General features: G+C 37.7%; 2 protein-coding genes and 1 long non-coding RNA gene across 5 annotated transcripts; 2 read left to right on the forward strand and 1 right to left on the reverse strand.

Moving 5' to 3' along the window:
- Nucleotides 1–5343: 5343 nt before the first annotated feature.
- Nucleotides 5344–102389, reverse strand: LOC120523961 (olfactory receptor 2AT4-like). Of its 2 annotated transcripts, XM_039745716.1 has the most exons (3): nucleotides 102228–102389; nucleotides 73304–73470; nucleotides 5344–6902 (listed from the first exon to the last, which is right to left on the reverse strand). In XM_039745716.1, exons 2-3 carry the CDS (start codon nucleotides 73422–73424, stop codon nucleotides 5902–5904), a joined length of 1122 nt encoding a protein of 373 aa, XP_039601650.1. In that variant the 5' UTR covers nucleotides 73425–73470; nucleotides 102228–102389; the 3' UTR covers nucleotides 5344–5901. The 2 variants fall into 2 exon arrangements, with proteins under 2 accessions (XP_039601650.1, XP_039601651.1); XM_039745717.1 differs by lacking the exon at nucleotides 73304–73470.
- LOC120523962 lies at nucleotides 63761–80900 on the forward strand. Its single transcript, XR_005632727.1, has 4 exons — nucleotides 63761–63830; nucleotides 78604–78679; nucleotides 79282–79385; nucleotides 80621–80900. It is a non-coding gene; the product is annotated as an uncharacterized LOC120523962 (long non-coding RNA).
- slco2b1 (solute carrier organic anion transporter family, member 2B1) lies at nucleotides 89863–205280 on the forward strand. Of its 2 annotated transcripts, none has more exons than XM_039745715.1 (15): nucleotides 89863–89881; nucleotides 113289–113393; nucleotides 140940–141077; nucleotides 149541–149703; nucleotides 160076–160252; nucleotides 160476–160574; nucleotides 161898–162028; nucleotides 178988–179075; nucleotides 187512–187676; nucleotides 190919–191114; nucleotides 192390–192540; nucleotides 197687–197856; nucleotides 200041–200105; nucleotides 202108–202228; nucleotides 202969–205280. In XM_039745715.1, the coding sequence occupies exons 2-15, from the start codon at nucleotides 113307–113309 to the stop codon at nucleotides 203162–203164; spliced, it is 1947 nt and encodes a 648-aa protein (XP_039601649.1). In that variant the 5' UTR covers nucleotides 89863–89881; nucleotides 113289–113306; the 3' UTR covers nucleotides 203165–205280. The 2 variants fall into 2 exon arrangements, with proteins under 2 accessions (XP_039601649.1, XP_039601648.1); XM_039745714.1 differs by lacking the exon at nucleotides 89863–89881 and adding an exon at nucleotides 92008–92115.
- The last annotated feature ends 83078 nt before the right edge of the window (nucleotides 205281–288358 follow it).

Raw genomic sequence — 288358 nt, forward strand, 5'->3', positions numbered from 1 at the left:
CGCTATATAAATAAAATGTATTAATATTATTATTATTATTGAATAAATCAAAACTCTCCAAAAATAATTCATCAGTTATTATTATTAGGTAGAGGAAATGTAGTTATGGTTACACCTGTGTTTCCTAGCCATTAACTAACAATTTTTGCATAACATATTGTTTAGTTCACTATTGTAACTCTTTTGTATCTAACCTACACTTTTTATTTTGACTCCACATGCTAGTTTTGTCCACCTTTTGTCATAATAAGTCATAATAAATATCCTCAGAAAAGATTTTTGATGGTGGTTCACCTTTACCTGAGAGCTTCTACTATTCCCAACATGATGCCCAGCTGGCAAGAGTTTTCCAGAAGCAAAGCATCATCAAAGTTAAAGATGACAAAGGAAAGTCCCATATACAACTTTCACAAGACAGAGAGAGAGAGAGGATGAGAGGAAGAGAGAATCCATATTGGCATGGAGAGAAAAACTTACTGTGCCAGTCTGGGAAGGCTTGGGATGTTAGTGGACTTGTAGACCTTGGCATGAGCAGGAGAGCATGATCAAGAGTGTGTCTGCCTACATTTCTGCATACAGTGCTGTCTGAGCTCTCTTTTTCCTGCTACTTTGGTCAACTTGAAAAAACATACCTCTAGAGTCTAGACTCTATGCCAATTGTGCCTTTTGCTGCTTAGGATAAAATCCACTTTACAGTATGAGTCAGGCGCAATCTTACTTTTGTTCCAGAGACACCAAAATTGACCTCCTCCTAGAACCTCTCACCATCTGCATCCAATTGAGCATTCAGTTACCCATTCTAAATAATTACAGGTATGTCCATTGCCCATTCACTACTGAAACCAATATGGTTGATCTCCATTAAGTTGAAGAATGAGATCTGTACCCCAGTAACTGGGAAAGAGACTATTTATGTCCTTTACCCCCTGCCCCTGCTTATCAAGCTCACCAACTTTGAATAGGTAGTGTGACACATTTTTCTTCAGCTACTTGCCATGTATTGCCACCTGTTGATAAGAATGTTAAATATCTCTGGTCACAGATCGGATGCCAGCATCTTGGCATACCACAGTTAAATAGCATAATTTGATCCAGACAACTTCTCACTCTCACTTGTTTTGAGGCCCATGGTGAATGCCCTCAATTGGCACTCAGCATACATAGAAAGTGGTCTGCCCCCAAGTGGTCCCAGTATTTTGTAATGCATATGCTGTATCAGCTGCTTTCTTTATAAAGCTGCTCCTACTTATTACAGTGGTAAATATCCTTGGCTGTCATATAGGTGACTGGGTCTCTCTTTGCTCGGTTTTGGGTGGAGAAGAGCAAACAAGGGCATATTTGTACCAATGGCATATTCTTTTCAGACGGGTCAAAGGGATTAAAACTCTTCAGCCTTGAATGGAGGTGGGAATATCAGGGTTTCAAGTTATCTAAGTTTTATCAGATCTTCAATGTTTTTCTGTCATTAGTAAGGAGTACAGTGATGTCTTTACTTGCATGTCTGACACAAATGCAGAACAATGCCATTCTTCCTCTCTGCTACAATGATTAACAATGTAACATACATACCAAAAGTTTGGTGTTTAACTATTATCATTGTTTATTTGGCAGACACCTTTACTCACAAGATCTGGACTCATTATACTTTCATAACAAGTTTTAAACTGGAGGGCATGCATGTTAAGTGACTTGTTCAAAATCAAAAAGTGAATTGTAAATGAGAAGTTAAAACAGTGCCTTTTGTAAATGATGGCTGTTATTTATTGTATTACAAAATATCGCTTTAATGTCTTGCCTCATTATTTTCTAATACTTCTGGTGTTGATCATTTATGGAATCAAAACTTGTACATTGTTTTGGAACATTAAGTGCGCAGTAGGCAAAATTTGGAAAACCAAATTGAAGATTATTGAAAGTTCACCTTAATTTATGAAATATACTACCATCTGTTCATTGTGTCAGCCTAATTAATTCTTGTAAAGGGTCATGGAGAGCTAGAGTCCATGCTGTATAAGTGTATATGACATTCTTAAATCCATTTAATTGAGCATAGAGTTTCTGGGACTGGAGATTGTCCTATTAACTTTGATACAAAGCAGGAGAATCATTGTGAAAAACCCATGTAAATATAAAGATAATGTGCACGCTCCACAAATACTGTGAATGGTTATACAATACAAACACAGGACACTGGAGCCATCATACAATACCACAAATTACTGTGTCTCAGGGTCATTATAAATGTGTAATTTTTAATTCAAGTAAGTTCATATGTAATTGCTAAAGCATTATGTATTTAAATAAAAAAATAAACAAACAAGCAAATAAATAAAGGTCCATTACTCACACAGATAAAAGAAAAGTTTTAATCAGTTTGTACAAATGGTACCTATACTTTTACATTATTTTCTACAAAAATAATTATCCACAGGTTCATATCACAATCTGCAAATATCAGAGGCAGATTTTCTTGGAATTACAAAGAAGGATGGATGTGGTTTTGAGCCAGCTATGTTTGGAATACAGCCCACACTACCTATCTTGCTGTTTTAAGACACATTTATAACACTTTGTTTTTGTGTATTTTGTGTGTATAATCAACTTGAATTTTTTCTTTCAAAATGTGCTCTTTTTTATTAATATTTTGATGAAACAACTTTGCAATGCATAGTTCTACTACTTCTCATTTGCAAAGTTCTTAAATCAAGGCCTGGAACATGGTAACACGGACATTCCCTAAATACTCCTCCTTCCTTTGTACATCCCAAAGAAATTTAGGTAGGTTGACAGGCAAATCTAAATTAGCCCTTTCTGACTTAGTGTCAGAATTTAAGCTTGCATACCATACAATGGCCTGGAGTTGTATGTACTGATGATTCCTACTTTATTCCCAGCAGGAAGAAGATATTGGCACTAAGTGAACCAGAAAGGGGAATAAGAAAATTGATTAGTGACAGGATGGGAATTTTGTTCTTTAAGTAATACAGCAATGTTTCTATCCAGCCTAGTGTCTGACTTATTGAATATTAGGCTTTAATTAACATCCTGTGGATAAATAATTGCCTTAGAGGTACTTTGTAGTTGTAGTGAAGAATATTGCCACATGTACAGATTAAAACTAAATTCTTAATTGATACTCTCCGCTACCATGATAAACAAAAATGTGTTCAAATGGAAAACTTCATAATAACACAGATAACATCACAAAGCAGCAGTTGAGGGGCGTGCATGGGAAATGTAAGGCAAATTCATTCTTGTTCATTGTTTAGGCCTATTTTGTGTTGCATTCATTTGTTAAGCTGTTTAATACATATAAACAGAAAAAAATTAAGGTTCATCATTAACTAGAAAGGCATTTAAATTCCTACAATTTAATATGTATTTTTGCAGGTGTACCATTTATGACTACAGTATACTGTTTAACCTGGTTTAAATAGAGGAATTATTATCTTTTTTGATTTCTCTTGTCTCTGTATTTTTGTAGGGCAGAGTGGTGGCTCTGAAGCTAAGGATCTGTTCTCACAATTGGAAGGTTGCCAGATCAAATCCTGTAAGTGCCCACTGTGATTCCATTCCATTGGGCCCTTAAGCAAGGCTCTTAACTTGCTATTGCTCTTTCCTGGGTATGACATTAACCTACATCCAACCCTGTAAGAAGGTCCTCCATTTTGCACAGAAAACTCAGGGGTTGGTGGCAGGACTTTTACTGCAGCTGCTGTAAAAAACTCACACTGTTCCATTCCATTTGAATTAGTGTGGTGCTGAGGTGTCACCCGTTGCATCACTACACTTGGGTCCTAATTTGGGATCTTTTGGTGGGTTCAGTAACACACTCTATTAGTGTATTCTCTCTCTATATATATTTACTGTATGTCTCATAAAGAAAAGGGTATAATTATAAATTAAAATATATGTGTCTGCTTAAACATGTATTTACTTTGCAAAGTATAATTGTAAATCACATACACTCAATTAGAGGAATATTCTAAAAAAACTTTTAATGAAGTGATTTTTAATCTGGGAACTAAAAAAAATTACATAATGTATTAACCAAAGAATGAATATATAACAGCTCAAGTTTAGACAGCACTGGAACACAGTCTGATGAAGGTTTTCAAATTAAGTAAGTATGTGTCTGCTGACTACTATCTAAGAAACCGTGCTTTTGCTTCAGTATATTGTAAAAATGCAAGTAATAATTTTAATCATGCATTCAGAATGAAAGTTCAGTCAGATAAATGGTGTATATTACATACAGATTAAACTGAATATTCAATGATTCTGCAGGTAGCTTTGCATTGTTGTTGAAATTTGACTCCCAGTGATGCCTTATCGCCTGCCTGTTCACATCATCTCCATGAGAAAATTAGTAAAACTGCTCTTGTTCCAATATGAAAAAAACAAATACATACATTTGCTACATATACTACACTTATACCAGTAGCCATAATTTTATACTACAGCATGCACCAATATGTTTTCAAAGTTAAATTGAGAATCGACCTGGAATACAAATGGAAGATGATTCATTTCACTTGATAACCTCAGTTTCAATATTTTAGCACTTTCTACCTTTTACAGTATATGTGCATTACATATTATAGTTTTGATATGCATCACTAAAAATACTAATCACAAGGTTAAAATGTAAAAATTATAGTGTTGACTTTCATATTACTTTAATGGTTTAAAAGTCTTAGTCAAGAGTATTGCTATCAATCATTAAATTTCAGACAAACATAAAACAGGGTCAGATGACATGCTTTTTGGTATTATTTTATTTAACCAACTCCAAAAATACATTTCATTGTTTTAAACATAATAAGTATAATTTACGGAACATACATAATGTACATGAAATTCCATTATTTAATATTTTCATAAATTATAATTGATAATATATTGACAATTTTAATTGAAGTTATTAATTAAACATTAAACCATAATTTTGCATACTTTGCAAGAGTCATACAATTAAAAGAAATTAAGGAAATAAATTACATGTAATAAAAAGTTATTTATTAATATTTGCTTTAGTAAATTGTATAAATTACAGTGTAAATTCATTATACTCCGTAAATAACTATATTATCTCTATATAAAGGTAATGTTTAAGACACTGATTAATCAGTCTGTGAAAGAGACATACTATTATTGTTAAACAGAAGGTGAAAAAAGTTAACATTATACAAAGTTATTGTCTGTTTTACCTGCATTTTTATCACTCTTTAATTTATTTATTTATTTATTTTTATCAGTGTGCTCTGCTGGATTATCTGAATTTCCCCTTGGATTAATACAGTATCTATCTATCTATCTATCTATCTATCTATCTATCTATCTATCTATCTATCTATCTATCTATCTATCTATCTATCTAAATGCACAATATAATACATTTCAATTATCACTGCTGTTAGTTTTTTCTATTATTGCTATTATTATTCATAGTAGTAATAGTAGTAATTTTATGTTCTACTTTAATAAGAGCGCCCTACCAGCTATTTACTGAATCCACATAATCGAAGGTAGCCTACAAGGTTTTTGTTAGCAGTGCTCAGCCCAGAAGCATCAAGTTTCCGACAGAACCAGACCTGACACTGACCAAAGCCATTTAAAATAAGTGAATATAGTAATAAGAAAATGTACTATACCTTATATGATTGCAAAAAATTGTATTCAAATTATTTTATGAAATTATTCTTCTGCAAAATGAGACTAGATAATGCACGAGGTGCATTTAACACACGTATTGTTTTTAATCCCCTAAATAATAAACCGGGCAATTCACTGTCATATACCGTTTCAGAAATTATAAAACAAAAATGTGCATGTCACCGCCACATTATCCAAGTCAGATTTGCTCAAACCTTAGTCCTGAAGAAATGATGTCTGTATTGATTAACAACTCGGGATAGCCATGACATCAATTTGATGTTTTTCGACCATATTATCTTTAAATTTCTTTTTAATTGCTTCACGTATATCTTTATTTCTAAATGAATATATAAAAGGGTTTAGCAGAGGAGGTATCACCGCATACTGAAGTGAACCCAAAATGCGGAAATCTGTCGATACATTTTGAATTCTATAAGAAACAAAAACAAATGTCGCTGAAATGTAAAAAAACACTACAATGAGTAGATGCGCAACACACGTAGAGAAAGCTTTAGCTCTCCCCGAACTTTTAATTTTAGTGACTGCAAGTCCTATGTTTATATACGTGAAAACAATAAAAGTAAATGGGATTATGATAATCGATAACGCCGTCACCAGGCCCTGTGTACTGATCCCAGAAATGTCATTACAAGCAAGTTTAATTACTGCACTGTAGTCACAAATGCAATGATAAATTTTATTTGGGCCACAGAAATCCATAGTTTGAGTTAATGAAACAGACTTGATAGGTGTAATGAAACCTAAAGTCCAGCCAAACACTGCAAGCAAAATGCTATTTCTACCGTTCATTAAAGTCGGGTACCTAAGAGGTTGGCAGATTGCTAAAAAACGATCAAAGGCCATTGCAACAAGAATATATGATTCCAGAGCCGACAAACATAAAAAAAAGTACATCTGTGTAAAGCATCCATTATATGATATGACCTTGTCATCAAGGAGGTATCTTGACATTAATTTAGGGAGCGAAGTTGATATATAAATAATATCAGCCAACGATAAATTGCATACAAGAAAATACATGGGGATATGGAGCTTTTTGTCACACGTGATAACAGAAAGTAATATGAGGTTGCCACAAAGAGCAATCACATACACAAGCAGAGCTGCTGCAAATACAACCTTGTAGTACTCTTCTCCCAACCCGGGGAATCCCAGCAATACGAATTCCTTCAAACTCCCATTTATGTTGATGGAAACAGCCATCCATTCATGTGCATTGATTTCTGTCAAATGAAACAACGTAAAAAAAGTACAGTAAGCGTAAATCAAGGCAGCAAAGCAACACATTTTTAGTAATCATATGTTAATAATCGTAATTAACCTCATTTTCACATATTGAAACCTAATAGAACAACAGTGCGTAATAAAATAAATAACCACTGGGAGCAGTGAACAGCAGTTTGTTAAAAGCACAATTTGTGAATGGCGGTGTAAAACACAAAAGGGAGTGTAATCCTTACAATACTAATGCATGCTTATAATAACGATAATTATTATTAAGAAAATTATTTTTAAATTACATTAGTTTAACAGAAAACACAATTAAAAAAATGTCAGAAACGAGATTGAAATGTCTTTCCCATAATTTTGCAAATTACAAATAATTGTATGTAAATCCGATGAGGAAGTACATATTATTAATGTTTTTCAAAGTCCTGTCTCTAACATTCATTTCTAACCCAAGCCCGTAAAGCAAAATAATCTCCACAATTACTATTATTAGTAGTGTAGTGCTATTCATTTAGCATAATCACAAAGATAATAAAATTAAATTAAAAAATAAAGAAATAAACAGTCTGAAACCTAAAGACGATTTCTACTACATAGGGAGCAGAAAATAATTTGACATTTAATGGCAATTTGCATGCGCATATTCTTCTTTTTACTTAAACAGCTAGTATAGGACTTTTATATTGTTGGACAGCATTTGAATTAGCAAATTTACATACTATTAATAATAACAATATTAATAATAATAATTATTATTATTATTATTATGTCAATCAGGTATTATTCACAGCATGAAGCACAACCAAGATAAGTTTTTTTTTTTATTAAGAATGAAGACAATTTCAAATTTTTTATACGTTACAAACTTCAGATTCTAAAAATGTTAAATGAACAAATTTGTTGTCTCCATACATCTATTTTCTGGCATAAAGAAGGAACCAGTCCTGGACTGAATGCTTGTCCAACACTTGCATGAACATATTTTCTCAGTTTATTACAAATCTGAACTTGACTAAGCTGTTCATAAATTGGACTGATTTTTATTTTAATAAGCTGCAAAGTTACTTTGAGAATTAAAGTTTTATGCATTGGAAAAACTTAATCAGATCAAAATTTGAGTTCAAATTGAATAATGAGCATTGCATATTAAGAATAGTGACTGAACATACCACTGAATATTTAGATAACTCAACAACCGTTTTGCTCTTGAGAAACTGTTATGTAGCTGTAACATGCAAGTCTTTTTTATCTATTTTTGACTTATGTTTAAAAATCATTGTCACTAACAATTAGTCCTCTCCCCCAGGAGCCCACCCACTTCCATGGAAATCTCCAAAGAACTATAATTAAGTATATTTTCTACTTATTTATACACGCTGTTTACAAAGTTTATAGCTCCTTGGGGGAATTTCGTATTTCGCAAGGGCATTTATTATATTTTCCTTACTATGTTGTGGGGAAAACATATTGCATCAAATTTATTTTATGCAATTAAGGGAACAAAAACACTATACAATATGTAAGCAAATAACATTTGGAAGCAAATAGATACATTGCCATTGAATACATATTACCTCTACTTTGTGTTATCTCATATTTTCAAAGAAAAATACCATTACATAAAATGGATACTGAGCAAATAAAGAAATATTGATTCATGTTTTATGGTTTTGCAGTGGTTGGCTCTTCTGTTTTATGTCACACTTTCTGCTTTGTTGTTAGTTACTTTGTACCTGTGCTTATGAAAAATATCAATTGTTAGTGGCATGATGTGCCTCTAGAACAGAGCCATGCAGATGTTACAGAAAACAAAGGTGAATAAAGGCTAATTTTTGGTAGGTTGCAGATTGTAAATGAATATTACAAGGCACCTTGCTTTTAGTTTTTTTATTTCCTTTCGAGACATTGCTGTCTTAAAATGAATACCTTCTTCTTCTTGCTTCTTCTCTCGGCTGCTCCCGTAAGGGGTCGCCACAGCGGATCATCTTCTTCCATATCTTTCTGTCCTCTGCATCTTGTTCTGTTACACCCATCACCTGCATGTCCTCTCTCACCACATCCGTAAACCTTCTCTTAGGCCTTCCTCTTTTTCTCTTCCCTGGCAGCTCTATCCTCAGCATCCTTCTCCCAATATACTCAGCATCTCTCCTCTGCACATGTCCAAACCAACGCAATCTCGCCTCTCTGACTTTGTCTCCCAACCATCCAACTTGAACCAACCCTCTAATGTACTCATTTCTAATCATATCCATCCTTGTCACACCCAATGCAAATCATCTTTAACTCTGCCACCTCCAGCTCTGTCTCCTGCTTTCTGGTCAGTGCCACCGTCTCCAACCCATATAACATAGCTGGTCTCACTACCATCCTGTAGACCTTCCCTTTCACTCTTGCTGATATCCGTCTGTCACAATTCACTCCTGACACTCTTCTCCATCCATTCCACCCTGCCTGCACTCTCTTTTTCACCTCTCTTCCACAATCCCCATTACTCTGTACAGTGATCCCTCGCTATATCGCGCTTCGACTTTCATGGCTTCACTCCATCAAGGATTTTAAATGTAAGCATATCTAAATATATATCACAGATTTTTCACTGGTTCGCGGATTTCTGTGGACAATGAGTCTTTTAATTTATGGTACATGCTTCCTCGGTTTGTTTGCCCAGTTGATTTCATATAAGGGACGCTATTGGTGGATGGCTGAGAAGCTACCCAATCAGAGCACGTATTACGTATTAAATAAAACTCCTCATACGATATGCTTCCTGTGCGGTGCTTCGCACACTTAAAAGCTCTAGCAGCACATATTGATTTTTGATTGTTTGCTTTTCTCTGTCTGTCTCACTCTCTCTGACATTCTCTGCTCCTGATGCACACTCTTTTGAAGAGGAAGATATGTTTGCATTTTTTTAATTGTGAGAAAGAACTGTCATCTCTCTCTTGTCATGGAGCACAGTTTAAACTTTTGACTAAAGGGTATTCTTTCATGTATAGAGGGCTCTAATAATGTTAAAAATGTATTTAGAAGGTAAATAGGTTTTCTATGCTCTAACTGTGAAAATATTAGATTTATAAATAAAGAATCCTACTTTGTGGAAATGAATTTATGATAAACGAGGGTTTACTGTATAACTGTGCAGAGAATATTTATAAACAGTGTGAGAGAGTTTATAAGGGCTTAAAATATATAAAAATAACCATACAAACATATGGTTTATACTTCAATGATTTTCACCTATTGCGGGGGGTTCTGGAACGCAACCCCCGCAATCGAGGAGAAATTACTGTACTGTTGATCCCAAGTATTTAAACTCATCCACCTTTGCCAGCTCTACTCCTTGCATCCTCACCATTCCACTGACCTCCCTCTCATTTACACAAATGTATTCTGTCTTGTTCCTACTGACCTTCATTCCTCTCCTCTCTAGAGCATATCTCCACCTCTCCAGGGTCTCCTCAACCTGCTCCCTAATATCGCTACAGATCACAATGTCATCAGCAAACATCATAGTCCACCGGGACTCCTGTCTAATCTCGTCTGTCAACCTGTCCATCACCATTGCAAATAAGAAAAGCTCAGAGCCGATTCCTGATGTAATCCTACCTCCACCTTGAATGCATCCGTCACTCCTACCGCAGACCTTGGCACAGTCACACTTCCCTCTTACATATCCTATACAACTCTTATATACTTCTCTGGCACTCTCGACTTCCTCATACAATACCACAGCTCCTCTCTAGGCACCCTGTCATATGCTTTCTCCAGGTCCACAAAGACGCAATGCAACTCCTTCTGGCCTTCTCTATACTTCTCCATCAACACCCTCAGAGCAAATATCGCATCTGTGGTGCTCTTTCTTAACATGAAACCATACTGCTGCTCACTAATCATCACCTCACTTCTTAACCTAGCTTCCACTATTCTTTGCCATATCTTCATGCTGTGGCTCATCAATTTTATCCCCCTGTAGTTACTACAGTCCTGCACATCCCCCTTATTCTAAAATATCGGCACCAGTACACTTTTTCTCTACTCCTCGGGCATCCTCTCACTTTCCAAGATTCCATTAAACAATCTCGTTAAAAACTCCACTGCCATCTCTCCTAAACACCTCCATGCTTCCACAGGTATGTTATATAGACCAATGGTTTTTCCATTCCTCATCGTCTTCATAGCTGTCCTTACTTCTTCCTTGGTAATCCATTGCACTTCCTGGTTCACTATCTCCACATCATCCAACCTCTTCTCTTTCTCGTTCTCTTCATTCATAAGCCTCTCAAAGTACTCTTTCCATCTGCTTAGCACACTCCCCTCGCTTGTCAGTATGTTTCCATCTATCCTTTATCACCCTAACCTGATGCACATCTTTCCCAGCTCGGTCCCTCTGTCAAGCCAGTTGTTACAGGTCCTTCTCTTCTCTTAGTGTCCAACCTCTCATACAACTCATCATACACCTTTTCTTTAGCCTTCGCCACCTCTCTCTTCACCTTGCGCCTTATCTCCTTGTACTGTTGTCTACTTTCTGCATCTCTCTGACTATCCCACTTCTTTTTTGCCATCCTCTTCCTCTGTATACTCTCCTGTACTTCCCCATTCCACCACCAGGTTTCCTTTTCCTCTTTCCTCTGTCCAAATGTCACACCAAGCACCATTCTTGCTGTCACTCTTACTGCATCTGCTGTAGTTTCCCAGCTGTCTGGTAATTCTTCATTACCACCCAGTGCCTGTCTCACCTTCTCCCTAAACTCAACCTTGCAGTCTTCCTTTTTTAAATTCCACCATTTGATCCTTGGTTCTGCCCTCACTCACTTCCTCTTCTTGATCTCCTGCGTCATCCTATAGATCACCATCCTATGCTGTTTAACTACACTTTCCCCTGCCACCACTTTGCAGTCTTCAATCTCATTTAGATTGACTCTTCTGCATAGGATGTAATCTACCTGTGTGCATCTTCCTCCTTCTTCTTAAAATACGTATTCACCACAGCCATGTCCATCCTTTTGGCAAAATCCACTATCCTGTGACCTTCTTCATTCCTCTCCTTGAAACCATTCCTACCCATCACCTCTTCATTTCCTCTGTTCCCTTCACCAACATGTCCATTGAAATCCACTTCAATCACCACTTCCTGTCCCTTGGGTACACTGTTCATCACTTCATCCAACTCACTCCAAAAATCTTCTTTCTCATCCATTGCACACCCAACTTGCGGGGCATATGCACTAACAACATTCATCATCACACCTCCAATTTCCAGCTTCATAATCATTTCTCTGTCTGACCCTCTTTTCACCTCCAAAACACTTTTGACATACTGTTCCTTCAGAATAACCCCTACTCCATTTCTCCTCCTATCCACACCATGATAGAACAACTTGAATCCACCTCCGATCCATCTGGCCTTACTCCCCTTCCATTTAGTACCTTGCACACACAATATATCAACCTTCCTTCTCTCCATCATATCGGCTAACTCTCTCCCCTTACCAGTCATACTGCCAACATTCAAAGTTCCTACTCTCAGTTCTAATCTCTTTACCTTCCTCCTGCCTCCAGACACGTCTCTCCCCCCCTTCTTCTCCTTCTTCTTCTTTGGTCAACAGCAGCCCAATTTCCGCCAGCACCCTGTTGACTAACAGTACTGGTGGCGGTCATTGTTAACCCGGGGCTCGACCGATCCAGTATGGAAATTTGTATTGTTGTCCAGATATTTGATTTGGCAAAATTTTACACCGGATGTCCTTCTTGATGTAACTCTCCCCATTTATCTGAGCTTGGGACCAGCACAAAGAAACACACTGGTTTGTGCATCCCCTGTGGCTGGGTTAATATTGTGACAAATTGGCTGCTAAGAATAATTTAAGTAATCAGGCAGGTGAAAATATCTTTAGCGGCATCAAACCTATTTTATCGATTAAATCATCCATCTGTATTACAGCCTGTTCAGTTCATTCAAGGCTGCAGGGGGTGAGGTGTCTCAGCAGCACCAAGCACATCATTGCCAACCTAACACATGTGCATTTGAATAAGGAAGGGTAACTGAAGTAGCGTGAGAAAACACATAGCCATTAGCAGAATATACATACTATATAAATAATTAATAGAATACTATTCATCCTATAACTGGGTGTATAATGTATTGTTATTTTACGTAAAATAATCTGTAATGTATGTTGTTAAGGAAACTAGATAAATCTCCTATTATTAACAAAAACAATAATTTGTAAAAGTCATTAAACCTTCATTCCTGGAGGTGGGGCTCGATGGCGAGCGCCTGGTGGCCGGACCTGCACCCATGGGGCTCGGCCGGGCACAGCCCAAAGAGGTAAAGTGGGTCCTCCTCCCCATGGGCTCACCACCTATGGGAGGGGCCAAGGAGGTTGGGTGCAGTGTGAGTTGGGTGGTGGCCAAAGGCGGGGACCTTGGCGGTCTGATCCTCGGCTACAGAAACTGGCTCTTGGGACGTGGAATGTCCCCTCTGAAGGGGAAGGAGCCTGAGCTAGTGCGCGAGGTCGAGAGGTTCCGGCTAGATATAGTCGGACTCACCTCAGCACACAGCTTGGACTCTGGAACCAATCTCCTTGAGAGGGGCTGGACTCTCTACCACTCTGGAGTTGCCCCCGGTGAGAGGCGCCGAGCAGGTGTGGGCATACTTATTGCCCCCCAAGTCGGAGCCTGTGCATTGGGGTTTACCCCGTGGACAAGAGGGTGGCCTCCCTCCGCCTTCGGGTGGGGGGAAGGGTCCTGACTGTTGTTTGTGCGTATGCACCGAACAGCAGTTTGGAGTATCCACCCTTTTTGGAGTCTCTGGAGGGGTGCTAGAGGGCATACCTTCTGGTGATTCCCTCGTTTTGCTGGGAGACTTCAATGCTCACGTGGGCAATGACAGTGAGACCTGGAAGGGCGTGATTGGGAGGAATGGCCCCGATCTGAACCCGAGCGTGTTTTGTTATTGGACTTCTGTGCTCGCCACGGATTGTCCATAACAACACCATGTTCAAGCATAAGGGTGTTCATATGTGCACTTGGCACCAGGACACCCTAGGCCTCAGGTCGATGATCGACTTTGTGGTCGTGTCGTCGGACTTGCGCCATATGTCTTGGACACTCGGGTGAAGAGAGGGGCGGAGCTGTCAACTGATCACCACCTGGTGGTGAGTTGGCTTCGATGGTGGGGGAAGATGCCGGTCAGACCTGGTAGGCCCAAACGTGTTGTGAGGGTCTGCTGGGAACGGCTGGCAGAGTCCCCTGTCAGAAGTAGCTTCAACTCCCACCTCCGCAGAACTTCAACCACGCCCCGAGGGAGGTGGGGACATTGAGTCCAATGGGCCATGTTCCGTGCCTCTATTGTTGAGGCGGCTGACCGGAGCTGTGGCCGCAAGGTGGTCGGTGCCTGTCGGGCGGCAATCCCCAACCCGTTGGTGGACACCGCGTGAGGGATGCCGCAAGCTGAAGAAGGAGTCCTATAGGACTTTTTGTCCTGTGGGTCTCTGGAGGCAGCTGATAGGTACCGCAGGCCAAGCGAACGGCTTCGGTTGTTGCTGAGGCAAAACTTGGGCATGGGAGGAGTTTGGAGAGGCCATGGAGAACGACTTTGACGGCTTCGAGGAGATTCTGGTCCACCGTCCGCGCCTCAGGAGGGGAAGCAGTGCAGTGTCAACACCATATGGTGGGGATGGTGCGCTGCTGACCTCACTCGACGTGGGTCGGTGGGAGGAGTACTTCAAGACCTCCTCAATCCCACTAACATGCCTTCCAATGAGGAAGCAGAGCCTGGGGACTCTGAGGTGGGCTCTCCCATCTCTGGGACTGAAGTCACCGAGGTGGTCAAAAAACTCCTTGGTGGCAGGGCCCCGGGGTGGATGAGATACCGAGTTCCTTAAGGCTCTGGATGTTGTAGGACTGTCTTGGTTGACACGCCTCTGCAACATCGCATGGACATCGGGACAGTGCCTCTGGATTGGCAGACGGGTGGTGGTCCCCTCTTTAAAAGGGGACCGGAGGGTGTGTTCCAACTATAGAGGGATCACACTCCTCAGCCTCCCTGGAAAAGTCTATTCGGGGTTCTGGAGAGGAGGGTCCGCCGGATAGTCAACCTCGGATTCAGGAGGAACAGTGTGGTTTTGCCCTGGTCGCGAACAGTGGACCAGCTCTTCACCCTTAGCAGAGTCCTGAGGGTGCATGGGAGTTTGCCCAACCGGTCTACATGTGTTTTGTGGACTTGGAAAAGGCGCGACCGTGTCCCTCGGGAATCCTGTGGGGGTGCTCGGGAGTATGGGGTACCGGACCCCCTGATAAGAGTTGTTCGGTCTCTGTACAACCAGTGTCAGAGCCTGGTCCGCATTGCCAGCAGTAAGTCGAGCCCGCTTCCAGTGAGAGTTGGACTCCGCCAGGGCTGCCCTTTGTCACCGATTCTGTTCATAACTTTTATGGATAGAATTTCTAGGCGCAGCCAGGGTGTTGAAGGGGTCCAGTTTGGTGGACTCAGGATTGGGTCACTGCTTTTTGCAGATGATGTTGTCCTGTTTGCTTCATCAGGCCGTGATCTTCAGCTCTCTCTGGATCGGTTCGCAGCTGAGTGTGAAGCGCCTGAGATGAGAATCAGCACCTCCAAATCCGGGAGCATGGTCCTCAGCCGGAAAAGGGTGGAGTGCCCTCTCAGGGTTGGGGGAGAGATCCTGCCCCAAGTGGAGGAGTTCAAGTATCGCGGGGTCTTGTTCACGAGTGAGGGAAGAAAGTGTTCCGGGCACGTCCAACCGGGAGGAGGCCCTGGGGAAGACCCAGGACACGCTGGAGGGACTATGTCTCCCGGCTGGCCTGGGAATGCCTTGGGATTCTCCCGGAAGAGCTGGAAGAAGTGGCCGGGGAGAGGGAAGTCTGGGCCTCTCTGCTTAAGCTGCTGCCCCCGCGACCCGACCTCGGATAAGCAGAAGAGGATGGATGGATGGATGGATTAAACTTTCATTTCTATGGTTTTAACTATCAGGATAAGACCAACAATCATCTATTCTACTCAAGTTCTAAATTAAGATAAATTTTATCTAGGTCACAGATAACACATAAAATGATTTCAATTGCTATTATTTATTTCAATGTTTTGTCCCTTGTATTAATCATTAAACAGATCTACCAGTGATTTTTACATCTATTCCAGATTGTATTATGTATAAATTAACTCATCCAGAATACCAGAATCTGACACCACCAGATGTATGAGGTTATTTATAGAAAAACACCTGGGACAGTATTGGTATGTACCAATTTTCTACAATATCACAGCTCATTTCATCTCATTTGATGAAATTGTTTTTCTCGAAAAGGATTGTGGTAGCAAAAGGCCAAACAGGTGAGCCCAGAGTTTCCTGTCCCCAGCTATACATTCCCACTCTTTTTGGGGAATTCCAAGGCATTCCCAAGCCAACACAGAAATATCATCTGTCTAACATGTCCTGGGTCTGCCTCACAGTCTCCACCCAATGGGATGTCCTCAGAGCACATCTAGGGGGACATCTTTACGATATGCCTAAACCATGTCAACTGCTTCTTCAGAATTCAGAGGAGCAGCAACTGTACTTTGTGTCTGTCCTGAATTGCTGAACTTTGCACCCTATCACAGAATATAAGCCCTGCCACCCTGTGATGAAAACTCATTTCTGTGGCTTGTACTTGTAATCATAGGTTAGAACAGGAATGTAGATCAACTGATAAACTGAGAGTTTTGTCTTTAGACACACCTCCCGCTTCACCACCATGGACTGTTACAGAGCCTGATGAATAGCTGCTACAACTCCAACCCACTTGTCAATCTCACATCCCCTTTATCCATCACTTGTGCACAAGATTCCAGTGATACTTGACCTCCACCAATAAGGGCAGTTGTTCTTCCCTCACTTGGATTGAGCTATCCACAATTTTCCAAGAGAAAACTATAGCCTAGACTTGGAGGTGTTGATCATCCCAGCTGCTTCACACTCAACAATAAATTTCTTGAGTACATGCAGAAGGTCATAATTTGATGAGGCAAAAAATGTCGCCCCTACCCTCCCCAGCTGGAAACCTTCACATCCTTGGCTGCCCCTTGATACCCTGTTGATAAAAACCACAAACAGGACTGGTGACAAGACACAGCCTTGTTGAAAGTCCAACAACCAAAGTGAACAAATTTGATTTCACAGCAATTTGGACACAGCTTGCACTGCATTCAAGCACAGATCAAATAGTACACAAGAGCGGTCCTGTTTACCCCATGTTCCTGTAGCACCTCCCACAACACATGCTGAAAGACACAGTCATATGCTTTTTCCAAATATGCAAAACTCATGTAGACTGGGTCATCATACTCCTATGCATCATCTAGCAACTGTGGCAGGGGGAAGAGCAGGTCTACCAATCCAAGGCAAGAATGGAATCCACATTGTTCCTTTTGTGTCTTTGGCTCAAATATAGGACAGATCTTTCCACAACTGAACAATTTCCCCAGAAATTAGCACATCTCTGTCATTGCTTAACAACACTGTCTGAGAAAGGTCACGCCTTCCCATCCGGAAGTATTGAACAGTTTGCCAGAATTGCCTTAATATTAGAATTACCAGAGCCTACAAAAAAACTCGTAGATCCGTCTCACCTTAAGTCGCTTCTTAAATCCATTCACACCTCTCCACCAGTGTCCTTTGTCATCTAAATGTGCTGATAAAGACAAGCTGCAAGCAGCTGGCTATTCCATCCCCCTACCGACTTAGAACGTACACATACTTCTCCCAGCTCATGCCTTGATTGATTATCTGGGAGTGAAGTGGAGTTTTAGAGTGGAAATAATAGATCGTTATTTGGAACACAAACATTTCATGTGTTCCGTTTCTACAGTAATCTGTGTAAACACATTGTTAAAACAGAAACTTTTTCATTTTTTAGTAATAAATGTTACAAAATGTAGGCATAAATTATGTGTGAAGCCTGAAGTCCAAAGATCAAATAAACACTTTCACAAAAGGTTCAAGGATAATACAACAGCTTCCGTGGCATAGCGGTAAGATTTGCTGACTTGTAATCAAGGGGCCACTGGCTTGATCCCCACTGCCTCCTATATTTGCTGTTTTCAGTAGTGAGCTGCTCTTATTGTTAATATTATACAGTACACACATACATTTGGTTTGCGTCTGTAACAGACTGTGTACATTTGTAGTACTGTACTTATAAAAGTTACCTTTTTTTCACTTTTATTCTCTCACTCACGATCACGATACATACTACCGCCCTAGGGATCTGACACTGTTAGTCTTTATTTGAAACTGGGAATAACTGTAGATGTGAGTAGTGTTTTGAGGCAATGGAACTGGACATTCTCTGATCTGGAGGGATAAAAGCTGACACACAAATGCTGGTGAATCTGCCGTCTTTGTATCTCACCGTCACTTTATTTTTTTTTATTTGGTTTTATTGAGTGTTCCTGCTCACGCAGAATTAGTATGCACCTTATGGTTTATGATGTCAAAAAAAACCCAAAAAAACACAGACGTAGGTATAAAGAAAATCCGAACACATTTCTCCAGTTTTGATGTCACTACACTGGTTGCCTGTGTCATTCAGGATTGACTTTAAAATACTGCTTATGGTTTATAAAGCCTTAAATAATCTCGCTCCATCTTATATATCGGAATGCCTGACACGTTATATTCCAAATCGTAACCTTAGATCTTCAAATGAGTGTCTCCTTATAATTCCAAAAGCTAAACTTAAAAGAAGTGGTGAGGCTGCCCTTCTGCTGCTATGCACCTAAAATCTGGAATAGCCTGCCGATAGGAATTCGCCAGGCAAATACAGTGGAGCAATTTAAAACACTGCTGAAAACACATTACTTTAACATGGCCTTTTTATAACTTCACTTTAACATAATCCTGATACTCTGTATGTTCAATTCTTCATAATAACTATTCATGGTGGCTCTAAAATCCGTACTGACCCTACTCTCTTCTGTTTCTTTTTCCGGTTTCTTTGTGGTGGCGGCCTGCGCCACCACCACCTACTCAAAGCATCATGATGCTCCAACAATGATGGACTGAAAGCCAGAAGTCTACGTGACCATCATCATCAGGTCCTTCCATGAAAATATGATGATTTATGTTAGGTAGAATGCCCAGAGGGGACTGGGCGGTCTCTTGGTCTGGAACCCCTACAGATTTTATTTTTTTCTCCAGCTTTTGGAGTTTTTTTTGTTTTTTCTGTCCACCCTGGCCATCGGACCTTACTCTTATTCTATGTTAATTAATGTTGACTTATGTTTATTTTTTATTGTGTCTTCTATTTTTCTATTCATTTTGTAAAGCACTTTGAGCTACATTTTTTTGTATGAATATGTGCTATATAAATAAATGTTGATTGATTGATTGATTGATATGATATTTTGAAGAAATCATTTTATAACATGAATAGTACCAATCAGAAAACATCATCACACTAATGCAATATTATTTGAAAATGAACAGTGTCGGATTTGGTGTGAGTGAGTTAATTAGAGCTAACTTTTACAAGTACCATAAATTTATACCCAATGTCCCATATATTTGTCTTTCTTTTTTTTCTCCGTGTTGCAATAATCGTCTTTCTTACATTTACGACGTGTGTACCTGTTGCAATGCGCAGTTTTTTTTTTTCTAATTTCATATAGTATATAACATCAGTTAGCCACTGACTTAAGAGTGGTGGGATGGGATTCTTCCAGTTGAGCAAGATATGTCTACATGCTAGTAGTGCAGTAAAATCAATTACAGTTTGTTTGTCCTTCTCCACTTTAAGTCCATCTGGGAGTACACCAAACACAGCTGTTAATGGGTTAGGAGTGATGCTGACACCAAGGCTGTCTGATAGACATTTAAAAATGTTGGTCCAGAATGATGTTAATTTAATGTACACCCAAACCATATGGCCCAATGAGGCTGGAGCTCGAATGCAACATTCGCAGGTTGTACGTTGCCCTGGAAACATTTTGGACAATTTTATACGAGATAGATGTGCTTGATAAAAGATTTTAAGCTCAATAATTGTATGCCTTCTGCATATGGAGCTAAAGTGAATTCTGCGCAAGGCTGCCTTCCACTCCTTTTGTGAAATGTTGAGTAAAATATCCTTTTCCCATTGTACTCTGGGATCTTTGAAAGGAACAGACTTAAAAATGTTTTTATATATTATAGAAATGCTGTCTGAATCCTCAAGATTGATCCATTTTTCTTCTGAAATAGAAATTATTCATAATAACAGCCAACCTAGATGATAAAAGGGTATAATCCCAACAGATATGTAATATGTGTGTTTACTGTTAAAACTTTCACTTCCGGTAATAATGGTGATTATAACTTGAGTAGGCAAATAGCAATGGTTTTGGCTCATTTGCTTTTGAAGTTGGTCTATGCCTACTCAAAGAAGTGAGTGGGAATTTTTCCAGGCACAGTTCAAGTTCCAAGCATGACTAATAGCTTTTTAACTATAAATCATTAATCATTTAAATATAATCAGTACATAGTTTTCCCACCAACATAATAGAGAACCTTTCAGCGTCTGATATTATCTAAGCTGTTTTGAAAGGAATTTCTTTGAATATCAAATTTTCCATTCTTCTTGCCTTATTATCATAGTTAGAGTGATTGATCCTTACTGTTTTCATGTGTCTCCTACAAAAAACCAAAAGGACCAAGATAACAAAGTATTTTTTCACTCTTTAGTCTGTGATTGAGAATTTTAATGTTTCATATTGAAAACTTTAATAAATAATTGATATTATTTGTTTTTGAATTTTATACTGTTTTTTTTTTCCAAGGTTTTAAAAATAAATACAACTTTTTAAACTTTTGTGTAAAAGTCCATTTTCAACTGCCAAGCCATGACACAAGTAATTTAACAAGTAAGGCCTCACATTGACAATATAGGTAAGGCAGAGAATAAGATAAATATGACTTTCTCTCACTAGGAATCAATTAGAAAAATCAATTAATCGCATGCATAATTGTATGAAATTAATCATGATTAATCATTTCTAATATTAAAGCATGCAATCAAAAAATAAATATATAAATCATGAAAAACTATAAACTGAATCTCAAAATGAATGTACAATCAATTCAAAGGAATTTAAAAAAATTTAATGGGATATTTTACACTTAAACAATGACCTGAAACCTGATCTTTTAACAAAACACTACTTGAGCATGTACAATCTGAATTTCAATGCCTTCCTAAAAGGCAAGTTGAAAAGAAAGCAATAAGAAAAAGAGTCCAATGTATTCATTCTCTGACATGAGAAACAGATGTGTCAGTAAAATTAAACTATCAAAATGACTGTAGAGTTTGAATGCACTGCTGAAGAGTGACTTAATTATGATCTCTTATAAGGGCATACATTAAAATGACTTAAAACTCTGCAAATGCCATCCTCGATTGTTCAACACCATCAACATTTTTATAATTATACTCTAGACAAGTGTTTTCAACTGGTGAGCCATGAGAGCTACCCTGGTGTGCCATATAAGACTGCCTGTATGAGTGGGTAAAGGGACAAAGCAGCTGGAAAATTGCATCCAAAGTGCTCATTAAATGCTGTGTCTGTGAATGCCAACCGCCAAGCTGCTTTTTTTTTGCTGGCACCTCTGACAGTCCCACCCAAATGGAGAGTTCTGTAAGGGTATAGATTTAATGCTTTTATGGGTAGTGGAATCAGGGTGTGCCTTTGGATTTTTTGGATTACAAAAAGTGTGGCACCAAAAAAATGATTGGATAACACTGTCCTGCCTACACCTTTGTTCCTAGCACGCTACAAAAGTTCTCTGTAGCAGCTACCTCGCTTAACAATTTACACTGTGCATTACTTGGGCAATTGCAGTATTGGCCAAAAAGATTTGGCAGTATCACAAATGTTGTATTTTGCAAACTTTGCTGCTTCAGGAATTTCAGATTATTTTTTACATGTTTCTATGGTATACTGAAGAACATTTCATAAGTTATTTTATTGTCAAATACATCAAATTTAATGAGACAATATTTGCAGTGTTGACACTCCTTTTTCATAACTTCTGCAATTCACTCTGGAATGCTCAATATCAGCTTCAGGGTCAAATATTGACTGATGGTTATCCATTCTTGCCTTTGTATTGCTTGGAGTTGATCACAATTTGTGGGCTTCTGCTTGTCCACCTGCTTCTTGAGAATTGACCACAGGTTCTTAATGAGATTAAGATCTGGGGAGTTTCCTGGCCATGGGTCCAAACTTTCAATGTTGTGATCTCTGAGCCACTCACTTTGTTATCAATTTTTGCCATTTAACATGGTGCTGGAAAATACACAGATCATCACCAAATTGCATCTGGATTGTTGGGAGAAATTTCATCTTGGCGGATATTTTTATACCATTCTTTATTTATGGCAGTGTTCTTGTGCAGAATTCTGAGTGGCCCAGCTCCCTTAGATGAGAAGCAACCACACACATGGATTGTCTCAGGGTGTTTCACTGTTGGCACAACACAGGACTCATGGTAGCGTTCACCCTTTCCTTGTCCTGATGATTGATTTTACAGATATCTCAAACAGTCGGAAGGAGGAATCATCCTAAAACAATAACTTTGTACCAGTCTTCAGCTGTCCAATCCTTGTACTTCCTAAAAAAATTCAGTCTGCCCTTGATGTTTTTCTTGGAAAGAAGTGGCTTCTTTGCTGTCCTTCTTGCCACAAGGCCATTGCCCAAAAGTGTTCCCCTCACTGTGCATGCAGATGCAATCACACCCACCCACCTTTTGCCAGTACTGAGCAAGCTCTGCACTGGTGACAACACAATTCTGTAGCTGACTCCTCAGGAGGAGATGGTCCTGGCGCTTGCTGGACACTTTTAGCTGATCATTTTGTGCCAGGGCCAAAATAAGTGAAAATGGGTTTTTGTGATAAAGTTAACTTTTTATGCTAATCAAGCTCTTTGCAATGAGTTAATATGCATCTGATCACCCTGCACAATAATATAAAAATAATATGAATTGCCACCACAAAAACTGAAGCTGCAAATTTTGCAAAACACAACATTGCATCACTGCCAAAACTTTGGTGGCTACTAACTGTTGAATTCATGGCATAAAGTAGCAAAGATATTGCAAACTGGAATTACATGTAGGGATAATCATTACACTTCTGTTTCGTAGAAGTTTATCATTATATTAGGATAGCAAGCACTGTGAGCTACCTGGCACTCAAAGCAAATGTATTTTGCACATATGTGATATGACATTGATTCAATCTTCCTACAGAATCGTGATTTGAAAAAAGAAAAGAGAGAGCATAATTTTTCTCTTTGCTACTTTTCTTTAATATTGCTTCAGGACTCCAATAATTCCCCCTTCCTCCCACTCCCCTGCACTTATGTTGGTATGTAAAAATCAAGGAAATGAATACCAGTACCATGTAGTGACATTTGGCAAGGTGTTGTGAAATGTGTAACTTGAAACTTTTAAATAAAAATTTATTTATCAACATTTTTAATGGTTGTATAGTATACATATATGGTTTTGGATATGTATGTAATTCTTTAGGTTCACGCTTAACTCTTTTGTATTATCATTATTTTGTAATGTAAAAGAAAAAATGAAAATGCCGCCTGACCAAAGCACTGCCTGATGTGGTCACCTCATTTCTGCTTTAAACAGGCCACATTAATAACAAAATTAACACATTAACTTTCTCCAGCCTAAAAAACACATACATATATTAAAAAAATTAACCTTGTTATCTACAATGTCCGTCTGCTGTCCACTAACTCTAATTTATGTAAAAGTTTCTGTTAACACTAGAATGTCTAGATTAAGTAAAAATAACAGTCTGGAAAAGCTGGTCCAAAACCACAGTATGCATGAAGAACTGTGTTTAAAGTTAATTACCTCTGCATCTCTATATAGGGCTAGAAGCATCTTTATGTATTGTATACAGTTTATTATAGTTGTATTTCCCTTATTGACATTTAAAATGTCCCTACTTCATAGAAATTATATATATATATTTTGAAATTTGTGGTGGACATTGCACACTGTGTTAAAGGTTCTGAAACAGCCCACGTTTGAAGGAAGTTATTCCATCTGGCAAAACTGTGAAGTTTTCAATCCCTATTTTAGAGAAAAGTCAAGCAAAATGACACCTTTTATTGCCTAACTAAAAAGATTACAATATGCAAGCTTTCGAGGAAACTCAGACCCCTTCTTCAGGCAAGATGTAATCAACCCCCTAATCCCTATTTTGTTATTCAGTGGTTTTTGCTGCCACCCAGTGGAATTTATGGTTTACTACAGTGGAATGATTGAGGATTGTCACTCTAACATTTTAATATCAAAATAATTCAATACCAAGGGCTTGGTACTATGTCTATGCACCCACATCCTAGGGAACAGCATAAATGTCTGTACATGCCTAACAAATAAACTTTCCAACACAAATACTTATACTGTACGTATTATATGTGCTGACTCTGTCTGCAACAGCATGGACTTGATATATAGTACAAAGGACAAGACAGAGTCGCAGCTGGCTGACTGTGAGCTGAGACAGAGATGGCGTGATGCCAGCTACCTGGAAAGATAACAGTTGTTCTTTATAGAAATGGATAGATCTCCCACAGCTTCTGGAACTTTGTTTTTTTAGAGGATGACTGGGAGAGAAGTATGTAGAATTATATAGTGAGAGGGGGTAAAAGGGAGAGTGGAATGGAAAAAAAATGAGTGTTTGAGAAGATATCATAAAACGTTGGCCACACATCTATATATTTATAAGATACTGTGAGCAAGATTACCCAACATGAATGAGAAGGAGAAAGATTAGTCAAATAAAATAGAAGTGTATAGATACACTGTTTTAAAAATATTACAATTCATAATAAGATACAATAAAAAAGCAGATGAGGTAAACTCAGGAACATTGTGTGACATGATTGTGCAATACTGCCTACATTCTTAAAAATAAAGATGCCAACAAGGTTCTTCAGAGTGATGTCACAATGGAACCATTTTCAGTTCCCAAAAGAACCATTCATATGAAGGTTCCAGGAAAATCTTGTATTTATTTAGATTGTAACTGGTTCCTTAAATAACTTTCAATAGATGGTAACAGATTTGTGAAATACCAATGGTTCCTGATTTTAAAAGAACTCTGCAGGCTAAGTTCAGGTTTTCCTGATCTGTCAGTATCCTGATAACTAGCCTTCAATACAATAAAGATTTCTTTTTGTCCCCATATTAGGAACCTTTTCAAAGCCCAGAGAAGCAGTTTAACATGCAAGGAACCCTTTACCCTAGGAGTTTTTTGACAAGCAATAGCTCAATAAGGAACTACACCACTCAGTAAAGTGGCATTAAAAACATTATTTGTAAGAGTGTTGAATTAGAATGTATACAAAGAGCTTAAAGAGATAACATAAATTCTATGGATAATAGGAACAACTAAGGAGCACCAAGTTAAGGGATGTGCCAATGGGGGCTTTGCGGGACTCGTCTTGATTTTCCAGTCTGTTGATGCCATTAATGAATTGCAGTGGAAAGGCAATCAGCTGCCAGCCCAATTGATGGACAATTCGAAAACAAATATGCACTCCAAGTTGTGTAAATGAAGTACAAAGAATAGTGATAAAAGAAAACCAGGCTGTGTTAGAGGGAGTTGATGATTACTGGCCCAAGAGTTTATACCTCAACTTTTCAGGAGCTTTTGTAATTCATCAGATCCTAACCTGAGAAAGTGCAGCTGGAACATGAGATGAAGAGAAGGCAGATTTGAAGGTACATAACAGTAACAGAGTAACTGAATAAGGATTATGCATAGTGAGATTTTGAGTTGCCATTTTGTGGTGAATGAGCCACTTCACTTCATAGACAAGGAAGATTATCTGTATACTGCAGTCATGCCTAGTTAGGCATCACAGATTTTATTGTAGTGTTGTATTACTACCTTTGATTATTCCTTCCTGTAAATACAAACAAAGCTTTTGCAGTATATTTTTAAATTTAATATTTTCAAAGCTTTGATCTGCATCAGACTTTTTAAGAGATGCTGTATTTTAATTGGCTGGTCTGTTTTAATGTTTAACTCTTGGCAAGTGTGGTGTAAGTTGGCACTCCTGTCTGACAGCTCCAAGGGGCCAATGCTTCATGTCTCTGAGGTCAACCACTAAATCATAATCCCAATGCTAATAACTTGGGGTTTATTAAAGAAAAAAAGAATAAATATATAGGACTGATTAAGACAAAAGAAATTGCTATTGTTATACACAAACTTGAAACACAATTTGTTGTGCTTCACTTTCAAATTTGTCAGCTCTTACTGTATATGCTGGAATTGTGGGCAATATAAATACAACGTCTTGAGAGTACCAAAATATATTAAGAATGGCAGTTTGTTAACTAAAAGCATACAATTCTAGTGGCCCCACCAGGCCTAGTTTATGATTGTCAGGGGTAGTGAGTAGCTCACTTATCCACTAACAAAAACACTATGCCTTAAGCTCCATTAACTTCTTCCCACTTTCCTCCATTCCTCTTTTCTGCTCTCATAATCCTCTAGCTACAGTACCTCTGTGCCAGCTGGGGCCTTGTCTGAAGTTGTCTCCTACTTTCAAGCTTAATGAGTCACCAAGGGGTTAGGAATTTGAAAGCCCTGGGACCATCTCCTTAGACCTCCTTTATACTGCTTCCTCTCTTTTAATTTGTTGCACTTAGGGTAATTACTTTAGGGTCATTATTAAAACTAATACAGCATACAACTCCCAGATGGCTATATACTCACATTGGCACTTGGTTTATTGGGAGATGGGTGTAGTCTATTCACAATGAAGGTTTCTTTTTTAAATAATGTTCTTGGGTTAATCCAAGAAGAAGGCAGTTTCTTCAATTAATTCCAGGAAATTGTTTTAAAAAAGAAACCCACACTTGGCACTGTTACTGCCTGTTATCTTTGTTTGTTTGCTAATTGTTGCTTTTTATTTTATCATTCTCTTTGTTCTTATTTTACTAATGTTGTTTAATTTCACTGTAAGGTGACCATGAGTGCTAAGAAAGGCGCCTATTAAATGAAATATTATTATTATTATTATTATTGCATGTGTAATTAGACGACTTTCTACACTTAGCCGCATATAAGATAAATGACTGAGGGATAAAAAGTCCTGCCAGATCTGTGCTTAGATAAATCACTATTGTTGGTGTTAATTCAGAAATCCTTAAAAATGACCTGGAATTAGATTGAGAATTGGACCTGAAGTAAATTCAATAACAATTCAATAAAAATTAAATTAAAGCAAAGTATATGCCAGTGTCAAAACAGTCTCTGCACCCCCACCCCATGGGGGATAGCAATAGGGAATTTGGGTAGGCAACAGGACTTACAGTATTCTGCTAATCTCCATCTCTTTAAAAACAGGCCTATTGTTTGAAATACAAGATTGAACATTTATCTGTCACTGGTGCACCCTCTTGTAATATATGGGTTAAAAAATGTCCTCAAGAACAATGGATAAGAATTCCTTCAGGGTATTTGAGAATTCTGTTTAAAATATATAGGTCCATGAAAGAAGGAGAGAGTTGGGTTTGAATGAACTAATAGAAGACCATGGCATTTCTAGATATATGAAATTACCAAGACTTTGGTCTTTAGGTCACGTTGAAAGAAGGACAGACACTATATTCTGCAAAAAGATGTTAAAGGAAAATCTATATTCATGGAAGAGGGAAGGATGTCACAACACTAGAAGGATGAATAATGTGAAAGAAAATCTCATGGCAATGGGATCCAGATTTTGTTGAAAGGCAGAGTGCAGTAGATGCATCTTTTAGAGGACTGCAGAGCCCAGCATAATAAATCAAAGACATTTGCTGGGATTCATTTTTTCACCTTTAGTGGCCTGATTCAGATATTTTCTGTGCAAATCTCATTTCACGTATAGGGGGTTGTGATGTTAAAAAAAGCACAAGAGTTCCGCAACTTTTTCTTTTTCTAAAAGAATATATTGATGTACAGTACAGTAATGGTCGAGTGCTATGTTTTTTCTTTGCATTTATTTATTAATTATGTTGTCATTCACAGTAATGCAAATAAATCTATACTAATAAAAGGCAAAGCCCTCACTGACTCATTCACTCACTCATTCACTCACTCACTCACTCACTCACTCACTCGCTCACTGAGTCATCACTAATTCTCCAACTTCCAGTGTAGGTAGAAGGCTGAAATTTGGCAGACTCTTTCCTTACAGCTTACTTAGAAAAGTTGGGCAGGTTTCATTTCGAAATTCTACACGTAATGGTCATAACTGGAACCTATTTTTTCATCCATATACTATAATAGACTTCTGCTCAATGCCCGTGGGAGGCGGAGTTACGCCTCCCACATAATTAAGTGCCTGCCCATATAAGGCCGTCCGTTAACGGCAATCCAATAGAAACACTGCCTCTAAATATTCACGGGTGAAGGACTATGCTTATGCAGAGGAAGATGAGATGGTCAGGGTGGTGTTTGGCACAAACTTCGTGAAGCTGAGAGAAACTTTTAAGTGCCGGGTCTTAGCTAACATTAAATACAGCCGTGGACATTGCACAAGATGCATGTACACCGAACGGCTCACGTGAAATGACACAGTGCACAGACAAAAAGCAACAGTTCCAAAAAGTGCTGAACAAAAACCGAGTTACACAATTGAGAAGGCAGCAAAAAAATATGAAGCGTGTGATACATACAAGCATATTCATAAGTGCAGCTACTGCAGAAACAAAGCACACGGTGGAAAAAGTCAATGTCCCACTAAAGGAAGACAGTGTAAAAAAAAACCCGTGCATGCAGTGTGTCATGTCTCAGATAAAGAGGAAGATGAGCTGTTTATTGATGCAGTAAGAAACGAAATCAATGAATGAAACCTGTTATGTTTACAACGATTGACAAACACGGAATGTAACTTGAACACATCCTACAAATACAAACCTGATTGAAAGAAATAATGATAATCAAATCCTTGATGACAGCAACACTTCTAACACTCACAAAACAATTACTGTATATTGACACTCATGTTACGTTATTTTTAAAATGTTCCCTTTTCTTTTTCATAACTTCTTTAACACACTACTTCTCCGATGCGAAGCGCGATACCCCGATCTACATACGCTCAAATAGATAAACCACACGCTGTGGCGCAATGGTGGAGGCTTCGCCTCTAGCGCCGACGTCCAAGGTTCGATTCCGAGAGGGGATGCACTGAGTATGTACGCGCGCTTCCCGATTCATTTTACCTTCGCATCCCCTTGGTTTGAGACGTATGAAAAATATGCGGTTAACGCAGAAAGACAGATCACCAATTGAAGCTTTATGAATAATGGATACTTTATTAGCCATCAATGATTGTTTTGGTAAAGCTATACTCAGTGTATTCATTAGATATCAGCATAGGTGAGACATCCCCACCCACAATTACAGCAGCCCAGGTGAGCAGAGAGCTGAAAAGACTTTGTGCCAGCAAAGCAGCGGGTCCAGATGGTGTATGATGATTGCTGAAGGCCTGTGCGTTGGAACTGGGGAGTCCTCTACAGCGCATCTTCAACCTGAGCCTGGAACAGGGGAGAGTCCTGAGGCTTTGGAAAACATCTTGTATCACTCCTGTCCCAAAGGTATCACGTCCTAGTGAGCTGAATGACTTCCGGCCTGTTGCTCTGACGTCACATCTGATGAAGACCATGGAGCGGCTGCTGCTTCACCACCTGAGGCCACAGGTCCGTCACGCCCTCGACCCTCTGCAGTTCGCATACCAGGAGAAGGTGGGAGCGGAGGATGCCATCATCTATATGCTTCATCGATCCCTCTCCCACCTGGACAGAGGCAGTGGTGCTGTAAGAATTATGTTTTGGACTTCTCTAGCGCCTTCAACACCATCCAACCTCTGCTCCTTAGGGATAAGCTGACTGAGATGGGAGTAGACTCACACCTGTGGCATGGATTGTGGACTATCTTACAGACAGACCTCAATATGTGCGTCTTGGGAACTGCAGGTCTGACATTGTGTGCAGCAATACAGGGGCACGCGGGACTGTACTTTCTCTCCTGTTCAATCTATATACATCAGACTTCCAATATGACTCGGAGTCCTGCCACGTGCAAAAGTTAAGCTGATGACACTGCTATTGTGGGCTGCATCAGGTGTGGGCAGGAGGAGGAGTACAGGAAACTAATCAAGGACTTTGTTAAATGGTGCGACTCAAACCACTTACACCTTAACACCAGCAAGACCAAGGAGCTGGTGGTGGATTTTAGGAGGCCCAGGCCCCTCATGGACCCTGTGATCATCAGAGGTGACTGTGTGCAGAGGTGCAGACCTATAAATATCTGGGAGTGCAGCTGGATGACAAATTGGACTGGACTGCCAATACTGATGCTCTATGTAAGAAAGCTCAGAGCAGACTATACTTTCTGAGAAGGTTGGCATCCTTCAACATCTGCAGTAAGATGCTGCAGATGTTCTACCAGACGGTTGTGGCGAGTGCCCTCTTCTACGGTGGTGTGCTGGGGTGGCAGCATAAAGATGAAAGACGCCTCACGCCTGGACAAACTTGTTAAGAAGGCAGGCTCCATTGTAGGATTAAAGTTGGACAGTTTAACATCTGTGGCAGGTCGACGGGCACTAAGCAAACTCCTGTCAATCATGAATAATCCACTGCATCCACTTAACAGTGTCATCTCCAGACAGAGGAGTAGCTTCAGTGACAGACTTTTGTCACTGTCCTGCTCCACTGACAGACTGAGGAGATCGTTCCTCCCCACACTATGCGACTCTTCAATTCCACCGGGAGTAAATGCTAACATTAATTTTATTTTAATTCTTTTCATTTTTATTACTATTTAATTTAATATTGTTTCTTTGTATCAGTATACTGCTGCTGGATTATGTGAATTTCCCTTGGGATTAATAAAGTATCTATCTATCTATCTATCTATCTATCTATCTATCTATCTATCTATCTATCTATCTATCTATCTATCTATCTATCTAGATGAGCGGTAAAAAGTAACAGAGGGGAGGGTGACTTATTGAGGCGCAGGCAAAACCACAATAGCACGTGGGCTCGATGTAGTGCGCGTCAACTCGATCTGAATTGCGCGATCACATTCGAAAAAATATATCTTTTCAAGTTCTATTTAGTCCATATGTGTCAAACTCAAGGCCACGAGGCCACATCCGCCCGTGTAATTATATCCGGCCCGCAAGATAATTTTATATACTGTATTATTGTTATTAATGGCCTGGGGATATGAAGCGCTGGTAACACAATAAACTACAGATTCCATAATGCAGCGCTTCAGCTGCCTTGCCGAACACTTACGCATTAATCAAGTCTAGCTTATGATGCTGCAAGTTATTGCGAAGCTAGCCCACACGATGCGAGAGAAAAGTTGATTCTAAAAATAGAGCCTTTAAAAACCGATTGGAGGCTGAGTATATGTTTACTGACATTGCCGGTAAACCCGTGTGTCTCATTTGTGGAGCTAATGTGGCTGTAATTACAGAATTTAATCTAAGACGGCACTATGAGACAAAACATCAGGATAACCTGAAAGACCTGAATGCAATGCACAAGATACAGAAAGCAGAAGAGTTGAAGAAGAATCTGACACTTTAGCAGATGTTTTTACCCATGCAAAATCACAAAGTGATTTCAAGCGAAGCTGTTTTTATGGGAGATACAAATGCACCAGTGCAACTTGCCCCACTTTCCCTGTTGCCAAGTAATGTCGAACCAAGTCGGCACAACGGTGTTCCCAAATACGCACTTTGCTGATAAACTGAGCGCACTGCGCACTGAGTTCTCACGGTGCTTTGGTGACTATGAAGAACAAAAAAAGAATTTTGAGTTGTTTAGCAACCCATTTGCCATCGATGTGGAAACTGCACCTGTGCAGATTCAGATGGAGGTGATTGAGCTGCAGTGTAATGGCACACTGAAGGCAAAGTACGATACTGCAGGGCCCGCACAGTTTATTCACTCCATTCCGCAGAAATGCTCCAGCTCCGTCTACATGCGGCTTGAACCTTGTGCATGTTTGGTAGCACATATCTGTGTGAGATGCTCTTCTCAGTGATACAGACTAACAAAACAGCACACAGGAGTCGCCTCACTGATGAGCACCTGCAATCCATCCTGAGAATCTCCACAACACAGAACCTCACAGCAAACAGAAACGAACCTGTTGCCAAAAAAGATGCCAGGCGTCCAGCTCTAAAATGACATATGAGCAAAGACAAATGAATGATTTGATTTGTTATTGCTGAAAGGAACACATTTTATTTATATTTCCAGGTTTTGTTATGCAGCATGTTCATATTTGAATTTGTATAATTTTGACAGGATATATTTTTATGGAGAGCAAAATCTTTTGGGATATTTATAATCTAAGTTTATTTTTATAAAATATAAAATTACATAAGAGTAAAGAAATTTGAATGTTTGTTCTTTTAATGTTTACTTTATTTCTAACTTGTATAATTTATGGTAAAATGGTAAATGGCCTGTATTTGATATAGCGCTAACTAGAGTTCAAGAACCCCCTAGGCGCTTTTACAACACAACAGTCATTCACCCATTCACACACACATTCATACGCTGGTGATGATAAGCTACTATGTAGCCACAGCTGCCCTGGGGCACACTGACAGAAGTGAGGCTGCCGAACACTGGCGCCACCAATCCTTCCGACCACCATATATTTTTATGGAGAGCAAAATATTATAAGTTGTTTAAGGTTTGAGTTGATTTATTCAGGAATAATATTCCTGTCTGTTTTTACCATTCCTACCAAAGATATTTCTGTCGACTAAATAAAAATTCCTTCTATTTAAAATTTAAATAGAACTTGAACAAATACGATAGTTCATAATATCCACGCAGACTTGCGTAAGAGCGGTGTCATCTGTTTTAACAAACAGCGTATTGCACTGATACGAAATAGCTGTGTGTGTATATATGTAGATATGTATGTATATGTATATATATGTTTATATATGTGTGTGTGTATGTATATATATATATGTATTTGTGTGTATATATGTGTGTGTATGTATTTATGTGTGTATGCATATGTGTGTGTATATATGTAGATATATATGTATGTATATATGTGTATATGTATAGATATGTATATATATATATATGTTTATGTGTGTGTGTGTAAATATATATATATATATGACAACAAAACTCATCACTCACAACAGTGACAAAACAATTACATTGACAATCATGTTACGTTATTTTCAAAATGTTTCCTTTTCTTTTCATTGCTTCTTTAACACACTACTTCTCCAGCTTTATAGGTATTTTGCTAGTATATATATATATATATTGTGAAGGACAGCCTGGTCCCATGCCCGGCAGGGTCGCCCCTGCTGCTTATGTTCCGGGGGAGCCGCCATGGGCAGTCCAATACCTACCCCGGGACGCTTGGTGGCAGGCTGCCTGGCCGGCGGTGATTCCCCAGCCGCCCGCAGGGCTCCATGGGAGGTGGAGTCCTCCACAGCTTGGTTGGGGCCCGGCGTGGCCACTAGGGGGAGCTGCCTGCTTCCCACAGCCCGGCTGGACGAGCTTTCAGCCCCACCCGGAAGTGCAATTAGGACTAGGTGGTTAATTATCTGGAACGCCGGATGGGCTACAAAGGGCCCAGCCACCACCACAAGGTCGAGCCAGAGTTGGGAGGAAGAAGACGAAGCTTGTCTGGGAGGAGTGGTGGAGCAAGGTGGAGAGTTGTGAGTTTGTGTTTGGGACTGTGTTTGGGACTGTGTTTGGGCTGTGTGACACGGGAAGCGTGTCACACAGCTGAAGAAAAATAAAAGTAATTTTACTTTTATCGTGCCTCAGTGTTTTTCTGTGCCGGCCAGGCGCCTATATAGCGCTTTTACATCTGGCGTAGTCGCAGGATTCTGGCCCATTACATTTGGACCGGGACCTGCATAAAATTGTGTTTAACGGCCCGCACAACGCCTGGGGGCACGTATAGCTCAGCGCAGGAGCGCACACAGCACCGCAGCACCGAGCGCACTCCTGAGGCAGAGAGTGTGCTCTATTTTGAGTACAGCGCTGAGAGCTTGCCGGGGACACGCAGCACAGCGCTGGGAGAGCGCTCACAGCTGCAAGCAAGCAAGCCAGCCAGCGCAGTACAGCACAGCACAACTGAGGCTGCCAAAGAACTCCTACAGGCACCGCGCCATGGGGAAAAGAAAGCCGGGCGGACACAGAAGCCAGCCTCCAGACGCCGCCATGCCAGCCCGCTTCCACGGTCGCATAACCGGAGGTAGGTGGCGGCTCAAGAGGGAAGGGCCACGGGAAGGGTTTTCCGTGTTTCGCCAGCCTACCTCCTAGACACCGAGGGACGAACCACCTGTTGGTGGGCAGATGGCCTCTGTTAGTAGGCGTGGCGGCGCAGAGAGCGGCGGGAGAGCAAGGCTGGGCTTTGTCTTCCCTTCGCCCGCCAGTCAGCCGGAGGAGGAGAACCCGGAGGAGTTTCCCGACGCGGTGACTCAGCTAGAAGGAGCAGGGGCTCCTCTTCGAAACAGGTAAAGGGGGAATGTGTCAGCCGCCCGCCGAGGACAGTTCGCAGGCAGGGGTGACGGACCTTCTCCCGAGCCTCTCGGACTCCCAACGGGCCTGCGAAGGGTCCGCAGGGTCTTGTTGGCTCGCGGTCAGTGGGAGGAAACAGGGGGACTTCAAGTCCAGCGCCGACCCGACGTATTAACTTTTCTTGGGCTGTAGAGGAGTTGAACTTGTTCTCCTTCCTCTGCAGTCCTTAGTTAAGGTTTTCAGGTCCTGCAGGAGACGAAGGAGAACTTGGACTGGAAGATCGGCACCCGATGGCGGCCGTTGTTAAATGGCTGGAGACACGGGGGGCGTCAGCCTTCTGCCTGCAGGACACAGCGGTTCAGGTAGGTGAAGCCTGGTCCGTAGAGGAAAGGGGCGAGCATAGTGCTGCTTGGATGTCGGCTGCCAAACAACCCTGTCCCCTCTGCCTGCACCGGTCTCGCTGTCGCCTAAAGGGGTGCAGGCAGCACAGGGTCTCCCTTCTTCCTTAAGGGGACCCAGACCGTCAGTGCACCCCAGAGGAAGAGGAGGACCGGACAAAGAGGTCGGGGACTCCTGACAAGGTGCAGCATAAGCCCGTCGGTGTGACCGTGCAGGAGGGCTACGCTGCGGAGGGGCGAATACGTCACAAGCCCTCCCTGGAGTGGGCGAAGGGGCAGGAGATTTCCTGCCTGCTTCCGTTCCCGCAAGGGTCGAGCTGGAGGGGGTCGGTTGTGTTTTTCCTGTGGTCACGCTGGTTATGTCTGGAGGGGTTGTCCAAGGAGGATGTCCGAGTGGCAGGGGCGCTCTGAAGCCCCAGACCTGTTCATTATGTTTTACAGGGCGCAGCTGTGGAGCCAAGGATGCCGACTCCTGTCCTGGGAGGACCGGCCCTCGCAGGGCAGGCTGATGAGCCCCACAAGCCTCATCTGAGGGAGGGAACTGTGAAGGACAGCCAGGTCCCATGCCCGGCAGGGGCGCCCTGCTGCTTATGTTCCGGGGGAGCCGCCATGGGCAGTCCAATACCTCCCCCGGGACGCTTGGTGGCAGCCTCCCTGGCCGACGGTGATTCCCCAACCGCCCGCAGGGCTCCATGGGAGGTGGAGTCCTCCACAGCTTGGTTGGGGCCCGGCGTGGCCACTAGGGGGAGCTGCCTGCTTCCCACAGCCCGGCTGGATGAACTTTCAGCCCCACCCGGAAGTGCAATTAGGACCAGGTGGTTAATTACCTGGAACGCTTCGGGTGGGCTACAAAGGGCCCAGCCACCACCACAAGGTCGAGCCAGAGTTGGGAGGAAGAAGACGAAGCTTGTCTGGGAGGAGTGGTGGAGCAAGGTGGAGAGTTGTGAGTTTGTGTTTGGGACTGTGTTTGGGCTGTGTGGCACGGGGAAGACGTGTCACACAGCTGAAGAAAAAATAAAAGTAATTTTACTTTTATACGTGCCTCAGTGTTTTTCTGTGCCGGGCCAGGCGCCTATATAGCGCCTTTTACAATATATATATACACACACACATATGAACATATATATATACATATCCATACATATATATATACATATATATACGCATATACACATATATATACACACACATATATACATATATTGTCACACACGTGCGCATGGGAGGCAACTAAAGGGCTTGAGTGAAGGCAGTTGGAGGCATGCCGGGTGTGGCAGAGTGCACTGACACTTTTCTCCCTTGCCTGTAGACCATCCCGGGGATTTCACCTGGCTCTCCTCACATCACTTCTGGAACTGAGCCAATGGAAGTCGGCCACACCAGCTCCAGTCCCTCTGATGTCACCTCCGGTACGAACCAATGGTGGAAGACCACGTGCCAGATCCATATGACCTCACTTCCTGTCTCCCCTTTAAAACCTGCCCCTTTTCCTTTGTTTCAGTCTTGTACTGGACTCGGTTGAATGCACTTCAGTGCTGATTGTTCTGATAAAACGACCTTTTGCAGCCAGGATACTACATTATACGGTGGCTGCCCCAATATCTGTCCATGTCTCGTTCTTGTGACAATATATATATATGTATATACATATATACACATACATCCACATATATATACATATATATACATATCTACATATATACACATACATACAGTATACATACACACACATATATACACACAAATACATATATATATATACATACACACACACATATAGAAACATATATATACATATGCATACATATCTATATATATACATATACACACACACACACATATATATATATATATATATATATATACTACCAATACCAAGAGCGAGAAGTAGTGTGTTAAAGAAGCAATGAAAAGAAAAGGAAACATTTTGAAAATAACGTAACATGATTGTCAATGTAATTGTTTTGTCACTGTTGTGAGTGATGAGTGTTGTTGTCATATATATATATATATTTACACACACACACATAAACATATATATATATATACATATCTATACATATATACATATATGCATACATATATATATCTACATATATACACACACATATGCATACACACATAAATACATATATATATACATACACACACACATATATAAACATATATATACATATACATACATATCTACATATATACACACACAGCTATTTCAGTATCAGTGCAATACGCTGTTTGTTAAAACGGATGACACCCGCTCTTACGCATAAGTCTGCGTGGATATTATGAACTATCGTATTTGTTCAAGTACTATTTAAATTTTAAATAGAAGGGATTTTATTTAGTCGACAGAAATATCTTTGGTAGGAATGGTAAAACAGACAGGAATATTATTCCTGAATAAATCAACTCAAACCTTAAACAACTTATAATATTTTGCTCTCCATAAAAATATATGGTGGTCGGAAGGATTGGTGGCGCCAGTGTTCGGCAGCCTCACTTCTGTCAGTGTGCCCCAGGGCAGCTGTGGCTACATAGTAGCTTATCATCACCAGCGTATGAATGTGTGTGTGAATGGGTGAATGACTGTTGTGTTGTAAAGCGCCTAGGGGTTCTTGAACTCTAGTTAGGCGCTATATCAAATACAGGCCATTTACCATTTTACCATAAATTATACAAGTTAGAAATAAAGTAAACATTAAAAGAACAAACATTCAAATTTCTTTACTCTTATGTAATTTTATATATAAAAATAAACTTAGATTTTAAATATCCCAAAAGATTTTGCTCTCCATAAAAATATATCCTGTCAAAATTATACAAATTCAAATATGAACATGCTGCATAACAAAACCTGGAAATATAAATAAAATGTGTTCCTTTCAGCAATAACAAATCAAATCATTCAGTTGTCTTTGCTCATATGTCATTTTAGAGCTGGACGCCTGGCATCTTTTTGGCCACAGGTTCGTTTCTGTTTGGTGTGAGGTTCTGTGTTGTGGAGATTCTCAGGATGGATTGCAGGTGCTCATCAGTGAGGCGACTCCTGTGTGCTGTTTTGTTAGTCTTTATCACTGAGAAGAGCTTCTCACACAGATATGTGCTACCAAACATGCACAAGGTTCGAGCCGCATGTAGACGGACTTTTTGTTCTTCAAAGTCACCAAAGCGCCGTGCAAACTCAGTGCGCAGCGCCAGTTTATCAGCAAAGTGCGATTTGGGAACACCGTAGTGACGACTTGGTTTAACATTACTTGGCAACAGGGAAAGTGGGGCAAGGTGCACTGTGCATTTGTGTCTCCCATAAAAGCAGCTTCACTTGAAATCACTTTGTGATTGTGCACGGGTAAAACGTCCGCTGAAGTGTCAGATTCTTATTTAATTATGCTGCTTTCTGTATCTTCTGCATTGCATTCAGGTTACCCTGATGTTTTGTCTCATAGTGCCGTCTTAGATTAAATTCTGTAATTGCAGCCACATTAGCTCCACAAATGAGACACACGGGTTCAGTAAACATATACTCAGCCTCCCATCGGTTTTAAAGGCTCTATTTTCAGAATCAACTTTTCTCTTCAGCATCGTGTGAGCTAGCTTCGCAATAACTTGCAGCATCATAAGCGGTAAGTGTTCGGCAAGGCAGCTGAAGCGCTGCATTATGGGATCTGTAGTTTATTGTGTTACCAGCGCTTCATATACCCGGCTTTAATAACAATAATACAGTATATAAAATGATCTCGGGGCGGATATAATTACGCCGGGCGGATGTGGCCCGCCCTTGAGTTTGACACATATGGACTAAATAGAACTTGAAAAGATATATTTTTCAAATGTGATCGCGCAATTCAGATAGAGTTGACGCACTACAGCCTGCATGCCTCAATAAGTCATCCTCCCTCGCTCTTACTTTTTACCGTTCATCTAATGAATACACTGAGTATGGCTTTACCAAAACAATCATTGATGGCGAATAAAGTATCCATTATTCGAGTATGTAGATGGGATATATATATATATATATATATATACATATATATATATATATATATATATATATATATATATATATACCGCGTATCGCAGGGAGAAGTAGTGTGTTAAAAAGCTAGAAAAGAAAAGGGAACATTTTAAAAATAACGTAACATGACTGTCAATATACAGTATTTGTTTTGTGAGTGTTACTGAGTGTTGCTGTCATCAAGGATTTGATTATCATTATTTCTTTCAATCAGGTTCGTATTTGTAGGATGTGTTGTGTTCAAGTTACATTCCGTGTTTGTCAATCGTTGTAAAGATGACAGGTTTCATTCATCGATTCGTTTCTTACTGCATCAATAAACAGCTCGTCTTCTTCTTTATCTGAGACCTGACACACTGCATGCACGGGTTTTTACACTGTCTTCCTTTAGCGGACATTGACTTTTCCACGTGTGCTTTGTTTCCACAGTAGCTGGATTTATGAATATGCTTATCAGACGCTTCATATTTTTGCTGCCTTTTCAATTGTGTAATTCGGTTTTGTTCAGCGCTTTTGGAACTGTTGCTTTTATCTGTGCACTCGCCAGTTCACGTGAGCCGCGGTGTACATGCATCGAAGGTTCCCAGCTGTGCTGGTGCCATCTCGTGCTATGTCCATGGCTGTATTTAATGTTACCTTAGTCCTGGCACTTAAAACTTTCTCTCGCAGTTTCGCTGAGTTTGTGCCAAACACCACCCTGACCATCTCATCTTCCTCTCCATAAGCACAGTCCTTAACCCGTGAATATTTAGTGGGAGTTTGCTATTGGATTGCCGCTGACGGACGACGGACCCTTATATGGGCAGGCACTAAATTACAAACGCCAGCGCAGCCTGTCTATGAACTTAATTTAAAGTGTAGGTTTACATCGTGCTTTGTTTCAGTAGCAGAACTCATGAATATGGTTGTATATGTCACTCGCCCGCTTCTTATTGTTTCGCTGCCTTCTCAATTATATAATGCATGTTTTCTTCAGCGCTTTTTGAGGTCTTCCTGGTTTTCTATGTGCTGCGTGATTACGTGGGAGGCGTGATGATGTCACACGAAACTCCGCCCCACGGCGTTGAAGCTCATCTCCATTACAGTAAATGGAGAAAACTGCTTCCAGTTATGACCATTACGCGTAGAATTTCGATATAAAACCTGCCCAACTTTTGTAAGGAAGCTGTAAGGAATGAACCTGCCAAATTTCAGCCTTCCACCCACACGGGAAGTTGGAGAATTAGTGATGAGTCAGTGAGTGAGTCAGTGAGTCAGTGAGTGAGTGAGTGAGGGCTTTGCCTTTTATTAGTATAGATATACGTATATACAGTATATATATGACAGCAACACTCATCACTCACAACAGTGACAAAACAATTACATTGACAATCATGTTACGTTATTTTCAAAATGTTTCCTTTTCTTTTTCATTATTTCTTTAACACACTACTTCTCCACTGTGAAGCGCGGGTATTTTGCTAGTAATCAATAAGGATGAAGAACTTAAGTATGTGTATTGTGATCTGTGAAACACATGTACTGTATATTGTGTGAAATGCTTACACACTTTAAGGTACAGTGTGCAGAGGCGAATAGAGTAGCCAAAAATTGTACTCAAGCAAGAGTAGCGTGACTTCAAAATAATATTATTCAAGTAGAAGTAAAAAGTAGTCATCCAAAAAATTACTCAAGTAAGAGTAAAAAAGTACTCAGAGAAAAGACTACTCAAGTACTGAGTAACTGTTTGATCATAATAAATTATTTATTTTTTAGAAATGTTGCAATAAGACAGCCAAAAATATAAAATAATGTGCAAATTCTGCTATTTCCAAATAATAGAATAAAAAATGAGTAAAAATAAATAACATCTTTACAAAATAAAGATACATAAATAACACAAAGTTCCAAATCTCAGTTTTTCACAAAAAAACTTTTGAAGCCAATACCTACAGTAGGTAACATGTATGTTTGAACAGTGCAAACTACTTACAGTGACAAGATATACTGTACACCAGGGGTGGCCAATACGTCAATCGCGATCGACCGGTAGATCGCAAAGGTAGTGCAGGTAGATTGCGTTGCATTCAAAAAAATATTTTTTTAAACGTTACTCTATCATATATCCTCCCTATGGCATTTGCCACTTGATTGACATACAGGGCGGCCAGTCTGAAATCTCTTTTCTTCTAACACACTAGTCATCCTGCACGCACGATCAAACGCGAGCTACTGCAAAACTCCGGCTGTGATCTAGTTAGCCTTCCAATTTATATCGACTAAAGAAGGGATTTAAAAAATTGTTTGTGGGGGGTATGGGCTGGGTGTGGAATTGGAAAAGGATTTTTTTTTCTCACAATGTCACAATCAAAAGTGCGTTTGTCTGATCTGTCGATCTATCATTACTATTCCAAAGAAGGAAAATGTGGAAAGGCACTTTCGAACTGTTCATAAAAACTATGAAACTGATTTCCTTCGAAAAGCAATCTGAGAAAGAGAAACGAGAGGGAACTAAAATCACAGTTAATCAGACAGTCGTCATTTTCACTCAGCTGAATTCAAAAACAAAGGCAGACATCGTTCGGGTGAGTCACTCAATCATTTAGCATAAGAAGTCCTTCCAAGATGGAGAGATGATAAAAGAGGCCTTCGTTGAGGCAGATGGCTAGGGTGAAATTCCTGCTGAGATTTCAAAACCCTGGCGGAGACAAAGGAGTTTTCCTTGTCATTAAACATGCAGAATACAAGCAACTTAATAACGATCAATGGAGCTTGACTTGGCATTTTTTTTCCGATCTGACCAACATGTTGAATGAGCTTAATTTACAGTTGCAAGGAAAAGAGGAAACAATGGTCAATATGATTAGCTCAGTTAATGCTTTCAAATCAAAGTTGCAGTGCCTTGATTTGGGGAACATCCAAAACCTCATATCAGAGCTGGAGACTTAATGGAAGGCGTGTGCAACTTGACAGCATACACTACACAGAGCAGATTGAAAATTGTCTGTCAGACTTTGACAGATGGCTTCAAGACTCAGCTTTACTTGAGCCAATCGCTACATTTAAGTGCTATTCATTTAAGGAAGATGTTGACGGTGATTCACCCGCATCAAAAATTGCAACACTGGTTCACCTAAAACTCCTCTACAGTGGAGGATGAGATTTTGACACTACACGATGACATTTAGTGAAGTATGGGGCTCATGGACAGCTTTGGAACTTGCTCACAGAGGAAAATTACCCAAACATGAGGAAATGTGCTACCTCCTTGACTGCATTATTCGGCTCTACTTATTTATGCGAGTCAGAGTTTTTCACATGAAGATTATTAAATCTAAATTCTGTAGTGACCATAAATGTTTTGAATTGTTATTGTGCCATTAGGGTTATTCAGTTATGCAAGGTACGACAACATATATTTTATGTATAAAGTATACTCAGTATATATATATATATATATATACTGTATATAGCATTTTTAATGTAGGCAGATCATTTCGACCTGGTCATTTTAAAAGTAGCTTGCAAGCTAAAAACAGTTTGGGCACCCCTGCTGTACACTGACTGTATAATACTGCATATTCACTTGCCCTTCAAATAGCACAGCTGATGGAAAATAACAGAACAAGGCAGCTTGCGCACGTATAAGAAGTCTCACTTTACCTTGACTGTCTGTGTCTGTGCATGTTTGGTTAAAACATACTTGTTCTTCACTCAGTGAAGTGATAGTTAAGCTTCAGCAGGAGTTGTCTGTCATTTTTCATGTACAGTATTTTTTCTTACCCTGTCCACTGTCTGTGAGGAATTTGTGCCGCTAGGATGCAACAGTTTGTGTGTGGTCATTTGACTGCATGGCTACGTCTGATTTGTGAAACGGAGTCTTGTGATTATTGGTGCTACGTCTGATTGGTGAAACAGTCATGCAGTAGATCCACTGTCAGATTCTCTCTGGTAAAAATATAGCGTACTTTATCTAATGAAAAAAAAGTAATGATTCGAGTGTTACCCAATGTAGTGGAGTAAGAGTAGCGTTTCTTCGTCACAAATGTACTCAAGTAAAAGTAAAAAGTATGGTGCAAGTAAACGTAACAGAGTAAATGTTACTCGTTACTACCTACCTCTGACAGTGTGAAGCATAACCCTTAAAAGTACATGTTTGTGTAAATGTGTGTGCTTTCAAGTGCTTTAGAGTATAAGAAATGTGTGTGCATTGATATTTCGAGAACACTTGAGTTCCTCAGAAACAATTATCTTTTGGAAAATTTGTTTACATTTTCTTGATTTCACCAAGCACGGGAAACACAGAGAAAGAGAGCAACAGAGTAAGATTAGTTTCCTGAAAGAAAAAAGTCCTGCTTTCCAAAGATAAGAGACTGCTCAGTGGCGCTTACTGTGGGTGTTCTACTCTCCTCTGTTGGGAGAGTCAAGCCAGAATAAGCCTTTATTATCTATTTAGATTACCCTACACTACATGATCTTAGGCTGCATTCTTATTGCTGTATTTTCAGTTTCATAGATACAGATATCTGCGGAGGGTTGGCACCCTGCTCGGGATTGGTTCCTGCCTTGTGCCCTGTGCTGGCTGGGATTGGCTCCAGCAGACCCCCATGACCCTATGTTCAGATTTAGCGGGTTGGAAAATGGATGGATGGATAGATATAGATATATTTATATGTGTATGTGTACATGTTTTTGTTGATTTTATGCTTTTATTATCGTTGGGTGTTTAGAAAGGTGCCTTGAAATAAAATGTATTATTTTTATTATCATTATTGAAAAGAGTATTACTCCTTCAAATTATTATGGTGCCTGCATCAAAGTGGACAATTTATTTGCACACATTTTTTAAAATTTCTTAAACTTTATTAACTAAGCTTCTAGTGGAGAGGAAGCATACTCTGCAATCCAGACTCTCCTGAAAGTCCACACCATTTTTTCCAGTTCCTGAAGTATTCACAAATCAACTTCAGCATCTGGAGTTTTTAATGTGACTATCTCCCTTACTGGGTAATCATCTACTTGTCAATCAGGCATCATTAAAACTCCAGAAACTACCTTTGAATGTTGATTTTAGTAAATACATGTGCTAACATAGCGAAACATCTGTTTTTTAAAATGGGTACAAAGGTAAGTCCAACTGTTTCAATCACATTGTGCATTTATGAACCTCTGTTCACCAGATACTCTTGCACTGAAGTCTTCTTCTTTGTGTGTCTTGTTGCCTTTCCACACATCACTAATAAAACTTGAGCTACAGTTTATGTAAGCTTGGCCATTCTATGAGCACTTCCTCTTGCACCCCTAGGTATCCCTGTTCCTCTTGTCTTTAGAACCTCTTAAAATGGACATTTTAAACTACAAATCACTGAACAGTCAGGTAAAGGTGAACAAAGAAAAAAAATGCAATCTTATGACTGTTGTCTGGTTCATGCTTAATAGAGAAGACTTCTTTTCTTCTTGTCTCCACTGGTAATGAAGAATTATTATTCTTTCTTCCATGATGTATATTATTAATACGTAGAAATTTATATTTAATATAGTACTTATGCATATGATTTTAAATCAAATAAAAGCTATACTTACATCAATTTGTTTGTTTAGTCAGTGGAACTTGTGTGATGTCTGTGAAAAAGCCACCTGCCTAAGCATTTCAGCAGAGCCAATAGCAGAAGTAGTGATATTATGTTTTAAACTCAAAACTGTTGTCCTGTAATGTCGGTCACAATTCCATTTTATTTTACAAATCAAAATTTTAAAATAAAAGTAATTTATATGCACTTGATTATGGCCTCTTCCGGTTTTCAGGTATTAAATGTGTTGTCTATAAAACTAGTGTGTCGGGGTTAAATCCCACTGTACATCAGTCTGTGTGGTTACTGCACTGCCTCCCTTTGTTTGCATGTGTTTTTCCTCTGGGCTCTCCAATGTTCAATGCACATCTATCAATCCATGAAGGCAAATATCTCCAAAAAAAGCACCAAAAACAATTTACTTCTCCTCCAAGCACCTCTCCTCTTTCTACCGCACTGCCCTCCTCCAACTGAGTATTGCTCATCCTCCTCCTCGCTCCGACTTGCCTGGACAAGGGAGTGTGGTCCCTTTTATTGAGGCCCCAGGACCATCTTCTTTTCTGGCTGGAATATCAATCCATCCATTAGGGAAGCATTGTCCGGGTACGACATTCTTCCCTTTCTCAGCTGGGGTGCCTTTCTGTCCATTTGGGGCCTCCCATCCAGATAAGGTATTATTCTGACTCAGGATTCTATTCTTGGATACCTGTCCATCCCGTGTGGTACCTACAATCAATTTTTCCTAGTCTGCTTACCCAGGGTTGGGTCCAAGGGAAGCTAGAGCCTATCCCAGCCAGCACAGGGATCAAGGCAGGAGCAAGCCCTGGATAGGCCTCCAGCATGTTAGGTTCATTGAAATGCATTTTGGAAGAGTGGAATAGGAACTGGGCTCTAGACCATAAGGTTCCTGGAAAAGTTTTTGCCTCTGATTCAGATTGTGAAGTGTCTGTCCTTTTCTTTGACCATAATTTAAAAATAATTTTACAATAAATATGTACTTTATATAATGCCTTAGGACTTTACAGATCACTTGACAACCATCACATTGTAGCAATGGAGCTTGGTTGATAAAACAATATGGCAGCTCCCAAGAAAAACATCACTACAAAAAATGCTAATAACATAACAATTACACTTATAAACATCACTAAAAATAAAACAAAGTACAAAACTGGTCAATAAATGAAAATAAACTAAGCCCAGGCCCTAGATTCAAACTTTTCTGCTTTATGCTGTATTTTGCTTTAATGAAAGATTTGTGAATGTTATGTTTTGTTATGCATTATCTACGCTCAGATGGGACAATATAGCATATAAAGAACATATGTTTCTGTGCAACCATTTAAAGTTTAAGTTATAGATATGCATACTTTTTTACGACTGCTCACTGCAGTGTCCCCTAACTATTCAGGTGTGACATTACAGCTTTACATTTTTCAGACACTGTAAGACACTGGAAAAAAAACTGTTGGGTTTTATTCTGAGATATTGCTCCTTTAAATCAGGACAGTATTTTCTGAGAACAGTATAAAGCAGTTCATAGTCATATGTGGCTATTTTCGCTACTCTCTTACTGAAAACCAAACTTGGCCAACTTCCCATGTGTCTTCATTACTCTTTTATTTATTTTTATCTTTATGCCTGATGTGGGCATTTTCACAGGCCATCTTCATCACTGTTGGGTCATCACAGCTCTAGCAGCCATTTTGCAGTATGGGTTCAAATCTATCTATTGCCCAGAAAGGAATCCCCAAATTGTGCTCTTTACAAATCTGCCTTTCACCTTGGCTTTTCTAGCAGTTAATTTTTCTTCTTACCTCTGTGTGAGTTTAATGTAAATATCAAATAATTCCATTTAAAGGTGCACACTGTTGTCTTCAATACTACACACCCTCATAACACAGAAAAAGACCAGTAAATGATCAAACCCACACTACAAAGTGCAAAGGAAACTACATGCAAAAAGCAACATCTTGGTCAATGACAGAATTTGAAAAAGAAAAGAGATATGATTCTTTAGTCATTCTGTGTCATAGTTCATGCTTATCTTGCTGTTTCATTTCGAAATTGTACTTTTCAGTTTGCTTGGAAAAAGATGTTGACACAACAAAAGAAAGTGATTATGCAGAAGAAAACAACTGTGCAAGTTTAGTAAAATTTATGGTTTGTATTTCATAGTACTGTATAAAAACAGTATAAAAATTGATTATAACATAACATAGCTCAGTCTAGTTAGGTTGCAGGGTACTGGAACTTAATGCATCAACCATAAACACAAGTGTGGAACAAGCATTGCGGTATATGAACAATACTTGTTTTTTAATAATAATTTGAATCTGCTAAAATAATGACATACATATCAATTTTAACAGTTTTGCATGAGCATGGGTGAATAAGGCAGGTTTAGATTATACCAATATGAAATAAACTTACAAATAACTGACATGTGTTTAATAAACAATGATCTATGCATTAACACATTTGTTAAAACAGCATTTTGAAGACTTAGCAGTTAAAAAACATGCACATTTTGAAATTTTTCATCTGTTTCTTTATATTGTTTAAATGTAATTCTACTCTTCATTTGTATTTATTTTGATAAAAATGATCACCCTTAATTGGATTAACTGAGATTGAGAATGAGATGAGATGAGAGTGTATTAAGTGTAAGTCATTAAATAACTTCATTCACACATCTTCAAATGTGAGAACCCTACTGATTTTTTAAAGGTTACACGGTGGTATAGTCAATTTGAACCAACCTCAAATGAGGCATCGGCCCATCACCAGACACCCTCACACATACACATTCATTCCCTGACATCAGTTTTAGAGTTGCCCCTGCCTGTTTGGGATGTGTCAGTAAATTGAAGGACATGTAAAACATACTGGTCTTCTAATTACATTTCAGTTTTAATTAAACAGTTTTAAATTGATTAACAGTATCTTAAAAAGGAAATGATTTATGAGAAATCTTGTACTTTCAAAACACTTTTCATCTTTTAACCCAATAACTTAGTTCAGGATGACAGAGGGTCAGTCTAGATCTGGTCATCATTGTGCACAGCAGCAACCGATGCTAGATGGGGCACCAGTTCATAACAAGGAACTCTCACTCATACAGGACCAATTTAATTAATCTAAGGTGCATGTCATTGGGTTGTAGGAGGTAAACCAGAGTCATGTCAGGTCAGGTTGGGAAGCATGCACTGGTACAGTGTGTTGCCACACCTACCACATGACGAAACAGCTCAGGATCCTGATTGGCAACCCCCTATGCAGACACATGGTCCAGTCTTATCCTCCACAAATTACCATCTATCTGCCGCAGCCAAGTGTTACGTGGGCATCCCCTTGGCCTAGTATTGACCGCTTGGGTCTTCAACAGTGACGATCCTGTGAGCCGGATCACCCTCTGGGAATTGCGCCACATGACCGTAGTGTCATAACTGAAACTCCCTCAAAATGTAGGTAATGTGCCTCATTTGGGACTCACTCAACACAAAGTCAAACCAGTGGTATCTGAGGATTCTCCGAAGATACAGAGCACTCAAGGAGTCCAGTCTTCATCTCAGGTCACTGAGTAGCGTCCATGTCTCACAACCATAAAGCAAAATGGGAAGCACAAGGACTCAAAGACTTGGACCTTTCTCCTTTTGCAAAGATATCGGGAGACACCGCACACCCCTATCTAGATACCTCATGACTCCCCTTTTTTCTCCCAATCCATCTACAGACTTCATAGGAAGAGTCACTAGAAACATGAATGTAAGTAAACCTTTCAACAAGGTCAACAATCTATCCACAGACAGACACAATGCTGATGGCTGTGACAAAGAGGTCATTAAAGGCCTGGATCTTGGTTGTTATCCAGGACAATCACAAGAACAGACACTCAGACTCCTCACTCAATCTCTTGCGAGCCCTTGCAACACACTTTCAAGTCTGAAACCAGCTCTGCAGTAATAACTCCAAAGCTATAAAGAAACATTGCTAACCACTGTGTCAGTAGTCCATTAATGTATTATTCACACTTGTTTTTCTGTTCTTGTGTGCAATACATTCCCAACTTCAAAATATGAGGCAAAATATGTTCTTAAGTATAATACAAATATGCCTAAATTGTTGCACATGCAATGTGCCCAAACTGAAGGAACGCAGTGCACAATGCTGAATGCAATGCTGTGTGTTTTGTGTTCAGCCTACTTCTACATTTCGGTAGAAATTCATCTCATTGCAATGAGCCTAGAGGCACAGGAAGATTAGAAAGAAGTGCAGCTGGTATAAAGCAAAAGTGTAACTTTATCACATATTAAACAAGATTGTCATGTGTCTCAGAGATACACTTGTCAATTATATAAGAAACATGTCACACATACAGCAGAACACGTGCATGTATGTAATTTACCATGTTATGCTTTATAACATGTTGTAACCCAGCCACAGGAGATGCACAAACCAGTGTTTCTTAGTGCCAGTCCCAAGCCCGGATAAATGGTGAGGGTTAAGTCAGGAAGAGCACCCAGTGTAAAATGTAGCCAAATCAATATGCGGACAAAAATACAAATTTCCATACCGGATCGGTCGAGCCCCAGGTTAACCACGGCCGCCACCAGTACTGTTAGCCAAAAGGGTGCTGGTGGAAATTGGGTTACTATTGGCAAAAGAAGGAGAAGAAGAGGGGGGAGACTTGTCCAGAGGCAGGAGGAGAGGAGGAAGGTAAAGAGGATGGAACTGAGGGTAGGAACTTTGAATGTTGGCAGTATGACTGGTAAGGGGAGAGAGTTAGTAGATATGATGGAGAGAAGGAAGGTTAATATATTGTGCATGCAAGAGACTAAATGGAAGGGGAGTACGGCCAGGTGGATTGGAGGTGGATTCAGATTGTCCTATCATGGTGTGGATGGAAGGCGAAATGGGATAGGGGTTATTCAGAAGGAACAGTATGTCAACAGTGTTTTGGTGGTGAAAAGAATGTCAGACAGAGTAATGATTATGAAGCTGGAAATTGGAGGTGTGATGATGAATGTTGTTAGTGCATATGCCTCGCAACTTGGGTGTGCGATGGATGAGAAAGAAGACTTTTGGAGTGAGTTGGATGAAATGTTGAACAGTGTACCCAAGGGACAGTAAGTGGTGATTGGAGCAGATTTCAATTGGCATGTTGGTGAAGGGAACAGAGGAGAAAAGAAGGTGATGGGTAGGTATAGTGTCAAGGAGAGGAATGAAGAAGGTCAGATGATACTGGATTTTGCCAAAAGGATGGACATGGTTGTGCTGAATATGTATTTTAAGAAAAGGGAGAAACATAGGCTGACATACAAGAATGGAGGAAGATGCTTACAGGTAGATTACATCCTATACAGAAGAGTCAATCTGAAGGAGATTGAAGACTGCAAAGTGGTGGCAGGGGAAAGTGTAGTTAAGCAGCATAGGATGGTGATCTGTAGGATGACATTGGAGATCAAGAAGAGAAAGAGAGTGAGGCAGAGCCAAGGATCAAATGGTGGAATTTGAAAAAGGAAGACTGCGAGGTTGAGTTTAGGGGGGAGGTGAGACAGGCACTGGGTGGCAGTGAAGAGTTACCAGACAGTTGGGCAACTACAACAGATGCAGTAAGGGTGACAGCAAGAAGAGTGCTTGGCGTGACATCTGGGCAGAGGAAGGAGGAAAGGTGGAATGGGGAAGTACAGGAGAGTATACAGAGGAAGAGGATGGTGAAGAAAATGTAAGATAGTCAGAGAGATGCAGAAAGTAGACAAGAGTACAATGATTTAAGGTGCAAGGTGAAGAGAGATAAGTAGTGAAGGCTAATGAAAAGGTGTATGATGAGTTGTATGAGAGGTTGGATACTAAGGAGGGAGAAAAGCACCTGTACCGATTGGCTAGACAGAGGGACTGAGCTGGGAAAGAAGTGCAGCAGGTTAGGGTGATAAAGGATAAAGATGGAAACATACTCACAATACAATACAATACAGTTTATTTTTGTATAGCCCAAAATCACACAGGAAGTGCCACAATGGGCTTTAACAGGCCCTGCCTTTGACAGCCCCCAGCCTTGACTCTCTGAGAAGACAAGGAAAAACTCCCAATAAAAACCTTGTAGGGAAAATGGAAGAAACCTCGGAAAGGCAGTTCAAAGAGAGACCCCTTTCCAGGTAGGTTGGGCGTGCAGTGGGTGTCAAAAGTAGGGGTCAATACAATACAATATACAGAACAGAACAATTCCTTAAGACAGCATAATAATAAAATTTTAGAAGTACGGTTTAACAGTAGATGATATGACATAATTAGGTTTGGATATTTTTAGAGTCCTGGAGACCTCATCCATCTAGCTGCCTCCCATTTGGCCATGCCACGGCTGAAACGTTGCTCGATGAAAGGACCCTCTTTCCCATGATTCCTGTGATCCTCCATCAGGGATGACTTTACCATAGGCAGGCAAACAACTTGGCAGGTGGGCCGTGGCACCAATGGCCACATTTGGGTACCGAGAAAGAAACAGAATAGGTGAGGGTTAGTATTCAAATATAATTATCATGTTACTTATGTTATAGTGCTAATGACTAACAACAGAGATGCAGTATGTACAGTTAATCAGCAGCTCTAGTCAGGATATGCTAAACTGAAGTAGTGAGTCTTCAGCCGGGATTTAAAGGCTGAGACTGAAGGGGCATCTCTTATGGAAGCAGGAAGACCATTCCACAGTTTAGGGGCCCTGTAACTAAAAGCTCGACCTCCCACTGTTATTTTATTAATCCTTGGAATCCTAAGCAGACCGGCATCTTGAGATCTTAATGTGCTCAGGTTTGTAAGTCATGATAAGTTCAGACAAGTAAGCGGACCTTGGCCATTTAATGCTTTATATGTTAAAAGGAGGATTTTGAAATCTGCCCTGAACTTAACTGGGAGCCAGTGTAAAGATTTAAGAACTGGGGTTATGTGTTCATATTTTCTTGTTCTTGTAATAATTCTTGCAGCGCATTTTGGATTAACTGGAGGCTGTATAGAGAACAGTTTGAACAGCCAGTGAACACCGCATTGCAGTAGTCAATCCTACTAGAGATAAATGCATGAATTAATTTCTCACAATCCTGTTTATTTAGAAAGCGCCTTAATTTCCTAACATTTTTAAGATGGAAAAAACATGTTTTGGACGACTTTGTAATATGCGCTTTAAATGACATGCTAGAGTCAAAGATAACACCTAGATTGCGGGCTGATTCAGTAAAATTAATTGGGATTCCAACTGAGTTAAATGACGACAAAATATTGCTGTGATCAGCGTCATTCCCTCCAACAATTAACATCTCTGTTTTATCTGTATTTAAAGACAAGTAGTTCTCATTCATCCATTCCTTTAATTCACTAACACAACTAATTAAAGACAACATCGGAGAAACTTCATTTGATTTAAATGAAAGGTATAACTGGGTGTCATCTGCATACGAGTGAAAATTAACATTATGTTTCCTAATGAGAGATCCCAGTGGAAGCATGTAAAGTGAAAACAGTAAAGGTCCCAGTACTGATCCCTGCGGGACACCTTATTGAACTTCTGTGTATAATGATGGAGTACTGTCTGCACATTTCTGTACAAAATCACAAGCGAGGGGAGTGTGTTCAGCAGATGGAAAGAGTACTTTGAGAGGCTGATGAATGAAGAGAACAAGAGAGAGAGAGAAGGTTGGATAATGTGGAGATAGCAAATCAGGAAGTGCAACAGCTTAGCAAGGAGGAAGTATGAAGAGAATGAAGAATGGAAAGGCAATTGGTCCAGATGACATACTGTACCTGTGGAAGCATGGAGGTGTTTAGGAGAGATGGGAGTGGAGTTTTCAACCAGATTGTTTAATGGAATTTTGGAAAGTGAGAGGATGCCTGAGGAGTGGAGAAGAAGTGTACTGGTGTTGATATTTAAGAATAAGGGGGACTGTAGTAACTACATGGGGATAAAACTGATGAGCCACAGCATGAAGTTATGGGAAAGAGTAGTAGAAGCTAGGGTTAAAAAGTGAGGTGATGATTATTGAGCAGCAGTATGGTTTCATGCCACGAAAGAGTACCACAGATGTGATGTTTGTTCTGAGGATGTTGATGGAGAAGTTATAAAGAAGGCCAGAAGGAGTTGCATTGCATCTTTGTGGACCTGTAGAAAGCATATGAGAGGGTGCCTGGAGAGGAGCTGTGGTATTGTATGAAGAAGTCAGGAGTGGCAGAGAAGTACGTAGGAGCTGTATAGGATATGTACAAGGGATGTGTGACAGTGGTGAGGTCTGCAGTAGGAGTGACAGATGCATTCAAGGTGGAAGTGGGATTACACCAGGGATCAGCTCTGAGTCCTTTCTTACTTGCAATGGTGATGGACAGGTTGACAGACAAGATTAGACATGAGCCCCCGTGGACTATGATGTTTGCTGATGACATTGTGATCTGTAGTGAAAGTAGGGAGCAGGTTGAGCAGACCCTGGAGAGGTGGAGATATGCTTTGGAGAGGAGAGGAATGAAGGTCAGTAGGAACAAGACAGAATACATGTGTGTAAATGAGAGGGAGGTCAGTGGAATGGTGAGGATGCAAGGAGTAGAGTTGGCAAAGGTGGATGAGTTTAAATACTTGCGATCAACAGTACAGAGTAATGGGGATTGTGGAAGAGAGTGTAGAAAGGGTGGAATGGGTGAAGAAGAGTGTCAGGAGTAATTTATGACAGATATCAGCAAGATTGAAAGGGAAGGTCTACAGGATGGTAGTGAGACCAGCTATGTTATATGGGTTGGAGACGGTAGCACTGACCAGAAAGCAGGAGACAGAGCTGGAGGTAAGAGAGTTAAAGTTGCTAAGATTTGCATTGGGTGTGATGAGGTTGGATAGGATTAGAAATGAGTGCATTAGAGGGTCAGCTCAAGTTGGACGGTTGGGAGACAAAGTCAGAGAGGCGATATTGCGTTGGTTTGGACATGTGTAGAGGAGAGATGCTGAGTATATTGGGAGAAGGATGTTAAAGATAGAGCTGCCAGGTAAGAGGAAAAGAGGAAGGCCTAAGAGAAGTTTTATGGATGTGGTGAGAGAGGACATGCAGGTGCTGGGTGTCACAGAGCAAAATGTAGAGGACAGGAAGATATGGAAAAAAATGATCCACTGTGGCATCCCCTAATGGGAGCAGCCGAAAGAAGGAGATGAAGATGCTTTATAACATGTTGTCTTCATTGAAAAGCACAAACCCTTTACAGGACCTTGTAAGAAAGCAATATTGAATTTATAATAAATAAACAAATGAATAGACACATTTGAGGATATAAATATTTGTTTTCTTATTTGTTTAGACTTATGTTTCTGAAAAGACTACCAAAATAAATCATTAGCAGCAGCTTTAGTCGAAGATATAGCATTTACAATTTGTAGCATCATCATTAAATGAGAAGATTACTGAAACATTACAATCAATAGAAATAATGTGCAGCCCTCAATATGGTTATACAAAATATCTACAGGGCATCAACAACAAGTAAAACAAAACTGATGTGAAACTTGAAATGCTCCGTATAGCCACACATGTGCCAGCATCCTGTCAGTTTTGCTTAATAATCCTCAGTCCATCACTGGATTCTACATAGGTAGTTAAATGCTTAGGAACACTTGAATCGGTACCTCTGTTTTCAGTTTTATTTTTATTATCTTTAATAAAATAAGATTCAATATTTTATGAGACAGCAGTGGCACTCACATTTTTTTATTCTGCCAGTCGTTGTGTGTAAACTCTTACATAAGTTTTTTCTCTTCTTCTTCATCCTAATAATATATTCTTTTGACACCGCTGTTAGTCATGTGGATCCTTTTATAGCACAACAAATGGACTATTAAATTTTCCTCCACCAACAAATTTGTTAAATAAATACAAGTATTTAAAAACTTTAAATACTCTCCTTTGTTATTTGGACAGGCTCATTAATGTGTAACAAGTTTTTTCTTACTTTAATTTGTACTTGGAGAGAATAAACATTTATTCCTACAAAAAATGTAAATATTGTATAATATGAACATTTAACATTGCATCTAACAATGAAATGTGTGCAAGATGGCCCCAAAAGGTTGTATCTTCAAGAGATTTCAATATGTTTTTAAAATGTATTTATTGTATAAATGGGTGTGTGCCTAAGATGTTATTGGGGAAGAGGTACCACAGGTTCACACAAAAAAAGATTAGAATCATCAAGGAGACCATAAGGAAGTTGAGGGAGAGATATAGACAAGGGCACCAGCTAAAGTGTCAAAGATAAGCAGTCTGAGGGTGAATATACAATGTTCCCACCAAGATTCAGAAGGCAGCATATGGTCAGTAGAGTAGTTATTCCATTTCTGCATAAGTCCAAATTGGGTTGGTGGTTATGCAGTACTGTCCCATTTATCTGCTAGAAGGTGCATGGAACCATATAGGACTCTGCCATGCCACTAAAAGAATGAGTAGCTGTGAGGACCAAGCTCTTTAAAGGCAACCAAAGGCCAAATGGTGCATTGACATTAAGTGCCATTAGTGAAATTTCTAATGTGTTTCTAGATCAAGAACAGGGTCATCATGATGTTTGAAGAAAAGCATGGCTGAAGGTGACAATGTGCACCATGCTAAGTGCACCATAGCAGGAATTTGCATCATATAACATAAGCAGATCATGGCTAAAGCATGGCAGAAATCTAGTTTACTTTGTTGAAGATTGTGAATTCCTAAAAAGACAACTTTGGGGTATAGTTAGTGGTTTCTTGAGGTTTTTTTTTTTTTTTTTTTTGACCTTGGCCTATTTCAGAACAAGATTTCTTGTTTTAATTTCTCAGTTTTTGGACCTGCTCATGTTAATAGGTATTCATTTTAACTCTGGTCAATTTTCAAAATTCAACTGCCTATTCTTTTTCGGGAGAACACTTATCTGAAAGCCTTTTAAAGACACTTCCTGATTACTACAGTCCATCAGCCTAGCTGATGGCTGCTGGCAAGTCTCAGGGAGGATCATGGCTTTTGACTGCCTCACAGAGTTGGGGAAAGTGTGGCAGATGGTGTTGTTTTTGATATTAAATTGAGTGATATAAATTATAGCCAACGACTTGAATGGCAGGTGAGGGCATGGGAAGATGAATGAGAGGAGCCCTGGAAAATCAGGGGGCATCAGAAGGTGGCTTTAGTCGTAAAAGAAATACAACCCTTTTTTGGGCCACCTACCTTGTGTGTTGTGTAAGTGCTGAATGTATTCCTCTGTTTCCCATCCCCTAGTTTATTATAATAAAAGTCTACTTGTAGAATTTGGATTTCTGTTTCTCTGACAGCTTTTAATAGCTACATAAATAAGAATTACACAAGTAAATAAGAATGCTTTGAAATCCGAAATTGAAATTCACAGTGCTATTAAATACTTATTTTGGAACTGACTTACATTAATTCCTTACTCTAACTAAAAAGTATAATTTTGTTTCAGGTGATTTGTTTGTCTTTTCTTATAGGGTCAGGTCAGACATAACATATTTTTGATATATGTCACTTATAGACAAACTAAACAAAACATAGAAAATGATCTAAAAACATTTGGATTGCTTTTACAGCAAGAAATGTTCTGTGGTGTGCTTATAGTTTTTTTTATAGCTTCCTTTTAAATAGCGTGTCTGAAACTGCGTGAGACCAGTTACATTTCTTTCACTATTTTTGGGAAGGGGTCAGCAGAGGTGAGAGGAGCCTCACAATAAACAATGAACATGATTTTGTCTGCTTAATGAAGATTGTCTTTGTTTATATAACATGTAGAGCAAAACTCCTTGGCTTGGCAACCTGCCCATCAGATTTAAGCAATTGCAGTCTTTTTGCTTGCACATTTGTTCTTGAATTTCATCTCTCTTCCTAAAGTTTTGCACAATACATCTTACATTTGTGCTTCTTGGCTTTGAGTCAGATAGTCACAGCGAGGATTACAGAGTCCAAACAATATAAAGCATATCTAAATGAATGGTATTACATTTCTGATTTGAATTAAAAAAAAACGCATTACCTGTTTGCAAATTTATAGTTGGTATACAAATAAACCTGGTCATTGTGCTTGTTATATAAGGTTAACAATATTCCCACAAATAATCAGTCATTTTTTGTATTTTGTCTTCTGTCATTAAAACATTACATTTACGCTATTCCATAATAACATTAAATTCTGTTCACCACCCAAACATAACTTGTTATGCATTCTTTATTTTCCAGTCTTAGATGAATGATGGATAAGAAATTTTGCCAATGCATATACTGTAATTGGGTTCATTCTAAGATTGAAATCTTGGTCTATTGTAATCTGCATGAAGTAAACAGTGAGTCTTTCATCCAAGCAAGCTAAAGTTTGCCATAAACCTATTCATACATTTGACTCGAAATGTCCATTATTTAATTCACATACTTTACTTCAACCCTATTACAAATGCCTCCAAACTAAATTCAAATGCCTGAATCTGGATTTTTATGCTGGCTTCACACTCTATGGAGTAATGCCTGAGTGGTAAGAATCAAGGTAAGTCAGCCACAGCGTATATATTAAGTAGTCCTTGATGTCTGGGGAACCTGCATTGCATTTATAAAAAGGCAGCTTGGCATTTGGGAATACTGTATAGTTGAACTGAAAGGGTGCCAGAAACACTAGAGTCCATGTACATATTCATCTTTACCCAGTCATTTCTTATCCTGTTCAGTTTTGAGGAGCCAGTGCCAGTCCCAGCAGTTCTGGTCATCATGTTGTAACCAGCATCACTCCATTGCAGGATGCACTCATGCACTCAGCAACACCAGGCTAATTTAAAGTTGCAAAGTAACATAAAGGTTCATAAGTACTGCAGTTAAATGTCAGCATAGCACAGACTCCTTGTTTTGCAAAAAAAACAAACAAAAAAAAAACTATATGTAATTAATTTGAGCTATACATTGTAAAGTCTACATGCCACAGCAAATGCTTCACCATTGTGCAAATGATTCATATTATTTTTATTCCTTACACCTGGCGTCACTCTATATAGTGATGATGAGCAAGAGAATTCTGAAATGCCACTGATAGGTACTGTAAGTCCTTTTAAATGACATTAATGTCATTGATGTACAATCAGCAGTACTTATGAGGGCACACTTATCATCAGCAGTGGTAGCCAAAGCTGTGCTTTCCACCAAACTAGTGTCAGAAGTTGCAGCTTTCTTTTTGTTTGCTAAACACACAATTAAATGTAATAATGTATATTACAATGATTCTGAAATATGCACTTTCTCACTTTCTGCCAAATTCTACTGAATACAAACTAGTTTTATGTTATGATGTTGGACATTCATAAACTAGTACATTTATAATCAAACTGGACAATAAAGAATCATCTTGAGTTAACAAGATACACTTTAAATTCATGGAATCAAGTGAGCCTCAATTGTAAAATTAGACTATTTAAGCGTGACTTATTCAGCTATAATAACAACAACAACCTTTATTTCTATAGTATATTTTCATACAAATAATATAGCTCAAAGTGCTTTACATGAAGAAGAAAGAGAAAAAAAGACAAACTCAATTCTGAATGACACAGGTAACCAATGTAGTGACATCAAAACTGGAGAAATGTGCTTGGATTTTCTTTTCCTAGTTAGGATTCTAGCAGTTGCATTCTGCACTAGTTGCTATTTCTCAATTTCTTAAGAATGCTCTATGAAATACTCCCTCGTTTCTGGCAGAGGTACCCCTTAGGGAAAAAGCAGACAAGCAAACTGAGTCAGTGTTATTGAACAAGGAAAAGAGTAGGCTGCATGTACCTTTACTATGGCAGATATCCTGTAAAACTGAAAATTCTAAATAAGAGGCAGAAGAGGTAAGCCTGGACTTCCAAAGAGGTCCACAGGGATCCAATGGGTTGGTAGTTAGGGTGACCCTTTTGTCATAGTATATCCCTAGTTTGAAAATATTGTGGTTTCTGATGGTGAAGAGCCTGGACAACTGGATTCCATGCTCCATGATGGTTTAGGACATCAGTTGCTGAATGCTAGTTTCTGGCATCAATAATTTTATAGTGAAGGGATTCTCTCAATGTATTACGTATTTTTACATGCCCTAGTTCAGAGAGGGAGGGAAAGATAATTCAAAATTTTAAAACTCAGCATTCTGGCAATATTAAATATTTATTTTTAAAGAGATTAAAGTGATATTTTGGTTTGAATGCTTCTTCAAAGGCTGTTTAATGAGAAATTTCAATAGTCGCTCAAAGGTATAGAAATGCGTGAGTTCTGAATTACATTGTATCTGAAAAGACGGTAGCTTTATAGACAGTAGTCCATGTAAGAAGACATACTGAGAAATGTTGAACATATGAATGAGTTGTCTGCTAATTCAGGTTGTCCCATTTTCTCCTATGCTGCAAAATGTACTAGCTTAACTGATCTTAGCAATCCTGAAAAAAACTGTTCACAGATTTTACCATTGCATAACAGTCTCATACCTGTTTAATCCAATTTAGTATCATGTGGGAGGGGCCTATCCTAGCAGCAATGGGCACAAGGCAGACACTAACTCTGGCAAGAGTACCAGCAGTCAAATGCAGGCCCAATTAATTAAATTTGTTAATTATTATTCAACATCAATTTATATTTTTACCTTTTACATTTTTTATATTTTTACTTCAACATTGTATACTTGTGTACAGTTACAGTTTACATCACTCACATTATTTTGCTTGTATCACATCCTTATTTTTTTGGAATGGACAGATAATTACGAATTCTGCTACATCTATCTTTCCTTCTTTATTTTGAATAGAGTTTATAAATGGAAAACAGGTTAGAGTGCATTGAAAGATGTTATGATTTTCTGGGTTTGGATAATATAATTATACTTTACTTTTGTGTAGCCAAATATTTTTTTTATTATTTTGATTTTAGGACAACATCATCTTGGATTTACACAGGCACCACCTTACTGTTTTCAGTTGTTGTGGTCTTTCCTGCTCATGTGACATGTGAATACACAACTATAATAGAAGACAGCTTGCTTTAACTTGAATCCAACTCTTTGGATAAAGATAATAAATCTATACTTGTGATTGTTCTACTTTTATTTTGTTTTACATCTTGAATTTTTGAGTTTTGATCACTTTTTTTATTATTTTTTATAGCGTTCCTTTTTGCTTGTTTGGTGTGTTTTGGTTTCAGTTTGTTTTTTTTTCATTTGATTTTGATATTTATTTTTACTTTCAGTTTCATTCTGAATTAGCTAAAATATTTTCAATTCTTGTTTTTTTTTTTCAGAGGGGTGTGATGATTGTCATGACAGTATAAAGGTCAATGTTGTGTACATCCTGGCATTCCAAGATTGTGGATATTCAAATAAATGTTTGCCTCTAACTTTTGATTAAAACTTAGTTTAATGTTTTTGGTATTGACTTTCTTATTTATTGACTCTTTGATTTTGACATTGGATCATTTTTTATCCACCACATATTTATCTTTTGGTTATATTTTGCTATATTCCTACTCTCCAGTATATCACCATTTCAGACTTTGAGCTTTATTTTTCATTGCATTTTTGGGTGCTTGATATATTTTAATCCTTTTCTTTCTAAACCTACCAGTTGTTTGAGTATTCTTTTGGAAGACTGTTTCGGCATCTAGTTATTTTTGAAATGTTCTTTTTAGGATGAATGCTTTTTCACCAACTTCATCAACTGGGTTATTTGTTTCAAAGTGACCTAGGCCAGTGTTTGTTTGAAAAGAAGCAAAATACAAGAAGACGTTCAATGAACACTTGTGCATTACCCTTATGACTAAAAAGAGAGTGAGGGATCAGTGGAGCTTCATGTACCACTTGATGAACACGAGCTATGCCTTTAAAAACAATGAGCTGTTGTGTTACCACTATGTAATTAATTTCTCATTTCAGTCTGTCATTGTTTGCCATGTCTTTAGGCATTCGCTTTCCTTCTGCAATGCGTACATGATAAGATGTTTAGCATCCCAAGAATGAATACTGTTGTTTTCCGATGACCTTGCTTCTGATTTCTATTTTTACTTTATATTGCAAGAAAATTATCTGGTTGACCTGCCACATAATTCTGTTGCAGCTGTTTACTCTTTGTGTGTATTTTGCTTTCTACGGTGACTTTTATTTAAATTTTCTGGATTGAATGTGTTCAGTTACATTAAAGGCTTAAAGTTTCACCATTGACATTATACTAAGATACAAAAAATAATGGTCTCTAGTTTGAAGTGATGTTTTCTGTCTGTAATTTTTTTGAATATACACAGATCTCTTTGCAAGGTGTATGTTTATGGGTGGTTGTCTGTTATGATCTTTGGTATGCCAAGCATAAAGAAAGTTGCCTTCAGTTTTTGTATCTCTGGAATGGATCATGGATGTATCTCTGGATGCATTGCTGTACAAAGTGTGTAACTAAAATTTCTTAGGCAACCTTTTGTGTGGTATCTTGCTTTTCAATATCTGAACATGTTCTCAATATGCTTTCATATTCCATACCAAAACAATGTTACAAGCTCCACATCCATGCAACTGAGATAAATATTATTCTGCTCAGAATAAGGTCAAACTAATGGTTTAATCATCTTTAAAGAAAATACTGTCCATGTATGAGGAGTTACCTTTGTGACCTCATAATTATTCCATATACTGAATATGCCTTCACCTCTCATAGTCAACATTAACTCTTGACCTTTTATCAAGTCATATTTACTGTCATTGAGAGACATATTTTGTCTGTTGCAGATGACATTGGTATTTAGCATGTATTAAATGAAGAAGTCAATTGAGAAGGAGTAAGATGTGTGTTTCTCAAACTAGAGACTATAGTGTTCAACTCCTGTTATGCTGGACCTTCCCCTTCTTTTTCTACCCTGGTTATATCCAGATTTGCTCTTTTCTCTCAAGATAGTAATAGGCACCTTTATATGGAATCTTCAGTTTCTTGGCTGTAAGCTTAGAACGCAAATTGTTTAAAACTTTTAAGGAACATGGAAAAATCTTCATTATCCATGTTTAATTATTCTATCCATTCATCTAGGGTCATTCCAATCCAAGCAAGCATATAGCGTGAGGCAGGAACAAACCCTGGATGGAGTGCCAACTCATCGCTACCACTGTGCTAGTATGCCCCCACATGTTTAATTATTAATAGTATTCATTATTTATAGGAAGTTAACAATTTATCTGTAAAATGTAATATAATGCATTTCATCATAAAATTTATATGAAGTATACATCCTAGTATTCTTAAAGCACACAGCTCCAAGAGGATGGCTGTTGGAAATCTAAATCAGCTTAGAAGCCAGTCATCATCATCTGTAAATACGCACTCTCTTCTATTGAATTGAATTGAATTCCTTTATTGTCATTGTACAATGAGATTCATCTCCTCCATAAACATATTTTCCTATAAAATGATAAAAAATACTAATAATACAACAGAAAACACAATGAAAAATATACAATATGAAAGCATAAGTGCAATATACAGTATGTGTACATACAGTATAGTGCAGATAGTGCAAATGGTTTATAAAGTGGCTCAGTTTGAACACTATTAAGTTGTAGTGCAAGTTTACTTTTACAGTGAGGTAATTGTAATTATGAGTACAAACAGTTCTACTGAGGGCACTTGATAAACTGACTGAATGCATTTATAGCTCTTGGGACGAAACTGTTTTTGAGCCTTGAGGACCGTGCAGGAAAGGCTTTGAAATATTTGCCAGATGGGAGAATTTCAAATACCCTGTGGCATGGGTACGTGGAATCCATTCAGATGCTGGTGGATTTGCTGTGGCAATGTGTGCTATAAATGTCTTCTAGGGCTGGAAGCTGTGTCCCGATAATACTCTGTGCTCTCGACACAACTTACAGTAGAGCTTTCTAATCGGCTGCTGTGCAGCTGTGATACCACAAACATAACAGCTTAAAATACTCTCAGTGGTGCACTAAGAGTAGCAACGCTAAAGCAGCTATGGTATTTGGAATAGTTTGGCCATTCTGTGCACCATTATGTTGTTACAGAATGATTACTATCAAGTGCCTTACATTTGTAAACTATATGCAATTAATTTCAGTGTATTTGATAAAGAAACAGTATCACTGCTTTGACACTGGGTGCCGCCGATTTGCAAAACCAAGCAGAAAAGTATGCACACAGCTGTGAGGCAGCATTTGAAAATGAAATGTGCGTGGTTTTACTCCAAGGTTAGTTTTTATACACTTCAAAGTGACTGTGGAGAAGTGTATATGCACCTTTTATACATGAGGACATGGTACAAATACAAATATCTGGCCTGGACAACCATGGAAGACAGCTGTATGAATTCTGAATACATGCATTGATTTTTAAAAGAGCTTATTGATTTTAATTAATAATCTTAACAGCTATAAAAACAACAAAACTACCAAAATCATATCCAAAAATGTCTGTGAGGAGAAACACCCAGCAATTAATAAAATGAGCTATTAATGGGTGATAGGAGTTATTCAGGTACCACCTGCAGACAATTTGGCCCTAAGTACTTCCTTGTATAGTATAAGTAGGCTTCTTTCTTCGTTTATCAATTTTCCAACCCCACATATATCACCATCTCTGAACAGGGTTCTAATCAGTCATAAACAACACTCAAAAACAAGCCAACATGTACCTTTTTTACCATTAGAAACTTGGATATCACATCAGTGATTTTTTTGTAGGCGCACAGGAGATTAATAATGGTGTCCAGCTGGTGACAGGCAATTCATCTTGTATGGTTTCTCTCAGTTTTGTTTGTGAACTGTGTGTCATTCATTATTAGCATTCGGATTTCTTTCTGCTCTGTATCACTTGCTGGCAGGTAAATGGCAGGAAAAATGAATGTTTATACCTTTCTTGGATTCTTTGTATTTATCCAGCAATAACTTCCAGAACAAAATATCTGCAATTTGAAGGTCTTGTTGTTCATCACGTAATTTTATCCTTTAGGTTAATGAAATGTCCTCTGAGTTGTAGGTGGTGATCCTAGAAGTATAAGCATTATGTTCTCAAAACAGGATGTTGGGTCACTGACTACCTTTGCCTAGATTGATTTGCTTTTCAGATAACAGTAAATGTGTCTTCAGAATTGTATATATTTCACAGTAAAGGGATGCTACAAACATAAAAGAAGACATAATCACATTCCACAAACCTATATCTGATTATAGACTCAGGTCCTTTCTATGTGCTTCACTTGTCTGCACTTGTTTCTCAGCTGGAAAAGGTTTTCTTTTCAGCCGCATCCCAGAGACATACATGTTAGGCTGACTGATGATTATAAACATGCCCACCAGCTTAGGCTCCAGTGCTGTACCCAGTTCTGCTGTGGTAAGCTACAGATTTATTTGACTCTGTATTGGGGAAAACTGAGTTGAAATGAGAGGCTGGGTCATCACTAGCATGTCTGTTATTAAATGCAAGCAGAAACAGTATTAACTTCTTTTACAAAAAAGTCCTGTTGTAATTTTTTTTATCTTAAATGATAATGTTATACATTTTGATGGTTTCAGTTTTCTTGCTTGTTTCGTTTTCTCTTCATAAAATTAATTTGTTCAACTACTAGTTTCTCATCTTAAAATACAAAGAACAATGTATGTGTTTAATATACTCTGTTGTAGTGCAGTTTATTAATATCCTTTTTGTTCTGTTTTATCACATATTTTGATTTTGGATTTTAAGCTCTAAAGTGAATTTATTTTGTACCTTTTGATTACCATGGACTTATACTGGATGATGTGAAAGACTAATGATTGATATATTTTAATAACTGTCATTTCAACAGCTGTTTTTTTGAATTCACTGTGCCTTATCTGGCATTACAGTTAACTAGGGGTTCACATCACTTTTGATGCAGCTTACTCACCAAAAGCTTTTTGCATTGATCAATGAACTCTTGATTTGTGATGAGATCAGACTGACAAAATTTTACAGCACAAGATCTCAAAAGGAGCAATATGATATACTGGATTTTGTAGGTAAGCCAGTTGCCACTATGAAATTTTTATAACAAATGTAAAAAAGGAAAGTCTTAGCTTGGAGATCTAGGCCATTTCATACAGAATGAATGCAATATCCATCCATCCATTATCCAACCCGCTATATCCTAACTACAGGGTCACAGGGGTCTGCTGGAGCCAATCTCAGCCAACACAGGGCGCAAGGCAGGAAACAAACCCCGGGTAGGGCGCCAGCCCACCGCAGGGCACACACACACACACACACAGGACAATTTAGTATCGCCAATGCACCTAACCTGCATGTCTTTGGTCTGTGGGAGGAAACCAGAGCACCCAGAGGAAACCCATACAGACACAGGGAGAACATGCAAACTCCACACAGGGAGGACCCGGGAAGCAAACCCGTGTCTCCTAACTGCGAGGCAGCAGCGCTTACCCATTGCGCCACCGTGCCTCCCTGAAAGCATTATATTTTGAACAATTCCCCCACATTTGCTACAGGTGGTGCCAACTTACTAAAGAGCAAGCATCACAGTAGTAGCCATTCTGCACTTTAGCACATAAGAACACAAAAGATTGACAAACAAGAGGAGAGCGTTCAGTCCATTTAGTTAGTAGCTAAGCTGTCCTAATTTCTCATCCAGATTTTTCTTAAAGGTTGTCAAGGTTTCTGCTTCAACTACATGGCTCAATGGTTTGTTTGAGCTTCCCACACCTCTTTCCACAAAGAAGTGCTTCCTGGTGCTTCAGTCCTAAATGCGTTTATGCTTAATCTCCATTGGTGTCCACGTGTTCATGATTTGCTAATTAGTAAAAAAAAAAATTCAACTACTTTATCGATGCATTACTTGCTATAAAGGAAGTAATCTTTCACTAAGAAACAATTCTAAACTAATAAAATATATAAGAGACTGTCCAATATTTTTAACTTGGAAGAGTCTAGCGGTTCTACATTTGTTTTGCCCTAAAATACTTAAGAGCATGAAGTGTGTGTGTCCTGAATCTGTTACTCTTTAACAATGAATTTGCCAAATGTCAGGAAACATCAATCTCAATAAAACTTCCCTCTAACGTTTATATAGTATTTAAAAAAAAATCAAAATGCTCACAATATCTACTTGTTTAGTTTCATTTATCCTGGTAAGGGTAGTGGTGGCAATGTGGTGAAATGGACAGACCATGCTACCCTTTCCTCAGCAAAAATATTAAAGTTATCATTAGTTATCTCTAGGCAAACTGAAAATACTATAGATAGTAAACATTTACATTTAGAGTATATTTATTAAGTTAGCAAACGATTTTAGACAAAGTGACTTACAAAATATATTAACATTGCCAAGTAAACATCAGTCTAGGGACTGTTAAGGAACAAGTGTTAAAGGACAGGTTAACACATTCTATTATCACAAGTGAATATCTTTAAAGGAAACAGAACAAACTAGTTTTATTACTAGTTAATCTTTCCTTTATTATAACAACAACAACATTTATTTATATAGCACATTTTCATACAAAAAATGTAGCTCAAAGTGCTTTACAAAATGAAGAATAGAAAAATAGAAGACACAATAAAAAATAAAAATAAGTCAACATTAATTAACATAGAATAAGTAAGGTCCGATGGCCAGGGTGGACAGAATAAACAAAAAAAAAAAACTCCAGAGGCTGGAGAAAAAACCAAGAGACCGCCCAGTCCCCTCTGGGCATTCTACCTAACATAAATCAAACAGTCCTCTTTGTATTTAGGGTTCTCACGGAAGGACTTGATGATGATGGTCACGTAGACTTCTGGCTTTCAGTCCATCAATGTTGGAGCATCATGATGCTTTGAGTAGGTGGTGGTGGCAGGCCGCCACCACAAAGAAACCGGAAAAAGAAACAGAAGAGATAGTAGGGGTCATTACGGATTTTAGAGCCACTATGAAAAGTTATTATGATGAATTGAACATACAGAGTATCAGTATTAAGTTAAAGTGAAGTTAGGAGAAAGCCATGTTAAAGTAATGTGTTTTCAGCAGTTTTTTAAAGTGCTCCACTGTATTAGCCTGGCGAATTCCTATTGGCAGGCTATTCCAGATTTTAGGTGCATAGCAGCAGAAGGCCACCTCACCACTTCTTTTAAGTTTAGCTTTTGGAATTATAAGGAGACACTCATTTGAAGATCTAAGGTTACGATTTGGACTATAATGTGTCAGGCATTCCGATATATAAGATGGAGCGAGATTATTTAAGGCTTTATAAACCATAAGCAGAATTTTAAAGTCAATCCTGAATGACACAGGTAACCAGTGTAGTGACATCAAAACTGGAGAGATGTGCTTGGATTTTCTTTTCCTAGTTAGGATTCTAACAGCTGCATTCTGCACTTGTTGCAAGTGATTTATGTCTTTTTTGGGTAGTCCTGAGAGGAATGCGTTACAGTAATCTAGTCTACTGAAAACAAAAGCGTGAATTAATTTCTCAGCATCTTTCAATGATATAAGAGGTCTAACTTTTGCTATGTTTCTTAAGTGAAAAAATGCTGTCCTAGTGGTCTGATGAATATGCGATTTAAAATTCAGAATACAGTCAACGGTTACCCCTAAGTTTTTTAAGTGCATCAAGTTTATTTCTGATAACCTCATTGTATCCATTATTGCCAATTACTTAAATTTCAGTTTTCTCTTTATTTAGTTTGAGAAAATTACTATTCATCCATTCAGAAATACCAGTAAGACTTTATACAATAAGACTTTAACAAACCATTATTAATTAGATATTTATAGAACAAGAGAATCTTCAAATGCTTGTTAAAAACATTGAGGAAGTCAGCAGTTTCGACTAGGAGCTTCATGTGAAAAGGGTCTAGATTGAGATTTTATGTGTAGCAGAAGCAGAATCCCATGACACCATTCACTTGCAGACCTGAGTGAACATTAAGGAACAATGAACACCACGACTGTTTTCATATACATAGGTGCTGACCATTCGATTACTTTGTAGGCCAGCATCAAGGATTTGAATTTAATATGTGCTGTCACAGGGAGCTAATGTACTGATCTAAAAAGAGGAGTGATATGTGTCCGCCTTTGTTAGTTGAATACCACACATACTACTGTATTTTGAATCATCTGCTGCTGCTTGATGACATATCCTGATACTCCTGGCAGAAGAAAGTTGCAGTAGTCCATATGTGACAAGACCAAAGTCTGGACCTGACATTGTGCTGCATACTTTGCCTGATCTTGTGAATGTGAATCAGAAAGTATTAAGTAACATTTAAGATGAAAACTTCATTTTATTCATAAACTGCGCTTAATAATACCTTCAATTGTAGTACTTACATATCAACATATCAGTTATCTTCACCTTTTGCTTATTTCATCAAGGCTAGGAGCACTTACAGGTAAACTATGCTTTGTGTATCTTTGGAGGGGATTCAGAAAGAAAAGTTCTTTTATATGTGCAGGGCAGAAAGTAAGTGCAGTAATTAATGCTGCTGCCTCTCATCTTCTGAGTCCTAGGTTCACAGTTTTGTTTGTGTGCAGTCCATCCTGTCTGTGTCGGTTTTCCTCTGATCAATCCATTTTTCTTCTCTCATTCCCACAGACATGCATGTTTAGATTAATTCGTCTCATTTGAGTGTGACTTTTTATATATACAGTATATATGACTGGCACACCATACTGGTTGGTTTACTACCTTGTACCCAGTGTTGGGCACTGGCTCTCCACAACCTTGAATTAAATAACAGGGTTGAGGACTGATGAATGAATGAATATGGTTACATATAGTGTAAATTCTATTCTTTGATTTCAAATAGGCTTTAGGTTACACAGTAGAATAGTGGCAGAAATTGATCAAGCATGTGTGTAGTTTTAAATCTACAAATACCTCCTAATCCAGAGTTTACTAATTAAATTAAGGACAGTCAAAGAGCCTGAGAGCCCTGACTTTTACAAGGAAGGCTTGAAGCACCTTAAGACAAAAGGCTGTACATATAATAAAAGCTGACAAAATGGTAATAGAATTTGATTTGTTCTTCTGCAGAAGAAAGCCTGCATAGCCAACAAACGATGGACTGGGTTAAGGTTTCTCGTACAATGTGTCAATACTTTTTGGACTCCAGGATGTTGTTGAAATACTCAACATATGACTAGAATAATATGATCAAAGGTTAACTAACAGTTGGAAGTGAAATCTGAATTTGAAAAATTATTAGTGATGATTAAACACAGTCGTGTAAAAATGTCTGAGTTCAAGAATAGGTTTGCAGCCTTGCAGAAATATTTGATGGTGCCATATCCAAAGCGGTGCTTATGCACGGTACTGTCATGATAAAAAACTTTAGCACTCTGCAAGCCTGAACTGTAATAAGTAGATCTGAGAATGGTTAGAGGTGCTGTGGAAGAAATTACATTTGGAGTTATATTAAAGCAAGAAATCTTGTTTTATAATTAGAACCTCTTACTATTAGAAAAAAGTCAGGAAGAGAAGAATTGTTCTATATGTCTTTAAAATCACTTCATCAAGGGGAAACATTCCTCACAAGAAGTCTACAGCATGGTCACAATGGTTGCAGAATGAAAGCAGAAGCTCATACTTATGGATAGCTGAATTTACATAACAGTGTCAATAAATGCATACATTTAATCTGGGTGATTCATCAGCTTTTGTCCAAATGACTTATATAAAACAGATCCTCTTTTACCTTTGACTGGAGCCACTACCCTTGAAATTGCTGTGCATGTAATAACTGTCCATTCTGCTTCCTTACAAGACATCTGCTGACTGCTTAGTCATCCTTCATTACATTTTGTGTATTACGTCAACTTTTTTTCCTGGTACATTCTTTTTTTGCTTGATGATCTCAGTAGTTTTCCAAAACCAATTCTTATATATTTTAATGTACACACCGCAAACCAAAATACTCAGCTATATTTACCTTTAAATTATTCTTTCACATTGACCTTCGAAAAGCCAAATATTTACATTCAGTGTTGCAAGGGATCTGAGCCTATCCTGGCAGCACTGAGTTCAAAACAGCAAACCAGTTCTGGAAGAAATGCCACTGCACACACATTTTTGGAAACCCTGAACACAGAATGCATTAGGCGCTAGCTCTAACAGCAAGTACCAATTTTTTAATTCTGTAACTCTATTGTAGCTAGTGCAATCTTCTACCCTGTGGTGTCCTGGGCCAATAACATCACTTCAAGAAAGATTCACTGAATTAACAAGCTAATTAAGATAGCAGGCTCAGACATAGTGTTGACCTGCTGGAGATAGTAGCAAAAGACACAATGAAGACAAATCTGGTGGCCATTATGAATATGGCTGTACATCTCTCTGACACACTAGTATTAAGCACTGGAACAGCCATTATTTTTAACCTCATAACAGAATTCCAAAATATATTCAGCAAAAACTTCAAATAAAATCCAGCTGCCTTTTCTGTTTAGCACAACAAAGCCCTAAGATTCCTTTGTACAAACTAAAAATCATTGCAGATGAATTAATAAATCAGACTTTTCAAAATTTCAGAACTACTGACAGAAGCCTTTTCAATGGTTTATGCTGCGTACTCAGGATTTTTTTTTTCTGTGCCTTCCAGTTAATGTCCTTCAATACCAATAATTAATCCCATTTAAGTACAGTTGGGAAACTGACATTGGTCTATAGTCTATGCCTTCAATAATTTATCAATACCTTTCAATTCATCTTGCATTGTGCTCTTTTCTCCTAAACTTTTGTCTGCTATTAAAATCATTAGATTGCTTATCATAAAAGACAATTTTAAAGGATATGCAAAGCAAACTTTTAAAGGCACTATATATAATAATAGGGGGCTTTGCCCCCTGCTCACTTTACGAGCCTCACCCCAACCCCGGGGCGCGCCACCCGACAGCCAATTCGCGTCTCTGCTGCTCACGTTGTGAAAGGGGTGGCTGAATGCACACTTTAGAGAAGCGGATGGATCAGCTGTTGTCTTTCTGCTTGCTGCTGCTGAGCTGCGTCTTCTGCTTGTCGTCCTGCACATCGATCCTTCAAAAGCCTGTACAGCAGCTGTCCTTTTGTCTCACTGCTTTGTCTTGCGAGACGTTAAAGTGTCCCTTGTGGGACATCAAAATATCTCTCGCAGGATGTCAGGGCTGATTATTACTTTCCTTATTTTCTGAATTTGCACATAGATTATTATTGTTCTCTTGTGCATCTTTTTTTGCCTTCTTTTCTCTCCAATGCTTTTGTGTCTCTTTTCAACATGCTGCGCTTTCTTTTTCACTAAGTTGTTCATGTGCCATCTAGAACGTATAACATTTTAATAGCTGGGAGCACATGAAGTGTGTCTGCCAAAAGCATTCCAACAACTGCAAGTTTAGTTGTCTGTGAACTTGTTTTAAATTGTTTGTAAATAGGGTATGACGTGCAAAAGTCACCATCTCATGGGTCTTGCTTCCTAAGGTTGCAATATCTAGTTTCGTCAAAGTGTCTCTCCAAGATGATCACGTCTCGCGTGACGTCAAAGTGTCTCTCCAAGATGATTATGTCTCGACCCAAGATTTTTTTATATAATAGATAGATATGTATTGATTAATACAGATATTACATTACTTAACAGAATTCTATTTTGTTAAAGGGGTTCAGATTTGTAATTTGCTGCAATAGATTTGTGTTACAATGATAAAAAAAGGTCAATATTAAAATGCATATTTGTGACAAGTGACAATGAGGGTTTCGCTCCATGCTTCCATCTTACTTCTGGGAGCTCTTGAACCCGACACTGTTGGTAATGTCACCGATGAGCTAGGCAGTGAAGACATCAACCATGAAGCAAGGGGATGGTGCGAAAAGTGCGAAGTGCTTTTATTAATAAAATCAATAAAATCAAGGTGTTCAAATAAATAGTGCAGTGTCTCTCAAATAAGTCATTAAATAAATAATCCATAAAAATGATCCATAAAACAATCATAATCCATAAACTGTGGAGGTTAAAAACACATAGAAAAATCCTTTTAAAAGGAGGTTTTAACAATGGCTGGAAGCAGTCTTTTAAAACAAAGCCCGGTGCATTCTTTCACTGGTGACTCCCCTGTTTCTCCCATCCAGGCTATGTGCCAGGGGAGTCACCCTACATGCAGCTGACCTTCATCACTTCTCTGGTCTGGTGGCCTTTCCAATCCCTGGCTCCCGGTTCTGCTCACCTAGACTGAGACTTCGGCTCCCCAGCGACCAGGACGCTCACACTGGGGCTTCCACTTCCCAAGTCCCCAACTCCCGCTGCCTTCGCTGCGGTGAGCCAACCTTCTCTCGGTCACTCCTGCTCCGAATAAGTGCTCAGCAGAAGCTTCCACTACTGTCGGCCCTCGGGTGCCGGCCAAATAGCCAACTTGGGCTTGCCTCTCCCAGCTGCCTGCAATCAGCGCAAGCCTGCACTCGCTTGCTTTCTCTCTCTCACCGGCTTTCTCTCTCCTGCTTCCTGCCGTCTTCTTCACCCTTAACCTCGCGTTCATTTTTTTTCTTCCTTCCTTTTTTCTCCTTTTCCTAGCCACCTCGTGCTTCAATTATTTATCACGGGGACGTGGATCAGGTGTGGCAATTAGCAGCTCCCAGCATTAATTATGGATGCAAACAACTCCTCACCTGTGCACTTAAGCGAGGACCGCCTGCATCACAAATTCACCCGGGAACCAGCTCCAGCCACACTACCACGCCCCCTCTCTAAGCAGTAAGTGCTTCAACAATTTATTTAACTTTAAGTGGACTTTTTGACTTGAGCTGTGGACCCGCTACACCACAATATTACTGTAGAAAATACTGGTATTGCAATGGTAAGATAGAAAAGATTGACACTCGTTCCTATAGAATGTAAGGCAGTAGAGTATGAACTGCTAGTAAGAAGTGGCACTAATGAATACTGAATTTTTTGAAGGAGTATGTGATGTCCTATAGAATTTGGATTAGTTTTAGTGTGGTTTATATCATTATTGAAATCTTTTCTCCTTTAAAGTGCTCCTAAGGAGTATCTGATTCAAATATGGACTTAAAGCAAATACAGTATGTGGGTTGCATCTTTATGAAAATGTGAAACTATTTTTGGTACAAATGAATGCTTTAGTAAAACAAGAAACATATAGTTTTCTGATGGGATGCAATGACACAAACAATATACAGTAACTTCAACGTCAAACCTATTTTGACTTTTTGCTCTTTTTATTTATGGCCTAATGTTTTTTCAATTTTGCAACAAGATTCCTTTTATCAAATGAAGCCACAATTACAAAAGGACTTTTGGAACTTTCTGTTCACACTATATATCACGTTGTATGAAAAAACAAACAGTATTATCAAAGATCACTGCCATCCTGTAAATTCATTTTAAACCCTTCTTTGTGTCGACAAACGCAGCAGAACCTTTAGCAGTCATGCTACAAGATTCAAGGGTAGTTTTTTTCTCAAGTCATAAGACTACTCAACAGCCAATAATAAAAATCAGAATTTACTGTGCATACATTCATACATTCTTAAATCCAATTTATCGAATTCAGGGTTGTGGTCAATCCACTTGGCATCACAGCCACACTGGATGGAAAGTGGGAAACAACTTTAAAGAAGGTGGGATGCCAGTGCAGGATATCCACAAACTCACCCATAGTAATTCACATTGGGGCCAATTTAGGGACACAAATTAGCCTAATATGCACATTTTTTAAGGATATTGCAACATTCTTTTTATACTGTGCATGCATGGCAATAAAGTTGAATTTGAAATTTGTGGTTGTCTTCATGACTTCATATATACAGGTAAATGTAAATCAAGTATCTATATAAATTAACTTAATAGGGAAATGTACCACCATGAGTTACCTCCAATGTAGATTATATAAGTGTCTCTGGGTTGACTTGCCATTGGAAACTCCATTCTTCCATTAGGAATTCCATCATTTATTGTTGTGATGATGGACATGGAAAGTTCAATTTCAGGCATCACTCAGAATCCTCAATAGGTGCTGAAATGGGTGGAAATATGGTGCCTAGGACAAACATGATATTTGACTGATCAAGTTCGAAGAATTGAATTTTAAGGATTTAAATAAATTATTTTATGGCATTCTGTTTTTAGTTTTTATCAGTGGTCTGGGTACACATTTATAAATATTTGCATCACCATCATTTGGTGCAAGTTGATGAAATTCTAAACTATGTGATTTCTTTGTCTCAAAATGCATGCACATTCAGGAATACATACACACTTGGCCATTACCCAAAAGTTGACTCCAGAAACAAGTTTCTCCACTATAAGAAAGGTTCAGTCATTTTAAGATTTCAAATATACCTTCTACACTGTAATTATATGTCTCACGCAAAAGAGTTTGGTCATTTTATACAGGTCTTTGTATTTTATTTTAGAAAAGGTTTATTAAACAAAGAAAATAAGTAATGTATTTGTCATAAAATAAATGCTGTTGACTGGTAAACTTTGGAGGGCTAATGTTCCTTTGTGTCCCTTAACTAGATTAAATGAGTTTGTGAATTTTATGTTATGGTTATGTATGTAAATAAATATATATTACTTTAATTTTTGAATGTGTCTTTTTATCTTTCAACCTACTGGAGTCGATTCTTATTCTGGACATTTTACATGCATTATGTCACAGTTATTTTTTTATCAATTTTGGCATGACAGTGTCACTCATTTGGCAATTAGCTTGCTCACACACTTGCAATAAAGCACATCCATAAACAATCCTCATAACAAAAGTAAAACATGAAGTACTTCCATATTGGATTTCAAATTAATCATACAATTCCCCTGCATTCTTTGTTGTTGTTGTTGTTGTTTTTTTTTATTTGAAAGCAATGTCCTTGCTTGTATTTCACATTACATTCTTAACTCCTGCTTGGCTTCATATCAGATCACTTCTCTTTTGTAAATGTGACATGAATTCACCTTACTCATGTAATACCTGGATTTAGCGCATTAACACCCATTGGCAGCTTTATATCTAGATAACAGAGGCCTGATTAATGTACTGTTGGCTCCATTAATTGTTGAGATATATATATATATATATATATATATATATATATATATATATATATATATATATATATATATATATATATATATATATATATATATATATATATATATATATATATATATATATATATATAAATAAATAGATGGTGTCCCCAATAGGGATGAAACGGGTTCCCTTGTTTGACCTATGACTTTCCCTGTCATGGCCTGCAGGCTAGTGTAGACGTGCACATTGGCTTCTTAATGTACTCCAATTTCCAAGTACAGTAGTGATAAGTTCAAGAGGTAGGCAGAACCTTGTTCATTTGAAGCTTCATATGCAAGAAGGAGGATTTTGAAATCATCCCAGTTTAACTGGAGCCAATGTAGAGATTTAAGTGCAGGAGGTATGTGGCTATACTTTCTAGGGACAGTGCCTATTCATAGACTGAAAGGATACTACACAGCCAATCATAACAACACATATTGTAATATAACAACACCATATATAAAGAAATATTTGCAACTGCACAGTATAGTGCATATATTCATATCTACTGTATATACGTTGCATGTCATGTGTACTGTTTTCTCTGACTGAGTATATGTCTTTGTTTCTGTTGTATTTTTGCCAGCAGTTTTGAGTTGACATTAAACTATGAATTTCATTGTACTATGTACACTATGTATTATGTACACATGGCAATAAACCTAAATGTAAAAGACTAAAAAGCTGTTTTTGATAAGTCCATGTCAGTTTTCCTCACTTGTAAAAAATAATTGCTATTCACATGACTCTAGATAATGTTGCGAAATTATGTCAAATTTGGCACTTAATGAGTTGGTATAGGACATTATAACGGTAGCTTTGTCCATTATAACCAACTCTGCCGTAATCCCACCTCGACATGTCTGAGTTTAAAAGTGTCTTTCTTTTCCTCTGTTTCTTTGTCAGTTGGTTATATTTAGCTTACAATGTTAATGTCTGTAGTACTAGGTTGTTGTAGCATGTTAGCTATTAAGGATGTAATGAGAAGTCAAGCAAAATTACATCTTTCATTGGCTAACTAAAAAGATTACAATATACAAGTTTTCAAGGCAACTCAAATCCCTTCTTCAGTCAAGATCTGACATTAAATCTGTTATACTTTTCATTTACCGTAATTTGTGTGTTTTATGTGCTGTGTTTACATGTTGTATGGTTTTCTGATTTACAGATAGGGACTCAAAGTTCTAAACATTTTTATGCACTCTGATCCACTACACGATGAAGAGTGCTGTGCAAAAACATTAAATTAAAATCAAATGTAGTCTAATTGTATACTTGTTTCAAGTATATTTTTACCCACTGTAAATTATTTAATAATTACAAACTAATTTCAAGTTTGTGTTTTTTTTTCTAAAGTCTTTAAAGTAAAGAGCAGTCCAAGATCACAGAAGCAGAGTAGTAAGTTTAATTTGTTAAATGGTATTTAAGATTATAGTGAACAGCATTCTTATCTAAACTAGCATGCTGAGTTACCAGGAAGTTTATGCAAACATTTAATACTGATAATAATAATCATCAAGAATGAACAATGATAGCAAAAGCAAACAAAGCATAGTTAATGCACAATGCTCAATTTCATTAAAAATACATCACAAGTAGAATATTAATTTTACTTTTTTATTTTATTTTAAATGTCTCAACCAGATGGTGTAGCCAGTTAAAAAAATAGTCATCTATTTATTGGCAGCGACAGGGAAACAAAAAAAATAGAAGATCAGCATGTGGCACAAATTCTAACAAGCCCTATTGCTAGTTAAATGCAGTTTGTACTATGTAAAGCTAAACCCAAAGAAATGACACACCCACAATTTGAAAAGCATTGCCATATAGCCAACTCAAATTATTGTGTTGTATGTTTCAAGTGGTTTTTTTCATGGTTCTTGCAGTTCCAAAAATAACTACAAGATGGCAAATTGCTTCCTGTTAAAAGCAAGTAGGCTTAGTGTAAGGGATTTGAATATTGTTCTTTTAATAAGTTGATCTTTTTTCTTTTCAAGTATGGAAGTTTATTACTGACACCAAAACATTTTGATGACATTAATTCACAATTATGATTTTATTATTTTGAAAAGGTATTCATTCTCTCGGGCGGCACAGTGGTAGCGCTGCTGCCTTGCAGTTAGGAGACCTGGGTTCGCTTCCCGGGTCCTCCCTGCAGGGAGTTTGCATGTTCTCACTGTGTCTGTGTGGGTTTTCTCCCACAGTCCAAAGACATGCAGGTTAGGTGTATTGGCGATCCTAAATTGTCCCTAGTGTGTGTGTGTGTGCCCTGTGGATTTGTTCCTGCCTTGTGCCCTGTGTTGGCTGGGATTGGCTCCAGCAGACCCTTGTGACGCTGTGTTTGGAGATAGCTGGATGGATGGATTAATTCTCTCCAGCCAATAAAATTACCTGGAGCTGTACTTTTCTATTCTAGAGAAAGCTAAATGTGGCTAATACTGATATGATTTTGAGATTTCAGCCATGGTGAATCAATGTATGTGCTTATTTTTGTCAATGTACTTTGTTTAAATGACTTTAATATTTTTAAGTTTCCTCTTTACAGTGTTTCCATGTCACCATTTTCTATAACTGTTTAACATTTGGTGTGTTTTTTCACAATTGTATTGGCTTGCAATTGGTGTAACTGTTGCCAATGATGTAATATGGGGTTTTACATATGTTTTGTTATGATTGTCTAATTGTTTGGTACTTTGGTTTTCTTGATTTTTTTGACTCAGACCTGTCCTCGTTATATTACCCATTCATTTTTCTCATCTCACAATCTTGGGATTTGTGTTTAGTTTTTATCTCTCCCCGAAGTGCTGGAACATAAGAAGATGACAATTGAAAGAATTAATGTTAACAAACTATGTACAATTTTTAAACACCAAGAAAACTATGTACACTAGGAAAACTAAGTACATAAAGGAATTCAGCACTATTTGAAACTATAATTATCTGTGGTTCTATACACAGTATTTTGATATATCCAAGTTCTGATTTATAGGTTGGTCACAGTATTCATTTATGTGGACTCATTGGTATGAGTAAATGTTCATGACTGTGTCTAGTCATATAATGAATACCTTTCAGGCTTAAATCTTGGCCCGAGTCCTATGCTTCACACATAGGGACATTCCATATTTTCCCGTGGCATTGCACACATGTACATCTGCTGTGTGGGACTGCCAGATTTCAGGATGAGTGCAGCAGTAAGACACTAATACTTCTGAGCTAGAATATAGTATTATTTTACAACAATGACTGCATTATCTGCACTCATCAAGATCTTAAAAGTGTCTTTCCAATGCAGCTTAACAACAGGCCTTCTTTTGATGACACACAGAGTAAAGGTGCTGAACTGTAAACAAAAAGAGCTGAGTAACATTTTAGGACCAATGAACTATGCATGCATGTATTTCAGAAAGTATGTTTGTGTCCATTTCTTATCACAGTAAATACAGCTTACTGAGGTAACAGTCCAAAGTGTCTAGTAGGTGTGCTTCATAAAAGCATCAAAACAATCATGCCATTGCTGCAGAGTCTCCATTCAGTGATTGACCAAAATAATTTTAATGGTGCTTTTATCCATTAAGTTAGCTAGTCAAGGATGGTATGCACAGTGTGACAACTCCTCCACTGCAAGATCTTCACATAAATCTTGAATTATCTTCATATCAAATGCAATCTTCTATTACTGGCTACATAAAGAGTAATGCCAAAGAATGAAATAATTAATTTATAAAGTAATTTTGGCATGTTAAATAGACTATCCTGCAGAAGCATTCTTCAATTAATTCATAAACTTCATTTATTATGGACACATTTTACTATAACATTTTTAAAGCATTTGAATTAAGTATATCTGTTTATAGTCTAGTTTCAGTTATGGTACATAAGCAGCAGCATCTCTGCTTTTTTATCCAATATTCATGCTTCTAAAAGACTGTTGAGGCAGCATACTAAAGAAAGCTCCCTGACTATCATTTAGAATTAGATAAAAATCAAATACATGATAAAAGTTCCAAACAGTGCCAAAATACTTTTGTCATATGCATATGCATGGGTTGAGAGGGGGCACCGTCACTAACAAACCTATCTTTCCATCCGCAGCTACTTAGGACCGCAGCCAGATGACACCTGACCATCTTCAATTACTACCTAAGCCCCTCCTCTTCCAGGGTTGCAGGTATTAAACAGCAGTCTGACTGAAGGTTCTAACCAAGGTGGCAAAGAGAGAGAGAGAGACTGACTTTTTTGCTGACTTTTAATTTAAATAAGGATAACAGGGTTGGCACCTCAAAATTTTAAACATGTGTATCCTTCATTATCATACCATCAAGTGTAGAACGTGGCATACTGTATACAAGACAAAACAAAGTAACACTGATTTTGGAATCCTTTGGGAAATGTAAAGCAATATGTAATAGAAACATTTTTGTAATAGCAAATTATAGAGAACTTAAGTGAAAGAATTAAATTTATTAACACTAGAAAAAAATGCAAATATAAAGTATTGTATATTTTTCCTCTCTTGCTCTTCTTATTACACATTACCTGGTCATTGATTGTTCTCACAGTGCTAAAATACTGAAAGATAGTGATGATTATCTTTTAACTTATTTGCAATATATAATTCCAGCTGTATTTTGTTAGTTCTAGTTTTTTTTTTAAACTGTATTCCTGTTTATTGATAAATGCTTGTTTAATATTACTGTTATTTGTCTAAAATGTACTTTATAGCTTTCTTTTCCACAGTACTTTATTTGTTCTCTTCTTCTTAAATGTCAGGTGCATGCCAGCTTGATGTACCTAATGTGACTGGAGTGTATACAATGTGGTCCTCAGGCACCAACTCTCCTTCAGGAAAATACCCCATGTGCCCTCATTTTGAGGTGTGTTTCTAAAAAATAGTAAATCTTAGCCATTAATGAGTGACATTATGATGCAATTATATAAAGCATATGCTACTTTTTTGTGTGTTTCCCAAAAAAACATTTTAAGCAAACACTTTACAAGCTAGCAAACATTACTACTTAGCTAGCTCCACCTCATAGTCACCTACAAAAATGAATCACAAGTCGTTTACAACGCATTCAATTGGTAATACTTTCATTCAGGCAAATCTTTATCCTCCTCCAGTGAAATGGAAAAAAAAAAGTTGTGGAAAGTAATGTGAGGTAGACATAACATCATAATTCAATAAAATAATAGGACAAAGTGTATAAATAAACAAAAGTTTGAACACGTCATAAATAAAAATCACACTTTCTTCAAAAATATTTTTAAAAAGCTCATCCTTTCAGATAGCATCAGAGTGTCATTGTGTACTAAGCCACGCAGTATCCTTTCCAACAGCAAGACTAATTAGTGATATTTTACAACAAGACCCAGGTCAAGTTTGCATGTTCAGCCCACTTGAGTTTCCTGCAGATGCTGTGGTTTCCTTCCACAGGTCAAAGACATGCAGTTTAGGTGAATAGAAGTTGTTTAATTACTATTTATGAAGACAGCGGCAGCGTATTTTCCGTTAATAGCTATTAACCTACATATCATCATGCTGGAAATTTGCTGATGTGCTAGGTTGTGTGGTCTTGTTTCTCAGCCACTGCCTATTGATAGTCAACAGGCATACTCCAGCTCTAGGATAAACTCCAGCCCTCCATGACCCTGCTCAGAATAAGCAGGTGTAGAAAATGGTATAAAATAGTATGGTAATTGTCTGCTTTGCAGCATAAAACTTTATGATGTCAGTGGCTGAGTTTGAACTTGTTTAAAGATCAATGGCAATCCTGGAATAACAACTTTTATGTTATTCCAGGAGCAACATAAACTTGACAATATCAGGTTTACTCTACATAACCTAAATTATGGACACTGAATCCTAACAGTGCAATAATCTATGGACTGTGAACTATAACAATAAAATGAATATGTAGTGTTGAGAAAAAAGAATTTGCAATGGAATTTAATTCACAGTGATATGTAGCATTTCACTTCCAAAAAGTGTTTAGCCTGTCTGGATGACTGTTTCTGTGCAAATGCCACATGCAGTTACTTGTCATTTAGTGTTCAAATAAAATTCTGTAGCCAAATAAAACTCACAGAAATCATTTCTTGTCACTTGCAGGTTGTTTTGGTTGTACAATGCCTGCTTTGTCAATTATGATGACTGCAATTCAAAGATGCGCTGGAGACAGAAATCATACTTTGGATATTCCTTCATGCTGTCCTGAGCTACATTTGCAGGAATCTGTTAAAAGGTTGGATTCTAGGTACTAGCAAGTGATGAATTCTCTTGTAGTGCAATTGCTTGCAGAGAACAGGTAGTACTGTGCACAATGGTGCATTTTTTGAAGTGTGATGAACAAAAGCTGCAAAATATAATTGATTTTGCTGGTGTGCTACAGATTTTCTACATTATTCAGCTGTGGACAAAAAACAGAAGTGTGAAGAAAGCATTAAGGATCAATACTTCTTGTTTTACAGCCTCAAAATCTCTTTTTTAGAGAATTTCACATTTTGCAATTACGAAATCTTAAAGTGAAACAAATTTTAGTGTCAAGTTTGAGAAACTGACTGCAAAAAAAAACTTTCATTCATCATCATTAATCTCCCAAAACTTTCATTTACAGAATTACAAGCAATTTATACATTATTATTTTCGACAGCTTGCGATGGGCTGGCGCCCTGCCCGGGGTTTGTTCCTGCCTTGCTCCCTGTGCTGGCTGGGATTGGCTCCAGCAGACCCCAGTGACCCTGTGTTAGGATATAGGGGGTTGGATAATGGATAGATATTTTTGATAGCCTTGGATTATGCCACTATTCTTGATACTTTTTATTGTAACCACTCTTAAGCAATTGTAATTATCTAATGCTAAGCTTTTATACTCATTAAACCTGGCTAGATCTTTCAAATGGTATAAAATATGTAAAAATTTCCCTTCCTTTCAAAGATCCAAGAGGACACTGGGAAAAAGATCTCTCAATTATTATATCAGAAAAGGAGTGGAAAGTAGCAATGCAGAGAATTCACTCGAGCAATTATACAACTTAAAATTATATTTCAAGCACATCTGTCTCAACTAAAACTCTCCAAAATGTTTCCAGGGTATGATCCAACCTGCGAACGTTGCAACCAAGCCCCAGCCTCACTGGGTCACATGTTCTGGGCCTGCACCAAATTAACATTATTCTGGACAAAAATTTTTAATTACCTTTCAGACAGCCTTGGACTCACAATCCCTCCTAACCCATTAACAGCTGTGTTTGGGGTTCTTCCAGAGGGGCTTAAAGTGGAGAAAGACAAACAAATTGTGATTGCATTCACTACACTGTTGGCACGCAGACTCATTCTGATAAACTGGAAGAACCCAAACTCTCCTCTTTTAAGTCAGTGGGAAACCGATGTGTTATATTATTTGAAATTGGAAAAAATCAAATACTCAGTTAGAGGATCCGTACAGACTTTTTTCAAAACATGACAGGATCTAATCAGTAATATTTTAAAATAAGTTCATTAAGCACAGAGAATTTATTAATTTAGGTATGTTTACAACCCTTAAATTTTACGCCGTTTGGCTCTCTCTCTCAGGGGTGGGGATCAATCTGTTCTTAACTCAATTCTTCTTTTTGTAAAAACTTGATTGCTTGTATGGATTGTAATAAAATTAATAAAAAATAAAAATATTAAAAAAAATATATATATGTAAAAATGTTCTAGTAAAAAGTATGAAAAGATTGTATTTAGTTTAGAGAGTGGTGTTTCCTATTGATTAATCGCTTACTGGATAAAGAACAATTTTTGGGAAGAGGGGAGGAAAGAGCAGAAAGGAGCAACAAACATTTAGAAGGAAACAGATGTTTAATTTAAGTTCCCCATAGAATACTTTGAATAAATCAGACCATTACAGCTCTGTATCATTGTTCTTGAGAAAGCCTTTCTCTCACAGCCTAGCTTTACAGAATGAAAGTCAGCACCTGGTGTAAGAAATCTAAGCAAAGTTAATTTGGACTAAAAGTGAGATTCTTCTACTTTCTTGTGTCTTGAATTTTATAACCATGCATTTTACTGATAACAAATAAAAAACAAAATTTAAGGGAAATGTTTATATGTTTTTGGATATTTTAATGTTTGCTTAGTCTACTAGGTTTACAACATGCTCTAAATATTACACAGTAAAAATACAGTCACGTCAAGAAAGTATATGATTGAAGTGTAAGTAAAGCCCAGTGGTCTGCTTTTATGTGCTTCTTATTAACCATTGCAATGCTGTTTAAATATAAGACAAGCTGTTAATCAAGTGGGGTTTGTTTTAGTGAAGCAATGCTTGTGGCAATGAAAAACTTTTAGATTTACAACCTGTTCATGCTGGAACATTTTGATATTCTTCACTTATTTATTGGGGCGCACAACCTGAATTTGGAATTATCCCTGTCACTGATATACATGGCCACCCTAGTAAAGTATAGTGCCAGTGAAATAGTCACACTATAGGGTACTTCATTCATATCTAGATAATGTTTTGTTTTCCTTGCTTATATTTTATAATTTTATGGTTGAAAGATCATTAGAACAATATAGATGAAAAAAAGGCCATTAAGCCTAACAAAGTTTGCCAGTCTTTTCTGCTTAATTCTTCTAAAACAACATCCAGTCTAGTTTTGAAAGTCTCTAAAGTCAACTGTCTACTGCACTACTTGGTAGCTTATTCCAAGTGTCTATGGTTCTCTGTTTTATGAAAAACTTCCTGTTTGTGCAAAATTTACCCTTAACAAGTTTCCAACCTATTCCTGTGTTCTTGATGAACTCATTTTCAAATAACAGTTGTGACAGATAGGGGGTGCTATCGCTCCCTTGAACCCTTTTACAAGATGCCAGACACCAGATAAAAGTCCAAAAGTTGACTTTATTATTAATCAACAGTGCACAAAGCACTCTCCTCCCCACTATATTCATAAACAATACACAATACAATACTCAATAAACTCTCCACCACTCCCAGACGCGTTGCCACCCTTCCACCCAGCTCAGCTCAATCTTCTGGAGTTCCCAGAGTCCTTTTATATTCCCTGACTCGGAAGTGTTCCCAATCCCCGGTCCACGTGATTCCTTATCACTTCCAGGTCAGATAAAAAGTCTTCTTCTTCACCCCGGAAGCACATCACTTCCGCTGTCACTTTGCCTAAGACGCACTTCCAGGTTATAGGGCACATGTGACTCTCTGGGCCTCCCTACAGCGTCCTCTGTTGGCCCCTGGGGTATCCAGCAGGTTTATAGGGGAAAACTCCATAATCTATGGTTCCCTGCTGGTATTCGGGGCACCTCCATGCTGCAGGGAGAGCTCCATCTGGCGGCCTGGGGGTACTGGCCGGGATGACAAGCCGGCCATAGACTACACAGTTTTGATCCACTGTACTAATTCGCTTCATAATTTTAAACACTGTCTCCTCATTATCTTCTTTAGCTTAAACTGGAAAAGTTCAGCTCTTTTAATCTTTCCTCATAATTCATCACCTCTAGCACTGGAATCAGACTAGCTCTTCTCATCTTCTTCATTTAAGCTACAGTGGTTTTCAACCTTTTTGACAAGTGAAATGTTTAGTTAGAAAATGGAGGGGTTCTCCGTGAAGTTTTGAGTGGCTCCATTCATTTATAGCTAATCAAAAAGTGAGGATGCTCTGATGGGTTTGAGTGACTCCATCAATTAACAATAGCCATAAGAGCAGGTTTCTTCTGTGTTAAATAGAGATGGGGATCCGCAGAACAGCAACAATTTATTGTATCTTTTCATGGACCAGCAGTAAGCAATAACAGCGTTAATATGCTTGCCATTCCTGCCTTTTCATGGGACAGATTAAAATGTCTACAAACTGGTGGCAGTCCATGAGAAACACTGGCCTAAATCATTGGGAGAAGTGAAATGCTTATGTACTGGTTCTCTACCATTTCCACTGAAGCAAGTTGGTGTAACCTCTGTCAAGGTAAAATTGAAACCATAAACTAATTTTTAATTTAAGTCGAACAGAATGCTTCTCTATTTTGTGAGGTTCTTTGAGGGCCTCATGCAGATAGACAGACAGACATGGGCTATTGAAATAGGTGCTTCTTGCATTGTATGCACATGAACCTAACAAAAGGCTCTTGTACCAGTAAAACAAGCCCTGGTGACTCTTTTGTAGCTGAACCAGAAAGGCCCAATCAAAGCAAATTTTTTAACTCTTTTGTTCTAGTATCATACTTTGAATAAACTGTATTACTTTTAATGATTTTTTTTTTTCTTTTAAACTTGGTAGCATTGTTTTTATATGAGGTGCAGAAATGTAGGAAATTAATTAATGAAGTAATATTTCCTTTTCACCTGAAAATGTGTCTCATATTTATCATGTAGTAAAAATGCCTTGAAAATTAGATAAAAATCATTTGTTCATCTGTTTGTCTATTTGCTAAATTTAGTTTTCCACATGAAACTGAAGCCACATGATTTAATTTGTTTCTTTGCTCTGACCCTATTTTCAGTGGAGAGGGTTATGCAGAACAAACAAAACACTGAACAGAACTGAAATTGAAGAATGACAAAACTTGCTGTCCTTCTGATGCCTGAACCTCACCAAAGCAATTACTTCTCACCAGTCCCATCCTTTCTCTCTCCTTCATTACTTTGATCACTTTCACTTACCATTCTCACTCACAACTCTCCTCCCAGGTCCAGTCTTAGTATGCCTCTGGCATAGATGGTTTTAAACCTACTCCTAAGGTAATTTTCGAAAAAGCAGTAAAATCACTTTAGAAGTGCACAATCAGGTCAACGTTTTCTGTTGCAGAAAAAACAGTTAATAATAAATGAAAAAGGACTAATTTTAATTAATACCTTGTTCTCTGTTCCTTTGCGTTTTTTTAGTTCCTAGCAACTTTTTGCATATCGGACACTGTATATTGTGAATGGGCTCTTGACTGGGAAGCGGCTGCCAAGAACAAATATGGTATCAGGATGTCACAAAGTAGGGTTAATCATGCTGAAAAGAAATAGAGTGCCACACTATCAGCAGGATTTGTCCTGCATATGTGAGTGTAGAACCAGGAAGCTTGCTATAAGGTGGTACATTTTGTATTTGTGCTTGGTACTCATAATGATCACTAGGCGGTGGAAGTCGTGCACAAAGCATATGGCACTAAGTCTGACTAAAAGAAGAAGAGAGACAGTAACGCTTTTTGGCTTCTAGAGCACAAACAGTCCCACAAAGGAACATGTAAGACCATACTCTTCCCTTCTCATTTAAGAATACACTACCTTGAGGACATGACTCTTTAAAGACAACTCAGGGCTTGGTAATACTGGGACACTAAGCGATTATACAGAAAATTCTAGACTACTGTCTTTGGACCAAATGATATAAAAGTGAGGTCAGGGCTGAGGAAAGAAAAGGAAGAAAGGGAGACAGATAAAAAAGAGAACAAAAGTTTTTCACGTCCAAACTTTCATAGAAGCAATTGAAGACATTATAATAGCCATCTCCTACGTTGTAAGAGTCAATTTTTTTTATTTTAAACTTGTCATTGTTTGTTTTGGAGGAGCCTATTATTGCTAGGATAATGCACACCATTATAGGTGGTTATAACTCATTTTATAAATAACTTAACTTAAGGCCTAACAAATCAATCACATTTTAAGTTAAAAAATAAACCTGCGTTGGTCACATTCACTTAACTTTTTTCATCCATCCATCTATCTATTCACTGATAAACCCACTTAATCCAGTTCATGGCAGCTGGTCAGTAACCAATTCTAAATAACACAGTTCTTCACTGGGCTCATTGACCAACACTCCTATGGGGCAAATTTAGTGTCTTCTACACGTGTCTTAGGGATACAGGAAGAAAACCTAAGTATCGAAAGAAAAATCCATTCAGGCAAAGGGAAAATATCCATCCATCCATCCATCCATCCATTATCCAGCTCACTATATCCTAACTACAGGGTCACGGGGGTCTGCTGGAGCTAATCCCAGCCAACACAGGGCGCAAGGCAGGAAACAAACCCCGGGCAGGGCGCCAGCCCACCGCAGGAAGGGAAAATATGAAATTTCCACATAAACAGCACCCAGGCTGAAATATAAATGCAGCACTGCGGAGCTGTGAAACATCTGTATTTATTGCTGCAATAATACATGTTTATAAACAAAAGAAAAAATGTCTGCTAAAAATGTTGAAAAACATTACAGGTTCATGTGTACCCACATACTTACTGTGGAGTAAAGTTAAGGTTAAATGCAGTATAAGTTTTAAATTGCCCAGTGTGATGACACCATCCCCTTGCAATCCAGGATTAAAGAAGAAACCCAAAAAAAGTTTAAAGTTTTTTCATGCTTCTATAGCAGTCAGCCCTGCTGCTCCACACCCCAAAGACTGATCTGCGTCCACATTATCGTAATGTCTGCTAGAGTTTTCTACAGACATGCTAGTTTTTTTCAGAATACCAAAGATATGCATGCTAGGTTTGCAGTTCTGAAGTAGACCAGTATTGGTAGGTAACAAAGCATACATTAAAAACAATAAAAAATATGAATTTTTCACTGCTTTTGTTTAACTCCCCCAAAGAAAATGTTTCTTTAGTTTTGCAATTACAAACTTCAATATTGAACAAAACTTGGCTGATTTGCATGCTTCTTTCCCTCAGCAAATTCAAGCATTGCTCTGCCCTTTTAAATTAAACTTTTGCATTGTAAATTTAACAGACATTGACTGACATCTGAATAACATTCCAGAAATAGGTACAATTTTACAGTACTTCATGTACACCATGAAAGGCTCAGGGTGTTTCTCATAGGTACATGGTTACGCAATATTACAGAGAAGAATTTGGATGGGTCACTGCCACTAACCCTGCTTCTATTTGCTTTAGAGTGGAGAAGAAATATCCAGAGGACCATTGATGGTACTTCTGTGAAGGACATCAGTGTCTTCCACCATCCCACCCTCCCTACCTAAACCATCCTGAACAACAAAGTCTGTGCCATTTTGTACCAAGTGTTTAAGAAGAACGGAATTCTCCAGAAAGCTTAATGTCAGGATTGATATATCCTTCTTTTCTTTTCTAAACAGACGATCATATTGGACGTTAAATGGGGTCACCTACTGGCGCCCCAACTCTTCTTTCGTTTATCTTGCCTCCATTCACAACCAATACTTTATGTGAAAATCAAAAAGAAGGAACAGAAATGTCACACTTGGACATGTAGCCTCTAAATGTGAGTTTGCCATTTTGATTCTCAGACACTCACTATGCAAACTGCATTATGAAACAAATTAGAACATTTTTTACAGGTTTTACAGATAATATATAATGAAGTGGTCAAAATCTATAATTTTGTGAAATTAAATTGCACAAGAAATATTGTAATTTCACAGAAAAGTCTTACTTTTATTTTTAAACAAAGATCAGATTATCTATTTGAAGTGAATCTCCCCTTTAAATAACATGGCTGCCATAATCACAAACATCTGGAAATTGTGTAAGCATCATAGCAAGAAGCCATTGACACAGTTGTCAGGCAACACTTAAAAAAGAAAGTAAAAACATAACAATGCTAACATTTCATATCTGTGTAAGACATTAATAGAAACACTTAATCTATACATAAACAGACATAATTATGCATTTAAAAAAGCAGGTTTATAAATTTACAATGCAATTATTATTTTGTTCTTAGGTTAAGGAGACTATCTGAGGCCTCAAATGCACCTCTAGAGAAGATAACATGAAACTGCAGAATCTCAGAAGTACAGAATTGCCTAAGATCCTGGGTTGGCATGTGGGGTAAGGCAATGAGGTGATTGCCTCAGGTAATACTTTGGTAATGCACCAATTTTCATTGATATAGTATTATTTTTTAACATTACAAAATATACAAAAAATGAGAGTTAATTATCAACCTTACATGCACATCCAGTTTTTTTATTTATATATTATCTGTAAAACCTGTAAGAAATGCTCTCAATTTGAAAAAACACAATTCATCACTGGGCTCACTCACCAACAATCCCATGGGGTGAATTTAGTGTCTACTATACATATCTTAGGGATACAGGAAGAAAACCTAAGCATTGAAAGTAAAATCCATTCAGACAAAGGGAAAATATGAAATTTCCACATAAACAGCACCCAGGCTGAAATATAAATGCAGCACTGTGGAACTGTGAAACATCTGTATTTATTGCTGCACTAAAACAACATGTTTATAAACCAAAGAAAAAATGTCTATTAAAAATGTTGAAAAACATTACAAGTTCATGTGTACCCACGTACATACTGCGAAGTACCGTTAAGGCTAAATGCAGCATAAGTTTTAAATTGCCCGGTGTGATGACACCAACCCCTTACAATCCAGGATTAAAGAAAATAAAAAACCCAAAAAAAGTTTAAAGTTTTTTTATGCTTCTGTAGCAGTCAGCCCTGCTGCTCCACACCCCAAAGACCTATCTGCGTCCACATTATCCTAATGTCTGCTGAAGTTTTCTGCAGACATGCTAGTTTTCTTCAGCATACCAAAGATATGCATGCTAGGTTTGCAGTTCTGAAGTAGACCAGTATTGTTAGGTGTTTGTGTCCACTGTATATTATTATTTTTGAAAACATAGAAAAGAGTAGCTTTCAACCAAATAAAAACTAACAAAGCATACATTAAAGGCAATAAAAAATATGAATTGTGCACTGCTTCTGTTTAACTCCCCAAAGAAAATTTTTATTCAGTTTTGCAATTGCAAACTTCAATATTGAACAAAACTTGGCTGATTTGCATGCTTCTTTCTCATGGCAATTTCAAGCATTGCTCTGCCCTTTTTAATTAAACTTTTGCATTGTAAATTTAACAATACATTGACTGACATCTGAATAACATTCCAGAAATAGGTACAATTTTACAGTACTTAATGTACACCATGAAAGGTTCAGGGTGTTTCTCATAGGTACATGGTTACGCAATATTACAGGGAAGAATTTGGATGGGTCACTGCCACTAACCCTGCTTCTATTTGCTTTAGAGTGGAGAAGAAATATTCAGAGGACCAATGATGGTACCAATGATGTGAAGGACAACAGTTGCTTCCACCCTTCCACCCTCCCTAACTAAACCACCTGAACAACAAAGCCTGTGCCATTTTGTACCAAGTGTTTAAGAAGAACGGAAGTCTCCAGAGAGCTTAATGTTAGCATTGATGTATCCTTCTTTTCTTTTCTCAACAGACTTGGACAGTATTGGGCGTTAAATGGGCTCAATTACTAGTGCTCCAACTCTTCTTTTGTTTATCTTGTCTCCATTCACAACCAATAGTTTATGTGAAAATCAAAAAGAAGGAGCAGAAATGTCACACTTGGACATGTAGCCTCTAAATGTGAGTTTGCCATTTTGATTTTCACACACCCGCTATGTGAACTGCATTATGAAACTTTGAAATTGAGAGCATTTCTCACTGGTTTTACAGATAATATATAAATAAAAAAACGAGGATCTGCATGTAAGTTTTATAATTAACTCTCATTTTTTGTATATTTTGTAATGTTAAAAATAATCTATATATTTAATTGACTAAGTCACCCGACCATGGTGTACGCACGACAGAGACCATGGGATACGCACGACAGAGCCACACCCGCCAACTCACAGAGCCCCGCCCACCAACTCTAAGACCATGGGATACGCACAACAGAGTCCTACCCGCCAACTCTAACCCTCCTTCCGCGTCATGGGATACGCACGACAGAGCTCCGCCCGCCAACTCTAACCCTCCTCCCGCGTCCACCCTCGCTCTCGAGGCATGCACACTGCCTGCTCATGTGCCCGCATGCAACACCCCACCAAACACAGCCTCAGTCACTTTCGTCTCTGCGTCAGTCGCATGCACCTCTGAGGCACATTGACTTTTCATTGTTCTTTTCAGTTCCGGCTGCTTTTCTATATATATCATTAACCAAGTCGCCCAACCATGAGGTACGCACGACAGAGCCCCGCCCGCCCACTCTAACCCTCCTCCCGTGTCATTAGGAACGCACGACAGAGCGTGTTTAATAACCGCCTCAGACACTGTTTTTGTGAAGTTTGCACCATTTCCATATGCTTCCTTCCTACTGATAGATAGATAGATAGATAGATAGATAGATAGATAGATAGATAGATAGATAGATAGATAGATAGATAGATATGTAGAATTTCCAACAAAACATGTATGACGTTAATTTGCACAATGAACACGTAGATTAATAGACAGTTTCACTTTTGTGTGACCAAAAGTACAAGTATGTATGAGTATGTCTTGTGACAAACAGATTTCCCATCCATAGTCTGTCTCTCTCAAAAATTAGTTGTTATGATTTATGAGTTGTTATGATGGTTTATGGCTCCATGCAAATACATGTTGGATCAAAGTGATCAATTCTGAATTAATGAAATAATGGATACAAATCCTTGACATATGCTTGGGTGGAAGGGGGGGTTAGCATGCCTGTTTTTTAAACTTTAATGAACCCAGATTCAGTTTCCAGCCTTCTTTATTAATTTATGGATTTTACACATCATCTTAGTGTCTGGGTACTTCCTTGCACATCTCTAATATAGGTATTTCAGATTACTGCAATTGACAATTCTAAATTAGCTTTTCAAGTGTGCAAGTGTGTGCATTTGAACTATGCTACAAGCACTGCAGACTGGTGTCCCTTTGAATCTTGGTTCATTTTTTTGTGTAGCTGATGCTCCCAGTACAGGCCGTATTTTCCAAAAATTTTGTAAAGAATCACTGAACTTAGAAAAAGGATGGATAATATTTATTTAAATAAAAAGTAAATATAGTAACATTTCAAAATAAAACTGTCTACCAACATGTATTATAAAATTCTGAGATATTAATTTATATTTCTTTATATCCATCTTGCCATTATCAGACTCACAATAATCTCATTCTCGGTCATGACAACGTAGCAGTACTGAGCAGGAGGCAGCAGTCTACTGCAGATACCATTAAAACCTTTATAAAGGGTTCATTTAGACTCACCCAATTAACCTAACATGGACTTCTTTAGGTTATAGGTGGAAAACAGGAGCACCTCACTAAAAGCTCATGCAGACATGGGAATAAACTCAGAGAAAGGGCCAGTTCTCAACTTCAGAGTTATGAGAGAGCTAACCACTGCACTATCTTGCCACCCTATTTCTTCATAATATTTGTATTATTAACCACTCTTTATTATATTTCTTATTAACACTTTACATGGCTCTAGATACATTAAAACATACCCATGTTGTATGACATAGGGATTAAGTTCACATTTTAAACCATTATTTTGGTAATTTATTGAATTCATTCGATTGGAGACTGCTGCACTGCTGTAGTTTGTCTGTACTGTCTGCCAGTGTTATTGTGTATCATATTAATTTTGTTTAAAGAAAGGCAACTACAAGGTTAATGTATTTGCCTGCCCTTTTTATTTTGCACCGCCTATTTCCTCTTTGGTATCTGAGAAAAAAGTGGAAAACTAAGTAAAGCTAAGTTTTCAGGGAAGCCTGAATGCCTGGAGTTTTCTTAACAGAGCAGTCTAAAAGTGAAAGAAAATGTACAGTCTTTCTTCTTAAACAGTAAGTGTTTGCAGCTTTTATTTTTGGTTAAAATATTTTACAAATGCCCAACATTGAAACATTTCAGCTATTAAGGATACAAAGAAAGTGAGCATGAAGTGAAAGGATAAGTAGACATTTAAAAAGCAGCCAACTAGCTGTTTATATCTGCATCATAACCAAGGCAGAATTTATAGTGCTTCCAGCTGAAGCTGAGTTTGTTAACAGCCCTGGGAATCTTACCATTCTTGTCTGTTTAAATGACGTTCTTTCTTCTAAACTCTAAACTAGGAAAACACTAAGGAACTGTCTTAAGGAATTGTGTAAAGAGAAAATCAAAGCCTGCACTTTTCCGTTTAGGAATAAAATTTTCCCTGTGACCTTAGACATTAAAACTGAATGTAAAAGTTTCAAATGTACAGCAAGTTTGAATCAATGCAATAAAAGTAAAAGATATTAAGTAGCATGAATTACATTAGTTTGATTTACATTTTCCATGTGCTTATCGTCAGAATCATTATAAAATGTTTGGCATATGCTATACCATGTGCATTTAGTAAAATCTTTTAAAGAATAATCATAATGATAATTTAATGAAGAATTAATACCTATAATTCTTTATAATCAACTACCATTTAAATAGAAAAGACAAAAATACTTTGTAAAATAATCTCTGTTATACGTTACTCAATGAAATTTTTTTTTAATTGTACACTAAACATATCCTAACTATTTTAGCTAGTGGGACAGCTTGTCTTTTAACATTCATATTTTTATCTCACTAATGCCTCTGCAGGAAAACAACCACCAGCTGACACATGGCAACAATTTTCTTAGCTGTAACATTTTGTCTTAAAAGTGCTTAAAGTCTTTAACTCGATATTGCATAAGGGGAATGTAAAAGGACAGTTTCTGGCATTTGTAACAAAAGTAAAACTTTTAAAAAGTTATGTTTTGCCCATTTCTTTTAAGTACATTAAATAAAAACATTAATAAATAATAGAGTAACACATTATCAATAAAAATCTTGATAAACTGTTTATAATGATGAATATACTGTATGAATAATGAATATATAAGGAAAAATGAATAATTTGCAATGATTTATTATAGTAAAACAGTTTTTGAGGAGGTTAATAGCTAAGTATACAGGTTTTTCTTTCATTTTTGTTCAAGAACACTCTTAAACAACTAGTTTCTCATCATATTCTGAAGGAAAGTTTCTTTGAAATATTCATTTTGCATAAACAATTCTGACGAAGCACAGTGCCATATTGTAAGTTCTTCTGTGCCATAGATCTGGATTTTTGGGTTGATTTTCTAGCCTGGTCACTGTCTATAGTTGCCTGAGATTTTCCCTTAGGCAGACTAATTACACAGACATGTGCAAATTAGTTGACTTGATTAGTTGTAAATTGGCCTGGTTTTGGTGCGTATGAGAGTAAACTGTGATGGTGCACTGTATAGGGAATGGTTCTTGCCTTGAAGTTTATGTCATTTACAAAGGCTCCATTCCGTAATGACTCAGGGAATGATTTAAGTGAGTTCCGGAAATGGACACATGGATGGATAAGCAATGTGCTTTTCAAGTTCTTAAAAAATACATTTATAGGCAAGATGTTATTAGAGTTTCCTAAAAATCAGAGAAAAAACTATTTCTTTCACAATACATTTGTTTTGGAGTGGTGTCATTTTTAGTGCAATCCATTCACTTAATATAATAAATTATGCAACCTGGCAAAAACGAATAACTTGAAGTGATTCATGTTTTCCTTATACTCTCACAATCATACATTCACTGAAAGAAACAGCTGTCATTTGTGGGCTGGCCGAGACATAAGATCTCATGTGCAACAGCATGTTATATAGCCTAGGATAGTGGAAGACTGAAAAAGGAAAGGGGTGAAGTGAAATCAGATTCAAAATAATGGTGTTGTTCTTATAAAGACATTTCAAGTAGTGTAGTCAGCAGAGTGAAGTTCCATCCTCACAAACAATATTGGAATAAAATTTCTCACCAAGAAATACTAGTGATATTACAGTGCCGTGGCTGAATTCTGAGACATCTGCCTGAACGATAAATTCTTCTGATAAATCAGTGTTTCTTAAGATGTCAGTTTTTTTTTAGAGTAGATATGAATAGATAGCACCTTTCAAGTCAAAGTATGTTTTCTTATAAATATTCCGTCCAGACAGTAATTTATTTCTGAAGACTTCCTCTTAGATCAATGATTGCTACAGTGCATAAAGCAAAGTTTGAAAGAAACCACTTGTAAAAACCAGATAGCACAAAAAAGGGGGCACTATTTCCTTCAAGTACTTCTGCAGTCTTTTTTTAACTGTGGTTTGATTTTCCATTTACTCCTCAAGTACCTGAGGTAACAGGTTTCAGAAAATGCAAATTTACATATTTTGGGGTTTTAGTTTAGATTATACAATATTGCCTCCAGGTATGAGTGATGAGGTACTTTTTTCATTACGGAAAATTCCATCATATAGATATCAGAGTAGTCAATAAAGGGTTTTAAAATGTTATCATACTTTGAAATATTAGTAGTCTGAATGTGTGTAATCCGTTAAAAGTTGTAAACACTATATTTTATATTTCATTCGCTAGTTTGCTATATTCTTTAGCTAAGTTTAGTTTTACAGATATGTGCTACATTTCCCAATTGTTCTAAAAGCTTATAATCATGTGGCATAGGGCATGCATCAAATGTGAGCACTTTATTCAGTTGCCTCAAATCAACAAAGAAATGAATATTTACATCAAGTATTAAGACCAAGATAATTGAACTCACTTTCAGATTCATTTGTAATGACTAACTCTGGCACTTTTAACTAGTACGGACTCAACACATGCACAAATTTACAAACATAATGCATTGCTAGTAAATTGCTAAACCATGAAACACAAACACAAAGTAAAAAAAAAAAATCATTTTTATTTTGAGTTTTAAAAATGAATTATAATCTGTAGATATATCATGCAAAGTTAACTCATTCACTTACTTGTTCGTCAACAAAAACATTTTAAATGCTGAAATTTGGGTGGATGGTACAATTGATATCCAATAAGAAAGAAAATTTCGATATTTGGCCATTTAGGGGTAACCAACAACAGAACAGAAACTTAGTACCACAAAATCTCAAAAATGCTACGACTGATTAGATTGCGATTTGGTGATGTTATAGAGAAAAGAAACTTAGCTGATCCATGTTTTTTATTTATAGATATTTATTCATAATAAAGCTGTAGTGAGAGAGACATACTTAGGCACTGTATCCATTTTTGCTGAGCATTCAGAAGGAATCATGCAGAGAAATGGGGCTGCTGTTTTTATGTAAACGAAGTCTGAAGGTGAAGGAGGAAAGTTGTGATCTTGGGTACTCACAGTACACTTATCAATTGCAATGCAGTATGGAATACTTACAAATTCAGTTGGGGTTAGGGGACGTGGGTATAGTTGTCCCCCTTGGACTGTTGATCTCCTTTAATATGCATTATATATACCTCTAAAAACATGGTGCAAAGATGGCAGGCCCTTGTTGAAATACAATACATGCAATATTGCTGAGAACTGGGGTCTCCCCTTGGAGGTCAAACCACGATATGCTGTTACACTCTGACAAAGCAGAAGCAGGGTGAGATGTCTGTGTTGTCCACAGCTGGCATACTCCTTTTTGAACCTGGGACAGTGATACTCATAAACAGAGGAGGGACTGAGCAATGAAGACACATAAACACACACAGCAAGGGCAGGTAAAAAGTCTGCAATGCTTTAATTAAGAATCAAAGCATCCAAAAACAAAGTTCAGTGCTTCTTCAATAAATAAATCAATAAAAAATAATAAAAATAGTGTTCTTAAAGGCAGTTAAAAGTCAATAAATGAATAACCCCATAAACAGTTATAATCCACTGGTTAATTCACAGTCAGGACCTAACCATAAAACCTAGTGCAAGCTCCAGTACATCCAGTTAAATCAATGTCTCCTCTGCTCACCCTGTAAGATCTCATTTCCTTCCAAAATCCCTTGGAATTCAGCACAAGTTGCTCAGTTAGTCACACCTGTTTCTTGAGTGCTCAACAGAAATGACCCTGCCCTATGAGTGCCATCTGCCAACTCTACCCTGGGCCACTTTGCAGCCACTTGCATCTTTACTACAGTGCCTGCTCTGCCACAATCATACCTCTGTCTTCCTTTTTCTTTCCTTTAACCTTTGGTCTTTCTTTCTTTTCATTTCATCTCATTTTCCTGTTTATCCTGCTAATGCTCTTTTATACAAATGTGAGCATAGGTGCCTTGAGTAAACCATTTGGGCTGTCCACATCTAAACATGAATGTGCAATCAACAAATTTCCCCATCAATACCCTAGCTCAGCCATGCTACTGCTCAAACCCACAACCTCCCAGAAGCCTGAACAAACTGCACACTGCCATGGGCCACTAAACACACTTTACCACACAGGGAAGTGCTGGTTCAGTGTATCTGCCCACATCAAGCTCTCGGTACAACACAATCCCAGAGTGATGGCATGCCATAGTCAGTTTAAATGCTTGTGCACCTCAGTGAAACGGTCACCAACAGACAGCACATTGAGGAGGTGGACATAGTACATAGTTCATCCTAATATTTTTTTCACCTCTTCTTTTCTTTACAATGTATAAAACATTCAATTCACTTCATATTGGTCTTGATATAACCCCTCTAATACATTGAAACAGTAGAAGATTATAGAACAAAATATTACATTCAGATCTGTTACAGATAAGATAAGATGTGTTACAGATAAAATTATATTTATATCCAAAATTGCCATTATTACTTGTAATTACCTGTTTCAGCTCCCTCAAAGGAACACAGTTTCATGTAAAATTGTGTTTTGCAGTGACTGTCAACCAGAGCCATGGTCAATCACTAGGAAAAGCACAAATTGATCTACAGCAGGAATGTTTTACTCATGGCTAATTATGTGTAACATATTCCAGAGTAAAGTGCTGCAGTGAAGTAATAATATTAGACCCTGGTTAATTAAATAAAATACTATGTATTGTATGCAGAATGCCACCGAATTATTTACATAGTACTGAAACATCTGATTAATCCCATTTTCTTAGGAAATTTCACATGTGAAGTTGAGTAACACAGTTTATACAAGTTCACTATAGTCCACTAATCTGATAAGGGTGTAGACAAAACCAAAAACTCCAGTCAACAGCATTCATGGAGAAAACAAACCTTGGGTAGCCATGGTCAAGTATTAGGGATAAAATCACAGTCAATGTCTCAGTTCTAGTGACCAAGACCACCTGGCCACCCAACTCAGACAGTATTTAACATCATAAGTACATGTCTGTCAAACTGATTTGTGCTGCACTTATATGTCCACTCAAATGTTGATTCACTTTACAAACATTATTTTTCAAGTGCAGGCTATTTGCATAGTTTTGTTGTATGTTGATAGAATAAGATGTCATTTCCCTTATTTTTCTTGAAGACTTAATTCTTTTTTTCTTAAAGAAAATGTAATTAATCTTGGGTCACCTGCCAAACAGTAGCACCCAAAACACCAGTGGACGCTTGTGTAATCAAACCCTCTGCAAGTAATATACAGTACACTAGTAAAAGTGTGTGCCAGGTTTTAAGTTTTTCATGCACAGCTCATTTAATTATTTGCATCAATTTTTATTAATCTTTACCATTAATCTATTTCTTTGTGAATGATGATATACCAGTATTACTGGTATATATTGGTAAAAATTCTTTTTGAGTTATCTGATCATGAAAGTAACCTCTTAGCACATTACTTTATTTCTTCTAGTCTGAGTAGTATTGTGTGTTATTTTTTTTACTTAATTAAACTTAGATTTAGTGTTATAATCTGTTATATATGTGTGATTAAATTAGTAAATAAACTTACTGAAATTTATATCTTGTACTTTGGTAATTTTGTCCTTCCTGTTTGGTGTACTCACAGCAAATCATCACAGCAGTGTCCTACCAGCTAATCACTTAAATGTGAGGATATTATGGCTGAACAAATTATTAAAAGCATCGCTACCATGGCTAACTATTTGATTATGGAAAATAACAATGCTGTTTGACAGGTTTTGGGGCTGTGTTAATATGCATCTTCAAAGGGATAAATGTTACAGATTATTTCCATGCTGAAAAGGAAAGTCACTTAAAGACACAGTGTTTCAGCAGTACTCCTTTTATCAAGTGTGCAACTAATGCATAAAGCAGGGGAAAGAACTAACAAAGCCATGGTACTTAATAGGAGAAAAGAGGTGAGACTAGTCGAAGAAAAGCTGCTATTAAAAAGGTTAAAGATTGAAAAGTTATTTGGTCATTAAAACCTAGAGAAACATGTGATTCCAAGCTAAAAATGAGGTTAGCTCTTCTGGTTTTCTTTGTAAAGTGTTTTTAGGGCTTTGTGAAAGAACACAAACAGAAAGATCAGTGTGGCTGTGATCAAGGGATGTAAAGGGAAGGTCTTTGATTTTTAACAACTCAAACATACTCCCTAAAAGAGTCTTCTAGCCATCTCCTTTATTCAACCCACTCTATAGATGACTGGACACTTCTACAAGAAATGCAGTATATAACAGGCCTGTTGTTTTATATTTATCTTACCAGATAGTGACACACTGCATATTTATCATATGAAGACACACTAAAGTGCACTATCTTGCCACAGGAATACCTCACAACACCAGAAGAAAACCACACATGCCCACCAACCACACCACTGTTATTAGATAGCAATTGTCCTTTCCTATTTCTTAATCAATGGAAAAGAGGATGAGGACATGCACTCTCCAAGCACTATGGTCCTACAGGTTTCTCTACTGGTCCTGATGCATCTTGTTGGTTGTGACTGGCAAGGTTGCCATCAAAATTGGCAATGTCAAAATTATACTATCAGAATACTTTGGTGGCTCAACAAAATGTGTACATGTGACAGCAGTTCATTGATTTTTCTTCACTATAAATCTTTATTTAAATACCATTAAGTGGTCTCTGTCAGACAGGGCCAGAGTTAGCATTTCTGTAGCTTAAATTAAAGTTGTAAATGGTACTCCACCACTCGCTTTGCTTTGAGTGAGATCATCACTCTCCAGACCTGTACTTAGAAACCTGGAGACAGAAGAGATGAGCCAGGACTGGGGAGAGTAAAATATAACAGGGTTTGGATATAAAACAAATGAATTTAACATTTGAGAATGTTGAAAAGAACTTTGATAACTCAGCAATATCTGTGTATAACGTCTCAGAAAAGTAGATTTCAGAAGACACAAAGAAAATGGGTTGTTTAGCAAATTTTTATTTATTTATAGAATTAGCATTTAACATATTTCTAAGGAACAAAAATACAAATCAAATCATAACTTAAACAGCCAGCCCAACAGATAATTTACAAAGATAGTGGCAATCTAGTTATAATCCTATTAAAGTACCTTCATAAACATATATTGTACTTTCATTTAGGTTACTGATATAAATTGACAAGTTTAATATCTCTCTATTATAAAAAAAAATTCTGGAGAGAAACACTAGGGCATCGAGACGTGATCTTCACTTTAAGATCACGGAAGACATTTAAAAGAAACCATGAGATGAAAGAGATTGGTCACAGAGCATCTCGCAGAGACCTTAAACATGAGACTTTGTGCCAAGAGATTGACCCAGAACCATCTCGCGATGACGTGTAACATGACATTCTTGCAAGACACGCCCTACTTACAATCAATATCAAATAAGCCAAGAGGCAGCAAAACATTCAGTCGTCTAAAAGATTTGAGCAGACGCAGATCCAGGGCTCTCAGCGCATATAAAGCATATAAGGACAATACCATATAAATGAAATGTAGACGACTAAGCGAAGAAGAAAGCAGCACGGAGAAAAAAGACTCAAAAGCGTTGGAGAGAAAAAAAAATAAAAATAAGGTAAATAATTATCAGCCCGGAACAAGTAGAACTGAAAAAATGCACGTCCAATCCAGCTCAGAATTAAAAGACAGAGTAAAAGACAAAGTAGACCTTCATAAAGACGTTCACAAACGTTGGTGCTATACACATGCAGAGCAGGTTAGTGATTATGAAAGTAGTGGAATTTGAAAGGCTCAAAAAAAAAAAAAAGGTGCGATACACATGTGGAGAAAGTTAAAGAATATGAAAGTAGGAAAATTAGAAAGAATAAAAAAAAGAAAGTAAAGATCGCGATTTCGCAAACAAACGGAAATTATTACTAGAAAAAGGGAAAATAATCACCACGGACTAGGTGTCATTGAAAAAAAAGCAGGACAAAGAGAGGTCAGAAATAAAAGACAGACTAGAAAACAAAGTAAAACGTCATAAGGAGGTTAAAAAACAAGCTGGCCAAACACATGCAGAACAGGTTAGAGATAATGAAAATAGGAATTCAAAAGACTCAAAAAAAACGTAGGACACATGCAGAGCAAGATATAGAATATGAAAGCAGAAAAAAACGACAGTGTCAAAACAAAGAAAATAAACATCGCATTAGTGCAAAAAAAGAGAAATTATTATTCGGAGAAATAAAGAAAAGACGAATAGAGATTGAATATATGGACATAGGTGTTATGCCAGAAGTATATAAATATTGTAAGGCATTGAAGTTGAAGTTTAAGTACTATGCCGTCTATCATCTACCCTTACCTTGTTTTGGAATTGGTATGTCATTTAACTATACATCTGTCTAACTTTGGTTTTGCACACTAATCACTGCAATATTGCAACTTAACACTTAATTCTACTTTATTCACATAATTTTACCTATTTATTATGTTCTACTATACTGTTATCTTTCAATCTATGACTTGTTTGTTATTCTAACTGATATTCTTCTAACTTTGCACAGTTTTTGATAAGTGGATCAGGATGCATTTCACTGCGTGTTGTCCTGTATAACTATGCATGTGACAAATAAAGAATCTTGAGAATTTCAAAAACGGAGTTTACTGCACATGCATTTATTGGTTACTTGTAAAAAAATATTATTAACTGCTGATAAAGTAGATAATTTTATCTGTGCTGAAATTCCAAACAGAGAAGCCTATCCTGAATTATGGTACAAAGTCATTAAACACGTTTCACTGACCTAATTTAAAAGATTCAGCATATTGGGACTCGAAAGATTCCAAATATTGTTTTTACAGAAGTTCTGAAATAAAACTGAAACTAATGAAATAGCAACAATTCAAAGAAAAAAAAAATCTTAAAAGTGTTTATCCAGAAAACCAAACACGGGGTTGGCAAGCGAAGTGAGCAGAGGGCAAAGCCCCCTAGTAATCAAAAAAATAAAGTATAATTAACACCTTTAAACATTTACCCAAAATTTGTATTTATCATATCCTTGATAAAATATGCAAATAATGCAATACAATTATCCAATTAATGACTTTCTCATGCTCAAGGCACGTATGGGTGGTCTCCCAAGAACAAGCCAATCACTGCCAGGAACTGCCCTTCAGCCTCTAAATCCAGAGGGTCTCCCATAGACCCTGGCCACACATTTTGAATATGCTAGGGAGTTTTGGTGAGTTTGGCATTTTTGCTGTGCCTTGTGCTTATTGTGATGTATTGGATTTTTTAACTTTATGCTCTGTTTTTTAACTTTGTCTTGGGATTCTGTTTTTGGAGTTGGTTTACTTGGAATTACTTGTGTTTGTATCCAATTCCACCCAGAGCTTCTCTGTATTACAGAGTATTTTTTGCCCATTTATTTATCCAGGGTTTGCCAGTATATCGCCCTTTAATGGGCATTACTGGATGTGCTTTTACAGCTTCTTGAGGATTTATGTATTTTAAAACTCACAGTTTAGAACAGTTTGAATATACCGGTAAGCCAATTGGGAGAAAATTATACAGGGGGTGCTCAGGTTACGACACAGTTCCGTTCCTACAACAGTGATGTAACCCGAATTTTGATGTAAGTCGAAACACACCTTAGCCTAAGTCACTTACCTATCCTAACGCATTTGCAAAATAATAATCTAGAACATAAAAACACAACTAAGCCACAGAAAAAGGAAAAGGACATAAATATACTGTACTGTAGTAACAGAAAAAAATTACAAAAAATGAGTGTAAAAAATTCCTTACCTTTATTCCTACTGATCTTTTTACAATATCTAATATCATTTCCATCGTGATGGCTTTCCTCTTCTTCCAAGCACTATCATCTGAAGACCCTGACTTTCGTTTAGGAGCCATGATAAGGGCCAAAAAGCCGCCAAACAAAGCAACACAAACAGAACACTTGTGCCGCACGCAACCAAACTAGTTCGCCAACTCCCTCACTCATATGCTGCATTACTGCGTATTCTTCCGCTGCATGCAACCAAACTAGTTTGCCCACATAGTCTGTAAGTACAATGCTAACTGCATAAGCCGAAACACTCACGTCTCAATTTTTTAAAGTTTTTAGTCGAGTGACAGTTGTAAACTCGAAACATCGTATGTCGAGATGTTGAAACCCGAGGACTCCTGTAGTTTGAATTAAATCAGCTTAACAATGAAATACAGAGCTGCAGTCTTGTTGGCGATTTGATCATTTTGTTTTAGCTTGTCACGTCTGTTCATCCCATGCTACATCAGTTTGAAGATTTTATTTTATTTATGCTCTAAATATGTTGTATTTATGCTTTTATTTATACAGTACAATATGGATTTTCTCTCCTCCCATGTTTATGATAAGTCGGCACCCATTAAAACAAAGCTAAAAATACACACCTGCTCCAGAGGAAAATAAAGAAATGAGAACATTCCATGTAAAGACAGCCAAAGCTGAGTGCATCTGTAATAGACTTGTGTAGGTCATCAGATGATAAGACCAAACATCCCTAGTATGTAAAAAAAATATAAAATAATATAATCAGGTTAAAGTGAACTGGACAGTTGTATTCAATCCAAATGTTCATAAGTCACAGTCTGTATTGTTTTTTTAAAAAAGCAGCCACCCACCCCCGTAACTTTAGCACCTCTGGGCAACTGTCCAGTTTGCCTAAGTGGTAGAGCCAGCCCTGCTGTCAGAGAGGGTTTCTGCTGTCCACTCATCTCTGCCAGAGAATGTTCTTGGACTTTGACTCCCCATTAGTAGGAGTATGCTTCTGACATTTTGGCAAATGGTGGAAACCTTCCTTGCAAGGGGGGAAATGTTAGGACTGCAGGAATGTCTTGTCCTTGTTTATATGTATTTACTTATTTATTTTTTGGTTCGTTTGTTGTAATTTTATCCCTCTACATTTTTGGACTGTTTTCAATTTTCTTTATGTTTGTAATTTTCCCTAGTCCCTTCCCCTCAGTTGTGCTCATTGTCTGCTGTGGTGAGATCCTATCTGTAATTAGCACTCACAGGCACTGTGGTCATTAGGGCTGCAGTTGCATGGGACACATGCCTGCCACAAGCAAACTGCTGTGACATTAGCTAGCTTAGGCAGCTGTGTTGTTCAACCACTCTTTTATGTGCATACCTCTAGTTAAAATGTTTAATGATCTTGTGAGTTTTTGTTTCTAAATTATGAATAACTTGATATTAGTTGTCATATTAGATAGATACTTTATTAATCCCAAAGGGAAATTCACATACTCCAGCAGCAGCATACTGATAAAAAACAATATTAAATTAAAGAGTAATAAAAATGCAAGAAAAACAGACAATCACTTTGAATAATGTTAGCGTTTATTCCCCCCCCGGGTGGAATTGAAGAGTCACATAGTGTGGGGGAGGAACAATCTACTCAGTCTGTCAGTGGAACAGGACAGTGACAGCAGTCTGTCACTTAAGCTGCTCCTCTGTCTGGAGATGATCCTGTTCAGTGGATGCAGTGCATTCTCCATGATTGACGGGAACCTGCTCAGCGCCCATCGCTCTGCCGCAGATGTTAAACTGTCCAGCTTCATTCCTACAATAGAACCTGCCTTCCTAACAAGTTTGTCCAGGTGTGAGGCGTCCTTCTTCTTTATGCTGCCTCCCCAGCACACCACCGCGTAGAATAGGGCAGTTGCCACAACTGTCTGGTAGAACATCTGCAGCATCTTATTGCAGATGTTGAAGGATGCCAGCCTTCTAAGGAAGTATAGTCGGCTCTGTCCTTTCTTACACAGAGCATCAGTATTGGCAGTCCAGTCCAATTTATCATCCAGCTGCACTCCCAGGTATTTATAGGTCTGTACCCTCTGCACACAGTCTCCTGTGATGATCATGTTGTCCATAAGGGGTCTGGGCCTCCTAAAATCCACTACCAGTTCCTTGGTCTTGCTGGTGTTCAGGTGTAAGTGGTTTGAGTCGCACCATTTAACAAAGTCCTTGATTAGTTTCCTATACTTCTCCTCCTGCCCACTCCTGATGCAGCCCACAATAGCAGTGTCGTCAGCAAACATTTGCATGTGGCAGGACTCTGAGCTGTATTGGAAGTCTGATGTATATAGGCTGAACAGGACCAGAGAAAGTACAGTCCTCTGCAGCACTCCTGTGTTGCTGACCACAATGTCAGACCTGCAGTTCCTGAGATGCACATATTGAGGTCTGTCTGTAAGATAGTCCACGATATTAGAACTTGAGTGTAAACTTTGCATCTTGTTAATTTGATCTTTTTTGTTTTGAATAATTTAATTGTATACTTCTATTTTCCAGCAGCACAGTGGCGTGGTGGGTAACACTGCTGCCTCGCAGATAGGAGACCCAGGATCGCTTCCCAGGTCCTCCCTGCCTGGTTTCCCCCCACAGTCCAAAGACATGCAGGTTAGGTTCATTGACGATTCTAAATTGTCCTTAGGGTGTGTCTGTGCCCTTCCCGGGACTTGTTTTCTGCCTTGCGCGCTGGGATTGACTCCAGCAGACCGCTGTGTTAGGATATAGTGGGTTGGATAATGGATGGATGCTTCTATTTTCCCTTTCTGTACTTATTAGCTTATTTTCTTCAATAACATTTAGCATAATATTCTGTTCATTTTCCCTTTTATCCTAGAATTTGGTTTCATAATTTAAGTCTAATCAACTGTTTTCCTTTAATTAGTTTTATTTTTGTTGGCTCTTCAGATTTTTTTGGTTTTATTCACTGGGCTGATTGTAATTACAACACAAAATGTTTCACAACTGATAATAAAAAGAATCTCAAACAGAGCCTATGCTTACCAATGACTTATGCTGTACTTCCTAAAGACCTTAATGACCACAACACCTTAAGTACCCAAATTAGCGTGAAGATAAACCTCTGTAAACTCAGAGCTAAACTGACAATAACTGGCTAGGTGAGAGATTATGAAAAGGAGAAAACACGTATTAGAACAAAGGCAGAGTTCAAGCACAAAAGCACTCAATAATGATAATAATAATTTGCCAGCTTGTTTGATGTATCTGTGGTTATTCTGTTCCACCAGACAGAAATGGATAGTAGAATAAAATGACTTTTTTAGTGAATAGAATTGGAGATGATAAGAAAACAAAGTGAAAATGGGCAGTGGTCTAACACCAGAAAGTCCTATTTAAAATGCCAATGCCAGAAATGCTAATCAGAATCATAAATAAAAAAAAAAGGTAAACTCTGAGACTTTAAAAGTTCAAATACTTTTATTAAATGAGTAATATTAGTTTTGTTTAAATTCAAAAGAGGACTTTAGTCTTAAATAACTGATGTCACACAACATGACTTCTGGTTGAGGAGCAAAAACAATGGGTTCGTTGCTAAGCAGAACAATACAAAATTGCAGTACACAAAATAATGGCTTAATAAAAATAATACAAATAGAATGAGCCCACAAATGAAAATTACACATGGAAAAATCCTAATCCATAAACTTCTCTGTGTAAGGAAAGACTTTGTAATGTTTTTGTGAAATTTACCCTTAATCATCTTCTTTCTTTCTTTTGTTCTAGTTATACTCACCACCATAAGTAGTATTTAGTGTAGGTTTTGCTACTACTATAACATCATATTTTTGTGTACTTATTGTATATACAGTATGACTCCAATTAATTTCTTTTAAGTGTTAAGGCAGGTATTATTTAATGTGTTCATCATCTTTTGTATTTTTATTAATATTGATATCCATAAAAATTAAAACCTGCCCTGTGTTAAATTCCTACCCTCACATTCTAAAGTCCTTGGCTAACATGCTCATATGAACTCCAAATAGTTTGATTGTAACTTCCTGTCCCATAAACTTGCATCACTCTACCCTACAAGAAAATCTAAACCACTGGCATACGTCACAAACAGAACTGCTAGATTTGCTGCGTTTTTAAAAATTCCTTGCAAAGCAGGAAAGCAGAGAACGGGATATCTGATCTTCTTTGAAGAAGATATAGTATTGCATGCTTTGGACATCTAATTAACGTATTGCAATGCAATCCTTAAAGTCAATTAAGAAATCTGGTGAGATCATATAGAATAAGAGCCACATTGTCCAATTGTTAATAAATTAACTAACTTAAACATTACAGCCCCAAATTAGTATTGTGTGTGCCCTAGACATTACGTCATGGTAACAAGATCTTTATACACACTATGTTTATACATGTTTCATTAAAAAAATCAGATTTTAAAAGCTTTGGAGTTAACATCAAGCAACTCTGAATAGTTTTATTTTGATCTTATGCTTATATTCCAGCTATTTATCTGACCACAATGAGACAGAAGCCAGTAAGCCTACATTTCCAGTCCATTTCCACTTCGTTCTGACACACTGAATTGTATCTGTGCCAATGCCCCACATGTAACATGGGTTTCCCTCTCTGACAGAAGGTTAATCCCTTTGTATTCTTTCCATGTGAAATTCATTCATTTTTCATGTTCATGTCCATAATTGATTCCTATTTTATTTTACTATTGGTTTATTCTGGCTCCAATATATGCAAGTCTGGCTCAATCCCTTAATGCACTATAGCAAGATGAAGAAAACACTTTCACACAAACTGAAGTAACCTGTTAATCTCAACTTTACCCTAGTACTGTTAGAAACCTATTGAAATATTTGATGAGAACTCAGATTATGAACAGGAAGCACTCCAGTGCAGTTATGAACAGGTGTAGCAACATATCACATTATTTAAACAAAAATGCAACTCAACCTAAACCACACCTACCTAATTATGCATTATGAAGTTTGTGTAGTAGTGTTCATCGGATGACTTACAGAGTTCAGAAAATTCAAGTGTTCACATGTCATGATATATAAACTCATCCTCAGTGCTTCATAAGTCTGGAAGTTAGGTATGAAGTGCTTGCTAGAAGGGGCAGAAATTGATTGCTAAAAGTTACAAGAAATTAATAGACAATGTTAATAGGGGTAACGCTGTGCAATTCATATTATATAATTTGGTATGAAAGAAAATCCAGCTTCCTGGACACAACGTTTTGCTAATTTTACTAACCTTACATACTGTAATAATCCAGATCCTTTTATTGACATTTAGTTCTTAATCCTATTCTCCTGGGTATGTCATTAAATTGTATCTGGCCCTGCAAGCGGTCCACCAACTTGCAACTTGCAGGATTGGCAATCCAGCCACCGTAAAAACTTCATCCAGCTCGAAACAGCAGACAGGACCCTTTTCTGCTGTCCATAGGAGAAGTTCTGATGTAACCGCCCACAGGAAGGCTTCTTGAATTATAAAGAAGGTGGGGGAAAGCCCTCAGGAGCCTCATCCCCGCAACAGTGAAAACCCTCGGAGAGCGAAAGGGGTCAGGTGTGTTGGGGATCGGAACTGGTGTGCTGCTGAAGTGTTGCCCGCTGCACAGCAGCACTCAGGTCCCAGTTTGAGGCAGCCCATCTGGGTAGGTGCATGGAATGTCTTGTCTGTCCAACATGATGATCATCTTCCTCTGCTGTAGTAGGAGCTTCATAAACTCTGCATTTCAGTGGCGGCCGTCTCTGAGGTGTGCAAATCTGGGACTAGACAGATGTCTGTAGGTGGATCTTGGATTGGTCTGGTCACTACGATGGTTGTCATATGCAGGGAGTAGGTGTTGCTGTGCTAGATCAGCTTCTTATGATGGTGTCAGATGTTGCTCCTTTCAACGTCCATATTATGACACTCAGATTATGGCACTCTCTGGGCACCTTGTCTGTTGTTTCAGTGTATGCTCCGACCAAGGTGAGTTATGTCTCGTTGAGAGAAACATTTTAATTCACAGTTTCATTCGGTGGTTGATGGGTGCCCCCAAGGTGGCACTCCTCTGGTCATGGGTGACTTCAATGTAACCACTGGCACTGACAGGGCCAGCTAGGAGAACTGTGTTGGTCCCCATGGGTCTGGCAACCATGGTGAAAGTGGCTCCATATTCCTTGACTTTGCAAAAGGTCAGGGACTGAAGATCGCTGGAACCACATTATTGGTGGTGCAGTGAAGGAGATTGATCGCATCCATATGGGCAGATGCTGAAAACTCCTACAGAACTGTAGGGTCAACAGAAGTGCTCAGTATGTGAATTCTGAACAAAGACTTCTTGTTGCTACTCTGAAGATCCAACTTAGGTAAAGTAGGCTACCACCTATTAGGAGAATGAGGCTGGACCTGGCCAGATTCCAAGATCAAGCTGTTTCTAATGACAGTGTGTGTGAGGAACTTGCAGACTTCAGTACAACTGATGTTCCTAATGTGATGTGGGAGACCTTCTGTGACAAGACCCTGAAGGCTGCTGAGGGCTGTGTTGGCATTGCCAGTGTTCCCAGAAGGAGGTGTTTCATCTTGCAAGGCACCTTGGATATTATCGAGAGGAGTCATAGCGCATGGCTTGATGGCAGTTCTGGTCTGTCCAGGAACTGAGAAGGATGTCTGTGAGGGCTCTGAGGGCAGATAAGGAGGTGTTTGTTAGAGGAATCAAGTGACACACCATCTGTGATCTATTGGCCCAAGTCCTGCTTACAAAGGAAGCAAAGCATTACGCATATCCAAATCTGTCCCTTGGAGAGTCACAATTAGGGCAGGTGATGAAACAGTCCTTACGGATTTGAGCAGCTGTTTAAGGCTGAGATTCCGGCTAGGATGCTGGATATCTCTGGGTCCATGGTTCTTGAGGCTGATCCTTCAATTAGCTGTGAACATCCCAATCTCACTGAGATTATGAAGGTGGTGAAACAGCCTAGGGTAGGAAAGGCTGCAGGGATCTGTGGTATCTAGGGTGAACTTCTCTAGGCTGGTGGTAAGGCTATCCTCCTTGCATTGCACACAATCTTTGCTTCCATTTGGGAGATGGGTGTCATCCTAACTGACTGGAAAACAGGACTTGTTGTCCCTATCTGGAAAGGGAAGGGTGATCACCTTGATTGTGGCAACTACAGGACGATAACACTGCTCTCGGTGCCGGGGAAGGTCCTTGCTAGGATCATACTCAACAGGATCTGTGATAACCTGCTCACCTACCAGCAACCGGAGCAGTCTGGTTTTATGTCTAAGAAGTCTACCTTCGACTGCATCTTGGCACTGAGGGTTCTCATGGAGCGCAAACACGAATATCAGCACAGTTTCCTTGCAGCCTTTGTCAATTTTCATAAAGCATCTGACTCAGTTGATTGAGCTGCCCTGCAGGACATCCTAATTCAGGATCCCCTGAAATTACCGGATATCATGGCCAGCCTGTACACTGGTACTGTGAGTGCTGTGCAGAGTGGTGGTAGAACCTCTGCATTTTTTCCAGTTGATTCTGGTGTTCATTAGGGGTGTTCAGTGCTTACATGGACTGGGTGTTGGGTAGGGTCATGGGGTCCAGAGGCTGTGGGACATCTGTTGGTGAAGAAAGATTCACTGATCTTGATTTTGCTGATAATGCCGTGATCTTCATGGAGTCAATAGAGGCTCTGATCAGTGCTCTTGAGAGACTGAGCGAGGAGTCTGAGTGTCAGGGCTTGCAAGTGTCCTGGATAAAAACCAAGATCCACACCTTTAATGACCTCTTGGGCTCAGCCATCGACAGTCTGCAGAGAGAATCTCAGCCTCATCAAGAGGTTTGCTTACCTTGACTGCGATATTCATGTCTCTGGTGACTCTTCCTATGAAGTCAGTACACAGTTTAGGACAGCATGGGGTGGTCATGAGATTGCTGGAAAGGGGTGTTTGGCACTCCTGATATCTTTGAAAAAGGACGAAGGTCCAAGTCTTTAGAGTCCTGGTGCTTCCTGTTTTGCTATATGGTTGCAAGACATGGATGCTATCCATGCCATCCTTCGGTAATGTGTCTCTTCGGAGAATCCTTGGATACTGCTGGTTTTACTTTGTGTTGAACGAGTGGTCGCTCCCAAATTGGTTCCAAATAAGGCACATTACCTGCATTATGAGGGAGTATCAGTTACGGCATTACAGCCAGCATTACAGCCGAGGGTGATCCAGCTCACAGAATCCATTGCTGAGGACCCAAGTGGCTTGACCAGGCCAAGGGGACACCCATGTAACACCTCGCTGCAGCAGATAGATGGTCATTTCTGGGGGGTGGGACTGAACCACTTGTCTGCCTCGGGGATTGTCAACCAGGATCCCGAGCTGTTTCATAGTGTTGTGGGTGCGGCACCACGCTGTACCACTGCATGCTTCCTTACCTGACCTGACCTAGGTCTCAAGGAAAAAACAGAACTTTTAAAATAATATTTGATGAGAACTAGACATTTAGTCAAACACAGAGTAACATATCATTTTATTTGGTTAAGTTGAGATCTGAAGATCTCAGTATACATGTACAATATCTGTAGTCCCTTGTGTGAAGAAATACATCCTAGTATTTGTGAAAAAATACCCTAAATTAATATACATCTATTTGGTTTTTTAACAAAAAATCCATTTTAAGTTAATAATGGACAGCATAGTGTTTAATTGGTTAGTGTAGCTTCCTTGCATATCTAGTGTTCTGGGTTCACATATCAGGCTTGGTTACTCTATTCAGAAATCTCAGTGTGCCTGCATTGGAGTTCTTTCTGGTACAGTAGTTTTTCTTACACATCTCTAAAACTTGGGAGTTAGGATAATTGGCAGCTATAAATTTTTCCTGTGGGCCTGTGCAAAGGCCTTGTGATAGTTTAGCTCCTAATGCTGGTAAAATTGGGAACCCTGCAACTCTGAATTGGATCAGACAGGCTTGAGAAACGTATGTTCCTGTCATAATTTCAAATAATTCTTATTATTTTTACATTTGACTGACACCTTTATCCAAGGTGACATTAAACATTTCAGATACAATTGGTTACATTTGCTTTGCTTTTTGAAATGAAGCACCGGCATGTTAACTTGACTTGCACATGGTCACACGGTTATAGTAGTGGGATTTTTAACCCACCACCTCAGAGTTTAAAGTCTAAAGCCTTAACCACAATGTCACAATATGCATATCTCTAACAATGTAACCTCTTCATTTCCATTTTCTGAGAAGGAAAAGATTTAAATCCTATAAACATTGCTTGTGACCTGCAGTCCCATATTAAGCTTTGCTGTGGACATTTTCTGGAGCACTACCCATATTAAGCAATATCCTCTTTTAACTTAAAAATGCAAGAAACAGGGCTGGTTTCTTTATTTTTTACAAACTTTTTTAATTTAAAAGTTCACTGAGCTGTATTCATTTACAAATACATAAATTCAGTTAAAAATAAAATATAAAACGATAGTGCAGTAATACACAATTCTGAGCAGAAAACACTATATATACATAGAAAGAAAACATGCAGTACCATGAAGAACTGCTTGACTCAGTCCCCGTATCTGTATTATGGCATGTGTTCAAAAATCATTATCATTTTTAATTGTATATAAAAGAAAGTTTGAGGAAAAAAGATATTAATGTGTGGTGTATTACTAGCATGGTATACAAGGTCTTCTCTTTAGATCTGAGAATAAAATTGTTGGGCAAATCAACCTAATAGTCGAATAGTCAGCTGTTTCATTAAAATTCTGCCCTCGTTTAGTTCAGCGCTTTCTTTTATGAATCTGATTAACATTTCCACTTGGCCATTACAATGCATTCATTTATTTACACTCAAACTTTTTCTGGAATATCATACCAAAAAAAAATCACTGCAAGCAACAAAGTTTGTTGATATCTATTAATACAGAATAGATTGCAATGCCAATGTTATACCTCTGATAAAGTTTAGGATATATAATAGTCTTCACAGGCATGGCTATAGTGAAATAATCTTTCCAAATCGCAGGAATAAAATTGTTAATTTAGTCAAAAAGCACATGTAACAGCATTTAGTTCAGGGGTCTACTAGTCTCAATCAAGGTCGGTTCATGACTCCACCATAACAAGGATACTTAATAAAAAACAGAATTTAATGGAGGCATAGCACATTGAAAATTGCTGCAGAGTTAACTAAAACCACTGTTACAATGCACTTCATAAGGCACTATAAAACAGTTTTATTAAAGGACCCTGCAGGAAACTTTACTTCAAGAAGATCATTGAAATGAGTTTTAGCACTGAATCTGGAGTTAAAAATGAAAGTATGTCGGACTGTTTTTATATATGTCCAGGATGATGAAGCACATCCCATCAGCATACAAGTGCTACAGTGTATTATTACAGATTTTCCTACCCCTGAGGCATGGAGAGTTGCAATTATGCTAATTGTAATGGTTAGCAGAAGGTAATGAAAATATCTCCAGATTCATTAAAATGTTTTTGCATCATAACATTAAAAAAGCAAATTGAAAGAATAATTTAATGAAATGCCTGAATACTGTATATCTATATACTAAGCAAAACAATATTCAGGGAGTAAGTCTTCATAAATTTCAAGTTAGAAATGTAATGCTTGAAATGACTGAAAATTAAAGAAACAAGCATCAATTACAGTTGCTCCAACAGCTAACAATAAAACACTGGAATTCCCGGTCATGTGTCTACAATGCACATCAAAATAGACTGGCAATGCCTCTGTCACTGTTTGTTTAAAGCATGATAAAGGCAGCTATTTTTATAATATACTGTATTAGTCAACAATAAATGACACAAATCTTTAACATTAAACATTTTGAATTACATAGAGCATTATATTTTAGTCTGTATTTATTTGTAGTAGACGGAGTATTTTTTTCCCACAGGAAACACAGCAAGATGACTTTTGTCTTCTATACAGTATGCAGAAAGAGTTCAAAGTACAAGCAAACATTGAAGTACACGGAAGAGATATGTATTTCTTTGGTAATTATCAATTGTTTGTTAATTTGTGTAGGAATTACTGAAAACAAGAATGACTGCTACAAACTCTCAAGCTGGAATGTCATCTGAGCAGGGCAACACTAGGAGGTTTCGCAGAAGTCCATTTTCCAGCATAAAGGTAACAAAGGATTTTGTATTCATAAAATGTCTGAATAACAGAATGAAAAACAATGATAATGACTAATAAGTAAGTAATATCTAATCTGTAATGTTTTGAGTGTGACAGTGGGCAAAAGCACTACCTATATTGAAGAGTTCAGCATAAAACATTCCAATAGGAAAGGGTTCAGCGACAGATTAGCTCTGTATATCACTGTGGATAGACAGGTGCTACGGGGGCAGCACATGAGCAGAGGCCCAGAAGTAGTGTACTGGTGTAAGAGAAAGCAGAGAACTGGATGGAAAAATGCAAAGATTTCCAAGGATATTTAAGAGCAGAACATTCAAGTGATGCAAGAAGTGCTTGATCTATAGTAAAAGAGAAAATGAAAGACCATGGAAGATTGGCAAGAGGCCACATGACCTTCTGACTGAAATGTAGTAAGCAGCACATGGCGTGTAAACAATTGTGAGTCCAAGGAAAATTCAAAAGACTGGAAGGAGGCCAATAGGGTAGAAATACAGTATATGATCCCTGTCTAGGATGAAAAGGATAGTGTTCCTTTGAAAATATGTCGAAAGGAAGCGAAGTATATATTATCTTAGAAAAAAACTTTTGTCACAAAGCTCTTCTAATTATAGCTTATAATCATGGTTAATCATGAAGTGTAGTAAAATTAAATGCAAGTAGTTAACAGTGTATAATTCATGGGCTTGCTATAATAATGAATAAAACTTCTTAGCAAGTTTCACAGAAGCAAAAAAGAAAATGTTAAATATAACCCAGTTAATAGATCGCAATATGGCAAAACCTATTCAGGTTCTGTAAAATAATTGGTTATTTAACAAAAGAGATCCTCCATTTGCCAATGCATTTATGTCCTAACAGATTAATAATAATAAAACATTATTTTATTTCTATATTAAATAAAGACAAATGAACGTAGCCACAGTCTATAATCACAATGCTGTTATTTACATATGCAAGCAGAAATATATATATTTAACATAGATAATATTCAAACTTACAAATCTTGGATGCAAACTGTATTCCTGTGGTTTGTTAACTAATAAAGAAAAAAACAATAAATAAAGAATGATTATTTAAAAAAATATCCTACGCAAGTATATTAGAATGGAAAAACAAGGGAAACAATATATATACTGTATAAAATCCAGTCTTACCTTTGTGAAAAACTAAGAGTCCCCAGTAAATCACAGAAACAAAAAGCAAAATTAACTAATCAAGGTGTATTTAGTATAAAGAAAAAACAGGTTGATGACTAAGGAGGCAATCTTCTTCCTCTTCATCTTTTCCCACTTCTATGTGGGGTCAATGTGCTTGATCAACCTTTTCCATGCAGCCTGGTTCTGCACCTTCTCCCCAGTCAAAACTTTTTCTTTCACTTCTTCTTTTACTTTAACCGTCCACTTCCGCTTTGGCCTTCTTCGCTTTCTCTTCCTCTGTACTTCCATTCCCATCACTCTTTAGGTCATGTATTCAATGTCTCTCCTCATCACATGTCCATACAACTTCAACCTATTTTCTTTTGCATTCTTAGATATCTCTCCCACTTTTGTTGTACCTCTGATTATCTCTTTTCATATAGTGTCCTTTATTTGTAATTCACACTTCCATCTCAACATTCTCATTTCTGCCACATCTAAGTTCTCCTGCACTTCTTTTATTGATCATGTCTTAGCTCCATACACAATTATTCTTACTACGATCTTAAAAACCTTACCTTTAGCCTTTGTCTTAATTCTTTGATCACATAATACTTCTAATATCGTCTTACAATTTTTCTATCCACAATGCATTCTATGGATTATCTCTGCATCTGATTTTCCATCTTGGGCAACCACTGATCCTAGATATTTAAATGTATCCATTCTTTTCAATAGATCTCCCTGCAGGCTAACTCCTGAATCCTGATCACCATTAAACCTTATACCATATATTTTGTATTTTTCCTATTGTCAAGCTTGGGTCATAGTTACAAAGGAGACTAAAAAAGGGATCAGGTTTCTAAGGTACAAAATCTTTACTGCTGAACTGGTAGATATAGACACAAGACTTTATTCACAAAGGGATTATCATCAGCAGATAACCACTCAGGTTGCAGCTGACAAATGTGGTGGTCCAGCTCCCCTCTTCAGGTTAAAAGAACACAAAGTCTTCTTCATCAAGCGAGTTCAGCGGCTCCGAAGCAACACCTGGGGCAGATGCAGTCTGAGGACACGAGTGTGAGCCATTAGGTTGGCCAGGACTCAGTCTTTTAAATGTTCTAAACCTCATGCGAGAAGCATGTTATGCTGTAAGGCTGCAAGCCGGCAGCTGATCTAGCAAAAGGGACGGGTAAGATTGTGTTTGTTTCTTATTTAAATAGTGCTTAAGAGGGGAGTTTCTGAAGGGCAGCTGTGTTTCTTTGCCATTGTTTACTGTTTAACAGGGAGACAGCTTGCAGTTAAGAACGTAAGAGCATGGCATGGAGCGAGTCAGCATTTGCTGTGTTCATGGCGATGTTAAAGAATACAAGACTGTGCTACTTCCTCTGAAGTATAAGGGACAAAACTTTAAAGTTTGGACTGCCATATATCCAACTCCTGTCCCTGGCCCTTCTTGGTAGGCAAGAGAAATGCCCTTTTCCTGTGGGTCTTGGCCGACTACAAAGCACCTGCTCCTTTAGTAGGAGGGGAGGGGCCTGTAGCTGAACCCGATCTGTCCATTGAAGATGGGGGACATTCCTCATTGGATTTCCTCAAGAAGCTTACTGGTCCTTCAACCTCTTTAGATGGGGCCGCATTCTCTGGTCCAATGATTGTGAATGGTCCTTATTTGATTTGAAGACCGCTTTGTACCCAGTATTAAAGAATCCCTGGTTTTGTAGAGAATTCATTCAGATGGACTCTATTCTGTTTGGTTTCGTGGCTTTCCTGTCTCAGGCTTTCAATGGTGAGGAACATCCCATTGCTTATTTGAACAGAAAACTGGTTTTTAAAGAGCGTAACTTCTTGACCATTGAGACGGAGTGTTTGGCAAATAAATGGGCTGTGGAAGAGCTCCATTATTACTTGTGAGGTCGTGAATTTACCTTGGTGACCAATCACACTCTGCCACAGTGGCTCTACAGACAGAAAGAGTCAAACTCCCGATTCACAAGGTGGTTCACTAGCTTACAGCTGTTTAATTTTACTGTCCGTCATTGTCGCGACTCTGCACACGTTAACACTGATGTCCTTGTTCGATTAGCCGAGCCCAGTTTGGAATTTCACTTAGTTCTTAGAGGGAGGGGGTGTGACTGTTGTTGTTGCTGGTTAGCTGCCCATAATGGCAGTGACCACCGCTCATGTGCAGTTCAGTAGTTTGCCTGCTCCATTTTTCCTTCCGCATAGCACCGGCAGCTGCACGCTCTTACACTTTTAACTGCAAGCTGTCTCACTATTAAACAGTAAACCTATGGCAAAGAATCAACACTGCCCTTCAGAAACTCTCCAATTAAACAGTAAGAAAAAACACACACTTTTACCCATCCCCTTTGAGGGTTCAGCTTCCAGCTTGCAGGTTTACTACACAATGTGCTTCTCTCATGAGGTTTAGAACATTTAAAAGACTCCTAATCAATAAACACCATATATAAACCTTAATATTTTTCTTGATGTTTCTCTGTATGCTGCCTCAATGCAAACACTGCATCAGTCATTGCTCTCCCTGGCATTAAACCAAACTGATCCTCCTCTATGGTGGTGTATTTCCTAAGCATTCTCTCTTTAACCCTTTCCCAATCTTTCATTGTGTATGACATCCACTTTATCCCTCTATAGTTTCCACAATCCTAAATATTGCTCTTCTCCTTGTAAGTGACTACAATTAAATAGTTCCTCTACTCATCTGATATTCTTTCTTATTCAACGATCTTCCGAATTAGATCCTACAACACCCGTTTTAACTCTTCTCCTAAACTGTTCCATACTTCTGTTAGTATTTCATCTGGTCCTGTGGCCTTTCCATTTTTTATTCTTTTCAGGGCCTCCTTTACTTCCACCCTCCTTATTCTCTGACACTAGCCCTTAATTTGGGACTCCATCCCAAAATACTACTCTTGGATTTTCTTCATTCAGTTATGACTAACATGGCTAAGTAGTCAATGATTTATATTAATGAATGGAAAATATGCAGCTGGGGAGTTGTCTTGGACACTAAGTCTTTCCAATGCCTGAAATTTACAGAGACATCAAGCACCATCACTGGCAGCTAAAGCCTGGTGTCCATATTGGCAAATATGTTTTTTTTTTTTACCTGGAAATTACCTTTGGAAGTAAAGGTTGGAGGGTGGGGAGTTTAAGCCAAAACAGACCAAAACAGTGATACCTCTGGAGTGATGGGTAAAAGAGAATGTGGTCAGGATCGTGAAAGGCAAAGAGATAAAGGCAAGTGAGAGAGTCAACCCACCTAATAAACATCTGTCTAGAGGACACATTGTATTTTGTTTTTGACCATTTCTCTTTTTAATTTGATATCTCCGGCCCATCCTTGTCATGTATGTTTAAATAAATATAAAGACATACATTTTTTGGTAGATGGTAGATCATAACGAAAGAGGGAGAGATGCATGTAATTGTACTTGTATATTCACATGTCTCTCAATTAAGTAAAATATGCATTAAGATTGAAATAATTTTACATAAATATACTGAGTTTATTTATACTGAAGGGTCTGCCTGGAGATTAGTCAATCTAGTTAGTCAATACATATTTTCTAATGAGAGCCATTGACAGAACAAAAGAGAGAGCATTAAATGGTCCTGCTAGTATACAGTAATAGCTGTTTGCATATTTGGGACTTTTGAAGTGTTTCACTCAACAGGCAAGATAAACAGAGGTTAAATATACATTGACAAGTGGATGTTTGTTAGGGTGGTGCAAGAGTAAATTTTTTCCTAAGTCATGAACCCATTGTCTTCTACTCAGTTCTCTCTGTTTCCTGTCTTTTAATCAGAACTGCAATTTCTTAAATTAATTCTGACGGTATGTTTTTGTTTTAGGATTAGTTGTTTGTATAAAAAGGTTTCAAGGAGATTTTTCAAAGTCTAAATAAGCTATTTAGTATGCTTTCTTTTGTCTACTGCTAAAATTAACTTGATTGATTACTTCTGTTATGTCTTTTGTGGTGTTGTATGATATAGTATTCATTTAAATACCGTAATCAGTTAATATAGCATACATACTAAAACAATTACATGTTCAAAGTTAAGGCCCCAAAAAGTGAAATCCAGATATTCACATTTTTAAAAAAAGTACCTTAAAATTTCATTTAATTAATTTTTTGAAAATCAATAAAATTTCATCTGATTTTAAATATATTGTTAAAATATAACCTGTGCAATGAAACGACAAGCCAGTGAGTACCGTATATGATACCCTATGGCAAACCAAATGTAATTAACTTTTGGAGACACAAAACAAGTTCTTTTACATTTTAATGTATCTACTACATTTCAAGATATCTCAAATAATCTTCAAGATATGTTAATATATATTTACAGATATCTCAGATTGGCCTTGTATGTATTCAGCCTCATTATAAAATCTCAAAATCACCTCATGTAAAAGTTGCTGATATTTCAATGGGACTTATCGCCCATGTAAGTTATTTCAAAATGCATTTGAGACATCTTAAAATGCACTGGAAGTTATTTTTAAAATATTTTAAATGTATTTAATATATCTTTAACTGCATTCCATATATTACAAAATGATAGTTAGATAGCTTGAAATATATTCATGATGAGAGGAAAATATCTCAGATATTTTGAAATATATTTTAAGCTACAAGGAATGTTCAAAAAGTTTTTGCACTTTTTAATATTTTCGTTGGAAACGGTGAAGATGGGAGAAGTAGTAATTGGGCATTAAAAAGTTTGTATGACGCTAGGAAAATTGCATCGCAAATGAAGATACGTAACTATGTAGAAAAGAGATGTAATTTGTCTTTGAAAGTCTTAATAAATAGAGTTAACATCCCTCATAGCTAAAATGAAGTAGAAAGTCAGAAATTTATTTGAGCTTTCTAAAAATGTATTTTAAATATCTCATTGTGAAGACATTTGACATGCATTTTAAGGTGTTTTGAGTACATTTCCAAACATCTTAAAATAGTTTCCTGTACAATTCCAGAGACCTAAAATTTATTTCTAAGTACCTTAAAATGTCAGGAAAGCTATTGTACGATTCAGATATCTTGTTTCACATTTCAGATACTGTACTGTATTTCAAAACATGCAGAAAGTTAGTTTAAGATATCTGGAAATGTATTTGAGACACCATACAATACATATCAGATACTTGAAAATGACTAAGATTTCTAGATATAGTATCTGAAAATATGTCTATTTCAAGGTATCTGAAATGTTAATTTGGCTTGCCATATGAAATAGACATATTTTCAGAAATCTATAAATGATTTAAAGTTAAAATGCATTTACAGATATTAGTAAATGTTAATTTGTAAAATGTACTAAAACAAATGCGATTGCTTTGGAACTCATTAGCACCCAGTTTTGTGTATACTTAGAAAAGTCCTGAAGAAGCAATTTTAAATAAACAATTTTCCAAAACCCAGATGCTGAACATAAAGGAGATCAATTATGTTTCACGACTGACCGCATACAACCAATTAATTAAAAATTCATTAATTTGACACATAAACTATTAATTTAAACATTTTCAATTTTGATGGATTCCTACTTTAAATTTGTAAAGAAGCAATAAATTTTGCTAAAGGTACACATAAACATTGTTGCAGCCTCTGACTCCTGATCATGCAATATACAGTTGTTCATTTAAGAGGCAGTTTGATAAGAAATCTAATTTAACTGGGTGCACGGAATCCGCTTTATAAATACTGTTTGTGCTTTATCCTTCCCCATTTAGATTGTGACCTCAACCACATTCTGGTGTTGAATTTTCCATACCAATCACATCCCATTACTCATTTTGCAAGGTTTAAATTCTGTTAAAATGTAATTAAGAGTCCAGCTATTAATGAAACTAAATGGTAGCATAGTAGTAGTAATCGCATGTAAATATAGTAAAACCATGGATCATTTTCCATCTAAAAGCATAAAGCTAGGTTTGTAAAAATGAAAATTAACAACATCAAATTTCAGTCAGTCTTTTTAATAATATTTACCTAAACACAATTCATTTTTAGATTTTACTGGGTTCTAGGGTTACAAAAGCTTGAAGGTGCTAGCAAAGTGGAGCTCTAAATTCGAAAGAGAAACATTTTCAGCCCTCAGAATGCAATAAATAACCTAGCAGACAACAGAAATTACCTACAACTTAAAGCTGTAAAAGCTTAATTCTTCGACATGTGTTCTTGCCTAATATTGCCATTCAGGTCAGCATGTGTGAGATTCAAGCAGACAAACAGATGGCTGCCTAAGAATTCAAATAGCTGCAAATAAGAAAGTGCTGAATTTTACTTTCCTATACAATATCTCATTAAAGGATGGAGACAACACCAGCAATAAAGGATGCTGTAGCATTTAAAATGAAAATAAATAAGCTGAGTAGCCATGTCTGTAAAGAATAATTACATGTTTATTTGAGCACTAAAGATGGCTAAAGAGACAATGGCATTGTACATAGGCAGTGGTAGGCCTTGCTTTCCTGGGGTCCTAAGTAAAATTCTGTTTGGCTCAACTCCAAACCACAACTTATCACTAATCACTTGTACTGGTTGGTGTTGATTGTCTTTCATCTCACTGTATGCTGACATTGAGTGATGCACTCTGTATAATACTGGGTTCTGTATTCTGTATTGGGATGGGGAAAGTAAAGTGCAGCTCCAGAGGCACGCATTTAAAGAAGTAAAAAGGCTGAAAAAGCTGATATTAAGTACCATGCTGATTGGTAACTCCATAAAGATAAGTACTAATGCACCCAAAAAAAGAAATCCTATTCAATGCATACTCGCAATGATGTTACACTCTTTTTTGAACTGGAGGCACCCATAACGTCACACTGTGAACTTATTTAAATACTAAAAAGATGCAAATATGAACCAAAAATTCAGGTTTTATATGTTGTGTGAAGCAAGCTCTGAGTATATCTGGAACTCGATACTTATCATCAGTAGAGGGACCAAATTGGGTGGCAAATACAGTTAATATGGCGTGACTTCATCATCTGTGCTGTCACCAGTGGACCCTTTGCTTGACCACAGTTACTGTATAATGATGGTTAATTTAAAGAAAAACAAACCGCTATGGTATGCCTTATGACTACAGTTGCATGAACACATGAAGCTGCAGTGTGGTGCAGTAGCTGTGTGACAAAAAGGCAAAATGATTGCAATCAAGTGGAAAAACAACAAAGATGTCTGCCTTCTAAAGTTCTGTTCATAATGTAGCAACTGTCAATGTTTGTGGCAGGAGAAATTTGGAAGTTGCTGTGGTAGTGCATCTTAATCTTGAAGTCAGGAACTGACATTCGACCCTGCCACAGAAAAATCTTTTGACATTTTCTCATTGGTGACTGTGTTAAAACATCACACAAGCACATGTACTAAATTTGCATCAGTACAGCAGTGGGCACCAGATATCCCTTTTTTGCTGTGATTATGCTGATGTTTTGGTATTTACATATTTATATTACACATAATAACTTTTTTTTTTCTTGAAATTCCCTCGTTTTCCAGGAATAAACATAATCCTTAGAATGCTACACAAAATTCAACTTTGTGAGCATAAAGGCAATTAAGAAGCAATTACCCATTCTGGTACAGGACTGAAAATTAAACGACCTCTAAAAACTAAAATGACACGTCAGTAGTTTATTTTACTCAAGACAGTACTTCTTAAAATACTGTAATGACTCTAATGTGTGAGAGACAGAGGAATGGATTTAGCATTCTGACAACTTTAATAGTAGATATTTCATCTTTCATCCATATTCCAACCATCTGTCTCCCTGTTTAGCTGCTCTACAATGTCAGTCCAATGTTCTGCAACTCCACACACTTCTGGCTGCCTCACCCCAAGCCTGAACACACACACTGATGGATCTGCCCCATGCCACTAACATGGTGGAGGTGGAAATTCTGCCTTCCTACCCGATGGGCACCAAAGGCAATGCATCTGGCCCAATGGATTTTAGCAGCCAAGATCTTTTCTCACAGTACCAGTGCTGCTTTTATACCTGGCTTCTCCTGGCAGCCCTACCCCTTCTGGCAGCCCTCAGCAACTGAAGAAACCCTCAGAACCAGACCAAGGTTATCGCAATACTATACTTTGCAAAACCATCTGCATTATTAATTTGTTTTCACACTACTAAATAGTACAAGTTCTTTCACAAAGATTCATTTTTAGGAAATCTTTTAAATAAGCCCAACTTATCAATATGTGGCACATGAGACAAACTCTGACAAAATCACAAATTATAAAATATTCTTCCAATGGCAACTGAATAAATGTAATAACTCATAAAGCACATAGCTATGTCGGCTATCATAATATAGTGTATGCATTGTGTACTGCATATTCATTTCCTCCCTTTGCTATTAAATACAAATAAGACAGAGAACATCTGCTTCTAATTCACAAAAATGGTTGTAATGTAGGCTAACTAGATTGACCTTTGTTGCTCAATAAGTTTTATACAAGAAACCCATTCCATGACTTATGATCTGAAACACACATCTAGCAGTGTGGTCTCCCAGCCCTCCGATTAAAACACAGTTTTTTACATTCCACAGTTGCATGTGCATTTAATTAATAAAGTTCAATGAATAAATTGAGTGCAATATGATTCAGAGAGAGGTACTAATTAGTAACACAGTGGTACAGTGGTTTTGACTCTGACTTTCAGAAATGATGCATTTCTTTAGGAAAGTTTACTCTATATTCTGTAAAGTTTACACATTCTTTTTAGATGCATGTGGGTTTATTCTAGGTAAATTGGTTTTTCTCTTACAACTTAAAAACCTGAAAGAAAGATCAGCTGAAGATATGAAACGAGAACAAGAAGGTCTGTGTGTGTTGTGTATTGTTGGGGACTTTTTTAGGACATGGTCTGGAATTTGGCCGCAGGTCAAATCTATTTGATGATAACTGATGTAGTGATTGGATGTTATTTTAACTTTCTAAAAACTGAATAGAAAAACCCTGTTGAAAGCACAGTACAGTAAACTGAAATAATCGGTACAGAAACACATTACTTCTTGACCCATGTAGTCTGTAAAAACCTTATCTTTCTTAGCCACATACACTGAGTGAACAGAAAGGTAGGCAATTGAGCAAAAATATTGAATCAAAATATAGTTACTTTTTAGTCTCTGAAATTACTTAAATGACACTAAAGAAGCACAAAATACCTGTACAAAATAAAGAAAAAAGAAAAAAACTGTAAATTTAAAAAACAGCAAAAATGTATAATCCAAGGGTAATCCCATAAAATGTAATTATGTATCTCGATTGTTTCTATGCATTAGTTCTGCTTGTGTTTTGCCTAGTGTTATTTATTTTGTGCCATGCTTATCCAGGGGTCTGTTCCAGAAAGAGAGATTACAGGGTGGTCCAGATCTAATTATGCAGATCCAAATTGTCTGGATGAGTTTGATTTATGCGGAGACGATTCCAGTTTGGCGCAAAGACAATTCTTCATGTCATCAGTTCACACACTTCTCTATGTAATAAACTTAATAAGTTATAGCGTAATGAAAATTGCATAATTAGGTCTGGACCACCCTATAGATGATCCTGGATATCAGAACAAATCCTGGTTTGCATTAGAGGGAAATCGCACCAATGTATTAGCTGGTTTGAACAGCTCAAACAATCCTGCACATACTGATCCAAAGTAATGCGCATTCACAGTAAAATGTACGCGCCCTTATGAGTCGAGCACTGAACAATTGCTCAACCAAGAATTAAGAGTCTATGAAACAGAGGGGACATCCTTCATGCCAACAGAAGAAGACGTGCTGGTCACAGCACATGATGATTATCAGCACATCCGATAAAAAGGAGCAACAGAGCAGCAGCAGTTACCAATGAATGGGAGAGGACTCAAGGGAATAACCCTGAAAGAATGAATGCATAAAACAGTTAATCAGTGAAATTCGTGTAATCTTTGTGTGGAAAATTTTTGCATTGATTAAAATTTACCCCTGGCGATATTAGTTTACTTAAAATGTTATATGCCCTCAAAAAGTACTATAATTCCATGGTCCAATATTAACGATTTCAAAAAATTCTAAGACTCATGGTGATGTGTGTTCAGCATAGACCTACATGAAATTATGCTACTTAACTGTGAGTGATGTGGAATGTTTTCCTGCCTGCGCTGAACATTGGTAATTATATATGTTAAGAATGGACAAGAGGGCACATTGATATTTGTACTGAGTGTTTGATATACTGTTACATATTTGCACTTCATTCAGAAAACTCATCAGCCAAATGAACCACATTACAAAACACCAAATTGAGGCAGCATTAATAAGTATATCAAGCATAGGTATCTGCTGAAGAGGGGAGTCTTCAGACACATTTCTTTAATGGGCGAGGGACTCTGCAGAAGAGATGAATGTAAATAGCTTGTTCCACCATCAAGTCCATTATTAGTTATTATTGCTTAGGAATGCCACAATTGTTTAAATTCAATTACCCTGCCTGTGGAATTCCTCTTTGATGGTAGCTATTTATTTTGATTTCAGGAACACAGCCTCTGTGTGTATGTGTGTGAGTGTGTGTGTTTGCAGATACTGCTTTAAAATTAGGTACACTTTCGTGATCATGTTGTCGACATGTACAGCATTTCGAATACTGTAAATAAACTGTCCTAAAAAAAAAGGAAATGTCCAAGATTTGCATCAAAGTTAACTCTGAGCATGTCACTTTTAGAAGGTTGCTCAGATATAATAAAGCATCAGATGTAAAATGATAATGTTCATGCAGACACTCCTCTGGGCGTGCCAGAAAGTTATGTTCTAATTACGTTTCTCTGGGCAGAACTTGGCAAAGGAGTTGCACTTCTGTTAAATTGCTTGTTAAGGAAGGAAAATGACATTTTCACATTTTATCTGCTTTTTCTTCCTCTTAAATAGTGCAGCTGGAATCAGCAGTGTGCATTGCACAGGACATGATTTATGACTGAATGCTCTGCTACAGCCTCAAAGCTTTAATCCTTTATGTTAAACCTGGTCTTTTGCCGGTTAGTTTCAGAGAATTATTTGCCTCAGTAACTGAGCTAGATTTAGTTAGATCTTTCCTGCTGCAACAAGCAAAAAGCAGGATTAGCAAAATATTCATATCTTTGGCCTCATGGATCACACAGTTCTGGTTCAATATGTTATAGAAACATAGCTTTGGATAAACCATGGTTTTGTGGAATGTAATTAACCTGACTGCCATAAATCAACAACTTACTTTCACATTAATCTTGCTTTCTGGAACACACCCAAGGTCTCTCGAGTGCTGCTTTCATTAAAGTGCCATTTACCTGATAAGCCTATGAGAGAGTCCTGTTTGTCACATGTTGTGTTTCTGCTGCTTTTTTATTCTAGTTCTTTCCTTTGTGACCTTGCTATTATTTTACTAGATTGTTCAACAAAATCATGAAAATTGAGAAGAAACCAGAACCAATTTTCAAGAATAAGGGAGGTGTGCAGAGCTACAGTAACTACAGGGCTATAACGTTGATTAGCCACACCATGAAAATATGGGAAAAAGCCATGAATGCTATGTTAAGAGGAAAGGTGGTGATCTGTGAGCAGCAATACGGTTTCATGTCAGAAAAGAATACTATAGATGTGAGAGTTGCTTTAAGAGTGTTGCAACTGCAAGAAGAAGACAAAAATAAATACTTGGGTTCAACAGTCCAAAGTAACAGACAATGCAACCATGACTGGTGAAGAGTGACTGGAGTGATTTGTGATAGCAGAGTAACTGCAAGAGTGAAAGGGAAGGTCTATAAAACAGTAGTGAGACCAGCTATGTTGTATGGTTTGGAGACAGTAGCACTGACGAATGGACAAGAGGCAGAGCTGGAAAATGAGGGCAGACAGGTTTAGAAATGAGTATATTAGAGAAACAGCACAGTTATGACAGTTTGGTGACCAAGTGACAGAGGCTAGATTGACATGGTCTGGGCATATGCAGAGGAGAGATGATGTGTACATCGGGAAAAGAATGTTGAGGATGGAACCACCATGGAAGAGGAAAACAGGATGACCAATGAGGAGGTTTATGGATGTGGTGAGGGAGGACATAAAGACAGTTGGTATGGCAGAAAATAATGTAAAAGACATGGGTACATGGAGACGGATTACAAACCTTGACAACCCCTAAATGGTAGCAGCAGAAATAAGAAGTAAAGGTTTGTCATCCTTAGGAATTCTGTTAGGTAACTGTAGCATTTGTCTCTTAGAGACATTTAGTTTAATTGTTCTATTCTTGTCTATTTCAAGGCATTTTGTATTTTGGATTCCTTTGGTCTCTATTCCTACTTACTATTTTGGTAAACAATTGATGGAAATCTGTTAGTGCTATGTTTGTCTTTGTTATATTTCAGCCAGTGCTACTATTCTGAATGGGGTTCAAATCATTTTTATGTCTTTCTCCCATGTTTGATTCTTTTGTTTATGTTAATAGTGTTATGTGTGTTAGTTAATATCTTTACTTTGTGGTTCCTTTTAGCTTTGTATATTATTTCATTTCTGAGCATCTATGTACATTGTTATATTCCATGTGTCCTGTGGGTAATTCCATAGAGTTGGGACCACCTGCCTATCACTAGGGGGTTCCCTCAGCCCTACAAAGGCTGACGAAAACCTACAGTTGTTTGCAGTTCTTTGAATGCGATGGCATTGGTGAGTGCCTTTGGTGGTTACGCTGTGCTTTCTTGTGAATATTCTGTATTTTGTTTACCTATGGCTCTGTTTTTGACTGTTCTTTGAATTAATGTATTGGGATATTGTTTGCCTTGAATTACCTTTGCCTTCTCAGGCAACCCCTGCTATGCTTTTGTGCTCTTCAGATCTTCACTTTCACAGAGTATTTTTGTATTATTAATAGTTTTTCTTATAAAGATTCTACATTGGCTTGTGGTTTATAGCCAGGGTTTGATGTTCTCACCCTTCTTATTGGCCATTTTAAGTCAATTTTCTGACAATTTGTGCTTAATAACCTCTAGTTCATAACACTCTTTAGTTTTGCATAAGGGAGTTCTTTATTTGATTTATTATCAGTTTTACCACCATTTTTAATAAAATTAATTTATTGCTGTTTTTTTTTTTGATGATTCAGTCTTTATTGTTTAAATAATAAACTAATTATATTTCCAAAAAGCATAGAATTTCTTTGTGTCTGGAAAGTCTTTTTTTGTTGATTTTGGCTTTCCTTTTGGGAATGCACAACATCATTCAATGAAGACTAAAACAAACAAAAAGTTATTCCAAAGTTATTTTAGAACTGCAGCAGTTTAAAGTAAATAAATAAATAAATAAATAAGTAAAAACTAGTTATATCCTCAAAAAATACGGAAAAAAACAGGAAAATGAAAACATCATTCATGCTTTTACAAAATTAGGCAGAAATACAATGCCTCAACCTGAAATGAAAATAAGCACAATTCTCACACAACTGAGTTTGAGAATATTATATTTTGTTGTTATATTATATAAAAATTTTAAATGGGCAGATCATGTGTATATTTGAGAGTAAAAAACTCTGGGATTGGTAGGATTCGATCAATGGTGTCTGGAATACATGAAAAATTATTTATAAATGAATAGCAAATGTTTGCGTAGAATTAACATGGATTAAAGAAGGAGCTCATTATAGGAAAGATGCTCATGAAACTTCCAGTCCATAATCAAGTTAAAACATATTAGAATATTATAATTTAAAATAACAAAATATAAAATTCAAACAATTTATCATTAAAACAAATCTTGATAGTAAATTATAGTGTAAAGACATTAAAAATGATAATTGATGGCTAAAAAATGTGTTTTTGAAAAATTTTATGAGATGGAGAAAAATGTTTTTCAAAACTAAAACATATATAAAAATGTCATAAAATAATCAAAACTATTTTTTCATTGTAAACCTGTGTGATATGTTTAGAGTCATGAGTTATACTATTAACATAGCTTTATAATGTTATGACAACTGACTACTCTTTAAGTTTTTCATATTTTCTTTCTTCTAACATTATTCTGTGGTTAACCTTGGCATTATTTCTACATTTATGAAGTTATCCATCATAGCAAAATTGACCTTACAATGACGGTATCTTCAACAACAACATCAAGCCTTTGCTTTAGTCTATCAAAATAAAATATTATTCTATCTCTTTAATTAGAAGGCACATTCATTTACTCCAAGTAGTAATCCTAAATTGTAGTCAGAAAAGAGTAACCTTAAGGTTTGTAAATCACAATAATTAGAAACTCACACACGTAATCAAATATATATATCCACCTCACCAATTCACAAAAAAAACTCATCTAAAGTGTCATCTTTTAAGGTGTTGTACTGATAACAACAAGTTGCGTCCTACCATCAGAGTCTTAACATGGTAGCTCCCAGGGAAATACGAACTTGTTTTGGAGAAGACGTGAAATTATTGTATTGTGAGATTTCAAAACTCTTTTGGGGCTCCCCCCAATAGGACAACACAGCGAAGAGCATCCTGAAGAGTGATCACCTTGTCTGTGAAAGACTGATTATCCATTGCTGGGGCAACCACAGGCTCACAGCTCTGCAATGCTCCAATGAAGCAAATCTGAGCCGATTGCGGTCATGCTATAAGCGGCTGTCATTGATGGGCAATGCAAGGTGCATTACTGTATAAATGTAGGGAACAATATTACTTGGCCAATAACCTAGCCCTGCCTAAATGCTGTGTCTGTATATAGGAGAGTGGTAGATCCCGCTACAATAAATAACTGTGCTGTTCCTGTTTCAAGCGGAATAAAACTGGTTTTGCTAAAGTACTGAGACTCAGCCTTGTGTTTTGGGGTGCAGGACAGGGACTCATGTGTCACAGTATCATGAGGAAAATAGGGCTAAATCAAAAATAAATGCCACTACTGAATTTCTTGATCTCAAAAAACCCCAAAAGATACATAAACCTTGTTCCCAAAGATCAAAAATACTTGATAAAAAAACTAAGTTCATAAGAAATGTTTATATTAGTCTGCATACTCTAATGTTATATTTGGTTAAGTTTCATGTTTGCTTTCTTTTGGACCTTTGTTGTTTGTTGTCTTTGTTTACTGTTTCTGGTCTTTCTGTTAAAAGGTTCTGTTTCTGCTTTAATTCTGTTAGACCAGTAATTAGATTACAGACCTCAGGTGTATTTATTTCCCAATACTTCAGCTTTTGGCTACAACTTTAGAAATCTCCAACCACTGCCTCAAGCACAGTTACATTAACTTTCGTTATATTCTGTATTGGGTGGCACGGTGGCGCAGTGGTAGCGCTGCTGTGCTGCCTCGCAGTTAGGAGACCTGGGTTTGCTTCCTGGGTCCTCCCTGTGTGGAGTTTGCATGTTCTCCCCGTGTCTGCGTGGGTTTCCTCCCACAGTCCAAAGACATGCAGGTTAGGTGGATTGGTGATTCTAAATTGGCCCTAGTGTGTGCCGTGTGTGTTTGAGTGTGTCCTGTGGTGGGTTGGCACCCTGCCCAGGATTGGTTCCTGCCTTATGCCCTGTGTTGGCTGGGATTGGCTCCAGCAGACACCGCATGACCCTGTGTTTGGATTCAGCGGGTTGGAAAATGGATGGATGGATATTCTGTATTTGCTCTTGGACTGTTTAAGAGTATTTTTTGTATGTATTTTTATTCAGTTCATGTATTTTATGTTAAATATATTGTGGTTTAAATTTTATTTTGACTTGAATTAACAAAGCTAGTTTTTATCAACATCATATTTTCGTTGTTTACGTGATGCTCTGAGTGGCACCACATGACCTACCCCCAGTGAATACATTCAGCGAATATTGCAAAGAACTGGTTGTAGTTCTAGGTTCTTGATCATTTTATCCTCATGGTTCTGAGCTCAGCCTGCTTTTGACCTTGTTTTTAGTGCATATTTTAAGTCTCCAGGGGCCTCATGTATAAACGGTGCGTATGCACAGAAATGTTGCGTAAGAACGTTTCCACATTCAAATCGCGATGTATAAAACCTACACTTGGCGTAAAGCCACGCACTTTTCCACGGTACCTCATACCCTGTCGTACGCAAGTTCTCCGCTCGGTTTTGCAGACTGGCGGCACCCAGCGTCAAAGCAGTGCTACTGTTCCTGTGTGGTTACCCTTTATTTCTTAGAACCACATTCCTGACGCGGCTTTATAAATACACTGAAACTAACTGCATATTGTTTATTAGTGTAATGCATCTGATTGTAATTAACCTGTAAAAATATAATGGCCCAGGGAATAGCCATAGTATTCCAAATACCATAACTGCTTTAGCGTTGTTACTCTCACTGCACAATCTTCTTCTTTTTCTTCTTTCAGCTGCTCCCTTTAAGGGTTGCCACAGCAGATCATCTTTTTCCATATCACTCTCACTGCACTACTCGAAGTATTTATCACTGTATCTGAGTGGGGAATCACAGCAGCAGCTGATTGGAAAGAGAATTATCGGTATATAGCATCAAGCATATGCTGCCTCAGCCACGGCAAAACATTCCAAAGCCTTTCCTGTACGGACCTCGCGGTTCAGAAACAGTTTCATCCCAAGAACTATAAATGCACTCAATCAATTGCTCCTTGTAGAACTGTTTGTACTTATAAGTACAATTAACCCACTATAAACTTGCACTACAGTTATAATATTGCACAACCTGCGCCACTTTATAAAGCGCGTATTTACATATGATGACGATATCATTTTTAAGATGAAATGCAGCAAAATATGTTGATTATATTATATAGATAAAACTTTAACTTCATTTAAATAATCTGCATTGTTAATAATTAAACATGTGAGGACACGGTGCCGTAGCGCTAGCAAGTTCACGTATTGTTCCTGCCTTGCACTGTATATTTGCTGAGGCCGGCGCGACACTGGAAGGACTGACGGATAGAATAATTAAACACATACTATGAAGATATTTCATTGTTCCTTAAAAGTTTTGAAGAATCGTCATTGTAAGCTTACAGATGGCTTAACGTCTATTACAGAGCCGATTGTGTGGCGATTCGGTATTTGGGGAAAGAAAAGTAAGGACAGAAATTGGAGATTAGTACGTTTGAAAGAGACAGTACTGCTACAATAAATTATTTCATCGAAGGTCGCGCATGGCGCAGCAGCATCTTGTGTGAGACAGGACCAATCACTGCACCATCGTGTTCCCATGTTTAATAACATTCTTTCATTCCAATCATCATGAAAATATCATGTATACATCTCAGTATTTTAATTATTCAGAGAGCTGTAATATCACAAATGTAATGGATTCTGTGTCCTGTCGGAGAAAGAGAAAGAATGGAGCACATAGTGATTCACACACATAGAGCACATTGAAGATCAAATACAAAACAAAGCATTTAACATGCTACTTTAGTTATGATGGGATTTGAGAAACTAGTAAATTAAATAATTTTAAGATAAAGTTTATGATGTTCTACTTTAATGACAAAATAAACTACGTGATTAAAGGGGAAATTTTGAGATTAAAGTTGACATTTCATGCTTTTTTCCCCACTGTGTGCATATTTTTTTTGTCTGTACCCTAATAAGCTCAGACAGTGGGTTACAACTCGCCTTTTCACAGCGACTTTGATATGTGACTTCTTTTTTATTTTGGCACCATGCGAACTTTGTGAACTTGAGCTTTCGAGTTTCTCCGACACGCTATGTCACTTGATCAACTTCCTTTTGTTGATTATTCCACTGTTTAAATCAACAAATAGTATGTTTTTCACTGAAATTCTTATATTTTCCCCCGTGCTTTTCCCATTGTCTTTTCATAGAATGCTGAGCTTAAGGGCTATGTATATTGATTTGCATATTCAAAAAGCGTAATTCTGGGAGGAATTGGGGCGGGGACAACAGACGCGTGCACGTGCGTTACTTTTCACACTGTCCGGGATTTATGGAGCAGAAGAACATGGAAGTTGGAGTACACACAGATTCCTGCATCTGGATTTTTCTGTGCCTAAACACATTTTGGCTTTTGTGCTTACGTCATGTTATAGTGCGAATTCTACGCACGGCGTTATGCTTGAGGCCCCTGGTCTTTAACTCTCCTCACAGTAATACTGAGATAGTTGTCTCATTTCAGCTGTTTTTTTTCTTTTGACTATATTTAATTTTTGTGGTATTGTGGTTTTACATTTTCAATTTTAGAAGGATGGATTTCATGTTTAACTGAGATTTTTTGTTAGAAATTACTTTATTTTGTTTTCTCTTTTGTATTTTTGTATGATTTAAAAAATATATTTTTTTGTAATTTTGGAACCTTTGCCTTATTTTGAATTTCTTTGTTGTTTAAATAAATTTCTTTAATTATTTAATTTTTTTTGCCATGGCCAGAGTTTGTATGATCTCCTCCTCCAATTTTGGACATTAAACATAACAATGACATTGTAGAATGCCCAGGGTTGGTGCTGCAAAGGCTGAAAGGTTTATTTTCTCTGAGTAAAATTTTTTTATTCTTCCCCAGATTTATACCGTATATCAATTCTTTACAGTTTACTTAGTGTTAATTGTTAAAAGATTTAATAAACTATGATACAGAGCTCAGACATAACACTTATTTTTGTGGGTTTGAACAGATGCCTGAAGGTTGGGATGTACAATAGCCAAGAAATAATTTCAGGAGAGATGAGAATGCACATGAATCATAGTAAGTGTGATTAGTGCATTGATGTAAATATATATTTTAGTAGCAGTTCCAACCCAAAATCCCCTTGTTCTCGCTACGCAAATCCCTGGAGGCACAGTCCTGTTACAACAGAAGAAGTTTAGACTTTGGTATAGATTCAACTGTACAGTATTCCTAAACAAAAATAAGAATATTGTCTACATAGCTATGTTTAAAAACCATAAATTATATTTTAAAGAGTTGTGGTTTTTGGGGATGGCACTCCATCTAAATTAATTCACTCACCAGCCTGGGGCCATTTCACAACTTTCTGAAGCAGAGAACATTATTTTGATAAAAAGAGCTTTTTCATAGATCAATATGTTGCTGACATCTTTTTTGGATTTTATTTGCATTTGTAAATGTTTAGGCAAAGTGGTGGCTCTGAAGCTGGGGAAATACACCGACAATCAGAATGTTGCCTAGGTTCGAATCCTGTAAACTGCAGAAGTGACTCTACTCTTTTGGGCCCTTAAACAAGTCCTTTAACCTGCAATCGCTTCATTCTGGGTATGACGTTAATCTACATTCAGCCCTGCAAGCATGTCCTCCAACTTGCAGGGAAAACTTAGAGATTGGTGGAAGAATTGGCACTTCAGCCACTGTACCATAAAACTCATACTATTTCATTCCCACTTGGATCCCAATCCAGGTGGTTTGTTATGGGGTGGGTGCAGCAAAACACTATCAGTACATACTCCAAACCTCCTCTGTAAATATTTACAGCATTGCCAGTTTATAAATGGTTCTATCTTATATAAATATCTGTTAAATATATATTTCTTTACCTGTGATAGTAAGAAATGTCTTAACACGGGTATACAATCAGTGAGAACAAAGTTTTCAAAAAGGTATATTAAATAAAATGAGATGAGAGCTTAAAGAAGCAGAGAAAATTAAACAGATAGTTATCCTGTCTTCCTGGTCCTTGCTAAGCAGACCATCGATTCCAAACTGGCTTAATAGCTTGGCTTTCCTGTTTAGTTACTCAGAATATACCAAAACCAAGTCTCTCTCTTACTTTTCACTCCCTTTCTGATATTCTAAAAAAATAAAGGAGAGGTTGGGAGCATTCATTGATATAGCCTGTTTCCACACCCACCACCTCAGAATCCCAAATTTGGACCTGAATGCAACCGTGCAACACCTCAGCATCACATTAGCTTGAATGGAATAGTTTGACTTTTATTTTACAGTTGTTGGAGTGCCAATCCTGCCACCAACCCCTAGGTTGTCTTTACAAGTTGCAGGACCTGCTTGCAGGGCTGGATGCAGGTTAACATCGTACCCAGGATGGAGCATTTGCAGATTAAGGGCCTTGCTCAAGGGCCCAACAGAATGAAATCACTTCTGGCTGTTATGAGATTTGAACCAGCAACCTTCCAATTGGCAGTGCAGAATTCTAACCTCAGAGCCACCACTCCAGCTAAGTGGAAAAATTTGAATGTCAATATTAATTGTTACAAGAAACGTTTTTCCATCTGTCCTTTTCACTCTAAAGTTAATTTTCCTCCAAAAGAGAATACTTTTTTTTAACCTATGAAGATATTCCCGAAAACACTTTTCACTGTCAGAGACAGCTGCATGGAATCATATAACATTAAAAATTGAATGCACTTTACCACACTAAAGAGAAAATTACATCATCAAAATGAAACAATTTAAATATTTCAATTCATGTAATCTTTATTGCATAAAAAAATCAGTAATCAGTCTGGACTGTTGCAAGACCTTCATCCCTTTAACTTCAACCATATTATCTTTTTCTACATCTTGCTCTCCCTGTTTGGTGAGGAAGAATATTTAAAAGTGAACTGTAAATAAAGCAGTTTAATAATATTTGGTTTTATGAGTAATGCTAGAGTGGTAAAAATGTAAATATATACTGTGAGTAGAAAATCTTATCTATACTAATAAAAGGCAAAGCCCTCACTGACTCACTCACTGACTGACTGACTCACTCACTCACTCATCACTAATTCTCCAACTTCCCGTGTAGGTGGAAGGCTGAAATTTGGCAGGCTCATTCCTTACAGCTTACTTACAAAAGTTGGGCAGGTTTCATTTCGAAATTATACACGTAATGGTCATAACTGGAACCTATTTTTCTCCATATACTGTAATGGACTTTAGCTCGATGGCTGTGGGGGGCAGAGCTGCGTCTCACATTATCACGCCTCCCACGTAATGGCGTCAACTGACTGTGAACGCAGTATGTAGAAAAGAAGGAAGAGCTCCCAAAGAGCGCTGAACAAAAACGCATACAAGCTTATTCATAAGTGCAGCTACTGCGGAAACAAAGCACGGTGTAAACCATAAGTTTAAATTAAGTTTATGAGCACGCTCCCGCTGCCGTTTGTCATGCCTTCGTCGAATACTTTATTAGCGAGATACAAGTTTAATGAGAAGACACGAGGTATAAACGAGACTTTGGATCACTTTGTAACGGAGTTAAAATTGCTGTAGTGAGAAACTTTTAAGTGCCAGGTCTTAGCTAACATTAAATGAAGCCATGGACATCGCAACATCACACAAGAGAGCAGATCACGTGAACTAACTAAACGCAGTACGAGTGATCACTTCTATGCATCAAACCTGTTCAAAAAACGCATTACACAATTGACAAGGTAGGAAAAGAATATGCTGCGAACTGAGCTCCACCAAATACTCACAGAAAAATCCACAAGTTAATACACACGCTGTCTCTAGAGTTTCTCCATACTCAATTTATTCCTTGCATGCCCGTTATACCCTCTGATCTCCCATTTCAATTCAGATGCCTCCAATTTCCAGTAAGGCTCTACTTCGCGATGACAAGTAATAAGTCTCAGGGACAGACGCTACAAAAAGTTTGCCATTGATTTCAGGCAAGATTGTTTTTCTCCTGGACAACTATACATTGCATTCTCAAGAGTGAGCTCGCACAGCTTCGTCATATTACAACCGGACTGCTGAACTGACAACGTGCTATATAAAGAGAACTATAACAATCATAATAAACGAACAATAAAACAGCAGAGAACCCGTGGATTAAATAAAAAGGCAGCTTTCTTGGCGAAGCAAGGGAAAACGATGGCCTTATATGTCGTTCGTTTATAAAACAGCGGAGAAGCTGTGTAAAGGCTGCTTCACAAAAAACCAGCGGAGCGCCTTATATGAGCAGGCAGTCAGCTAAAGAGGGGAATCAATAAATAACTATAATCATAATAAATGAACAAAAAATAGCGTGCAAACCGCGAATTAAATAAAGGAGATGGGTACCTAAACAGTACAGTTAGTCTCAAATAGCTACACAATAACTATAGCAATCGTATTAAACGAACAATAAAACAGTACAGAACCGTGAAGCAAGAAGAAACGATGGCCTCATATGGCGTTCGTTTATAAAGCAGCGAAGATGCAGTGTGAAGGCAGCTACACAAAAAAACAGCAGAACGCCACACTCTGAATGTTTTTCTCACATCACCGTTATACCCTCTGATCTCCCTCTCAATTCAAATGCCTCAAATTTCCAGTAAGGCTCTGCTTCGCGATGACAATTAATAAGTCTCAGGGACAGACACTACAAAAGGTTGCCATTGATTTGAGGCAACATTGCTTTTCTCCTGGACAACTATACGTTGCATTCTCAAAAGTAAGCTCGGTGCACAGCTTGGTCATATTACATCCAGAGTGCTGAACTGACAACGTCGTATACAAAGGTCGCTGCTAAGCATGGGGATTTTGCTATATACAGTATATATTTATGTAGATATGTGTATATATGTATATATATATATATATATATATATATATATATATATGTGGATATGTATATATATGTGTATATATAAATGTGGATATGTATATATATGTGTGTATATACATGGATATGTATATATATGTAGATCTGTACATATATGTTTATAATATGTGTCTGTGTATATATATATATGTGTGTCTGTATGTATGTATGTTTGTGTATATATATATGTATGTGTGTATATGTATGTGTATATATATGTTGATATGTGTATATATGTATATAAATGTAGATGTAGATATGTATATATGTTTATATGTGTTTGTGTCTCTGTGTGTGTGTGTGTGTGTATATATATATATACGACAGCAACACTCATAGCAGTAACAAAACAATTACATTGACAATCATGTTACGATATTTTTAAAATGTTTCCTTTTCTTTTTCATAACTTCTTTAACACACTACTTCTCGCTGCGAAGCGCGGGTATTTTGCTAGTCTACAATAATTGTTAAAAACTATGGTGAAAAAGAGTAAAACATAGGTCATTTTCTTTTATAAGTTTTCTTTTTTTATAAGCATGTGGCCATATTGCAAATATCTGGCACCTTAAACTTATCAGAATACCATGGTGTTTTCACGCTGTAGAATAATAATGGCTTTATAGCAGTTCTAAAGGCCTTGTGATGTTTAGTGCAGTTATTAAAGCTAACGCTTTCCTGTACATTCCATTCAAATGCCTTACATGTCATTTGATTAGCTATATATATCATTGTGGCACCTTACTTCACATCAAATTAGTTAAGTGAATTAGAATGCAGTCATAACGAATATGTTGCCCATATGCCATGGAGAGTGTTGGGCAGAATAACTTAAAAAGTATTTATTTACTGAATACTGAATAGACAGTCCTTAAAGTCTTAAGATTTGTATTCTGAGTGAGTACTCAAAGTGTGTAACTTATTGTGAATACTTTCCAAATACATCTAAAATACTTTCAGGGATTTATTTATAGCCTAGTTCATAAAAATAATATAACAAGTTAAACATTTAAATTGAATTGTGAGATTGAAATGCTTCAAGCTCAGGTTTTACTGTTCATCAAAAATGAGGGATGCCAACTTTCTCATGAACTTTTATTAATAAAGTTGAATATTTGAAAAAAAAACAATGTCAGTAACTCATTTCACATTATTGAATTTTTTTGAAGAAACAAACATAATAAAAAGTTAAGTTTTTCATGTGGCATACATATGCTTAATTCATTTCATAATAAGGCACATGTGTAAATTTCAAGATTCTGTTCCAGAAAGCAGGATTAGTGTGAAATCCGGTTAAAGTAAATCTTTTAGCCAAAACTGTGTTTCTAGGAGAGATTAAGCCAGAATTGAATGATCCGTGAAGCTAAAGATGTGGCTAACTTGATGTTCCTGCTTTTTAGAATGGGATCAGGATATGCCTCTACCAGAAAAAAAAAATTGACAAAAACCAGTTCATTTACTAAGGCAACCAATGCTCTGAAACTAACCTGCAAAAGAGCAGGGTTAATGTGATGCATTAAAGCTTTGAGGCTGCAGCAGAGCAACCAACCATAAAATCAAAGTTCGTAAATATGTCATCAGAAATGACAATCCCAGATACTCTACACTATTCAAGGAGCAAAAAAAGCAGACAAACTTGTTGAAAATGCCATGTTCCTTCTTGAATGAGCAGTTGACATAGAAGCATAACTCCTCGCCAAATTCTGTCCAGAGAAACGTAATTACACCACGATTGGACATTCTGGCATGCTCAGAAAACTGTCAAAATGAACGTTGTTCTACATTGAGAGTTTAATATATCTGAGCAAACCTGTAAAACATGCCATGTTCAGAGTTATTACATCATTGCTTTGTGAAAATCATGGACATTTCCTTTGGTTTTTAATTGGCAGTTTCTTATACATATTGGCAAAGTGATCTCAAAAGTGTACCTAACTTTGAAGCAGTAACTGTACACATGTACACACACAGAGGCTGATTTCCTGAAGCAGAAATAAATAACCACCATCAAAGAAGAATTCCACAGATTTGCAGGTTGGGCAATCAAATTTAAACAACTGTGGCACTTCTGAGAAATAATAACTGATAATAAATTTGCTGGTGAAACAAGCTGCCCACTGTTATTCTCTCTCTCAGCAGAGTCCCTCACCATTTAGAGAAATGCAACTAAGGAATCCACTCTTCTGCAGGTACCTATACCTGATATGCTTATTAATGTAGTTCAGGGATTTTTAATATCATTAATATTGTAAAAATGGAACACAATGCTTTCTTGAGGGCATATAACATTTCAAGAAAAATAATATCACCAGGGGCACATTGTGAATAATGCAATAGTTTACCACACAATGTTTACACAGATTTCACTGATTAACCATTGTACACATTCATTCTTTCTGTAATATTCCTCCATGTCATCGCCATTTCCTTAACAGCTGCTGCTCCTATTTTATCGGATGTACCGACATTTTTCATGCACAGCCACTATCACGTCTTGCTCTGCTGGCATTATGGTTGTCCACTGTTTTGCAAACTTGTAGTCCTTGGTTGATCAACTCTTCTGTGTGCGACTCATAAAGGCTTGTAAATTTTGCTATGAATGTGCATTTAATCTGGGATTGTGGGATTCAAATTCAGTGTTCTGGAGTATTCTAAGATCCAGGATTAACTAATCTCTTTCTGGAACAGACCCCAAATGCTGTGCTCTTCATTGTGTAACTATGTCTTATCTGGTCAAATAAAGTCAATCATAGGTCCCCATTCAAATCCCCTTTTAACTATAATGCCCATTTCAAGATGCAGTTAGGCTCAACAGATTACATTTCCTCTGCATCTATAGTGCGGCTGCTTAAAACATCAAATAATTACTTAACTGCTATTCGTTAAAGCACAACCAGATAAAAAGCAAAACAAACACTTCTAGAAAAATAGGTAAAAAGAACAAGATTTATGAATCAGTTTAGCTCACCTAAATATCAAACAGACTCCGCAGGAATCACCATTTTGCATCTACAGCACTGCTGATTCCAATATGGCAGAAAGAGAAAGTGTGAGAAAGAGAGAGCAAGAGCTAGACTCCTTAATAGAAAACATTTAGAACCAAATCTTGCAAATTCTTGCACATTAAATGAACATGTTACACACACAAGTAATAAACGAATGAGACGCAAGGCACACAATGCTTAAACAACAAGTGATGAGAGAGAGACTGAGAACCTGTGAAATGCTGACAGGCTACAGAAGAGTATGCCATTGCCTACACCTATCACTTCATTTACATTCATTCAGCATAGTACATGGCAAATCGCAAATTCAAGTTTTGCTTTGAGAAACTTTCTGGAATTATTATTTTTTAAAATATTTTTCATCCACAGTTGATTGATATAAAGATGTAGTATAAAAGTATTCAGTATTCAATTTCATAAAGTGACCGTATTCTTGAGTACAACTGAATCCAGAACACTTGCTTTGGTATTCTGGATGCATAACCCCGGTACTTGTATTCCGGTACAGCCCAAACCGTAACACCTAACCCTAATCCTTGGTATCTACGAGGTGTAAGTATTTCAAATTTGAATAAGCATTTACTGAATTACTTTGAAACAGATGATAAGTCAACTTCATATATACCATTTTTCACATAAGTTTATTTTAAACCCTATGAATGGGTTTTGATTAAAAAAAATCACAATTGATTTTCAGTAATCAGGATGTCTTTTAACATTGTTTAGCTCTGTTTTACATTGATAATTACATTTTCCTAGTAAGTGTGTCTGTAAAACTCTTTATACTACAATCCTGTTCATCATTCTATTTTAAATTATCATCTGCATTTGTTACAACAGGCTTATTTATACTTCCCATTTTTCTTTTTTTTTTTTAATTTTTTACAGTTTTTTGTATTTTGCCATGGACTTTTACAATTGGCCCAGCTTTTGGTCTCAAGCTATCTTAAAAGCTCAATTTCAACCATTGAGAAACGATATGGACTTTCCAGTCAAACCTCCGGATTGTTAGCATCTTTCAATGAGGTAAGAAATGTGCCCTTTTACTATAAGATTGGTTGTGATTTAATATGTATGTTTGTTTAGGAAGATAATAAATAAACAATCATTTTACTAATAATAATAAAGGAACACTACATGTGGTTTGTAGTGGTGGGTGTGAAAAATTTTTAATCTCATGTTTTTGAGGAGAAAGTACATTTCAAAGATTCTGATTGAACAGGACCAAATAGTGATCAACACTGGACAGTAGCAAACAATGTGAAAACGTCCATGGAAAAAAAGAACAAAAACCTTTGCATAACTCATGTTGCATAATTCTCATGTCTTCCATTCACAGTCTTAAAATTCTTAAAGGTCAAGCATTTTTTTTCTTAAATATTAATATTTACTTCCAATTCACAATACAAGATAAACAGGAAAGATGATTTCTCATAATACCTTGTTTTTGAACTGAAGGCAGAATTCTTGACCAATGAATGACAGGGAGAGGTGGATTCTTGACCAACAAATGAAGGGGCAGATCTTTAATTCAAAAGTACTGTATATGACTGAATTCTGTTGCTCTCAATTTAGCATTCTTCCCTACAATGTCAATAGAAGAGCAGTATCCTTTCCAGTCTCATCTCTAATTAAAGAAGGGGAGATTTCACTTCAACCATTACCACCAGTAGCAACAAATAAATCTGGGTATCAAATCTAATCATACTCGGTAGCAGGATGTTTGTCAGTTAAAAAATTGGATATTTTTTGTGAAATGAATAGGTACTGTATATACATGATTTTCATGCAAAACACAATTTTTTGTCATTAAAGAATCATTATTGTACATGTTGGCAGTGCAACTGGTCAAGCATGGCTCCCTAAGGCTCTGCCACAACAACGGGCCTGTGCCTAGTTTAAGCTACAACATAATTGTTTTGGCTGGCAGTAGACTCTGACTATATATCACTCCTGCACTAAATATACAATCCTGTACCCTCATAGCTCATTGTACTTTTTTGCATAATATGTTTCTATACATTTTCTTTGTGTAGTGAAGGGTGACAAAATCTACGTTGCTGACTCTGATTGTTGTGATATTATTAAATTCACTCACAAATAATCTGTGTGGGCTCACAAAACTGAAGAAAAGGCTACTACCTTTTAGATTCCATGAGTGCTCAAGTACGTGTGAATCTGCAACTGAAGAAGCAGGTTTCTGTCTTACATAAAGAAAAAATAAGCCTTCAAATTAAAAAAGAAACAATATTCAATCTCATGGAGCTAGAATAACAAAACAGTGTTATTGTAATATTTGCTGGCTTTAATCAAAAATTCAAAAAAGGAAAATCAATAATGAAGGAGGTGAAAAGGGATTGCCAGACAACAGGCAAGTTAAAGTTAATGAAATCAAGTCCAAAAAACAATATTCAGAATTTAATACAACAGCAGAAATTATAAACCAGAAAATCAAAACAATCGCTTACAGTATACACAAGGTTGATATCCAAATCCAAATGTTGAAGGGTAATTGAAAAACAGAAGTTAAAATAATGCCTAAGTAGGGCACAAGAGACTGACATCTCATTGTAAAGGCAACAAGTACTAAGTCAAAGAACTAAGAAATACATAATTAACATAATACTACAATAAAACCAACAAAATAATACTCAATGAGAAATACTAATAAATAAATGAAAAGCATACATAAACATACACTAAATAATAATTTGCAAAATATTGTTTCAGAGTCAACAATAAACAAACAAAAATAATGACGCTAGTGTTATGGAAAAGTCTGGGCTGTTACTTTGAGTGTGTATATAATGTAATGGTTTTGTATTGTTTGTATATTTTTTAAATGTTATTATTATTTTTTTTCTTTTGAGCTTTGGCGTAGATGATAACTGTAGTTTGTTATGATTCTTGCGTTATTTTTGTCTTGCTCGGATTTAGGATTTGCCTTTTTTATTTTTCTTGGTAAAGTTGTTTTTTTTTTTTTTTTTTTCTTGTTCTATTTTGATGAAATCTTTAAATTTGAAGAACTTGCTTTGTTTTATGTTGGGACAGAGTTTTCGTGGCTTCTCTCTTCTCAGTTTTTGTGAAAATTTTTGAACTTTTGTTATTTAACAGCCTGAGCCTCATTGCTGGGCCTTTGTATTGTGGAAGCCTGCTTTTTAGGTTTGGGGCCAGGCTGCCTGGGGTAATGGCAATCCAGTAAGTCCAGTGCCAAAAATGGGGCGGATCTGGCTTTTGCATGTTTGTTCCACTATTGTACTTTGAGTTGGTAGGATTTCATAACAGCTTCAGCTAGATGTTAAACCCTGCCTGTACCATAAGAGTCTGAATTATTTTTTGCTTTTTAAGCTTGTATTGTTTTTTGATATTTGGATTATTTTAAATTACTTTTATGACCTATTTTTTTTGTCTTTAGTATTTATTGTTATAAATTCTATAAAAAGAAAATGTACTTACATTGCATAATTATTGTGGCCATCTGAACTAAAGACAGCTTACCTTGTCATGCACCCTCTTCCATTACCAACAAATCTGTAGAAAAAAGCTTCATATACAATAATTGCACACAAAACCTGCATTTATGTCTTGTAAAAATATGGGTTGCAACTTTCTCTGGATAATGACATTGGTCACTCTATGCACAATCTTTATTATAATTATGAAAACTATTCTATTAAATGATTTTCCACTAAATTTTAGTAACCTTGATTAGAACACTTGCCAGGGCCTTAAAGTATATTATTCTAATCTTTGTTGATAGGAAGATTATACCTTTAGAACACCCTAAAAACTTTTTAGGGTATCAATTTGATCTCAGAGAGGACAGCACTTAATATTTGATACTTATTATGGATTAGACAATGCTGTTACCTATAACATCAGTGAGATACGTGGAAACCACATTATGTTTATGTTATATATTTGGCATATTTATGACAAGAAAAGGGTTTTAGTAATATCAATTCTATTTTTAACAAAAAAAAAACTGACTAAAATAATCTAATGACAGTCCATGAGTCCGATTAAAATAGCTAGAAGCAGCTGGTATTCCTTATTGCCACACACTAATATACTAGTTGATGCATTTGGATTTGTACTAGTAGACTTTAGTGGTTGCTCTTTGCATAAGGTGTTTTGCTTTGCCTTCAAATTTAATAAAATCACACACAGGTTATATATGTAGAGCTAATGCACATTTTTCAAAAACCCTTGCCTTGGTCAACTTTATCCAAAGGCAGTCAGGTCCAAAATCTTAGAATAATAAGAAAAATAAGAAAAACAATATTTCATTTCTATACTTTATAAAGTATATGACATTAATAGTTTCATCTTCTTTGGAAAATAAATTCACTTTCATCCCCAAAATCATTCATACTTTCTAAAAAAACCCCATTTAAATATCCTTAGTTAGTCTCCTTGCATGATTTAGTTTAGTCTTAGTAATTAATTAGAACAACATTCACCCATCTTGTCATCTTCCACATATTGCTACATACTGTGCATGGCTAAACTGAGTTGAATCCTGTCTCACTAGCACTGGTCAGAATGCAGGATGAACCCCAAACAAAAGTCTAGTCTTTGCAGGGCATGCTTACACTCACACATATTTACATACCACTCATGCCATTCATACTACTGGCCAGTCCGGAGCTGCTAATAAATGAATTCTGAATAACTTTGTGCACACACCATAAAAACAGTGGGATGAACTGGATCCAGTACTCTTAATACTGTGAGGCAGCAACTTTAATCACTTTGACCAAATGCTACATAAAAACACTTCTGATATTGTTAACTAACCTATTCATTAAATATGGAGATGATATGAGAACTACAGTACATTATGCAAATCTGACAACACGGTTAGTAAAGTTCTTTCAAACACAGGGTGCTATTTTGTCTCCTTGGCTATGGAAAAAGCTTAAGAACGACATTTTAAAAAGTTATAAATTCTGAAAAATCTCACAGAATTGTCTCATTTTGTGAATTGAAATGCTATAGACATAATGGGCTGGCCAGAGTCAATTTAATTTTCCTCAATAACCACATAGAGTTAGTTCCGTAAAATATTCAGGTCCACCTAATAGGTATAATCCACATATTATTCCTGGATCCAGTGACCAATTCTTTTCATATCATCTAACACCACCATCTTTCACATTTTCTTCTAAATGCCTCTTGGCCTTATTCCTACGTCACATCCATCTTGGTGTGCCTTTTCCATTAGACTATAACTGTGGACCTCCAGAGCTCCTCTCCATTGTGGAGGCTATCACTTTATATTATACGTGTCAGTGATAACACCTGGTTACACTTACAGTTAAGATTAGGGTTGTGGAGAGGGTTATCTGACTTAAGTCAAGTAAACCAAGTTGTAAAACCTGTAATCCAATTGGCAGTCCAAAAGTGAATTAAGGAGGCTGGAATCACATAGGACATCCCATCTTAAAGTTTTCTACTCCAACACCACTTTTGTGATGAGATACAAGGCCTTATTGAAATGACAAAAACCTTTACAAACACAAGGTAAGAAAAGATTATGCTCACCTTAAAACATTTGGCTTATCTTCAGAAAGTCAGACTCCTACAAGATATCTCAAGTGTACTGCAAAATAAATGTAAACAGGTTTGGTAAACCTCAAACAGCACTCCAATATAAACATAAAAAAATAAGCTTTTCTTGATTCAACAGAAAAATACTAAATCAAAAGATCACCTCCTATATTAGCTGCTCCATATTGCATTAGTCAAGCATAGTCTATTTTGCAAAATCTGGGATATATTGATCTTTTTTTAAACAGAGAATCATCATACTATTTTGCTAAAGGTGCTGTCACAACATACTGTACTGTAAACATAAAGAAGTTTAATATTTAGCAACTTTATTTTGGTTGGATTTCATCCATCTTGGCAGCTCTTCCATCTGGAACTTATTAAACATTACATTGACCTCACCGAAACAGGACCAGTTCCAACAAAGACTGTTAAGCACTGCCTCTTCTGAGAAGGATCTCTTACAGCGCTGCATATAAAAGTTAATAATGACAAAACATTATGTTTTGTAATGGTTGTATACACATGGATACTGTATATGGCACCTGCAGTGTATTTAACTTTTGAGTAAGAGATCATGATATAGCACCTGTGTCATGGTCCTGTAACGCATCATGTACATCAAGCCATGCACTAAAGTGTTTCCTAGCTCTTCAGTCAGGTGAACGAACCAACAAGGAGGAAAACTCCCCTTTTATGGCTTTTCCAGGGAGAGATTCCAGTTGCCCACTTTGCATCTCAAGACCACCTCTTGATGGCTGTGATTGGTCCATTTCGGTTTGCAGATCAGTTGCCTCATTTGACATATTCAATAGCGCTCTGACATTACATTTCTCCCTGGATTGTTTTGTAGATCAACCGGTTACTAGACCCATATATGTCAGGTCATTAGAGTATTTTAAAAGGCAATAGAGAATGGTTTTTAGTGTCCTTAAAAAGGTTCACGTTTCATTCTAACAACCACAAAATGTTAATAGGATACTTTCAGTAAATAGGAGCAAACATTAACTGGAACAGTAACAGTATCTTGACTAATATTTTAGTAAAAAAAAAGTATGTTCATTTCATCACTATGCTGTAAGTGAAAGAAAAATAATAGTGAACTCTTTAGTAACTCAACTTAAAAAACAAAGACACGTTTTAAATAGTTGAATTGATTGTTAAATTGCAATTAAACAAAATATTTATGTTCTTCTTAGAAATAAATTCCAGATATTCCTTTTGTATCATAATAATAAACATACAGAATTGTCAATTAACTAAATAGTTACATTCTGATTTTCTATCCTAAACAAACCTGTATTGTATATTATTCTAAAAATTCTGTTAGACATGTTATCAGGAAAATGTTGTTTCCTACTAGTTCAGAAAACATTTCTGGTTATAATGCAATTTTGGAATCGTGATATAGTGCGGGCCAACTGGAAATGACCTTCAGTGGAGTGTGATTACTCCTTTAAAAATTATTAACTAATTTGTAAACTAAATTTTTATTCATATAAAATAAATAAAAATGTACTTGTGTAATTATATTTTACTCATTAACACATTACAGTAATTTTAATTAATAAGCTATTGAAACATTAATGCTTCTTTTCATTCGTACATATTATTCATTTAATAGTTATTTTGGCAGAATCCAATCTAAAGTTGAAACTATTCTCCTGTTGTAAATGTTTGTAAAGGTTTATTACTAGTGAAAATAATGAAAGGTGTTATAAAGTTTTCACTTTTATCCTAAATTTCATCAATAAACTTTTTCTAGAACTTATTTAATTTAAATCTGAATTGTTCAAAAAGTTACAGAACAGATTTAATTATTGGTTTGAACTAATCTTATAAACTAAACATTATTTTTTTAATTTCCTTAGTTCTGGTATTGTTTAATGAAAATCAATCTGAAAACAGATCTATATAATGTTAAAAAAAAGTATTTCTGGAATAAAACCAGATGCATTATTAATGTTTAAACTTAAACAAGATTCCTGAAGAAGGAACCTGAACTGCCTTAAATACTTGCATATGTGTATACACAGTGGTACCTTGGTATACGTCCGCTTTGGAATAAGTCCAACTCGGTGTACGTCCTGTTTGGACATGAAAAATTTTGCTTACTATACGACCTTTGTCTGGAATACGACTCTCGCGCTACTCTTGTTGACCTCTCTCAAGACAAAGCCACGACTGCCCACGAGCGTCAGTACGCCAGTTGCTAGCATTCAGTGAACAACCCGCGCTATACCTCTTATGTGAACTTTCATGTGATTTTGTATTTTTTCATGTAAATTTGAATTGATTGTTGAAAAGTATGAAGGTGGCATGCGTATCTGGGACTTGGCTGCTGCATACCTTATGTCTACGATTGTGAAAAACAAAGACGTTATTAAAAAGTAAAGTGAGGTTAAATTTTCATTTATTTCATCTGATTGCTTTTGTATTTACTGTATGTAGTTTAGTATTAAGCAATGTTTAAATTATTTTATACAACCCCATCAATGTATAATTTGCCAATAAAAATAGGATTATTTTTTTCATGGGAACGGATTAATCATTTTCCCTTTATTTCTTATGGGAAATATTTGTTTGGTATACGTCCTGTTTGGTATAAGTCAAGGGATCTGGAAAGGATTAAGGATGTATACCGAGGTACCACTGTATATATACAGTATATACAAAGTATATATATATATACTTGTATATATATACTGTATGTATATACATATAGTAATGCTTTTAATTTACAGCTAATACCATTTAATGCATCATTAGTGGAAGTTATTTTAAGATTTTACACAATTTTGCAGTGTCAGGGATGCATTGACTTCACAGAAGGTTTGATTATTTCATCACAGCCTTTACTCCATAGTTTGATTACTGGCTGGAATGCCATCTTCATGGAGTTTGCATGACCTAACTGTGTTCACAGGAACTACCTCTTTGACTGCTGTTTCATTCCTTACAGGGGTGTCGAACTCCAGTCCTGTAGTCCAGTGGCTGCAGGTTTTTATTCTAACCATCTTCTTAATTATTGACCAGTTTTTGATGCTAATTAACTTCTTTAGCCTCAACTTTAATCAGCTTGACTCAGGCCTCTTGGTTGTTTTTTCCTTAATTAGCAGCCGGACAGTAATGAGACAAAAAACAAGTAGTACATGACCAGCTCACCTGTACCCATCAAACAAAATCTGAAAATAAAGATGAAGGTCTCAGTAAGGTTGATCCGTCAGGTTACCAAAACATTTTAGGAGTTCTTAGAAAAAAACACAATACCAACAGTTTTGGAAATGTCTGCTGTGGCAAAAAGAGAGCAGCAACAAGCCATAGAATTGAATAACGGATTTAATTAACAGCAAGAATCAGCTTCTCATTAAGGAACCTGGTTGGAGTTTGAAGCCCCAATTTAGCTGGTTATCTGTTGGCTCGCTTAACGTCTCATTTCTGTTTGGCTGTCATTTAATACTTAAGACTTAATCCTTAAAAACAGGGCTATTAAAATAGAGGGAAAAGAAGTTAATTAGCAGTGAAAACTGGACACTGATTAGGAAAAGGTTTAGAAAGAAAACTTCCACCTGCTGTGGCCCTCCAGGCCTGGAGTTTGACACCTGTGCCTTAGAACATGCTGTTTGGTTGAATGACACCTCTAAAATGTGTGTGTGTGTGCATAAGTGAACTCTGGAAATGACTATTAGCACATCCATAGATGGTTTCAAAGCTCCCAGGATAAGATCTGGTTCTTCACAACTCTATGAAATATACTGGTTCAGAAAATGGATAGATAGGCCATAATATCTATTTTCTAGTCAAAAAAAGAAATGCATTGCATATGTTCTGAAAAGCAAATGTATTGTACTCTTAATTAACAGAAAAATTAGAAATGCAAAACATGAATAATAAACATGGTATTTTTCTCACATTTATTCTACTTAATATTCTCAGGTTGGAAATACAATACTTATAGTATTTGTGAGCTTCTTTGGAAGCAGAGTACATAGACCTCGTTTCATAGGTGGTGGTGCTCTGATTGCAAGTATTGCTGGGTTCCTGATGGCTTTACCTCATCTCGTAACTGGTCATTATGAATATGATCGCTCATTTACAAGTAAGTTGTTGATATATATTTTTTAATTATTATATCTGTTATAATAACTAATGAAAGAAATTTAATAGTCATAGCAGCAATATAATGGCTGTGTTTCAACTCTTTCTGCCTTTTGTTGTTGAAAAACTAATGTTTAACAGTGCAGCATGTTCCAAATGAAAAGAAACAGATTTCACAATCAGCATGTCTGTTCATATTTACTTTACCAGCAACTTTTAAATATGTGTATAATGCCAAAAAAAAGTCAGAATGATGAGTGCCTCTGTCACACAAAATTAATTACACTCTAAAAAATAAAAGTGAAACATAGAGGCACTTAGGCATCAGCAAGCATGCACCAGAGTACAAATAAAGAGAAGGCATACACTGTATATGTGGGGGTGGGATAGTCATGGAAAGAAACATAAGAAGTGTAGACGTCACAGTTGGTGTAAAACATAAAAAAGAGTTTAAAGAATGGCTTAATTAAATTCTGCTTTCTTAGGTTTATTTGAACCATTGTGATTAATTTTTCATTTGGCTTGAAGAAATTTTTCCAATCATTTCAATATAAATATCAATTACATTTATTATTGCACCATTTCAGACAGATAGACAAGACTTTATCTGTCCCTAAGGGGAAATTAAAACTTCTAACTTGGATAATAATTGAGCTACTGCAGTCTAATAAAAAGGTTGTAGGTGGGAGTATGATAGATGTGATCAGTTGTGCCACAGGTTTATATTTAAATGCATTTAACATTTGAATAGAACACTCCCAGCTTGTTTTGCCCACAGAAGTAACATGCTGATAGATGTTTGTTCCTTCCAAAGTTCCCAAGCCTGAAATCACCAGCATTCTACGGTCAGAATGTTTTATGATTAGAGTGTTGACAACAGAGGAAATTATTTATGTTGCACAATTAATTAACAATAATAAGAATGATGTAACTTGCCTCCCTAGGCAGTTACATGGACATTTCAGTCAGTATTTCAATGTTTTAATTACATAGTTTAGTTCTAATTGTATAGTGCTCGTTTTTTTCTTACAATTGTTCATTCACATAGAGGTTCAGTTCCACACCCTGCCTCTGCCACTTTGTCTGATTGTATCAGATGAAATATGTCCAATGTTAAAAAGTGTCTTAAATAAGAAATTTAATTCAATTTTTTGCATTACACAAAATGTCACAGTACCTGAACTCACCATGACTCACTGTGACAGTTCATCAATGTTATTTAAAAGCGATCGAACATTCCTTATTACATAGAGGCAGGCCAGATCTGAAACCTTTACTTTTATCCTCACTCCAGTAAGGTGTAACAGAGCTTCTTCGGCAGTAGTGATCATATTATAATGTCTTATATCAGGGATCTCAAACTCCAGTCTTGGAGGTATGCAGAGGATGCAGGTTTTCATTCTAACCCTTTTTTTAATTTGTGACCTGTTTTTGGTGGTAATTAACCTCTTTTGAATTAATTTTAATTGACTTATTTTTAAAGATTTGTTTCCCTGAATCAATGGACAATTGCCAATAAAAACAGTTAATTTTACAAGTTTGAAAGGCATTTTATTAATAAAGGAATCAAAGGATAAATCTTAAATTTAATTAATGTGAACATTGAGATTGTTTTTCAGCACATATGAGATTCATGCGAGGATCAATTTTCGTAAGACAGACGCGCATTTCCTTGTCGATCAGTTGAAGTCTCTCTCGTTTCTTAGACTTCATTTCCGTATCCGTACAGTGAGCGAGATCTTTTAACAACAAGACTTTTTAAGTCTCACGAGATATGTTTTTGACACCGCTAGTGTTGATATTATGATGAATGGTGAACAGCGAAAATCTTAACTTGCATTCAAAATAAATACATTTATTTATTCAACAACCTGATTAACCGTAAATAAAATATATTTTTTTAAACATTATCTTTTTAATCAACCAAAAGTTCAAAAACACTAGCAATTTTAAATATTTTACAAAAGTTTTCGTGGCACCCCTAGAAAATTCCACGGCGCAACAGTGCAGCACGGCGCGTTGCCCGACAATGATGTAGACCAACAAACTCTCGTAAAATAAGTGAGAAGAATTCTCAACCAATATTACAATGGACACTGTTTTGGTCATTCCCATCTTCAGCAGTCCTGCTTCTTAAGCTAGAAACGTGATGTCATCAATGCTAAAGAACAGGCCATTTTTGTTTGACTCACCTTAAACTCACACATGGTGTTGCTTACATGTGCTGTGATGATCCCAAAGAAGCTATGGGGATCATCGTAGCACATGTTGTACAATAGTTTTTCATAGGGTGTCAGTTGGAGAGCAGCTTTTTAAACTCTTCTATGCTGAATATATTATATCTATACTAATAAAAGGCAAAGCCCTCACTCACTCACTCACTCACTCATCACTAATTCTCCAACTTCCCGTGTAGATAGAAGGCTGGAATTTGGCAGGCTTATTCCTTACAGCTTACTTACAAAAGTTAAGCAGGTTTCATTTCAAACTTCTACACATAATGTCGACAACATCCGCCATGTTGAACTTTCTTATTTACGGCCCAATCTTCACGAAATTTGGTAGGCGGCTTTCCTGCACTAACCGAAACCGATGTTCGTACTTATTTCGATGGTATGATGCCACTGTCGGCCGCCATATTAAACTTTCCAATGTCACTAATTCTCCAACTTCCTGTGTAGGTAGAAGGCTGACCCCATCTTCACGAAATTTGGTAGGCGGCTTCCCTGCGCTAACCAAAACCGATGTACGTACTTATTTCGATGGTATGACGCCACTGTTGCCCGCCATATTGAACTTCCCCAACATCACTAATACTCCAACTTCCCGTGTAGGTAGAAGGCTGAAATTTGGCAGGCTCATTCCTTACAGCTTACTTACAACAGTTAAGCAGGTTTCATTTCGAAATTCTACGCATAACGGTCATAACGGTTGACAATGTTCGCCATGTTGAACTTTCTTATTTATGGCCCCATCTTCACGAAATTTGGTAGGCGGGCTTCCCTGCGCTAACCGAAACCAATGTACTTACTTATTTCGGTGGTATGATGCCACTGTCGGCCGCCATATTGAACTTTTCAACGGTCTTTGTTACTTATGGGACCATCTTCAAGAAATTTGGTACGCGGGTTCCCAACGCTAACTGAATCCTACTTACGTACATATATACGTCCATAGCCTGCAGCTCGGTCACCGTGTGAGGCGGCGTTGGGATTCACGTCTCCCTGTTGATAACTACAGCCTTTTTATTTAATCCACGGCTTCTCCACTGTTTTATTGTTCGTTTATTATGATTATAGTTATTGATTAGGTATTTTAGACTTACTTTACATTGTTCAGGTATCCATTTCCTTTATCTTGCCAACCGTACCCCCATCAATATGTCTATCGAGGTGATCACCATCAATCAAAGAACTGTCACTTACCGAGTGGTTTCCATGCCCAGAGATGCCACCTACCTTTTCCATTTTCTGTGTTACATATTGCACGGCCATATCAGGCTCACTCTTGATATCCAGAGGAACATTGTGTCTTATGTATTAAATGACTGGGACAGGTTCAAGGTGTGGACTGATGATGGTACAGAAGATAATTATACTACACAGGAGCACTATAAGAGTGAAATGCTTAAGCCCTTCACCTATGGTTCTGCATGTGAGTTGATGGCTGCCGCTGAATTGTTCAGTTGTCTCTTTCAAGTGTACCAAAATAGCCAAATATTTTACACCTTTCCACAACTGCCAATGCCTCTTAAACATCTTAGACTCAGAGGTGATGATTTCAGTAGTGGACACTTTGATGTTTATGAATGTTTAAACTCTCAAAAGCTGAATGTGAAGTTATCGATGAAACCGGTTGTAAACTTACAACGCTTGACAGATGCCGAATGTCTCTTCAACACAAGTCCTACAAATACTGTCGTAATTGAAACAAACCAAGAAACTCAAACCGATTATGACAGCAGCAGATTGCTTTTCACATGGCCAACTGTATGTTGCATGCTCAAGAGTAAGCTCAGTGCACAGCTTGGTCATATTATAACTGGAGGGCCGAACTGACAATATGGTATACGAAGAGATCCTTTAACAAATAATTATTGATATATTTTCCCTCAGTTTAAAAAGGTTTAATTTTCTTCTTAATAAGCTTGGGTATTTTGCTCTATATATATATATATAATATATATATATATATATATATATATATATATATATATAGATATATAGATATATATAGAGAGAGAGAGAGAGAGAGAGAGAGAGAGAGAGAGAGAGAGAGAGATAACAGTGACAAAACAATTACATTGATTACATTGACAATCATGTTACGTTATTTTCAAAATGTTTCCTTTTCTTTTTCATTACTTCTTTAACACACTACTTCTCTGCTGCAAAGCGCGGGTATTTTGCTAGTACTGTACATATGGGCAATGCTTTCTGTTTCTTATTATTTCAGTGGTAAAAGCCTAAATGTTTTTATTGTACTAACCCTTTTTTACTGTTCTTTTGTGTTACTTCTTGTGGTCTATTCACAAAGAAGCAGGGGGAAGGTGCCAAGTTAGCACAAGTTCTTTTTTCTGTAGTTTTACTTGCTGTTCTTTACTATTTGTTATATGCAGACTTGAAATACTGGAGCTGATGGAGGGTATTTGTACTACGTAGAATAAGGTTGTGCTGAGAATGGTGCTGGTCTTCGAAGGGTGTAGGAGTGACTATGCTCTGCTAATTTAATGTTTATGTCTAATACCTGGGTTGGTGGCAGGTTAGGGGTTGGCAGTGTGTCATTATTATATTTTTTTTCTCTCTTTTTTATACTAAGTTTTCTAATATCTTCTGATGTTACTGATTTCTAATTGCCTCTTGGAATTTTATGGTCTGCTTGGGTTTAAATGCAAAAAGGGCTTATGTTATGTAATTTCTACAGCATTAAAAGGTAGATGTCGCTCTCCTACAAAAAGTCCAAACTCTTATAATGTGACTCTGAGGTGTAATAGATACTACAGTGTGGTGGCTTCTACATCTGCTATCTCTAGGAAACATGGTGTACAAATACTTGCACATCACACCACCAGGATGAAAAAACAGACTCCTGTGATAATGATTTTGGGAGTTTTTTATGTTCTAACTGATTCTGGAGGGAAGAGAAGAAAACTGCATTTTCCTGTCTATATGATCTGATTCCTTATCAGACTACATAATCTCTTTATGTAACTAACAATATTTTTTAAATAAATGACTTTGAGTTAATTTTTGATGTAAACATTAATGCATACTTGAACTCTCTCCTTGACAGACCTCCAATCCCATGTCATCAACGTATTCCCCATTCAACCCGATCTCTTTGTAAATATATTAAAACCTTAACCTACTTGATTAATTTCACTTGGCTAATTTTCCTCACCTCAGGTTTTCTCCTATGAAACCCTTTGTCATCATAGTCAGTCTCCTCTGGACTATATATTTTTCTCTCAACTGTTAGCACCAAGAACCCCGTTCCCCCAAGCAGAACTTTCCTTTATCACTGGGAAGCTACCTCTTTTCTGGATATTACTCTTCATATTAATCTTTTTCTCATTCAGCCACATGTTTGACTAGAGATGCAGAGAAGACATTCGATCTGATGAGTCTGGATTTTCTAAGGCCATGTATTCAATAGGATTTGGGGCACATTTCATCAGTATGAATTTACCATTATATTAATCAGCCATGGTGGTAGTTCTTACTAATATGAATATCTTTCTCCTTTTCCTACTTTTTAAATAATACCCTATCTCCACTGCAGTCTTTTCCTTGAGTCCTTGGCAGTTACCTTGTGAATGCTTGAGCTGGTCACCCCAGTTTCATTACACTGGGTAACACTATCTGTATGATCTTCCCCATATTCAAAAATTATTTGATTCCTATGATTGCCTCTCAAGATGAATTGGTCTACATCTGGTGTTTTTCACTGACTTTTTAAGTAGTGCTTCTTTTTATTCCCTATATTTCATTAATCTGGTATTTAGGTGTATATGTCTCCCTGTTATTTAAAAAAATGGGCCTTTGATGATTTATGTGCAAGCAATGTGTCATAAGTAAGAACAGTATCTTGTCCCCTTGCCTGGCAAACTTTTACCCTATATTTCACAACCATGTTTTACACATTGATGGTAATCCAACATTTCCTTCTAGCTCCATGCCTGTAAGGGCACCCATACTTCTCTATTCTCCGTTCTTGCTTTTTCAATTATCTTCAACTTTGGTCTGCTTTAAAAGCATATGGGAGTTCATTTTCATTTGTTTCTTACATTCTACTCTTTGTATTGATTTTCACTCACAAAATTTGTAGTTGGAAATCTGTGTCAAATTTATATGCACCATTATGTAAGGCACCTTATCATTCACTAATGAATAAACTGATGCATCAGAGGGAAATCTCCTCTGTCCTTTCTATTGCCTGGACATCAGTTTTTTAAAAAAAACTCTTTGGTGTTGAGGCATCCAAATTATCAGTCAAAACAATTCAAATGTGTTCATAGTTTACATTCTACCCCACATAAACAATATACTTTAGTATCTCTGACCTTAACATACATTTTTCCCCTTAACTACCCAGGATACATTTACGCATGTTTTAGAGTTTAGGTTTTAGTCTGACATATTAAAGTTTCTTGCATTTATTGCACACTACTATTTCCTATTCTTTCTCACATCTTTTTTACTACAAGACCTTTCATTGCTTCTGGTATCCAGCATGAGGCTTTTTGCCTTAGGTACAATTAATGCAAAACATTCCATGACCTTGTTGTAAATCTGCCCTTTCTCTCACAGCCATGAAACCTTCCTTTCTGAATTTAACTCTATTGGAACTTTTCACGGGCTTCTGGCACTTACACTGATGAACGGTCTGATATGATAAAATGTGTGTCCTGAGATTCTTGTCATGGCCCTGTCACCACTTCTCCTCTGTTGGTCCAGAATATTTTTGGAATTGTATGACCAGGTATAAGTCAGTGATTATACATTAGAACTGTCTCATCAGGCCATTTAAATCTAAAAAAGGTTAACCTCCTAGCTAAAACACTTGACATTGGCAACCAATATATCTCAACAGTTTTCAATAGTAGTTGATTATTTCAAAATATTTTTTTGAATCATATTTCCCAGCCATAGTAATCCCTGGCTACTTCCTCACATAATCTTTTAAGACAGCAGCTGCATGCCCTCAGGGAATACAAGGCTATTGAATATAAGTACATAATCATGTTTGTTCATGTCTGTCATGAATTGAGAAAAATCTATTTGAAGGGAAATCAGGGCACTATTTTAATATTCTTGAAGACCAAATATTAGTTATGAATAATGTCACAAGACATTTGGAAAAGTAAAAATAAGCAACATATGACCCATTCATTTAACATATATATGAAATGGCTGAAATGAAATAATATAAATGGCAATAGTATAAATATTTCTTTCAGTATGTATTCAACTGTATGTCATACTCATTATTTAGAACTGCGTAATTGTATTGATTTGTAGCGACTTTCCCAGAGAACAACATAATACCAAACAAAATAGTATAAGACAGAGAGCAGAGGAAGTCAAAACCAAATATGCAAACAATAAATGGATGTTTGGCCCTTTTGAAACAATTATATTGTGCTCTCACACAGAATTATATCACTTACATGGCAATACAGCTTTCTCTGTTCATTGTATTTTTTCTATTACACTGTCCTTCACATTCCTTCACCTACCAGTTCCTCTGTCTACTGTTCTTCCTTTCCGATGAGCACCTGCCCTAGTTTTTGGAAGGGTTGTGCCATGAATGCATAATTTAGGAGTGAGTCAAGAATGTGTTCACTCCCAAGATTTTCCCTACCAAATGAGTGCTAAGACCTTGTCCCGTTTCTACTGACTGTAGTTCTCTGTGATTGCCTGAATATAAACTTATAAACATAAAGATTTCAACCCTGTGGATTCTAACACTGAGGTGAATAGATGTATGTTGAGTTTACATTCAGCTACCAGTTTATGAAGTTATGGTTGCATTGGTTAGGACACCCTTTTGTCTCCAAAACTGCCTGTCTTTTTAAAGGTATTAGATTCAACACGATTCTGAAACCATTCCCTAGGGATTTGGAATTATGCTGATTTAATAACATTGTGCAGTCCATGAACATCTTCTTGCTTCATTTTCAATTTCACCTCATCCCAATGATCCTCTATCGGCAGGGTCTTACAGTAAACTTAAGGCAATGTAATACTCGTAGAGCCAGCTTCCAATGATGCAAGCTTTGTAAATTGGCTTATTGCCCTGATGGAGATATGTAGGTGAACATGGTCAGCAACAACACTTTTGTAAACCATGACATTCAGATGATGCTCAGTTGGTAATAAAAGGCTTATTGTATGTCAAGACACCTTCCCCAACACCCACATCACAGCCAACCTAAAATGTTGTCACAAGAAAGGACAGATTTATGCTGTTTACCCCAAATTCTGACTGTATCATCTGAATGTTGCAGCAGAATTCAGTTTCACTTGAAGATTTGATTCTTTTTCCATTCATTCATGTAACAAAAATGTTGTAAAGAGATGTTATTTCAGAATAGAGAGAATTGGTGTCTTTTCTGCTAGGTTGAATGTGTCTAGTCACTGTTCTGTAGCTCTTGTCAATAACAAGGTGTTTCCACACACAATTACCATTCATGGTGTTTTGTTTACCCCACCATTCTCTGTAAACTCTACAAACTGTAATACATTTAAACCCCGGCAGCTGTTTATGAGATGCAGGAACCTAGATGTCTTACATAAATAACCATATCATGGGCAAAGTCACTTAGATCACATGTCTTACCAATTTTAGCTAACAGTATCTTAATGTAGCCTACTTGTCATGTTTAGATGCTATATACAGTATATTATATATATAGATATACCAATAATGGCGTACTGCACGATAACATGCAGTGAATACACTTGACGTGAGCATTCCTAGTTTCAGACTCTTTCTCTGTCTCTGTTTAGCATTCGTTTTCTCAGAGGTTGATGCACTTGCTGCTTCCTGAGCAGCTCTTCATTTCTCCCCACTAGCGGCCCGCTGCTTCTCTTCTTTCATCTGCATCTTTTTGCGTTAAAAGTGATCAAGTTAGTTTTTGTGTTGCAATTACTTAAGTTCGTTTTCTTTCATTTTTCAGTTAAGCTGGCACTTAAGTCTGCCTCAAGAAAGATATGAAGAGGTAGGGGAACTGACCGCGAAGGTGGTAGGGAATGAGAACGGCGCCCATACGCCCGACCACCCTACTGCGCGCTGCAGAGAGTTGTTTCTACAATAAACGAAAAATTAAAAGAGTAATAAAAATCCTCATCCTGAAAGCGGATAGTAGATGTCATGTAGTATATGTGTACCAAATTTCAAGTCAATAGGTGAAACGGTTTGCAAGCTACAGGTGATTTAAAATCCTGGACAGACAAACAGCCACGGTAGCATATTATATAAGAAGATATATACAGTATATATATATATATATATATATATATATATATATATATATATATATATATATATATATATATATATATATGGAAGCAAAGGTCTATGATATGGTTTGCATATTTGTAGTTGGAGATCCACAAAGGGAGACAATGAATCACATATCATAATGTACTTTTTATTCCTGAGCTTTCAGCTTCTGCCAGCAGCCGTCATCAGAGGATAATGATTAGACTTACAAGATTTAAAGGCAATATATAGCAAAATTAGTTAGTTACGGTAATGAGGTGGGGTTAGGAGGGTGTTGGTTATAGTTTTATTTATTATGAGGATGTTCTTCTTCTTAAGTTTGCATATGCTGGGTTCATGTACAAATGTCTGTTAATGGCGTTTTCGTTTGATTGTCAAGATTCAGCCAGCTCTCTGGCACTTTTAGTACTGGCCTTAAATCTTACTTGTACATTGTCCCAGTTAAATGTGTGTCCGGTTGAATTTGTGTGCGTATAAATCAGTCATTGTGAATCCTTCCTTTTGACGACATTTTGATGCTCCTGTATACATGATGCGATTCTTTTTGACGTTTGTCCTATGTATACAGCTGAACAAGAACTGCATGGATAAACTTAAAAAAAAAAAAAGTAATATATATTACTTCAAATGTCAGAAAGAATCGCAACACGTATACAGGAGCATCAAAATGCCGTCAAAAGGAAGAACTATATATATATATATTTTTATTTTTTTTTTCCAGTTAGAACCACATAATTGGAAGAAGGAGACTCTGTGTTACAAGTATCTATACCTAATAAAAGGGCCACTGACTTTATATGAGAGAGTAATGTGTATATTCTTCATTCCTTATGGCTAACTTTGAAATCATGTTTGTCAATTTACAGATGTTCCCCAAAATCAATCTGACCCAAAAAATGGAATGGAAAATGAACGGCAAACTGTTCTGGCAATTATGTTTATAGGGCAACTTCTTTTAGGAATTGGAGGGGTGCCCATCCAGCCTTTTGGAATTTCATATATTGATGACTATGCAAGTGAAAGAAACTCTCCACTCTACATTGGTAAATTTTATTTGCATACTTCTTCACAATTTGAGCAGTTTATAATTAATGATTTATTCTACATTAAGCAGGATTCTCAAAGACTAGTTAAAATGATATTTTTTACAATTTCTCTGTGAATATTACTAGTGTTGAAATGTTTATTCTTTGTTTACGTTGTAACTTATTTAAATATTTATTGCATATTGTGTCAACAAATTATTTCTTGTCTTGCTTTGTTCAGGTATCCTATTCTCAATTACAGTTCTTGGTCCAGCTCTTGCATTTATGTTAGGATCAGTTATGTTGCGATTTTATGTTGACATAGACAAGTTTAAAAAGGGTAAGTAAATTTATCCTAACCTTTGTACTCTTCTTTGAATATATTTTTAAAAAGAGGACTAGGATATGGCAATGGGTAATCTAAAACAGAATGAAGAAATAGTAGTTGCTGCAAGTCCAGTTGCTTCCTCCAGTGAGATAGCCAAAGCAATGATAACACAATTCCACAACTTCCAGACTTAGTCACTGTTTATTCTTGGAGTATGGGAATTTACAGAACTAGAGAAAGTGACAGTATTCCTTTTCAGATGCCTTCTTGTCCATTCTAGGAAGGAAAATAGATGTTCTGTTAAAGCTTGTCTCTTTCTCCCTGATTTGGCCTTCACATTGAACCTCATAAAACACTCGCCATACTCACATGGTTGACAATATATACTGTACTGTTTTAATAATAGGGCAACACAGTGGTGCAGTGGTAGCGCTGCTGCCTCGCAGTAAGGAGACCTGGGTTCACTTCCCAGGTCCTCCCTGCGTGGAGTTTGTATGTTCTCCCCGTGTCTGCGTGGGTTTCCTCCTGCGCTTCAGTTTCCTCCCACAGTCCAAAGATATGCAGGTGATCCTAAATTGTCCCTAGCGTGTGCTTGGTTGTATGTGTGTGCCCTGTGGTGGGCTGGCACCCTGCTCAGAATTTGTTCCTGCCTTGCACCCTGTGCTGGCTGGGATTGGCTCCAGCAGACCGTGACCCTGTGTTAGGATATAGCAGGTTGGATAATGGATGGATGGATGTTTTAATAATATTACACTGTACAGTTCCACTATGTGTCATGTAATCCAATGGCCCAGATAATTAAAAAATAAATGATTTCAGTCATATCTGCACTTATATTATTCGGCATACTGAATATCACTAAACAGTGGGTTAATATTTACAGACTTATTTTTAGATGGGGCACCATATTACAAGGCACATTCAGGCAAACTGGGAAGTTTTAGCACTGCTGATTAACCAAACCTGCAAATCTTTGGGATGGGAAAGAAAATGAAATTACCTAGGGGGTGGGGATGGGGGTAAACCTGCAGACATTTGATGTATGTGTAAAGACCAGATACATACTGTGGAAACTGTAACAAGAATCAATTCAAATTCCTGGAGGTATAAAGAGGCAGTACTAATTACTTTACCACCATGCTGTTTAACTGTACTGTACATTATACTTAAAATAACTGAAATAGCAACTAGACACAACACAGTTATTTAAAACTGCATAACATGTACAATACAGTAGAGGTTGTATTCAGTATATTGGTCTCTGTATGTTTGCTATAATGATATGCTATAATCTATCTATCTAACTATCTATCTATCTATTCATTTATTTTTCAGATAAGATTTTCTTAAATCCTGGAGATCCTCGTTGGGTGGGAGCCTGGTGGCTTGGTTTCATTGTTGCTGCAAGTTTAGTTTTGATCACATGTATTCCATATTTCTTTTTCCCACGAGAAATGCCAAAAGAGGTAATGTTTATTTACTTCTATGAAGTGGACATATTGTATGTATTTGAATTGTAATATAAATTAATTTAAATGTGTCATTACCAAGAGTATGTTTGAAATGCAAGCTTTATATTTTAATTTGTTTTATGATATTAACATAAAATTGTTTTAAACTTCACATAAACTTTACTTTTTTTTAAAAACTGACACTGCCTGAACTTGTATAACTAAGCTTGCTTACGTCAAACTGACATTTCGTAATCAATGCTGGGCTTTTTTTCCTAGGCAATGACTTAACAACAAACACCTTGCCTGCTGAAAAGTAATAATGTTGAAACCTTTCATGTTAATGATTTTAATAAGGATTACAAAAATACTTTAAAATTAGGTTAAGTGAGTGCTTCAATGTTTTAATATTAACACATGCTTTAAATAACAGACCAGCTTTAGAACAATTCTGTCTTAGTAACAAAATATATTCCCCCATTGCACAACTTCATTTCTATTTGTTTCTAATAAACTTTATCCTATTGTTGTCCCCATTGTCCCTTATGCCCTTCAGACATGGAGAAGTGTTGGAAAATTGATCTACCAAGATGGCACCTCCACACTCCTTTATTTTGTAATTCTGCCCTAAATATTGGAGGCCATCCAATTTCCTCCTCACCTTGGTGTCAGTCTGGTATATGTGTGCTAGGAGATATATCTGATGAGTTTGGGCTGAAAACATTTGTTTCTCTTCAATCTTGACACCCTATCCATCCTACTTCCTACTTTTTCTATTTGTAGCTGAGGTTGGGGCTCATGTCAAGTGGAGTCCCCCAAACCCCCACCAATGAATCCCCTGTACTCATTTGATTTATCCCTTTCTCATAAATCCATATCAGTATCTAGTCTGCATTCCCTGCTCTGCAAAGCTTCCCTTAAAACATTTAAATAACCATCTCCTTTGGGGTGGGTGAATAGATACCAGTGGTGGATTGTTTGTGTTTGTTCTTATAGTATACAGCCCAAATCAGTTAATTTTATTTGTTTTCTTTTGCTGTACATTTTTTTTATTTTATCTATAAAAAATTGATCACCAAAAAAAATGTCATAGTGTGTTAGCCTTTTGGCATCATTAATATCTGCCAGCCTTGCATGAGTGTTAGATGAAACAAAGTTTAATAATAAAATATCAGTGGTTAGAAATAAGGAAACTGACCTTTTGAACTTCTGTGCACTCAAAGAAACCTGAAATAAAATGTTCCTGATTATGTAAGTTAGAAACTGCACAGTTAAAGTATTAATTAGTAAAATATATAACATTCTCAAACATGCATTATTGAATTCTGGGTTGCAGTGAGGCTGAAGTCTATCATTCTGGGCACATGTCAAGAAACATCCAATCTTTTGTGGGTTTAGGAGGAAATCTCACACAGCTATGGAGAGAAAGGACAAACTCAAGACAGACTATGACCGTGTGTCATTGATGCAGGTTACGTATTTGGTGACGCTTAACTGCCCCAGTGTGAGTGGAACATGCCCTGTGATTACCAAGTGACCTGTCCAGGGTTGGTCATTCACTTGTACTTAATGTAGCTGATATAAATTGTGGAGTCTTACAATTTTGGTTTGTAATAGTCAAATTGGAAATATGGATCAATGATACAATTTATTAACTTGTAATTATGCCTGTAAAGAAAGTGAAATATCTTAATTTATCCTTGTATTTCTGTTTTTGATTGTATAATTAGTTGAAAATAAAACAGAAATGCAAATGGATGAGTATTAGCGAATAATACAAAAATTTAAGATGTTTGAATACAATGTGATGTGTGAGTCCATGTCTTGCATCCCAAAACACAAGGCTGAGTCTCAGAACTTTAGCAAAACCAACTTTATTCAGCTTGAAACAGGAACAGCATGGTTATTTATTATCGGGATCTTCCACTCTCCTATACACAGACACAGCAATAAGGCAGGGTTGTGGCCAGATTAATGGCCAAATAATACTGTTCCCTGCAGTTATAATGTTCCTTGCATAACCCATCAATGGTAGGTGCTCATAGCATGACCGCAATCTTTTCGGATTTGTTTTCAGGCGATACAGCGGTAGGAGCCCATGGTTGCCCCAGCAACCAACAGGCTATCTTCGATAGATGTTGCAATCGCATTTTTGGATGCTCTCCGGCATGTTGTCTCATTGGGGAGCCCCAAAACAGTTTAGAAATCTTACATCTCCCCTCTCAGCGTTATCCACACCAGTGTGGGCAAATCGACCGCCAACCCGGGTTCAGCCAGGCAGAAGAGAACATCCGCATTGTTGTGTACAGCCCTGGGACGATGGCGAACATCAAAAGCAAATGTCTGTAAACTAATAGACCACCGAGTGAGCCGGATGTTCGTATCCTTTTGTTTGTACAGCCATTGTAGCGGGGCATAGTCAGTCAGGGTAAACCGTCGTACCCAGGAATAATATTGAAGGGCTTCCACCACCCACTTAATCACCAAGCACTCTTTTTCAATTGTGGAATAATTACACTCCCTGGGGAGTAGCTTTCTGCTGAGAAAGGTGATGGGGTGCTCTTCCCCCTCAAAACGTTGTGAGAGCACTGCTCCTAAACCGAAAGCGCTATCATCTGTTTGCAGATTAAATTCCTTTGAAAAGTCAGGATTGCACAGAACTGGGAATGGTGATAAAGCGGCCTTTAGGTCCACAAAAGCTCTCTCACAGGCGTTGGTCCATACAACACTCTGATTCTTTCTGCCCAAAATTAGGAATGAACTGCCTGTAATACCATGCGAGCCCAAGGAAGGCACAAACCTGCCTCAGTGTTTTGGGATGGGGATATGCAAGCATTTAATTTCACAGTTCTTGCCATTTTTCTTTTATGGTTCACTGAAAGGAAGAATAGCTAAGAACTGAGTTCAGGCATCAATAAACCAAAATTGCTTTATTTATTTTCTATGGAAATATCCCATTTACTTGAAATTTAATCTTGAATTGCTGCATACAGTAACAGTTGTCTTTAGTGAGAAAAGGCGAAGCACATGATATTTTCATTTGTAATACTGGCCACTTAAATAAAGAACTTTCATGATGTTGATGCGTCAAACTAAAAAGTATAAAGTCTTACACAACACTTTTTCACTTTGTTCCTCTAAAAAATGCAGCTTCTCCTAATTCTTTAAATGTAAATACAATAATAAGACACAGTCTACTAATATTTAATATTTTCATTTGTAATATCGTGTATGCTTACTGAAGATTTTAAACTAAAAAAAAGTTTCTAGAGAAGAAAGAAAGTTTTAATTGGAACTTTATTAATCAATAATCAACAAATCATTTACAATGTTATAAGTAAAAAAAAAAAAGAAAAGCCCAACTCACCCCAAATTTAAAACAATAGCTAACTCATATTTCAAACAATAAAAATCGACTCATCATCCTCAAGTTTGCAAACTGCTTCATGAACACACCATCTGTCCACAAAAGAATCCACATTTGTTGTCATTTTGTAAAATTCATATTGTGAATACACTCTGGATTTCACAAGGCCATGAAATAATCTTATGTCACATTGCTGTTTGGTTTGACTCTCTCTTTTCTTGATTTATAAATAGCTAGCTTGGTCTTTCAATGAGGAAATTCAAAATTAGACATTCCTCCTGATTCTTGTTATTGCCAGTAACATCATAAACATTAAAAGACAAGTTAAAAACAGAATTAAGAACATTGAAAAGAGGCTAAAGTCTAAAACAGAAACCGGTGGAAGACAGTCTCTCTCTCTCCACTGAAAGGACATTTGTCTGTAACTGAAGTATCAATCAGTGGGATATAGGAATTAACAGCAGTGATGCCATGGAGCACCTGCCATTGCAAATCACCTGAGGTCTTCATGTATAATGCCATGTGTAGAATTCACACTAAAACATGGCATAAGAACAAAAGTGAAAATGTGCGTAAGCACAAAAAAATAAAGATACACAAAACCATGCATAAGCCAACTTCCACTCCATAAATCCCGGCCAGCGTGAAATGTAACGCATGTACACACACGCCTGCCGTCCCACCCCAACTTTTCACAGAATTGCACCCCTTTGAATATGCAAATCAATATAAATACCCCCATAAATTCCTTTTTGTGAAAAGACAAGGGCAAAAGCACAGAAAAAAAAATGTTAGCGAATACAAAGTGGAGGCAAGGATAAATGTACTTTTGGTGGCTTAGGCAGTGGTACAAGCAACAAAAGGGAATTGATGGAGTGGCACTCAAAAGTTAAAGTTCAGAAAGTCTCACAGTGCCCAAAAACAATAAGAAGTGGTCAGATGTCAAAGTCGAGGTAAAAACACGAGTTGTAGCCCACCATCAGATCATCATATGGAAGTGTATTAAGGCACAGAGAAAAGAAAAAAAAAAAATTAGGAATACAGTGAAGAAAAAAAAAGGTTGAAATATAGACTTTTATCTTAAAATTGCCACTTTAATCGTGTAGTGTATTTTGTCATTAAAGATGAGTGTCTTAAAACAAATGTTTAATTTACCAGAGTTTCTCAAATCTCATCGTAACTAAACTAGCATGTTCAATGCTTTGTATTCTATGTGTTCCCTGATCCCGTCATTAATCAGTACATGCTCCTTAAAAGGGCTTTCTTTTTCATAGAAATGAAAGTGTAGGCTGTGATCGCCACACAGAATACATTATTACATTCATGATAATACAGCTCTCTGATCATTTTAGAATAGTAACATGTATACTTGATATCATTTTCATGATGAAATGCATTAAAGCATGTACATGTGGGGTCATGGTGGCACAGCGGTAGCAATGAGCAGGCTCCTTGTCCAGGGACTGTTCTTGAGTGTAGTCTCAACACCTTCACTATCTTCTCAGTGCTGTACCAGCAGCATTTTTCCATAGCTATTAGGTGGTAGACCTGACTTATTCCAGAGATGATTAGTAACAATTGGTCTCTTACAGACTGTGTGGCTTTGAAGTCCAGGACTGGGTAGTCTAGAGCCCAAAAGACACTGGCACAGCTCCAGACAACATGAGGCTCAAGCAGATTCCATGCCCTGAGTAAACTACAGTAGAAAGGCAGAATTTTAAAAAGTGCTTTGTCAGTATGTAGATTTCCCTACAAAGGTCTGTTGCGTAATATAACAGTTTTGGCAAAGCTTGTAACTGGAAAGCATTTCTTCAGCTGCAGGTTTCAACAAGTAATTTTCCTCCTTCTTTAACAGGTAAATAGAGCACACACTTCTTCAGCTAATGCATTCTATTCCAAAAGAAAGTCAGCAGTTCTCTCTGAATACTAAATAAAAGTTTAAGAGGAGGTTTCAACACACATTAGCTTATGCCACATGGCTGAGGCTACTAAGTTATTAATAATCATAGCCCTTCTTCTGTATCAGAGCTGTGGTAAAAGTCATTTCCAACCCTTCTAGCGACTTTTCACATTGTCCAGCATTCCTTCCCAGTTCTATTCCTCAAAAGCCTCATCTCCAAGGTAAACAACAAGATATTTCAGGCCACTCACTAGAGTCCTGAAGACAATTTAGGTGGTATTTCACTCCATTTCCCCATCAGTACTTTTTACCCTTGCCGATTACACCCTCTGAAATTTTTCCACAACAGAAACCATGCCATCAACATCTGTTTGGTTTTCAATGAACACCATGATGTCATCTGTATATGCCACTGTCTGAAATTGCAAGGGTCACCCATGAACAGACAATCCTTGCATTACTCTTTTTAATTCCTTTAACAAGGGTTCAATAGCCAGGGAATAAAACATCCCCAACAAAGAACAGCCCTGCCTTTTCTCCCACCCTATTGTAAATGGAGCACTTAGATCACCATTGATCTTCAGAGCATTTTGAATGTCTTTATCAATTAAATAAACCCAGGTTTAAACCCAAAGGCCTCAAGAACTTCACACAAATAGTCAAGTTCCACCCTATGAAATCCTTTCTCCAAGAGAAATGAACCCAACCTTGAGACCAAGAAGCTTAGAAATGTGCATAATATCTCTGATCAGAAAGATATAATGATGGATGCATTGAGTATACAATAAGTCTGGATGAATCAGAGAGGCCATCCCTTCTCTCAGTCTAATTGCCAGAGCTTTAGAGATGATCTTATAGTCTGTGCAGAGTAGTGTCTCCAGAGTTGAGCAGAAAAGTGACTACTGTTCTCCTACAACTCATGGACATCAGTCCCATTGTCCAAACTGTCCCAAAATACAGCCAATAAGTCAAAGTCAAAAGTCAAAGTCAACTTTATTGTCATCTCTGCTATACACTGTACAGGTACATAGAGAGACGAGACGTGGCTCCAGGTTTCCAGTATAGACAAACATAGAACAGCATAACAGAGGATATAGAATAAATAGGCATATGAAATAGACAATAAATAAGTGACACATTTTAAACTAGAGAATGTGCAATATGCATTTAAATAAAGTTTAAGAGTTTTTAAATAAAGTTAGAACTAGAAAAAGACGAAGAGGTAGGAAGAGGAAGTGTGATGGCTGGGAGTGAGTTCATGAGTCTTATGGCTTGTGGGAAGAAGCTATCACGCATCCTGGAAGACCGAGACCTGATGCTGCGGAAGCGTCTGCCAGAAGGAAGGAGCGTGAAAAGTCCGTGTGAAGGATGAGAGGGGTCGAGCACGATGCAGGAGGCCCTTTTGATGCAGCGTCTGTGGAAGATGTCCTGCAGTGGCGGAAGAGATGTTCCAATGATGTTTCCAGCTGCTTTGATGATCCTTTCAATCCGCCTGATATCAGCAACAGTACTGTTTCCGAACCAGGTGGAGATGCAGCTGGTTAGGACGCTCTCTATAGTGCCCCTGTAGAATATGGTGAGGGTGGGAGGGGGCAGGTTGGCTCGCTTCAGTCGTCTCAGAAAGTGTAGACGCTGCTGGGCCTTTTTGGTGATGGAGGTGGTGTTGGTGGTCCAGGTGAGATCATCTGAGATGTGAACTCCCAGTAACTTGGTGTTTTTTACAGTCTCAACCGTGGAACCGTGAATGCTAAGTGGTGTGTGGGTGGAGCGAGCTTTCCTGAAGTCGATGACCATTTCTTTAGTTTTGTCCACATTCAGCGACAGGTTGTTGTCACTGCACCAGGCAGCCAGCTGCTTCACCTCATCTCTGTATGCAGATTCATCGTTGTTTTTGATGAGCCCCACCACGGTCGTGTCGTCGGCGAATTTAATGATGTGGTTTGAGCTGTGCAGGGCAGTGCAGTCGTGAGTCAGGAGTGTAAACAAAAGTGGACTGAGAACGCAGCCCTGAGGAGCTCCGGTACTCAGCCTGATGGTGCTGGAGACAGTGTCACCGATTCGGACGGACTGAGGTCTCTTTGACAGGAAATCAAGTATCCAATTGCAGAGTGAGGTGCTTAGTCCCAACTTGCTCAGTTTCACACACAGTCTATGGGGGATGATGGTGTTGAACGCTGAACTAAAGTCTATGAACAGCAATCTAACATAAGAGTCTTTATTGTCCAGGTGAGAGAGGAAAGGTGAAGTGCAGTGGATATGGCGTCCTCAGTTGACCTGTTTGTGCGATAGGCGAACTGCGTAGGGTCCAGTGAGTGGGGGAGGTTGCTCTTCACTCGTGCCATGACAAGCCTCTCAAGGCACTTCATGATGATGGGGGTCAGTGCGATGGGCCGGTAGTCATTCAGGCAGGAAACTGAAGATTTCTTTGGCACTGGGATGATGGTAGTGGACTTGAAGCACGTCGGGACGATCATCTGGCTCAGTGAAGTGTTAAAGATGTCTGTGAACACCTCAGCGAGCTGATCAGCGCAGTCTCTCAGCACTCGACCTGGAATGTTGTCCGGACCGGCAGCTTTACGTGGGTTGATCTTGGAGAAAGTTCTCCTCACGTCAGCTGCAGGCAGAGAGATGGTCTGGTCGGTGATGAGAGGTGTCGCTTTCGTCGGTGGCATGTTGTTCAGTGCGTCAAACCGTGCGTAGAACTTGTTCAGTTCCTCAGGGAGTGTGGCATCTCCCTCACAGCTGCTTGATGCTGGCTTGTACTGGGTGACAGCCTGGATGCCCTGCCATAGACTGCGGGAGTCTTTTGCGTCTTTGAAGTGGTGCTGGATCTTTTTGCCATACGCTCGCTTTGCTTGGCGGATAGAGCGAGAGAGGTTTGCCCTAGCTGTTCTAAGGGCAGCTGTACTCCCGGACCGGAACGCAGCATCTCTCTCTCAGCAGCGCGCACCTGTGCTGTGAACCAGGGTTTCTCATTGGCTCTGGTAGTGATGTTCTTCAGGACGGTAACATCCTCTGTGCACTTGGTAATGTAACAAGTCACAGATTCTGCAAACTCGTCCAGGTTAACACAGCCGTCATACGTCGCCGCCTCTCTAAAAACATTCCAGTCCGTACATTCAAAACAGTCCTGGAGTGCGGAGACCGCTCCACTGGGCCAGACTCGGATGGTTTTCCTGGCAGGTCTCGTGCGTTTCAGCAGCGTCGAGTATGCGGGTCGCAGCATCACTGTAGCGTGGTCGGAAGAGCCGATGTGTGGGCGCAGTGCTGCTTTGTAGGCACCACGCGCGTTGGTGTAAACTTTGTCCAGGCAGTTCTCCCCCCTCGTAGCAAAGTCCACATGTTGATGGAATTTGGGGAGAACTGCCTTCAGGTTTGCGTGGTTGAAGTCGCCGGCAATGATGAAAAAGCCGTCCGGGTGTGCGGTCTGGAGCTTGTTGATTTCCTCGTACAATTCGGCTAATGCTAGGTTAGCATTAGCGCTAGGTGGCAGGTAAACAGCTACGAGTAGCACCACGGAGAATTCTCTCGGCAGGTAGAACGGGCGGCTCTTTACGGCTAGAAACTCTATCTGTGGCGAGCAGTGGCGACTCACTTCAGCAGAGTTCGTGCACCAGAGACTGTTGATGTAGATGCACAAACCGCCCCCGCGGCTCTTACCGGACAAAGAGGCTTCTCTGTAGGCCCGATAGCATGCTAGCCCGTTGAGCTGGATAGCCGAGTCCGCGATGTCCGCGTTCAGCCACGTTTCCGTGAAGAATAAAACACAACAGTTCTTTATCTCACGCTGGGTTGATTGCTGGAGCCACAGAAAGTCCATTTTGTTGTCTAGTGAGCGGACGTTGGAGAGCAGGACAGATGGAAGTGCCGGTCGGGCCGGGTTAGCTTTTAGCCTCGTGCTAAAGCCTGCACGCTTGCCCCGCTTCTGTTTCCGGGAACAGCGCTTACGCTTCGGCCAGCTGCGCATTGTTGTCTCGCCCAGGCTCCGTAACATCTCCAACGGCAGATTCAGCGGAGGAATTGTGGATTTCCTTCCGATTTCAAGCAGGATATTTCTGTCGTAAGTGATACGCATCTTACTTGTTTACAAACAAAACGAAAAGTACACAAAATGGACGAGAATCAGTATAAAAACACTGAATTCCCGGAGCGCTCTTAGCCGCTGCCTGCTCGTGGCGCCGCCAGTCAGGGGTGACTGACAATAAGTCAAGTCCCAAAAATATTTCAGATTGTTTCATAAAATTCATTTGGAATACCATCAGTTCCTGGCATCTTCCCTTTATTTCAACTCTTTGTAGCAACCGTGAGCCCTTGAAGAGATATAGCTTTGTTCAATTCAGATAGAAGTTCATTAGTAACTTTTGGCAAACCTTAAAAAAAATGTATTCTTTGTACACTTTCCTGATAACTCTTTACAGAAGAGTTCAGAATAAAGGTTCACAACTCTTGAATATCCTAAATTGTCCCTAGTGTGTGCTTAGTGTGTGTGTGTGCCCTGTGGTGGGCTGGCGCCCTGCCCGGGGATTTGTTCCTGCCTTGTGTTGGCTGGGATTGGCTCCAGCAGACCCCCGTGACACTGTAGTTAGGATATAGTGGGTTGGATAATAAATGGATGAACTCTTGAACACATTTGACCCATTTCCCTCATTTCTTGACCTTCTGGTGATCTTAAACAGTGAATCATTCGGCTCTGACCTTGTTTCCTTTCCAGTAAAAAAAAAAATACCCACTGAGTGCATCTGACTCTGGTTCAGCATGAAAATGTGAACAGACCAGCGTTCATTGGATTTTATAATCCAGCATATCAAACAAAGCCATTTTCTTCCTCCTTAACTTTTCCAGACCATCTTCAGAAGAGCTAGAAGCCATGTTCTGTTGGAGCTCTGCAATATCTTGCTCTAAAATACCCATTGATGCATTTATGTTCTATTTAACATTCAAGGTATACTGTTGATAGAACAGGCAAATTTGCACTTCTCCTATGTGTCCCCATTGCATCAGAGAATCCCTACTTGCCTCCTCCATTGTGCTCAGAAAAAAGATAAAACTGTTTTAAAATGCAGGACATATGCAGCTGGGAGTTAAAATGCCATAAATTAATTATTAAATCTTCTTCTTTGGCTGCTCCTATTAGTGGTTGCCACAGCGGATCATCTTCTTCCATATCTTTCTGCCCTCTACATCTTGTTCTGTTACACCCATCACCTGCATGTCCTCTCTCACCACATCCATAAACCTTCTCTTGGGCCTTCCTCTTTTTCTCTTGCCTGGCAGCTCTATCCTTAACATCGTTCTCCCAATATACCCAGCATCTCTGCTCTGCACATGTCCAAACCAATGCAATCTTTCCTCTCTGATTTTGTCTCCCAACCGTCCAATTGAGCTGACCCTCTAATGTACTCATTTCTAATCCTGTCTATCCTCATCACCCCAATGCAAATTTTAGCATCTTTAACTCTGCCACCTCCAGCTCTGTCTCCTGCTTTCTGGTCAGTGTCACCATCTCCAACCCAAACAACATAGGCGATCTTACCACTGTCCTGTAGACCTTCCTCTTCACTCTTGCTGATATCCGTCTGTCACAAATCACTCCCGACACTCTTCTCCACCCATTCCACCCTGCCTGCACTCTCTTCTTCACTTCTCTTCCACAATACCCATTACTCTGTACTGTTGATCCCAAGTATTTAAATTCATCCACCTTCACCAACTCTACTTCCTGCATCCTCACCATTCCACAGGCCTCCTTCTCATTCACACACATGTATTCTGTCTTGTTCCTACTGACCATCATTCCTCTCCTCTCTAGAGCATATCTCCACCTCTCCAGGGTCTCCTCAACCTGCTCACTACTATTGCTACAGATCAAAATGTCATCAGCAAACATCATAGTCCACGGGGACTCCTGTCTAATCTCGTCTGTCAACCTGTCCATCACCATTGCAGATAAGAAAGGCTCAGAGCCGATTCCTGATGTAATCACACCTCCACTTTGAATGCATCCGTTGCTTCTACCACAGACCTCACCACAGTCACACTTCCCTTGTATACATCCTGTACAACTCTTATCCTACTGGTAAGCAATTTAGTTTTAGTTCCACTAACCTGCATGTTTTGGGGGTGTCTATATGAATGGAAAACTAGAGTACCTACAAGGAACTTCTCAGTGTAGTTACAGAACTCATCTACAATATATTAAAGTAATGCACAACTCTACTGAATACTATGGAGTTAAGAGACAATAGAAGCATATTGTTTTCCAAATTGTTTTATTTCCTTCTTGTTTTGTCAGCTTGCAGCAGTGATGACCTAATGACTTAAAGGGAAATGAAATTTGCTTTTTTTTTAGTTTAAGGTTTTACTTTGGACTGTCTGAAAAAATAAAAATTTCCTTCCCCTTTGTTTCAAAATACATTTAGTCAAATGTAGAACCTAAAAACAATAAAGAAAAAATACAATGCTACTTGCCTCACCAAGTCTGTAAATCTTTATCGTTTTACTCAGACTTGAATATTAATTAACAAGGGATATGTGAATATCTTGCTTTTAGTTATGCAACATCTGGGCCCTTTTTAATAGTCTATTTATTGACTTTACTTACTCGTGCTTTTTCTAATAAAGTTTTATTACTTTGAACTCTTTATCTCTAGTGCTTATTAACTACAAATTTGTATTGCTGTAAACTGTTTATTAGGATGTGTTAAGCCTGTAGAAAAAATGTGAAACGGCCCAGAAACCTCAGACTCGCTCCATCCATTCTTTTTCCAAACTGGCTGCCCCAGATTAATTACCCTTTACTAGGAACATGAAACAAGGAGTAAAACTGAATATGAATAGCTTAGAAAAGTAATAACTAAAAACAAATCATCAACCATCCTCACTATGCTCTAGCCTGGTTTCATCCCCAAACCAAAGGTCCCATGAGTGAAGATTTAAAAAATAGATAATAACAGAGGGCATGGAAAAGAATAGAGCTGGGTGTCAGCCAACAGATGAAACCAAATACAGTCATGCGCTGATTTACACACAACTGAGTCAAAGCTGAGGGCAATAGAAAAAGAATAGTGTAGTAATGGCAGGATCTCAGTTGCCTTCCTTCTTGTACCAATGCTGAAAATGGCTACAAACTAGCAGTAAGTTAAAAATATATATATCATTTTTCCAGTCCTCACGGCACTGATTGGTAATGGCAATTTTTTGAAGTTCCACTTTACGCAGCTGGCACATTATTATTGTTTGCTTTCTGAGAAGATGATTTGCAGTTCCTTCTTTCATTAAGAAGGCAGTAAAAGCTTTTAAATATTAGTACATATTTTGTTATTATTATTATTATTATTTCACATGACCTCACATGTTTTCTGACTGTTGGATGGCCCTTTAAGGTTTGTTTTGATTGGCGCTACTCTATGTGGCTAATTCTTATGTATTTGGCCTGCACCATCTTCCCATACATGCAGCCACTGAGACTCAAAAATCGGTTTGTGCTGCTCCATGTGACACACACCAAACCTACAGAGCCTCAATTACAATGACTTGCACACTTTCAGATGGACATAATGGCTGGTCCCAAATGGAGGAATAAGTTGGGGAACGACTGTATAGGCTGGTTCTGGGCTGAATTATTTGATTGGAGGATAAAAATTCTCCCATTCATTGTTATGACATTATCCAGTCATGCAGGTCACCCACAACTGATAGCTACTTTTTGATGTTAGCTCTTGAAGCTCCATTGATTTTTATTGTGGACAGTATAGAAGCATTAATTACTAATAGGACATTTTGCATTTGTATAAGCAAAAATTGTTGCACTCTTTACAGCATAAGGCTCAGACCAATTTAGTGGCAATTGGTCCTAGAGAGAAAATCTTCTGAGAAGTAGTGAGGGGAAGGGGTTTTGAGTGGTGGTGAGGAGTGAGAAACGAGCCTAAGATGGTGAAACATGCAGAGAGGAAAAGATATATCAGTAGTTCCATAGCAAATTACAGAAGTAATATAGAGTCAATAGAATATTTGGTGTGCTGGTGAATAGGATTTTTGAAGTAATATTTTTAAAAATACTATTTCATGACAGAATGTTTGATGGGACGTCATGCTGCTAAATTGGAGAACACTGTTAACAGGTTTGTAAGAAGTTTACAGAGTATGGAATAGAGTGAAAAATGTTTTTGAAATGGAGCAAATCAATGAAAAAAGCAGTAAGATGGTGGAGAGAGTAAGATACTAAAATTTCACCTCTCCTGAGAACTGACCTCAGCCAAAGATAGAAAAGAAAGAAGAGGCAACAGAGAAACTGAATTTCAGCAATTGCAACAAACTGAGCCCTGGTCACTAAAATATCACTGAGAATAGAAATTCCCATGTGTACTCAAGTTGAAAATGAAACAGCATCCACCAGCGTGGAAAGCCCTACTTTGATAAATGGGAGTGTGTGAGTGCCATCTGGGCTTTGAACCTAGAAGTGCTTCTAGATGATGTGAAGTTCTTTTAAAAAATTAGAAACACTTAAATAATGTGTACCTTATAAAGATTCATAATAAGTTAATAATAGTTTCTAGCAGGTAATCAACTAATAAATCATGTTGATAATATTACTTTATATGAGTAGTGCGTAGGTCAAAAATTATGATTCTTCTTCCTTAAGACTTAGGGGAAAATCAATTTAACAGTAAAGCTGAGTATCAAGTAAGAAATATAAGGGGTTATGTAATGGAAAGTTAATATAAAAAGTTCTTACTCAAAGTTCCTTGAAGATTTTTTACACTTTGTAGAGGTTACTGTAGCTCCATGTAAAATGACATATTGTTCAGTTTTAAACCTAAGAGACTGTATGGCTCCATTGTGTATTGATTTTGTTTTTCCTTCCAATTTTGTAATTGCAGACTATATCCTGTTTTTCCCGTATATCTGATTTTAGAGCATTGTGTCAGTTCAGAAATACCCCAGATGATTTTTCTTTTACTTTAATGAATTTGGCAAAGATATGAGTGATTTATTTTCAAGGAAGCATCTGTTTTATAGAAGCTTATTAGTAAGAGTTTACCATTTTATCATGTTTAAATTATAAACTCTATTTTTAAGCAAATGCAGGAAACAGACAGATGGAAATGAATAAGAATATAAGAGAGTATTACCATCCATCTCTCTGCCTTGGTTGCAGAAGACATTTCTGTGTTCTAAAATACTATTACAACTGACACATTTTTTATAAAATTATTACAAAAGACAATAACAATGGAAACAAGAGGTCTGTTCATGAAAAGATTTAAGAAGGGACAGGAATGAAACTCAACAGCTACAGTGTTTCATGGCAAGGCCTTTCCTGAAAAGAAAACAATGTAATAAATATTAAAGTTAAGATTCCAGTAAAGCATTTTCAGTATGGCCTATGAGGCTAACTAACATCTTTTTCTGGTTTAATACTTTTATTTTTATGAGCAACCTCTTTACTTTAGAAATGTTGCCATTGTTTAAATATTTAATTTTAGCACATTTTTGAAATTGTGTGTATATTTTCTGGCTATTTGCTTAAAGCATTATTTAGATTCTACTGTAATATCTTGCTTATTTTGTTTCCTTTAGTAAATAAAAGTTTTTAATGAGAAGACTATGGCATGCTTTGTTTTGTTAAATATTTATAAATCCATGCAGCCATCTTCTTACCAAGACAAGTGAGGAGAATACATTGTAACATCCTCATTACCATTTTATAGATGCATAAATGAATTTCTATTTTAAATTCTAATAAACGGCAGTATGGAAGAGTGAGCACAATTGTCATGTCACCATCCATGAGCCCCAATTCTAAGCTTTAGCTGTGCATTATTAATTCAGGAGTATGCAGATTTACTTTAATGATTTCAGTTTCGATTTTGTTGTCATGAATTTGTAGATTCTCTTTAGAGATTCCAGTTTTCCAGGTTCTTCTTGAGACTTTGTGAATTTTCATTATCAGCTCAGTTTTTCAACAATTTTGAACTTCATTCTCTTTAGACGTTCCATTATTTCTATGATGTTGTGAATTTTCTTTGGGCAGCTTACTTTTCTACCTTCAGTGTGTAGATACAATGCAAGAGATGCACTGCTAGACTTTTAACAATCCCTAAATTACTCTTTTGATGGTCTATGTTGTGACATTTTTCCTACATTTCATACAAGGCAGGTGATCCAAAAACAGCTAAATAGTTGGAACTACTTTAATATGTCCAAGAATTGTGTTTAATATGTTTAAGCAGGAGCATGCAGTATGTTGGCACAGTAGTTACCTCTGCTCCTGGAAAAAGTGAGGTTGAGGAGGTTATGCTAGTTATATTTTTGCTTAATTAGTACTGAAAAGGAACTATTCTTCAAAGTAGAATATTCATAAAACAAGTAACAAAATATTATTTTGAACTTGAACTATTTTGGGCTGTCTGACTGTGTTTTGATGGATTTATGCTATATTTAAAAGACAAAAATGTTCCACATACCTTTTCAGTGTGTATCATCCAACTTCATCTCAGAGAAAACTGTAAGTTTACTAGAATGCATTACCAATTATAAATTTAACTTCAGCATATTTTTCAATATATATTCAATTAAATAAACACTTAAGTTTCTAAATTCCAAACGTACTTAATTTAAATTTTTAGGGTCACTTGTGCAGGAGGCTATCATGGCAGAATCATGTGCAAGACAGAAACCAGTCCAAAGCTGGAAACCAGTCAAGTGCAGGGAACATTCACAAATATCAGAGCTGAAATTAATCACAAATATTAGAGCTGAAATTAATCCTAGTCTGCATGTCTTGTTGGTTTATGAGGAAAACTAGAGTGCTCATGAAAAATGCAGACAGATACGGAATGTTAGAACTGTACAGAGCTGTTGATTGGATGAGAAACTTAGGTCTTTGGGATGAGATTTTTAAAATTTGCGTAAACACAAAAAGATGTCCAAAATGTGCATACACAACTTTCCATAAAAAGATCATAATTTAAAAAGAATACACAGATCATCTGGGATGCCAAGATGACACTTGGTGGCCTGGTTCACCCCGTGATTCATTTGTTTTTCAGCAAATTAGCTTTTTCATATGCGCAGATACTGGCATTTTTTGAGCCCTAAAACACAAAGAACTGGTGCTATAATGTTACACATGCTTTTGGTGCAATCATTTGTGGAGTGCATCACAGGACTCCTGGTGATACTGTCCCAATGCGGTAGGTGGGAGGCTGTTCTACCAGCCAATGAAAGTCTGCAGCATTGTGACTGCATATGTATGAGGTTGATTAGCATAGTTCATAAAAGATAGTTTTAAGGTGGCAGCAATGTAAGGTTTGAGATGCATTCACGTACACACATTTTCAAGATGGTTGTGATTTATAAAGGGTAAATTGCATAGAAATGTGTGTCCAGTTTTGTAAATATGATATTTTTTGGCATATGCATTTTTCTGTTTTTTGGTATATGCATATTTTAATGCCCAGACCCACACAAGGTTTTATAAATGAGACCCCTAGAGATGAGAAGCTGCTGGGCTCACCTAAGTAATAATTAAAATAAATAAATTGTTTTTCTTTAAAGCTGTTCAAATGCAGTAACTTTTAGCTCAAGGTGCACCAGTGCCTATGTTATTATTTGAACTTCATTTGATTTTTAATATCCATAGTTCCTATAATGTTTAAGAGTACATTTTGTATCTATTTTTAAATCTATTGTATTTTCTTTAAAGGCTGATGTCCAATATTCAAACAAAAGATCAAAGAATAAAATGAAAGAAGAAAGCTTGAAAAACCAAACATTACTGGAATTCATTAAAAGCAAGTAGTTTCCATAATTTTATTTATAGTTTGACTATTTTAATGGAAAAGGTAATATATTTATACAATTATATTATATTGTTCTAGTTTCCAGTTGCCAAGTTAAATGTATTTTATTCATTCTTCTCTTTTATATTTTTTTCTGATTTATGTACTTTAGTAAAAGAAACTGTAAACATTAATCAAAATAATAGTACAAATTTGAACTACTGTTTGTCAGAGCCTTTTTGAGGAATGAACTCTTTAATATATTTTACTGATCAGTTAGGAAGTCTCTTTTTTCTTTGCATCCCCTGTGTAACAAGTTATTAAATTAGTGTTATGCCAAGGAACCTCAGTTTTCAATTAGACAATGGCAGCACTGGGATTTGATATATTTGTGTTACAGCAGGGGTGAATATTTTATATTTTTATACACATTGTAAGGTAATATTTTATAGCGAAAGTATACATGTTGAAGTGAATTTCTATTGTTATTTTATGCTTATGTTTAAAGATTTAAAGAAAGATATTCTTTACAACTAAATATTCTGGAAAACATTTTTCCTTGAAAAATGTGTACGCCCCAGTAAACAATCAATATCTACTTTTTCATTCGAGGTATTTATGGCCAAAGCTGGGCATTGTGATGTTGCACAACATTGATTTTTATAATTTAAGTCGCACAGCTTTGGATTTGCCTTGAGCTTGCTTCTGATTTATGCTTTATCAAAACATTAGTAATGCTGTTACCACAGAACCACTGCATGCACTCAAAAATACTTTACTGTCAATATTTTGTTTATGGATCTGTCCTTTGTTTTATAAGGAATAAACCAATTAAATGGGCTGCATGGTGACTAGTGCTGCTGCCTATTGTATCCAAAATCCTGAATGTGAATCTTGTGCTCAGTCATTGTCTGTGTCAAGTTTGTGTGTGCTACTCATGCCTGTATTCGGTTTTCCATTTGGAACTCTAATCTGGTTTTCCTCTCACTTTCCAAAAGATCAGCTGGCACTTTCCCAAAGCTCACTTTATGTGGCAATAGGGCCCTAAAGTAGTCTAGCACCCTTCTGAGGACTATTTACTGACTTGTGCCCAGTGCTGCCAGGGTAGACTTCAGTTACCTGCAACTCTGAATTGGTTTAAGTGAGTTTGAGAATGCTGTTTTTTTTTAACAAAAAGTCTATAATGACATGGATGTGTGCTATATATGATCCACCATAACTAGACTAACCATAATTACAGGCTTAGAGACCATGCTTAACTTCCCCCTCACATACGGCTCTTGACAACAAATACAACAACAACAACAACAACATTTATTTATATAGCACATTTTCATACAAACAGTAGCTCAAAGTGCTTTACATATTAAAGAATAGAAAAATGAAAGACACAATTATAAAACAAAATAAATCAATATTAATTAACATCGAATAAGAGTAAGGTTCAATGGCCAGGGGGGACAGAAAAAACATAGTAATAGTCTGCTTACTCCAACTTAAATTAGATAATGATAAAATCATAATCGATACCGGTATATAAAATGTACTATCCACTGAATGATTTTAATCTTTTTAAAGTTTACAATATTCTGGGAGCAGTATGGTGGCGCAGTGGTAGTGCTGCTGCCTTGCAGTAAGGAGACCCGGGTTCGCTTCCTGGGTCCTCCCTGCGTGGAGTTTGCATGTTCTCCCCGTGTCTGCGTGGGTTTCCTCTGGGTACCCAGGCTTCCTCCCACAGCCCACAGCAGGTTAGGTGCTTTGGCGATCCTATATTGTCCCAAGTGTGTGTGTGTGCACGCCCTGTGGTGGGCTGGCTCCCTGCCCAGGGATTTGTTCCTGCCTTGAGCCCTGTGCTGGCTGGGATTGGCTCCAACAGACCCCCCTAACCCTGTGTTAGGATATAGCAGGGTGGACAATGACTGACTGACTGACAATATTCTGGGGACAGCAAACTTGTCCACAAGACAAGAACCTTAAATGTAGGCTTATCAATCATCCAAAGCACTCTAGATTAAAGTGACAAATTACTTTAACATACACATCTGTAGGATGTATTCAAACACTTTGGTATAATGGGAAGAATATACAAAGCCCACACACACTGCTCAGGGAAAATTTGAACCTGAGACCCTGGAGCTGTGAAGAGGCTTTGTAGATATAATAATAATAATAATAATAATAACTTTATTTATATTGTAACAGATTAAGATGCTTGCTCGCACCCTTGCACCCTCAGACACCACGTCAGACACTAGGTAAAAGTCCAATAATGATATTTATTATATCAATAATGTGCACAAAGCACCCTCCACTCCCAAATACTCCAATAATGACCCTGCCTCCCAACTCAGCTCATCGCCTGGGAGCTCCCTACAGTCCTTTTATATTCCCTGACCCGGAGGTGTTCCTGTCCACAAGTCCTTATTCCTTCCGGGTGGGTAAATGATGTTTTTCTCACCCGGAAGCCCGCCGCTCTTCCTATAAAACTTCCGGGTCATAGGGCATGAAGAACTCTTCGGTCCTCCCTGCAGCTCCCTCTCGTGGCCCCCATGGCATCCAGCAGGGCGGTGCATAAAAACTACATGGTCCATAATGCCCTGCTGGTCTTCTGGGGACCTCCATGCTGCAAGGAGGGCTCCACCTGGCGGCTTGGGGTATTGGCGGGTACATGGCGGCCATATCTTACAGTATTCCCCAGCGACGAATTATAAAGATTCGAGCGGCCTGCCCCGAGAGGAAGTCTTCCTCAAGAGGACATTCCGGTTGAGCCTTGATTAATCTGAATATCTTGGTCCCTGGAGAACCTAGGGGGAATATTATTCCAGTTTGATATCTTGTCCCCCTCTCTCCAAGGACAGTATCGCCAAATGTGGCCCAACCTTCGCACCCGTAGCACTGCCTCCGTCCTCCTGGTATTCTCCCCTGCGGACTGAAAACAATTAGGAAATGTTAGGTCCGCCTTGTTTTGCTGGGAGTGAAACCCTGCCGCCTCTAATGGTGCTTTCTCTCTTTCTTTGTCAGGAGACCCCGTTTTATTTTCGGGATCTCCTGCTTGATCTGGGGCTTGTCCACAGTCTGAGTCTCTACTAGATGAAGAGAGACCCTTTACTGTCTGCACCCCTTTTACTTTATAAATTACGGGTGGCGGCGTCTTTAGGGCTGTCTCGCCCGAGTCAGCACTGTGTAGCTGCCCGGATCGATTAGCCCTTCCGTGGCCACTCGGTTATCGTCCGGCCTCTCTTGTAGGGCACGCATCCACTTGGCACCCGCTATGGATTAAACCTCATTTAATTTGTTCATAGGCTTTTCAGCCGCTCCTCTCAAGTCTGCAACGATCGTCTGGATTGTTTGCACCACCTGTAAAACTGTGCACGGGCTGAAGCAACTTCTCCAGCTCGTGCGAGCCAATAAACACGGCCGCTCCTGGCACGTGCTCGACAGGTCCCGCAAGAGCCTGGGATTTGGAGTTCTTTTGAGGACTGCCGCTTTTGGCTGAAATCAGTCTGCATCAATTTGTCGACAGACCGATCAGTCATTTCCGGACCTCCTTACTTTTTGTAGGGAGAGCGGTGCCGCTCATCTCCCTTTTCCCTTCGGAAAAACCAAGTCCGTCTTTTCTTGGGTGAAGCCACAAACAGCTGAATATGGAACGCCACCTTCCTGGAATCCTAGGTCACGTGTCCCTTGTCGGCACCCGTAATGCGGAAGTCAAAGCGCGCCATCGCTTTCGGGTTTGTCTTCTGCCTCCCGCAGAGCCTTTGGACATCTGGGAGGTATGTACATGGGACATCATGTGTTAAATTAAAAGATTGTAAAGTACATTCCCAGCACATACCTTCTTCCTCCGAAATCTCTCCCAAACTTTGCTCCATTGCTCGTCTTGAGCGTAGGCAATGCCGAGCTTTAGACCTCCGCTGTGACTGGCGCTCTGCTTTGTCTTCTTCCCCATTACGGACTTGAAAATAGGGATAGTGGTGTTTTTTCCTGTGTGTGTCGACGCTGTCTTCCGGGTATTCTGTCCACAATAATTTTTTTAAATACAGGTCCTCTGCCAAACTGACGGCCAGAGAATCCTGCCGACTACGCCAATTGTAACAGATTAAGATGCTTGCTCGCACCCTTGCACCCTCAGACACCACGTCAGACACTAGGTAAAAGTCCAATAATGATATTTATTATATCAATAATGTGCACAAAGCACCCTCCACTCCCAAATACTCCAATAATAATAATAACAATAATAATAATCCTCCACTCTCCCAGACGCTTAGCCACCCTGCCTCCCAACTCAGCTCATCGTCTGGGAGCTCCCACAGTCCTTTTATATTCCCTGACCGGAGGTGTTCCTTTACAACAGTCCACAAGTCCTTATTCCTTCCGGGTCAGGGTAAATGATGTTTTTTCTCACCCCGGAAGCCCGTCGCTCTTCCTATAACGAACTTCCGGGTCATAGGGCATGAAGAACTCTTCGGTCCTCCCTGCAGCTCCCTCTCGTGGCCCCCATGGCATCCAGCAGGGCGGTGCATAAAAACTACATGGTCCATAATGCCCTGCTGGTCTTCTGGGGACCTCCATGCTGCAAGGAGGGCTCCACCTGGCGGCTTGGGGGTATTGGCCGGGGTACATGGCCGGCCATATCTTACAATATACAGTAGCACCATCTGCGGTGGGCTGGCACCCTGCCTGGGGTTTGTTTCCTGCCTTGCACCCTGTGTTGGCTGGGATTGGCTCCAGCAGACCCCCGTGACCCTGTAGTTAGGATATAACGGGTTGGATAATGGATGGATGGATACTGCACCTTATCACACATTTACATACAACTCAAGGTGCTTTCCGCAGATTAATCAATGACAAGAAAGGTATGCCACATCTACTTGGATTATTATCATTAATTAATACTGTACTATGGTAATTTCTAATAAATGTAAGTATACTAAATACAAAATTAATCAGGTATTATTAAGCAAAATGTAACCACTAAAGTGCAAACTTCTTGACAGAAAAAGGTTTATTAATTAAAATATTTATACGTTAAGGCCATCAATAGAACAACCACATCTAATTGTGTATATATAAAAATAAATACATATGATAAATATTTATGGAATATAACTATTTGGTGCCATCAAATGGGATGTCAGAAATAGTGCTGGCTTGAAGATAGATGGGTGGGTATATCAGATTTTTAAAAACTGGATAATCAACACAGATGTAACACTTATTTTGCTCTTCTCACATATAAATTCCCATTCTAATACAAATGAATAGAGAGAACTACTTCCTTTATTCATATTTGTTTTTAGAGTGTAGAGAAAAATCTGGGCAAAGGTGTATCAAGCATAATATTAGGGTATAAGGAAATGTGTTTGTATAAGCAGAGATCTAAAGAATGTACAAGTTAGGAACTTATACGGTACATCTTTAATTTGTCAAGACCATTTCTCTGTTTTTCCACAAGTTAAAATAAATTGACCCATGAGATAAAACCCCATCAATATTGAATAGAATTTTCTGTAAAGTTTCAACCATTGGCAATTTAATAATGTTAAATTTAGTCTTCACATTCTGCTTCTTAAATGTACTGGACTGGGAACATGATTAAAATCATGATTACATGAGATAAACTGGGAATTTTGATAAAATAAATATTATCAGATCACAAAGCTGTAATAATTTATAAAGTGAAGCTTATTGGCTCGAAACCCTACAAATTGAGTTGTGCAATATCTTGCCTGGGCAATGGCAACTCTAGAACACAGAAAAACAAGTGTGTTGAATATGCAATATAGTTGATGCTTATGCCCATTTGTTTCCTCATTCGGAACCTTTACAATAATGTGGAAATTGGGAGTAGGTGATGTCAGAGACAATTCAGAATGGTATTTTCATGATAAAAAAACAGCCAATAATACAAGATACAAGAAATTTATTGTCATATACACAGTAAAAACACATGTTAAAACCATGTAATGAAATTCTTACTTTGCTTGCTCACCTTCATATACAAAGACAGAAAGACAAAAGAAGTATAATAACAAATAGCAGTTACAATTATAAGATTACAAAATAAGTTGAACAGTTTCTTGATGACATACCACAGCAGTCAGTGCCATTTATGAGGCTATGAATTGTGGTTTGGTTTGACTTTAACAATTACATTGTTGAGGAGTCTGAATGCTTGTGGAAGAAAAACTATGTGTCAGTCTTGTGGTACGTGATTTCACACTCCTTTAGCGCCTCCCTGAGGGAAGATGTGTGAAAAGCATGTATTGAGGATGAGTATTGTCTTTATTTATGTTGCTCACCCTCCTGATGACCCTACTAGTGTAGATGTATTGTAGGAAGGAGAAGGTTGCTCTAGAAATGTGCTGTGCAGTTTTAATTACACGCTGGAGTGCCTTCTTTTCCTGCAAGGAGCAGTTACCGTGCCATACAATAATAGAGCAGGTGATAACACTCTCTAGATAGATAGATAGATAGATAGATAGATAGATAGATAGATAGATAGATAGATAGATAGATAGATAGATACTTTATTAATCCCATCGGGAAATTCACATAATCCAGCAGCAGTATACTGATACAAAGAAACAATATTAAATTAAATAGTAATAAAAATGAAAAGAATTAAAATAAAATTAATGTTCGCATTTACTCCCCCGGGTGGAATTGAAGAGTCGCATAGTGTGGGGGAGGAACGATCTCCTCAGTCTGTCAGTGGAACAGGACAGTGACTGCAGTCTGTCACTGAAGCTACTCCTCTGTCTGGAGATGACACTGTTCAGTGGATGCAGTGGATTATTCATGATTGACAGGAGTTTGCTTAGTGCCCGTCGCTCTGCCACAGATGTTAAACTGTCCAACTTTAATCCTACAATGGAGCCTGCCTTCTTAACAAGTTTGTCCAGGCATGAGGCGTCTTTCATCTTTATGCTGCCACCCCAGCACACCACCGCGTAGAAGAGGGCACTCGCCACAACCGTCTGGTAGAACATCTGCAGCATCTTACTGCAGATGTTGAAGGATGCCAACCTTCTCAGAAAGTATAGTCTGCTCTGAGCTTTCTTACATAGAACATCAGTATTGGCAGTCCAGTCCAATTTGTCATCCAGCTGCACTCCCAGATATTTATAGGTCTGCACCCTCTGCACACAGTCACCTCTGATGATCACAGGGTCCATGAGGGGCCTGGGCCTCCTAAAATCCACCACCAGTTCCTTGGTCTCGCTGGTGTTAAGGTGTAAGTGGTTTGAGTCACACCATTTAACAAAGTCCTTGATTAGTTTCCTGTACTCCTCCTCCTGCCCACACCTGATGCAGCCCACAATAGCAGTGTCATCAGCGAACTTTTGCACGTGGCAGGTCTCCGAGTCATATTGGAAGTCTGATGTATATAGATTGAACAGGACTGGAGAAAGTGCAGTCCCCTGCGGTGTCGCTGTATTGCTGCACACAATGTCAGACCTGCAGTTCCCAAGATGCACATATTGAGGTCTGTCTGTAAGATAGTCCACAATCCATGCCACAAGATGTGAATCTACCCCCATCTCAGTCAGCTTATCCCTAAGGAGCAGAGGTTGGATGGTGTTGAAGGCGCTAGAGAAGTCCAAAAACATAATTCTTACAGCACCACTGCCTCTGTCCAGGTGGGAGAGGGATCGATGAAGCATATAGATGATGGCATCCTCCGCTCCCACCTTCTCCTGGTATGCGAACTGCAGAGGGTCGAGGGTGTGACAGACCTGTGGCCTCAGGTGGTGAAGCAGCAGCCGCTCCATGGTCTTCTATTCTTGTATACACTCTATTGTAACCCTGTAGAAATTGGTAAGAATTTTGGTCAGCATGCCAAATTTCTTCAACTTCCTCAGAAAGAACAGTCTTTTGTGTGCTCGGTTGATGAGTTGTTGTGTATTGTAAGACCAAGTCAGGTCCTTGCTGATGTGGGTTCTAAGAAATTTGAAGATTTTTACTCTCTCCACCTCAGCCTCACCGATGTAAATGGGAGTGTGCTGCAGCTTCCTCTTCTTAGGGTTGATAATCATCTCCTTGGGTTTATCTGTTTTCTAGACACCAGGCCACAAGTCCTGCCACCTCTGTCTATATTCTTCCTCCAAAGTAATCAACCTATAACTGTAGTGTCATCAGCAAATTTAATGATGCTGGTGTTGTTCTGCACAAACAGCTGTATGTACAGTAACTGACATTTATGATACAGTATGAGCAAAACTGAGATCCTAGAAAACACTTACAGAAGCATACTAATTGTTCTTCAGTAAACGAGCCAGGAATCAAACCCAGGTCCCTGGAGTGGTGGGTAGTTGTGCTAAGCATCCTGCAATCCTAATGCCTTCAGTATAAACTAGTATAAACCTCTGTATAAACAATGCCTCAAGTTTTAAATTAGGGCTCAAGTAACACCCACATTCTATTGCATTTTTTTTACCACAGGTTTTCCAGTGGTTTTGCTAAAGACATTGAGGAATCCAATCTACCTTCTTGTTGTATTAGCCCAAGTTAACTTGTCAGCCATGGTTGCTGGACTGGCTACGTTCATGGCAAAATTTCATGAAAGGCAGTTTAATGTCACAGCATCATTTGCAAATTTGTTAATAGGTAAGACTTTTACAACAAAATTTATTTTACTATATATTAAAGTGCTTATTTGCTTATTTGACAAAATATATATTTGTCTAAAAAACACTTCTTTATATCTTTACTGAAGCTGTGCAGTTACTGTTATTTGTTTATGTGTGTAATAATATGAAATGGAATGTTTATTATTTTTGACAATTAAAAGTGGGTACATCCCATGAACGTTTTGTCTTTGCTTTACATTTTTGGACAAAATGATATGTCATAATTATTTAAACAATGTTAGATAAAGGTGATCTTAAAAAATACCACTATTTACCTTTCACACACATCTGTACTATTAAATCAACAGAAATGCAAGGTCCTTATGTGGAAAAAGTCGGTACACCCCTAACTTCATCATTGCATGAAATTAGACTAACTAACTTGTCTCTGTCTTACATAAACATCAGACGCATATTTTGATCTTTACTATTTGTATACACATTACAGATTACTATTTATGTCTACATTGGCCAAAATGAAAATAACTCTTTGAGGCATTCAAAAGAAAGACTGTTGATGTCTTAAAGATCATCCATCCATCCATTATCAAACCTGCTATATCCTAAATACAGGATCACGGGGGTGTGCTGGAGCCAATCCCAGCCAACACAGGACGCAAAGCAGGAAACAAACCCCGGGCAGGGCTCCAGCCCACCACAGGTCTTAAAGACCAGGAAAAGATTAAAGTCTTCTCCAAACACGGCCTCTTAAAGTGGAGAAAATGTCAAACCGTTGTAAAACGATCCAAGACTGGTGATGGCACCAAATACAGCCCTCAGAGTTAACCTAAAAACACAGATGGAAGTTTCCAAGAAACCCAGGATGGCAGTAAAGGATTTATAAGCAAGTCTTGTCTTAGTCAATGTCAAAGTACCGGAGTCAATCATCCCAAAAGGACATCACAATTTATTCTTACTAGCAAGGTCAAAAAGGAAGAAGCCTCTGCACTTTGAAAAAAACATAGGTGCACAACTAACGTTTGTCAGAAAACACCTAAATAAAGAGCAGAGCAGTGCCCTACATGGGTAAGACAAAGGCAGAGCTGTTTCAATACATCATATCTGGGATAAAGCAAAAATTGCTTTTAAGCAAAAAACTTCATACCCTCCTTAAAGCATAGAAGTGGAAACATTATATTTTAGTGTTCATTTTCTATCTTAGGGCCTGGCAAACTTGCAATTCCAGAGTCAAGCAACATTGTATCAGAGAGTGCTTGATAAGAATTGGAGGCGGAACCATGAGTGAACCTTTAAATAAAACACTGACAACAAAAATGGCTCAAGTAAATCAAGGAATGGCTCAAAAATGAGAGCCGGATGGTATGAATAGCCCAAGTCTAGGCCTGGATCTTTACCCACAGATATGTTGGTGAGTGATTTGAAATGGGCAGAACATGTAAGAAAGCCCTTAAATATCATTATGTTGAAAGAGTTCTGTGAGGAGGACTGGGAAATTGATGCAGTAGACTGACAGACAATTGTAAGAAATGTCTTCAAGAAGTTCTACTAAACTACTCAATACCTGCTACTGAAGACAGAGACAGAGGTTGGGAGCATGTACTGATACAGCACATTACCACACCCACCACGACGAACCACCTCAGGATCCTAAAGTAGGACCTGAGCACAGCTATGCAACAGGTGACACCTCAGCACCAAACTAGCCTGAAGGGAATGGAACTGTGTGAGTTTTTTTTTTACAGTGGGCTGGAGTGACAATCCTGCTACCCACCCCAAACTCTCCCTGCAGGTTTGAGGACCTGCTTGCTTGGCCCTTCAGGTTAAGGGCCTTCATCAAGGTCTCAACAGAGTGAAATCACTTCTGCTATTTACAGGATTCAAAGTGGAAACCTTCCGATTGCGGGTGCAGATGCCTCCTTCCTCAGAGCCACCACTCCACCTACTGAAGCTAGAGATGCATTTATTTTTTTCCACAGCAGACGATTATATTTCTTAATTTTTGGTCAAATGAATGATTGCAAAGATTATTTTTAATAGTTGTCTCTTAAATTAGATCACCTTATTTGTCCATATAGTTGAAATGAAGACCAAATATCCATATAGGCAAATATGTTCCTTTTCATGAAGTGTACTTACTTTTACACAGCTCTTCAGGCACATGATAACATTTACCAGGGTCAGTGTTAGTACATTTAACTGATTTCATACATTTTGTTTGTACAAAAAAGATATACTAATAGATTAAAATACAGTCATGCATTAATTTATGGCTGATTGAGTTGTGGTGATTTGTACTAATGGCAGTGAGCCATAGGAAAACAATAGGGTATTCATGTTCAAGAAATTGCCAAACCTACTCACAGTAATAAATATTTCATTATTCTTACTATTATTTAACAGGATCTCATATGTTTTCTCACTCTTGGAAGACTCTGAGATTTGTTTTGATTGATGCTGTTCCACATAAATAATTATGTATGCTGCCCACACTACCTTCCTTACAGTATTTTTCAACCTTTACGGTGCCTAGTTTTGCATTGACAGTCCATTAGCAGCAAATGCAAATAGTCCCTTTGGTAAAACAATTGTGGTCAGGGTCCCCCTTAGTGAAACAAGCTCATTTAGAAACAGGGAAACATACTTGTAAAGCACAGCCAATTGCTTTGGAAACCCACCACAACCCAGTCACATACCAACCACAGTAACCTGCAACCCACCAGCAGCACAAACCAATGGTTGAGAAACAGTGTCATACACAGAACCAGCATGCAGCCACAGAGACATGAAGATCACTTTGTGCTACTGCATACTAGCAGTATGCATGCCATTAAACCACACCCGACCCACAAACACTCCATTGCAATGACCCGTACACTTTTTGAAAGATATACAGTATTTGAAGTATGGTCAAATTACCTGTTCCAAAAATTTAACCATAACTCAGCGCATGATTCTCTACTTTAATTATTTGCCTGACTAAAATGTCCATAGTGACTTGTTTAGTGTAAAACATGCAATTTACATACTGCACATTTCTTGCCTGTAATAGTCTTTCCATCACAATATTTTCTTCTAAATGATTTCAGTAGTTCAAAACAAAGCCACTGACAAAAATGTACAGCAATGTTTCATACGCAGAATTAGTCACATTGCTTATACTCTGCATTCGAATTTCAATGCTACTTGCTACCTCTACCTTTTTTCCCGTTTTTTCACTGAGGAAGTCATTGAAACTTATTCTTCTCCTTCAATTTTTAGGGGGTGTAAATATTCCTGCAGTAGTATTAGGTGTTGTGATTGGAGGTGTAATTATGAAGAGACTGCAAATGTCGATCAAAGACTCTGCTTTTATGTGCACTGTCGCTATATTTTTATGCATTGGACTAGCTATTCCACTACTTTTTCTCGGCTGTGCCACTCAGAAGGTTGCAGGGGTCAATTTTCAGTATTCAAGGTAAGCTTTATTTTAGGATTTATTTAACCTGTGGTAGCATTTTGTTTATGTATTCAAGTCTATCTTTAGTTCTCAGCTATGTTAAGGTGATCTGCACAATCCTGTACAGGAGCAAAGATCTACAGCATCAAAATCAAAGGTTCTCAAAGAACCTTTTGTTAGTGACCTGTGACTAATAATATAGCATGTTCAGCAGGTCCTTTTAAGGAAGCAAAGAAGCTGGATGTGAATCTATCAGGCTGAGACATATGAGGGTGCAGCCTTAATGGCTGGAGATATGCTAAATCCATGCAATTTGCAGGAAAAGAGCAAACATTCAGGATTTGCTTGGCCCTTCTCAAGTTACAAAGTAACACAAAGGAAGGGAAACGAATATTAGAAGGCAAAAGGAAAATTCAGCTATTATAGATAGTGCCTAAGAAGTCTTTTATGGTAGGTCATTGCAAGTAAAAATAATAGTTGATATTATTTTTAATTTGTGTTTTGTAAATAAAATGCCTTTAGTTAGGAAACATCCATTTTCTTTACATATACTTCAGGTTCACCACATGGTTTTAGAGTCACAGCTTATCACTATTTATACGTGGATTTGTTGCAAGCCCATCACAGGATACACTTATTTATGCTTGACCATATTGGAATCTCAAATCAGCCTAACATTCATGTCTTTGATATATGTGAGGAAAACCAGAGTTCCAAGAGAAAATTAAAGCAGATAAAGGGAGAACATTAGAGACGTGGTTGGTGCTGTGAGGCAGCAGTGTAAACTTCTAAATCACTGTGTCTCTCACAGTATATAAAGAAAAGTATAAAGATGTTCATGATACATCTGAATTACATTCTGTCTGTTTTCTTTTCTAATGAATTCAGGGTTTTTTTGTTTTCTTTATAAGTACAGCAGCTGTCCCATTTAATGACCAATTTTCAGATAACCGCTCATTCAAGCTGTTTAGATTCTTTGGTTGATCCTTTGCCATAAGTTTAGGATTCTCATTAGTAATCAGTAATCCTAATGGACCATTTTCTTGCAGTCTGATAATGGTGATTTCTTCCTTACAAATGAATGATTGCAAAAGACAGACATTCCAATACATTAATTGAATCAGTCATTAAAAATGTATTGAAAGGAGAGCTTATATTAGAATATAGTGGAATGTACACAAAAACCAGTATTGTCTCATCAATTAATCAATTATCTGTACTTTTCACAATCAAGCTGAACACCGCATTGAACTACTACATACTCAATGTTTTTGTCTCTCATTTCCATTTCAGTAATTTGACTAACGAGACTGCTGACTGTTATAGAAATTTATCCTGCAACGAAAATGAATTTAATCCTATCTGTGGTGCTGATGGTATTGAATATAAATCACCATGTCTTGCTGGATGTTCAAAACCAAATGATGTCAACCATAATATCATTGTAAGTCAGGCTATTTCATATTTTGCTCTTTAATTCTTTCCCTTTATATACAGGGTAAGTGTAGAAGCTTTTAGCGGGTAATGGGTTTTTATGCTGATGCAACATTTGCTTTTCTGCAAAACATTATGTGGTATTACTTCATGATTATTATACATCATGAATAAATTAAATAATGTTATATGAGCAAATAGTCAATATAGGTTTATGTGTGGGAGTCTTATCTTTCAATAACAGATTACTGTTTCATCAAAAGGAAAATCTAATTGACCATAATATACACAATCTCCCCCCACATTTTTAGTTCCAGAGGATGTTCTTGAATTGTCTCCTGGCAAGAGGGAATGTGGCCACCTGCTGGAACTGTGTTAGCTGGACCGGATCATGCATGTATGACAAAGTAACAACTGGCAAAACCAAAATGTTTAATCAGAAACAGTTTTGAAATCCACTAAAATGAGGGTTCTGGAGCTCTCTGGCATGCAAACAAATTGGATGATGAGCATCTCATTCACATAGCCATTATGGACCAAAAAGTCACATTACAGACCCTAGTCCAACTGCTGGGGTCTGTCACATGTCAACAGGTGTCCACATGCACTGGTCAATGCCATTTGCAGGAGAATGCCCGTCTATTGCTTGAAATACTCTTGACCACAGGCATCTGTGACTGCATTGGTGGCAAGAAGACCACTAATGTGGCATCACACTATGTTTTTGGATGAGTACCAGTTCAGTTTACTGTACTATGATCGAGAAATCTGTTTATGCAGTGCATCGCGGTGAAAACCTCCTAGAAAATTACACTTTGCAGTGGCATACTGCCCCAACAACAAGTATTATGGTGTGGGGAGCGATTATGTTCCACTCTTGTTCCCATCTCAGACATATTGTTTCCATGTAGTCAATACATCACAGAGATGTTGGAAATTGAGGTTTGCCCTACCTGCTGAGGCTCACTGATGTTATATTTCAACAGGAAAAAGCCCAACAACATAGCGTGAAATGTTCTACAGTTTCTGGATAACCCTCATGTGAACTTCTTCTCTGTTCCAGATTTTTCCCCTATTGAGCATGTCTGGAACATGGTCGGACAATGACTGTCATGCCAGAAACCACCAGCAGTTACCACCTTAGGCATGTATAGAGAGTATATGTTATGCCATTCCATAAACCAAATGAATTTGAAATGAAGCAATCAAGATGCAATTGAAATGTAGGCACCCCCCTCTCGCACGTAGAAAAAGGGCCAGGCACTGCTGCATACTGCTTAGTCCTGTACTCCATAACATGCTCAGGAAGCATTACTGTTCATACCCAGCCCATATCTTTTGATTCCAAAATTAATATTACTAAAGACCTAGATGCCTCAGATACTCCAAAAATTGTTTAGATGCATCTTCCAGCTGTTTTCTTTCCTACAAATGATGTTGTGTGATTACTAGTCACTCCTTCTTAGTGTAGTTGCTTTTCTTTTGCAACAAATGCCCTATAATCTCAAGGTACTTTATTCTTGGACTTGCTATATCACATTGTGACACAGAGATAGCCATAACAGTTTAAACAATTCTGTGTTATCCCAATCTTTTAGTTTGATTTTGCCAAAAATACTACTCTGCAGAAACAAGATAAATGACTAAATGCTTTGACATCAGTATTTACTTTCTTTCCGTTGTAATGATCTGCCACAAGGATATAATATAAATATAGGATATCCTTCACAGAACTGTTTTATGCAATTATGAGTCACTGGGGGCCAGAGCCTATACTGTATATGCAGCACAGGGCACAAGGCAGTAGCTAATCCTAAACAGTACCCCAGTGCATCACAGGGCCCAATTATACACACCTACACTAAATCTCACATTGGTCCAATTTAGTATGTCCAGTTAAACAAACCTGTATGTCTTTGGGAATGTGGTAGCAAAACTATAGTACCTGGTAGAAGAGATACATAAAAAAAAAAAAACATAGAAATTCTACACAGACAATGATGGGGTGCAAGATTTGAAGCTTTTCTAACCGCTGCACCACTGTGCTGTTCAGAAAACAATGACATACTTTATTATACAGACTATGTTGTGTACTATTGCCTTGATTGATTTTTACTGATGATAACTGTAAACAGAAATTCTTGTGACAAACACCAGTAAAGCAACTAAGCTAATATAACTGTAGATATATTATACATTATTTATCCCAAGGTGGAAATTTGTCTTTTTACAATAAATAAGTTAATATTACAATAAACAAATATACACCATAGTTGCTAGAAAATAAAAGAAAACTCCTGACTCCTAATAGTTGCAGTGAGGCATTATAGAGGCATTTATAAAGGTTATTGATATATAAAAGCTCCACTTGTGTTTCTTGAAACATTTCTGCTGAAAATGGTGCTGGCCAAAAGTGCTTAAAAATGGTACGAGAGAGGATGTGCACCATTATTCATAATGTGCAATATTATTCATAATAATTCATCATTCTCTCCTCCACTCCTACCTACTGTACATACTATCCCATAACCGTAAAGTAAATAACCAGTTTCTTGGTTTTACACATGTTAAAATGCAGACAATTGACTTTGAACCAAGAGACAAAGTTTTCCACCTGACTCCTAGACTCTTTCTCATCCCTCTTGTCAATACATCCCTTTATTAAAAATCATCTGAGAATTTCTGCAAGTGACATGACCTGCCATTTTGTTTATAGTCAGAAGTGTAGAGTTTGAAGTGATAAGGAGACAGTTCTGTTCTTTGTTCTGCTTCAGCTTCTTATCCATATTAGAGACACAGTCCTTAATCCTCACCAATGGTGATTTGCTCAGCAGATAGTCCATTATCCAAGACACCAAAAGCTCATCTACCTGAATCTCTCTGAGCTGAACAGAATATTGCATCAGAGAATCTCTGCCTATAATAAGGCTTATATACTAGCAATACTGCTCAGGGGTATAAAAAACACCTTACCCGATGTAAATACTGAAGTAATAGTGTCAGAATGCAATGTGGGTGTCATGTTAGGTGAATCTTGACATTCCTTATTCTGCTGGAATGAAGTAAAATCTTACTTTATTGATTTACAATTTTCAATTTGAAATATATTACAAATGCTATTTGATTTAAAACAAAACACTATTTTTGAAATTGAAGTTGATTTAGTCAGATATTGCGACAGACCCCCATTTAAGCTGCACATGTGGGAGAGTTTAGTTCAGAGCTGAACAGCAAATGTGTGCATTTGTTTGTATGTGGAAGTGTAAGGTTTGCATCTTGCTTTGATCTTGGTTACAATATCCTTTCTTTACTCATGAATCTGATGTATCTTATAAATTAATGAGTTAGAAAATATAAGCATGGTTCATTTTGGGACTTAGATAATTGTTTGAAATATTAAAAAATGTTTCATTTGTATTTATTTAATTTAACAAAGTGAGAGATATCACATTTTTGTTTATTAAATATTTTTGAAGCAATAAGCTATGAAAACTAACAGTGATAATAAAATGTAATTGTGTCTATTAGTAGAGTAAACAAAATGTATGTATTTTAATAGCATTTTACAGTCATCCACTTAAAACTAAATCAGCTTCTGGTGTCTGAAATAGCTTTTATAAATAATAGATTCCAACTCAAGTGAAGTAAAAAGTAAGTTGAATGAAGTCCTTTTGTTAGTTATTGGTTGTGGAGGGTCTACACCTAATTGTACAATATTTCTTGAACATAACATTTTTTTAAAGATGTACCCAAAGAAGACTTAAAATGTATGTCTGCTCGTGTACTCGAGAGGCTGACGTGAGAGGGGATAGATGGGTCTTTAGGTCAAATGCTCAATTACACTCTCTCGTGTTCAGGTAGGCATTTTCTGGAAGTGGTTTATATAATATACTACTTAAAATGCTTGTGTGCGGGAGGTTTTGAGTATACAACTGGATACATGACATTAGCACTATGCAACAGGAGTTTTCTGAGATATTTTTATAGATGTGTTGATATTGCGCAGTTGTTGAAGCTGTGTCTCCACTAAAAGCCACTATATCAGATGTTTTGTGATCTCTATTCACCTTGAAAATTAAATTAGATAATCTTTTTTAATCCTATGCGGAAATCCAAATATTACAAGCTTTTTTGTCCAGTCCATAGGAAGACAAGCTTGCATATACTCTGTTATTTTAAGTTTATAATCATTTTAACAGCATATCTACAAGCTAAGGGAGAATAAGGTGGACATGTTATAAAAAACTTTGCATAGAACGCTTTGCCAAGCATTATGAGAGTTTACCACATTCACTCTGACTACACATTTGTTTAGTTAAAAATTGGAAGAAAGTATGGAATACAAATGTGAAACAGTTAAGCTGTTGTTTAAATGTCTAAACATGTGTTTTTCTTTAAAAGTTTGAAGGGAGCTGGACAATATCCCAAAAATCTGGGAAGTGGATGGTACATTTTTTCAGGGCATACACACACATGCACACACACCTTAACTGACTTTTTCACTTCAGGCCAACTCAGACTTACAAATGAAACCAACAATATCTCTCTGATACGGGAGAAGCACAAGAAAGAACAAGTTTGAGAAATCAAAGTTAACTTTATAGCACCCCACATTAATCTTTGGTTGCAAGATCTTGCTGTGTTACAGTATTTACTTATGTGTTTTCACATACAAAGAATTGTTAGTTTAGGTTTCACAATAAATATTTTTATTATTTTTATAAATATACACATTTGTGTTTTGTGACAATCTATTCAACCCAAAGCTAATACTTAAAGAAAAGATATATTGATACTTATATTAAAAATGGCCATTAAATGTTTTATATCATTGCACTTTTTTCTATTTATCAGACAACTCAGGCTGTATTTTGAATCATTTAAGGTGTAAATTGAATAAAATACAAACTTTTTTATTAACTGGCTTACAGCTGAGGGGAACATTTACTCTGTTAGGCAGCAGCAACCTTTGTGAAAAATAATAAAATGAATATGTGCAAATACCACACATTGTTGACTTGGAAATGCTGCAAAAAATACATTTTCTTTAAACAACTATATATTTCTTTGTAACTCAATAAAATAATATTTGAATAATTCTTTGCATGTTATTTAATTTGTTTATTTTCGGTTATGCTCATCTCTTTCTTAAACAGAATTACACAGACTGCAAATGCATTTCTAAAAATGATCAGGAAGGTTTAGCAAGTCCTGGAACCTGTGGAAGCAGCTGCACCCACCTCCTATTGCCGTTTATGGTATTTTCTGCATTGACAGGCTTTGTAGCCTCATTTGCCCAGACTCCTTCTTTTATGATGGTTTTAAGGTAAGTTTCAATCAAACAGAAATTATTATAGGGTACCATAGTTTCATAATACTGAAAATATTATATTAGGAAATACAAATGAAGTATCTTGAGCTTAATGTTCATCTTTATTATTATTATTATTATTATTATTATTATTATTATTATTATTATTAGGTGCTGTTTCATTGTTATACAAATTTCTTTTAGTTATATTATTCATTATTACAAAACATGATATTGTACATGTTAACAATAAGTAAAAACCTAATTTTAAGAGTATTCCATAACAGCAATGTCTCACTTCTGTTTAAGTGCAGATATAAAACTCCTTTAGGAAAAAAAGCTTACTTAAATTCTGTCCAGACATGTTACTGGGATAGACATTTGTGAAATAATTAAATTCTCAAGTTATGGTATGCTTCCAGGGGCTTTTGTGCATGCTGTAACAAACATTAAGCAATGATCTAAATGAAGCAGCACAATTGAGCAATCCAAGTCCAAGGCAGTAACAGTACTTAGCCCTTAAACTTATTTTTTTGCTAAAAACTTTAATAGTATTTTTAGTGAATACATATGTTTACAAATTCTAAATAACATATTCCTCAGTACCAGGAAAATGGAGCAAAGAAGGTATGTGGCTTACAACCAACAAATACAGAATGAGTATAATGTATTTATATATTACTGTTTACTTGAGTTTTCCCTATAAGGAACATTGAGAAGTTAATTTTAACTTTAAAAATCTGCAGATAAATGTACAGTATTGATATTGTGACAGCTCACCAGAACTGAAGCTTTAGTGGCTTATATGTATGTAGTCAGACGGCCACAGCACACACAATGCATAGCTGTCTATACTTTTGCTGGCCTTCATACCATCTTCCCTGATGTAAAAGCCACAGGAATGTCCCACCCCAATAACAAAATAACTATCTGCCATTGGTCTTTCTTTGCTGTTTTCTCACATATTTTCCATGTGCTTTGATCTGATAGTCAGCTCTCTCATTCACTTTCTGGAAGTGTCTACACACATTCTACGCCCAAAAGTATATCTCCCTTTTCATTATAGTCCTGATGGACCAAGACAACTACTATGTACCAAATTAGCCCATTTACTTTGTTGTGCAGCTATGGACAGCATGAGGCCATTTCTGCTGTCATGATTATTTGGGAGAGGGATTGTCTGTTAAAAGAGTAATTCCCACTTTTTCCCACCCTTACCCAAGCTATCTGGCAGCTGATAGGAAACTTAATTATGTATATTTGACACAGCTTTTGTACAGTAAAAGATTTGTAGTACTAGAGTGTTGTACCATGTTATACATTATGAATGCAGTAAGAAGTCAAGCAAAATGACACCTTTTATTAGCTAACTAAAAAGATTACAATATGCAAGCTTTTGAGGCAACTCAGGCCCGTTCTTCAGGCAAAATGTAATCAATTGATGTAATCATCTTTGCTATAGCCGGTCACTTAATTGCTGAGTACAATAATGATTCTCAGATATGTATATTTAGAGTACAATCCCTTCACACTTTAAGACAGATGAAATAGGTCTGAAGATAATTTAGCTGTGGTGTGCTCTTGGCAGGTTTGAACAATCAAATGTACAAACAGTTGCCTAAGAGATACAACTATTGGGGGATTAAAAGTATTGCTAGGTGTGATGAATCCCAGGCTGGGCATACTAGGCTGGAAGCATTTGAATGACAACCTTGCATTTTTTTTACAGCTTTGCCTAATGTCTATCATTTGTATACAAAGAATGCTGCGGAAGAGATATATATATATATATATATAAGATATATATATATATATATATATATATATATATATATAGTAGAATAAAGCACAAAAAGAGATAAAAAGAGTTGGATGATGTGGGTCCAGGTGGTTGAAAACTGAAATTGGTGTAAGATGTCTTTCTGCTGACAATAGCCTAATAATTAGATTGTGATTAAGACTTAAAAAAGGGTCTATGATCTGCTTCTCGCAACTGAGAGGACGTGATGGTGGATGTTTGCCAACTGCCCAAAAAGCCACAAGTGTTACCTGGTAGGTAACCACCTAATAATCAGATTGCAATTCAGGCTTTAAAAAAACACATACACACACATATATAGAAGCAATAGAAGACCTGTTGAGAATTAAAGATTATGTAGAATTATCTGATGTACTTTTTATTTTCCACTTACCTTGCAGGTCAGTTTCACCGGATGATAAATCTTTAGCGCTTGGCATCCAGTTTATGCTCTTCAGAATTCTTGGTGAGTTCATAAAAATGCATGGGCTTTCACTGAATTCAGTTTTACAAAATGTATATTTTAATGCAGTATATTAACATGTGAACTATAAACAAATGATAATATTAATTTATTACATGTTTATGCTTTTGTTTATATTAAATTAGCAAAATTAATACCAACTCTGTATGAGTTACAGAAGTCTGTTTTTAGATAGGCTTTCCTTATTGCATCTATTGGGATGGCTTGAGGTTGAGGTCAAAGAGACAGTGATTAAAGGAAACATTTTTAAGGGCATCTAGAGGAAACACAAAAATTTTAAACTCAAAAAACCAATGTGAAATCAAAAAGTCCACAGGGATCCTCAGCTCACCTGCTGAACTAAACAGCATGGAAACACAGCCATTTCAGAGGGAAGACTGTGTTAAAGCCATGGTAAGAGATACCAAATTGAAGGAATGGTACTGCAAGTCCTATGTACCTTGCCAGTTACTTTGTGAATGGATTTGAAGAGAAATGATATTTAATATAAATTTTCATGAAGCAATAATTCAACAGCATGACATGATTTAATGACAATGGGTACATCACTGTCTAGAAAGAATTACAGTTGATCAAAATTATTACTAATAATGTTAAAATATAATATGAACTGGTTAAACAACAATAAGCTCTGTATGTTTTGACAAAATAATGTGTGTTGGTGTTAACATAATAACTGAAACCAATGTAGCCTCTCTATTTAGAGTAGTCAGATCACTATAGAGTTAGAGTGATCTATAGCTACAGGGTGTGCCTGCTAAATTAGTTTTATCTGACTTTGGGATTTTAGGCAAGTAAGAATTTATAGATTTTAGTGTATGCACTGCAATATGAGGCTTAACCATTTAATAATTGTATATTGATAAAGGAGTTTATTATGTGCTCTAAACTTAATTGGATGTCAATTGTTAATGGTCTGCTTAATGGTCTTATATTTTATTTTTTCTTAAGCATAATACATTTTTCTTGTTAGTCATTTTCATTCATTCTATGATTTGGGAATATGTAGTTTCCAATTAAATACCCTGTGCACATGTAAACAACGATTTTGAATATATTGATGTATTTTATTGTCTTTTTTTCTTCCCACAATGCCATTTTGGCTGTGTCTGTTAGTAGTGTGTTTTAGGGTTTACATAGCTTTCACTCTAATGAGTAACGCCGTAATATATCCTTCTGATATAAATGTGGCATTGATCGCTTGGTGGATAAATCAGCGTTAAAAACATTAGTGGTCGCTACGTTGTTAAGAATTTAGCCTTGGATCTTTCGATTCTGACCCTTTTCCATCCTTCACTCTTTTCTGATTTTTTTTTTTGCACACTCCTTTGATCTCTCTTTTGTTTCCTTCTTTTTATAGTCATCTTCTGGTCATTTTTCTATGGGTTCACAAATATGTCAGAGCAAAAAAATTATTTTGCTCGTAACACCAGGGAAGTGATGTAAGATCTGAATTAATGTGGTTATTCTTATCAGTTCTAGAACATACTGATCATAAAGCATCAGAATTTTAAATTCGACTTTTACCAATTTAATGAACTAGATTTTCAGGATTTTGCAGCTTAAGCATCCACCTAAATTGTGCAGTATCCCTAAACCGAAGAAAAGTTATTTGACAAAGATTTAATTCTTATCTAACACTTTCCAGAATCTTAATTTCATTTTGCATATACACTAAAGGAATATGTTAGAGTTTAATTCTATCTATGAACTTATCAAGATTGTATAGAGGAGATATATTCAGTATTGCCTGATTTTCCTTTAATGCTTTAATACTGGTTTCAGACAAGGACTACATCTAAAATCAAAACTTCTATGAAAAACTAGGACACATAGTGTCAATGTAATCAAAAATCAACTTGTTACTTAAAAATGCTTGCAAACTGATATATTAGCTTAATTTAACTAAGAATGTATGACAAAAGACAGTGTAAAACAATTTTGCTTATTTCCTATTGAAGTATTTTTTCATTCATTTTTTAAGCTTGGATGCCAGGGCCAGTGCTTTATGGAACTGCAATAGATTCTACCTGTCTTTCATGGGGGATAAAAAACAACAAGACAGCCGCATGCTTATATTATGATAACAATCTTTTTAGACACAGGTATGGTAATACATTTTTATAAAGCTGTTACATTTATTACAAGCAAGACCATATATTATATTACAAGAAATCAAAGATGTTGCATTATTACTGTGTATCCATATTTTATTAATTTCAAAGAGTGACATAATGCAGTTGTCTTGTATCCTGGGCAACTCAAGGCAACATCTCAAAGCAATAATGTTGACTGGGAGTGAGTCATGGTTTCTTCTCAACATTTCATATTTGTGGTGGCTTTATAGACCATCCCCAATTCCGCTGTCCTTAACTATACACAGATATTACCTAATTTTTGATGATCTTATGATGCATGGCAACTTTATCAACTGCATATAGTATATAACTTAAGTGATTGGTAATTACAGCAATTTGAAGGGTGATGCAATATTTGCAAAATTTTTGTGGCACTCTTCACTGACAGTGCTTGACTATAGCTAATAAAATTTAGATTAATTTTGCCTTTCGTAATATGTCACATAGGGTGAATCCCTATAACTACTTAAGCCATTAAACGTAATTTAAACTAAACACTATGAAATGTAACATAATATAGCACTTATGTCTCAAAACTAATTTTGGGGTTTGACGTAAAGGAAATGAGTGTTAGTTATTTCCTAGGATGTAAAACTAGGGTACTGAAAGATTACTGAAAAAGAGTTTACTTACCTTTTTGCAATATTTTTTTTTACTTATTGTAACATCCTTTACCCATTACATGATATATTTTATCTATTTTTCAGGTTCCTGGGACTTCAGATCATGTTTGAATGTTTTGCATTTTTGTGTTTTCTAATGACTTTTATAATCCTAAGAAAGTCAAAAAATGAACCAGTAGAGCAGAAGAGAATAGAAGAAACGGAAAAGGACAAAATGCTTCAGCCTGAAATGTGTAAGCTGAAACATGAGCCTGTGCATTCAATTGATGCTAAAGCTTGAGTAAAGTTAACCTGAGAAAGAATGATCATCAAAGCACATCTTCCTCATTCAGATGACAATTTCTTTATTATGTTTTCATAAGTGAAAGGCTTTTATTAAGAATTAAACTGTACAAGTTCTCCAAATATTAATATTTGGCTAGAAAAAGAAAATGTGATCTGTTAAAGAGCTGAAAATTTCAAACCTACCAGTGATGCACTGTGTGAGCATCAGAAAGACATTTTATCCAACTGTGCGTCCATCTCCACCTCATGAAAAATGACTGGAGGAGTTCAACAGGAAGAAATTAAATTTCAGAGTTTGATTTTCAGGTTGGCTGGCTTTGAAAGATATACATTTTCTACATCGATATTATATTTTGGAGCTATTATGTGATGCCTTGTTGATTGATACATAGCACTACACAATAGGTAATAGATCATATCTGAGAAAGAGCCAAGTGTTATGATAAATGTTAAAAATTAATGTGAACTGAGCCATCTTACTGCTGTGAAATGTACTGTTAGCAACAGACTCTTATTGTAGCATACCTTAAAAACATCCATCAACCATCTCATCCAACAACACCTTTGACAAACAAGAACTCCACAAGCATTTGAAGCACGAGATGAGGTGCTTGTCCATCACATAGTACACTAATCCACACCTCCACTTCACACCAGGCCATTTTAGAGCCTGAGTACCAACACTTAACCTAGGCATTATAGGGTATGGAGAGAAAAATAACAAAGAAGTTTTAGTTAAGCTTTTATTTACACCTTTTAAAATAAAATGTATAGACTACAATATTTTATAGTACAGTGTATATATGTGAAGCTGGCATATTTTCATAGCTGCATTTGCTTACTGTGTTTAAGAGGGCAATAAATTCCATATATAATGTTCATGAGCATACATAATTAACTGACAAGAAATTATGACATGCTTATATTAGTGTGTAGAATTTTGTTTATTTTTACAAACATATCCTTATGTATTTTTGTATTATATGAAAAATATAATTCAACAGCGTATCTTGTATTTCCAAAAGATTTGAAATCTACAATGAACATCTTAACTTTGGTCATGTCAGAAATATTATGTAGATATTTTAACCTCTTTAAGATGTTCTTTGTATAAAACAATGAAAGACTGAATATATCTGAGGGTATGATATGTATCATTGAACACAGCACTGGTTTATTTTTTCCTTAGTAAAAATGATCAACTAAGATATTATAAGAGTTTCCCTATGTATGTGACTGACCTTTATAAATTGTTCAAAAGTAGCCCAATCTGGTTATACTGTATATACAGTATATATATATATTTTTCCGAGTTTACAACTAAAAAATATACTCTTAATGCAACACTTTCATAAAGTCAGATTTCAGGTGCAACCAGCTAATTGCTTAGCATGATTACCAGTGCTGGAAACTCAAAAATATAAAAAGTACAATAATGTGAATTAAAGTTACAATACTGGTGATACTATGTTGATAAAAGTCCATAGCAAATTTATAGTGTTTTGATTCTCCCATCTATCAGGTGTGCTAATTACTCAGGTATGCTTAACTCTGGTATTATAACTGAATTAAGTTCAATCCAGATTTTTGATATTATACCTTAGAGTACAGTGATAGATATATATTGATTATCCCCCAGAGGCAACTTCACTGAAAGCACTACAGTACAGGACATGCTGCAACAGCATACTACAACAGGTAAAAATTAATAAAAAAAGCAAATTCATAAAAAAAATACATACAAAAAAGTATAAGATGAAAAATATATGTATCAGAAATAAACCTTTATTAAAACAACAGAACGATAGAATGTTCAGTTATATTTAATCAGTGAGTGATCCATAATGCAGGTGCTTACCTAATGGAGTCTCAATCACAGGTCAAGTAGATGAATGTATGTGAGTCAACCATTTAGTGACCCAGAGGTAAAATCTACTTGACAGTTTGCTGGTATAGAATAAAATATTTTACCAGATGGCAGCAGGGCCAATGGTTATTGCTGTGGTATATGGGATATGAAATGAATCAAAGTGGTTTCTTGAATTATCTTTTATAATAAATGTCCTGTGTTAATGTCATCATTGTCCCACTAATGAAATGGACCATTTTAATCACCTACTGCAGAGCCTTGTGTTGTGCCACAGCATTCTTAAAAAATGAAGGTCCTGTTAAGCCTTTTCAACATAGTAGGCTCTGTTAAAGGACTAAGATATTCTCTGTGATGTGGACCACTAACAACTTTTAGCCACTTACTATTTACACCAAGATGGCATTGATTTCAATAAGCCTGTGTCTCCTTCCGAGTCTTCAGAAGAAAGTTCCTTTGTTTTGTTCACATTAAATAGTGAACCAAAAGGTGAGGATGTACAGGTTAGTATTTACTAAAGATGAATATAGGAAGCATGTTTAAGTTTAGAAAAGTTTTTTTTTTCTGGTGCTAGGAGTCTTGATATTTTTAGAGACACCTATAAAACAATTACATGATGGGTCTAGATGGTTTTATTACATTTTTTAAATGTGTTAATTTTCACTCAAAGACTACTTAGCACTTTATACATTAACAACATTCCAGGCCAAAAAGGCATGATGGTCAACTAAAAGAACAACAGTGACATGAGCTGGATTGATAGTAAAGCAAATATCGCTTTCTATAGTGGAGCAACCTTAGACTGCAAAATGTCGATTTCTAGAAATTTTTAAAGTATTAAGATTATACTTCAAAAGCAGAATGTTGGAAGTAAAGGAAAAAGAAAATTTAAAAATATGGAAGCAAAGACATTTACCAGGAAATTAAAGTAAACTATTGACAAAACCTGAGTGCTAACCAGAATTAAAGTCAAAATGAAATTGCTAACACTTAAAGCAAGTAACAAAGTAAATAACTCCTCAACTCTCTTTTAAATATCCTCAACTCCTTAACTCTCTTTTAAATATCCTCAAACCAGTGTTTGTGGAAGTTCACACCTCACAAGAACTCGCTCAAATTTCAGTTCACACAGATTTAAATGAATGAATTCACGTTCATAGTTCACCCTTTCAAGTTTGAACTAGTTCATGTTCAGTTTATTTTGTATTTTTAAGGAGTGAGAATAAGTGACCCATGAGTTTACTTTTTTCAATTTTGCATGCCTTATATTAGGCTATTACAGTGTTCTGGAATATTTTTATTTAAATACACTTTATTGAGTTATACCCAGCAACAAACACATATAACCATATATGCTAATATCCTCAAGGTCAAAAAAAGGAATTAAATAGATGCAAGTACATATAAATTACTGCTCTATTTCCAACCATGTGGCACAAATGGTGACTGTGGAACCAGCTTATAGGTGAACTAACCTATTATGCCACCTATCAAAATTTGCATCACATATTGCATGTCCAACGGGTAAACATATAAAGTGGCCTCACGAAGTACAATGTTTTCCTAAAAGTGAAAGTGGAGGTGCAGCTTAAGTACAAGCAGGCAGATGGAGACCGTGCATATTTGATTTTATGTTATTTTTTCCGAATACAAATAAATGGCAAAAAATTTGTACAAAATAAATATTTTTAAAATTCCACTATTTGTGCTTATCCATATTCAGATTCGGCTCCACCCCTACATTATGGGATAAGGCAAAACTTTTAATCTGGACCTAAACCAGATCCAGAAAACATAAAACTGAACTAGTTCACGTTCCAGTTCTTCACTTGCAAATGCATTACGTTAAGTTCATCGTTGTTACAAAAATAAGCTTGTTCAATGAACACGCTCTGTTGAACTAGTTCATGCACAACACTGCCTCAAACACTGATGTGAGTATGCTCCTGTTGCCAGCTTATAAAATGTTGCACCGGTGATGTCACACAGAATGACTTCCGACAGTCCATCCCTGGCAACCTACAAAGTGTCATAGCAATGTAAACACAACATAGCAGCATGCATGGCAAAAACAAAATAGTGGCAGAATGAAACATATTCAAAATAATTACTTAAGCCTCCTAAATCTTAAAAAGTGTCATGATTTTGTGCACTTAAATGCACAAAAACATTTAGAACTCCGGATTACATACTCAATTTCTATTACAACAAGAAAAATTAACAAAGCTCAGCATGTAATGTCCTTTGTAATTGTAATTTTCCTTTTACAATTTATTTTTCAAATTATATCATTTTGTGATGGAATCTTATATTTTAATGTGTAGTTAGGACAGGTTTTGAGGTTGTGAGGTTGTTTACTGTAGCTATTGATGAAATGGGTTAAAAAGTTGTTAAAAAGAGCACTTACTTGTCCAAGCTGCAGATTCAAAGTTGTTATTTAACGTCCTTACTAAAAAAAAAAAATTCTTGTGATATTCCTGATTCTGACTTTTTTTGTAAACATACTTTTCCCTTTGATTTTAGCCTAAATTTCCCTTGTGTTTTTGATTTCCCAGTTTTGATCCTTTTGTTGCTTAATATTCATCTTGTATCTCCTATCAAATATGTTTTCAGCCTCATTGGCATAACATTCAATTGGTCACTAAAGCCTGCTTTACTTGTAGCAGTGCTACCGCTGGAAGGACTCCATTTTCCAGCAGCCCCAAAGGGAATTGCCCTCACTGGATTTCTGAAACTGGCAAAGGGGCTGCTGTGGACAAAAATGGCCAGGGGGAAACTTGAAAAGGGGCCGGCGAAGTATCAAGAAGAGAGGTTTCTGTGTATCCCATGTGTCGCGTCCAACGTAACCACTGTGAAGTCATTTTTACCCTGCATCGTTTCATGCAAGGATGAATGGATTGCCTTGTGCCTATCTGTCGTGTGAATAGTTGTGGATTAGTTGTGTGTCTTCAGATGGAGCACTCCCGAAAAATCTCACCCCTCACTGCTCACAACTACCAGTAGGACTGTTTAATTCATTTATTACAGAAGCTGTTCCCAGGATTGTCATCGTCATCTTTACACCATACCCTTTCATCCATTTCTGCCACATTGGAACTGTGATAAGCACAATTTTGTGAGCTTCATTGTCAGGATTGATTATTGTGTTAATATTTGCATCACTGAAGGGGAAGGGGAGGGTTGTCTGATTTTTGTTGTTCATATTTGATTTTCACTCAATATATTTCACACATTTGTGTGATTCATATGTCTGTCTCTGAGTGTGTGCAGGTCAGGCCAAGGCTGGGTGCATTCCTGGAATCTCCACCAAAAAAATAAATAAATTACTGTCCTATTGACAGTGTGAATCTGAGAGGCAACGGACCACTATATACTCACCTGACTCTTCACAATCAGTGTGAGCACATGCTTAAATAAATAAATCACTAATGAGCAAATACCTGTACAGTACGAAGACAAAAATCATAAATAAATTAATAAGAACAAAAAAGGAAGTTTAAGCTGATAAAGTATAATGAGTAAAATTAAAGGCAAAAAAGAAGCATCCTTATGAGTCTGGTTTTACCAGTAGGATTAAAAAGGCCATGTCAATCTTTTCTGTATCTCAGACTTTCATTTATAAGGAGAAATATGCCTGCTGATATGTGAAAACACATGCCCATTATGTGACATCATACTATTGCTTCCAGCTCTGATACCAGGAACAACTCAAGATCATCAATCAAACAATAAAAAGTTTTTTAAAAAATCACAAATTTGAAAAAAAGCCAACCTAAAATGAGCTGACTCCAAAAGAGCGAAAGCAAAATAAATAAAAATTCACACACATGAAGAAAGGAAAAAAAATAAACGATTGTAACTAGATAGAGGGGGAAAAAACTTACCAATTAGGTTCTCAAAAAACAAGTAAGGCTGTCCACAAATTTAATTTCATTGAATGTCTGACAGTTCCCAAAGGACTGGAAGAAATTATATGCTTTTAGCTTTTTTTATATGGTGTGTGTGTGGAATAGTTTTTGTGACATCACATGACAACTCACACTGTCTCTCCCACTGTGACATTTAGCCATAACCCCATCCTACTTTTATGGTATCATGTATTCTGGAAAAAAGAAAAAATAAGCAAGGAAATACAAAGTACAACTAAAAAGCATGTTCAACCTGATGACATACCAGAATCTTGTGCTCCATTCATTGTCTGCTTGACTAAGATTTATTAATTACTCAAGCGCAGTTAATCATAGAAACCGTGTTTCTCCTTGAGGAGTTGAAGAAGTCAGCCAGCTTGTTTGGAACCCTTCTTTAACAACTTTGCCATAATGTTAAGTTGTGACAGCAAATGCAACACCAAATATTTGTAAGGGTGGACAGAATGGAAAATGGAATCTTAAAACAATGTTAAGGCATACACTCCCAGTAATCTTTATTAATGTGGGAATTTGAAATTAAAGAATTTATAATGAATCACTACAGATGAAAACACAAACATGAAATACTTAAGTATGAAATCAATGTCAAAAAAGGAGAACATCAAAAATAGGCTGAAAATGTTTATGTCCAAATACAATACAATACAATACAATTTATTTTTGTATAGCCCAAAATCACACAATAAGTGCCGCAATGGGCTTTAACAGGCCCTGCCTCTTGAGAGCCCCCCAGCCTTGATACTCTAAGAAAACAAGAAAAAACTCCCAAAAAAAACCCTTGAAAGGGAAAAATGAAAGAAACCTTGGGAAAGGCAATTCAAAAAAAGACCCCTTTCCAGGTAGTTTGGGTGTGTAGTGAGTGTCAAAAAGAAAGGGGTCAATACAATACAATACACAGAACAAACAAATCCTCAATACAATATAAAAATAAAAAAATACAAGTACGGAGCAGAATTTAACAGTAGATATAACATACCGGTAATATGATTTAGATTTGTTTGAGTCCTGGAGACCTCAGCCATCAAGCTGCTTCCCCCATTTGACCATTCCATAGCAGATGAAAGGACCCCTCTGCCCCACGATTCCTGCAATACTCCATCAGGGATGACTTTACCTTAGGCAGGCAAAACAAATTGGTGGGTTGGCCATGGCACCAAGTGCCACATTTGAGTACCTAGAAGAGAAACAGAATAGGTGAAGGTTAGTAACAAGTTATAAATATCATGTTACTTGTGTTTTAGTGCTAATGACTAACAACAGAGATGCAATCTGTACAGTGTGAAGCCAACCCGGACACAGACAGGCGGCCATGTTGTAATTCACCACCACACGTTTATTTACACAATTATTTACACAAATATGGTCACTCAGACCCAGTCCATTAGTGCACAAAACCCCAAACACTCTCAGTCCTGGCCTCAAATGCCTTTCTTCGGGCCGCCTCCACACCTCTCTTGTGCTTCGTCCTTCCGCCTCCCGACTCCAGCCCTGAATGAATGGAGACGGACCCTTTTATATGGTTCCCGGATGAGCACCAGGTGTTCCCGGCATTCCTCCCTTGGCCACGCCCCAGTGTGGCAGAAGTGCCGGCTGTCCTCCCGGCAGCTCCCCTGGTGTCTCCCAAAGTCTTCACCCCAGCAATTCCTGGTGTGGCGGAAGTGCTAGGGCAACAGGTCCCCAAGGCATTGGGGCGCCTCCTGGCGGTGACCACGGGCCCCTACAGGGTAGGGCTTCCATGCCTTCAACCCTTGGCCCCCAAAGCAACCAGGAAGGCGGCCCCCACGTGATCCAGGGTGGGCTTTGACCCTCTTCCGGTCCCTCACGGCGTCCCGGCCAGGTCGTTGACCCTGGCATCCCTGACAACAGTTATTCAGCAGATCTAGTCAGGATATGCTAAACTGAAGTAGTGAGTCTTCAAACAGGATTTAAAAGCTGAGATCGAAGGGGAATCTCTTATAGTAACAGGCAGACCATTCCACAGTTTAGGGGCCCTGTAACTAAAGGCTCGACCTCCCACTGTTATTTTATTAATTCTTGGAATCATAAGCAGACCGGCATCTTGTGATCTTAATATGTGCTCTGGTTTGTAAGTCATGATAAGTTCAGACAAGTAAGCCAGACCTTGGCCATTTAATGCTTTATATGTTAAAAGAAGGATTTTGAAATCTGCCCTAAACCTAACCGGGAGCCAGTGTAAGGATTTAAGACCCAGAGTTATGTATTTTCTTGTTCTTGTAATAATTCTTGCAACAGCATTTTGGATTAACTGGAGGCTGTATAAAGAACAGTTTGAACATCCAGTGAACACCGCATTGCAGTAGTCAATCCAACTAGAAATAAAGGCATGAATTAATTTCTCAGAATCCTGTTGATTTAGAAAGCACCTTAATTTCTCAACATTTTTAAGATGGAAGAAACATGATTTGGACAACTTTGTAATGTGCATTTTAAATGACATGCTAGAGTCAAAGATAACTCCTAGATTGCGGGCTGATTCAGTAAAATTAATGGTGATTCCAACTGAGTTAAATGATGACAAAATATTGTGGTGATCAGCGTCATTCCCTCCAACAATTAAAATCTCTGTTTTATCAGTGTTTAAAGACAAGTAGTTCTCATCCATCCACTCCTTTAATTCACTAACACAACTAATTAAAGACAACTTTGAAGAAACTTCATCTAAATGAAAGGAATAACTGGGTGTCATCTGCATATGAGTGAAAATTAACATTATGTTTCCTAATGATAGATCCAAGTGAAAATATGTAAATCGAAAACAGTAAAGGTCCCAGTACTGAACCCTGTGGAACACCATATCTCACTTCTGTGTATAATGATGGAGTACTGTCAGCACATTTCTGTACATATTGGAATCGATTTGATAAATAAGAACTAAACCAAGTGAGCACAGTGCCTGTAAACCCAACATCATTTTCTAGCCTGTGCAGTAAAATAGAATGGTCAATGGTGTCAAATGCTGCACTTAAGTCTAACAACATAATTACAGTGGAGTTTCCTTCATCAGAGGATATCAAAATGTCATTTACAACCCATGTTAGTGCTGTTTCTGTACTATGACCAGTGTGGAAACCGGACTGGAATTTCTCAACTTGTAATGCGTAAGGTGTGACTGAAGCTGATTGGCGACTACTTTTTCTAGTATTTTTATAGAGAAAGGGTAAATTTGAAATAGGTCTATAATTATTAAGTATGTGTGGGTCTAGGTCTGACTTTTTAAGTAATGGTTTAATGATTGACACTTAGTGCATCAGGTACTGTGCCATGTAATAATGAACTATTAATAATGTTTAGAATAGGCGCTGCAAGAACGTCCATTGCAATTTTTACTAGTTTTGTTGACACTGAAACTAGGGAACAAGTAGTGGGTTTAATTTTAGAAATTAAAGTTAAGACTTCCTGCTCATTTACAGGATAAAAATTACTAAAGTGCTGAATGCAATGTGAGACAGGATCTGCTAAGCTAGTATGCGGTTTGTACTGTGATGCTGAGATCTGGGATCTTATATTTTTAATTTTCTCATTGAAGAAGTTCATAAAGTCTGTACTGCTATTATCTGTTGGTATTTTGCACTGTAGAGATTAGAATATATGAGACTTTTCTACTGTTTATGTTAAGCTTAATTTCTCAGATATCAGGAAATATTTTTTGTTAGCCTTACCCTGGAAAGGCTACTAAATTTAAATGTGGCAACAAAAACAGGAAACATAAGCAAAGAAAAAGTCAAAACCAAAGATAAATACAATAAAATGACTTTTAAGGGTTGTAGTCCAAAAAGTAAGGATGTGACAGTAGGTAACACTGAAAGATAAGACTTTCCATGTCCTTTATTAGAGACGTAAGTGACTCCTAATTTAGAGGTATCTGCAAATTTTATTTTTTGTATCAAAATTTTTTATATAAATGTATAAAAACAGGCAGCTCCATCACTGACCTCTGCAAGAGCTTGTCTGAGTCATGTGTGATATGGCTTTATATTTCAATAATGTTTTTGTAGTCAGCAACCAGAGATAACATGGAAACTGTGAAAGCACAGTTTGTGAATTTGCAACCTCCTTGTAAATAGTTGATTTATAACCAGGCCTGAAGAGCTAAATTGAAAGTATCAATAGTCTAGGTCCTACTTAGTAAATAAACCAGCTTCTATTTTTAGCTAGTAAGCCTTTGGCAGCCTACTACTACATTTTTTTTGTACTTCTTACAGATCATTGTGAAACTTGACATAACAGATTACATCTGAAAGATATTTGTTTTGTCTCATTTTCTTCCTTTCCCTTATCACAGCATGCATTGCCATTCCTCTGTGTCAGGGTTGGGGCCATTCATTAATTGAATTGAGAATGCATGGTAAATTCCAGTTCACTTCTTGGAATTGAAATTGGATTTAGAATTTTATGCAGCTGAAGGGAAATGGAATTGGAATTGAACTGGAATGTCAGAAAACAGAACTGAATTAAAATGAATTCCATGAAATTCCACCTTCAAAGATAATTTCACTTGATTTTCTAAATAGTCTACAGTACATTAAATATTATGAATCACATAAATCACAAGCATGTAAAAGGAATACACAAGTAATGTATGTTTTATACATTATGCATGTTCATTTCACAAATCACTGTTATAAATAAAAAGACAAATATGAAATTTGATTGTCTCATTTGCACGTGCGCATCCCTAACAACATTTTCTTAGGTTAAAACAATGTTTGATGGCTAAATTAGATTAGATTAAAATAGATTTAATTAGATGAAAACAATGCTTCCCAGAATTCCGTGCAAGGTGAATGTTCATGACCTATGAGAATAAATGAAAGCCAATTAGGGCCCATGTTAAGGGAGATTGGAGATTATCTGTAAAACTCTGGGACCTTTTGAGGCAGTGAAAGATAAACACGAGACTGACAAATTTATAACTGCAAGTTACATTATTCCATGTGTCATTGGTCTTTGCCATGCTGCAGTAACAATGAAACTAAGTAAAATGGTCCTGATTGAAAAATGTCTGACTCAGTTTGAAAATATGGTGTGATTTCAGTTGCAACAATGGACTCAAGATTTAAACTTGACTGCTGCATGGGTGAAGAAAAACAAAACATCAAAGGCATTTTAACAAAGAAGGTTCTTTCACTCTCTTCGCTAAAAGTATCAAATACAAAGGTTTTGTATTCAGCACCAAAAAAAAGAACAAAACTTTACGCATTTATGGACACCCAAGTCCCATCCACATCTACAGTGCTACCAGCATCAGAGGAGATACCAAGTTACCTAAGCCTATCGTGCCATACTGTGGAATCTGATCCTCTCCTATACTAGAAGGACAACCATAACCGGTTCCCCTATTTGGCTCAAATTGCATGTGAGTATTTAACTATTCCTTCCTCATCTGCTCCTGTGGAATGTGTTTTCTGTATTGTTGGCAAGATATTTAGGCCTGAGAGATGCAATCTTAGTGATGCCAAATGTCAGGAAATGATAGTTATTCTATATAATTAAAAAGGAATATATGTGAATGAAATACATGTGGACATGACTCATTATTTGTGGTTTGAGACATATAATGTACTAGCAGGAGTACCTGGCGTTGTCCGGGAATGTATAATGAATTTCCCAAATGAAAGAAACACAACATAGAAATAGAACAAACATTTTTCTGATTCATATTTTGTTGTAATAGTTAATACAAGTGGTTATTCACCAAAAGAAGTCATTTGAAAACAGGGATTGTACTTCTTGATGTTGTTCAAGAAATGCTTTGAAATTGGTGTTGGTCCTGACATCAAAGAGTGTAGAGGTTCAGGTGGACGAAGTAGAGATGGCAGTTTCAGCTTCCCATTTGAGCAACACAATCCCCGTGACTCTTCTTTCCATTTTAGAGCTCTGCAGTGAACACAGATATGATCCATTCAGCCAATAACAGTGACAGTATGTTCATGATATGCAACCTGTCGGTTATATGTGAAAGCAATATTTTTTAAATCGTGCTGCATTTGTCCACGTGTTGCATCAGCAACCCTTCGCCTATTGGCAGACAGCCTGGTTTCCCTTTCTTGAGATATTTCATCCGCTCTTGCATCAGACATTTTTCCCAACCAAACATACCCCATGATCTCCTCCTGGTCACAAAGTAGCCCCATGCCCAGTATGGTGGCGATCGGACGCCCGGTACAGATTTGTATGGCGGACTAACAAACATACTTCGACTATAGCCTCCCTTCCCTTTCTTCAGATGATTCATCCGGTCTTGCATCAGCAGCCCTTCTTCTGTTGGCAGTACGGGGACATGTGCGTAAATGTTGGTGAAAAGGTGCCCTGTCCTTCACCCCAAACATTTTTCCCAATCAAACATACCCCGTAACCTCCTCCTGGTCACAAAGGAGCCCCATGAGCAGTTTGGTGGCAATCGAATGCCCGGTGCAGATTTGTATGGCGGACAAACAAACATACATTGACTCTGCTTTATATTATTAAAGATTATGTGGTGGCATTTATCACATTGAACTGGTAATCATATACTGGTATTAACAGTATATTCAGATACATATGGCCAGTGTCTCTCATCATTTATCAGTTGTTAATGTACAGTTCTCAGTTTTATTTACTTGCAATTTTATCAACTATTTTCCATGCATTACTTTGTATTTGTAAGGCACCATAAGTAAAGTTCACATGTGTGTTCCTACATGCGGACCCAAATAAATACTCAGAAACACCAATAAGAAGAATTAGTCATAATTTAATTGAATTTTAATTCCACTTTCTGAAGCTCCAATTCAATTCCAGTTCAGTACAGTTTCCTATAGTCACTGTTGAATTCCAATTTCATTTCCTTGTTTGAATTGGAATTGTTGAGTTCATTCCAGAGTTGACACCAACACTGCCCTGTATTACAGAAAAAACATCAAGTTTGACTATACCTTTGTAACAAGTACCAATGCGTGTCTAAAAGCCACAAGTTCTTGACAAATATTGTAGATTGCACCATAAAATCTTCATGAGCTAATGTTGAAGTCTTGAGCCTCGGATTCTTAGTCTGCAAATTAAAGTATTTTACACCGCCTTTGTGTTTATCAAAATGTTTCATATTAAAGAGCTCAACTTATTTTATATTATAATTAAATGAATAACAGATTTTATCAAAAGTATTTTGAAACATAACTTAATTATAATTTTTCATTATTTGCTATATAACAAGCAAACAAAGTAACATAACATAATATAACATTTTCAAATCAGCTTAATCCATTTCACCGTAATGGGGATTAGATCCTATACCAGCAGCAAAGTGCACAAGGCAAGAAACAACCCTAGACAGGTGCCAGTCCATCACAGGACCCACTTAAGCACACATTCACACCTTTGGAGATCCGGGAGAAAAGCAGGGGTACCCTGGAGAGACCTTATGCTCACATGAGAGGGTCTACCCTGACAATACTGACAAGTGGAGTTCTAATCATGGATACTATATCTTTAAGGCACCTGCACTACCTAAAATAATGAAAATGGAAGGATTGAAGAATATTATTTAATTCAATTAAAAGCAGTTTAAGACTATATGTGACACTGAAAGATGGCATTGTACTTTAGGGTGACACAGTGATTAGCACTGCTGCCACACCGCTCCAGAGTCCTGGGTTAGAATCCAGAGTCCAGACATTTGCTGTATAGCGTCTGAACATTCTTCTTTGGTTTTGCTCTGACATGTTGGTCAACTGCCAAGAGTCAAGAAGAAAAGCTTTTGGAAAGATAGATAGATAGATAGATAGATAGATAGATAGATAGATAGATAGATAGATAGATAGATAGTGTCACAAAAACGACTATCAAACATTGAGAAGGTTTGGGGCAGCCACCCATATAATTGTTCCCGGCTGCAAAACTGATTCACAAACAAAGACATGTTCATTCAACTGAGTCCAAAACAGAATTGATTCTCTGGAGACAAGATGGTGGCTTTAAAGGCCAGTACAGGAAGTGATGTCATCAATATTGGAACCGGAAGTGACGTCATTGGCTGCCCCAGAGCCGGGCGGGATTTCCCTAGAATAATCTGCAAAAGATTGAGAGGGAAAATTAGTGCACTTCACCACCCCCTGGTCTGGCATGGAATCACATGTATTCAAGTCCTTTAGTTGTCTCCTAAACACATGTGTGTGAAAATAGATATGTGCTTAAGTGTGTCTTGATATCTTTGCACTACAGGTGCCCATCACTTTCAAGTGGGTTTAAAATGGGATGAACTGTGTAGCTGGCTGAAAGGCTTAAGTAATTGTACTGGGACCATTTTGATCCGGAGATATTATCTGCAATATTCACCTACAATCAGTGTTGGACCTTCTAATGATACTTATTAATATACAGACATTTATGCAGAACATTAGAATATTATTTACAATGTATCTATTTTCTTAAATCCTAAAGAGTTATAGGAAGCAAGAATTCATCTGTGTTGAATCAAGTGAAATGCAGGAAACATCCGGTACATGCATCCAGCTCATCATGAGGAACACTCACCAAAACACTCATTATCATACCTGTGGAATTAAATTAATTACCCCTACTCTACACATTTTGAGATGTGGGAAGGATCAGGAGGACCCAAAGGACCTCATAAGCAAAAGGATGGAATATACAAATTTCACACAGACCTCGAACAACCTTAAATTTAATTTCATGTGCCTGAAAGTAGAAGTCACCAGTGATTTAAATCAGTGATTGTACTGATAACATTAAAGAAAGTCTTTTATAAACCCCAATTCAGAGTCATTGGGATGTATGTATAAGCCGATCAAGTAACATTTCAGTGTGAAGGTAATGTACTCATTGTGAGTCAGTTCACCTCCTAACTGTGCATAGGCTGTAAGGTGTGGCCAGTACCATTTAGTCCAGCATTACATATTAAACAGTAAGATGAAGCTGACAATTATAATGTGGAGCAATTCACTTGTGTGATTTAATTCAGAATGTTCTGGCACTTCTGTTCAGCACACTTTAATATCACTGAAAGGGTTACAAATGAAGGCAGTATAGTTATACATAGAAATAAAACGGTAAGTAATAGTGTAGCCTGCAATGAACAAGAGTAATGTGAGACCTCTGACCTTAACTTTCTAAAAGATGAAAACAAGATAGAAAAGTAATATTTGCTGCTGGAAACTGGTTGCCATGCCAGGATTAGCAAGATAAAACCAATGAACAAAACATTTAGGAAAATGAAAGAACTGTTTCACACAGTGGGTTGTTAACCTCCTGAATTTTAACCCTGAAATATGCCTTAAGAGGAAAAACACTCTTTTTTAAGAGGAGGCTGAAACTATGGATTACTTCCAACTCAGTGGGGGCTTGATTATCTAGTAGAAGAATCCTATCATAATATGTTTTGTGTTACACTATTAAAACAACAGTGTCTTTAAATTGTAATGTAGCCAAAGTAATAATGGATTCAGCATGTTTGACTGAAGACTTTACACCTTTATTTTCTAGCTCAGGCAGCACCAATGCATTATAAGGAAAACACCAGAACTAATGTTTTACTGTCCTAAGTGCTCTATAGTTTGAACCATACCTCAGTTGACTCATCACTACATTTATCAATAGTGTGCTGGTAGCTATAGCCACTTAATCAGCCGTGTCCCGTAACTGTATCCTAACATATCATTCTCAAACTCAACTTAACTGGAGGGTTAATGTCTAACCCAACTGAATTAAGCACTATGAAAAATTCTTCAGAAACTGTCCATAGCAGGGCATTCATGACACAGCAACAATAACTATTACACTGCTCAGTATTTACGTGTAAGTGAAATAAATTTTGCAAATAGATTATGTAAGAAAAAAAAAAAGAATAATGAATAGGTTTTATAAACAAAGCTTTGAATGAAATATCATTCTCGAACGCAACCCCCGTGATCAAGGAGGGATTACTGTATTACATGTGCGAAGTAGACTTGAATACACAGTGGTCTGAAATTTGAAAATACACCTTAGAAGGACCAGAAGGACTCAGAAGGACCTGAGAGTCATGGTAGGTTTGTTACTATCTATATTTAGGCAGTGTGCAGAAGCCATTATGAAGGCTAACAGAATTATGATAGACATATAGAGATAGATGATACTTACGCTATTTGAAGAAACATAAATAGACCCTCTGATTCTAACAATATAAAATTAAAAGGCCATGGCTCTCTTGCCCCCATTATATTATATACTGTAGCCGCAACTAAACCACATTGATAAAAATGTACTCATGTGGCCTCTGCTCCCTGTGTCTGTGGGGCTTTTCTTCCATGTACACTGATTTTCCTCTCACATCCTTAAAAGTTATGCAAGGGTATAGTGAGAAATGTATTTTCTGTAATGGAGGAATAAAATTCATATTTTAAAAACAAATTGCAATCTGACCCAATTACAAGGTTTTGTATCTTTAACTTTTAACATAATCAGAGCCATAGTCTTAAAGATTTGGAGAGGTGAATTAGGATGCTCTGTCTAAAACGCCTTTGTAGCTAGATGGGTTTGCCACAGATATAATGGAGAGTGCCTGTGGATTCAGCAAGACTGAGGAAAAAGTTTAAAAGATCTTGGTGCAACAATAGGTGTCATCAACATTTGAGCAACTTCAGCAGAAAGGTCAGCTTTAGGACAATGCAGGGTCCCACTTAGTCACTACCGATGTAAGAGTCAGTGTGCATGTACAGATTTACAGTTTGTTTTCGATTTCAGGCTAAGGGTTTCTTGTTACGCTCATGTGATTGGATGTAGAACTGTTGCAGAACCTATATTCTAATAATCCCTGGTGAAGTAGCTCAGAGTTTGTTGGCTTGCCAAAGATTAAATCTACAGAATTGCAGAGTTCCTTTCCCCATCATAACTGAAGCCATAGTACATCCTGTTTACTCCTAAATGCTATACCAATAAATAGGAAGATCAAGATGCAGATGAATTAATCAATTGCTGTTTGATACTGAACCATTCACAATATGTACATGTGATAGCCCATACAAACCATTTCCCTTTCATGGCCTTAACAATGGGGAATCTTACAGTTGATGGCCAAGGATAAAGCAGGATGAGAGGGAGACACAGACAAAAATAGCATATGATAAAAAATTAATGAAAAAGCAATATCAAAATCTCAAAATTTTAATTCAGTGCAAACAATCAATAAAGTCTATCAAATCGTTTCCCATGGTTTATGATTTAAACATTATAAAAGAATAACAAAAATTAGAAGAAAAAACGATCATAACACAAATTCATTTTCTTTTTCCTCTTGCAGTTTGTTCGTTACACTCATTTTCACCAACCAAGACCTTCATGGTGGCCAGAGCTTTGCTAAACTACTAAGCCGGTCACATGTGGGGTGCTGTAATACTGTGTAGACATTTTGACTACTGGCCAGCCACTGTTTTGTCTTGGTAGAGTTCTACAGTATATCACTCTACTTTCCTCTTTTGCATTCTTTAATGTGTAGCCTTTCTCAGAATGCTTCATATCCCACGGCCTTACCGCTGTTTATAACGTATTGTACTTTATAAACTCTCCCCACTTTCCATTCTACATCTATAACCTCAGACAATTACATAGAGTACAAGACAAGCAGGAGTTAAGTTACAACTTTAAATAACATATTATTGATAACATTCATAAAATAATAACAATAAGCAAAGTACAACTGAATATTGGCAACCATACAACCTGATAAATGTTGATGTGTAGTTTCAGTTGGCACACAGATTTGTTAGTTACTTAAATCTCTTTAGTTAAGTCACGATTTTTAGCTTTCTTCAGGACAGACCGCATGCCTGTCTCAATATAACTGTTGAGCTGTGCTGTTCAGTGTGTTGTCCTTTACATGGTAATGGTATGAGACAGAAAGATAGAGACGAATAAAGCAAAAAAATGCATACATTCTCTGTTTAGATCCTACAGTGAATAGGGCGTTGCGGTAGAGAATGGCTTCTGATTCAAAACCAAACAGCCAACTTTAAACCAATAGAATTCTGGTGCGACAGATCCCCTAGTAACTGGCTTATTTTCATACCTGCCCCCAAAAAGCATTTGTTGAGTGAAGCTTACCAGCTAGGTAGATTGCTTTCCTGTGGGGGTTGATTGAGGCAGTATGTCCTGCAGAGAATGACTTGCCAAACTAGTTTGAAGCACTTCCCTCAGTCCTGCCATAAAATTCACTTCCTGAGTCAGTCCCAAAGACTCAGGAGGGTTGGTTAGACATGAAAGCATATCAATCAAATAAAACACTAATATTACATTTGCTTTGTCTGTCTTACAAATAAAGATATACAAAATATTTTTCAAGTTATATACAAAATGTCATGCCTCAACAGCCACATAACATAAAACCTAAAGAATATTCCATTTACAGTAGCATCTTATTTACAATGTATGGCTTCCTGGGTGGGATATACAAATAGGAAAAATGATAAAAAATAATAGATTGCTATAAAGATATAATATCTCTGTTTTCTTCTTTGATAATAAAATGATGACCAACATTTCAATAGTCATTCTCTTCACTTTTGCCTTATAATTATGGTGGTGCAAAATTGTGACTGCAGGTGCCTTGATTGTGTTGCAGGACTCATAGTAACAGCAGAACCTCTATGTCATGTTGACAGGACACAAAATCCGATATTAGAGAATTTGATATGGGAAACCACTCCCTTACAACAGGCTATCCATATAGCCTTTTTCACACATATAACCAGGGTTAGTGAAACCAGGATTCACACATACAACTGCTGACCTGGCAGTTTCCTGACAGCTTTACAATTTAAAGGAGTATTCCAACCAAAAAAATGCTATTTTAAGCTTTTACTTAACCTGTGAAATTTGTAGTGGTGGCTGAGATTTTTTTTTTATTCCATGTTTTCATGATAAAAAATATGAAAGATTCAAATTGAGCAGAACCCAGTGGTGACCAACTCTGAGCAACAGCAAATGAAGTGAATAATGCTCATGCAGAAAAGAAAAAAATTCTTACGTAACTTCCATCCATCCATCCATTATCCAACCCACTATATCCCAACTACTGGGTCACAGGGGTCTACTAGAGCCAATCCCAGCCAATACAGGGTGCAAGGCAGGAGACAAACCCCGGGCAGAGCACCAGCCCACCGCAGTCTTACGTAACTTGTGCTGCATAATTCAAATGCACAATATTGTGTGAAAGCCGTCTTTCCTGTTTATTATTTGTGCACAGTTTTCCAGAAGTAAGTATTAACAGTATTTCAGCAAAAATAATATAATGTTGAAGCTATATTTTATAATTAATACCTTCAAAAACATCATAAAACATTTGGCCAATGTTACATGTGTGCACATAAGGAGCATGTAGCAGGTTCAAGTAAGATAACACAACTGTCAAAAGTGCTTCTGGACACGAGGCCATTAATACCTCCATCTTTTTCAACCACAGACCAGAGGATGTGTCCCACAACAAGGTTTAACCGGATTCCAAGTTTTCTTCGCAATATCCTTCCACCTTTGCACTAAGGCCCTTCTTAAAAAGTAACATTTATGGACAAATCTGTTTCAGATAAAAAAAAAAAATGGAGCTCCTGAATGAGACATTAGAGAAAAGACCAAAGTTTGGAAATGCCAGCAAAGCCTAGGCATCATAGAATGATAGATGTCTATTTCTTTTGTACTTTACATTCAATTTTCTTCTTTTTGCTTGTATTAAATGGGGTGCCTGGACAATCTTCAGCCCTTTTATATTTCCCTGTTCTCTTTTTATTTTACGCCAATAAAATGTCCAAAACTACGGAAGCTCTGAACCGCACAGTGAAAAAAATTATGGGATAACCCTTATCTCGTACGTGCGTGAAAACATCTCGCACGCATAAGATACTTTCACGCACGCAAAGATGTTTTCATGTACGTACGAGATGTTTTCACGTACGTACGCGATAAACTTAGAGATAAACTTAGATTAAAATATTACAAAAGTGTGCTTCAGGGCTTCCTAATTACGACCTTACCAAGGCTGTGGCGCTTCAGTTTGACGTCACTTCCAGCGCTGGTAGCGCGGTGATATAAAAAAGCAGACGGATGGGCTTTTATTTATTAAAGGAGTGTGGGATGGTAAGAGTTGGGTTTAACAGTAGCATGCAATACCTACGTCAGGTAATGCCCAGAACGTCAGTCACGAAATGCCCATCGCATACCCCATTACACTATGGTTAAGAGTAGGCTTGTGGGAGGGTAAGGGTTTAGTTTACAGGTATTCGTCTGCACACTCGTACGGAGCACCTGAGGAGATATGGTGTTTTGTTTCTTCTGACTGCTCAGATCTGCTCCTTACAGGTTCACCATTGTCTCACAGTCACTGGGGTAAGTAGTTAGGACATGGCTGTTTCAGTAGAAACTGGCTTTAAAGTTTTCTTCTTGGACTGAATGAAGAATAGCTCTCATATTTTAAAATATGTCTAATTTATGGAAGGTTTCCAAACAGCTAACTTTAAGGATTGATGAAACCTGCCCAAAACAATTAAGCAAATCACCCAAATGGCTTATTATTGTTTAACTCTCACTTACCTTGGAAATTTCCTAAAATTCTTTCATGTGTCAAAGGCATACATGGGCTTTCACAGGAATAGGGACAGCTACAATACAAGGAAATAATTAAACATCAGTTTGTTTATTATGCGGTCTAGCAATATAAAAGCATGGAAAATGTGTAAAATATTTTTCTCTTTTTTATTTTCCATTTATTTAGTATTGCTTATATTCTTTACATGAATCTCAGAGCAATTATTGAATAAACTTATATTTTATTAATATTATTTTAAGTTATTCTGGGAATCACATGCGCTAACCCGTTGATTATCTCTATCCAGCATCTTTTCCTTGTTTGGTCTAGTCATCTGTATAAAAACTTACTTTAAATGCTGTCATCCTCAGTTGCTGCTGAGCCTTTTCTGGCACTGACAGAGCATCATACTGCTGCCAAATAAATCTTTTAAAAGTGGCCTCAGAGAAGCAGACTAGAAAAAAGACCAAACACACACAACCCTCTGTGATGTGTGTTCTTTCCCTTTGAAATGAATAGGTTGGCATTCTGAAACATTTTCCGCAAGTCACTTTACAGGAAACTGTTTGGTTTCCTAAATTTTACTTTGAAAAGTCATGGTCTTACTCAGACCATGTCTGGAAAAAGCTGAATAAATAATAGTCCAAGCAAATACATTTTTTAAAAATCACCACCTATAGAAAATGCTCAGCTCAGTTCCTCTTTCAAGGGTTTTTCCTTTGCTGTACTGGGCTGAACATCCCCATGACCCATGATATTCTCCTGTGTTCAGTTTTAACAAAGAATATGAGCAATGTAGGATTAATGATTCAGTTTTACACAGGAAGCATGAATCATAATTGCTGCAGGTCAAAAGTTTTAACTTGAACGTCTTCTTTTTCTTTCTGTGAAAAAAGACCAGGTGAACATCATTTTCTGTAATGTCCATTTTACCACGTTATTCTCTCTTGACTCTTTTTTAGAAATATTTACAAAATAATTTTGAAAAATTTTAGAGGTCTTTCTCGAACAATCAATTTACTGAAAACAGAAATATGTTAATCAGGAAAACATGTCAAGACTTGGATATACAGCAGGCTCTTCATCATCAGTCTTAATTAAACAAAGCTGAGGCAGTTGAGAAACTGAAGACACAAGAAATGCAATTTAAGTTAAGCTTTAAACTTGTTTTTGCATTGTAGCCTTGTAGAGGTGTTGGAATGTAGTGGGATGCGGAGTGATGGCAAGCTGCCCTTTCAATGCTAATGCTCTGCAGTGCTTTGGGTACTGAACTCCATCTTGACATTAATGTCTAGTTTAGATTAAAGTCTGGTGTACTGTGTGGTGTTATCCTGCATTTTCAGTCTTTTTGGCAAGTATTTAAATAAGGGGTCATTCACAGAAGTAAAAACGTAAGGCATTGCATAGTTGTGCCAAAATATTACTAACTGCTTTTTAATCCATCACTTTATTATGAAAATCCAGTTACGTAGTTACAGAGAGCTGGAGCCTATCCTGATAACATCCTCTGCAAACGGCAGTTGTTAATTTGTGCATAGATTATCTTTTCTTTCCTGAGATGAGATATATCTCTTTGACATCTCCTTCATCACCCACTCTTTACTTGACCCTAGAATATAACACCAAATAATACTAAGTGGGTTAGTTTACCAAGAAACACTTGCATTTCAAAATATCAACAGGTAAGGTAAGAAAACAGTAAAGATTCTGCCTATCTGGCTTTCAAACTCACTTTGTACCAACTCAGGGAAGCAGAGAGACTTTTCCAAGGCACAACATCACCGAATGCACAAATTCTTTGGGTTGATCATGGGAAGGCTTTGCATGGAAATCAAACCCATGCTCTTTCTATTGTGTCCATTAAGGTGGGACAGAATTACTTACAAAGAGTTATGACTGGTTACAAAGTTTGTTTCACTCACATCTTATTATTGATGTTATCCATTTGTGTAGGTAAGTCTAGAAAGAGATATTGGGCTTCCTATTGGTGGTTCAGTATCTAGATGTCCTTTTAAAAGAAAGGTTGTAAACATTATGAAGATGGGAAATGTAATAATTGGCATGTTATCCTTGTTAATGTTGCCTAGGGCACTAGAGGCTACGGGGGGTTAGACTTGCATGAGTATGGGACAGGACAGACATTGTGGCCGCCCCAGTCACACTGTGTGGTACTGTTATGAATGTGTATGTTACTCTAATTTTATACATTTGTTTAAACCTTTTTCATCAATAGTTACTTCCCAATGATTTTGAGGTAATGAATCTGATTTTTGCAGTTATTTTAATCATAAAAAATTATTAATCAGTTATTAGAATATTTTGCAGCACGTTTCTCTCCATATTTTGTTCCTGGGTGCCTCCATGTTGTTTTGCTATCATTGTGACATGGTGACAATTGCTATGGTATGTAATCCAGGAAGTCATATGGTTGACATCATCAATACACCAGACACATCACTGTCTAGTGTGGGGAACAGGCCAGACACAGACAGGAAGACATGATGTTTTGCACCACCACATGTTTATTTACAATATTTATACAATAGTGAACACACACACCCCAGTGCTGCAGCACCAATCACCCCTCAGGTTCTGGCCTTTTCACAATGCCTTTCTCTGTCTCTGGTCCACCTCCACTCCTTTCCTCCGAGCTCTGTCCTCTTCCACCCGACTCCAGCCATCGAATGGAGGGAGGCGGCCCCTTATATACACACCCGGATGTGCTCGAGGTGCTTCCCGACACTCTTCCGCCGACACTCCCCTGTGTGGCGGAAGTGCCAGCTGCGCACCCAGAAGCACTTCAGGTGTCCCCGGTCCTCTTCCCCCCAGCACTTCCAGGTGTGGCGGAAGTGCTGAGGTCCAGGGCTCCAAAGGCACCGGGGTGCCCCCTGGCGGTGGCCATGGGCCCCTACAGAGTTGAGCTTCAAAGCTCTGAACCCGTGGTCCCCAAAGCAACCAGGGCGGTCGCTTCCACATGGTCTGGGGGATGTGCAAGCCCTTATCCGGTCCTCCTAGGCGTCCTGGCTGGGTCGCCACCCCAGCCATCTCCAACACTAGGCTTGTGGCTATCATAGAAAAATCTGTCTTCTTGTGTTGTGTTAGTTATACTATTTAGTTTTCATCGGTTATAACTTCTGCTACGATTTCTGCTGCTACGATTATTGGGTTTAGATTTGGATATCGATATTTAATAGTTTCTTTCCTGGTCATCCCTTTAAATTGGTAGCCTGGGGAGTCAGTACAGAACCCTGCTCTCACTTGGCAGAGCTCCTCAGGGGTACCAGCAGACATTAGAACATTAGAACACTCTAGACGAGAACAGGCCATTCAGTCCAACAAAGCTAACCAGTCCTATCCACTTATTTCTCCCAAAAAAACATCAAGTCGAGTTTTCAGTCCCTACCATCTTACCGTCTACCACACTACTTGGTAGCTTATTCCAAGTGTCTGTCGTTCTTTGTGTAAAGAAAAACGTCCTAATATTTGTGCAAAATTTACCCTTAACAAGTCTCCAAATGTGTCCCCATGTTCTTGATGAACTCATTTTAAAATAAAACTCTCGATCCACTGTACTGATTCCCTTCATAATTTTAAACACTTCAATCATGTCACCTCTTAATCTTCTTGTGCTTAAACTGTATAGGCTCAGCTCTTTTAATCTTTCCTCATAATTCATCCCCTTTAGCCCTGGAATCAGCCTAGTTACTCTTCTCTGGAACTTTTCTAGCACTGCTATGTCCTTTTTGTAGCCTGGAGACCAAAACTGCACACAGTACTCAAGATGAGGCCTCACCAGTGCATTATAAAGGTTAAGCATAACCTCCACACTCCAACCGCCCATTGAGTCTTCAAACCTAGCATTTTTACTTCCTATGTGTAATAATTTACATTTACTGACATTAAATTTCATCTGCCCAAGCCTGTATGCTGTCCAAGTCCCTCTGTAATGATATAACTGATTCCAAATTATCTGCTAATTCACCTATCTTGGTATCATCTGCAAACTTAACCAGCTTGTTACTTATATTTCTATCTAAATCATTTTATAAACCCTGTGGAACACCACTCTTAACATCAGCCAATTCTGAAGAGGTTCCTAGTACAATCACCCTCTGCTTCCTGTGTCTGAGCCAATTCTGCACTCATCTAAAAACATTACCCTGAACTCCCATTTCTTTTAATTTGATGCCCAACCTCTAATGTGGCACCTTATCAAATGCTTTCTGAAAGTCCAGATAAATAATATCATAAGCTTCACTTTCATCATATCCTTTTGTTGCCTCCTCATAGAATTCCAGCATGTTAGTAAAACATGACCTTCCTCTTCTGAACCCATGGTGACTGTTCAGAATAACTCCTCTCTTTGCCTGGTGTTGCTCAATCTTATCCTTAATAATTCCTTCCATTAATTTTCCTGTGATGCATGTTAAGCCTACTGGCTTATAGTTGCTTGGATCTGCCCTGTCACCCTTTTTATATAATGGGATGATTGATATTTGCCATTTTCCAGTCCTTCAGAATTTTTCACATTTGGCTAGGTAACCAAGAAATACTCGGAAATCTTACCTATAAGGATTCTTAGACCAAGGCTTAAAAAGCTTCTGGTTTACAGGGAGCTTGGAGTTCAGAGGTAGCCACTGATTATGGCAAAGAAGTAAGAAATGAAGAGAGAGTGCTGAAATGGTGAGGTGAACTAAGAAAAGAGTAAGAAGGAAGGCCAAGAGGCTTAGGTTTTATTTTATGTGTGTGTGTGTTTGGTGTTTGTGCTGATTGTCCATCTGTTTTATTAATAAAAACTCTTTCTTTTGATTACTTTGGACCTTCTGGTCATATGTGGAGTCTGAGAAATAACTCACAAGTGGCACCTACATTCCTCAATTTATACACTTTACAACTTTCCTGAAGCTTTCAAGTCATGCTGAAGCAGTCGGCAATTTTAATCCGTGCTATAGTGACAATACTTGATGTCCTTGCAGTTACTTTACCTGCAATACTAGAACTAATCGTAAATGAAGTATTAGTCCATCAAATTCAACACTCACCTAGACACACAAATGCACAGACACATACAGACTTGGTCTCTCACACATGATGCACCAGTCCGGAGTTACCATTTAAACTTCCTAAAATTGTAACATAACATTTTAAAGCCCACTGAATACACTGAACTTATGCTCACAATGGGATATTTAGAATCAACAAATAATCACACATAAACATCCGAATAAGATGTGGGAGTAAATGTAGATATGTGCACCAACTGTGTTTCAAACCAATGATCTCAATGCTGTTGACATTTTAATTTTGTATATTTGTTTGACTATATTTATAGCTAAACATTTATAACAATATATTTGAAATTATGCATGTCATTATTAAATTAATGTTTTTCTAAACTGCAAGGGTACTGGCGTTGGTTCATGAGGTAACTGGTTTGCACCAGTTGATAATCTGATCTCACCTCAGGCATTGATGTTGTCAAGTCAAATTTTTAAACTCAAAATTCACAAAAGTCTTTGTTTCAAGTGATTTGGCTGTCACTGAATGGATGGATGGTATTGGAATTGCAAAATGTGAACATTTAATGTTCAAAGCTGAATAGCTGGGATTTACTCAAAATATAATCACCTCAGAAGGCCAGTGAGTACAATTTTGTCTATTAAATTTCATAAGAATCAGTCCAATTGTTCTCTAGTTACAGCATCCAAAATTTTCACCACACACCATCTTTCCAAAAATATCTAAAACATGAGATATCAAAACCTGTTTTTCTATTGAAAATGTGAAGTCAATTGTTTTTTTATTAAAATAATATTTCTTCCACATATGAAATACTGTATGAGGAATGGGTGGATATTATAAAAGGCTGATATGTTATGGGCAATAATTTAATGGGTTATTGGCAAATTACATGGAATATTGTTTAATTTAAACATAGATATATAATTTACCAAAAAGTGAATCACATCCAGTATACACAGTATATGGATCAAGGCAGCTTTATTGTCATTGTTAATAAACCACAGCTCTGATCTTCTGGAACTTAAATTAATTATTTATTTGACAGGTAAAACTTAATTATTTGTGAATTTGTCCATTTTGTAATACCACTTAAATTAGTCTTTAAGGATGCAAGAAGCTGTAATCTGAAGGTAAAAGACAGTAACAAATCTTGAACTCATTAGGCTAAATTAACCTGGCACACATTAGGCCAGTTTAGAGCTACCAATTAACCTAACCCAAATTTCTGTGAGAGAAGAAAGAGAACCAGACTAAACATGGCAAAAAACAAGCACACATGGGGGAAACATGAAACTTCTGCATAGTGAGTAACCACTATGGGTGATGATTCCTGTTGTGAATTCTTCTGTACAAGGCTGTCTTATGCATAGCCTAACCAACAACTGGAATAAGCAGGTTCAGGAAAATGATAAAAGATGAATTTTATTCAACCATATGGCTTAGGCTAGCTGAAATATACTGTAAAGTTAAAATGAATATCACAATATTCATTACACTGTATATAATGTAATTAAATTATATTATTGTAGCACAAGTCAAGAGGAACAAGCTTACTGCAGAGAAATGATACCCTCTTCATCACAGGCCCCTTTAGTCCCCATTAGTAAAAAGAGCTGATAGTCTTCTCCATTGACTTGATTAGATAAGAAGGTTGGTTTACAGCAAAATTTGTCAACTTTGCAACCTGACATTCAGTGAGGATTTACTATAACAGTGCAGCCTGTGCAAATACAACATGGTTAGAGCATATCTTACTGTTTTTTTCCACAGAAAATAAATAATAAATGTATAAAACTTGTTTAAATTTAGTAACTAGCCTAGAACAAACTTGAAACTTTAGTTTTTTCAGACAAATTACCCTACACCTTTAATAGCGTGCAAACATCAGCCTGCCTTTATTTTTAACATAGTTGCGGGGTAGCATTCAGGACTTTGTGAATAAAGAGTTTAAATACAATACTCAACATGAACCCTCAGAGGGGAGAAGGTTAGCAATTGCTAGCTGGAGTGAACAGAAGCAACACCTGTAATCCATATTTTTGATTTTGCTATTTATACTGTATGTTTAATTAATAGTATAGTTTCTATTGTATTTTCATCAGCAACTTTAAATGAATAACATGAACAAATTATTTAGATTATAGTATGATGTAATCTTAGATATTTTTAACAATATATGAGATTGGTGACACCAAATTAGCCTTAGTGCATGTGTGCTATGTGCCTATGTGTGTTCACACTCTGATAGACTGGCACCCAGTCTGGAGATTGTCCCTGCTTTCAGAAGTTTTCTGGGTTTGTTAATTTTGTTCTGATACACTTAACCTGGGCTATCTTACCATGCTGACTATAATCCTGGTGGGTTATACTGTATGTCAGGATAACCAGTTATTTTCCATCTATGCATCACTGAATCTGGCAACCATGTATTAATAACACCTTAAAACCGGGACTTTAAGGGCTTGCTGCAGTGCATCTATTAAGTCTTTTACTGTTATGGAATACAAAAAAGCCTTTGTTAAGGTCTTGTCACAGTACATAGCAGTATATGCTTAACAAACGTACTATAAGTAACTCCATCTTGTAAAGTGTTGTCTTTGGTGTTTTGTAAAAAAATATAAACCCTGTATAATATTGGGAATAGCTAAGGAGGAGGAGGAAGAAAAAGAAGTAAATGCAAAGCAAATGACTTGGGATCGACTCTAAAATATTACCAATTTATGTTTATTTTTTTAAAGTAATTCAAAACCGCTTCTATCTTTTAAACTTTACTTTAAGATTTGGCAAGTTTAATATCACATTAATTGGTAAAGTTATTGCTCAGACTTGTCTCACATTTTTATTTTTCTATGTACTTGAGTAATTACAGGTATTAACAAAGCTATTTCAAACATATACTTGTTTTGCCCAGCTATTAAATTCCTTTTGATAGAAATCCAAATTTTTGTATAATAATTTCATTCTCTTTTACATTGCAGGCTAAAGGGTTTTTTTAATCAAATGCTATTCTCTACTTCACTGATCCCCAGAAACTGATCTAATGTACAACAATGGTTCCTGTACCCAGTCTCAGCAAAATTTAAATATGGTGTGGGACTTTAATGCCATGCAACTGAAATTATGTGTTAAGAAAGTTCAGTAAATGAATGAATAGCTGGCTTTTAATTTGGGTAGCACAGAAAAAAAACAAACCCAAAAAAGACATGCCCATAAATACTGTAAATCTGTATCACTTATGAAGCTCTATGGTGACAAAGTTTTAGTGCAGCTCTTTCATTTGTGAAATTACTTCTCCAATGCAGCTGACAGCTTAATGGACATACAATCCTGAAATAAGACTAGATCAGGGGCAGCCTTAGGCATGTGCAAACTGTGCACCTGCACAGGACCGCCAAATCCCAGGGGCCGCCACGCCAATATACTGTATATTGAATATAAAACAGAAAGAGAAAATAACGACACAGCTGACAGCTGAAGCGAAGCTAGTGCAAGTGGGCGAGTCGTCTTATAAGTTAATGTTTCACCTAGTTTTAATAAAGAATTAGTGTAAGCGCAATAGTCATAGTGAATATCTGGTCGGATAGGGGACTCAAGACATTCGCATATCCATTCTAAGCAAAATGAAGAGATTTCGAGTATACACAAATCTGGTTATTCGAAACGAAAGAGAAATGCGGCTCAGGAGGCTTTCATTGCGTTACAGGAAGGACAAATCCTGAATTTTATCATAAGTTAAACGTGTCATGAGCACAAGGTGGCTATGCAGTGTCCGCAATGGACGTGACCATCCGCCGTGCACAAGTACCATATTGACATTGGCGGGTGAAGCGGCCACCGATTCTTTCTCTGCCCAGGGCCACCACGAGCCTAGAGCCGCCCCTGACTAGATGCAGATTTCACATCTAAATTCTTAGAAATTTCACTCAACGCTCCTGTAGTTACTCAGTTCATAATCCATTTAAATGTTATTATCAAAATCATAATACTAAAACTGTAAATGTGTCACAGTTTATAACTCTTCGAGATAGTTCAATTTTTCTGAATCAAATCGGCCACAATATTTTTGTAGGATTTCCACCAACTGCTGCTTTCACAATCTCTTTACAAAGTTTTCACAGATTCCCAGGCTATTATCCAAATAGAGGTATGTTAATGAATTAAACATCAAGGATCCAAATATATTTTCTCTGACTCAGTTCTTACAAAATAAAGTAAAACAAAAGTTCACTTCAGTCAAAAATGGACACAGAACATCCACCTTCCAATCCATCCTTTTTCAAACCTGGCTAATTCAAGTCCTTTTCTGGAGGTTGTAAACTTTTCCAGCAGCATTGAGTATAAGGGGGAAACAGTTTGTCACCAGGCACATTCTGGCACATATCCACATCAGTCATAGGGAGTCAATTATAGTACTGTCACTTCATAAGAATCTTAAAAATAAAATGGGACACAAAGTACTTGAAAGGATGTCTGTGGTGATTCAGCATTGTTCAAAACTGTGTTTCAATCCTTTCTTTTTTTGTGAGGAAATTCTTTCTACCTTTTGTGTTACATGTACAAAACAAAGTGATAAAAATATAGAAAGTAAGTCATTGTCACACAGAGAAAGCTAAACGTGTGACCATTATATCCAACATAATGCCATGAGGCCAAGACATACAAAAACGAGAATTTCAAAAAAAAGAAAGAACTAAATACAAGGGAGGGATAAGAGAGGGTGAAAACAAAGCAAGATTACATTAGTCTGTAACAGGGTAGGGTTTGTTTCTTCTACATGCATCTCCCATAACATGTGCTCTTTCTCTTTCTCTCTTCAAGTGGGTCTTCTCACCTTCTCCCACAAGTCATTGCTTGCTTCCTGACTCTACACTCAGAAAATTTATGGGCTTGAGACAGATTTAAATCCCATTCTAGGTATCACTTCTAGACAAGCCCATTGGGGATGAGTGCTCTGCAGGGCTCACGGTGCCCCTACACCCCTAAGCTTTTAATCAGCCATATCTCCAAGGCAGGTCTTTGCTGTGTGTATTATTAAAAGGAAAGCATAGCTCCATACAGTATATTATGGAGCCATGCACCCTCAGTTGTTCTCTATACCAGGAGGTGTTAGTATCTGGCAATTTTCCCTGTTCCTTTATATTCTAAGAAAGCTTAACATTAGAGAATTTAAGCATTTACTCATTTAATCTTAAAGCTTTTTTATGACTCAATCATGTCCCTGTAACAAAATGAGATTTCCAGGAAATGTTCACAGTGTGCTTGTTGGAGTTCAGTTTATAAAGTTTGTGCAACATCTGGCAATATTTTTCTTTTTAAATTCCTCACATGTTCATTTGCTTTAAGCAGCAAAGTCAACAAGTGATAATATTCTTCGGAACGTTTATTAAGCTCAGTAAAAATATATAAACTAAACATTAAACTCAAGAGTGTAATAAATAATAATGAAAGTATTTGAGAAATACTGCTGTGCTGTAAGCAGTTACAGAAGGTTCAACAAGCTCTTAGTTTTTGGCTAACATAAAAATGGTGAAGTAGCAGAAGAAATAACACATCTTCTCCAGTCTGGTAGCTGGATGATCTAGTCATTGCCTGTGTATATTCCATCTGTTTCCACATTGGCTTTTTCTGGATTGTCTGTGCATTTCTTCCTTAGAAATTGTAATACACAGCAGGAATCAATTGTCTCTGTATGTGGTGGTGACATTGTGAAGGCTGCAATTATCGTGACTCTGCTTGCTTTAATACAGGGTTGTGGGAACCATTGAGACACCATATGAATCAACTCTGAATAAAATAATGATCAGTTGTAGGGCACATTAATGTAAAAATCCATACTCACTTTTATTAGGCATACTCAACCATTGCAACAAATCTGACTCATTTTAGTATTTGAAATCAATAAAAGCACATTAAGTTTAATCTGTTCAGGATTACATTTTGTGACTTTCTTTACTTTTCCCCCAATTAAGAAACATAAATTAAATTAAACATTACAGAATTTATACGGCTTCTAAATAATTTTTACTTTAACGTGTTTTTCAGGTCAGTTTTGACCCTCTGAAGAGTTACATGAATTTTTCATTTCATTTAGGGTAGTACATTTATTCCCAATCCTCAAAACCATCCTAAATGTTATATTTTCATTCCAGAAATGTGAAGGCTTCAGTAAGGTAGCCTAACTTTACAAAAAGCAAAAATGTTTCCAAACATCAGTTTTTTGTACACTTGCTACATATTTTCAAAACTGCCATGTCCTTTGGGTCAGTTTAATGCATTTCCATTGCAGTATAAGATGCTTTTTTCTTCACATATCTAAAAAAAAATCTAAATGTTATCTGTTATAAAAGTTAGGATTATCAGACTCACAGGTTAAGATGGTCGATCAATATTGATGTCCAGGTCACATAAAAAGAGGTGTTAGAATGGGGTCAAAAAAGACCCACAAGGCACAGCATTGGTTCAGCATATGAAGACATTGTGGTATTTAATGTAACATGATACCTGTGGGATATGTGAAGACAAATTAACCTGTAAATTCATGTGGACATAGGCAAAATGTCCAAACTTAATGCAGACAGTGCCCAAGCCAGGAATTGAAACCTGGCCCTTGATGCTATGAGTTAATATTCTTTTGTATTACAATTACTACTTTAATGCATGAGTGGTTTCTAACAGTTACTGTAGCTCAGCTCATAGCTAGTAGAGCCCACTTTCTCAAAAGTGGAAATGGTATCCAGGAAATTAAGAAGTGAATGAATGATAATAGATTAGCAACAGTTGGTAGGTATTAAAATCACAATGATGTGACAATTCAATAGACATATTGCTTGAAGTGACACTGCAAACTTGCTTGAAGTGACACTGCAAACTTGCTCTTTGTTATAGCACTACATTCCAACTACAGAAACAGTGGAGTTCCTGTATGATGTGGATACTGGGCTGCCTGTCATGTCTGGAGACCTTAGTGCGCTGCATTCCCACCATGCAAGAGGAACTGTAACCTTTATGTAAAATATGTAACATGCAAAGAAGAGTGATGCATTGCAAAGTGAGGCACGTTCTGGAGTTCACACGGGAGATTATTGCTTTGATGAGGTGCAGTGCACCAGGGAGGGGGGCTATGAAAACTGATGCATTGTGAAGTGTGGTACAATTGGATATTCACAGGGAAAATGATTTCTTTCATGCTCTGCATGACACCGCACACCAGGAAGGTGGCTATGAAGATTTTTCAGTGCAAACTGCAGTGCTCCTTTTTCACCAGTAACTCTCCAAAGTCCAAACTAATAACAGATTTGTAAGATGGTTCCAGTCCTTTTGCTCAACTAGTCAGTACAATTCATTGCCCAAACCATACCCATGATAGTTCCTGGTTCAGCAAAAAGTACATACCCTGGAGCAGGAGTTGAAAAAAGTACCAGGAACTCTAGCACAAACTACAAACGGCCAGAGTTCTTGGGGTGGGAATGCTACAAAAGTTCCAGAGGTTTTAAAAAGTTCCTGCAGTAGGAAAGCACATATTGTTCACCAGGTCTCCAGGGTACTTTGCCCAGAAGAAACAGTATCTCTTTAAGTGTCACATCAAGCAGGACCAAAAAATGCAACTTGTTTAATGAATTCTAAATGATTTTATTACAAGACCTAGGCACAATGAAAAATATAACATAATCAACATTACCGAACTGGAATTTCCTCAAATAACTTTTCCCAACTTAATTTATTCTAATACTATGTTACCATACATAACTATACAATAAGAAAAAAATATTGCTTCATGTGAATAGCAACAACTTGGCCAAACCCCCTTTACAGACTTAATGCTTCCTATTCTTTCTTTTACCAATAAAACTGTATCTTTATATTAACTATTAACTGTTATTCTAAAACATATGTACACTATTTACAGTTCATTTCATAATGTAATTACATATTTTTATACACATGGCCATTACAGGTATTAATCCATATCATAAAATTGTCTTTTGAATTTTTCAGCTTTGATTGCTGGAATTTGCATACTCACGGCCGCAAACTTTAGTTCACATTTTTGCTTTAAACCGATCAAGCAAAAATGGCCGAAAGTTTCATGAAACTTTTCATGCAAGTAGGTTGCCATTTGTCCAACTTAAAATAAACAAGTTATATGACATTTCAAACATTTAATAACACACTGTGGTTGTAATGTGTGGGTGCAACCAAAATACTGAACATTATTCCAAAACAACTGAATCAATCATAATGATATCTTGCATGTAAAATAAAGCAACTTAAAATCCAACCTATATGGCATTTAAAAATGTTCATAAACATTATGGGGTTGTAAATGTTGGGTTGGGGAAAACAAATTAATCACTTCAACATGAAATGTTCATGAAATTGTTTCTGCATATTACTGTTGATAAAACTTAAAATCTGGACTTTAAGCCCTTTCAAAAATCCATCCATCTATCCATCCATTACCCAACCCGCTACATCTTAACTACAGGGTCACGGGGGTCTGCTAAAACCAACACAGGACGCAAGTCAGGAAACAAACCCTGGGTAGGGCGCCAAGCACACACTAAGGACAATTTAGAATCACCAATGCACCTAACCTGCATGTCTTTGGACTGTGGGAGGAAACTGGAGCACCGGAGGAAACTCACGCAGACACGGGGAGAACATGCAAACTCCATGCAGGGAGGACCCAGGAAGCATACCCGGGTCTCCTAACTGCGAGGCAGCAGAGCTACCACTGTAACACTGTGCCACCGCTTTTCAAAAATTCCATTGGGAATTAGGAGTAGTAATGGTGTAAAACCAAAACCACATTATCAAGTCAATTTTCATCAGCTAATGGTAATGAATTTGACATATTTTGAAGATTTGTCCCAGCTTATAGTGATAGCTACATTACACTGCAATGATTCAATGAAATCAAGTTTGGATGTGTTGTGTGGCGTGATGAGGGTCCAACACAATAATCACATCATTCAAAAAACATCTACATTCATGAAATTTTACATTTACATCATTATTCATGCAATTTAAAATATAGGTTTCATAGAGTTTTAAAAGCTTCACTGAGGAGTTGTAATGAGAGACACAACACCATAAAAACATACATTACTTCAAATAAGCTGAGTGGATGTTCATGAAATTGTGCATATATATTACAGTCAAAATAACTTAACTTTCAGAGTTTATGTTGTTTAAAAAGTTTCATCATGAACTGGGCTCCAACAGAGGGAACAACTCGACAAAAATGGTGGTTTTCCCCAACTTATATGCTGTTATCAGTGATTCAGTTATTCAACAAGCTACCTAGTTTATTACTGTGGGATTAAGCTATTACTATCTATTCATGAAACCACACTAAACCAGGAAATACAAAGAAGCAGTGTTCATTGTTTTAATCCATGAAAGAATTACTACAATTATGAAATTCAATCATACACAAAAAAACAAATCCTTTCCTTATGTGAGCACAGAAATTCACTGTCGGAGACAGAGTGTGAATGACAGATGAGATATTATCACACAGCTTTAGCAAATGTATTATTTTTCTTTCACTTTTATTTTTATACCTATCATAAGCATAATCTTTATTTTAATGTTATAAGGTGACTGCTGCCTGTCTGTTTTTTACCTCAGCTTAAAAGGCAGATAGCTGAAAACTGAGTGAAATGTTTTATTTTAATACTAGGGCAAACAAGCATGGTGGTGATAATGTCGTCTTGGGTTTGTTACTAATTTTATTTAATTAATTCATTTATTGATTGGGCTCCTTTGGTACTGTACCTCTCTAGAAAATCTTTGGGTACTGTTTGTTTGACTTTATGTTGAATGAGCGGTTGCTCATGGAGTCCCAAATGAGGCACAATACCTGCATTGTGAGGGAGTGTCAGTTACAGCACTACGGCCATGTGGCGCATTTTCCCCGAGGGAGATCTGGCTCGTAAGATCCTCATTGTTGGGGACCCAAGTGGGTGGACCAGGCCGAGGGGTTGCTCACGTAACAAATGGCTGCAGCAGATAGAGGGTCATTTCTGGAGGGTGGGACTGGACCGTGCATCTGCCTGGGGGGTTACCAACCGGGATCCAGAGTTGTTCCGTCATGTAGTGGGTGCGGCAAAACACACTACACCAGTGCATGCTCCTCAACTTGACTTGACTTAACTTGGGCTCCTTTGCTGCAAATAATGGTCATATCTGACAACTGATCAGAGTGATTCACATTGTTTGTTACAGAAGCAGCTGGACGCTTGAGAGAGAAATGGTGATTTAATGGTAGTGAAACTGCATTAAGAGAGATAGACAAGGAAGAAAAATGTTGTTTTTTATTTTTACAAGTCTATTCAAGACAGAGAGCAAACTTTTCAGTTGAATGATTTTGTTTTGGGTAATCAGACACCATTGCAGAAGAGATTTATTTAAAAGGGACTAAGAAGTTATAAATTGCCAGTAATACTTCAATACACCAGCCAGCCTAGACAACACCTAACATTTTATGCACTGTATTTTAACAAAATAAAAGATAACAATATTAGTAATGCATGCATCGCACCTAATAAAGAATTGCATTAAAAAATACATTTTATAAACAAATCGCTGAGGATGTGAGTGGACAAACCACAAAACCTATATGTACTATATGTACTGTATATGTAAACAGATAAGCATTGTAAGCAAATAAGTGATCAGCATGTTGGGTTTGCAGGAATGTGGAAAAGACTGAGAAAATTCCTTTTTTGCTAACCCTAGCTTAGCAACAACATTCATTTCTATGTCACATTTTTATGCAAAACATGTAGCTTAAAGTTTATTTTTGAGATAAATATTAATGTTTCACATTTGATTCAGTCTCATGTTCATTTTCTCTACATTAATTTGTTATTGTAATAAATGTTACATAAGTTAATGTACTTTATTCTATATTGTACTGTACAGTACAATCAGCTGCTTATGGTTTATAAAGCCTGTCTCGCCCATCTTATATATCGTTGTGAAATTGTGCGTTAAGTGATTTACTGCATTATCACTAAAGTATAGCTTACATGGAAGTACTGTATGAACTATTCCATACCTACTTTTTACCACTAAAATTTCCATTTTCCCCTTGTTTAGCTTGAAGAAATTAATACTCGTCCATCCAAAAATGCAAGTAAGACATTGGACCACAGGGCACAGACTTTCAGAGTCATCTGGATGTTAGAACTAAGTAAAGCTGCATGTCATCTGCCACTTTGCTTTTCAAGATGATTTAGCCTAATTGGAGCATGTATATTGAAAATAACAGAAGCCCCATAACTGAGCTCAAGCTAATGCATCCCTATAGTTCTCACTCTGATGCAAGACAAAACCTGTTATAAAACCTAGGTCAACAAAAATTCCCATCTACATTTCCTTATAAACTAGTTGTTTGCTATGTGCAATTTGAATGCTTTTCTATAAAGAAGCTCACTCGGATTTGTACTTCTTCTTGTGCAGCCAGCACCTAATCAATAGATTAGAAAATGACATTGACTTTTCTTCTAACTAGGCAGGACATTACTGGTAGAACAAACTGACTCATTAGATTTTTTGCTCAACTGTTACACCATATGTACCAAGCATATTACTGAAAAAAATATTATTCTTTTCAAAGATTAAATAATGAATAATAATTAAACAAATAAATTTAGTTAAATGTGAACAGTTCTAAGCAAAACAGAGCTCGATTTTATCATTATAATATGTGCCAGTATTTTCAAGGATCCATTTCTGAACCCACTTAATCTGTTTCTGGGTTTTTGGAGGATAGAGCCTATAGTAGTAACACAGGATATAAGGCAGGCATAAACAACACAAAGTGAATGTGGAAGTTGCTTACAGAATGCATTGCAGTATGATATCAGAGAACTTTTGCAGCAGACTGGTTAATACTTTTAAACAAAATTGAGCAGTCCCAAGTCCAAATGTATGTATTAGCTTTTGTAATTGCTTGCCAACATTCAATATTTTTGATCATGTACTTAAATTGAGGAAATTTTAACTTTAATTAATAATAATATTGATTATAATCATAATAACACATTTTAATAAAAAGAAAATCTATCCTACATCTTATGCTGCATGAGACTAAACCCAGTTAATATTTATATGATCATGCAGAAAGCAACTTTGTGTTACTATAGCCTGGATTGAATACCCTAATGGACTTTAATTATTTTCTTTGTGAATATGTGACTTGTCCAGTTAATTTAAGCTATCTGGTATTGGACTAAAGTGTTCAGTCTTAAAATTTTAGCTGCTGCCTGAAATTTTTTACTTCATTATTTACTGCTTTATTTTAATAGCTTATTCTATGTATATTATGATGTAGAACATCCTTTTCAGCTATGTTTACTCTAAAATCCTGGCAATTAAAGTGAGCAAAGCAATATTCTGAAGATAGACTAAATAGGTTTTCTAACATAAAAACACAGATTTTTACACCCCAATTACAAATTAGTATAATTGCTAATATCCAATTAAATTCAGTTCCATGTGTGGCACTTACACAGCTGGGACACCCAGACCATGGAAGGACCGGGGTAGAGAATATTTTCAAGTATTTTCTCAGACAGAGGGCAGCCTCTTTGGCTTCCAGTGGGGCCACGGGTTATGAGCATGGAAGCTCAATCTTGCTGGAGCCCCTGGCCACCACCAGAGGACACATGGACGTTTGCAGGGCCCTGTTTGGCAGCACTTCCACCACACCCAGAAGTGCTGCTGGAAGAAGCTTGTTGGGCACCTGGACACCTTCTGGGTACCCTATAAAAAGGGGCCATTCGCCAGCATCCAATGGCCAGAGTTGGGAGAAAGAGGTCAAAGCCTGTGTGGAGGACTGAAGGTGGCGACGAAGGGACTGTGTTGGTGGGATGTGCACTATGCTGGACTATGTAAATAAAAGAGTGCGTTGTGTGCTTAACCTGTGTCCTACCTCTCTGTGTCAGGGTTAAGGGGGCTGTACGCACCAAATATAGAATTTATAGTATATTTGCTACAGATCTAGCCATTAGTCTTCAAATTTCAAAACCAACATCTATTATTCCCTGAATTACAACACTAAGGTCATTTAATTAAAAAAGTTTTTTATTCGTTTGTATCAATGCTATGTAGTCAGTCTACTCTAAATGTTAATTTAAACTGAATATTAAGGATGATAAGCAGTGGCGCCATTATACTGTACCTGTCAGGCCAAGGACAGAAGAGCCAGGAGCTTAACATCAGTTAGTCATTCATGGTACATTGCTGAGGCATTTATAATCAATATTGCTTTACTAAAACAGCTACAGTATAAGTTGAAAAAATACACACTGCAATGCATACATCTGGGTAAATTCTGAAAAAGTTTTAATTTTGTGTATGGAATTAAGCATTTCAAAAGATGTCAGTTAATTTTTTAAATTGTGAATTTGTGCACAGACAAATTCCTCCCTCTCGGTGGCCCTGGTCATAACCATAACTAAGAATTAGAAACATATACAGTAACTGCACCTTTTCAGGCAATTCAAGAAAGAAAAAACATTAGATATTAGTAATAGAAGCCTTATGGTGTAAACTACAAGCACTTACCTCACTTCCTGACTGTTAAAAGTGCATGAGAAAGTACAAAAGACAATAGTTATAGTTATAATATAATAGTTTAACTATAAACTAAACTCCAACAATGGAGAAGTAATAAAATAATCTCCTAAAAATAGAATCTGGTTTTCAGATGCGATAAAAAAGCTGACCATTGCTTTAATAATAATAATAAAATAATAATCATAATAATAAATATTATCTATATAGCAGCCTTCCAATGCTATACTATATGTAGGAAAAATGGTTCCTGTGAAGGGTCCTGCCAGCTCACGCACATAGTAGTAGTTATATGCATGGGGTTTATGTCAAAATGATTTATGTTTGAACTCACCCCACAGCCACCTGCCTAATTAAACAAACTGTCAAAAACAGCCCCCCTTCACATGTCCAGGCCTGTTACAGACCTTTTGGTGGTCCACTTCTCTCAAAGACACACGCACAAGCGTTTCAAGGGGCAGAGCTACCTGCCTGTACGGTTTGGTTAAGAACTCCTGTATCTATCTATTATTTAAAATAATCTATGACTTTAAAGATCAAAACCTTAATTTAGCACTTGTAAATCGTTTTTTATTTTATCTAAGTCAATCTCCCAGACATTCTCTGCGCTGACAAGCTGTCCCTTCACTCTCTCTCTACACAGTTGACGCATGAGAGCTGAGTGCTGAGACCGCCTCTGCGTGCACCCCTGAAATGCCCCTGAGTCGAGGCTCCAAGCGTACACGCAGGCAAGCACGAAAGACGAGTTGCGGGCTCTCTGACTACACAGCCGAGTACCTGAGTCTGTAAAAAGCTGACAGTCTCTGAGGCCAGGCGAGCAGGCTATAGCTATAAAAAACAAAAACCCTCCTGCTGCGTTCTGCAAAAGCCTCCTTATCAGCAGCTGGGCATAGCAGCAGAGTATAGTGCAGCCACAGGCCGGGAAACTGACAGCCCCTGTGTGTGAACTCCACCTCCTCCAAACACCAGGAGTCGGGGTGCGCTTCACAGCACCTAGGCAACAGGTTGCGTCCGATGTGAAAAATTGCCTTACCTTGCGGAATGAAGCATGTAAAACAAAAGATGTTTTTGAACGAGCATTGCTTGTGTCCGGTTCAAATGATTGGCAAACATTTGCTATCATATAGCACTTCAAAATACTGCTCTATAAAGAGAGATGCTTTTAAAATTGGTCTAAAACCTTTTTCATCCCTTCTAAATATATTTGGATATATAAGCCTTGTAAAAATCACACAGTTAAATAATAGGCAGCAGCACCCTTTTTAAATTGCGTATTTAAAAAAAGCTATCCTCGGTGTGTTAAAAGTATTTCCCCACACATAGATTTTTTTTAGACATTTAAATGTCTAAGAGTTAGATCGCCTTCAACGTGCCGTCATTCTGGGAAAAGGTAAAGGCGCTTTGGCAAGCCACGAATCGTCGGTCATTTTTCAACTGTTTCCAAACCACATAGCCCCCAGCATCTATATGAACTTCTTAGAAAAATTATTTCTTTGTATGGGATTAAATGAAATATAACTATTCTTCATGCAGACTATTCATGATGATTATAGGCGCCAAACGAGTATGTTTTTAAAAACGGATGGCTGATTCCTTAATATTAATATTTATAAAGTTGATTCTCAAGTGCGTGTGTGCGTGCATATAATATAAGATGCAGCATTTATTCTATCTACATGTATGACGATTAATGTACAAATTCACAGGACTGATAATATATCGCAGAACACGTAGGTTCTGTTGTAGTGTCTGTGAGCTTGGGTGTGATCCCTTGTTGATCCGGTCTTAAGATGTTTTTAATCTCCTCTGTGACTTAGTATTTGTAAATTTTTGTTTTACTACCTTATCTTTGTGATAGGGGCGAGTCAATGTTTCATTTTGGAATAATAATGTCTAGCTTAACTCTGCCCCTGACTATGACCCCACACAAACCCTGGTCCTTTGACTTGTATTCAAGAAGTTTGCAGACACTTGGAATCAAGTTCAAACTTACATCCCTTGACCCTGAATGCTCCTAAAACCAAGGATGCTTTTCACAAACAGAGGGAAAAGCAGTTTTCAATGACAGCCGTCCTATGTCACCTGGACTAACAAAAGAAAGAATAACCCTCACTGTTTTAGTAAAATTATAATCCTTGTGCTGCGCATATAATAGATATGATGTAACTATTCACTAAAAACATTTTCCATCCTGATTGGCCTAACGTGTCCAAAGCCTAATTATCATCAGCCCTGTAGTGTATAGGCTCCTATAACTGTTCTTATTTTCAGGGCTCATAACTGCTGTAAAATGGAAGGCTATTACCAAGCATTCACAGAATTTCTAAAACTTTGTATTATACAAAGCCCCTGAGTACCAAAGTGTTTATAACCTGTTGATGAAAATGCTGTTTTAAATTAAAGCCTGAACAAGATAACTGTTTTCTAATCATTATATAAAATGATTAGTAAATAAAGAGACTAAAACAATTTATAAAAAATGGAACACTAATGGACGGCTGAATAAACAAGGGAATCTATTTAGCTTGAAATGCCGAGAGTGTTTTACAAATAAAACCCTACAACAGTGGTTCTCAAACTGTGGGCTGACCCCACTAGGGGGTGCGAAGTAACAAAAAGGGGGCTCGAAGATGTGAAAAAAGAAAACAAGAATCGAAAATATGAAAAATACATCTATTGAACCCAAAACAAATTAACCTAAAACTACATTCTGATACAGAAAAATAAATATAGAGATAGATAAATGTCGATAAAAGTTAAGTAGGTATAATAAAATATGCAAATAAAGTGTCATGAGAATACAATCTGATTTATTTATGTATTTATTTTTCATGATTAGCAGGCCAAAGATTTGGCCATTTGAGAAAAAATAATCGTACATTTGTGTTGTAAGCAGAATCTGAATGACTTGGACTGGCAAGAAAAGATATATGATAGAAGATCTCTGATGTCTCCAGTTCTTTTAGGGACTTTATACTAGCTATTATCATTTAAAATGAGTACAGAAATTAAGTTATATGCTATGTTTGGGGTGGATGTGATCAGAAAGGCACTGATGATTCCAAAGGTCAAGAAAAGTGTTGGAAAAATGGGCAGAACTCTTTTGGAAACAAGGATTTTTCTTATAATGTTTTAAATTCGGACCTTTACAAAGATGCTTTATTTTCATGTTAAAGCATCCAGTCATTTTACTTGGCTACTGAACATGCATTATTGTTCACTAACGCTTTAATATTTAATTAAGAATTACTTGAATATTTGATCATTAGTTTAAGCAGAAACAGCAATTAGCTCTGCTATTTTGTGAGCTATACAAGCGTACTGAGCTGTTGGCTCCCATTTAGGAGGTCACTAGCATGAGCTAAAGCTGCTGATTTTAAAAACATGATTTTAGTTCGATGAACTTCGGAGGTGCAGAAAAGCGCTTCTTACATCCTCTGCCTCTAGTTAAACCAGCACACCTCACTATAGCCTTCTGTGCTTTCTTATAAATCTCCGTTTAAATGCACAAGTGTATTTACAGAGTTTTCCTTTGTCAAAAGGCTCATAGGTGATAGAAATGAGCTAAGCAAAAATTAAAATCACCGGCCGTAGCAAAACATTTAAAAATAACTTCATTATATTACTCACACGTCTAAAATCACCCGGATCTTGGGTTACTATTCTGAATAATTACATGTAGCAAAATGAATGAAAACACCATTACAGTAAGCTCCTGGAGTTTTGTCCAAATGAGAGTTTATAAAGCAAAAATGTTTCGTTATCTCAGCCTTTTAAAAACAGGTGGCTCCATACAGAGAGAGGCCGTTTCGAAAGAGTAGGCATTTCACAAGTGGGTCCCTTCTGCAAGTAGTTCAGAGTATTGACCTCTTATTACGCCAGAGCTGATACACAACCGACCTGCGCTTTAAAGCCATGCCTGAATATTCTCAGAGAAGAGCTTCTGTTTGAATTTTCAGACGCCGAGACAAAACTACTTGATTGTAAAGCCCGTTTCGGTATGAAAAAAAAATATTGTTTGCTTCAGTCCTGTGAATTTGTACATTAATCGTCGTACATGTAGATAGAAAAAATGCTGCATCTTATATTATACGCACGCACGAGAGCGCTCACGCACGCACGCATTGAGAATCAACTTTATAAATATTAATATTAAGGAATCAGCCATCCGTTTTTAAAACATACTCATTTGGCGCCTATAATCATCATGAATAGTCTGCATGAAGAATAGTTATATTTCATTTAATTCCATACAAAGAAATAATTTTTCTAGAAGTTCATATAGACGCTGGGGGCTATGTGCTTTGGAAACAGTTGAAAAATGGCCGACGTATTCGTGGCTTGCCAAAGCGTCTTTACCTTTTCCCAGAATGACGGCATGTTGAAGGCAATCTAACTTTTAGACCTTTAAATGTCTAAAAAAATCTATGTGTGGGAAATACTTTTTATACACCGAGGATAGCTTTGTGTGATTTTTACAAGGCTTATATATCCAAATATATTTAAAAGGGGATGAAAAAAGGTTTTAGACCAATTTTAAAGCATCTCTCTTTATAGAGCGGTATTTTGGAAGTGCTTTATGATAGCAAATGTTTGGCAGTCATTTTAACCGGACACAAGCTATGCTTCGTTGCTCCGAAAAACATCCTTTGTTTTACAAGCTCCATTCCGCAAGGTATGGCAAATTTTCACATCGGACCCAACCTATTGCCCAGGAGCTATAAATCGCACCCTCCTTTTCCCTACCCGGCCACACACACCTGCCGTCTCTGTGCTGTAAAACGCATCCCCGACCACCCTTAGCTTCAGGCGGGCGCCGCATGTATTGGGAAAACGTCCCCGTATTCGTGGCTTGCCAAAGCGTCTTTACCTTTTCCCAGAATGACGGCACGTTGAAGGCAATCTAACTTTTAGACCTTTAAATGTCTAAAAAAAAATCTGTGTTTGGGAAATACTTATTATACACAGATCATGGCTTTTTTTTTTTTTTAAATACGCCATTTAAAAAGGGTGCCGTTGCCTATTATTTAACTGTGTGATTTTTTACAAGGCTTATATATCAAAATATATTTAAAAGGGGATGAAAAAAGGTTTTAGACCAATTTTAAAGCCTCTCTCTTTATAGAGCCGTATTTTGGAAGTGCTTTATGATAGCAAATGTTTGCCAATCATTTGAACCGGACACAAGCAATGCTCGTTGCTCCGAAAAACATCTTTTGTTTTACATGCTTCATTCCGCAAGGTAAGGCAATTTTTCACATCGGATGCAACCTGTTGCCTAGGTGCTGTGAAGCGCACCCCCCGACGCCTGGGGGTTGGAGGAGGTGGAGTTTACGCACAGGGGCTGTCAGTTTCCCGGCCTGTGGCTGCACTATACTCTGCCGCTATGCCCAGCTGCTGATAAGGATGCTTTTTGCAGAACGCAGCAGGAGGGTTTTTGTTTTTTATAGCTATAGCCTGCTCGCCTGGCCTCAGAGACTGTCAGCTTTTTACAGACTCAGGTACTCGGCTGTGTAGTCAGAGAGCCCGCAACTCGTCTTTCGTGCTTGCCTGCGTGTACGCTTGGAGCCTCGACTCAGGGGCATTTCAGGGGTGCACGCAGAGGCGGTCTCAGCACTCAGCTCTCATGCGTCAACTGTGTAGAGAGAGAGTGAAGGGACAGCTTGTCAGCGCAGAGAATGTCTGGTAGATTGACTTAGATAAAATAAAAAATGATTTACAAGTACTAAATTAAGGTTTAGATCTTTAAAGTCATAGATTATTTTAAATAATAGATAGATACAGGAGTTCTTACCCAAACCGTAGAGGCAGGCAGCTCTGCCCCTTGAAATGCTTGTGCGTGTGTCTTCGAGAAAAGTGGGCCACCAACAGGTCTGTAACAGGCTTGGACATGTGAAGGGGGGCTGCTCTTGACAGTTTGTTTAATTAGGCAGGTGGCTCTGGGGTGAGTTCAAATAGGAGTCAGACATCCATCAAAAGCCCCTTGACAGTTAGGTCACGTGGAGGGGCTGGGGAATTCCAGACATGACGTCATCAGGGGGCGACGGGGCAGAACTTCCGGCATGACGTCATCAGGGGACGACAGGGTGGGACTTCCGGTCCAAAGTCCAAAGGGGTGGGGCTTAGGGGTCATAAATCATTTTGACATAAACCCCATGCATATAACTACTCATAGTCATTGCAAGCAAGATGCTCATTCCTAACAACTTAATTTTTATTCAATTGACACAGCGATTTCATAATGAGGTGCCAATGCAGAAAAATAAGCAACCATTAGCAACAGTTTAACACATAAAATAAATGGAATATAATGCAAGAGATACTTACTAACAGGTGAAAAGAGGTTCACACAATACTGGTGAAAAAGGCTGCTGATCACAGCTTAATATTTTCATATTAACATTTTTAAAAAATGTTTAAAGATGCATCAATTTAGATAGATAGATAGATAGATAGATAGATAGATAGATAGATAGATAGATAGATAGATAGATGACCTGACAAGTAAATATCTGTTAAAGACTGATACTCTTTCAGCTTGTAAATTGCCTTGAACTTCTAAACAAATTGGTGGTTATGCTCATGTAAAACTTTCATCTGCCAAGCAATGTGTGATAGCAATTAAAAAGCCAAATACGTATAAATTGTTAGTAGTTTTGTAAAAAAATGTTTAGTACACCTAAAAAGACATTCCATTCAGGGATTACCACCAGAAATTGTGCAAGATATAATAATGTGCTGGATGCTGTCCCCTGTTCTTTGCCTGTATTCCTTTTTGCACTCTCCATTTTCAGCAGTCCATAGTCTACATCAAATAAAAACAAGAATACAGCTTTATTTTAAACCTAAAATTATTTCACATTCATACCATAACATTTTAAAGCAACAACAGTTTACAGCTGCATTGTAACCGTAGCTATCCTGGAATGTACCTGGATCATTTTCCAGTGCATTGCACTTACACTCAGTATGTTGTGGCAAAATAAAACTGAAAAACTATGGAGCTGTGATGCAACACATCTAACCAATGCACCACTGTGTTGCTCATTTTAATTTTTCTCATTATCTGTAAAAGGTAATTTACTGGAAGATTTATTTTAGGAGTTGCTTAGTCACTGCAGATTTATATTATTACAGTTACATCTACGTAAGTGCAAACATTCTCATTTACTATCATTTACTGGTAAATTAAATATACAACCTGACAGCAAAATGAATCACATACTTTAGGTGGTATTGTAAAGCAAAATGATTCTGAGAGGTGTATCCTTTGGCAGTTGGTCTTTAGCCAAAAAGGCTGTTAGAACATTGTTGACATGCTGCATGACCCTGAGCACTGCATGTATATAAAATGTGCATAAACAGTTTATCTATAGAGGTATACCTGTAAACTGCTTTGAGTGTGTGTAAACTATAGCAGATACTGGGAGAAGGATGGTTTATGGAAATTAATATAATTAATTAATTAACTAGCAAACACTTGTGTTTGCTTTTGCTTTTCGTTAGGCAAACAATTAATGGCACTCTTACATTTCCTTCCCTTTCTTTTCTATGAGCATTTGGATTTCTAGTTCCTAATTAGCAGATTTCTGAACCAAAAGGAGCAATGAAAACAGTTGAAAAAAAGCACTGTAGTAGTCCGGAATCGAGTTGTAGGAGTGCTGGCTTTTTCACACAAATACACAAGACAATTGCATGATGTTTATGTTTTTTTTTTATTTTAAATCAGTCAAAGGTGATATACACATGGCAAATATTGAAAAAAATCTCTTGTAACAGGCTAACCCTTTAATCTTTTTAAGTTTTCAGCACTTCCTCCGCTTTCATCATTTGTAGTTTAATTTTTAAGGTGGATTTCTGACATGCCAAATTTGTATTTTCTGCAGTTTGTAGTTAGTTATGCTTCTTTCAGCCTAACTAGCACTGCCTGCAAGCATATGGGATGTTCTTGTGGTATAGCAGGTCTGTGGCTCAGAAAGAGGGCAGTTTTTTAATAAATAAATAATTAATCGGCCAGCTTGTTCTCCGTAGGTGTGTGCGCTCACACAGCTGCGGGGAGTTGTTGGAGTAGTTTGGGTGAGATACATCTGCACGTGAAAGTGCAGTCTTCCTCAGTTGCTTCATCAGCTTCCTATGGTGCACAATTGAAACACTCTACCCATGGAGACATATAAGAAACAGCTGGCATGAATGGTTTATTCTTGTGTCATGAAGGTGAGACAGAGTTGCACAATGTGTTTTAAGGAAAGATATGCTTTTCACTGACTGGATCACAATTCACTTCCAGGCACAGCTTTAAACCTACTGTTTTCTTTCATAAACTGGTCGCTGTTTCTATCAGAGCTGGCAATAGTTAATCTTGTAAGAAAGCAGATATAAGCAACACTTCAGGCATACCTAAATTAAAGCAGCTTCACCAGTATTACGTTTGCTATTTTATTTTACAGTTCTCTGTACATGTGGCAACTTTATTACTGATATGTAGTGGCTGGAATTTGGCATCATCACCAGGGGCATAATCTTGATGCTTTTGTTCTCAGCGGAAACAAATCTTTTGGTCATGTCAGTGGAGAAACCGAGATAGGCACAGTACTTGCACATGGCATCCTGAAGGTGTTAAGAATTTTGATCCAGGATCAATATGCCTAATTATTAGTTTTATGAAATGTCTAAGCCTGAAACAGCTTTAAAAGGACACCATTCATTTGGCAGAAAGGTCCTTGCTTGTCTGCCTTTTGCTTGCTTTGTTTTGAACTTCTGTGAGTCGAGGTCATGTTCTCTGAAGAAGCAAGCAGGTGCTAAGCTTCTCACTGACAGAAGACTAAACAAACAGCATTCAGGGCCTTTGCCTGTGTGAGTAAAGAGCAAGCTCTCAAGCTAGAGCATAAACATATAAGCACTGAAATGGCATTTAGAAGTATTAGGGCTTAATATTATCTTAGGCATTACAGTTACAATAAAATGCATAATATCAAGCTAGACTGAGCTATATAGGAGCTTAAGAGTTGATTATTGAAGGTTAGGGATCTTTCCCTGCACATAGATGTCTGTGAAGTAAGAAAGTTTAACCTTAGCCCTGTCAGATAAGTGTGCAGTTACGAGCTACAATATAACAGCACCGCTGCCTGTGTTTGTGGGCTATTATATTAGCACACACAGATACAGTATTTAGATTAGCATTTATCAATCAATCAATCAACATTTATTTATATAGCACATATTCATACAAAAAAATGTAGCTCAAAGTGCTTTACAAAATGAATAGAGAAATAGAAGACACAATAAAAGATAAACATAAGTCAACATTAATTAACATAGAATAAGAGTAAGGTCCGATGGCCAGGGTGGACAGAAAAACAAAAAAACTCCAAAGGCTGGAGAAAAAATAAAATCTGTAGGGTTCCAGACCAAGAGACCGCCCAGTCCCCTCTGGGCAATCTACCTAACATAAATCAAACAGTCCTCTTTGTATTTAGCGTTTTCATCGAAGGACCTGATTTAAGGTCATATGCCAATGCTTCTTTGTATATCCTAATGATAATAAGTAAAGTTACAGCAGAACACAATAGTTAGCTAAAAGAAGCAATTGTTAAAGGCTTCTCTTTTTTCCTTCCTTCAAGTATAAAGCACTGTCCCAAGGCTGTCCATGGCTTGGCCCTTATCAGTAAAGCTGTGTGCTGCCGCTCACTGGCACAGTCACCTATTACTTCAGCCTTAGCATTACAGGATGCTAGTGCAACAAGTAACCATTAACTGAATTATTGATTATGCAGTTCAGTTTTCATGTATGGGTCCTCCTGATCCCAACTTAATTGTAAGAACTGATTAACCAAAAGGACTTCGTTATTTATTGGCTCAGGATTAGGACGTAAAAACAAAGGGAGGGACAATCAGGAGATCCTCACCTCTGTGTGGCAAATCTGTCCTTCGAGCCAAAGTTATTGTTGTGAGAAGATGGATTAGGAAGAACATTGTTACGGGGATGTCTACGGGGGCAAGGGTATTGTTATGAGAAAGTCTGGAACACCAGGTGATTGTTATGAGAAAAGGTGCTAAATGAAGTCATCATCATGAGAAACCCTGTACAGTAGCCGGGGCATTTTTGTGATAACATTTGTAATAAATTTGGTGTTCACAGAATGCTCGGGGCTTATTTCATGAACTGAGACATGCTTTGTGTGCTCTGCAATTGTATCTTCAAGGCTGGGGGGCTGTCAAGAGGCAGGGTCTGTTAAAGCCCATTGCGGCACTTCCTGTGTGATTTTGGGCTATACAAAAATAAAGTGTATTGTATTGTATTGTGTTGTATCTTATGCTCTGCAATAAAGTCTAAATTCTGACTGCCTTTCTGAAGACTCTGCTTGTTTGTTACTGAAGATTTCTCCACAACAAAGGTTCCAGTTAGAATATTAATAACCTTGCTTACAATAGCAGCAAGGTCAGTACCATAGAATAGATGGATTTTGGAACACCTGATAGATCTTACCAAAGCAACCAGGATGGAGTTTGAGTGATTCAAATTCAGAAGCACAGTCCTGAAGAGAGGCAGTGTCCAGGTTGCAAGACTGGTGAAGATGTTATTCCCACCATCACCAAGAACCCTTGGGAAATGGTACAGTAATGACCTGAGTGATGGGACAACATGAAGGACATGCTTGCACAAGCAGATAGGTGGCTGAAGACCCTAGAGAAGAATGATCTGCCAGGAAAGGATAAAGCAAGGGGCTACCTCTGACTCTTATGGCCACAACTTGTTTACGAGGTACCCCTGTCCATTTTAGAAGCACTGGAAAGGAAGATCATCGACTTCTTGAGGATATGGCTGTCAGTCCCTAAGTGGTATTGCACCATTGGCCTATGCAGCTCAGGTAGGAAGTTGCAGCAGCCAATAACACTGGTTGTGGAAGAGTTTAAAGTGAAGATGGTTCAGTATGCTATGATGCTTTGAAACAGTGAGGAGGAAAGGGTTTGTCAGGCAGGAGTGAGCATCTGGAGTGGTGGCAAGTAGACAACTAGCAATGCTCAGAGGTAGGCAGAAGAACAGCTTCAACACCCTGATATCATGGGGACAGTCACTGCTGGGATGATATTGCTGGGCTGGTTACTTGGTCGAGTTGGAAGGATGCTAAATCAGAGGAACATTGGGCCATGGTGCAGCGGGACATCTGGGCTGCTGAGGAGGAGCACCGGTGTTTCAGAGCAGTAGCCATCAAACAAAAGTGCAACTGGAGTCAATGGTACAGTGCACGAGGGAGATCTCCAGGATGGAAAAACCTGTGTAACCTGAAGGAACATAAAATTAAGTTCTTACTTTGGTCTGTCTATGATTTTTTTGCCCACAACAATAAATTGGAACTGGACCCTGAGTGAAACATGACAAGCACACTCAGTTGATTTCTTTGTTTCTGCACTGTAATGTTTTGTACTCTTGACTTCTCATCCTTTCAAACTCCTCCTAATATTTATCAATAGTTTACTTTTGAGTTGTCATGCACTACTGTCTTTATTGTAATGGTACTGAAGTTTCCAAGTTTTACACTATATTCATTAGAATATTATTTGCTTTGAAGTGCACACTGTGATGGTATAGGCTACTAATAACACTACACAAAATAACTGATTTCCTAAGGAAAGATACTTAATCAACATGTTAGAAATGTTCTGATATTGCTGGAGTAACAAACTGACCAGCTCTGTCTCTTGTGCTTCTTTCCCACTAACTTCATGCTAATGACCCGATCCAGGTATTTTTCCATTGCAAACTGGAATGCTAAAGAATGTATTCTTCTTCACATTGATTATACCAATCATAAGGGATGAATATTTGAATACTTACAAACAGGGAAGGCATTGATGACATTCCTATTGTGCTAATTGGTCTTTTTGCTGTAATATTATATTTTCTTTTAGTTTCTATTTCTTCTGAGCTTTGTTTCATTCTTCATAAGACACTCATTTCATTTTTAGTGTCCTTGATGTTTGGCTTTATGATTTCCGTTATGGATTGAAAGTCGAATTGAACACTGTCATCATCCGAAGCTGCTATAAATGTCAGATATCCTGTGCACCAAACTAAACATTTAAAAATAGTTTTGACAGAAACAATTTTTAAACAGCAATTTTATAATTTGCATGATAATACAAACAAACCAATCAGTGATCAGGTTGACCTAATTCAAGATATTCCCAATGGGTCAAGGAAATTAAGACATTTTAAGGATGGTTCCTAAAATCCTTTAAAGTGTTGTAGGTATAAGAACAAAAGCTAGAATTGTCCTGCTTCTATCTGTTTCCTAGTGCTAGTGAAAAAGTGATGTGTCTTATGCATGGGATTGTTGTGAATTAAAGGACTTGGACAATACAGGATTCATTTTATTAATGTTTTGTGGATCCTTGTCTGTTTTGGATATGAATAATTTTTCCAGTTTTCTTTTGTTGTTTCCATCCAAACTTTTAGAAGTTGAAACTTGTGATATTATTATTATTGAATAGTATTTAAGATGCTGTTGTGGCGGTTCTGCTGTGAAAGTTAATTTTTTTCTAAATACAATTTATGCTATTCTAGTTAAGAGATAAATCAAATTATGGAGTTAGGACTTACCTTTTTTCTTTTGACTCTTGATTGTGGGTTAATGTTTGGTTTTGATTTTTCTGTGCATTTCAACTTTTGGTACTGACCTTTTTTTTCTTACTTTAAGCTTTTAGTTTGACCCTTTAGTCTCTTAAAGCTTTAATCTATTTTTAACCCAGGCAAAAAAGTGAGCCTTTGATGAACTCATCCTTCACTCTAAACTGATTGATGTGAAAGCAGAAGCCTTTAAGCCCCTTCCTGGGGTTACTTTTAGACCATCCTTAGTGTCAGAAAGTCGTTTGCTGGGTGAATGGTGACCTCTAATGACAGAGCATTGGAACATTTTTTCCTTACTTACTTCCAGGTTACAGTTCAAGTTTTTTTCCATCTTTCCATCCCCTATGTTAATTGTTTCAAGTTTATTGCACGTTGCGAAACACTTATTTTTTTCCCCCAATATCATCTGTACCATTGATGCTTTGTGTTACTGCCCAAAAGTAAATTTATTTTAAATAATATTGTTAAAACGGTTCAATGAGTTCTCTAAACTTAGACTTAGTGAGTTGTTTATATTTTTTGCTTGTTTGTAAGGCAGTGACTTAGCATGTGTATTTACTTTGTTTACAGACCACATCAAAAGGGATTAAAGACTTTTCTCAGTTCAAACCTTCACAATTGATTTATTACCTCTTTACTACCTGAAAGGGGGAGTTTACAGCAGTAAATGTAGCTGAGGAGATAAGAGTTACAGCTCCTGCAGTCAGACATCTAATCGTGTCTCCTGCTTTTAAGGCTCTATCTCGCTACATTTCTTGCACTAGCCTACCATGATGAGGCCTGTCCTCACTTATGTGGTCTTTCAGTGGTCTAAAGACAAATGGAAAAAGAGTGGAGTGTTGACCAGCTGACCCCTGCTTTTCACAGTAACACAGCAGATAAATCTAACCAAATCAATATGGCTGGAAATGTTAACCCTTTAACTGCCAGTCAGGTCATTCCTCCCATTTTATCTACTATGATGATAAGGCACAGAGTACAACTCACCAAATAAGTTATACCACTGATGCCAGCAGTTGATTGTCAGTTCGCCTCCATATCCACCGAGAGACACGTGTTCCACCTCAGCTAGAAGTCTTTGAGGTGGGATATCATCCAACAAAAAGAATTGTACCTTCTGTCTCAAGCTATACAGGATCACAACATCTTATTCCTCATAAAACACAAGGTTCTCATGCAAGTTGCAGCAAGCAGTCACAGCTCACCTTACCACAGCAAACTTAAATTTAGCAGCACAACAATGCAACACATTTGTCAATGAGTGAGTCACATTCCCCCTGTCTCAGAGAAAAGAAGAAATATTCAGAAAAGACAAAAAGATGATGACCGTAAGGTTGAGGAGCAATGCAGACTATTAAATAATAAGGCTATAGAAGGCAAATTGAAGGCACGGGAGGCTATAGCCCCACGGCTCTCTCAACAGCAGCGTCTTAGACGACCTGAACAAGAGTTAGAAGTAGCTTAGATTATTTGTTTCTTCCTTTTGTAGGAGAGGAGGCCAAGCAAATCTGCCATCCGAAACTGAGGGTATAATTCACAGTATGCAGAGTTGTGAGTCATCTCAATCTGTACCCCTTCAATTTCTGACTTGCCTGCAGAATCAACCTTACAATCAAAGCTATCAGCTTATTCTCCTTCTGTGCAAGTCGCGACCAGTATGATGGACTTGTCATTGCTTCCTCGTGTAGAATTCCAAAGCCAACGCTGCCATGTTTTTAAATTGGAAGAGACAGTAATCTTCTTCTCTTTTAAATGGCCATGCTCACCTAACAGAACAGTACAAATATCATGTGTTATTTGGATGTTTAAATGGATGAATTGAATTGTGGGTCACATGTAGATTGGCTTCTGAGAAAGCTGCCCCCTAGTTATCATATTGAGTTCGTAGAATATTTCTTTGGCCAAGGAATATCACATTCGGATTTAGACTGCACCTACATGCAACAGGACCTGTCAATCGGGCTACAAACTTAGTCCTGTGATAAAGACATTTCAGAATAAGCTGTTGCCTTGTACTGAAAAGAAACTCCAAAAAATGGCAGGAAAGAGAATCCTTCATCAACCAGGAAGAAGGGCCCTTTCACCACCATCTATTATAAAGCTGAGCCAGATGTGAGCAACCAGAATGCTCAGCCCTCTCCCTCACCTAAGAAGTTCAATGAAACCTTAAACCTTCTTGTCCATTCTATAATAACAGACCATTATTTGAGTGTCTGTACAGACTTCAAGAAATTAAGTACTGAACAGGTTACTTATTGGTTAAGAGATAATGAATGTTGCTGGAAATGTGGCTGCTCCTACACCCCGACTCCTGTACACTGAAGAAGCCATGCAACACATGCAAGGAGCTCCACCTGGTGATTTTACATGATATGGCTGTGCAGAGAGGAGGTCAGAGTGTGCTCATGACTATAGTAAACTGCATTGCTATAATGTATACATTGAACAGGACAGATATCCACACCAGCACTACCTAAAGTTTTGAAAGTTCTAGTGCACCATGCTGTGAAATGAATTGAGACCTTTGCTTTCCTGGATGATGTGTCAGAGAGGACCATTATCATGACTGTGGCAGTCAGCAAGTTAAAGTTACCATAAACCCAGACATAATAACTCTTCAAACAGTCCGTTACGACATCATTTGTGCTACAGGAAGTACAGTAAATTTTGAAGTTACCTCATTGAATGAACCCAAGAAAAGGTTCACAATTCTGCTGGCTTTCACTGCCAACAGTCTGTGCTTGCCAGAATACTCATACCCCATTTATAAATTAAAGGAGCACTACCCGCATCTCCGGGAGTTATCATTGCCACCAATAGACCAGATATATCCTCTGCTTCTAATATGCTCAGATTTTCCCCATCTGGTGGTGCTGATTCAACCAGTCAATTTTTGCCCATGTAATTCACCAATTGTTATCCGCACTGTTTTGGGATGGACACTACAGGGAGCTGCAGGTCTAATCAAAAAACAGGGACAAGATAAAAGGTGTATACAGATAATTGTCTCCTCCCACGTGACTGAACTAATGAGAAGTGTGAAACTCTGGCAAGTAGACACTTTACCCTATTTGAGCCCACAGCAGGTGACACAGTCCAGGCAAGACCAACAAGCCCTGGACTTGCCTGAAACCAAGACAAAGCAAGTTAAAGTTAATGGAGTCAAAAGATATGACATTCCATTACTGAGACGTTTTGGGATTCCACGCTTTTAGGCATCTCCAGAAGTAATGCTTCCCCACCTCAGACAGGTTGAAAGGCGTCTCCTAAAAGATCAGGAGATGATTAACTTATATATGCAACTTATCCACATGCTTTTGGATGCTGGTTAGGTTAGGATTCTAACTGAGAAGGAAGTAAAAGAACCTGAAGAGACTTGGTACATACCACATCATATAGTGCCGCACAATGGCAAACATAAGCTTGTATTAAACTGCTGATATCAGAGTTATGGACTTTGTCAGCATACAGTTGCCATATCTGGTGACATTAAAGCTATGTTTCACCAGATACACTTTCTGCCTTCTGAAAGATCACTGCTAAGGTTTATTTGGAGAAATATGGACCATGGCAAATCACAGAGTGACAAGGAATAGCAAATCTTATCTTTCGGCATGACATGTAGCCCCTGTTGTTCAATTTAGGCCTCGCAGAAGCAAACCCATGACAATCAGAAAGGCTGTGAGGAGGTGTGAAATTGTGTCAATCAAGCCTTTTACATTTATAACTGTCTTCAGAGTTTAAGCAGTGTAGAAAGTGCCAAGCAAGTAATATATAAAATGTGTCTTTCAGCTTTCAAGAGGGGGATTTGAAATTAGACGGTGAGATACAAATTTCACATCAGTTGTTCAAGATCTCCCAGATGAGGCCAGATTGGAGAACTTTGTTTTGTGGCTTTCACAGTGTGGCGGAGAGCCATAGGAGCCAACTCTGGGTCTTCAGTGGAACTTTGCAATGGACAGTCTTGGTTACTGAATGTGCAGAGCCTCCTAAACGGAACATTTATAGAACACTTACCACCCAGTACGATCCATTGGGATTTCTCACTCCATTTACTGCATGAGCCAAGGAGCTGGTACAAGATCTTTAGAAAATGGAAAGTGGTTGGAATGATCGCATTACTTCCAAAACTCAATTGCAATGCTAGCTAACCTGAGCGCATGAGCTAAAGATTATAGTACAAATCATGCTGCCTGGTTGCTACACTCTGTCATGTGCTAAAAATCCTGGACCTAAGAGAGTCCTACACATGTTCTGTGATGCCACAAGCGATTATATGGGTCCATTGCTTATTTACATACAGAAGATGAAAAGGTGGGAATTCACACCAGTTTTGTGATGGCTCGATCCAGGGTAGCCCCAAAACAGCAAATTTTCATGCCTCATCTAGAGCTTTGTGTTGCTTTAACTGGTGCCCAACTGTCGCAACTTTTTATGATGGAGCTGAGCTTGCCTATTGGTCAGGTATACATGTGGAGTGATTCCAGTACAGTACTGACTTGGGTGAAATCCAAATCATCCAGATATAAATTGTTTGTAGGCACAAGAGAAACGGAAACACAAAATTTAACGAATATAAACAACTGGAATTATATTGCCGCACAGGACAATCCAGCTGACGATATTACCCAGGAAAAGACATTGAAGAAGCTCAGCAAGCCAAGCAGCAGGAGGAATGGGCCTCCTTTTCTCAGGAAACCCATTAAGGAATGGCCATGTGCCTCAATTACTGAGCCACCTGAGGATACCATTAAACTGAGAAATTCCTCTTTTTGTGGAAATCTTATAATGGAGCAACATGCTAGATCTCTAGATCTCATTTCTTTCCAGTCCTGAAATGATTTATTTATGGCCATCCTGCCAACAGATCCAAGTATCAACTATTCAGCAGAAACCTGGAGGGAGGCAGAGGTATTGCTCATTAGAAGAGTATAACAGGAAAGATTTCCTGCAGAATTCAAGAGTCTTCATTTGGGAGCAGAAATTGACATAGTGCACCCTGACCCAATAATTCCAAATATGTTGCTCATGCTGGGACAACGATGATGGTGCCACAGTCAGATCTTAGGTGATCACTTCCGGCGTAATTTCATCAAATATTACTTACCTGGACTTCATCTCTGTCAGAAGTTGCAACTGTGATGAGTTAAAGGCTGATGAGTACTTTTGGTTATGGATGCGCAGCTTCCAAGAGCATCATGGCCAAGTGGTAGAATTGTTGAAACTTACCCAGGTCCTGGCGGCTACATACGCATGGTTAAGGTACAGGGAAGATCGAGTGTATATTTGACCAGTAATCAAGTTAGTAAGAGTACCAGCTCTTGAAGATGGTGATGACACTGGAAAAGATGAATTACAAAGACTTTCTTCTTGAATCACAAATTTGTGCTCCAAATTTGGGGGCAGCAATGTCAGAAAGTCCTTTGCTGGGTAAATTGTGACCTCTAATGGCAGAGCATTGGAATGACAGGTTACAGTTCAAGTTTTTCCTACCTTTCTATGTCCTATATTACTTATTAAACATTGTGAGACCGTTTTGTTTTCTCCGATATCACCTGTACCATTAGTGCTGTACGTCACTGCACAATTCAATGTGTTTGTTAACTTGGACAGGGTGAGTTGTTTATATTTTATGCTTGCTTGTAACACAGTAACTTAGCATATGTACTTACTTTGTTCACAGACCACAGGAAAAGGGATTAAAGACTTTTCTGAATAAAAACCTTTTGAGTGATTTATTACCTCTATACCACTAGAAAGGGGTGGTTTGCAGCAGTAAACGTTATGTAGCTGAGGAGATAATAGCAACACCTCCCCAGCCAAACATCTGATCATGTCTCCTGCCTTTACAACTCTGTCTCACTACATTTCCTGCACTGCCCTACCATACCAATGCTAGTCCTCATCACTTACAACTAGAAACACATCTGGGTTTGAATATGCCTACAAAAATGTCTGAGCCACTAGAATATTATCCATCTATCATGCAGAAACCGTGGACGATGGTGATTTCTCTTTCTGTATTGAACTGTGTTGGACATTCATTCTGTGGTGTACAGGAATCCCTCTTCGATCGCGGGGGTGGGATGAAAATCCGCGAAGTAGAAACCATATGTTTGTTTGGTTATTTTTATATATTTTAAGCCCTTATAAACTCTCCCACACTGTTTATAAATATTCCCCGCAGAGTTATACAGCATAATCCATTTGTATTCTCTTAGATATTAGGTAAGATTCATTGAAATTATGTATATAAATAACACCGTTTATATACAGTAAAACCTAAATATTATTTTAAAGATATTGAGTGTCTCCGATATCACATGTTACAGCCATTACGATAGACAGGCCAGCAGCAATAAATACGTACAATGCAAGAAAAATAGAATACAGTACACGTGTGTACAGTGACACTAAATGTACGTACATGTACTAAGTACTGTAAGTAGAAAATTAATTATGGTTACTCACCAACAATGACACGATGACTTGTCCGATAACAATGAGTTTAATTTTACTGCACAACAAAGGAGAACGTTACAGTTCTTCCAAAGGAGCCACTTCAGGCAATTGTGTAGCACTGCCGTTGTTCTTCTTCTGGCAGTCTTCAAACTAAATCCCTAAAGCAGATTCCATCCAGACTACTGCCTTATTAAATCCATCCATTTTCTAACCCGTTGAATCCGAATACAGGGTCATGGGGGTCTGCTGGAGCCAATCCCAGCCAACACAGGGCACAAGGCAGGAACCAATTCCGGGCAGGGTGCCAACCCACCGCAGTGCCTTATTACATCCACTTACAACTCGTTTTGCACCTTGGTTAAAAGGACACTGCGGCCATAGATCTTATATTCCTTTCCTACTTTTTAAATAAAAAGAATCGCAGCCTTCAACAAATCCAAAACGTTTACCTTTTCGGCAATCGTTAACATCTTACGTTTGCGCTTGGGCACGGCCCCTGAAGCAGGAGCAAATCGTTTTGGAGCCATAATGATGGGCTTGACTATGCACAAAGATAAACACAAAAGAGCACAACTCTTTACACAGCGAAACACGTTGATGTTGAATGAGCGAGGCGAGACTTCCTGGTTAACACTGCTTTCAGCAGGCAGGAACTTAACTGCGTGCTCTGATTGGTTAGCTTCTCAGTCAGGAGAACTTAACTGCGTGCTCTGATTGGTTAGCTTCTGACTCATCTGCCAATAGCGTCCCTTGTATGAAATCAACTGGGCAAACCAACTGAGGAAGCAAGTAAAAAGACACATTGTCCGCAGAACCCGCGAAGCAGCGAAAAATCCGCGTTATATATTTATTTATGCTTTCATATAAAATCCGCGATAGAGTGAAGCCGCGAAAGTCGAAGCGCGATATAGCGACGGATTACTGTACCTTCCTAGTGCCCTTTTCAGTCTGACAAACTCTTGCCATTCAGATAAGCAACTGTATTGTCAAATACATTGTAAAAGATGTATGAAGATATTTGTATTATTATTATGTTTATTTTCAAATCACAATTCCAGTGCTCACTGCTTCTTAATGTGTGGTGCTGCCATAATAAGAACCCCAACCCTGATTGGCTAATAAACATCTCCTGCTGTAATGTGGTTCAAAATAATATGATAAAAATGTAAAAGCATACTGTACTCTTAAAGGAAACCATTTGCACCTTAGTGTTTTTATCTCATATAATAATTTAATGATGGGATGAATAAGGTGACTAGATTTTCACAGAACCAATCTGAAAGTTGGGAGTGATTATAGGTGCTTGTTGGCAGTGGTGGGGTAAAGGAGTGTTCCTGCCTATCTGAATTTCAGGAAAAGTGTTGGTTGTGATTGGTTGTTTCTCTTGTAATGAGGATATGTGTCATTATATTTTTGATATTTTCAATGCTAGTTTTAGAATGTATATTTATATCTTTCAACTGCTTTAGTGCTTCTTGTATGTGTAAAAAGCCTCACAGAATTTAGATAAGAGCCTATGTGATATAATCACTTGAAATGGACACTGTTATTAGTGTTTGCAAAAATCAAAACTTGTAAGTAATGTTACTAAGCTTCACTGACAGCTAAGCTATAATTTACAAAAGCAGAATTTAAAAATGATTAGTCTTAGGTGGAGATGCTGGACTGTCTGTTTGAAAGCCATATTTCATACTTCAAGTGTGGTGGTTCTCTGACAACTGTATTTTTCTGTTCTTCACAAGATGCATTTACTGCTAAAGTAAGTTACCTAGTGTATGTGTTGACATAGCATAAGGTGGCAGTTGATTTGATTTATCAGATCTTGTGTCTTTTTAAAAGAATTCAAGTGATTAAAAGAAGCGCAACAATGTACTCTTAACAATCATATAAGAGCAATAATGTGCACACGGTATGATATTCATACTACTACGTCTAAAATATAGACAAAAAATGCTTTTAAGAAGGAGTTGGTATGCCTGAGTTTGGTATGATATATTGGAATGCCATGGGAAATATGAGATACATCTGCTTACCTTTGTATAGGGGACAATGCCAATTTTTTTTTTAAATGTTAGTCTATCATATATCCTCTCTATAGCATTTGCCACCTGATTGACATACAGGGCGGCCAGTCTGAGATCTCTTTTCTTCTAACACACTGGTCATCCTGCACGCATGATCAAACGTGCGAGCTACAAAACCCCAGCTATCTAAGTGATCTAGTTAGCCTTCCAATTTATATCAACTAAAGAAGGGATTTAAAAAAAAAATTGCTGTTTATGTGCTGGATGTTAAATTGGAAGAGGATTTTTTCTCTCACAATGTCACAATCGAAGTGTGTTTGTCTGATCTGTCAATCTATCATTGCTATTCCAAAGAAGGAAAATGTGGAAAGGCACTTTCAACCTGTTCATAAAAACTACAAAACTGACTTCCTTCTGAAAAGTGATCTTTGAAAGAGAAAGGAGAGGGAACTAAAATCGCAGTTAATCGGACAGCTGTCATTTTTAACTTGGCTGAATTCAAAAGCAAAGGCAGACACACCAAAGCATCGTTGCGGGTGAGTCACTCGATCATTAAGCATAAGAAGTTCTTCCAAGAGCTACCTCCTTGACTGCATTATTCGGCTCTACTTATTTATGCGAGTCAGGCTTTTCCCACATGAAGATTATTAAATTCAAATACTGTAGTGACCATAAATGTATTGAATTGTTATTGTGCCATAAAGGTTATTCAGTTATGCCAGGTAAGACAACATATATTTCATATATTTTATGTATAAAGTATACTCAGTATATATATATATAAAGAGAGAGAGAGAGCAATTTCAATATAGGTAGATCATTTCCACCTGGTCATTTTAAAAGTAGCTCGCAAGCCTAAAAAGTGTGGGCACCCCTGTCCTAAAGTAACACCCTGTTTACTCTGCACAGACAACCTGGAATGAAGCTTCAAAGGTACATTTATTCTCACTTGAACGTAAATTAAAAGTAACTTTCATGAACAAGCTGAAGGTGCAAATATGGACTGGTGAACAAGTGAAGGGCCATCACATAATGTAACTCTAATAATTCTATCAAAAACTAAATTACCCCCTAATTGAATAATACAATAGAACCACCACATTATATATTTGTATACAGAAAATGCTTTAAATCCTAGCACTCCCAACCATTTGCATTGGTATGCTGTAGCCCCTAACCTGTCGTTGATATACACTGACCTGTTATATGGTAAGATTTTAAATTGAGATACTATTACTGAGATACATTTCTAGCATCTAAAACTAATTCACCCCCTTATTCTATACTCAATAGGTCACTGGTAATGAGCAACCTTTAATTACTCACACAGGCATTACTCAAATGGCAATCCCATGAAACTTCTTTTGAAGTTGGGAACATTTTCTCAAGGTCTGCAAACCATTTACAAGCCAGAGTCCCAACTCACATTCCCGGTAATTCCTGGTCAGCCTGTCTCTGTTACATTTAGCAACGCTCCATTTATTGCCCAAAAAGCCATGTATTGACATAAGGGACTTCTATTATTCTAATGTCAGTTTTAATTTCTCTTCTCCTTATGGCACACCTAGGTTGACTTTTACTGCTTGTACTGTCCTGCATGAAAAATATTCACTAAACATTTTATCAATAAACCCCAGCTAAATACAACCACACTTACTTGTCTGGAAGCAAGCAAGTCTGCTTCAGTGCATATTATTTCAGTAACATATCATGTGCATACTGTTTAGATGACACAATGAAGAATATCTGTTTTTAGAATTTTTTTATGTAGTCTTTAATTGCTTCTGCACGATTTTTAACTGAATAAAAGATAACAGAAATACATTTTTTAACCTGTCAAGCTGTCTGAAAAAGATGACTGTACACAGTGACATATTAAGGTGCCACAAGAGGGTGGGAGTGAGCTGTCAAAGAGAACAATCTATGCAAATAATGCTTTTGTCAGACACTTGTGAACTGTTAAATCAATTCACAGAAAATGTGCACACTATAGAAGAATATAAGTTGTGCCTAGATGAAAACAAAATGATAATACAGTTCAGAATTTCTAATCCTTCAATATTGCTTATAGATCTTATAAATGGTAGCTCTGAATTAATTTTTAAAAAGATTATTATAGTCCAATATTTTATTTATGGTTAAATCTGAGACTGTTTTAAACATAATAATAACAAAAGCAAAACAATACAATACTATTATATATTAAATTAGGTAAGCAAAAAATAAACTTAAAACATATACCTGCAGTTCATTTTATTCTTATAGGTGAAGCCATCAGGGTAGATTATTTTAAAGAGCTGTGAATATTAGAACATTTCTCATTACATCTATATAGGAAATGACTCAGCTTTCTATCATTCTCATCCCATAAATTTTGGAACAGGATTATATTGTAATTTTTGTTTTCATTGTCTGCATGATTATTTTCATTCATAAATGTGAAACGTGCATACTGTACTGGGTTACATACAAGTTATAGTGCCACCAGATAAAGAAGTAATACAGATAAAGAAACTATAAAGAAATCACAGCACTTTTGTACATGCAGGTTAGATGTAATGAATACAACATTTCAATTTCATAGACTGAAAGGATTCAATAAACAAAATAGAAATGCTATTGCCAATAGTATTTGATAAAGAATAATGGAGGCATGAAAAAAAAAACAGTAAATTCAGACCCAGGTCAACATATATACTAGATCCATAAGTAACACACAAAAAAAAACAAAAAACAAGAGGTAAGCTGAATATTGGAGATTAAAAGGTCTCACTATTGCATGAAGAAGCAGTTAATCTCAGCAATAAAACTGCCAACCATTACTGCATCTATTGCATTACAATAAATGCCCCATGAAAAACCTTGACCAAAAAACATGTGCTTGTAGTCTAGACACTTCAGTTATTACAGCACCTATGAGAAGGCCTAGTTTCACAACTTTAATCAGATATCAAATAAAATTCATCATACCTAGATCTTTTAAAGCTGGCTGCAGAATGTGTTGGCCATCAGTATTTTACAGAAGACAAACAATTCAGAATCTAGAAAAGCAGTATAGACCAGGGGCCTCATGTATAAACGATGTGTATACACAAAAATGTTGCGTACACCCGTTTCCACACTAATAACATTAGAACATTAGAACAATCTAGACGAGAACAGGCCATTCAGCCCAACAAAGCTCGCCAGTCCTATCCACTTGTTTCCTCCAAGAAAACATCAAGTCGAGTTTTGAAAGTCCCTAACGTCTTACTGTCTACCACACTACTTGGTAGCTTATTCCAAGTGTCTATCGTTCTTTGTGTAAAGAAAAACTTCCTAATGTTTGTGCGAAATTTACCCTTAACAAGTTTCCAACTGTGTCACCGTGTTCTTGATGAGCTCATTTTAAAATACCAGTCTCGATCCACTGTACTAATTCCCTTCATAATTTTAAACACTTCAATCATGTCACCTCTTAATCTTCTTTTGCTTAAACTGTAAAGGCTCAGCTCTTTTAATCTTTCCTCATAATTCAACCCCTGTAGACCTGGAATCAGCCTAGTCGCTCTTCTCTGGACCTTTTCTAGTGCTGCTATGTCCTTTTTGTAGCCTGGAGACCAAAACTGCACACAGTACTCAAGATGAGGCCTCACCAGTGCATTATGAAGGTTGAGCATAACCTCCTTGGACTTGTACTCCACAGATCGTGCTATATAACATAACATTCTGTTAGCCTTCTTAACATGATGTATAAAAATTAAACTTGGCCTAAAGCCACGCATATTCTCACACCAGCTCAAACCATTGCATATCCAAGTTTTTGGCTCAGTTTTGCAAAGCTTTTCCAGCGTCAAAGCAGTGCTACTGTTACTGTGTGGTTTCCATTTATTTTTTAGATTCACACCCCTGACGTGGCTCTATCAAATACACTGAAAGTAACCACATATCGTTTTTTAGTTCAAGGCATCTGATTGTAATCAACCCGTAACCATATAATGGTGCACAGAACGGCCAACCCATTCCAAATACTATAGCTGCTTTAGCGTTTTCACTCTCAGTGCACCACTCAGAGTATTTAAACCATTGCATCTGAGTAAGGAATCACAGCTCTACAGCAGCTGATCAGAAAGCACTACGGCAAATTGTGTCAAAAGCGGGGAAAAATATCAGGATAGAGCTTCTAGTGCACACTGCCTCAGTCATGCGCCCAGTCTATTTGAAATTCTCTCATTCGGCAAATGCTTCAGAGCTTTTTCTGCAAGGAATTTGCAGCTCAGAAATAGCTTTATCGAAAGAGCTATAAACACACTCAAACAGTCCATCAAGCGCTCTCGTTAGAACTGTTTGTAATTATAAGTACAATTACCTCACTGTAACCTTGCATTACAGCTGTAATATTGCACAACCTGAGCCACTTATGCTTTCATATCATATATTTTTCATTGTTTTTTATCATATTGTTATTATTATTGTTGTTATTTTACCATTTTAAAGTTAAATAAGTTGATGGAGGATTAGCATATAGAATTTCATTGTACCATACAATTATAATTAAGGAATTCATTTCAGTTCAACAGAAAAGAGCATGTATTTACAGATGATGATGGCAGGAACAATCTCTGGACAGGGCACCAGCTCATCACTAGCACTACACCAACATGCGCCCATGTTTAATACATGCTTTAATTCCTATCATCATTAAAATTATATTAAGTATACACCTTAGTATTTAATTTTTTAAGAGAGGTGTAATATCATAAATGTAATGTATTCTGTGTTCTGTCGGTGTAAGAGAAAGACCGTTTAAGAAGCATGTAGTGATTCACACACGCATAGAGTACATAGAGGAACACATAGAATACACAGCATTTTATGTGCTGCTTTACTTATGATAGATTTTAGAAACTAGTAAACAATTTTAAGATGAAGTTTATGACATTCTAATTTAATGACAAAACAAAGTATGTGATTACAAGTGGAAATTTTGACCTGTTCTGCGTTTTTTTCTTTTCTCTGCACTCCAGTAGGCTTCCATATGACACTCAGATGGTGGGCTAAGACTCAACTTTTCACGGCGACTATGATATCTGACCACTTCTTTTTTTATTTTGGGCACTGTGCAACTTTCTAAACTGGAGCTTTTAAGTTTACACCACTGCTTTAGCCAACAAATAGTACGTTTTTCTTTACCTCCACTTGATATTCGCTGAAATTCTTCTTTTACCCTCATGCCTTTGCCATTGTCTTTTAACAGAACATTGAACTTAAGAGGCTATTTATATTGATTTGCATATTCAAAGAGGTGTAATTCTGGGAGGAGTTCGGGTGGGGCAGCAGGTGCGTGTATGTACATCACATTTCACGCTGACTGGGATTTATGTAGCAGAAGAACGTGGAAGTTGCTGTACGCCTAGATTTATGCATCTGGATATTTTTGTGCATACGCACATTTCTGATTTTGTCTGTACACCATGTTTTAGTGTGAATTCCACGTACGGAGTTATACATAAGGGCCCGGTGTGTGAATTAGACTAACACTTGTTGATTTATTAATAGACTAAATTAACAATAAATAATGCCATGTGACATGAATGCATAAGTATTGTTTGACTATTCAGTGTTAACAATGTTCAGCCCTTGCAAGTCCATTGCCTATCTTCCAGCCACTTCATGTGTGCTACAGAAAATGTCTCACCCTGTAAGGTAGTGTCTGTACTGTAGTTTGATTCTGCTCATTCAGTTTCTTCTAATTTAGTAAAGTCACTGCCAACACAATAGGATTCAGAAGAAAAATATGACTCTCACATCAATCCCAAACCATAAGATACACTATATAAAATCCTGTTAACATGTAGTAATCTGAACCTGAAGTCACTTCAAATGTAAAAGTGTCTTTTAAATTTGATGCAGTACATAGAGCCATTTTTCAAGAGTGAGTAATTTGTTTTATTTATTTTTAAAATAAAATACTGTATACTGTAAGGGCACCATAAAAACTGTACATTTAATGTATTTTATCCCTATAAAATATACTGTATCACCCTTGCACCAATGAGTCTGCTAAAACAGAGAAATGTAAAGAAGAGCATGATAAGAGGGGGCATTATTTAGTTTTATGGCTAAGGGAACTCCTTGACCACTTTATACTGGTGTTTGACATCAAACAAGTTAATCTTAGTCTAACAGCAAACACAGCATAAAACAGTAAACTTGACACTATGGACTGACAGAATGTCCCCAGTAACTCCTGCACACATTGAAAAAATTAAACTTGCTCTAAAGGAGGAGTCTACTCTTGCTGTATCTCAGATGCACCAGGTGTCACTGCACTTACACTTTTATAAAACTGGACAAAAGACAGCATATTAGCACATTGACTACCACTGTCACGTCATTGTTGTTATGATTCAAGCCTTGTAAAAACACATCACATAAATAATTCCTAAGAAAGAGCTAAGGCCTTCTCACTGCAAAAATGTATGAAGACTAAAATTCACCAAAACTGGGGAGAACAAATGTAAAACCTCTGGCCCACAGTATGGCACATCCAGGGTTGTTGCCCTGGCTCAAGTTTATTTATTCTTTTTGTTATCATTTAAATATAACATTTTATAATATTTATTAAGTCTGTTTTTTATTAATGTTCTATGCATTGATTATTACTTGGTTTATTGTTGTTCTTTATTTTTCTACCTGTCTCCTACATGTTGTGCCCAAAGATGCAAGGCCACCTAATTAGAGAACTGTACTACTGGCCCCAGGAATATTTAAACCTGAGCTGAAGCAGGATCAACAGCTTTGGCATTCTGGAACTGAGCTTGTCTCTTCTCTTTGATATTGGATTCATTGATTTTGACCCCTGCATCATATTTAAGGCACTACCTCTGGTTCTGTTTTTGGATCATTTCAATAAATAATTAAATGTTAATGCATTTAAGCAAATGTATTTATTAATGATTTTCACCTCTCCCTTTTCTGGCCATTTTTGATATTTGCTTGTTAAGAGCTTTTGCTCCAGTTTTGGGCCTTTTGAGTTGCGGTTAGGCTTCCAGATATGGGTGAAGGGCTGGGGCCTCATGTATAACGCCGTGCGTAGAACTCGCACTATAACATGGCATAAGCACAAAAGCCGAAATGTGCTTACGCACAGAAAAATCCAGATGCAGGAATCTGTGCGTACTCCAACTTAAACGTCCTTCCGTTACATAAATCCTGATCAGCGTGAAAACTAACGCTCGTGCACGCGCATTATGTAACGCCCCAAATCCTCCCAGAATTACGCCTATTTGAATATGTAAATCAATATAAATCGCCCTTAAGCGCAGCCTTCTGTGAAAAGACAATGGGAAAAGCACGGGGAAAATATAAGAATTTCAGCGAATACCAAGTGGAGGCAAAGGAAAAACATACTATTTGTTCAAATAAACCGTGGTATAATCAACAAAATGAAGTTGATCGAGTGACATAGCGTGTTGGAGAAACTTGAAAGCTCACATTCACAAAATCGCACAGTGCCGGAAATAAAAAGAAGTCACATATCAAAGTTGCCGTGAAAAGAAGAGTTGTAAGCCCACTGTCTGAGTGTCATATGAAAGTTTATTAGGGTACAGAGAAAAAGGCACACGGTGGGGAAAAAGCACGAAATGTCAACTTTAATCTCGAATTTTCCACTTTAATCACGTAGTTTATTTTGTCATTTAGTAGAACATTATAAACTTCATCTTAAAATCGTTTAATTAACCAGTTTCTCAAAATTACATCGTAATTAAAGTAGCATGTTAAATGCTTTGTTTTGTATTTGATCTTCTACTCGTATGTGATCTATGTGTGTGGATCACTACTTGCTTCTTAAACTGGCTCTCTTCCTCCAACTGGACACAGAGTCCATTACATTTGTGATATTACAGCTCTCTGAAGAACTAAAATACTGAGATGTATACGTGATGTCATTTTCATGATGATAGGAGTTAAAGCACATTATTAAACGTGTTTCATGAGCCTCGTGCTCATGACAAGCATTTATCTTTTGTCGAAATTTGTCGCTGCGTTTTTAGCTGTGTTGTTATTTTCTCTTTCTGTTTTATATTCAATATATATTGGCGTAGCCGCCACTGCAGTCCTTGCTTTTCTTTCCCCAAGTAACTGATCGCCATACAATCAGCTCTGTAATAGACGTTAAGCCATCTGTAAGCTTAGCGCCGATTCTTCAAAACGTTTAAAGAGCATTGAAATATCTTCGTAGTACATGTTTAATTATTCTATCCTTCACGACACTCCCAGTGAAGAATATAGATTTAAATGAAGTTAAAGTTTTATGTGTATAATTTAACAAACATATTTTGCTTCATTTTACCTTAAAAATGATATCGTCATCATATGTAAATACGTGCTTTATAAAGTGGCCCAGGTTGTGAGATATTATAACTGTAGTGCAAGTTTACAGTGGGGTGATTGTACTTATAAGAGTGCATTTAAAGTTCTTGGGATTAAACTGTTTCTGAACCGCGAGGTCCGTACAGGAAAGGCTTTAAAACATTTTGCAGTGGCAGAGACAGCGTGTGCTTAATGCCATATACCGATAATTCTCTTTCCGATCAGCTGCTGCCGTGATTCACACTCAGATACAGTGATATAAATACTCCGAGTCGTGCAGTGAGAGTAATATGGAAAAAGATGATCCGCTGTGGCAACTCCTAACTGTAGGAGCTGAAAGAAGAAGAAGAAGAAGAAGAAGGAGAAGTGAGAGTAACAACGCTAAAGCAGTTATGGTATTTGGAATACTATGGCTGTTCCCTGGATCATTATATTGTTGCGAGTTAATTACAATCAGATGCATTACACTAATAAACAATATGCGGTTAGTTTCTGTGTATTTATAAAGCCGCGTCATGAAAATAATGAGTAATCACACAAGAACAGTACCATTGCTTTGACGCTGGGTGCCGCCAGTTTGTAAAACCGAGCGGAGAACTTGCATACGACAAGGCATGAGGTACCGTGGAAAAGTGCGTGGCTTTACGCCAAGTGTAGGTTTTATACATCGCGATTTGAATGTGGAAAAGTTCTTACGCAACATTTCTGTGCGTACGCACCGTTTATACATGAGGCCCCTGGGGAGTATTTTTTGTACGTGGATTACTGGTTTAGCAAGATGTAATTGTTGATGATTTGGTATAATCCTGGATCTGTCGGTTTTTCGAAACTCTTGCTGGATGTGTCGTCATAGCAGCACATCCAAATCCTCAAACCTGCTTGGTGCAGGTTTGTTCTATGTATACAACAATTACCTCACACACTTTATCAGTTTCCGTGCATGGAATTCATTCAGTCATGGCTTTGCCGTTCATGAATGAGCTACCAATTGATATCGGTGTGCAAATTATAAGAAGAGAATTTCATATAGAGAGGGTTTTGCACGATCGGCAAGATCCTTTATTGCTCCGCTTTAGCCGAAGGGGGAATATTGTACCTGAAAGATTTATTAGCACCTTATATTCAAAGTCAAACTAGGCGAAGTCGGGTTCTCACAACCACACAGAGAGTATGCATTGCTTTGAGTTTTTTTGCAAGCGGCACTTTTTTTATATACTGCGAAAAATCTATCTAAAAGTGCAGTTTGCCAGCCAATTCATAAAGTCTGTTTGGCTCTGAAATATTTCCTTCGGGTTTTCATAGTGTTTGCTGGACACCTGCATGTGCAGATAATAAAAGAAGCGTTTCATGCCATTGCAGGTACACAGGCAAAAACACCCACAGTTCCATAAAGAATCTCACAATCAGCCTAACATTCTCATTACCCATGATTTCCAAATGTGATTGGGGCACATGGGACTGATCAGAATGGAGTTTGATCAAACATTATTTGGAAAATGTACCCCTCCTCCTGATGAATAATCAGACACAGTGTCTTCATCAAACATTTGACCTTCGTCAATATCTCATTGGTCAGACACAAGTTCTAGGGATATGACATTCCCTGCAACTGACCTCAGAAACATGGCGATGGGCATTTTGCTGGAGAGACAACTCTTCTGCAGGGGTTAGGTCTGGACCGCGTGGTCCTCCACCTGTTTTTTGCTTGTCTGCCTTCTTATTAGCTTTAAAATTAATGTTTTTTATATTATATATGATTTTTTATGTCAACAATTCTTTAAATAGTTATATACCAATATTCACCAGTTTGAAGTATATTCTTGTACTTCACTTTAACCTGTTCCCATGTTCTCCTTCTGCTCACGTTTGATCTGGAATTATGACATATTTAATAATAATTAATCTGACACATAGGAAATGAGACGCTGCATTCAGTAAGTACAATGCACACTACTTAGCGTTTAATTTGTCAGCCACTTTTTGCCAGTCATCTTTTCTGGTTTGGGCTGCTTTTGCAGTGTTACCCCTTGTGCATATTAAATCTTGAAATTCTTCATATCCTTCGAATAAAAGGTCCTTCTCCGCTTGTGTGAAAAAAAATGCACCCGTTATTTCGTCATTTTGTTGCAGCCTATCAAAGACTTGCTGATCATGTTTTCTAGACTCAATATATAAGGGCTTTTCAATAAGCACAGGCGTGCACAGTCATGTCGGATGATTAGATCCAACTAGACTAATCTAGTACACGGCTGCATTTGAAAAACTGACTTATCCCAGATGAGCTTCACCGGCATTAACTCATCCAAGATGAGGCATCTGATCTCGGATGATTTAAGCAACGTACGGAAAATACCCACGGTCTGTCTTGTGGGTATCTGAGGCCAAACAACCACCACAAATATTAAAACCATTCAGTCATTTAATTTATTTTAAATAAACCATAAACAATGCTGTGTAAGGGGGCCTGACCCTTTGGGCTTAAAACACAAACTAATTAAAGCATAAACTGAATTAACCTAATTAATAATTACAAAGTGATTCAAAACCCATTAAATAATAAGGTCAAAACTGAAAAAGTAATTAACAAAAATTAATAAACTAAAGTTTAAAAGGGTGGGACCAGGAACAGAGCCTTGTAGGACCTTGATAACTGTCTAGAAAACTGTATTCAAATCCCTGGTCAATGTCTGTATTAACCCTTTGCCTGTTTGGATTTTTCTGCATACAACCCAATTTTCTTTCTCTCGAACATATAATATGTAATAGTGCTGTGACATGCCTATTGTTTTTATATGTCCTTCTCTAAATAAATTTAAGAAAAAGTGTGAAAAGGTGGCATGAAAATGCAGTTGAAAGACATTATTATTATTATTATTAATGATGCAGGATGTTGCTAAATATATCATAAATCATTTTAAAATATGTAGTTATTTCACACTAACATTTTTTTGTATATACGAGATCAATTCATACATTTCAAATAATAGTGAAATATTCAAATTTTTTAATTTTAAAGTGAATTAGCTCAGGTGGTGTTGGCACAGAACACCATCACATGACAGCCAGAAAAAGAAAACAAAAAAAAGATTAATAAAGATTGTATATTAATTTAAGAGAATGATAATTGTATGCATATCTGGTTTATTAAGTGTTACTTACAATAAAATGTATCACAATTGATGATTCAGCAACTTTTAAAACCTGGTAATGATCCAAAAAGTCCCAAGAAAAGTTTAAAAAAGCTGTAAAAATGTATAATGAAAGCAAATCGTAACAGGCAAGAGCTTTATTTTTTTAGGGGGGGGTTGTTGGGAGCATGCACTAATACAGCGCATTGCCGCACCCACCACACAACAAAAAATGGAATACAGTAAACCTTTGTTTATCGCGGTTAATCCGTTCCAGACTGTGCCACGATAAATTAATTTCCGCGAAGTAAGATTCTTTATTCATAAATCGAATATTTTCGCAGGTAGAGCATAGAAAACCTGTTTACGACCGTCTAAATACATTTTTTAGCATTATTAGAGCCTTCTAGACGTGAAATAACACCCTTTAGTCAAAAGTTTAAACTGTGCTCCATGACAAGACAGAGATGACGGTTCTGTCTCACAATTAAAAGAATGCAAACATATCTTCCTCTTCAAAGGAGTGCGCGTCAGGAGCAGAGAATGTCAGAGAGAGAGAGAGTGAGAAAAGCAAACAATCAAAAATCAATAGGGCTGTTCGGGTTTTTAAGTATGCGAAGCACCGCCAGACAAAGCGGCTGCAACGAAGGCAGCAATGTGATGGCAGTCTTTCAGCATTTTTTAAGAAGCGTCCTTATCCTCTAGGCCAGTGTCCGAACAGCCCCTTCGTCAGGAGCAGAGAATGTCAGAGAGAGTAAGTGAGACAGAGAAAAGCAAACAATCAAAAATCAATACGTGCTGTTTGGTTTTTAAGTATGCGAAGCACCGCACAGGAAGCATATCGTATATCATTGAGGAGTTTTATTTAATACTAGCCATGTGCGCCCAACTATGTTGCACGTGTTAAAGTTGTCTGTGAAGGGATCCCTGTTTAAACACGGCTGCCAGTCGTGAACTGGGCCCTTCGTCGCACAGCATTATGATTTTTTATAAGAGAAACAAAATTACAAAAGAAAACACTTGGACATTGAACGCCCTACTCGGAATCACTGTCTGAATAGTAATTATGTGGTGGTGTTAGGAGCATTTCTGCTTCTGTCTGTTCACAGTCCGTCTCATTTTCACAATGCTATCGTTTCCTCTCACAATGTCTTCTCAACCTTTCTCCAATCTCGCAGGTTGCTTTGTGGCAATCCAAAGAGTAAGGCAATATACACGGTGCAATGGTTATAAAAGGGGGATACATAGGTATCCAGGCTCTTTAAAGCATAAATAGGGATCACTTCACTGACATGTGAGCAAGCCACGGTACAACTGTGAGACGTGCAGCACTCACAGGCTACAACGTAACAATAATAATTTCCGGAACGTGCTGTTACGTTGTCATTCATTTTACTCACTGTCTTTCTTTCATTCATATGTTACGTACCTTTTATCTTCGGTAATCTCATTCTCTAACCAGGCCTCAGGAGCTAACCAGCGTAACATTGTCCACTATCCCTTTTGTTATTCCGGCACATTGTTGACATCCGTGAGTAACAACAACGTACTAAACTGGAAGGTGGTCTACGCATGCGTGGAATTCGCGGACAAACAAAGATCAAGATCTAAATGAAGATCTCTTTAGTTATAATTTAAAGCACAACAATTCGTTTAGTTTGAATTTCTGTGTTTTGAGGTGTGACTGGAGTACTACTGTCTTCAGTAGTATAAGCCTGGAGGAGATTCTTAATGCAATGCCTATGTTTTAGCTGTCTCTCTACTGCCATCTAGTGCTTCTTCTAATTCATTCGCGGACAAACAAAGATCAAGATCCAAATGAAGATTATATGGAGAGATTTAATATGTGCTTTGATTGGGTAGCTTCTCAGCCATCTGCCAATAGCGTCCCTTGTATGAAATCAACTGGGCAAACCAAATAAGAAAGCATGTACCATAAATTAAAAGACCCATTGTCCTCAGAAATCAGCGAACCAGCAAAAAATCTGTGATATATATTTAGATATGCTTACATTTAAAATCTGAGATGGAGTGAAGCCGCGAAAGTCGAAGCGAGATATAGCAAGAGATCACTGTAGTGTGAATTTTTTTTACAGTGGTTGGAGTGCCAATTCTGCAAGTAGCCCCTAAGTTTTCCCTGCAAGTTATAGCCAGGATTGGAACAATTGCAAATTAAGGGCCTTGCTAAAGGGTTCAACAGAGTGGAATGACTTCTGGAATTTACAGGATTGGAACCAGCAACCTTCCGATTGGCAGAGCAGATCCATAGCCTCAGAGCCATCACTCCACCTAGCTGTATTTTGAATGAAGCTAATTTCTTTAGCCATTTATTTTCACATTATTTTTACTTTGTTTTGATTTTCATCTATGTCAACTTTGACCCTGTTGTTTTGGTTATGATTGTGATTCCTATATGTGAACTCTGCTTTGTCTTACTTAATTTTGCATTTCTTCTAAGCCCACATAAACCTGCCACTTCACTAAAAACCCCTTATCAAGCGGGGTCATTTTTGCTAAATCGCTTGTAATTTGACCTCTCCAAATTAGAATCATTGCTGTTATTGAACTATCTGGAGTATAAACACGTTTGGTCTCTTTGTAAAGGTAACATTCTCTAGTTTCACCCTTAGTAGTCAGAATCACTGTAGGTGTGACTGATCAAAAGTTATGCACATTAGAACTCACAAAAAAAACAAATTTTTTTGTTCTCGCCTAAGTTTTTTTATGAAAATAAAGGCCTCTATAGCTGCAGTAGGTAGGTGGGGACAGAAACACACTATGTACCAACAGAATAACTTGTTGATTACTCACATTTCAAATTTGAAAAGAATACCTGTAAAAATGACATTTTTACACCAGTTTTTATGTGGGCATGTCCAGGTGCTTTTTAGAGGGACCTATGGTTTATCCATTATCCACATTTTGGAACGTATGGAAAAAGTGTAATAACTTTTGAATGCTTCAACCCACATATATCAATGAGGGCTCTACTGAAAGCTTACACCTAAAGGAATCTATATCTACACACAGTGTCACTCTATTAGTTATGGAAATTCATATTCCATAATAAAAACAATAAAAAATACACATTTCAATATAAAAATAGTCAAAACAAGTCTTATGGGCTAAAAATATATATATATATTTTATTTTTTACTTTTTTTTTAATAAAATGCACACAAACTATATACATTTTTTTACAAACTGTTACAATACAGCTCAGAATTTTTCCACATGCCATTGATTGTAGCAATCGTTAGCAGGCAGAAAGCACAAGGGCGTGTCACATGTCGCTCTCTGCCATTAGACGTCACCTGGTCCGATTGATCACTGTCACGCCGCGTACGTGCATCTATTATTTAATCGAGAGTGTATTTACGTTTATCTGTACTTTTATCCATATTTAAAAGGCGAAAAAACTAGGTGAAATCACAATAAACAACCACGCACCAAGTCTGCAGACTGGCACAAATGCCAGCTTCGCAGCTCGATCGTTTTGTTTACAAGTTGGTATGGCAAGTTACATATCGACGTGCTCAGCTGCTCATTGGCTGTAAGTTTGGAGTGTCACTCACAGCGTCCAATCAAACTGGTAGATTCTACCAGGGTTTGGAGTTGTGCGTCATCGTTCAGCTGTCTGTGACACTCGTTGGCTATACGAGGTGCCAGTCACCCCCCAGATCCATCGTAATTGGCCAACTTAGGTGTCAATCAGAAGCTAACACTTCCGTGTAACATGCTTTAGCATGGTTATTGCCGACAGAAACAAATTACGTCTGATATGACCAATAGAAATGAAAAAAAAAGTCGGAGCTAGTCTCAAGTTAAAAAACGTTTTCTGGAGTTTTTGTCCCTTTGAGGATCTATCGTGTGTTTTGGACCTAATCGTTTTACTGGATTATATTCCCTGGAGCCTTACGGACAGAATGAGATCAATATTGCTCGGAAATATTGATGTTTGACTTGCAGAAAGCCTTCAAAGGTAGGAAAAGTCAGCTCTTAAAAAGTATTTACTTCTCTGTAAAAAAGGATTTAGTGTCAGTGCTGTGGTTATTGTGTGTCAAAATGGTTTATATCATCGGAAACACGAGACTCTGAATTTTCATTTGATGTATAGTATGTCGAGGTGCATGACAGAGGGGCATGAACACATGGCTGTGATATGATTGTGACATCGTAAAATTGTCGTTATGTACCGGGACCGGTACGTGTGCATGTTAAGGGGTTTTAATGAGTTATCCTTATTTTAGACTGAATTGCGTACATCTGTCACCCATTAAAAAGTGTATTTATAATCCTATATACTGTAAATATGACTTTCAATTAAAAAATAAATTGATAAAAAAAAAGTGAGAAATGGTATACAAGTTTATTAAACAATTTTTAATTATTCCTACATAGTGTACTTAAGTAAGCATTAAGGCAAAATGTAAAAATCAAAAGTCAAATTGTTACATGTATTCAATTTAATTGTTTAATTCTTTTTAATATCATTGTTAGTTTAAAAAATTATGAATTTGAATAATTTTCAAATAACTGAGTTCATATGATGAATAATGCTGCATATCCTCTCTCTACAATTCTCTGCTACATCAGAGAATTCCCTGTAGTTTCCAGCTGAGAAAAGAAGAGTGTTTCATGGCTCACCTTGCAGAGGAACTCCGTTGTTGCATCTTACAAGAAAAGGCGATGGAAAAAGAAAAGAGTTTCTGTTCCAAGACCTCCACTTCCCCCTGGAAAGAAAGTTTAGTGTCAGGTGCTCCTTCGGTGTAATAGGAACCACAGCATAGAGAGGTGTGTACATTGCAACAGGTACACATGTTGTAAATGTAGGAAGGATGGTCCTTGGGTGTGTGTGGGAACTGTTAACATTTGAATTTGTTTATTGTATACAGTGGAGAACTAACCTTTCTGTACTATATTGATTTCTGCATTTCCTGGAGTACAAAAGAAACACCACCATCCACCAAAATATGTAGACTTGGCAAGATTAGGAAAAAAATAAATAACAAACGTGGTCACTGACTACAACTGCATGAAGGTATGCTAATGCATATAATGTTGCATTAGTGCAACAATGTTTTCCGAAATGAATAAAATGAATTACAGTAATCCCTCTTCGATCACGGGGGTTGTGCTCCAGACCCCCCCGCGATAAGTGAAAATCCACAAAGTAGAAACCATATGTTTGTATGGTTATTTTTATATATTTTAAACCCTTATAAACTCTCCCACACTGTTTATAAATACACCCTGCACAGTTATACAGCATACTCCCTTTGTATTCTCTTAGATATTAGGTGAGATTCATTGAAATTATGTATATAAACACACTGTTTATATACAGTAAAACCTAAATATTATTTTAAAGATATCGAGTGTCTCCGATATCACATATGTTACAGCCATTACGATAGACAGGCCACCAGCAATAAATACGTACAATGCAAGAAAAGTAGTATACAGTAAATGTGTGTACAGTGACACTAAACGTACGTACATGTACTAAGTACTGTAAGTAGAAAATTAATTATGGTTACTCACCAACAATGACACGATGACTTGTCCGACAACAATGAGTTTCATTTTACTGCACAACAAAGGAGAGTGTTACAGCCCTTCTAAAGGAGCCTCTTCAGGCGCTTGTGTAGCACTGCCGTTGTTCTTCTTCTGGCAGTCTTCAATCCAAATCCCTAAAGAAGATTCCATCCACACTACTGCCTTATTACATCCACTTACAACTCGTTTTGCACCCTGGTTAAAAGGACACTGCGGCCGTATATCTTATATTCCTTTCCTACTTTTTAAATAAAAAGAATCGATACCTCATTGATGCTGTAATAGCGTCCTACAGCGGTGTAGCTTTTCCCTTCCTTCAACAAAATTCAAAACGTTTACCTTTTCGGCAATCGTTAACATCTTCCGTTGGCGCTTGGGCACGGCCCCTGAAGCAGTAGTAGGAGCAGATTGTTTTGGAGCCATAATGAAGGGCTTGACTATGCACAAAGATAAACACAAAAGAGCACAAAAGTTAACTCTTTACACAGCGAAACACGTTCATGCTGAATGAGCGAGACGAGACTTCCTGGTTAACACTGCAGTCAGCACACAGGAACTTAACTGCGTGCTCTGATTAGTTAGCTTCTCAGTCAGGAGAACTTAACTGCGTGCTCTGATTGGTTAGCTTCTCAGTCATCCGCCAATAGCGTCCCTTGTATGAAATTAACTGGGCAAACCAACTGAAGAAACATGTACAGGAAGTAAAAAGACACATTGTCCGCAGAACCCGCGAAGCAGCGAAAAATTCACGTTATATATTTAGCTATGCTTACATATAAAATCCGTGATAGAGTGAAGCCGCGAAAGTCGAAGCGCGATATAGCGAGGGATTACTGTATTCCAAATGTCATATATACCTATGTCTTTCTTTTTTATCAGTGTGGATTTGAAATCATGGACTAGAAGGTGCATACTAACTCAGTGTGAGCAGAAACACTCAAGAAAAAAACTGAATTAAAAAAATTCACATCCACAATCATTCTCAGTCACTCACACCACTCGCACACATGTCCACAGTTTTCCCAGTCCCAGTTACAGTTTTCTCAGTCCCAGTCTTAATCACACACACGATCTGACAGTGTTTTCAAATACAGAGGTGGTATAACAAAACAAGTTTTGGAGGTTTTGTCAATTTTTACTGAAACATGAAAAACATTTCTGCTTTAACAATGTGTTTAGATTGTTGTAGACACGGAACACACATGAATTGTATTCCAAATGATGATATCTTATTTTCCCTGTACAACTCCAGGCACTTCACTCTAAGATAAACACTGAGCACTGAGAACCTTCTTTGTGAATTGAGCTGTGGTGGTGGGCAGGGACATGGGATAGCAGGCTGCTTGCTACTTGTGCTGAGCGACACATTTACAACACAAAAGACGCTGATGGAGAGGTGGGAAGAATTTAAGGTGGTCTAGGATTACACGTTTTTTCATAGGCTTTGGTAATTCTAGTGTTAAAGCACTCAACCAGACTGTCTGTTTGGGAATGGTTAATGGACATCCTGAAGCAGCGGATGTGGAAGGAACTTGATGATCTCCCTGAGGGTCTGCAACGTAAAAGTCAGGAATGCTGACATGTGAAAAGACCTCTATAATTTTCCAAGCAATGGGTTTTGATGTAGCCACACAAAGGGGAATGTCCTCTGGATATTGGGTGGCGTAATCCACCAAGACTAGGATATATACAGGTAAAAGGGATATATATATATATATATATATATTGTAAAAGGCACTATATAGCGCCCGACCCGGCACAGACCACGCAGAGGCACGTGTACAAAACACAAGCTTTATTGTTTTTTCTTCACCCGTGGCATACGTCTTCCCGTGACCCACAGGCAATACACAGTCCCAAAAGCACCAAACAAACTACAACCAACCCTTTCTGCCACCACCGCTCCTCCCAGGCAACCTCGTCCTCTTCCTCCCGATTCTGGCCCAGAATGGAGGGAGGTTGCCTGCTTTATAGCCCACCCAGATATAGTGCTCCAGGTGCCTGACCAGTTGGTCTTAATTGCACCTCCGGATGGGGCTGGTAAGTCGTCCATTGTAGCGGCTGGCTCTCTGCAGTACCCCCTAGCGGCCACCCCATCTCCCAACCGGGCTGTGGTGGACTCCATGTCCCATGGAGCCAAGGGGGAGACTGAGGAAGGACCCACGGCCAGGGAGGCTGCCCCCAGGCGCCCCGGGAGGCATTGCACTGTCCATGGTGGCTCCCCCGGGACTTATGTAGCAGAGGCGTCCTGGCCGGGCATGGGACCCGGCTGTCCGTAATGATATATATATATATATATATATATATTTAACCAAACATAAAAGACATTCAAGCTAGGTAAAGTGTGATGCATTGTGGTAGGTTGACGTCATCAATGGGGAAGCAGAGGGAAGATTGGAACCCGGAAGTGTTGTTACTTTTGGAGGTCCAGGCGGTTTTACGGCGATGGCGTGTCTGTCTTTATAGAGAAATAAAGAGAGAAAGGTTAGTACGCCGTCGTTGTCCCCCGACCAGACTTGTTGCGATGTGAACCAGGTCCTTAAGCTGCTCCCTAAGCGCTCGTGTGTGACTTGACCCCCCTCCCTCAGCCCAGACCCGTCAGGTCATGAATCCGAGAGAGCGCATCAGCGTTGGCATGCAGGTTACCTCGGCAATAAAGGACAGTAAACTTGTAGAGCTGCAGGTCCAAAAACCACCTGGTGACCCGGGGATTCCACTCCCGGTGAAGGGCCATCCACTGGAGGTTTGCATGACCCGTCACCAGGGCGAATTCGTGGCCCAGCAGGTAGTACTGCAGGTGAGTCACTGCCCATTTGATGGCCAAGGCCTCCTGCTCCACCGCGGCATACCTCGTCTTCCAGTCCAACAGCTTCCAGCTCAGGTACATCATGGGGTGTTCGACACCGTTGATACTTTGGCTCAGCACAGCTCCAAGAACTGTGTTCGAAGCATCGGTCTGGAGAATAAAAAGGACAGATGTCCGCAATATACAGTAGGTGCTGTTGTAAGGGCCATCTTTAAGTCACTGAATGCCCATTCCGCTTCCGCATTCCAAACCACTTGTATATGGGCCCTTTTCTTTGTCAAGGGTGTGGCCTGCTCGGAAAACCGGGGCACAAACCGGCGGTAGTAACCCACTAAACCCAAGAAGGCTTGCACCTGTTTCTTGACTATCGGATATAAAGATGTCTTTAATTTTGGAACACTGTGGCTTCACTTGACCCCCTCCCACCAGGTAGCCTAAATATTTGGCCTCATTCATCCCGAAGAAACATTTCCGAGAGTTGATACGGAGTCCGGCTTTCGCTAGCGTCAGGAGTACAGCAAAGACCTGCACTACATGTTCCTCCCAGGTGCCAGAAAAGAAGACTACATTATTGAGGTAGGCGGCACAATAGGACTGGTGGGGCTGTAGCACTCTGTCGACCAGACGTTGGAAAGTCGCTGGTGCAGACCAAATGGGAGTACCTTGTATTGCCAGTGCCCGCTAGGGGTGCTGAATGCCGTTTTTCTCGTGCAGATGCCGTTAAGGAAATTTGCCAATACCCCTTCGTCATGTCAAGAGTGGTCAGATAATGGGCCGTCCCCAACCTCTCGAGGAGTTCATCCACTCGGGGCATGGGATAGGCGTCAAATTTAGAGACCTGGTTCAGACGTCAAAAGTCATTGCAGAATCTCCACGACCCATCTGGCTTAGACACGAGGACGATAGGACTGGACCAGGGGCTATGGTTCTCCTCAATGATGTCCAGGTCCAGCATTCGTTGAACCTCTAATTACACTTCATCACGTTTCGCCTCCGGGAGGTGATAGGGCCGTTCCCTGACCACGACACCTGTCTGTCACGATGTCATACTCAATCAGCGAGGTCCGGCTAGGCACTTCACTGACCACCTCCGGGACAGACAGGATCGCTCTTTCGAGCTCTTGCCGCTGGTGGGGTGACAAATTAGAACCGAGGTTAAGCTAGGTCTTTTCCGAGAAAAGGGAGAGGGCGGTGCCGGAGTTAGGGGGCTCTTCCCGATCCTTCCACGGCTTTAGTAAATTAACATGATACACTCTCGCGCTCGGCCGATGGTTTGGTTGACTCACCAAATAGTCGATGAACCCTTTTCGTTCCTTAACCTCGTAAGGGCGTTGCCAATGGTCCAATAATTTGGAGTGGGAGGTGGGCACGAGCACCATCATGCGATCCCCAGGTTGTTATTCGCGTAGGGAAGAGTTCCGATTTTAGTTCCGGACTTGTGCCGCTTGTGCCCGGGACACGTGCTCCTCGAGCAGAGGCTGGATTTCACCCAATCTATCGCGTAACTGCGCGATATATTCTAAGAGATTTGAGGAGGGAAGTGCTTCCCCCTCCCAACCTTCCTTCGGTATATCCAATAAGCCCGGGGTTGGCGGCCATAAAGAAGTTCAAAAGGGGAAAAGTCCATGGAGGCTTGAGGCACCTCCCAATAGGCAAAAAGCACTAAGGGCAAAATTGGTCCCAGTTCCTACCGTCCGCGCTGACCACCTTGTGGAGCATCTGTTTAGCATTTGGTTAAATCTTTCCACAAGGCCATCCGTCTATGCTTAACCCGGAGCAACTTGGCCACCTCCCTGAACGTACCCTGGTCCATGAGGACTTCTTTGGGTATGCCCACTCATGAAAAAAAAACTACTAATTCCCATGCAATATTTTTAGTATTAGCGGTTCACAGGGGAACCGCTTTCGGATATCGAGTTGCGTAGTCCACTATAACTAAAATGTACTTGTGGCCACGCACCGAAGGCTCCAGGGGTCCGACAAGATCGATACCGATGCTCTCAAAAGGAATATCTATAAGGGGAATCGGGATCAGAGGAGCGCGGTCCCTTCAGGGTATCTGGCGCAGCTGACAGACCAGGCAGGACTGGCAGAAACACCGGACCTCCTCGTTGACCCGGGCCAATAAAACCGGAGCTTTATTCTCTCCAGGGTTTTTTCGGCCCCGAGATGGGCACCTAAGAGATGAGCATGGCGTAGCCTAGCTTGCAGAACCTTCCACCAGTAGGTCCGCAGGACTAACAACAATTTTCTCGCCTCACCTTCATGTTCGCCAACTCGATACAGCAAGTCGTTTTCCAAAACAAAGTAGGGCCCTCGAGGTGTGGAAGCTAGCGACGATATGTCTTCAGCAGACACGACAGCATTCCGGGCAAACTTCAGGGAATCATCGTTCCACTGGTCTCGTTTAAATGAGGCTGGGGTAGACGGGAACTGAAAATTTATGCCTGCTAGCGGGTCAACATGTCAACATGTGTGCATCGGCTCCTGAACTGGTTGCACTTCCAGGTCGAGGAGCGGGTCCGGCGAGCTAGCCCCTCCAACCATCCGAGTTGGTTGACTGCCAGTTGTCGCTCTAAGACTTCCAGAAGGCCATTCATGTCCTGGAAGGGGTGCCTCCGGACCTGCTGGGCGAGGTAATCGGGCATTGCGTATATCAAGCCCTCACACGCCACTTGCTCGACCACTTGGCAAGCCTGGTGTATATCTGGCCGTAGCCAGCGCCCTAGTTTGCCCCAATATTCAAAAGCCTGGGCCCAGGGCGGAAGCGTGGGGTCGAACTTCCAGTGTCTCCACACCCTTGCCTGCTGGTCAGGGGTCACCCCATACCATCTACATATCTTGGCCCTCAGGAGGTCGTATAGGGCGGCCTCCTCCTCGAGAAGGTCATGATAGGCCCGCTGTGCGGGTCCCTTTAGGTAGGGAGCCAAAATAGACACCCACTCTGTCCGCGGCCACTGGTTCCGTGTGGCGGTCCTCTCAACGTGGAGAGGTACGCCTCTGTATTGTCTGTTTTAGAGAGAACAACGATTGGAGGTGGAGAAAGTCTCATCCTTACCACTTCTGCTGCAGCCAGACGCCTCTTCGTGTCCAATAGCTCCATCTTCGTAGCCGCCTGTTCCACTTTGACGGCTTGTAGCTCATTGGCCAGGGTGTTCAGGACGGCGTTCAGATCCTGTCCTTCACTCATTTTCTCTGGCTTCTATCCTGCCGGCTAAGGGAAGGCGGACATTTTATAGGGAAGGACCGGAAATTAACTCGTGAGATGCTGGGTAAAGTGTGATGCATTGTGGTAGGTCGATGTCATCAATGGGGAAGCAGAGGGAAAAAGGGAACCCGGAAGTGTTGTTACTTTTGGAGGAGTCCAGGCGGTTTTACGGCGATGGTGTGTCTGTCTTTCTGGAGAAATAAAGAGAGAAAGGTTAGTACGCCGTCATTGTCCACCAACCGGACTTGTTGTGACGTGAACCGGGTCCTTAAGCTGCTCCCTAAGCGCTTGTGCGTGACTATATATATATATATATATATATATATATATATATATATATAGTAAGAAAAGACATTATATAGGCGCCTGCCCTGACACAGATGGATATGGAGGCACGTATAAAATAAAAAGACTTTTATTTCCTTCAGCTGGGGGCACGTCTTCCCCGTGGCAATAGAACTGGACATTTTCTGATCTGGAGGGATAAAAGCTGACACGCTGGGGAATCTGCCTTCTTCGTATCTCACCGTCACTTGATTTTTTTTATTCAGTTTTATTAAGTGTTTCTGCCCTACGCTGAATTTGTATGCACCTTATGGTCCATGATGTCAAAAAAAAAAAAAACAGAGATATAGGTATATATGATATTTGGAATTATTCATTTTATGACCTGTACATTTCAGAAAACTTTGTGGCACAGATGCAACATTGTTCATATTATTCATATTCATTTGCATAACATCTTGCAGTTGTAATCAGTGACTGAGTGTTTCATGTGTTTTTTTTTTTCCCGATCTTGCCAGTGTCCATGTTGCTGTATGGTATTTCTTTTGTACTCCAGGACAGGCAGAGGAAAGAATAGTACAGAGAGGTCAGATCAGAGCTATATGCAATCATCAAATTCAAATGTTAATAGTTCCCACACATGCAAGGACCGTCCTTCCTAAATTTATGACATGTGTACCTTTGCAATGCGCACACTTCTCCTGGCGGCGATCAACGCACATGTACTGTGCAAGGCATGCACGGGGGCCACTGAGAAAAGAAGAGTGTTCATGGCTCACCTTGCAGAGGAACTTCATCGTCGCATCTTACTAGAAAAGCTGATGGAAAAAGAAAAGGAGGATGCAGCATCGACAAGCTTCTGTTCCAAGACAGCCTCTTTCTCCAGGAAAGTTAACTGAGTCAGTGTCAGGTGCCCTTTCAGTGTAACAGGGACCACAGCATAGAGAGGTGTGCGCATATATACCTATGTTTCTGTTTTGTTTTTTTGATATCATGGACCATAAGGTGCATTCGAATTCAGCGTGAGCAGGAACACTCAATAAAACTGAATAAAAAAAAATCAAGTGACAGTGAGATATGAAGAAGGCAGATTCACCAGCGTTTGTGTGTCATCTTTTATCTCTCCAGATCAGAGAATGTCCAGTTCCATTTCCTCAAAACACCACTCACATCTACAGTTATTCCAAGTTTCAAATAAAAACTCACAGTGTCAGATCCCTGGGGGGCGGTAGTATGTATCGTGATGGTAACTGAGAGAATAAAAGTGGAAAAAATACGGTAACTTTTACAAGTCCTATAAATGTACACCATCTGTTACAGACCTCAAACCAAACGTATGTGTGTACTATATAATATTAACAATAAGAGCAGCTCACTACTGCAAACATAGGAGGCAGTTGGGATTGAACCGGGGACTCTTGATTACAAGTCAGCAAATCTTACCGCTACGCCACGGAAACTGTTGTATCATCCTTGAACCTTTTGTGAAAGTGTTTATTTGATCTTTGGACTTCAGGCTTCACAGATTATATAGTTTATGCCATTTTGTCATAATGACATTTTGTCATTTACTACTAAAATATGAAAAACGTTTCTGTTTTAACAATGTGTTTACACAGATTATTGTAGAAACAGAACACACATAAATGCATGTGTTCCAAGTAACAATCTATTATTTCCACTCTAAAACTCCAGCACTTCACTCCCAGATAATCAATCAAGGCATGAGCTGGGAGAACATTTTGCACGTTCTGCGGCTG

Source organism: Polypterus senegalus, chromosome 2, assembly GCF_016835505.1.
Source record: "Polypterus senegalus isolate Bchr_013 chromosome 2, ASM1683550v1, whole genome shotgun sequence".
NCBI lineage: Eukaryota > Metazoa > Chordata > Cladistia > Polypteriformes > Polypteridae > Polypterus > Polypterus senegalus.

Excerpts from the sequence above, each read along its gene's own strand:
- LOC120523961 (XM_039745716.1), bottom strand. The coding sequence starts at position 73,424 with ATGCCTGAAATTGAACTTTCCATGTCCATCATCACAACAATAAATGAT. Across the intron at positions 6,903-73,303 it reads TTATATAATCTACATTGGAG|AAATCAATGCACATGAATGG; the intron begins GTAACTCATGGT and ends TTCATTTGACAG.
- slco2b1 (XM_039745715.1), top strand. The coding sequence starts at position 113,307 with ATGACTGCTACAAACTCTCAAGCTGGAATGTCATCTGAGCAGGGCAAC. Across the intron at positions 160,253-160,475 it reads AAACTCTCCACTCTACATTG|GTATCCTATTCTCAATTACA; the intron begins GTAAATTTTATT and ends TGCTTTGTTCAG. Across the intron at positions 192,541-197,686 it reads ATGTCAACCATAATATCATT|AATTACACAGACTGCAAATG; the intron begins GTAAGTCAGGCT and ends TTTCTTAAACAG.